The sequence below is a fragment of the Scatophagus argus genome, chromosome 4 (assembly GCF_020382885.2).
Source record: "Scatophagus argus isolate fScaArg1 chromosome 4, fScaArg1.pri, whole genome shotgun sequence".
NCBI lineage: Eukaryota > Metazoa > Chordata > Actinopteri > Scatophagidae > Scatophagus > Scatophagus argus.
The window spans coordinates 13,293,307-13,537,099 of record NC_058496.1 but is presented as its reverse complement, the minus strand read 5'-3'; the positions used below and the strand labels follow the sequence as shown (position 1 = coordinate 13,537,099).

The following is a 243,793-nucleotide window of genomic DNA, read 5'->3' as shown; positions in this document are numbered from 1 at the left end:
CATGTGTGAACGTACCCTGCAGCCTTTACTGTATACTATATATTTATCTGCATGTCTCTGTGGACTTGTTTTCCATCCATGGATTAATCTGCTCTCCTCCTGTGTGTGCGTGTGTGTGTGTGAATGACACTCCGAAACATGAACAGTTGCAATTTGTCTCAGTGACATTAGTGCTGAGGAGGTATGGTCTCCGAGCACACTGACACTGCAGAGGGGAAAGTGACCGAGTGTAATTGGTAAGAGGCCGTCACATTCATCAATACGCTTTCCTCAGCCCTCCTCAGAACAATAAAACCCCCAAAAGCACCAAATAACAACCATCTCACCACAGAGAGGAATCACAGTGGAGCTGGATGTCTTCTCCAGAGCACGAGACAAATCAAACACTTTGGTGTCCTGGTGCTTTAAATCAAGATTAAAAAAAAAAAAAACCCCAGTCAATACACTCGCCTCATCATCAGGCTTTAACAAGTGGACACAAAGGAGCAGAGGGACACCGACGACTTTGGGTGGAGGCAGGGTGGGAGTGAGGGAGCATCTTTGTAGCCTTGGAAACAGTTGCTAAGTAGCAAACCAGAGGCATCGCCGAATGGAGAGGGACAAAGATCTGATTGTGAGGAGAGGCAAAGTACAGGAAAGGAGGAATCTTTTCGAGGATGTTCAGAATTTCACATGCTGGTTAGGAACTAAACCTCGTGAGTGTGTTTACACCTGACACATACGTCTTGAGGTGTCACAAAGATGAAAACAGAGCTGTTTTTTCAGCTCATGAAAAGTTTTGACGACGCATGGCTTTCTTAACAACACAATAATAATTGAGTGCAATGCGTTGTGGTATCTGTGCAGTTTTCTTTGAAAGTGAATAAATCAGTAATGTCTAAGCATCAAAACTCTCTCTGCCAAAGCAGTCCATTCACCACATAAACTCATGTAATCTGGTTAATACAGTAAAAAGGATAAAAACTGGGATTTAAACATTTTCAAAAACTAGTTTGGTGTCACTGCAGTACAACTTTCAAAAATTCAAAGATCGACCACCTTAATGATTTTTTTGTCCCACCTGCACCAGTTGCACTCAGGTGTGACTTTGCAGAGCACCCCTTCATCTCTGCACTTCCCTTCCCTCTTCCTCCTCAGCCTCGTCATCCCCCTCACTGCTGTGAAATCTGAGTGACAGAAAACAGGGACAAAGAGGACATCCCATTAATATGCTAATCCATGCGGGGATGACTTCAACATGCGGAGCACAGTCAGAAATACACGCATGTCAGCTTTCACAATCAAAGCTCACAAAGGAGGGTGTTCATATGCTTGTACTGTGTTGGGGCGGGGGGGTCCCCACCAAATATTTGCGGTACAAAGAGGGAGATCTTAGGTGTTGGTGATTTGAAGCATGCTGCACGATTTTGGATCACGCGGCATGTGTGACTGGTGTGTCCTTGCCATGTGCCATGCCTTGCCTGCTCTGTGCTGGCATCAATAATCCATGCACTCAGCTCTTGTGTGGAGACAGCAGAACACTGAGGTCTTATGTAAGAGAGTGTCAGGTCTGAAAGTTGGGTGGGGATCCACTTCCCAGGACCTGACTGACTGACTGACAAGAGGGGAGAAAACCGACAAGAATGTGCACATGAAGCCGTTTCACTGGAGAAACAGAGACTTTCTGCACCATCTACATTGTACATCCAGAAATATACTTTTAGCGAGACTCTACTAAATACATATTTCACGTTTGTTTTGATGCTGATAAGGCTGGCGGTGGCTTGAAAAGCGTTTGAAACACGCCGCCGGCTTCTCCTCAGCCTCGCTGACCTGAGGGATGAGCGGGTACATCTTGCTCTCTCCTCTGTCTCAGTAAAAGCTCAGTAGACTTCCCCTGCCTCACAGAGAAAGACAGCCAGCGAGAGTGTTTCATCCCACTCCCCTTATCTCGACGGCCAAAATCCCCTGCCTCCAGAAAGCAATTTAAAGGCCAGACAGAGACAGAAGAGAGCGAGAGAGAGAGAGAGAGAGTTAGAGATGTGCAGGAATGCAGCCTCATGATAACACTGCAGAGATCAGGTTCACTTGAATACAAAAGGCTACACCAAGCCAAATGTATGTACATGAACATGCATTAAAATATAAATGAATGAAATGCAGATAAAATTTCAAATTAAAGCCCAGGCTTATGTTTTATCTTGTGTGTTCATTCTTAGTCTCTCAAAGAGGGTCTGAAACTTGCCAAATAAAACTACTATTAGTACATACAAGAGAAGATAATGTGCATGTGTGAGGACTGAGGAGCACTTTTTTATTATTTGTATACTTTTATTTTGTTGAGTCCACTGACCAGCGTAAAGATCATGGGTATTTTACTGGGCTCAGAGCCAAAGGGTCCATTCATATTTTTGGTAGTGATACATAAAGCCAGAGCAAGAAATGCCGTCACAGTCACCCTGAGCCCAAAGTGACACTTTCGGTGTTATTATTATTATTATTGTTCCATTTTCTGTAAATTAAGATGAATCATCACATTCAAGAAGACAATGACAATTATAAGTCATAAAATCAAGTAATGAGGAATTATTGCTGTTAGATAAAATGTGTTGGACTAGTAATATAAAGTGTCCTGCAATGGTGCGTCTAATTTGTAGGCTACTTAAGTAAAGTACTTTTCCATCAGGTGATCACATTATTGTGACTACCTGAGTGTGTCTTTCATATCTTATCTTGATACTTTTATGTTTCTTATGTGAAACACTCAGGATGGAGTGTTGGATGCTACACAAATAAAGTTGCCTTCTCCTTTGTTTGTGTAATATCTCTGTGTTGTGTTGTCTTCAGCTGCGTGAAAAGGCAGGTGAAAAAAAACAAGAGCTGCCACAGTTCACTTTGCTTGTTAAATTAAGATCTGATGGTAGACGTCACATTTTGGATTAGAAAGATGAAATGAAATACATACAGCAATTATAACCTGAGTCGAGTAAAACATACAAACCAAATAAGTCAAGATGATAGAAAAGCACTTGAATGATCCAAGTTTCAAACTCATGTGCCGGTGACATACAGATGTATCGCCTCACTGGCCTGATTTAGTCTAAATCTGCTCTAACCATTAAGTATAACTCATAATTACGGCTCTGACATTATGAGGCATGTCTGGAGATGCAGTGTGAAACTGTGCCCAGCTCAGTGGTGGAAACCCCAATCAGTCTGAACCCTGTTTGCTCTCAGGAAGCAATTAATTATAACCTGGGTGGCGGTGGTTAATTAAATATTGAGGCAGCTTAAATGGCTGCGCCGTCTTGTTGCTTTATCGGTCACTTCCTGAGATGACAGTCCCAACTCTTTTCAGCGCACTGTGTCTGAGGGCACACACTGCTTCCCTTATCTGCGGCTCCATCTGTAAAACCACGGCTGCAGTACATTGTGTATTACAAAATAAAATACCACGTGAGTACAGCTTCCCTCACAAGTTTTCAGGAACATTTCACTGCAAAGTAGAAAGCTGGTGATAGCTGGTATGGATTTAGACAACTCAAACAGACATACAGATTTTATGAGGGAGTATGAAATACATTTATCAAATGTACTGGAGTTAAATAAATCCACGAAAAATACAATCTTTTTTCCTGCTGCATGGGTGCGAGATCATTCAGGTTCAGCCCTTTCAGCAGATGAATTTTGATATTTCAGAGGAGTCTGGGATTACACTGGCAGGCAATCTGCTGTGAGGTTATAATCTGCTCTGTTAGGCTCTGCTGTCTCTGCCTCAGGCTGCTTTTATTCTTTATTCAACCAGGACGGTTATGAGCAAAGCCAAGTTTTATAGTGATGGTCTGGAGAATAGACATATGCTTCTTTATGGGAATAAAGGAGAGAAAAAAATATAAAGATGGATGGATGAATGTTTGAGTTATGCTTATTTGCTTTCCTGTGAGAGGTAACTCGGCAGATGAGAAGAGTGGCTTCGATCCTCTCATCCATTTACCAAAAGGTTGAACTACCAACCAAAGACAACATTGATAAATGTGACTTTCCTGTCACATTATGTCATTATACACTCCGCTCTGTGTCCAGTGGTTCAGTTCAGAGTGGTGCCAGATGTGTCGGCCAGTCAGCTTAAAGCTTTGTGAGGATTAAAACCGTCTGACTGCACAGAGCTGAAGGGAAGCGCAGCAAACGTCAACGAGCTGCAGACAGACGGGTCTCTCTGGGGTTTCTGGCTGCGTGCTGAGTGATTTCTCTTCATATTAAGCGGTTTTATTCAGTTTGCTCACTGACCTGCATGAGCTCAGAAGCTGCTGGACTCCAAACAACTTTGTTCAGGGAAATGTTATTCAAAATCCATGAGACTTGGTGGAACAACTAAAACACAATGAGGCGTCAGCAGGTGACTTGTCCTCAATACGGTCACGTAACAGCTGGTATAAAGAGATGATCAATTTGGTGCTGAGTCACTGAAAGGTGCTTTTCATCATGGAGAACTAAAATAAATCCATTTTGATTTGTTCATTTTATTTTCTTATTTGGGGAAAAACGGCAAATGGGAAATAAGAGTCAGAATGAATTATTCCACAAACGTAACCTGACAGGTGACTTGATTTTGTTGCATTCTACTTTATTTTGCACAAGATTACACTGTTTATTTGTTGCATATACACTTTTTTATATTGCCTTGTATATATATTTTGTATTGCTACTTTTTATATTGCTATTTTTAACATTTTGTATAGCTTATTGTGTGTATTGTTGCTGCTGCACTGTAATTTCCCAGCCTGTATATCTATTTGCTCTCGCACACAGAAGAAACAACCCTCCACAAACGTAGGGAAGGGCACCACCTAGTGGCCACATTCTCTTACTACTGCTGCGACTGTCCTGCACAAGAATATCAATTGACCGGAAAGTACAGCTACTCCTTTTACGCTTAAAATGCAAAACATCCATTTTATTCCACTTCACTACATCTGTGATTGTTGTATTGTTTAAGCTTAAAAAAGAAAGAAAAAAGATTAAAAAAAAAGATTAAAAGGCTGCAAATTTGTTTACCAGTGCTGTTTCCTCTTTCTTTCATCATCTCTCATGTATGTAAAAAGTAACCAAACCACATTGTGTTTACTTGGATAAACAAGACTTACTTCAGTCTTAAAATTTCCTCAAGGAACTAAATGAAAACCTGAACACAACATCTAAAGTGGCTGAAAGCCAACATTGGCAGCCCTGCATTGCTGTGGACTGATTTCATGAATGGGAACTAAGTAGCTAAGTCAAAAGATTATATTGATAATTATATTTAGTTTAGTTTCATACATAAAGTGCAAAGGAATGACTCTGTAAATCAAGATCACAAGAAAAGAGAATAAAGTTAATCTAAAATATGTGCCTAATAGGGTGCAGTAAAACTCAGTTAAAAATGTGAGTGGATTGGAGGAAGGAAGGGGTGTCTCTAAATCTATGGAGTTTTTGTCCACAAACTTCAGAAACACAAAATGATATTGGAAACAACTTTAATCATTTATTTTGGAATGAATAATCAATGAATACAAAAACATTGGGAGTTGGTTGACCACAGGACGTATTTACAAATGTGTTATCTACAAGCAGGAACAGGACAGTTGAAATCTGCTTTCCCAGAATGGACAGAACCAGAGAGCGCGAGAGAAAAGGACAGACAGTGGGAGTGAACAAGTGCTGAATCTTACGCCGGGGCCGTTTGGACCACAGCCAGCCGCTCTGAACATCTCTTCAGAGGCAAAGCACCTGAAGCTTTATCACATCACACAGATGGCATCATTCATATGGCTGACTGCTGAAATGAAAGGTTGACACAACACCTCCCACTGTGAATCTCATAAGACAGGAGGACATCAGAGAACTCAGACGGTGATCATCGACCACCGTGAGATCACTTCAGCCCTTCGGTCACTCAGGACAAGTCCCAGTCGCCTGCTTTTCTCCGTTTCCCCCCTCTTGAGCTGTTGTAAACAACTTAAGAAGCCTCTTCATCGATCTTTGGTGCCAAGTAGTATTTGATATGTCCCATATCAGCAATCTTGTACTCCACCACTGCAGAAAGACAAAATAAAATTGTCAAGTCGCAGTCACAACGTCTGCAAACATGAAGACTTCACCGATCAGGCAGCTGCGCTTACCGAGGGGGATGTCCGCGGACATGCTGAGGGTGACGGTCTTGGACAGCGGCGTGGCCTTGGTGAAGAAGTTCAGGTAGTTGAGGGCAAAGATCAGCTGGACAGGTTCATTCATCTCAATAGTGACCTAAAGACAGAACATGAAGGGGACCATCAAGAACAGTAAAAAGCAAAGCAGGACCACATGTAGACAAATATTCATTAGTCATTACTGAGAATCCTAAACCTCTTTTTCAATACATTAATGCCACAGTTAAAGATAAATTGTTTCAGTTGTTTCCAAAGCACAAATGTTGCAGTGAGCTTATAAATGTAAGGATTTGTTCCTTCTGATAGCAAATGAAGAGTCTTTGGGATTTGGACTGTCGGTTGGACAGAAGTAGTAATTTGAAGACGTCACTCTTGGTCTCTGGGAAACAGTGATTCGCATGTTAATCACATGTTTAGGACATTTTAAAGTTAATTCACAGTTTAATTGATATGAATGAAAATGATCATTCCTGGCAGGTTTATTTTTGGGGAGTCTGAGGTGATGTTTTCAAATAGCTTGTTTATCTCAATCCCAACGTATTTGGATTACTGGCACATAAAACAAAGAACACGAGAGAAACTTTACAACTGAAGAGATGGAACTAATGACTGATTAGCATCTTGCTTTAAAAAAAGTCAACTAAATGATTGTTTCAGCTCTGATGTCAAGCTCTTAATCCCTGCTTCAGGACATTAAACAAATCCTGATATTAATCATGTTAAGTCATGGCTGAAGTGATGCACCTGTCAATATGTTAGGCCACATTTCTTTTTTTGTGTGTGTTATAACTCATTCAATATTTTCTGGTAGACAAACTATGTAATAACAAGATCATTATTTAACACCTTTGGTATTTCTGTTCTGTATTAACAAACAAACAAAAAAAAAAGCAGATGGCACAACATCAGGCCGATTTATCGTGCGGCGACTCCACTGCGTAGAGTTCAACAGAACATTCATACTCACTGCTTCGTCCTCTTTGTCTACGTTGCTGGTCTGGGACAGTTTGACGTTTCCTGTGCCCAGCTCTCCTGTGGCAGAGAACTTGACTCCGTCCTTGGCACAGGAGATCATTACAGCATCACCGATCTGGGACAGGTCACGGCAGATACGGGCAAACTCCCCAGAGGGCATCTTCACCACGCAGCTGTACTCCTGCTCCTGTGGGGGGGTCACACAGACAAGGAAAAGTCAGGAAGTGTTTGCATGAAAGTATGCTGAACTCAGAAGAGAAAGGAAAGGCCACAAATTACTTACTGGAATACCCAGCTGCTCCACGTCCAGGTCCATCAGTTTCATCTCATAGTCAGACACTTTCTCTTGGTCTGGAAGAGACAAGAAGTAAATAAGACATTAATGCTAAGGAAACAGCTAAAGAGCATCTGCCAAGTGAAGCTCTTATTGCTTTGATACCAACAACTCGACGAATCAAAAACTTACTGAGCGTCTCAAATACAAGAGCGAGTGTGTCTGCGTTGTCTTCTGCTCTGAGGGTGATGATGTCTTCATTTCCTGCACACTTCAGGATTTTTGACATACTGTTTGGGGGGAAAAGGAGGACAAAAATATATATACACAAATTAGGACTGTGTCACAAAAAACAAACAAAATGGCAGCAGATTTTAAGTGTCAAAGAACAGAGCTTCCTATTTACATTAAAAGGTATTTAAAACACTAAATTAATAAATTAGGTGCAAGAAAAGTAATCTTTATTTTATTAATGATGGATGGGCGTTTACCTTCAAGTGTGGTTATGAACTACTTTACTGCTCTATAAATAAAAAACATGAGTAAATTTGGTTAAATGTAAAACTGCACCTTGGACTTTAGCATTAAGGTGCAGCGCTATAAATGCTCAAAGCACGTCTCGTTAGAGGAAAAAATAACTCCCATAAATGATCATGATTGTGTGCCAAAGACCAAACAGCAGACCTCCCCAAACTGCCTCAAACACAAAGATGATTTGATTTAACTAGCAGAGGACAATGAAAATCCAGCAAATACCCAAATTCAAGGAGTGGGAACCAGTAGAGTTTTGATACTCTTATATAAGGGAAAAATGAACACTTTAACATAAACTTTAATATGCTAATCAAAACAAACTGTTTATTGCCCATGGACTGAGAGATTTTTCAAATTGTTCACTCATTGTTTAAGCTCTAATTCCGCGTCTCTTAACTACATATACCTTTATAACAATAAATTTACAAAAAAAGTAAAAATGACAACAAACTCCCTCGTTTATTGTTACGTTGTACACACGCACCAAGTTACAAAAACGTCAACAATCACATAACAGTTCAGTTTCTATAACCATCTTGCACCGGTGCAACGTCACAGAGAGGCGGCAGTGAAACGGAAGTGGAAGTTGCCGGGTTCAACAACAATTCCCGCCAACCCTCCCTGCGTGAAATTTGGCGCTCAAATGACGTAGCTCTGTAATCACAATGTAGCTGCTGTCTACGAAACTGCGCCAAAGTTCCCCCCCCCCAACACAAAACAGTAGTATTTTAAAACAATCGACTTATTTGTGAATAACACATGTACAGTCCGCTTTCTTAGACCGCTGACAGCACAGAGTTAAACGGTCAGCCCGGTAGAGAGACATGCCCGGGCAATTCCACCAAGATGGCCACCTTCTTTGTAAGCCGCAGATATTAGACACAGACCATTAACTTGAGCTAATAAAAAGCACCCCGATTTGACCGTTTGATCATATGTAGCGTTTCCAGTTTTCGCACAATTATATTTTTGACGAATCGTATTTCAAATGTTTTTACACGATCTTTGCAGCGGCGAAACTGTGCCATTTCCACCTGTCAAACCATCTTACATTACTCAGCAGAGGCTGACGTTCCTCTGCAAGACCACGACATAACCACGCAACACACCGACATCAAAGCATATAAAATCTATGTACTGTAGCTAAAAGAGCTGCATGTGATGTTTTACTCCACCTGCTGAGGTTGACTCCCATGGCGAGGTTTCTGTCGCAGCGGTAAGAGTCGAAGCCGTCGTGCCTCAGGGTGAGCTGGACCAGGGAGACGTGAGAGGAGTCCATGCTCTGCAGGGAGATGCCAGACGAGCTTACATCCCAGCAGGCTTCTGTGATCAGATCCTTCAGAGCCTCCAGCACCTTCTTCAGGATGGATCCTTGGACCAGGCGAGCCTCAAACATGGTTGCTGTGGAGTTTTGAGTTTGCGTAGATTAAAATGAAGAGAGTGTTCTGTCGCCTTTAGCGGTACTCCGTTAAAATGGAGGCTGCAGTTTGCTATATCACCGAGTCGGATTGACGCTTCTAAAAGTTCAGGCTTTGTGTGTTGTTAGCTAGCAGGACTGCAGCACGCAGACACGACTCTCTGTGCAGAGGTAAAGTCTGAAATGTTAGCGCGCGAACGTCCACTTTTAATGACTCGGCGTATTTGCGTCATTTCCACATCCCTGTGGTTACTTCCCAGTGGCCACCGTTGTCGGCCATGTTGGAGAGGGCAACTGTAAATTGCCACGCAACAATTATACAACTACCAGAAAAACAAAACACACGCAAAGAAGTAATATGTAATAGACTGGAAATGTAAAGTATAATAAATAAATGTTAATAAAATATGACACTGTGTTAGTACACTGATTATTGTTTGTATATGTCCTTTCTTGGGGATTTTGAATTCGAGACGGTGGCGGTCAGCGGTGATTGAGCAACATCAGCTTTTTCATTTGTAACACTGGATGTGGTATTTAATGACAAATAACATTTTTATCGCATTGTGAGGATCATAGAGTATATTGGACAAACTAGATGTTAAACCTCACATTTGTTTTTTTTTGCTAAAATCCATTCATTTACAAATTGGCAACTTTTAGTTCCAACTACTACAGGTTTGTCCCTTGAACAGCTGTGTAAACATGTGCACACGTGCGCAAGCAGCCCATATGTGAGGATACATGCATGCATGTATCTATGTGCTTCATACAAGCATGGAGCACATAGATAGATATGCGACAATATATCGACTGCATTCATTTCATGTGCCTTTATGTTTGCTTCGTGAGACAAGAACATGTGCAGGTGCACAAGGTACAATATTTTTTCCTTTTCTTTGTCCTGTGATAACATGTGCAATACGCAAAACCTGTGCAAGTACATACTGACCTTTTAAATTTTATTTTATTTTTATTGATTGAGCAGTGCTTGCTTCAATTCATACATTGCGTCACTGATTACACCACCACATTCCCGTTTTGTCACACACATACAGACACACATAGGAACAGTATAAATGCATGGTATGTTTATAATGCCATTTAAGCCCTGAGTACATACAATATATGTGTTGTTTCAGGTCATTTGACACTTGGAGCAGGTAGAAACGAATGTCACAAGATCTTATAAAAGAGAGCAAAGAATATTCTTACAGAACACCAATCTGAGGTTTTAAGAACGGTCAGACATGAAAAAAATGTATATTTTGTGCTGTGTGTTGTTGCAGGGATTTCATTTATATTTGGACGGTCATGAATTTGTGATGGAATTAAGTGCTGAGACCGCAGTCTTTTTGTCCTGGGGGGATCTGTTCAGAGACCGTCAGGCAGGATGTAGTTGGTGGCCATGGCGAGGACGGGGGCTCCTGTTGGGACACCAGGGAAAGGCCCACTGGACCCAGCGATGTCAATGTGAGAGTACGGCAGAGGTGTGTCAGAGTCCACACCATGCTGCGACGGAAATGAAAATATCAGCACAAGTTAACCACTGCACTTCTTCCTTATTATATTTTTTTCACATTCATAGGAAAACAATCACTCATTGTGACGATGTCTGAACACCTTGTCGAGCCCCGAGGCCATGATGAGGAAAGCTGCAGGGGTCTGATGTCCTCGAGGTGTAGCCGACGATGGCAGGTTGTTGCACTGCAGAATATCCTCGTACTCAGACTTGCCCTTGTGGAACTCGTAGTCCTCTCGCCTGATTCTGGACACCTCGAACACGTCGCCCAGGACCTCTCCAGCTGCATGAAAGAGCACGAAAAACATACGTTGGTTAGCGATGGGGGAAATGAAGCTCTCTGCAGCACTGAACCACTAATCAATGTGGGGTTATATCAATGATGAAACAGTGATGAGTCGTGTCACTGTGGTCATTTTTTACTGGCTAACGTCTCTGATGAAATGCACATGTGTGGGGGACTGTATGTATGCGTAACCAGGATTGAAATGTGGAAAGACAAATTTTAATTGTCATATGCACTGACTATGAAATATAACTTCACTTCATGATATCAAACAGAGAAAAGCACGAAACTCTTTGCATCTCAGAAAAAGTTAATAAATGTTTGATAATCAGCCATTTTTGTCATGAATACAGATGCTCCTCTGATAATCTGTCTTGAATCTGCTGACAATCAACAGTTTATTATTTGATTAAATTAGAATTATGTGTTAGTTCAAATTTATGCTGAACTCTTTGTAACTTTATTCATACCAAAATAACCTTCCCCAACTTTTTTTCCTGGAGCCTTTAACTGCATCTCACAGTATTAATAAGTATATGGGTTTGCTCAGTTGTCATGGAGATGGCTCAGAAGATGTGATTACAACTTAATGAAGGTTGTGAGATACCATTGAAAGCTGTGTAAAAACACTGTTAATTGGAAACTTGAATATTTTATAACAGTGCTGTTCATGGTCAAATCATCCAAAGAATGTTCTCACCTTTCTGCCATTGAGCAGCATTATTGCTGCGATGGGCTGGTCCATTATCCATGATGATCTACGCAGAGAAATTCAGAACTAAACTTAAGCGCCAACAACCATTTCTATAGCAGTGGTTTATTTGAATTTTTAATGTTTGATATCTCTCAGTAAGTGTATTGTCTGTGTTTCAGCAGTACTCACAGAGTAGTCGGGTCCCATGGCTCTGATGGCATGACCAGTCAGAGTAGCAATAGTAAACAGTTCAGGAGAAATTTCACGTACTCCCTGCACACACAGAGGACATCATCAGTATGACAGGGGATAAACATGCAGGAAAAGACTCAGCATGTACAAGTTAGTTAAGAAGTATAACGGGACCTTCTCCTTCATCTCACACAGCAGGTCGACCATCACCATACGTCCCTCAGCATCTGTGTTTCCCACTCTGACTCTGCGACCCGCACGGGAAACCACCAGCTCATCGGCCACATAGCAGTCTGACAAAACACATGCACGTACACACATGTGAAGGGAGGTGCTATAACACAGGTACCCCCTGAGATGAAATGTAAGCAGGAACGCATAGAAAAAAAAAAACGTGGATTAGACTGACCTGCGCCGACGCTGTTCCTCACCATGGCCATGGAGCCGACAACCTTCAGATGATCTGGTTTCAACTTGGCTAAAATCTGGAGAGCAACAGTGGGATTAGAGAGGAGACAGTGCTGCAAACTGAAAGCAAATACATAAAATTGTCTCAGTCAAAATCTTTAACACGACACACTGTGTGTGTGTGTGTGAGAGTGTGTGTTATTCACCTGGAAGAAGCCAGCTACAGCAGCAGCTCCACACTTGTCCCTGTGCATCCCAGCCATGAAACCACCAGCCTTAATGTCTGCTCCACCAGTGTCGTAGGTGATGCCCTAGAAAACACCACATCAGAAGCAGCTTCCATTCATTATGTGTTAGGCCATTTCCAGGTACAACACACTGACACACACACACTTTTGACCAGTGCCTCACCAATTAAACTCAAAACGTGGATGCTCCTTAAATTTCTACCTGAATAAGTAAAAAGGAGGGTTGTAGCTAAGGACTGTTTTCTTCACCAAATCATCTGCTTTATTATAACTTCCCACACATGTGATTTCAACATGTTTGTTACATCACATGTTGAAATCACATCAGCTGAAACATTTAAGAGCCCCTGAAGCATAATTTTACAAAATTCCTCCAAAATGCAGGCTGACATTTGGCTTCTTTGGAAGCCTTTGGCACTTGAATGGAACTTAAAATTTTCAAAAGGCCTGAGGGGGAGAGAATACTAAATCCAGTCACACTTGGTGGTTAAACCGCAGTCACATTATTGCACCTCACATGAAGAAGGTGAACCACCAACGTCCCGACACAGTCTTTCAAGCTACTGAATGACAACGGCATCATCAGCTCCAAAAAACATACATACAATAGCCTTTTCTCTTAACGAGTGAAACATCTCATCTCTTACAATGCCTGGCTCACACACACACACACACACACACACACACACACACACACACACAACATTCGCAGTCTAATTTGCACAGTAGCTTTGTGACATACCGTAAAATGTCTAATATTAATAATTACCGGTAATGTCTAATGTCTAGTACTAATATGAAGAATTTTCCTCTGAAGGTGTGGAGAGCGTCTCCTCTCACCTTTCCCACCAACATCAGAGTCTTTTTGATTGGTCCCTTGCCGCAGTACTGCAGCTTGATAACTCTGGCCTGGTGACGAGGTACACCTGCATGAGGACAAAACTATGAATCAGTATGCAAAAAATTGAACAGTCACGAAAATCAGTGTCCAGGGCTGTGTTGATAAATGATCAAAACAAAATATGTTTTCCTACTGTTGGCACAGCGGTTGACTGCAGCCAGACAGGGATACTCCTTCTCCAGAACCTTCGGGTCGCTCACCACTTCCACCTAAAGGGTAAAAAAGCACAGATGCACTCTTTGGGTCCAGAAAAAAAAGTGGCTTTAAATGCCACTGAACCACAAACACCCACACAATTGTCCTGGACTGTGACTGAAACAATTTCTACGCATTTTCCTTGGTGTTAGGAGGAATACAAGGAGCCTGCTGATGCTCTCCTTACGTAAAAAAAACAACAAAAAAAACAAAAACAACAAAGAGGATTGTGTGATTTGCGTCATTTTTCTTGCTACCTTCACAGGGCTGTCCTTGAAGAGTTCCTGGACGTAATCAGCCACACGGGGAGCAGCCATGCGTTCAGGATCTGAGCCACCGATGTCACGACACGCCAGTCTGAGGAGGGGAAACAGGACAGCTGGTTGAACATGCAAACAGCACAACGTGAGGAATCTGTAGCAGAACATTAGGGATAAATATGTGACCCACCGACCGCTCTCCAGAGCATTAGCCAGCTTCACCAGTCTCTGTGCCTCTGCCTCATCTGCTGCCCACAGCCCCAGCACACACACCTTGTAGTCAGCAGGTTTTACATTGCACTCCCTCACTTCCAGGGGCTTTTGTGGGGAAAGAAGATCATAACAAGTGAGTCTATTGTTGCCAGGCACAGAGCTAGCATCTTATATTTCCATACATGTGGGTATAAAGACTGCAGGGGCCTGGAAAACATCTGGAGCGACTTCACATCCTTGAAATATTGGGGTATAGTATTCATTTTATGTGCATTAGGCTTGGGCAGGTGTAAAGATGTTCACACTGGTTTGAGGTTATGTCAAACACTGAACCGGTATATGGTATTTTACTATTGGGTGTCGCACTTGACGCAGCAGCTGCTCTATTTCATCTCCCATGTAGCAGCGCCACAGTCCATCAGGGAAAAAATCATTATCACAACAAGAGATAAAACTTCATTCTAGTGAGAAACGATGGCAGGAGCCACATTTCAAGTGCACACGGGAACACATTCCTGCAGATGTTAAGAAATTAAGTGTTTCTGCACACTAAAATGCTAGAGGGCTTTAGACTTGAAACGGATACAGGGAATGTTGATTTTTACTAACAGCATGTTGCCGTAACCTCCGAACCAGGCTTCACACTGAAGCGTTGTAGCATGTCACACGGTGCTAGACGACATAGCCTGCACCAAGTCATTACTGATAAGCGTTCTCTCTTGTGGATATCAGTCAGTGGTATAGTTGCAGAGCGCACAACTCTCACCTCTTGTGAATCACAACAAAACACAGGGGAGCACCTCCCTGTGGCCCTGAACTAACCGGGCCATCCCAGGGCTCCTGCTAACTCCCTCCATGCAGCTGGCTCCCTTCATCTACACCTGACAAATGCTGGTTCAGTTGGTTTGCATGTCATTAAACTGCTTTAAGTTATTTCACCTGACTGGCAAAACTGACAACCCACCCAACCCTAAAATGCATATTACAAAACTGACAAAAGATTGGCCTCACTGTGGTCACCAACCGCATTACAAAATAACAAAATCTACCCCTGCAACTTGAGAGAAATTCTGCAGCAATTTAGTATTCCACTGCCATAAAGCTGAGTACTGACAGAAGACGGACTTGCAAAAGAATGGTAGAAAATCTGATCTGTCCATCAGAAGCTAAAATATACTGACTTTTTGTCCTGGTATGGAACAACTCCAGAAACACTGGATTTCACATTTCCCATAATGTCACCAATAGCATATTATAATCTGACTAGCAAAACTTGCCACAAAGCACATTACATAACTGTTATTTGCAGTGTATTTGAATGTTCTTCACATGACTTGTGAATGAAACTTAAAACTGGTGGAGTTCTCCTTTAAACCTCTCCACCTGTGGTTAGATCATCCTATATGCATGAAGTGCTAAGTGTGAACAGAGTCTGTGCACAGGCCCTGGATAAGAATGAGTTAGTGTGCTTTTTCACCATGTAGAGAGCCTGAAGCGCCCCGAGTGCAGCCACCATCGTGCTGTTCTTATAGTCCTTGTGAGGAGGGCAGACCAGCAGGGGGCGCTGCATGCCAGCTTTCAAGGCCCTGAAAGGACACACAGATGAGCAAGACGGCAAAGGAAATAACAGAGATGAACCAAGAAAAATGTGAGAGACTAAAGTGGGAAAAATCAGACCGTTTGATGCCGTTGACTGCAGCGTCGCTGAAGCGCCTGACATCATCGTAGTCGCGGTTCACTGGGCCGGTGGAGGCAAACACCAGGCGGTTACCAGGGAAACCAGGGACCTTCAGGACAACCACCTCCTCCCCAAGACCGCTGTCCACCTAGAGGGACAGCAGATATGCAAAGTAACACCGCACAGGAAAACTGGAAGCACCACTAGATAACATGCTACATCACCTCTTCTTATTCTGAGATTTGGAAGCAAAATGATGGGAGAAAGAATAAAATCTTCACAATCTCATCTGCACAGTCCATCTTTGTTTGCAGTAGTGGAAAGGTGACACTGTTTGGTCCTATAGTGCATGTTTTGACTTATTACCTACATGTCCCGTTGTCACTGGCTGTACAGTACGTATCTGGTAATTCACAAGACAAATGCAAAGTTTTGAGCAACATCTAATATTTTTTTCTGCTTTCTTATCCTGTCAGTCAGATAGTCCCATGACCTGTTTATCTTTTGGGGTGGGTTGCGACCATCGCTAGGTGGGAAATCTGAATTCTAATCCTAATTTGATTCAGAAGGTCTCACATCTCATCAATCCCCACACTGCATGAATTTGAAAAGCACTTACATTTCTTTTTGACCAAAATTGTAATACCTTCAGTTCCACAGTGTATATGTCTTTTTCATGTTCTGGGTGTGGAAGGTCAGGTGAGAAAATCTAAGCTTTTACAGGATTGGAAAGTTGAAGGACAGAGACTTACAGAGCTGTAGTCCTGCAGTGGTGCTTTCAGGGACTCGAGCTCTGCAGGCAGAGTGTCATGGCTCTGGGTCACCAACAGGATGCCATCAAAACTAAGGAAAAACAAAACAAAACAAAACCCAACACCATCATCTGTCACAACCGTCTGTTCACATGCACAAAATAACTTACTAGCAACCGTGACAACCAAAGAGGAAGCTCAGCGTTTCTGCAAACTCACTTCTGGTCCTGGAGGTTGGTGGTCCACTCAATAGGCTGGACGCTAGACAGAGGAAGAGAAAAACGAAACACAGACTTATTTCCTGTTATATAAGCAGACAGTGCTGACACTGCATCTCAGACAGAGTGAAGTGACTGGGCTCCTGTCAGTTTATAATGCAGGTTAACGATGGGGTCAAAGTGTGGAAACTTGCAACACTGCTTTCATTTCAGCTGTTTGAAAGTAGGGGTTCTTTTATAGTCAAATCAAAGCTTTGTGCCCAAGAGCAAAAAAAAAAAACAGTTTGCAGCGTATCATGATCGTACCTGTTAACTGACCAAACCTGAATCAGATCAGCATTCATTCCTGGCATCACATGACACTAGAAAACGCAGTCTAGTAAAACCAAAAGTGAAATTTAACATGACCATGAACCGATTTGGTGGAAACTGAACCCAGTAAAGATCAAATATGTTAAGCAACGCGAGAAGATGAGATCTTTCCACTCTGAGCTGTGAATGAATGAACAAATGAAGCATTCGGCTTGCTATCACACATTTACGACATTTAACCAGCTGGAGAAAACAAAGCCGTGTGTGTGTGGGGGGGAAGTATACTATTAAACAAAACCCTCTGTGAGAGTCTCCTCTGCATGCACAAAGCACACCTGAGAAAACGAAACGAAAGCCGGGCAGGTAAAATTAAAGCAGCCAATAATCTCACCTGGTGCACATTTTGGTCCTCCCTTCCCGGTGTCTTCAGGGTGAAAGAGACACCTGATAGCCGCTAACAACGGATCCTTCCCTTCACAGCTCCGGTTGATCACATGACCCGTTAAGTTGCACACGTGCTACCTTCACGTGATTATCGTAGCTCGTAATTACGGCAATTTGGGAAGTAAATTGCTATTTAAGAACTTTAATGAAGTTACTTGAAATATAAAGCAGTTACTTCTTTCAAGTGGAAGTATTTAAAGCGTGTACTTAGCTCTGTTATCCATAAAGGTGATCATAATGATATTTACGGTAGCTAAGTATCATTTTGTCCATAAGCTGAAGTCGCCAATATCCCGATGCACGTTAAGGCGCATTTACGGGTGCATTAGGGAATTGTAGTTTTTAGAACTGATTCAACGAATGCGGAAAGCAACATTAAAAATGATTATATTACCAATATAGCAATTAATCATTTATATGATAACCCTAACCTTAATAACAATTATGGCTAACTTCGGCTGTTAGCTTCGGGTGAGCAATTTATTTCACTCTTCACAGAACTGACCTTATGAACTACAAACTCTAACCGGAAGTAGTTAAAAGTAGTGGCAGTTCTAGCAGAACCTGAGAGGTGAGTATTATCAGAGCCAGTACAAAGTGCGCAACTGTCCTGGTTATTCAGTTGCAAGTTACGGTGTCACAGTCCTCTTGAACGTGTTTCATAAGCAACACTTCAAAGCTACAGGTCGAGCTGCAGGTAGGCTGAAGTTATCCGCTGCTGCAGCTGTGTTCGTGCTTTTCTTATGTGGTTATCATGAGTTCCAGCTCTCTTATCAAGTGATAGCACGGAACGATAACTGTGCGTCATACCAGGCATAATTTGGATTTGTCCAAAATAGTTTCGGTGCAGTTCACGTTTCGCCTTTTTGTTTGACTTCTCACAAAATTGAGAATTTAAGAACATAAATGTCAATGTCAATTCACAGATTTCCTGACCAGGTCTGGTAAATTGCAGAACTTTTCTTCTTTATTTAAACAGAACATGGCTGGTTTTCAGTATGTGTCAGTTTTCAGCTTCCTCTGCTCTGTGTGACGTGGAAAGGTCATGTAATTAGTAAACTGTCAGTAAATAAGTCAACTGTACTAACTGACAGGAAAGTAAAGGGCGCCTTCCACTATTTTATGACATCTAACAGACTAACAATTCACTGATTAATTGAAAAAATAATCACAAATGGAGACCTTGTCTCTTGATGTGAAGGATTTCTCAATAGAGTAAGGAAATAAATGTTGAAGACACTACCACACTACTAATTTTCTCTCTGCTTGTCTGTCACACGTCATCTGTTCTCCTTCCTCTTCTTCCTTCATCACATTCACTTCCTTTGTCCTCCCACAGATGAGAATTTCCCTTCACTCCATCTGCATCTTCAGGAGTTTATTCTCTCAGAGGCAAACAGTAAACCCACAGCGGCGAGCCTTGAGTGGTGCAGCGATGCGTCTGGTGCAGTTTCATCGCCGTGGTGACAGCGGTGGCATCAGAGTGGGAGTGGAGCAAGGTGAGGGACTGGGCGTGGTGGATCTGAGGGCGTTTGACCCCGCCATGCCCTCAACGATGAGGGAGCTGCTGCAGCTGGGAGAAAAGGGTCTGGAGTGTGCACAGAGGTATCAACACACAAACACGTTACGTACTTGGTTTTCATTAATTACGATTTTCTTCTTCTAAAATCCGTGTCTTCGTCCTCCTCAACATCCTCTAGTTAAATTAAATTCACGGTTGCCATCCTGTTCTTAAATCTCCACTCCTTCCCTATGTGAATCATCTCCAGTCATCTCTGAAATCATCAAGCTCCCTGAGTCATTTAAATCCTTCATCCTGTTTCCAAATTATCAATCTTAAATCATCGCCACCTTCCTAAATTAACATCCCGTCCTGGTTCAGTTGTTTTCACAAATCACAGCTCATTGTAAAACAGAGTGTGTGTCATCATTTTGTTTGCAAATCAACTGTCATTTCTTAAATCACCATCAGTGTCCCTTCCCTAATGAACATACCTTCTAGCGTCGATCGATCATCCTCCTGCATCCTCTTTGTCCCCACAGCTTACCCTTCATCATGTTCTGCCTACATCACCATCATCACAGTCTTGCTCTTCACACGACCTTCTTTTAAATCATCATGTCCTCATCTTCGTCCACCTCCTCTTCCTCAGAGCCTTGTTGTCTGGCCAGTGTGTGCTGGAGCGATCTGACATCCAGCTACTCTCTCCTGTTTTGGCCCCGGAGAAGGTGGTCTGTGTGGGTATGAACTACCGGGACCACTGCCTGGAGCAGAATGCCCCGATCCCCAAAGAACCAATCATCTTCAGCAAATTCCCCAGCGCCATCACGGGTCCATATGATGACATCCTCCTGCCCTCGGAGAGCCAGGTGAGATCAAGAAAAAGAGACAAGAGAGGACAATAGAAGGAAACAATTGTGTTTTCAGGTGCTTTTTAAAGGTTATTTTAGTTTCCTTGTCATGTTGTGGGAGATTTTTTTCAAGGGTCAAGGAGCCTAAATAGTCTCTGCTCTGAACACCTGAGGCTCCTCCAAGTGGCCACTGGACACAAAAACTCCTTAGGTCCTTAGGTGTAGTACCTTGTGTGTCAATTGTGATGCTTTAAAATAAATCCTGTAACAGGAAACCATTGGAAAAAGGCCAAAGCCAGCATAACGTGTGATTTATGTTGCAGCATTGAAGTTAATATGTAATTTTGCAATATTCCTTAGTTTATATATAAAAAAAAAAACAGGAAAAAAAAGCAAACCAAACCAGATATTTTACACTGAGTGGAAATTTTAGATTGGTATCAGAAGTGATCCCAAGATTTCATACGCCCATTTTAACATTTTAACAAGCGAGTGACTTACATTTGAGTAATTGTCTGTAACAGTGTCTGGGCAAAACTCTTTTTGGTTAAAGTTATGGAAAATTGTTAGAAGCTTGACCTCGAGAAATAAGATAATTTATTGTAGATTTGTACCACTTTATAAAAATGAAATCCTTGTTAATAGGAGCACTTGAGGGTCTCTTGAGCAATTAATCTTTATTTTGAAATAAGGGTCAAATTTATTTAAGAATATTCATGAAATAAGTTACGGTTTAGTAACATCCAGTCACTTTGTAGATTTTTTTTTTTGTGCACTTTTATTTCGGGCATATAATACAGAGAGATTGCCGTTGTGTGTTAGTGTCTCTCATGTTTTGCAGCCGTCCATACTTTACTGTTTATTCTCACAGGAAATGATGGAGCCAGGTGTCAAACTCAACGATCTAATTCTTCTGGGGTTTGTTTTCATGTACAAGTTTAATTTGAAGTTTGAACATTTTGGAGCCGTCTCACCAACATTTGGGGCATGTTAAAATTTTTCACAGGCATGAGTACAATTTTGTTCCACGATACAATGCACAAAGGCAAGGCAGGCACTTCCTTTCCCTTTGTGCATTGCATCATGGGACAACACTTTCAAAAATGCATAATGACCGTTCTGAGTATATCTTACGTTACCATTTTGTCAAACTACAAACCCGCTGAGAACCGGTGTGTAGCTGTTTAGTTGTGTCTCTGGGACCCTGTGTTTGCTTCATCTTTTGTCTGACTGAAGGAGGTTGACTGGGAAGTGGAGCTGGCCTTTGTGATCGGACGAAGAGGCAAACACATCAAGGTGAGCATCACGACATCACCTCTGACGACACAGACACTCTGATGTCCCGGTGAAGCATCTGTTCGGACTCCTCTTGTTATTCAGGAGGAAGACGCTCTCTCCTATGTGGCCGGCTTCACTGTGGCCAATGATGTCAGCGCGCGTGACTGGCAGATGAAGCGCAACGGGAAGCAGTGGCTGCTGGGAAAAACGTTTGACAGCTTCTGTCCTCTCGGCCCTGCTTTAGTAACCACAGACTCTCTGAAAGGTGGGGATGAGCAAGCACAGAGAAGGGGAATCAAGGACAAGTATCTCCGAGTTCTAAAAAAAAGCTGCAATTCTGTTGAAAGTGTAATTTATTTAGGTGACTGGAGTGGCATGATAATGTTAAATATCAGAGAAAAAGAGTGTTTATGTTTGAAAACATTCGCAATGAGTGTAGGTTATCTTAAGGTACGATCCTGGCAATATCAATCCAGAACGCAGTTGGTTTCAGGGTTACTTTAGAGATCAGAGATTCAGGCATCCTGAAAAGACTCGGCCTACCCAGCAGGCAAAAAACGCTATTTAAGATCTGAGCTTGAAGTCGTTTTAATCTCTTAAGGCTTTTTTTTTTTATGGACCTGAAGTCTGTGCCTTTCAAGACTTTTCGAAACGTGCAGATGTCTCGTCTTATTTCCTCTCCAGATCCTCACAACCTGGGCGTCCGCTGCCTGGTTAATGGAGACACAGTCCAGAGCAGCAACACCGATCAGATGATCTTCAAGACGGAGGCGCTGGTTGCCTGGGTTTCAAAGTACATCCACTCTGTGCACTTTTTCTGCTCGTGATGGTGTTGTCTTTGCTTCACAGAGACAGTGTGTATTTCATGAGAGAGATTTTCATAATGTATACAAAACTTTTACATTTCTCTGCTACAGTAACTCAAGCTGAGAGTGCAGAGTTTCTGTTAAGAAATTATGCGAATCTTGTCTGAAATGCATCCACAAAAGGAGCACTGTGGGAGCAAATGACCTCCATTCATAATGGACCCGAAGCTAAAATTACATGCTCCGACTGAAACTTAACCACCGTGGCCGGTACTGTTGTGCCCTGGAGCACCCTGACCAACTGGGGCTTTCTGATCTGAGATTCTTGGAGACGGAGAAGCCTCTCTGCCTGTCGCCTGCCTTACTGCTGACGATGCCCGTGTCACTCGGAAATAATGACAACCCACAGCACCTTTCACATCTTTATGTACACTAAGATCATTTGGGGAACTTACTGGTTTGCATTATTGCTTGCCGTATCTGAATGAGTGAACAAATTGTATTGTCTGCATAAGACTAAATTCCTCATTTTCCACAGACAAAAGCAAGTCATGGTAAATTTGATGCTCCTGATTAGCACATGCTCTTCCCTGCTCCTGAACGTGGGTTTTCTCTCTTTCTTTCCCCTCTCCTCCTGTCAGGTTTGTGACCTTGACTCCAGGAGACGTGTTCCTGACAGGCACTCCCCCAGGCGTGGGTGTCTTTAGAAAGCCACCCGTCTTCCTCAAGGTGATTTCATAGATGAAACTGACAAAAACAATCAAATGCAGAGTGATGAACTTCAGCGTTACTTTCCCTTTGTTGAAAGTGATAAACTTATTGGCTGCATATCATCTGTGTATTCAGTCAGAGCTAGAGGGACTGTGTGTAATTGGTAACAGTATTTTAAGGGTGAGGGAGCGATTTAAAAGGAGTAAATTTTGAATTTCATCTGTTTTTTTCTTTCAGAAAGGAGATGTGGTGGAGTGCCAGATAGACCAGTTAGGCTCCATAATCAACAAAGTGGTCTAATTTGTGAGGCATCTGCTGAAAACACCAACAGCCAATGAGGGAATGATCGACTGCTGCACAAAATGATTTCATATTTCCAAAGAGTTTAATAGATTTCTACTTCCAGTAGAATGTGTGAAAACCAGACAGAAAAAGTGTAAAAAATGTGTTTAATGAATAATGTTTTGTTCATGACACTGGAGGAACCGAGAGGAAGGAAAACATGGTATTTTTACGACATGAAATAGTATAATTACGTGACTCAACGTGGTGTTTTCGTAGCTTGACCTCAGTTATTGTGTCGCTGTCATTACTGGCTGTAAAAATACCCTCTGAGAGCCGCCACCCACTCATGCTGTGTAGCACAAACCTCCTGACTTCAACATGTAAAAAATAAAAAGGATTTTTAATTATGTTCCACATCAAGGAGGATTGATTCCCCCCCAACTCGATTAGAAGATTCAAACAGCCAAGAATAAAAAGTGAGCAGATTTTTAAGTAATAAAAAGAACTGAATCAAATTAAAAATATGCTGTCTTCAGTAACTGGCCTTTCCATTGCCTGGGAGAAAATCCTTCATTATGACTAAGATCAGGGCTTTGATTCATTTATCTGCTTGCTTGCTTCATTGCTGAAATCACTGAAGGTGATTTTTTTTCCCCACCAACAGGCAGTTTTAGAAACTAAATGGAACCATTTATTTTGCAGTGTGATGAGGTGACAAGAAATAATGTTTAACTACCAGGTCACTTAATAACGTGTGAACATATTAGACTCTATATTCATTCATTTGGCAGATTACTTTTTCCAAAGCAACTTGTGTTTTTCCCTCTCAACTCAACTTTTTTCCCTCAACTCTGACTGCACATGGGGAGTAATTTTAGGTTGACTGACTTGCTCAAAGACACTTCAATCGATCAAACCACCAGCTCTACAATCTTTACTCCAGCTGCCCCAAAGATTTACACAGGGACTCAAGCCAGTTATAATCAAAGGCATTACTGAATTAGGGAAAAAAATCTCTTCCAATCCAAGATGTTTCCTGGCAAATTACAGATAAACTAAAACAGATTCCAGCAAGCTAACGGTTCAACTGTATGTTCGCTTTAGAGAACTTAGCTTGTGGTGCTGTGGTCTTAGGTTGTACTGAGTGGTGGTGCTAATATTCAGTCCCATTGATATAAACATGGTGGACAACATAAGGGAAACTCAGTTCAATAGCACCACAACCTACATCCTTCACAACAACACACAACTGTCTAAGAGTGGCAACAAAAAGTGAACATTATGACCTTCATGAAGGACAATTTGGTGTGTCGGACTGCTTTACTTCTAGCGAGGTGTGATCTTAATCAGCGTCCAAGTACCATAAAATACAGACACATCTTTATAGTATATTGTGTACTTGTAGTAGCTGTTTCATGTTTTTGTTAAAACCATCAGCAGTGCCATTGTTCCTCTTGTGCAATGCACATCGCACAACACACTGAAAATCAAGCATTTTTAACAATTAAACTGCATTTTGTGTTTGTTGTGTCCTTTCTATTCGAGTCTTGTTTAGTATTAGTATTAGTTTAGTATCATGTGTGAAAAGTACTGACGCTGTAATACCACACTCAACACTGGGTGGCAGTAGAGTCTGTGGATATTCTCGTTTATCCAGGTCACAGATATCTCAAAGAGACTGAATCGAACACAACTGGGCTTATGGTTATGGGTGGCAGTAGAGTTTCATGGTCGGTGAGAAGTTTTTTCGAGTTTTAGGGGGTGGAAGAACACAGCCACACTGAGTCTTGACTCTAAACTTCAAAATAATAATTCCTCTATGTCCCCTTCAGGCATTGTTTTGTCTGCCTCTCAATGTCAAAAGGTGTGTGTGCAACACAAACTCTGCTGAGCTCAGAGTCACATAAAGATCGACATTCAGGAGCAGAGCAAGTTAGTGCGATGAGCTGCTTAGAAGACAGTGAACATCAGGTATGACTGAACCGTTTCTGCCTGAGTGCAAGGATTTAGTGTATTCAACAGAGTTAATGATTAAATAAGCTAATTTGTTTATTGCCAGTAGAATATTGGTTTAATATACTGCTTTAACAGAACAACTTGCGGGGAAAAAAAGAACAACCGAATCTTCACAAAGAAAAACTTCTGCGGCCTGCAGTACAACACAAATATGGTCTGAACACAAGCTGCACTGAGCCGAGTCCTCACAGCTGATTACAGGGACTTCATAATCCTCGTCTCCTGTGGCTTTATGCTAATGCTATCACTAAAGATAAACTTAAAATCAATGTCTCATCACTGAAAAATCAAAATGCAATTAACCTAAAGGCACGAGCGTCCCGGCTCAGCATGCCTTGTTTTTTTTTTAACACTTAACACAAGCTTCTTTGACACCAACAGAGGATGAGGTCAGACTCTGCAACAAAACAAAGCCGAGTCGAGGCCGAGCGTCGTGCTGCTCAGTTAAACACATTAATTGTAGAGGTACTGTGAGATGAAGCTGTGCAGTTTGTGCCTGTTTTCTGACAACTGGAACAAAGGACTGACGCCCAGGAAAACACCTCCTCCTTCCTGACGCTCCTCCAAAAGGACCTGAAGTGAACATGAACACAGCACTGTCAGGACACAACGCTTTTTATTCATTAACTCTGATCTGAACGTTGTGAGCAGTGAGCTTTTCTTACCTTTGCACAAAATCACATAAAAGAACAGAACGGAAGAGATGACGACAAGACCTTTCAAGCAAGAAAGACTTCAGAAAAGAAAAACTAAGCCAAAGACGTTGATAACACTGAACCACCTTATTCACTAAGCGAGGTCTGAAACAATGAGGTGAAATGAGAGAGCCGAACTTCAGACGGTGCCATCTTTTCTTTGGTTTTACAGTTTCATAAACACTGGAAGCACGTTTCCCCTTTGATTTGACCTGTAGATCTTAAAAATCATGCCGTCTTGACATCTGGAAGTAGAATTGGCTGTCAAATGCTAAGGGCAAGCACGATAACAACCATTTCTGACTGATAACCTTGATAAGAAAGTTAATAATTGCCTCATGAGATCTTTGCACATATATAGGTCAATGATGCTCTATTTTTAAAAAGGCAACGATTCCCAGCTCACAGACTGATAGAGAGACTGATGGGTGCAGACACTGTCTTCTTTATTGAGTTGAAAGGCTGAGTGCTAAATTGCTCGAGCAGGGAATTTGATTTATATACTTATAGATCAAAAAGACTGCAGCAGAGTTATGAGTGAGCTGCTGTGTTGCTCTTCTTCTTCTTCTTCTTCTCAGATTTTAAGTTGGCGCCTATCATCCAGGTTGCCCTTCTTCTTTATATTATTCCTCCCTATTGTTTGCAGTCAGTCCAGATGGAAATAATAGATGCTCATGTTCCCATCTGCAAGACAAGCCGTTCGCTGCCTTCGCTCTCTCTCACTGTATGAACAACAACTTGAAAGTTGCTGCCGCTTGATGATCCATCACAGTCAACATTAAGTCTTTATCTGGCTTCATCAAACTTTCTGTTTAATCTTCTGCTCTTATCAGGTCACCCCACAACCCACAGGAAGCAAGGAAAACATGTCAATGTGGAATCGCCAAAAACACCTTACAAACCTTTAGCACTGAAGTATTACCAGCAAAAAGTACTGAAAGAATAGTTTAGTATTTGGAAAACACGGCTGTTTGTTTTCTTAGCGAGAGTTAAATGATAAAGGCACATGAAAAAGCTCAAGGCGTGTGTTATATCTCTCACATCTGCTGGACAGTTTAATCCACGACAACAAAGCTTATTTTACAAGCTGATAGTTTACTTTATGTGAAAAATCACAAGTAAAATAACTAGAACCTATAGTCCTACATAAATATTCTGTCGTGTTGATTATTCAGTCCCGTTCCGGTTCAAAACCAGCAACCCTCCGGTCACAAGCCGCTTCTAAGTTGCACACGAATGTACACCACTAATCTCAGCCATGTTTTATTCCTCTGTGATCCTGCACAGCAAGTGAATCTGTACTAAAAGCATATTTCATTTAAAAACCAAACAACGTTCAGCACAGTCTGAAACAAAATGGTGCAAAATGTTAAGTGGATATGGACAAGAGGACAAAAGGACACAAGCAGTTCGCATTTTAAACACCAAAATGTTGAATGTAAGTCTGTTCAGCATGGTTAAGAAAAGACAAAGCGTTGTCTGTACGAAGCCTTTCTAATATGGAATTCTGAATCGCTCGTGTCCTTGGCCCACTGAACGCTCTTTCTAGGCCGACGTTTCTGCCTCAAACATGATTAGTTATGGCTGACACGTGTCTGAATCAAGTTACTCTCTTGTTGCATCAAAATCAGGTTGAATTCCTGTTCACCTGAAAGCTCAAGGTCCAAGAATATTGTTGGAAAGCGCTGCCAGCAACTGACCAATAATTAGAGCGGATTCAGGCTCACATGGGAAAGTATTAATATTAAACCTGAACTTTTTGGGAATTGGATGGTGTCTAAACTTTGAGCACTGAGTTGAGCTTTAATTCTCTGCAGACAGACAGATTTAGAAAAACACACACACACACACACACACACACACACAAAGGCTGTCACTCACCCCCAGGTCTATTAGTGTTCTAACTGCAGTGTGTGCAGCCTCCTCTGAGCAGCTCTCTATGAGAGATGGCACAAAAGGCACACACGAATCAAAAGGACAGACAGATATACAATATAGAAAAACCAGGTCGAGATAACAGAACAAAGCCATTACCTGTGGGAGCGATGGAAATTTTATACTGAGTAATAACCAGGGTTGTCATTTGGGTAGTGGTGACTGTTTTATATGTTTTTTTTAAGAAGAAAAGCGAATGTGATGAGAGTAGGGGAGCTCCTCTGTGCTGCTTCTCTGCTTTCTGCTGACTTGTTACAACTCAGGCTGAATCAGTGGGAAAAGGTAAGGTGACGAGCTTTTGAAGTTATGACTCAAAGAAATAAAAGATCTCTGTGAGCGTAGATGTGTGTGTGTGTTTTAGGAGGGGATGTCAGGTTGAGCTCACCGTAGTGCTGCTTCTTCGTATTTGCTGTGTCACACAGATGGGAGTGTATCTGAGCCACAAACTCTGCTTCTGCAGCAGGAAAGACCAGAAAGAAAATGGAGCCAATTATTCCACACAAAGCAAAGTGCGGACAGTCTGCTCAGGAGGTTTCATGGATCAGTGACACGCCATCACACTGTGTATTTATGACCGGTGGGCTTGTGGTTCTGCAGGCCACTGCGTATGGCTTAGGGTGAAGCATAAATATCAGAGAGTTGAAAAATACCATCAGCATTCATTTTGATTTAATGTGGCATAAATGTGTGAACTCCTCTGGTTTTTTGTTTTTAAGAATACATGCAATGCTTTCTTAAGATCATTTATTTACAATAATTGTTTGAAGTATAAATCAATGTTAGTGTTTAGAAGGTTAATCATTTACAAGCAAGCTTAACATGCGGTACACATACCCGGCAGAGGTGTGTGCAGCAGTTCCAGTCCGGTGGTGGTCCAGCACAGTGCCCTCAGATGACCAGCCAGCATACTGCAGAGGAAGAAGAGCATCTCCGGACACTGACGTGGCTGGCTTATCTGGAGAAGTAGGCAGAAGAGGTCAGAAACGGAGCAGGAATGAAAGAGCATTTTTCTGCTACAACGAGCAGATAGAGAGAAGTCACTGGCAGCCGGTCTGTCAGCCCAAGAAAGTAATACTGCTGCAGGAAAAAGAAGCACAATACTATGAAGGTAACACTTGCTAGAGCAGCGTACTTTCATGTCGGTGTCTCTGGTTCAGCTCCCAGTGCTGGAAAAGTAGATTTGGCATTTGGTTACATGCGGTAAAACATTAAGATACACTATAAGATACACAATATACTGTCAAAGTATGAGTCATCACTGAAGCAGGGTGTGCAGTGCTCACAGGGGGCTCCGTCATGTGAAGACATGCTGTAGAAAGAGTAAGTGAAACACATAACACAAAATAAAAACCAATCCTTTTATTCTTCTTTATCCCACAGGGGATATAAGAGTACAACCAGAGATGTGTAAGGAGGACCTTAATGTCACTTTAAACAAACTTGAATGTAGTTTTATGTTGTTTCAAATTAAAGACTTAATTCAGGAGGTTAATTGAGTTAATTGAGATGTGAGCTCTGCAATTCACAGAGTTTATGGATGATTAAACTGAACCTTGAACGAGTCCTCATCACAAAGTTGTCCTACAGGCGAGTCCTGAAATCCCTGTTCACCATGTGGCCAAAAGTATGTGGACCCCATACGTGATTGTTAAACATCTCTTTCTAAAACAGTGGACATCAATCTGCTGCAAGAACAGCCTCCACCTGACTGGACAATTTTGGAACTTGGCTGCAGGGACTTACTCTGGGATTTAGGCACAACAGCGTTAGTGAGGTCAGGGACAGATGTTGGGTAAACTCAGATTCAGGGTTCAAATTCATCCCAGAAGGACTGGATGAGGTTGAGGTCAGGGCTCTGTGCAGGCCAGTCAGAGAGTCACTTCATTTAACGGACATGGCTTTCTGCACGGGGGGGCAACGTCATTGTGAAACAAGAAAATTCTTTCCCCAAACTGTGTGACCATATACTGAACAATTCTTCCATAAAAATCCTTTTATTATATTCATACATTAACCATTAAGACTCAGTAAATGGTTACATCTGGTAAATTAAGGAGGTCATAAAACTGAGTGTCCATTAAAGCACTAGCTGAACAGTGTGTACAGGGCCATAATAATCATGTAATATCCGAATATATTGGTGTTATTGTAGAGTGCAGCTGGTCTCGTATTCCTCTGTCATTACAAAACCATTAAATGAAATGTTACGTCTCTCAAGGGATGGATGCTCATACGAGTACAGCCTCACTGGCTGCAGCAGGATTCTGGTTTTCGTAAGCTATATTCAGCTATGATTAGGTAGATTTAAAAAAATGCACACAACGGTTCCAAAGAATACGGTAGTAAGTAAAGAGAAACACTGTCGGCCAATACCAGCTCATCAGACAGATGAATTTGTGAAGTAAGATGGCAAATGTCACAAAAATGTCTGACGTAATTAAGAAACATCATAACATAATCTGTCCAATAGAAATAAAAAGATAACTTTTAATTGTCCTCCTCAGTATCTTGGTCAAAAACAAAAGTTAAATGCATTTTTAAGCTGCAGGTCATATTTCAGTACCTGTAAATCCATTAGCTCAAGGACTCCTGTTATTATCTTGTTAAACTGAGTTTATTAATATTATAAATATTCTGATATACACAAACACAAAATCCAAAAACGTGAGTATCTTTGGAAAAGCAGAGTTCCGAAAAACTTGTTTGGGCACGAATCTCTAAAGTTATTATTGTAGTAGCGCCAGCCTGCTTTGTGAGACCACCTGAAGTGAATTCAGCCAGGCTCACGGATAGTAGAGGTGGAGGAGGAGGAGGAGGTGAGGGAATGGTGTCCGTTGTTTGTTACGGAGGATGGAGGCATGTGCTGTCCTTGGATGGCAGCCGAACCGAGGGCAGCAGAGCAAGGGTGTCAGGAGAACAAGAGTGAGAGCACTGGCTGGGGAAAGTGAAAAGATGGGAACTGAAAAGAGTAAAGCTGTGTTGTTGAGGCTCTTCCTCAGTGGAGAACAATGAGGACTTTATACCAGTGTGGAGGAGGCAGTGCCTCCACTGCATCAGTAAGTCCATCTGCTTGCGGCTCAGGTAGGCATGAGATCACATTTGGATGTATCCTGGATACGTAACTGTAGTTAGTTATAGTATTTCTTGAATTTTCTGATACAAACAGGGTGTCAAGTAAACAGATAACATTCAACTCCAGCTGGGTAAGACTAAAGGACAAAAGTAGCATACAAAAGAGAAAGAAAAAAAACAACACAAAGGTAGTCCACATAATGAATATTCCAATCTTCCAAAAATGCTTAATGATGTAGTATAGTGTAGTAATGATGATGCAGTAATTTAACCTTCAAGGTCAGGAAACATTCAACTGAAAAGAGCAGGACACACCAGTATTCACTGACAAGCAACAAAAAAAGCCTATTATGTTCATACGAACACCAAAACGTCAGTACAATAAGCCTGAGTCCACATCTCTGACCTGACAACCACATCCAGAACTGTTTCAGTTCAAATGGAACTAAATGTGAACGTGTGCCTGTCCTACAGTCCACTGAAGTTCAATTACATGTTTCCATTTGCAAAGCATATGGTTTTGGGATGATGGGTATTCATTATGATTTTTATCATGCTGTTTTTTTTTTTTTGCTAATATGAACATTGCCTGAAGTTTCATATGTACTGTCATGACTCTTGAGGTCATCTAAAAGTCATGCACTTGCACTTTGAGCCTTTGGATGTTGGTTAGCTCCCCTGTGCTGCTTTGAAAAAAACACATAAAACAGTCATGACAGTGAGGATTCTTTTAAAGCTGACACATGCAGCTGACTCCAACGTGTCGGTGCTTCTGTAATGGAGATGTGATTCTTTCAAAGTTTTTTATCATGTAGTGTATGTGGTATTTTTGTAAATGCCCTGTAGGCAGTCACCTCGGGTGCCAGCTTTTGTAGGCTGTGGCAGTATTGAACATTTTCCCCTTCACATAACCTTTGGTGCTTCTCTAAGGTGTGTGCTGAAGCCAGAAGGGCCCAGCAGTGCTCTTCTGTACCTTGTAGGAACGCAGATCCCGCTCTTCACAGTCTGAGTCGCTGTGATAAGGGTCATCAGAGGTGGTCCAGCTCAGAACCCCCTCCTTCTTCCAGAAATCACAGATGGGAACGTCATTGGTAACCTTCACAGGATGGAGGGTAGAACAGACAGCAGCAAAGCACACTATAACTCTGTCTGGTAAAACCATATCTGCATGATATGTGCACATATTACATCTTTAATGTGTGAGCTTCACTGCAAAATGAAAGATCAAGTCACCTAATTTTACACAATAGACTGTAAACAGCAAATTCCAATAGGGAGAAAAGAAAATGCTTATTGCCTGTCTGCTTCAAGATCATTGTTCTTCATTATTATCTGCCTGCATGCGATTGTTTTCACTGAGGTTCTATTACTGAGGGTTTATGGTTGTGTTGTGTTTTATTGATTGACAGTCTGTTCGTCTTATTTTGGTTCTGTTATTCTGTTACGGGGTTAATAAGGTGTAAACAAGTTGTGAACACAACCTAACCTCTTAAATCAGCAAACAATTGCTTATTGACACATCCAGCAGTTACAGGGTAGCTTTATCATTCATTTCAAATTGTGTTTCCAATATTCACTCTTGTAGTTTTGCTTTGTTTGACTCTTGAGGGAAATATCAGACGCCCAGACTCTTCAGTTGCTAAATGCTCGACTGTGTACAAGAGCTAAATGCTAACTGTGCCTATTTACTGTTTGGTGCTGAACAGGTATAGAACAGTGACTTTTTACAGGTTTTTCATGAAAACAGCTGCCTGCTGAAACTATGAAGAGATTCAAGAGTGAAACCGAAACAGCAAAGGTGTGAGCTGGCTAGCTAAGCAATGGGCTGAAACTCACCATGAAGCTCTGTACAGCTGAGCAGGTGACAAGTTTTTGTTGGTTCATCACAGCAAGTGACCCATTTCACAATAATCATTTAAGTCATTCATTACAGAAAAATGCTAAACATTAACCTTTTCATGCCTTTCAAATTGTCAGAACTATCTTGTTCTTCCTGTTTTATACCTTGTTATATTAGAATTTAGACTGCTGGCTGGAAAGAACAAATTTTTGAACATCCTGAGTTCTGGGAAAATGTGATTTTCACTCTTTTTAAAATAAACAATAAATTATTCAGTGCAAAAAAAATTCTACAGTGAATAAAGAATGGAAATCCATATGAGAAATAATAAAACTAAATTCAAACAAATAAAAAGGTACTGTAAGAAGAGTTGAAGGTTTCAAGCATATCCTTTAGATTTCTGAATAATTAAATAAACTTCAGGCAGTATATTTTTCAAAACAGTGCGGCATTAAATTATGTAGCGTTGTAGAGAAAATACTGTGAAATTTATCTTACTTCTTCCATAATCAGGATGCCACAGCGGACCAGACTGTCAACTGAATCCAGAGCGAAACTCTGGGATGACTGACAGGGCTGCAAAGAGAAAGAGAGATAAAGAAAGATAAAGAAAGAGAGAGAGAGAGAGAGAGAGAGAGAGAGAGAGAGAGAGAGAGAGAGAGAGACACACACACAAACGGTTAGCTGACTGGTGAAGCAAGGTTAGATGCACAAACAGCTTCAGCTCATCACATATCTAAGCAGACAGCTGACAGAGAGCATAAGGTGTGTAGCAGAGATGTTTCAGAGATCAGAGGACAGAATGAAAGATGGCCGGCAGAGGGGTGAGAGCAGGAGCGATATTTTTCAGTGAGGAATGAGGTGAGAAACTTAGCTGCAAGCAGAGGGAACAAGAAAGAGCAGCTGCTGAAAATGAAAGGGTGGGCAAACAGAGAAAAGAATAGCATTTGTGGTTCAGATTCTGAGCCCTTAAAGTCAGTCTGATGGAGCATGTACGTACACAGCAACACAATCACACACAGATGCACAGTACACACACACACACACACACACACACAATTTGAAACCTCTCTCTGCCAGAGATAGAGGCAGCAGAGCAGGATGAATGGCTGTTCAGCCCCATTAAACATCCTCTGAATGGGACACGCCGGGTTGCGTGTGTGTGTGTGATATGAATTCAGACTCACTGGCACGAAGCCTGGAGGCAGGAGATGGTAGAGCTGCAGTGCTCTCTCCGTCAGCTCGGACTGGCAGAGCACCACATCAAACTCCACGTCACCTTTCACCTCCTCCCCGTCCATGTCGCAGCTGCCAGCCACCTCACACAGCATGGCCGACACCGCGCACGCTAAGAACAAAAACACAGACATGTCAAATGTTTAGTCATTCGCTCCAGCTCTTTGTGCACATACAGTACACGCAATGAGAAGAGTAAGCAGGTTTGGTAAGCAGGTTGGCAAAATGTGTCAGAATGTTACCATTTGGCTGAAATATGTTGGACGCTGGACACAGTCCTGATTCATCAGTTGATGAGATTTTGCTGATAAGAAGGATGTAGGATTTCCACCATTTACACAAGTGTTATCGCTTTATTTGTACTTTTTATCCCTGTTATCCTGCCTTCATACACTGGTGGGAAAGTCTTGACATCCGGATTGATCTCTAAACACAGTCGCCTTAAAAATCTACTCATTACTCATTATTATACTGACTATACTAAAACATGTAATAATGTGATATGTTATGCTGTATACTGTTATGTTACCTTACTGTATATATATCATATGTTATATGCTGACACATAGACCAGTGTAGGCTTTATGTTGTGCTGTATACCTGAGTATCAGTACAGTAACAAAGTTGAACTGAATCGATTCAGTCACAAAATCAAACCTAGGAGACAAAAACTGAAAACAATATGGAGGCTGATGGAGATCTGAGTTTAAGTGGTCTTACATTAGGGTTTGTCATGAGGTCCGCAGACAAGACCACCTGCGGACCTCATGACAAACCACCAAATAAGCTGATTTAACTTATTTTTACCACTTGAGGTTGGAGGCCATGTAATAATGTCCTACACAGAGGCTTTCAGCAGCACACAGCCCACCAGCTTCACTTCTACAGGACCAAAACAAGTCTGCAGGAATAATGAATCATGCAGGCCCAGTAGCTTCCTGTACTTCACAACACCACATTATTTTTTTATCCCCATCACCACTGCTAAAATGACACTACAGTAACTATGACTTCACCCAAGTCTGTTATCATAACATCCAGACATCAAACAACAGACATTTGAGTACAATCTAGCAAGCAAACAGCTTTACTCTGATGAGACTTTCTGAGGATTTGGGATCTAGGCTTTCTGCCATGAGATTATTGCCATATATTACATGTATTATGCTGTAGCCAACCCTATAGCCGAAAAATACCAGCGCAATCCAATATGGACGTAATTCCCAGGGATTCTGAGCTGGTGTTTCATATGATTGTAGAAGAAGCCAGTGTCCAAGTCTTTTAAGGTGGTTGCTGAGAAGAGGTGTACTGTTGCATAGCCATCCTTACGAAATCAAACAATGATAAACAGTAACCAAGCTTAAACTGCAGTTTGCAGGAGTCTACAAAGATCTGATATTGTGGCACCTCCCACAAGTCACTTAACATTAACTGCATGTAGCTATTAAGATCCTACACGCTAAAATGCCGAATTATGCCATTCACAAGTCAACAGCAGCCAGGTGTACCTAATAAACAATCAGATGTAGTAGTAACCCTTCACATACACAGACTAAATAAAACACAAATATTATTAAAATATCAGTTTGTAGAACTTTAAAGTCCCCCTGAGGGATGAGCGTCTATAACCTCATTTGGTTTTGCAGTTCTTTCCAGAATTCAACTGCACTCGGTACCAGAGCTCAAACTTGAGGTATTGGTATGAAAAACTTTTAAAGCCAACCGACTGTATTCTGTGACTGGGTGTTACGCTTGTTCACTCCGTTATGTGTCTTGACATCTTACAAAGTATGGCTTCGTGTATGAAAACACAAGTATGCTGGTTGTCAGTGATGAGCATCTCACCTTTTCACATAACACTCTGTGGTGAGTGCAATTAGCTGTTGAATCGAATAGCACCGTGTTAAATGATGCCAAAGAGTCTGAGCATAGAGGATATCTCTATAATCGACTGTAGACAGTACAGTGGAGTGTATGATATTTTTGCTGTTGTTGAAGGAGAAACAAGCTTTCTCTGTTTGTTTTTTTGGTGTATAACACAGTTAGAATTGTATGTTTCTGACTCAGGTGTTCAACCTGAGGAAAATCAGCAATTTAAACACAATCCTCAATATCTATAATGCCGGAGTTAATCGATCAGACCTCACTTGGCAGCACGGATTAGAACATGAACATCCAAGAGTATGAGCATTTTGACTTTTGCAGTTGGAGTAGTTTGGAGAAGCTTTAAATTAACTGAAGATGATGTTACAGCAGACTGTAACCTGGAGAAGGTTGGGTTTGGTGCACATATGAGTCCTCCAGAAATCATTCTGTTGCCCAACTTCTGTGGATGACTCACCTGGTACAGGGGCAACAGTTGATTCATCATCTCTACACACACTGACAAAACTGAAAATCAGAAGACAATAACAAACAAGAACTGACAGAAGTAATGACTGAAACTGCACTGCCACCGATGACCTGTCCTCACATCACTTGCTCTTTTCTGTATTGAGTGGAAAAAAAAAATCTGCTGCCGCACGTACAGTACCCTGACACAGCTCGAGGCTCGCACTCACACACTCAGAATATTAAGTATTAAACTTTAAAAATGTCATGTTTCAAACTGAGTCTTCATACTGACATGCCAACAGTCAGAGCCACAGCCAGGGCCTCCCACGAAAAATAAGGTGTCTGTAGAACACAGGGTCTCAAGATGATATTTAGGCTAAAAGTGCAAGAGGCAACACAAAATACACGCAAGCAACGTCACTCACCACCAACAGCTTCCAAAATGAAGGTTTGTGTGACAATTTGGGCCTGGAGGGCGAGGTGAAGTGTGGCATCAAGAGAGGGACGAGGCACAATGAAAGGGTCTTTCCTACAAGGAGAGAGACATGGACCAAAACAAGAAAAGGGCAAGAACTGAGACAGGGGTTTCACTGAAAGGGAAATTGGATTTTTGATAAGCAACACATTATAGCTGTTCAGAACTTATCAGCGTTCTTTGTTTCTCTTTTGACAGACAGAAAACTAACCTTGACGGCGCTGCAGCTATGATGAGATGAGGGGCGAGCAGAGAGAGGGAATAGTGGACAACCTCGGCTAAACTCCCTCCAAAACCGACATCTCTTTTTCTGAACAAGACTTCGTCCGTGAGCCAGGCCACATCTCGACACAGGACAGATGCAATCACGCCCTGTGGAGGAGAGCGTTGGAGATGTTTTGTTCCAAAACTAGACGTCAGCTTTAACCATCTGGTGACATTAGTTAGACTGGTGGGTATGACTCAGACAATCACTGTCACACTCTAATAAACAAGCACGAAAACCAATTCTGGTTATGAGCCTCCTGGAGTTTTGATGGATCCTTGGAGGTGGCAGGGGCGGACTTTAACAGTGACGGCACCAAAGGGAAAATTGCTCAGCACACAAACAAACACGGGGTTGGTGCGCTTACCTTCCGATGCCTGTGCAGCAAAAGACTGGACACCAGACTGGTGGACATCACAGCCATGCAGGAGGTTGCAGCTAGAGATAGAGAACACACACACGCACGCACGCACGCACGCACATGCGCACACACACACACACACAGAGTACAGAGATAATGCGGAACGATTTGCATAACACTGAGAAAGATTTATGATTCAGGAGGGCTACATAATCCTGGACCCACAGAAGATGAGGTGGAGGATGATGGTGACGTTGAGGTCTCTCTCTGGATGAATTGGCTCCTTGAGTTCAGATGTATAATGAGAAGGCAAGAGCCACGACATCCTCCTCTGCCCAAAAACACTGTCAGCTCTCGAGAGGAAATGTGAAATGAGGAAAGACGGATGTTAGCAGATGTTAATTTACAAAAAATTTTTTGAAACCTTATTTATATATTATTTTCGGCTGTCTCCACTGACTTACACTCACAAAAGTCATATTCCTCGAGCTTTATTTGTTAGTGATGAATTCTGGATTCATGTCACCCTCACATGCACGAGGGTTTATGTAATCCAGGATGCATGTAATCCAGCAATATTTTATCTTATTAATATCAGCCTCACTGTTCACTCACTTTCATATCATATCACATCTGTATTCTACTGATGCAAACCCCTATGCTTCACACTAAACCCGGGAAACTGGTGAAGACTGAGGTGGCTTTTCTTGTGATAAAGCCGTAGAAGTGCAATATATCCGCCAGTGAATTTAGGCTAGTTGTGTTTTTATAGAATCCTAAACCCGTGCTGTTATTGGCTAGGGGCTGCATCTCTGTAGATACAGAAACCACACACATACACACAATTCTAGAGACTCACAAGTTATGATTCACAGAAATTACTTCTGTATGATTTTTATTTTGGTTTTGAAATTGCTCTGAAATCAAATCATGAAGTGAAAACTGGGTTTTTCTTCAATTAGAGCTGTTTCCAATTTAATTCTTTCCTGAAAACAGAAGTTTGTGTTGTTTCCCAACTACTGATTTTCATGTAGTGAGTCAAACAAAAAAATTCTGCTTTCCAGGTAAAAGCGGGTGATTTTAAATTATATTTGTTGACAAATATACTGGAAGCCTTCACGACTGCAGAGCTTCGTGGTTGTGGACAGATACGGAGACCTGTATATTTGCTTGATATTGCCTGCTTTCTCAACACGATGCATTCATATTTATGAACCGTAGCAGCTGTTTCTTTTTTTTCATTTTTAATGTGTACGGAAAAATTGAATTCTGAGCCTTATTCCATAAACTTTATCCCCCATTACGCATTTTTTTCCCCCGAGTTACCAATTTTTTCCCAAAAGTTTTCAATTCTCATTTCAGAATTAATAAACAAAACTCAGTGGAGTTTTCACTCTTACTTCAACATCTCTCTGGCTAAGAACAAGGAAAATCTGCGTTTCCAATAAACACTTAATGGTCATTATGGGAGTTCAGTGGCTGAGTTAGCACCACATTTAACAGCAGATTGAGGCGCTTTAGGTGGATACAAGCATATAGAACAGCAGCTATATCATTCAAAAACTGAGGTGTGTGAAATACATTTTATGAGCTGCTTATCTGAGTCTAATGCTGGAGTAATACAAGTGTGTTATTTATGCATCTGCATATGTGTGTGTGAGAGAGATAAACAGCAGTGTAACAGAGTGTGTCATATCTAGCTCTGTTAATACTAAAGTCCTACACACAGTGACACTGTTCATCTTACAGAAGAATAAATCAGCTGGTGGTGTGCACACCTCTGCAAAAATAGGGGACCTTCTTCATTTTTTAAAAAATTTTCATGATGGCTACGCTCACATTTGTTGTATTTTTTTTATACAAGGGGCCTGAAAAAAGCTTCAAAGGCTGAAAGTCTAGCAGTTGTGGACAGGATGAGGGAGCGTGGCAGAGATGCAGCGTTAAATATGAGAACACGATAAAGATGTAAACATGCACAACACGCTGATAACAATCCAATCTTACTGTCCCTCCCTACCTTTTTCTGTTTATCGTTTCGCATCTCTTCCACACATGCTGTTTATTCCTGCATCTCCCTCTTTCAGAAGAATTAAATATATGAAGGGAAGCCACTTTGCTAGTCAGAAGTCAAGCAGAGATTGAGTGAGGATGTTATTTTCTTTCTGTTATCTTTTTCACTGGCAGACTGTATAACGTTGATGGTAATTGGACCGAGTCTAAGAGGATGAAAACTCTCATCAGAGCTGGCATCGCGTCTGTGCCAGATTCAAGGTTTAGAGGAAAGATTATCTCCAAAGTTTGAGTGAAAGTAACTTTTCAATTTCACAGATGTTAGATAAAACACAATCCATATCCCAGTACCATTGTAGTTTGTTCATAGAAGAAGCATTCCTGCACACAGGTGGTTTCATTACCTGCTGTTGAGGATAACAGGCAGCAACAGGTCCTGTAGAGGGAGCCATTCATCTACTCTGCACCTCCCTGACTCACACATCTCCTACACATATAAACACACAAAAACATGGATCCACGCATGAACTATCAAAGAGCGGCAAAGTAGTATCTGGACAAAATTTCCATTCATTTTTTAAATTCCAATTATTACTGCCGCACACCATTCTTCTATTATTACTATCACTGGATTACCTGCTCGATTCAGTTTCCAGTTTATCAGCTACACTTATGTAGTTAAAACCAACATAGTCTGATGCAACAGTCAAGCAGCATATCCTACCTTTCGTTAAAACTGTTTCATAGGTGTTCGAGGCTGTAGTTTGCGTGTGTGTGTGTGTGTGTGTGTGTGTGTGTGTGGTTTTTTTTTTAAATATAATCTGTTCCTGGACAGACTAGCTGGGCTCTGTAATTGGAAGCAAATACTGGCTCTGTTCAAGCCAACTCTGGCTCACAACAAATACTGTCAAAACCAGCCATACTTATGGACAGTATATCCTGTTGGCCCAACACAACTTCAGTAACCTGGAGTCACAATGCAAACCATCATTCCCTCTTGTTAATAGGCCAGATCACTTAAATACATATCGCTTCATTAATGTCAGATTCTGGCAGTAAATGCTGAGGGCAGGAAATATAACTTAACATGCAGCCGTAAAGCAAATGACAAACATTGACCCTGCACCATCTGTCAGTCCCAGTCAGTACTGAGTCCAGTTTTCAAAAAACATTTGTTGAAACTAATGAAGTTGGTCCACTTCCAAGGTCAGTGAAATTATGACAAAGCTTATTCTTGGCCTCTCCAACCTTGTCTGTAAATCAAGTGGTTTCAAATCTGGGGACTTCAAACATACAAGAGTCAGTCACAAGATTAAAATTAAAGGGACAAGAAAGAATAGAAGGAAAGAAGAAAAATAAGAAATCTACAATAAAAAAATATGTTGTTGCACCTTTTAGTTTTTTCTCTTTTCTTGCATTTCCCTTCTGAAATACTGCATACTTAAACACAACACCTTATTTATCTTATTCATTGAAATGAAACTTTGGTGGAAATTTTGTATGCTTTGCAGTAACAATGAGATAATGTTATACTTTATACTTGATGTAATTAGTCTGTAGCCAATGACCTGGTGAACTGACTGCTATAGCCCCGTTATAAATAAGATCCTGGGTAAAGCAGAGGGCAGGAAGAGATCTACATATCACAAGAGATAACACCTAGTCATAAAAACCTGAATTGGGGCACTGCATCCTGTCTGTTTTCCATCAACCTATGAAGGAATGTTTTTGAAGCTCCAAACAAAGAACCAGAGACACATCAGAAAGTATAAAATGGGATGAATTCTTCAGTCAGTAGGGCCCACCTCTGAACTGCTTACTGCCGTGTGGTTCTGTGTGTTGCCTCCTCTCTATATACAGATTAAACATTTTGACGCATGCTACCTTTCCAGTCTTGTTGCTTTTTTCTTTTTAACTCACCACAGGCAGACACGAAACTGCTGTAACAAAACAATCAAGGATGGAAAAGTACTGACTGAACTGCTCACAACTCATGTCCACACTAAGTCCACACTATATCCTAGTGACAATCTAAACATAGCTTCATTTTAAATAGTTACAGGCATGATAAGCATGTAGCTGATGATATGCAATTTCTGCTGTGCACCTTAAGAGAGAAAGGCTGAGCCAGGTGGATCCTCACGCTCCCTCCTGGTCTCCTCCAGAGAAGAGACCACAGCCACTGCAACACAGATGGCAGGCCAATCTGTGATGATAAGATAACACACACACACACACAGGAGAGTTACATTCAGTGAGTTAGCGATTGTACGACCATAATGAGGCCCTGCCTTTGGAATGGACATTACAGCACCAAACCACTAATGAGCAGGATCTATGTGAGCGCTACGATGAATAGCCAGCCTGAGAGTGCGTGTATTAGTAGTGCGTCAGTGTGTACAGAACTCCATGTGCTCTGTGTGAACAACACAAAATGATGAGGCAAGAACCTTATTATGGCAATTAACTGAAGGCAACGCCCACTCTCCTGTATTGTCTCAAAGAGCGAATAACAGAGGGCAAGACTAATGGAGATTAATAGCAATCAATGTTGCTCTGAAAAAAATGAAATGCTAACTTCAACTAATCACTCAGTGCTGGCCAGTAAGAAATTAATAGGGCAAAGCTGTGAAAGAAGACTGAGCTGTGCTCTGGATCATTACAGGCAATTTGGTTATTATTGTCTGTAATGATCCCCCCCAAAAGTAATAAATAAAAAATACTGACAGTGCAAAGTGAATCATGTTAATATTAACAGAATGTGTAACTCTCATAACGGGTCTTTTTCTTACTTCTATTTGGGGAACAACCATGCTCTAAGTTTGGGAACTAAACTTAAACTTCAAACTTAAACTTCAAACTTTATTTATCAGTATATTTTTACATACACCGAAATTCTTTCTCTGCATATAACCCATCACTGATTGAACACACACATGCAGCATGCAGTGAAACACACAGAAGCAGGGGGAGGAGTTGACAGGCACCTGGGGAGCAAATTGGGGGTTAAGTGCCTTGCTCAAGGGCACATCATCCAGCTAATCACACCACTGATTAATCACACCACCACACCCAAATTTTTTTCCTGCCAGTCCGGGGGGAATCAAACCGGCGACCATCCAGTCACAAGCTGCTTCTCCAACCTCTAGGCCATGGCTGCTCCACTACAGTTCCCATAATGTTTTTGGGGATCTCAAACCAGAAAGTATAAATTCATTCATACATGGGATGCACAGACCATTATCACTGGTTTAACTTTAAACTGAAAATAACTCAAACATGTGATGATTTTTAAGTTCTAGATGTAAAGGGGACTGTCTTTTTTTATGTGATTTCTGAGCATATCTTTCAATGGTTATAAGCAATGGAAATGAGTTAGGACCCTGATGTGTATAATTTTTCAGGCGCTAAGGGTTTTAAACTTTGTTAATTTCCTCCATGACCTGTGTGTCATGGCCTCTGAGGCAGCTCATACTGCTGAACGTGTTGATAAGTGGGTCAAATAACAGAGTCAAACTACATTAATTAACTTCCTTGTTTTAAGAACACTGACATGCACCTGTTTCTTTCAGCTCACACAGCAGCTCTGCCTCTTCCTCCACGTCCCCCTGGGGAGGCACACTTCATAATTTGAAAACACCTGCTCTAAACCAAACTGGTCACTTGCTCCTGAGGACATTATAGATGGCTCTTATTAAGTGGTGCTTGTGTGTGTTCGCAAGTGTATGTTTACACGCATCCACCTGTATGTTGGTCTTGGGCACACAGTCGTAGGAGATGCCCACAGGGACCAGGCTGACATCAGGGACAGATCCCTCTTTGATGAGCTGTCTGATGCGAGCCAGCCACTGGCCACCTTGACCAGACTTCGCTGACACACCAACACTTATTGCCTGGCCCTCATGTAGCAGCTCACGTACCAGCTGAGGAAAGAGGAAAGAGGAGAAAAGAGAGAGAGAGGTGTCAGAGACAAAGGTCTGAAAAGTCCTAGCAGCAGGGGAGCAATTAACATAAAATTCTTGCCATGCATTTCTAAAATACACATAAGAAATATGGCAAAACAGACCCAGGGGGAATAGAAAAAGGCAGGATACAAAAAACACAGAGGGCAGCAGAGGGAGGCGAAGTCAAAATGCATGAAGCAGGCAGGATAAAAAGCAGAAATAAAAAAAGGACTGTGGGGGACACTTCATGACATTCAGAGACATTTCCCTTGCCTCAAGTACTGTTTTCCCCTCACAGACAAGGAAAATTCAATCACCATTGAACAGCAGCTAAGCAGGCCTACACTCAATAAACAATAAAGGTCTATTAACATTGAAATACAACCAATAAACAAGCCAGCTTTTTCACGCACAGCCAACATGTTTACTCACATATATGGTCAATGGGAAAAAACAAAAAACACACAACTTCTCACTGTTGCACTGTGGCTGTAGTCTTGTACATTAATGGCAGGCTGAGACGTTTTACTGAGCTGTAAAGCACATCATCGATCTTAATAAAGCTACTAACTCCTCAAAATGAAATAAATCTTCAGGCAAGCACAGAAGAGCTCCCTTGCTGGATTCAAAGACATGAAGTTATTAATGACCTACAGATATTGATAAGTGATAACAAAAACACATCAATAGCATTAGGCAACAAGTACAAAGAAGGTACTAAAAGATGAGAGATGCAAGTGAGGATGAAATGGAGGAAGCCATTTATTAACCACCCCCTGAAAAAATTACCTTAATTATGATAGCAACAACCTGCTCCGACCTGTCAAGCTCACAAAATTAAACTAACCACCATTCTTCTTGCTTCTCCGCCCTCTCCTCATTGCTTTGTCACTCCAGTCAACTCCAAAGCTGCAATCTTTGCAGCAAAACTCAAACCCCTTGGTAATTTTGAGAATGAATAGAAAGTGGTATGAGGAAGGGGAATGAGGGAGAGAATGAAAAGACAGGTTGTGTTCTGACTGAGGAGCTGACTCTGATAATACTCCTCCACTGGAGTGCAACGAAGAGTGTGCGCATGTGAATGAGTGAGTACGAACTGAACAAGGATGGGACATCAAGGACAGGCATCTTTTGCTTACCCTGCAATTTCATATAATTAGCTGCTGTCTATGAAGGTTTTTTGTTTTTGTTTTTTGTTTTTTTGCAAAATGCATTAGCAATATGTTTTCTAATTTGCAGTCCAGTGCTTCATTCTCATTTACTTGTAAACTGACTGCTTTTGGCTTCACATGCACGATAGATAGATAGATAGATAGATAGACAGATACTTTATTGATCCCGAGGGAAATTCAAGATGAGGAACTGCTCCAATTGTCAGGCTAGAGTGGTTCGTACAAAGAGGGTGTTTGTATGGTTAGTGACTCAGTGAAAAGGGTACATGAGACCTGGATTAGCTTTTGACTGTTGAAAGGACTTTTTTGCATACGTTAAAACAGTTGGTGACAGTCTCCTGTGACTCAAGGGTGAACTTTGCAAAAAACATAAGAGTAATGGGCCTTAAGATGTCATTTAAGTACATTTTGACTGACGACAAACTGAAATGAAAAAGATCATTTTTGGGTTGTTATTAGTAGGAAGAAAAGGGGATCACTAACCACAAGCTCCATGGGCCATAGGATAAATTAGTATCTTCTCCGTGTGCATCTTCAATTAACAATAGAGTTTTACCCAAGCTGCTGATAACTGGATGGATAGTCATGACATCTGTTATAGCTAGTCATCAATGGATGGATCCAATTGTACTGACTATGGTGATCTTCTGAAGTTTGTCAACCACTATGAGATTGACATTTGCAGTTTTGTGTGAAACAACTATTGGTAAATCACCATGAAAAAAGATACACACACTTATTCATCCCTCAAGGTGAACTGGAATAAGTTTGAATGCCATGATTTTTCTTTTAGCACCACCATCAGGTTATAAATTTAATTAGTCAGATGACCAAACGTCCATAAAGACATTTCTGTCATCCTGAGGTCAGTAAACATGGTCAACATTATACCTGCTAAACCTCAGCATTTCACTATCGTCAGTGTGAACATATTAGCATTACAGAGTTAGAATTTAGCTCATAGTTCTGCCGTGTATACGTACAGCCTCTAATGATGCTAGTATGGCTATAGACTCTTAGTGTTGATGATGATGATGACGACGACTTATTGTCTAATTGTCCGGGGCCCACAAGAGGAAACCCATGTTTTTGGTGCTCATTACTGACTTAATTCTGGTTTTACACCTCATGCAAAGACAATTGTGACAAATATTACTACATCCAACCTCAACTTCACCCCAAAACATCGAAATGTTTGTTTATGTTAGACTTACTGCGGTCATGACAGGTGAGTACAGACTGTCCATCTCAGCATCCTGCTCTGTCAGTGCAAAAGGTGGCAGGAGGACCACACCAATTTTCTGCAAGATGGCTCTATAGGATAAATAGAGAATACTGTATCTCAGACATACCTAGTTTAATTTAAGAACCTTGGACTGATGAAGCGTCTTTGCAATGTGCTTAAACTTAAACTGATTGGTCTAAATACAGTACTGTGAATAGAAGTGATAATCTCAGCATCTCACTTCTGGCACAAAAAAGTGTGTCTGAAGTATTTGCAGGGACAGATCCTACATGTTCTATTTACAAATGTAAAACTGTATACTTGCCATTTTGCTATCTTGGAGCTCCTATGCGAGTTTGGGTGTGCATAACTATACCTTAGGGAGTAGCTGTTAGCCCGGAGAGGACAAACAGTGTATGGGACCCTCAAGTTGCAACAGAAGAGAACCAGGGGGATGAGAATGCAGTCCACAAGGCTCTGACGCACATAGACGTAAAGCAGCGGGGATCCCTGAGTTACAGAACAGAAGCAGCTTTAGACAAACAAGATTCTTCACATTGTCATTCATTATGGAAAACAATGTTAGACTGTGCAGAGGTGGTGCATGAATTAGGAAAGTGTTTTGGGGCCTTATATTCAATGAATATTATAATCAAACCCCACAAGTTTCAGACAATATCAACAAGGTTGAATGCTGAGAAAAAACACTTAGAATTTAACAACAGCATAGATACAAAAAAAAAACCAAAACTTTTTTACACAGAAAATTGGACAAAATTTGATAATTTCATCATTTTTGAACTCAAATAGTTAAGAAAGATACAGACAGAGATTAAATGACTGAGTGGAGCATCTTTAAGTGACTGTGTACTGTCAAAGGGTGGTAGCATGAATGTGTTTTGTTTTGTTTTTAAGGTGAACAAATGCTGTATTATCTGCATGTGGCCCTTTATCTTTTAAGCAATCATTTGACTTCAGTGTATAATTGAGTTTGCAACACTAGCTCTTCATTCCCGTGTCTGTAATGGGAAGAAAAAAAAAATCAAAGAGAGATAAAACATGATTGTACAATTGTGGATATTATGATGTCTCTACAGTACAAAAGGTAATAAAGTTTGCAATAAAATACACAATAACAAAAAACGTAAGCAGTCAAGACAATTGCTGGGTTCTCTTTAAGCCATGATGAAAACATGCTTATTACCTCCTTTATTTTTGTTCATTATCCTTTACCTTCATTGCAAAATGACTCAAAAGAGTCTCACTGTCATCAGTTACAATGACGTCAGTTAAACTGAATTTGTTTTCACCTGTCATTTTATCTGCAATCAGTACACAGTAAATGAAACAGGCAGCACAGCATTTGGACAACGAAACATGTCCCTTGTTACACTAATCTATGTGTGAAATAAATGTTAGGTTGTATACCTCCACGCAACTGTTTGCAGTTTATATGTCTGTCCAGATTCACATATGCAGTGACCGACATTTATTCATCACACAGTGCAACTAGAATCACCTGAAGCTAAACATCATTAAAACCAATGTGCCTGTGGTGGACTACAAAGCTTTAAAAATTGATTTTGCTGCAAAGACGCTACAAACTCTAAAGGGAGGATGCTTTACGCATATCTACAATCAGCACAGATTCAGGGTTGGCGCTAGATTAGGATTCAATCGACTGTGAAATACGGTTACAATCTCCTCTTTCGTTTCTGAGTTGGTGTTTTCGCAAAACATTATGCTGTCACGATGAAGCTAAAATGCATCACTTCATTCACTGTCATATGAAATTTTTTTCATAATGAGTGCATGAATTCTTGAGTTATCATTAAAAAGATTTTTTTTGAGGTCATAGTAACATTTGAGATCGCAGTGATCTCCACCAAAATTTAATCAGTCCATCCTTAGACATTTGTGCCAAATTTGAAGAAAGACCCTTCAGGCATCCCTCAGGCCTCCCCTGTTCATGTGGGGCACGTTTTTCATTTGACCATCCAACTGGAACAGTCATAAGGAACATATGACCCTGTAAAAAATTGTTAAAGGTGGTCATAGGAACAGAGTTTTAAATGTCTGATTATTGACTTTTCTTGAAGTGGAGGTTTGTGCCAAATATGAAATGTCATGATTTCTGAGATATCAGCCTCACGAGAATGAGACGGATATGACCTTGAACTTTGGCTTTTGATTGCCAAAATCTAATCAGATTCATCTTTCAGTCCAAGTGGACATTTGATCCAAATTTGAAGACATTTACTCGATGCACGAGATATCACCTACACAAGAATGTAATGGATGGGCAAACAACCCGAAAATGAAAAACTACGGCTATGGCCAGCCACAGGCACAGAAGAGTATTTGGACAAATTAAAAATAAAGGTGGGGGGAGGGGGCTATTCACATGGTGTAGGAAATCCTGAATAAGCACTGAAAACCATAACCATCACTAGAATCATTTCCCGGTGGTTGTGCCTTCATTTATGTAATTGCCTGCATTTCAACGAGATCTAAGCTGAAGACATAGTTCACTGAATTCATTCATGCCCATCTTGAACCTCTGAAAACAGCAGCCTGACTCACACTTATTTACTTGTATTTATTTAGTCAACCATGTAATTAGAGTTGTGTAGTCTTCAGTAAAAAAAAAACTGAAAATAATTAAGTATAACAAGGCAAGTAAGAGAAACTCAAAAGTTTTAGGTATTTTTTTTTTTTTACAGACTTTCAAAAGTAATTATACTTTACTAAAAATACAGAAAAAATATTATTATATTTTTCTAAACCTTGAAATGTTTTGAAGGGGATGTGTACAAGCACCCATGCAGATGTTTACCACCTCATTAATCGGCTGAGCGCAGCCTAGCTTCACAGTGTGGATGTGTTGAACCAAACATCATAGTGTCTGTGATCAAACGCAAAATGTACTTTCTACGTTTTGCAGGAAAAGTTGACACCATTTATGGGTACATCTAATCACCTACAAACAAAGAAAGTGAGGACAATTCATTTGAATATGTATGTGTGCGTGGCTGCAGATGCTTGCACCTCTTGTGAGGCTCTGTGCAAAGCTGGCAGATGGCTGAGGTTAACTTGAATGCTGTCAAACATGGAAGCAAACATCTTCAGCATCACCCAGCCCACGAACCTAGTCAGGAACGGATAGTGGGTGGAGAAATGTATTGAAGGAAAGAACAAAGAAAAAGAAAAAATTAACGACTGTAGATGAGGAGGAGAGGATACACAATGTATACAGGGGAATAATACAAACAAAGTGCTGAAGCTAAGAAGAAGTAACTGCCAACAAAGTAAAGCTGAGCAAAATGAGAAGAGAGTTAAGTGTGGCAACATGTAAAAAACACAGATGTGAGTAAGACAAAGTGGGGACAAAGGGACAGTACAGGACAAATTTTGTTGAGAGATTCCTAAGACTAAAATAAAAAGAAAAAAAGTGATAAGTTTCCACTCCATTTCACAAAATGCAGAAATCTAATATGGTCTGGTCTACAGCAACAGGCTCTTAAGACCTGACAGTCATAACACCCAATTTCAATTTAAAACACAACATGCATCTTTTAGCAAAGTGTGTCGTGTGTACTGCCCACTGTCAGTCATCTTGGAAAGCATGATGACTAACTGATGGACTGTCACGCAGCAGTAGGCAGTTACATATAAACACACTCTGCAAACTGACATCCCACATGTCTAGTAGCAGAGTATATGAACCATTTCCATGTTTGTCTCCTTCAGGTAGCTAAGTAGGTAGCTAGGTAGTAGGTTTATGAAAGCAGACTATCAGGAAAACTGCTAACACATAAACTCAAGATAAATCAGCAGTACTTTGTGGATAAGGCTATTGTTTTGTTACTGTCAGAAATATCTGTTGCTGCTGTGTGTTTGTTGCTCTGAGCCTCAAGTGCATTTGTTTCTTTAAAGGTATACTATGCAGGATTTGTTGGTTGCTGTTTATAAACACATCATTAAAATTTTGCTCCTCCTCCCAGGCTCAGCGATCGACAGAGAGCAGGGGCAGGCAGGTGAGCCAGGTGAGAAATAAAATGCTATTTTCTAACTGCGTCACGACGGTTGTGTTCTCAAGCACAAGTAAACATAACCACACCTTCGCACAACCCTGCTGGATTTAGTGTGAATGCAGCCAAAGCACACACTTCATCCTGTCTGCTATTTGCCTTTCTGTTGTTGTGTGTGTGTGTGTGTGTGTGTGTGTGTGTGTGTGTGTGTGTGTGTGTGTGTGTGTGTGTGTGTGTGTGTGTGTGTGTGTGTGTGTGTGTGTGTGTGTGTGTGTGTGTGTGTGTGTCTGTAGTTCAGCCCTGTCCTCATCCAAAAAGCCACACAGACTTGTAACTATTTATACATTCATAGCAAAAGGAGAGCAGAGAAGAAAGACACAGAGAACAATGTAACCTACACTCCTGTACTAAGAAGGAGGATCAGTGCTTATTGAGGCAACTTTAGGGCTAAGAAGGTGGTTCACTTCTTATCATGGTACATCGCCATGGCAACTTATGCTGCACACCTCACTGGCTCCAGAGTAGAGCAAAATGAAATCATCATTCATTCATAGAGGAGATCCTGTCGAGCTCGGTGTGCGGATATCTGCGACAGCTTCTGGAGCTCTATGTTGCAACACAGAATAAGGCAAAACAGTGATAGCCTACACACCATAAGAATACATCTAAGCAACTCATCAATTTAATGGAATACACAAGCACAATTTAGATCTACTTGTTCCCTTCTGACGGGGCAGTGATATTAAGAGCTGAAAAGGAGAGAGATCCGCACATCACAACGCTCTTGTACAAAGGGCTTTTGTTCACTGCTGCATGACATTTAAAGCTCATGGTTCTTCCGCAGATCTGCTTCTGGGATGTTTGTGTCTTCTTTTCTTAAAAAACATAACTGCAGTGATATTAAAAGTCGATGAATTTACACTTTACCCTTGTTATCGATTTGTTGCCAGTTGTCCTTCCTGAATTTAGCAGCAGCAACTTTTAGCCTGGATAATGTGTTTTCTCTCCAGTGTTTGCTCTTTGTTTGTAAAATATGTTGCTCTGCCGCCAGTCGACTTGTCTATGTTTGCAACTGATCATATCCTGCAAACACCTGCTCTTTTATGTAAACGTGCTAATGGCTTGAATGAAAAACCAAGACTGACCATAACAGCCTTCATGTGACTGCTGAGAGATGCTGTTTTTCTTATGGTTTAGAGAAGCCAGATAATGAAGAAATCCTAGATATATTGAACTTGCTTTGCAGTGCAACAAGATACTAAGAAAATAAGAAAATTCAGGCAGAGGACACCACACACTGGCAGTCATAAATGATGATTGAGAGAGATTACTCATTTATGAGTCTATACATTGTTTGTTGGAAATCTTGCATAGTATACCTATAAAACCAACTCATGAATTTAATTTTATTTTTAAAAAGGCAAGATCATTCTTCTAAAACAGCTGGGCACTGTAGTTATAAACACACACAATCAAACAGTACATTTGTTGATGGTGACTCAAACTTAGTCACAAAAAGTGTGAACCAGTGTAACAGTGTGGCTTACCGATGTATTCTGATGTATGGCACAGAGAAATGAGATCTAGCAGACCATTAATTAAAAGCACCAAAAAACATGATTTTTGATAAATGAAGCTGCATTTCAACCTTTGGCAAAGAGTATTCCATTTTCAGGAAGAATGAGAAATATCATTCAAAGACAGATTTTAACTAGTGGCTCAGCGCACAGCACAACTCAATCATATTGATAATGAAGTATAAATCCTATTTATTTTTAGTTACTTCTCGGTGGAAAGCGTGGCATTGTGCAGCTCTAAAATCAATACACAAAAGTAATTTATTAATACAGAAACAGTAATCTTTGGACCTCGTCCTTTGCCCTTCGCTCCACAGACAAATAAACACACACCGTAAGAGGCCAGGGAAGATGTAGGTGTTAATGAGGGGGAGGAATGGTGAGAGGCTGTTGATCTGCCCCTTGCTATCTCCCCCCTCTGGCACTTTATGCTCTGCTGTGAGTGCCTCTTTCACCCTGCAACACATGGTCACAGGACAGCAGAGTTAACACAGCACAAGCCTCTTTTGTGCTACACACAGACAAACACCTGCCTTCCAGTAAGACAACAACAACAACATCCCCGAGTAAAGAGGTTACATAAAGGTTAAACTCAATTACACCGAAGGAGAGAAGACAACAAATACAAACTGAGCTTTCAGTCACAGAGATAGGGAAAGTGTGACCACAGTCCAAAGTTATTCCATTTCTCTTCATTCACTGTGCAGAGACCCCATGATAGCCTTCATTTTCTATATCTTTGTTTGTGTCTCTTATCTCCTCTCCTCCTTTCTCTTTCGCCCTCACAGAACTGCAGGACCTCTTTCATTTTCTGTATCTCTGCCTATCATTTATTTACTCTCCCCTGGCATCTCTAGTCCTCTCCTGTTTATCTTTCCCCTCAGGTACCTGTTGCTCTGACAGACTCTCTCCAGTCTGTTGCTAACAGGACTTGCGTAAACCTTGCACCCACTCACAAACAGCACGCAGCACACCCTCCGCACCAGCCAACCTCGATATCTGCAATAGCAAACACACAATGCAGAGGCAGAAAATGTGCATGGGTGAGTATGCTGGGACTGACAAACTCTGTATGGTTGCCTGAATCCCGTAGATATTATTGATACCTGGTGTGCGTCTCATTGACACTCAGCAGATTGTGGAAGCCAAGGCAAGAGTTTTGTCCAAGCTTCTTTTGCTAAGCCATGGGAGAAAAACATACACAGACAGATGGAGTGGCTTTCAGTAACATCAGCCCAGAATGAGCTCTGTTGGTCGCAATCCAGTTCATTGTATGAAAGACACACTCAGCTGATGGATGCCATCTGAATGGCAACATCTTTGAGAGTATCTCTAAATCCCCTAAACAAGCTCAGTGTGTCATGAAAGGTCAGTATCTTTTCAAGCAGTGAAAGAGTTTATTTCACAGTAATTTGGACTTGGAAACAAATTTTCACAGATTACAGAATTCAAATTTGGTGTATTAGAACCAACATATAGTCTATCTCCCTCATTTCATTGGCCTAATTTTCAGCCTTTCCTTTCTTTCTACAGTCTCTCTCTGCCTAAGCATTTCTAGCCTCTATGGTTCACACTCACCAAACTGTCTGGTGTGCACTGTTGGCAGCACTGGCCAACAACTGGTCTGAATTTGCCCAGACAGGGAGACACCAACTTCAGCTTTTTCTTGATCTTCAATTCGCAGGACAACTGAGAAGGAAGGTAACACAATTACACAAACAGGCACCACATGCAAAGGGATTACAACCTTATCCAAAAATTGATAGTTTATCAGGGACACCCTACTAAAAGTAATATATTCTAATATAACAGTTTTGCAATAAATTGTACCCTCAAAAAGGTTATGATGTTCAGTTTTTACTAAAACTGAGGTACTGATTTAATTTATTGATTTAATTTTATGGTCATTGGTCATTATGGAGGGCGGCACGGTGGTGCAGTGGTTAGCACTGTCGCCTCATAGCAAGAGGGTTCCTGGTTCGAATCCTACACTGAATCTACATTGCCCTTAGGTGTGAGTGTGAGAGTGTGTGGTTGTCTGTCTTTGTGTGTTGGCCCTGCAATTGCCTGGCGACCAGTCCAGGTTGTACCCCGCCTCTCGCCCGTAGTCAGCTGGGATAGGCTCCAGCTCCCCCACGACCCTGACGGATAAGCGGTATAGAAAATGGATGGATGGATGGTCATTATGGTGTTTCTGTTATTTAGTCCTTCCCAGTTGACATAATTGTTGTGGACAAAATAATTCAAAATCCTTCAGTGTATGTATTAATTCATGGGGACTGTACTGTCTTAAACTTTGAACAGACTAAGTCAGAGATAGATGACAAACTCACTAAAGACAGGGAGCTTACAAGCACATAACCCAGTTAATATATTTTTTCCTGCAGAAACCTGACCTTATTATACAATAAATACAACAAATCCGGTTTCGGTGGAAAGAAAAACTGAGAAACCCAGTGTCCTCAACTAAGTTTCTCCTGCAGTATGTCAATTTCTTGGCCTTGAATATGCATAACTGGGTTTCAAAGTTCTTTTTTTGTTTGTTTTTTAACAGGTAAACTTGTGCCTGAGAAAGGCTGTTACAGCACAATGGTGGGATCAAAGGAGAGATCATTACATATACAGAAAGCATCCTTATATAAAAAAATAATTACACCCATTAAAACTTGCTATGTACCCCCCAAAAGCCCAATTAAGTTGGCTTTTTGCAAAATTAAGACACAATTGTGCTGTACAGAAAAGCTACAGAGTCTGTTCTCTCACTGCACTATTTGCCCTTCAACATAAAAAAAAAAAACTTGTGTTTCCAAAATAAGGTCAATGGTATAAACAATTTGATAATTGCATTTATACACAGATTTAAAGTAGGCAGGTTGAGACCTACCTACCTGATTTCTCCCTGACAAGTTGACAAAAAAGCTCAGTGATGATAAATATCACGGTCTGCAAGCTACATTTGATTTCCCCAGCTCTTCAGAAATATAACTGTCTTGTAAATCAAATAAGGAATAAAATGCAGTGCAGTGAATATTAATACAGGGTCCACATGATACCCAGTATCAGGCAATCAGTACACATCAGGCATAAACAGCTCATGCGCTGAAACACAGGCCTGACTGTGTACTGTATACTAATCAGCCAGACTTATGGTCTCAAGCTGACTGCTGGTCAGTTGTGCAAATATTTGTGTTATGATAACAAACAGCAAAGATACCCATTAATTATCATACAGTTTGCGCACGTGTGTGTGGGCTGTTACTGTGTCTGAAGTTATGTGTTAGTTAGAGCTAATGAATCTCCTTAAATCAATGACACTTTCTCCTGGTTGAATGATGATGATGGATTCCAGACAACAGAGCAGCTGTGCAGTGGATCAGCGCTGTGCCAAGAAAAGGTCGATTTAAACACAAAACATTACTGTCATGATAAGGTGTGCACTGAGGTGTCAATAACCCGAATGGCTGCACTAGTTCAGAGAAAAGGTATAAAGACACAATGACACCAGCATGAAAGCAAAGTTTTAGATTTATTAGGCTGAAACCACACACCAGCCTACATGTTGAAGGAATAGTTCAACATTTTAAGCTTCTTCACTGTGTGTGCACTAAAGAGTAGGTTCATAATTTTCTTTAAGTGGCGTGGTATGGTCCTTTAACACACAAAGTTTGTGTTGGGGCCCATTGGTTTTGGTTCATTTTCATATACAATCAAAATCAAGACACAGAGCCTTGAAATTCACTCAAAATAGCTTAAGCGTCACAATGAAACATACAGCCATGTTGGTTTTCGTTACAGTTACTTAATTTTACAGTTTGAATAGTGCTAAAATCATCAGGTGATCTGTGAATCTTTCATGGTGAGAAGTCATCTGCTGACACGGCCATTCAGCTGCCACAAAGCACTGCATTCACAGGCTTTTTGTAAACTCAAGCGGGAAAAACAAAAAGAGATGACATCAAACATGAATGCCATAAGGACTCATATATTTGACAGTTAACTGTGCTGAAGGGGTCTATTAAAGTTATTTTGCTGGGCTTAGAATGGAAGACAATTTTAGCTCTGCACAAAATGCGACAAGAAAATGAATGCACTTACTACAATCGTACAGTAAGTCCCCATCACTAACACTGGCAGTGTGTTAGAACTCTTAATGGCCAGCATGAAAGAGAGAACAATTACAGCAAGCAAAAGCTTACTGTTGCCTTCAGACAGACTTTAAGAATTTTGAAGTTATTCTTTAATACACACACATACACACAAAAAGAGCACTTGTGGTTTTAGGAGGAGTAATGTCCTGTTAATATTTTTTCTCCATCTGCCTGGCAGTCAGGGTCATAAGACTCAGAGAAGTCATCATGCCAAACTGTTTCTTGTTTTTGTCAAAAAATAATTAAAGCGCTCAACTTCTTGTAAAACCCACACGATGTGGGTTTTAAATTTCTGTTTGTGAATAAGCAAAGTATCCATTTAAAAATGTTTTTCATTTTCTGAGTTAGCAGTGTGACTCACTGACACGTCAAATCATGCGATGTGGTGATCGTCAAACAGAGTGAAGCCCATGGGGTCGTGCGTGTTCTCTTGTGATTATGAAGAACAAAGCGTTTGGCGAGATTAGTGCACGTGGATTAAACGGGAGATGACAGTGGGAGAGAGTCATGCAGGCAGTGTTCTTACAGGAGGTCCGTTCTGTTGAACTGGTGGAAGGACCGCGTCTTTGTTTATCCCGTCATTCCTCTCCTGCACCATGTTGAGCCTCCTGCAGACTCCTACCCAGAGACCTACCAAAGAACAGATGGGGGGAAAAAAGTACATGTTACAATGCATCATGTTAGAAGAGTGTGTTCTGATAATAAGGACTGTTTGTACGACCATGTGAATGTAAGTGGGTAGTACTTTTTAGGAGCTTTACAAAACAAGACAATTTTCTTTTTTTAATTTTTTTTTTAAATATCAAATGGTCCAGTTTATGGAAATACACACACACACAATCTCAGTGTGACACTTAATTCATCCTGTCCTCTGGTCTTGGGAGGCGAGTATTTGGCAGCACTCACTGATCTATCGTGCAGTGCCCACAGTTACAATTTCACCCACCTAACCAGCACTTATTCCCTTCAGCCACTAGAAAATCTTCTTATGCTGCTTTCTTTGTCTAAAAATGTTTGTGCTCAAAAATGAAGGTAAGGATAAAAGAAGCACAGATTAATTCATTAAGAGGTCAGAGACTGAGAAGAACTCGAGGACGCCTTTTCTCAGAAACGCACAGATGCAGTGGGGCAAACACTCACTGGTGGGTTATAAATCATTAAAAGCAAGGTACACAGCCATCAGCTCTTATGTAACTGATGCTGGTCCCTTTCCCCCTCAGAAACCCAGTAATGAGAGCTGGCAACATTGGTCAAAGTGTAACACCATCTCGCTTAAGTAGGTTACCTCATTGATAACATTGGATGTCAAAGCTCAAATGAGTAATCATCTGAGACTAAGGCATACTGAATACAGATTAACAGCCAATGCACACTTTCTAAAGAGAGTTACGCAAAGGCACTGTCCTGAATGAGCCCCCCCTTTGGTTGAATGAAAGCCTTTGTTGCGACTACAAATAATTACGTGGCATGCTGTCATCCTGTGGCACGAACTCTTTCAATAAATCTTTATGTGGTTACAACCATGGGATTTAGGAGTGTCTTTAGCCTCAATGGGAGACCTTTCCTTTGTATGGCTGTCTCCCACTCAGTTGATCCCATTCTGCCCCATTAACTTAGCTAATTAAAACTTAAGCTTTCCCCATGGGGAGATGCTCCATTTCAACTGACGCAAGTTCCCACATTCGTTACTAACTCCAATGGGAACTGAGGCATTGATAAGAGGTTCCAAGGGCTTATTGAGGCTTCACAGGTGCAGAGGGTGATGGAGAAGACAAGGCAGCAAAATGGTTAGTAAACAGTGTAAGACTGTAAATTACACGTCAAAGGCTCTAATGGGGTTATATAAAGCACTCCAGTGGGAATACAAGACTGAAATATATAAGGACAGGAGAATGCCAAGCCCAGACATGCGTAACACTTGAAACAAAGAGCTTCGTTTTCTTCACACAGTCTAACATAAGGATTCACACACTGATCTGTAGAAAAATAAAAGGTATTCATATCCAAGTCACACGGTCCTCCTCACACTTATGCTTGCTTGCTTCATCCTCTCCTCAGAAGTTAATTTGTCCATTATTGTCTGCAATTAATATGCTGTAGTTTGCTACTGGGATAGCCCAGACCTAAGTGTGCCTGTAATGAGAAAGGATTAAACATCAGAAGCCATTAAGAGCTGCCAGGTCAGATTAGATTGAAGATAATTTCAGAGCGGCAGTCAAAGTGACGTTAGTTAGTGGGTACAGGTCTATTCCCAAAACTGCTCATTTAATAGTGGGTATTTTAAATACTCTTACAGTCTGTTTGAAAATTTCAATGGGAGAAGGACATGGGGAATTAAGAATCCCCCACACGCCCAAACCCCCACACACAGAGAAAAAATAATAATAAAAATCTGACTTTTCTCATGGAAGTTCAAATGCCAGGATGGTGGATGGATTTCTATTACACACACAGAACATCAAGACTGCAGAAGGATCTCAAGGTCACACACACAGCAACAAAAGCAACACGGCTGAAGTTACTATGGCAATACATATAATAAACATTAAACACAACATTCCCTGCTTGTTCAAAATGAGTGTCAGCAAGAAGCCAAGTGAAAAGCGTGTGTGAATGCTGACAGACTATGACGGACTGGCTTATGCATACATCACATATGCGAAATTCAATTAAACAGGCACATGAAGAGCAAACTATTGTATGTTATTTATGTGTCTCTGTGTATGCATGCGATTAAGACACAACAAGGACAGGCTGGCTCCATGCTACCTAGCCACAGTTTGAAAAAAATATACAGCATCCCTGCTAAATTACAATTCATTTGGAAAAACCCACCTGCTGCTAAGCTCCACCAAATTCCCACAATGGAGCTGCAGCAGCTCTCATAACTTGTTTACAAATTCAGCTTGTTTTGCACACACTACTGGCTGAAATTCATGCTGCATACAAATTAGTCTTTTTCTCCTTACTTGGAATAAGTTAATTGGATTTTTTTATGGTGAAGGAAGAATCAGCCAAATCTATAAATCTCTCTTGTAATAGTCCTTCCAATGTTGAACATTTCTCAAAAGTCAGTAAGTCACCCTTTCTCAGCTGCAACTAGCAAATTAACCTGACCTGCCAATCGAACATCAAAGACAGACCCAGAAAATCCATATTTAGACCTTCTGGACAACCCAGCATCTCCACCCACAAGTAAAGATAACATTTTCAAACACCACAAGGGAGCAATAATTAATAGTAATTATTGACTTTCCTTTAAGATGATGGCTAGCATATTTACACGGCATATTTAACAACCATTTAGTAACAATTGCACAGTTTTGAGTTTCTGTATCTTATAGTAAATAGTACCTGACAGGATTGGAGGGGTGGGTGTGAGTGGGGTGTTGCTGACACAAACAGCTGAGCATAAATTAGGTGGGTGTTCACGCAGCATGTGTGACATGCGTTTGAGCTTTCTTAGACAAACCAATGGGGAGCCAGAAGCAGGAACACAGATAACACCAAAGGGACATCAATGTGATGAGCTTTTACCTTCAGTCAGGTAAACCAGGCTACTCAAACAGAATGTTAATACAGTAAACACACACAGCTGTGCATCTGTATGTGTCAACTGTCTCTCTTTCACTCCCCACACACAAAAATCAATGAGCAGCTATGCGTCATGGAGCCACAGAGCATCACTGATTCGCCACAACAAAAGGAATTCTTTACCATTACTCTCTTCCCCCTTTTTGGCTTCACACTGTTCTACTTTCATGTCTGTGGTATAGTGCTGTTACAATATCCTTACATAAGCACTCAAACAATAAAATGGCTTTCAGACTGTTGCCGAACTATGAGTAATCGCACTACCATCTGATTAGATATGACCTCTTCATATTTACAGGTCAGCTACTTATCTATTTTAGTTATATAATTTCAACACATTACATGAACAGGCTTACAGCAGAACACAAAATCCTGATGAAAGCTTTTTAGAGAACCACATAATACACACACACATATATATATATATATTATTATGAAAACCAGCTCCTACACATTTAGGAAACAGCTATATTTTGGCACAGTGCCTGACAAAGGAAGGCATTTCATTGTACAAAAAGTTATTTAGTATTTATTCAGCTTATTTATTGCAAGAGACAATATTGTGCCAGAGTTGATTTTTTATACGTATGCTTATCACTCAATCTTCTGTGCGCATGTCAAGTTTCAGGTGTACAGCATTGTTTTCGTTAACATTTAGTCAGTCTATACATCCATAGCTCATCCACACACTTGCTTACATGCCTGATTATCCCTCTTCTCAGTTTACAGAGTGGGCTTGATTAACATCTCCCCAACATTCTTATTATTTTTATTCACCTGTCAATATGAGCTACATTTCTACCGTTATCATTGGCCAGTCACGGCCGTGCTGCAGCAAATTAGCCAGCAGGTGTGAAGTTAAATCTGTTAGGTCCCTCTTAACTTCTGCATTCTGATGAATTTTTATGCATGAGTATATCATGTAAGAAGAGAATGTCACGCAAGATTAACGTGTCCTCTATTTCTATTTAACAAACCAGAATGTAAAAACCATCACAGCACATGTGGTCAAGACAAGAAAATAAATGATCCAAGTACAGGTTGTCAAAAGAGTCAAAGCCTGATTGTCCCAAGTGATCTGGTTCACCAAGATTCAGGTTTACCCAAGTATAGCTTGGCAAAATTCTAAACCACAACATCAGAGAATCACAGAACACATTTTGATATATAAATGATCAAATTAATGACGGCTGAATTCCATATAGATGCAGTTTCAGGGTCCCGACAGTATGTATGCTGGATCACTGTCACACAGTCATGCCTTACTGGGACTCTTTAATGTAGCAAAGCCATCTATGCCAACAGTATCACCTTCCAATTTCCTATTATGAGAAGTGGAAATGCCTGCTATGAAGTGTGATCAGTTACTAATTATTGCCATTTGTTTTCTGACAGTTTATTTTAGAAATATCTCAGATGCGGCTGATATGATCTTTTTCTTCCCTCTGGGTGAACCCACTCATCTAGGCACAAAAGGCAAGACTTATACGAATAAAAAGATAAAGAGATTGACAGATAATCAGAGACCTGCTGTGACTTTTGATGTTCTTTCTTGAAAACAACATTAAAGCGTGAACAAAAAGTATGACTGACGGAAAAGGGGGGGGGCAAGCAAGAAAAGCAAGAAAAAGAGGGATCAGATTGTTTTCGACTAACAGGATCTGATGATAATTACACTGATCATCATGTTCTTGACTAACGGGATATGATGATAATTACACTGATCGCTGAGCCGTTTCCATCTGATACGCTGAGATAAAAAGCTTTCTACCTCACATTGGATGTACAAAAAAATAAGTGCTAATTACACATCAGGTAACCTTCATCTCTCCCGCTTCACACCTCCATATTTCTCCCTCTCTGGTACCTTTAAACAGTTTTTTTTTTCCTCCCTGACAGCCATGCTTTATAAACTACCGTGGGATACAAGAGACCTGAGCCAGCCTGGAAGAATATGAGGTAAGGACGAGAGGTGAGATACCTGCACCTATGCTTCTCAAATACACCTTCACACATGAATCCAAGATGCATTCAAATATGTGCAAAAAACGTAATCTACAAACACCATGACGTGACCTGATATCATCATACTAAATTTACACTCACGCTGAACAAGAAAACATTTCATTTCTTTGAAAGAGCCATAGGGAGAACATACACTGAACCAATTGACGCATGACTCAGAGACTGACATTCATGTGTATGCCTTTATACTGTACACTGTAAAATTCCTCAACAGCTGAAAATTACTTATTAACAGAAATAATCCATTGAATTATCAATGCAGGCATTGATGTGTCTTCAATGCCTGAATGTGTCTTCTTGAAGCAGCAGACTGAAGAGAATGAGAGATTCAGGGAATAGATTCATAATGAGTCAATGCACTGAAGTAACATCTTGAACCTCTTCTACAGAATGGAGCCATTTTCTTGTAAATGTTTGGAAGACTTGAAAGGGATCAGCTTTTGGGATATAAATTGTCAAAAGTAGCACACTCCTTGGAAATGTTAACACGGTTGTGAAAAATTTATTGTGTTGAGTTTAAGGGGGGGCTAAGAGAGTCGTAAGCTATGGAAGGCTACATTTGAAGAAAGGCATTAGAGGTTCTGCAACTAATAATTACCATTAATCTGATATTTATCTTCTCAACTAGTCATTTGATCAATAAAACGTCCCAAAGTTGTGAGGAATGTCCACAGCAGTTTTCAAAAACCCAAGGTGACATCTTTGAGTTGCTAGTTTTATGTGACCAACAGCACAGAGTCCAAAGATACTAAGGAATCCAGCCTGTGGAGTCTGAGGCTCTTCCACTGGCACTTTTTGCTGTGCCAAGTCAAGCCATGCTGTGCTGATATGCATCTCCATTACTGATTTAAGATTGACAAGCTGTGGTCAAGACATATCATCTTCATTAGTCTTCCTCCTTAAACTGCAGATGTGAGGACTCAACTGGTGCAGGAGATGTTCTTCAAAGTCTCTGTGTTCAACTCTCAGTACTTTTGTTGCTCCTAACTGGACGTGGTTTGAAGTTTAGTTTCTCTGCTGCTTCCCTGTTTGTACTTTCACATATCTGCTTTATTTTACTGTTTTGTCTTGTTTGCTTTCCGAAAACCCAACATTTCCTGATTTTGCTGCTTCATAATAAAGGCTTTTAAATAACAAAATAACAGGGGAATTTATTGGAAATTACATTTTTTTTCAATCATTTTATCAAAAATCAGCAGAGGGACTGTTCTTCAGTTATACATCAGGTAGACAAGTACAAGCAGAAACAGTGTGCCACAGCTGCAGACAAGAGGCTGTTACTGCACCTCTGCTCACCGCTCGCCAAACTGCTTCTTAGCCCGTCATACCACGTCATGGAACAACACCTACAGTGAACATAATTGTTTTCTAGCTGCTCCTTTGGCCACTTGTCACAACCTAGATGAGCCCGCTGCTCTTAAACACCATCAACTCAAGACAAATGTGATATAAAAACACCTAGCCTTGTTTTAACATAGATACAAATCCCGGCCGCACTGGGCTAATGCATCAACTGTGTCAAACCAAGCCAGCATGAGTGCATAGAGAATAGCTATACGTCAGTTTCAAATCAATTTTCAGTAGCATAATTCAGCTCTAGCATATTGTGTTTATTACTCAACTTAGTAATAATTCACTCAGTTGAGTCTGGATGAAATAGCAAAACCTAAAATAAATAAAATACATAAATAAAAATTACACGACAGATTTGTCCTGATATGTCTGAACATCAGCAGAATCCAAAGATTTATTTTTCATTTTATAATTCTATATTATTGCTTTTCAACAAATCTTAACCGATTGACTAATTAATAAGCTGAATTTGAGGTCCAATAAGATAAACAAGGGAGTCTGTGATGCTCTCTTTGTCCAGCACTTAGTGCAGTCTATTGACAATGTCTTTAGTTCAATAACAGACTAATTAATCAAACACACTGAGAGTGGCTACTGCACCCATAATCTCTGATATACATGAAAGTATAGATCTATCCCCCCACGCGCGCACGTGCACGATTATTGATCACTGTGGCAGAATGGTAACACTATTATGTACAACTCAATGAATGGGCACGATAAGAAACTGTGTATTCCTCAATGATGTCTGACCTACACATGAACAACAGGTGACAGAGTGGTGTATAATTACCTCTAGTTGTATTCATGGTCACAGGAGTTATAGTGATGGTGTACAATAAAAAAAAGTTGACAGCAACTTTAAATCAGAGCAGCAACACTCTTTTCATACAGACAAGCATCTTTCAGAGGAAGACAAAGTAGTTAGAGTTGGGAGTGAAATGATAAGGTGCTGACCGTCACTGTAAAACATGCAGCACAGAAGAAGCTAAAGGCCACTGAATTGTTACAATAAAAAGATATATGAGCTGAAGGGTGGTGTAGACTACCCAGGTAATGTGCATTTAAATGGGAGCACTTTTCAGGGCCCCTCATTGAGTCAAGTATCCACTTCTTTTAATAAATCAGATCTAAAAGTGTATTACAAAGAAAAATCTAAAAAATAATGAATCAACATTCAGCATTAAGTAAGTCACACTGGGGAAAGGTAGTGTGATAGGTAGTGTGAAAACTTGCTTTTGAAAACTAATACTGAATATATATATATATATATATAGAGAGAGAGAGAGAGAACTATTACTGATTTGACCGCTTTGCTGTTTAATCATTGCTTTGTTAGTATGGTTGCTCCACCATTAACATGAATGTGTATGCAATTCTGCCACATGGTTTACAAGCCAAAAGAAAACACAAAGAAAGCAATTTATTGAGATCTCATGATCACAATTTTAATAGCAGATAAATCTAATACAATCAAGGCTGAGGGCTCTGTGGTTATATGTCAAAGTAGGAGAGGGAGACATGTGAGGGTCATTAGGTGGGCTCAATGAGGAGCCCGTGGGCTGACAAGGGTGAACATTCTATGTGACTCTCTCCCTCCCTCTTTTTTTCTCTCCAGCTGTGGGTGTATGGTTAAAGGAATACAGTGGTGTCACTGTTTAGCCTTTTGCCAGGCTCATCACTTCTCTGCGAAATAAAAAATACCAAAACTTCCTCTTAGGCTAATTCTGAAAACAATGTACAATTTATTTGAGTCTTGTGAAAACAAGTCAGCACACACCCAACAAAAATATTTTAATCCAGAGGCAAACAGAAGACCAAGTGAGAAGATGAGAGATGGATGGAAAAGAAAAATTTCAATAGCTATTAAAGAAGAATGATAAAGATGAGTGGAAATGTTAATATTTCTGAGAGTTTTAGGAAAGACTACGTTCCCAACAAACATTTATAATATTATTATTTTCTATTTATTTTACATTTGTCTGGAGCGAGGGACTTGGATAGAAGCCAACCTGTGTGTTAGCTATTGTCCTGAGGTTACATTTCTCCTATGGTTACTTGCCACAGTAAAATATTGGGGAAATGTGATCACACTACCAGAAACACACTACTAGAAACATTTCCTATGTGGCATTGACATAATTTTGTCCATGCAGAAGTGGTGCTTAACATCTTAAACTCATTAGGTGTCTGGGATGCTCAGTTTCAGCACAGCCCAGTTCATTCTTCAAGTGACTCTACCTTAAGCTGATTTTTCTTACTCCAATCTAACCTGATGGGATCAATTAGAGTAGGTGCTGATGCAAGGTAAAGGCAACCTGTTCAGGAGAGCTTTATAAAAACGCAGAAAATCAATATCTTTCTTACTGGGATTTTTTTTTTTGTAAGGGACATAATGCTAGATGTGGGATCAGCCAGACAACAGCAGTGTACTGCATTATGGGGCTCTGAGGTGCAGGCAGTGACCTTGCATATTAATGTCTCTTCATATTTCGAAAAGAGACTTTGCAGTAGACTAAACAAACTTCTTTATTGTCTCAACCATGTGTTTCATATTTGTATGTGTATGATGTTCATGACTATGTTTATGAATCTGATGTAGTTTTGTCTACTTTTGTGTTAGCACCTTGGGTTGTGGGAAACAGCATTTAGTTTCCGTTTACTCTATAGGTGGAAAATATAAATAAACCAACATGAACTTCAACCAAGTTTCATCCTAAGCTGATTCAAAGTCTTGTTGTTGGGGGATTATCTTATCTATTATCTTCTTATGGAAATCCATTTGACCAACGAGAAGTCTGCAGCAGAGGACTCCTCCTTAGAAATCAGTACTTGCAAATTTCAAGGAAATTAGAATGAGAGGAAGTTCAAGGCATCTCATTACCTCTGATCGCTTTTGTGGAATTTCAACATATTTTAAAATTACCTGTAGCAGTGGTTAATTGGCGCTCCTCTGATCAAATGTTGAGTTATATACAAGAGGATCTATTATGCATTCAAATGATAATAGGATGTTTGTTTTGCTACCTGGAAAATAAACTGTATTTTCATAATTAGAGCAACGAGGGGGTCATTCAAAAACCTTGACTAGAAAAGCTTTGAAGTCAGTCTGGGGATTGGACCATTCTGGAAATTCAAAAGCATTTATTTATAAGCTGCTGAATTGCAGAGAGATGCAAAAGGATTGCATCTGCGTACGAGCTGTATTTAAGGGTTATAATTATTTACAAAACTTAAGCAAGCATCGTCTTTTTGATGGAGTGGAAGTGGTACACCAACATTTTATCTACAGTAGAAAATGCAGAAACATGTACAATGACGCTGTACTGTTTACTAGAAAGACCTTCCATCTTTCATTTTCCTCCTTTTCTTGCTGTGTGCCCCCTTTAGGTACTAATATAAATTCTTCTGGATGCACAAAAAAAAAAAAAACACCTCCATTTCAGCAACTCCGTTTTTATTTTAAACTCAAATGACCTACTGTGAGAAACCGGAGATACGTCTCAGACTGTGTCCAGGCCTAAAGTAACACTGTATACAAATATATCATTGAACTGGCTACAGCTGACAGCAGTGATTTAGTTTACACCATATTTTAGCTTGTGATTTCTGTTGATACTTTTGTATTTTGTAATGGACTTTATCATGTTGAAATAAATATCTTTAGGCTTCAATTCATGACCTCTACTTTTAGTATATCTTTTGTATAGTTTGACTACATGAATTAAGTGGAGTTACTTGGATAGATAGCCTTGTAATGGCACTGTGAAGAACCTGCATTAACACATTATCTTTACGTCTTACTAGTAAGTAACCCTGTAGAAAAGCTGTTCATCTTCTTTTTCATTTATCTCAACTCTGAACAGAAATAAATTGGAAATGAATGATACGAAGAGAAAAGAGTAAAGAACAGTAAGTGTGTTCACCACCAACTTGACACTTACTTTATGACTCCAATCTTCTGGTCTTTCTCACTCACTACGAATAAAGAACATTGTTTGTTCATTCGCTCTGAAAATGTGCAGTGCAGGTCTGGTATCCATGATAAAGTGAGTTTTGAAAACAGACTTTTTTGCCTTATGGTCAGAAAATTCAAGGTCATATCAAATGCCCACATTTTTGTTGTATTAGCATTTCCTCACTTAATGGAAAGGCTTAAAATTGGCTTGAACAAGCAATTCAATGCATGGGCAAGCACACAGAAAACCTAGCAGGCAAGAACCTGTAATTTACCATACTTCCAAGTGACCCAGTACTTCTGTGCACTTCAAGCAACCCCATGATTAATTTAATTAGAACATTACATCACTGTAATTGTAATATTTTCTTAAGGTGACAGCTGTAGGCTGGGATTGCAGTGGTAACAATAAAGCCGTGCTGTACAGTAGACTGTGGGTAATAGTGGCAGTAAAGAATAGACTATTACTTATGTAAGAATCCTTGTGCAACTGCTATTGCATAATGCATGTGCATATAATCAGCCGCTAACTTGGTCAGCTAAAATCAGAGAGAGGGGCAGAAACATAAAGCTGCTCACCTCATTCTCCACACTTCATCAAAAAAATCTGCAAGGCCAATGTGATGTTGTGATGAAGAATGAAGGGACACAAAGACACATGTAAAAGGGTCTACATACAGACACATAATCATGCTAATCATGTTCACACACAGTAGACTGGAAAGTGATAGTAGACCACAGTAGCAAGCAGGCACAACAGGTGTGTGCATATCTTCTTCAAAAAGATGACACCTCAAAGCCTTCACTCCTCTTTCTCAAACCTACATGCTTAGTCTCTCCCCCCAAACCCCCCCGCGGCCTGCCCCCTGCTCCCTTTCTTCCTTCAACCAGCTGTGCAGATAAACAACAAGGCGCACAAGTGGAGAACAGAAACATCCCCAGTGGCAGCCTGGGGTAAGAGCTCTTCTAATTACACAACAAAATACTGCCTTAGCTTCTTCTGTCTTAGTGCCGTGCCATCCTTCTCTCTCCCTTCTGCTCTTCCTAAACTCTGCCTGCCCAATCTCTGCACCACTCCTTACCTGTCACATGAATTTTTAACCATCATGACGAACAGCTGAACAATAATCTTTTTGTGATGTGAAACACAGACTCACACCTATCCACACTGACTCTCTTTTCCCATTACCAGCAGTCTTTTCTTTTTCCATAATCTTCTCTCTTTGCCTGTTCCATCATCTGCTGTCTACCTTTTCATTACATTTGTTCTCTCTTTGCCATCTTTCTGTCCCTGATCTGCCCCATCATCTACTGTCTGGTAATATCAATTGTCTCCTCTCCTCTTTTCCATCATCTCCAGCTTTCGCTTCATCTCACAACGAGGTGAGCCAGTTGTTACAGCGCCTGGCATTTTGCTAAAAAAGACCATTTTCATGCCTGTAGGATCAGTCAGTGTGATATCTGACTCTGGCTGAGTCTGGTTTCAAAACATTTTGCAGAAATATAACATTCAAAACATCCCGCAAGAGCTACTATGTCTGCTAATGTGTGTATCCTGGGGTGTTTTTGAAGTTAAGATTCACTACTTAAAAAAGTTTACACAGGTTTAAGTTAACCAATTCGTACATGAAGAAATGTAAAAAAATTATTATGTTATGGAAAGTTCCACTGAAATAATGCAATTATAAAGCAATAATAACCCCATATTGTTGCTCCTTAACTGATGTCATTGACAAACTGAGTGGCTACAATTTGTTTGTGTATGTTTGTGCATGCAATATTGTTTTTCACATAATGTGGTTGTTGATTTCCTGGTCCTCTTTCTCTTTTATTTGTTACTCTCCATTATTCTGCAAACACAAAATGATCTGTCTAGTCATGTAAGTGAATTGGCACTGAAGAGATATGCATTTTTCGTGGCCATGTTTGCATCTAAATAGCATCAGAACAGCCTCGGTCTTACTCTTCTGAACAGAAAGTTCTGTTGAAGTGTCTTGTTTCGTCCTCCTATTAACCATGGCATCATGTTGACAATGTTTGCTCAGAAAAGTAAATACGCCACATAGCTAAAAGTACTGTCGTGAAGTGCTGCAGTCCAAAACATCAAACAGAACAGAACCCAACTCATCTTATCCTCTGTCCAGGTTTCCATCAGTGAAACAAATAAGGTACAGCAGGAAGCATGCAGTAGTTTGTATTAGCATTACAAAATGTCTGCTCCTGGTTGTGTTGGTGGTGCTTTGGTCTGCAGAACTAAGAAAAGTAAAGCACTCACTTTATTTGCCTTTCACTGTCTTTTATTATTCTCATCTTGGTACACCTCACTCCTTGAAAAAGCACACCCTTACACTTTCAAAAAAAAAAAAAAAAAAGACTTCTGTCCCCCTTCTGTGAGCAACATTTGTTGTTTCTTAAATTTAAATCACTTTTATGCCCACAGACGACACACAATCCAAGGGAAGTTATTTTCTTTCTTCATTCTGATTCAGTTCCTCTCTCTTGCCAAATAACTCATCTCTACCCGTTTGCTCAATTATTCTGTTCATTCTTTCATATCAACTTCATTTTTCTTCGTGGCTTTTTATCTCTTTCAGCTGCTCACCCTGCTCGTCTCTCTGCCTGCCTCGCTCAGGTTATTTCTCCTCCAGGAGCCAATCTAGCTGTGATTGATCAACTCATCTCTTCTGCATTAGAGTGCCAGAGGAACAAACTATAGTATTAACAACACCAATAAAACGGATGATGGTAATAAAGAAGCACACTAGAATTATCTGCGCTGTTCATATAAGTAATGGTGAGCAAGTTATCTTGGACAGATCTCACTTTCTGACTATGTCACTCTCTCACACAAACACAAAGCATGCATACATACACACACTGCTGAGAAAGTAGAAAACCTATTCACAAAAGGCAATTTATGTGATAATTGGCAGATGACTCTCTAATTTGTGAAGTTTCTTTCTGCAGATTACCTCTCAAATTAGCCTCAATCATTGTGGCTGTACAGCATCAGCAAGATTCCCAGGATCCCCCTGCTGCCTACAAAGAGCTGACAGGCAGGAAAACAATGGAATAGAACAAGTGTTATCGAAATGTGGTCCAATTGTCCTGTCTCAGCACATTTCACTCACTGGGTCTTAATCAATAGAGTCCGTGTCATGGTCAGGGTTGGCCACATCATTACTTTGACTGATTGACAAATGAATCCCTTCAATATTGACATTAATATCAATGGCCTTAAGATAATTAACAGTATACTGAAAGTAAGTAAGTAAGATGGAAGACTCCCAGGAATACCTTTTGCACACAGAGAGAATTGGTTTACAATTCTATTGTCAACTTAATCCATTAATGCACATCCTGTTACCTTAAAGTATAAAATGTCTACTTTGTGCCATACAGTGAATGAAAATCTACATAAATTCTAGCAAGTTAGAGGACATGAGGGCATGTATTATAAGAATGTATAGACATGAGTCGATTGGTCAATCGCACAGATAGCTAATCTGCAATGATTTTCATAGGTGGTTTATCCTTTAAGTCAGTTGTAAGCAAAAATAAATTCGGTGCCAGCAAGATCAGTACTGTTTGTCAGATTGGTATGTTCATTTTCTGAAACCTTACTAAGAAAACATACATTCGCACTGAGTAACCAGACAAACATAACATACACTGTAATGCAACACCATAGCCCTGCACTTTATACCACCTTAAAACATTAAGTTTTTATTGAGGCTGCTACCTGTTTGCGTGCTGATTCAGTTCTATGGTAATTTCTGAGCCTATGCTCTGTAGAAGCGTTGAATAATACTGCATTATACTGAAAGCTGTGTAGAGGGTCCACGTACAAATCATTTACTAACCCTGCCCTTACATGGTAATATACTGCAGTATAAATAAATGACATATTAAAGCATTAACAATTTCTACCAACACCTCTTTTACACAGCGTACAAGATACATTACTGTTCAAGTTTTGGCAATCAGACCAGAGAATCTGCAAGGTAAAGGCCTATGTAGTTTATATATCCATTTGTCTCGTTCCAAGTAGGATATCGTACAATGCCTGCTCCCTTCGTATGATTCCCCCACTATCATAGGTTTGCAACTCAGGAAAGCAGTAAAATTAAAACATGGAATAAATCAATTAAATTAAAAAAATATATGGAATTAATCATGGAAATGTGATGCTGATGGCTTTAATGAGAAGAGAAGTGCATGTGCTGTGTGTACCTCGCTCTGCTGCAGGATGACATTCAAACCAGGAGAAGTTGAAGTTGTTTTCATGCCCATTCCTAGTTTATGCAAACACATGCAATATGAATGCACAGGTTATTACATTTTTAATGAATGTCATCAAAAGGCCAAATGTGGTATGATTGCAGTTTTAATTGAAGGGCGGAAAATCAATTATCAGCTTCTAATCTGCTATTTCATCAACTCAGAATAATTGGGATTATGTCATTTAAGACCTAGTGCTATCTAATATTTAAAGAAAAATCAGGTTTAAACATATTAATTAGTTCAGACTAGGACTGGCGCTTTCTAGTTGGTTGATTAGGTGGTCAATATGTTCTTATCCAACCAAGTTCTCACTGGTCGACTTACCAACTGTCCGTGACGTGATTTCAACCTTAGAGTATGTTTGGCCATGTTTTACTTTGTAGATTAGCCTGTTGAACTTGGCAAGGAATATTGTTGTAATATTAAGGCATAGACAAGAGAAGCTGTGTATGTGAATTGGCTTAATATACATGTCCTGAAGGTGGGAATTTGCTGGCAACGGTGTGTGTGTGTGTGTGTGTGTGTGTGTGTGTGTGTGTACTCAGTGCACAGTGTTTAGTTAGTCTTGACATGACCTGTATGTTTTTCTCCCACTTTGCTTGTTGAAGTGTAGGTAGAATTTCAGTCGACCAAGACTTTCTTTGGTTGACTGCAGCCCTAGTCCAGACATAAAGATTTTTAAACCATGAGTATGCTGGTGGTCAACAGAGTTGCATGTGTGCAGTTGTCTTGATTTAGTGCCAGACTTTGCAAACCCCTGGCTAAGACAAATTAGGAAAAGATAGCTTACAATTTGTCCTCATTCACTGTGGTCTAGCAAAACCTTTTTTTAAACCAGTGAAATGGTTAAGAAGACTGAACAACAGAAACTTGACAATGCTTAACTATAAATGAAAATGAACCATTGCTGTAGCCAAATGGACAGATTTTGATTTATCTATACATTCCCCATAAATCAAAGACTGGTCCAGTATATGAGCAAGCAAAAATAAGGCCTTTGAGACAATGCATGGTTTTGTGAGTCTAAGAACCATAAAATTACACAGAGAACAAACTGGGAAAAAATGACAGCAGTGACCTTAGTTACTGTGGAGATTACACCAAACTGTATAAGATTTTGACAAAAGTGTTCTTAATTTAGGTACTTCTGGTTTTAGGCCACAAGAACCAGAAAATGTCTCCTTTTCAAAATGAAAATATTGACAGTGAGTCAGTAGATTTAACATCAAACAGCAGCCTGTGGTCCATTGTGAAGGTCTGTACTTCTATCTGCCCAAGATTTATTAATCATTAATTTGTTGTTTTCAGCATCAGCGCTCCAGTTTCCCCAAAGGACCACAGGACAGCGATCAATACACAAGCTCATATATAGATTCAAGAACAGGTACACATGCTACATTCAGTAATAAGTGCAGACTAGGTGTGGAACTCATCCACTCTTCAGGTCAAAGTGGTACAATAAAGATTCTGAGTTATCAAGGTAATCTAGTTTTTCATGTTTCTGTGTTTTGAGTCTTAAATTCTCACTGTGAAGGAGTTTATCTTCATTCTCATCACGGCACCATCTCTCCTGATTAGCTGTCAGGTCAGTAGAGACCTTGTCCTGATAAGGAAGTTTGCAGAGTGTGGCTGAGGAGAAAAAGTGCTGAGAGCATGAATGGTTAAGGTGCCAACCCCTAAAAAAATTTGCCTGTAAAAAGTGGTTTTCACATCAGCCGAACAACTGTGTGTTAAAGATTCACCCCTCTGTTCCATATTAAATGCATAAAGAATGTGTCACAGGGCTCCTGGCTGCAGGTTTGGTCACAAAATCTAGCACATCTGATAAAAAAATAAAAATAAAAATAATTTTTAATAAACACCAACTGGGTGTGAAGATGTGCCTTTGAGCAAATATTATCCTATAACAATAAAGAAGCCAGACATCTTCAGTGGAGGCAGGCTAACCACCTGTCTTCCCTGTTACCAGTCCTTAGAAGGCTGTCCACAGTTTTTTCCTCTGGTAACGTTTCATTGTGGCGGGCCGTGAGAGAAGAGAAAGGGACCCAAGACCGCATCGTCATAGTGTACAGAAATGCAACATAGTGAAGATATATGAAATGACTTGTTTCATACACTTGATAAAATAAGGACTTAGTAATGCGCATTCAACCCACACTGGACCCATTCAGTCAGCTGTTACTCTGTTAATAGAGAATCCAGTTTGCAGGGCAGGATAAACCACTGTATCTTTTTCCAGTTTACAGTCATTGAAATAATGTGTGGGAAATCACCACAAACATAACACTTAAAATGTATTATTGAAAAAATTTCATGAAAAATTTGGGTGCACTAGTGCCAGCAGTACATAACGTTAATTTGGACCCCTGTGTCACTTTCCAAATGATAGTTTCGATAATAGCTTGGGTGGTCATATGAAAACCCTAACTGTAAATATGGCAGTATATTTAGCAATATTCATACATGCCATTATTTTATTTTCACAATTAATTCACTCAGATAGACTACTCCAATGTCCACTTGTCCATCACTTTTATTCCTGAATTAAAAATACACAAAAGATTTTTTTTCACATAGATGTATCAATTTACAAAGAGTTTTGAGTAGGGGTGTAAAGATTCATCAATATGAAATTGATTTGAACATTAAAGAAGCGAGAACATTGACATGTGAGTCCATATGATGGTCCGATCCTAAAGTTACTCATCACTTGACTGAGGTTTTGTAGTTGATTAAATTTGGCCAATTACAAAACATCAGCAAGGTTACTGGAAAAAAGTGAGGACGATAATTCGCTTTTTGTATTGCAAAATGAGGGGAGCTGAAATCCTATGGGAGAAGCAGCAGCAACTGGCTTTGTTTTCCCATAAGCTCATGCTAGGTGTGTCCACTTGATGGAACAGTTTCCATGACATCTCAGAATGCTTTTTGGAGCAGCAGCCAGAAGCTTAAAGTGTGCCTTTGAGAAACAGGACACACACCTCTGTATCCTCCTCTAAGCTTCAAAACTTGGCCGTTCCTGAGTCACTGTGATGCTGAGAGGATGTTCTCAAGCATGTCAGCTGAAGCTGCAGTCCTGCATAACAAGGTAACTCCCCTAGAAAACACTCTCATCCACTCAACCCAAAATAAATTATTACAGCACAGTTGCTCACACTCGGCTTTTCCATGTACTGGTATCTGTAGTTGGCAAAGACAGATCCAGCACAAAGACTCTGCTCATGGAGATCCAGACAGTTAGTTATCAGATCCAGAAAGAGCCAAAAGCTGTGTTTTGATACACTGTGAGGTATAAGCAGATTTATACAGAAAAACAGTGATGCATTTTTTCTGTTGTTTTGTATTTCGCAAAAAAGTGCAGCATTGGAACAACTGTTTGGAAGAACCTTTAAAACAAGAGCAGCAGCAAGATCTTCAAGGGATAAGGCTAGAGAGGAGATAATGATGAGTGGAGACCTTTTCTCCTGAATGACAGCCCACTACAATGTTCAAACACAGGTGGATGCATCACAGCTGTCATCTCTTGCAAAAAGATATGTCTGTATATGAGCCACCAGCGTGGCACCAGGGAGCACTGAACACTTTGGCACTACAAGGGATATTTTTTCCATGCAGTGTAGTGTAGTGTTTTTCCTGAAGAGGAATCTTGACAAGCACAAGCATGCATGAAATATTTCACTGTGTGTGAGTTATAAACAGATTAACATTTGTGTTTCACACCATTACAGTAAGGTGAAAGAATATTTTTGAATATTTTGTCTCACAGCAGAGAATTTGAAAAGGGAAAATTAATGAGTGAGAAGGAGATAATGTGATACTTCTGCTGTCAGTGTTTAAGGCAACTATGCAGTGTTCATAGTCCAGAAAAGCTAATGGTGCATTCAGACTCACGTCATGGATGGTACACAGCAGAATGACACTTTAAAAATAGTAATTTGTATTCATGTATTGTATGTATTGATCAGTGCTTCCTGTAGCTACCTTTTACAGTTTGCTGCTTTACTGCATCCCGGTGTCAGTGAAATGTTACCTCCTCGACTGAGTCAGCATGATGTCGCTGGGGAAACAGATGTCTTTGAAATGTTTTATTTTATAACAATTATTATTTTTTACCTCAATAGCATACTCATTTTTATCCCTTGTGAGCAGAAACACAGAAAATGTGCTTTTTCAGTGATAAAGGGGCTTTACAAAGTTTATAGACTGTAGTGTACAGAGGGGCTAAGACTTATTATTTTTTCATTTTTCTCTCTCTAGCTACCAAAGTGAGGCACCTGCCCAGGGCTGTGTGAGACAGAATTGTGTTTATACTCAAAATGTACAATGTTTGGTCTGTGTCTTTTGCAAAACTAATAAACAGAATGTTATTCTCAAATGATGTATTTAGTTTCCATAAAGCAATAAAAATACTTCTCACTTCACAGATCTTTTATGAACTATATCACATAGACTTTACCAACAACCTGGAGATCTCAAGTATTGGCACTTCTGTAGAGTTGGCTTTGTTTAATTTATAGTGAAAGTGAATGACTACATAAAACAAATGTTAAGAACTGTACGAGAGTATGTCGTATCGCACCAAACTGAATCACTTCAAATCTCATCAAATTGCACCAAATTACCTAATCAGCCATGAAAACAAACAAAAAAGTTATTTAAAATACATTTCCTGATTCTGCACCATCAAGTCACTTGGAATAAGTAAAGAAACAGCCAAACACAGATAAGTGACATTGAGGGTGCCATGAAAACAATTAGTAATTCTGTGGATCAGCATAAAAAAAATATTTTTAGAAGAAAGGTTATTTTAAATTGTTTCATATTTCAGATTATATTTATCAAAACTTTTGTAGCCTGAACTAATGGTAGGATGCGGGCTACTAAGCCATATTCAAGGTAAAACAAAGACAAATAAATTATAAAGGAAATAGCCTAAAACACTTCACAATATGATCTGAATAATTAAACCTGGTGCTTGCTATTCTCAGTGCTCACGAGGCCATCTCCTAAGTCTAACAGCTCCAACAAAGCACAAACTATCTGCATGAATCAAATCACATTTCAACAACTTTCTAGTTCCGAACCCACCTTTGATTTTACATACGAGTGGTAGCTATCCTCAGAGCACCACTTGCTGGTGTAGCTTCTATGCAGGAATGAATAGCAGATTTTTAAGAATAAAATATCTCAAATCGAGGAATATTTAATGCTCAAATCAAAAATGCTATTCTAGGTAAGTCTGCTGTTGTGTGGGGTGAAGGAGAGCCTGATGCGGTACATAAGTTTTCTACAACACGTTCCTGCAAATATTTCACAATAAAATTCTTGTTTCTGTCCACTTACATGCTGACAGCTTTTGATTTGAAAGGGATAAAGGAAGTTTCGAGTTTACATTAATATCAAATTGCCATAACTTTAACAATGCATACCAGAGTAGATCAAAACAAGGCCTCTTACCAAAATATGACCAAATGTACTCATCAAACAGAGGAATGAGAAACAAATAATACCCACATTACCCTGTTTGTTTCAGGTCCTTCTCTACAGCCTAATCCTACGTGACAAGCAAGCTAATGCTATGTGGTCAGGCAGGCACAGTTAGCAGTTTCACAAATCAGTTCAGAATTTCAGTAAACCTTTTTTAATATAAAGTTTGGCTAAAGTCAGTGGACCAAGCAGACTCATTCAACATATGCTTGTCTACCATTTCCTAATTTTCGTCCAAATCACAAATGACATGTTTTCACAATAAAACAGTCTCCCATGTTGGCTTAGGGTATGTGACAGCCAAAGCATGCAGTGACTGCTTCGATTCCACAAACTAAAAGGGTGGTCCAATTGATTATTTATTTATTTATTTTTAATGATTTGTTTAGTTGCTGAGAATAGTTAAATAACTGACACAAGCTGCTTAAATATAGTCATCTGACTCCAGTGATTGTATAAAGATAAGTTTATTTTTTAAAATGGTAACAAAATCACAATTTTGCTCCCCCTGATTGAATAACGAGTGTTCACTTCCTGCACTTACTCCGCTGATAAGAAAAGAGAGAGGGGTGGGTCAGGAAGAAGCACAAGGAGAATGATGCATGCAAATGAACAGCAGCTGAATAATAATAATGAATTCCGGGGCTCCCTATAACTAATTCGTGGTGCCTTGTAAGGCCTGACTAACTCAGCACAAATGCTTCTGCCAAACATTGTTTACTCTGGTACCTAATTTAACATGTCCAGAGTTTATCTGCCAAATACATTGACTGTTGTTTGATCTAATCCTAAGATATAATCACACAATCGTTACTAAGTCTGAAGGATTTATGTTATTTGACACTGATAGTTGTCACAGTGTCTTCTCAAACCTCAGGTCTGGTGGCTCTCAAAAATGGCTTTTGTGCTGTAGTGCAGACACCGCTCCCCTACAAGCAGTCTTATGGGATCAAGGAGCAATGGGCCTTTAAAGTCAAAGACAGTCAGAGGACACAGAAGAAGGAAACGGCTGCTGACGAAAGATGAAGGGGGATAAAACATAAGTAGAGAAGTGTCTTGACAGACTTGCCTTGGGTCTGATAGACATGACATCGAAGGCATGTCCTAGGACAGGTTAAAATGGTTTTTGACAACTTTTGACAACCGTAAGTCCACCAACTTAATCTTGTTTGTCTTGTTTTTCCCCTCAAGTCAAACTTTATAATGAAACTCAAAAAAACACTTTTTGGGTTGGGAGCAGCATATTTGATAGTTCTTCTAGTACTATTTTACCTAAATAAAATATTAAAGCCGTTGGCACATACCATTACTGCAGCCAACACATGATATAGAGTAGAAAATAAAGTACACTCCTTGGCTTTCTGACATCAAACATTAATCCTTTTGGTCTTTATATTAGAATATAAGCATAAGGTATACGGTTATTTCTCTTGAATCCTCGTGAATTAAAAAAAAACAACTTGTGGAGTATTTTTGCAAGAGTAGATGAAAAGAAGAAACTATATTAGCCACACTGAACCAGTAAGATGAAGAGACATGACACCTGACTTGACATGCTATCAGTTTGGGTAAATGCAAACCTTTGATGTATCATCAAAACATAGAAAAACCGTTACAGAGCCAATTCTGTCATGTGGAAAACCACTCAGAGTGTCTGCAATACAGATTGTGATCACAGTGCTGAAATTCATCCTAAATCCATCTGCTGAAAACCACAGATGCAGAACCAAAGTCCCAATATTGCACGGTCATGGCTGTGTCTTTAGTGATTGCCTTTGTATTTTCCTGTGTTTCCCTTTTCCCCTGTGCTCCTCTCTCTTTGCCCCCCCCCCCTCTCATTTCGCAGTTTGTACATCCTTGACTCCTTTGCTCACCTCCTCATTTGAGATGCGAGTAGAGCAGCCATGGAAGAGATTTGAGTAGAAAGAAGTCGAGGCAAGAGCCGTTTAACAATAAGGGACATCTCGTTTCAGAACTGTCATTTTAGAGCAACATCAATTAAATATGACATGTGGAACAGCTGCATCTTCTATCCTTTGTATTGTTAATCCCTCCGTCATACCTCAGCATCTCTGCCAGATGAGCATTCATGAGAATTTATATATTTACCTCTCTTCTAACTCAATTTAATGTGGAATAATGTGACACATCATATCAAACTGAAATGTCATTAAGCAATGTGGTTCTACAAGGTGCTAAACAAACAGCAAAGGGCAAAAGAAATTAATATGTGATCATCTTAAAAAACTAAGACAACTTTGGAGTACATAAGGAATATTTGTAGAGTTCTGCCGCCACCTTGGTTCGCGTACTCCAGCTGTACTTTATGTCTCTTTGATAGCGTGAGCACCAAAAAGACTTACATTCTCGTTCACAGCTCCTCCAACAAGCCTCCTCTCCCCTGAGATGCATTTTATAATCCTGAGATTGGTTTAATGGTCACAGGCAGGACGAAGGAGGAGAGAGGAGGCGAGGAGGTGCAAAATAGAGAAATGAGAACAGCCCCCTCTCTGTTTGTGTAGGTGTGGTTCCCCTCCTTCACTGTCCTGGTTTCCAACATGGCTCGTGCTGCACACTTTCTCTGCCTGAGCTTTCTTGTTCTCCTGTTTGCTCAACTCATTCCCCTCACCTTCTCCATTCATCTCTCCACATGCACCTTATCACCTCACCAATTTAATATGTATTTTAGTTCTGAGTTCAGTTTTTGTTGAGTCATCTGCTGGTTCAGTTTTGTTATTTTCAATAAATCTACTATTGATCCTGTCTCCCCGCTGCCTCCTGCATCTAAATCCGAATGTTCCACTCACCTTAGGACACATGGTCTTGTGCCAGCTGTGTCTGTGGTTCAAAGAGTTGACCAACTATTTGAACAATGTTTTTCTGACATGTCTTGCTTATGTTTGAGTCAGCAGTCTCTTGTAATGAGCAGTTCAAGGTGAGTTCAGGCAGCATTCACATTTTCCAAAGGGTCATTTAAGGGTGAAGAAACTATTGATTTGTGAATGCATCAAAATTCTCTCTCAAACAATTTCACAATGATGTCCAAACTATTTTAACTTAAATCCAGGGAACTGAGCAGACCAAGCACTCACTGCCAGCAAAATAGCCAAGCACTCCCCTCACAGGAGAGTCAATTAGTGCGAGTTATTCTGCTCTTTGATTATGTTTGTTCAGCTCAGGTTAATTAACCAAGCATGATCGGTGCACTATGCCCACTGCCAGGTCTTTATTCCCATTATTTAAAAAACAAACCAACCAAAAAAAAAAACAAAAACCACAGTATAACTTTAGATTCCCAGAACAAAAACACAATGTTGATTCTAAAATTTTGTCTGCTAACACATGGTTAAACTGAACGCATGTGTGAGGAGTGAGAAGTGCATGAGGAGCCTGCAGCGACCAGCACTGCCCCCCCACCAAGTGACATCGAGCTGGAAAATGATGGCTTTCAAAACAGCAGCCTGAGACACTGCTGGGTACAGGATTCAAGGGTTCAGCCTGATCACATCAACAATGTCAAGGCCATTATTGCTGTAGCTCTCAATAACCACCTACGTGTGAATGGAAGTTGATATTTATTCTTGGTGACGGGCACCTTTTTTTTTTGGTGGCACATAATACAGCAGACCAGTGATAGCAATGGAGTTTTATAGCAATACTGTTATTTTATTTGTATTATTTTATTAAATATTGAAGGGTAACTTCAATATTTTTCAACCTGGACCCTATTTTCCCATGTTTTCTGTGCAAGTCACTAATGGGGGACAATAATTTTTGAAACAGGTCCAGTACTGAGCGAGAGCACTGTAGCTCGCAGCGATGAAATGAGCTGCAATGCAATGTATGTCAGTACATCCACTGAAAGTGTTTGTTGTTACCAGTAACAACAGCATCAGAATGTTATTAAAAGTGTCACGACAGAAGAAAGCAAATATTTATCTTTACATTTGGCTTGTTTCAGTCTGTTCCCTGTTATTGCAATAAAGTCTAGCTCAAAGAGAATTCTTGTTCTCATTTTTGCAGACTTTGAGTTGATGCAGGAAGGCATCGTCAGAAACACGAGTGCAAGTTGGAAAAAGGAGTGCTGGGAATAGTTTGATGTGTTGGAGTAACAAAAAAAAAACATAGTTTAGTATCATTTACAAGATTGTCATAGTTGAATATATAGCCAATTTCAAGACATTCAGGCAACATTCTTTCATGTGCCTAAAGAAACAAAACTTTTGCTTGAGCGAGACTTGAAAATCTTGTGAACATCACAAAGATGGAGGAGGATGAAAAAGCAAGTACTTTAAGTTTACTTTTGATGATGTTGCCCCCAAAGAATTACATTGCAATCCATATCGTGGCTGACAGCTGAAGCTCTCTCACTTATAACTGAACCAATTTGAAAAACTGCTGTCTACATTAGTCTCTTGCACACAAAAAACATGGAAAAATAAGATCCAGACTGAAAAATACCCAAGTTACCTTTGACTTTTGTGCTTTGTAAATAACTCGACTAAAAGCAAATTATTTGCAATGTCAGGACAAGCACATTATTTGCAGAAGTAACTCCCAGTTAAGAGCTATTCTTGTCTTGAGATGTTTTATAAATGCAGCTCAATTGTAGAACACTCTAATGTGAATTTATTCCATACAGGCACTTCAAAGTTGGAGGAGACCCTGGGGCAGATCTAGCATATCCAAAAGCGAGTCAACTTTCTGGAAGGTCTGGGATCACCTCAGGATCCACAAGGAGAGTTTTAAGACACAATTGGGGACAAGGACATCTTGGATACTTTATTCAGCCTGTCACAACTGCAAGTCTGACCCAGGTAAGCAGAGATTAACAGGTGGATGAATGGATGAGAATGATGGGCTAAGACTACAGATCTTTGTTAGCAGGTTCCACCTGTCATATCGGTTCTCTCCAGATACAACACACAACCACCAGTCTGTGAAATCTTTTTCACAACTACAGTACCTGTTTGACTCCAAAATAACTGATTTATTCACAAGGTATTAGAAGTAGAATATGAGTTTTATTTTCCTAACAAGATTTTTTCCTCTGCGCTGAAGGGGGAGATTAGACAGAGTATACAATGCTGCCCTGCATTATTAACATAAAAAAACACTTTAAACTCCACTCCACTTTAAAACTCTGACATTTTTATGTATTTTATATAAAAGCTGAAATGGTTACAGCAACAATATTCTATCAGGCACTTGAAGAGTTTAAAGAGACTGAACTATGCTACAGACGCAACACTGAGCATTTAATACAGGTACAGCTAATTGCCCAGGCCTAGTTATGAATCACTTACCCTCTATAGTACAGATACAATTTCAACTCATTAGTGCAATAGTCAGACTTTAATGCTGCTAACACTTTACAGCAGCTGCCCTTACACACTTTTCAGTTCTCAGTCATGGCATGAACAAACAATCACAATTCAGTTCAACAGTTTTAAAGCATCTCTGTCTGCTAAAGTTCTTATAGATTCAAGGACCAGTGAAGATCATATTCTTTATGTGCTCCAGCAGAGACTTGTATAAAACTTATATGAAATAATGACATGCACAGATACCACAGGGAACCAATTTAGTATGCCCCCCCAGGCAATATTGACTCACTTTTTATAGATCATGCACAAGGTCTTGAGGTCTCACTCGTGCTCTCTCTCTCTCTCTCTTACTAACACACACACTCTCTTTCTCTCTCTCAGGCAAAGAGTGTTTACTTTGATAATAGCAGTGTTTCACTCTCTTGACATCTGCTGACTGGTACTGGCAGGGTTCCAGCCTTGTTCTGTGCTATCTTTGATAGACTGTTGAAGTTGTTTTAATTGTAGGGCTGCGACATATTTGAGAATTAATAACTGTTAGCTGTTTATTTTGCATAATCAATCCGCTGGCTGGTGACAGAAGTGTGTTCAGCTAGGCTACAAGTTAATTTAATGGGGAGCGATTGTTTACCACACAACATTTGACTTTTGTTGTTTCTTGTTTGGCAACAATGAGACTGGGTGCATGGACACAGCCATAAATTTTGGCAACCCAATAGTTCAACACAATTGATTATATAGTGTACTTGTCTTTACACAAATCCAGCAGTTGATTTAGGGACTGCATTCAAAAGCACAGCCACCATTATTGCAGTGGCACAGTTGAACTGAACAGTATGTCACTTAGAATGCAAGGAGAGCAGGAGGATTTAACACTAATGGAAATGAAATTGATTATGGTCGAAGCGGCTGGTAACAGCACAGTCCACGAAAAATCTCTCGTTGTCTGGTAAAATTGGACTTAATTTCTTTTAGATTAAACCTCTTAAATCTTGAAATCATTTTCAACATGTAACAGATTCGACAGGCAATTTTATTGGCAGAAGCATATAGACAATGAAACGCTTTACATACAGTTTATGTGGCTTTATGCACACAGTGACATCTTAACTTCTGCCCGTGATTGTAGGTTGAAAATGGTGTAAATGAATGACCACCTTAACACCATATTAAACACCACAGTACTTAGACTTTTAAACCCTCAGACATTTGAATTATCTCAGGCCTTACGCTCTTAATTTGCACACACATTCACACTCTGTCTTAGTTTATCTGCAAAATTTGGAAACTCAGGGTGGCTCCTTAGCATTTTGTGGTCAAGATCTCTTAATGTCTTCATTTAAATTAACCTCACTGATTTGTTTCACTTTGAGCCCTGCCCCCACTGAAAGTGGTTACATCTCAGCAGCTCTACTAAGCATTTTCTGATCACCCCCTGTTTGATATGTATATTTTCAATCAACAATTCTAAATGTATCCACATTTGTGTTTCTCTTCATCTAACAACAAAGGACCTAAATCTCACCCTTATTCTACACTACTGCTCCTAATCTATCTTAAGCTATAGGGACTGTCCTGCCCTATCCTGGACAGAGGCAGCATGACAGTGATGCTCCCTATCCCTGCATCTTGCTCTACAGCAAAAGACAATAGCAAGTGAAAGCAAAAGCCCCACAAATTTAACTTGAATCCATAGCATCCTGTACTTGTTCTTCACTTTCAACATAGGCCTGACACCAGGGCCAGTTTAGGAAGTATTTTTTATGCTGTCAGTTTATAAAAAGTTGTGTGAAACCAACTCAGACTCTGGTATAAAAATAAAAAACAAAGAAGAAACAGGACTATTTGAGTTAAAGAAATCCAAGAACACCTCCTTTAAGACAGCACAAATTAACATCCTCTATTAGACACAAATGCACACATTAACAACACATGCTGTGTGAAGAAGAAAGGTGTAATTATGGTGAAACTGAAATTTAGGAGCAATCAGTTTAAAGTCTCATTAAAAATACCTAAATAAATAAATAACTTCAGCTGACATACATGCCGTCACAAAGTCCTAATGAGCTTTTTCTATAAGGAAACATGAAAGCAAAGGACGTGACAGCACAAGCATCACGGAATCCAACACAATCAAGTAGTCACCCGCCCCCTCAGGAATGCAGATTTGTATACCAGCTGCATGGCCCTGATTGGTGGATGCTGCATATTAATGTCCATGCTGGTGGTTATCATTCTGTACAGTCTGACAGCAGGTAACGCATCCCTCAGCAGAGCTGGCAGCGCATGGAGACTTGGCTCTGATGGGGTTCCAGCATGTGAGGACCATTCACTGACTGCTGGTTACAAGTTGCCCCTGGGGGCTTTATAAGTCAGAGACACTCATAAGGAACTGGTCTCATAATTTTCTGACCAGGAAAAAAATAAATAAATAAAAAATAAGAGATGCGAACTCCATATGCATGAAACATTTACGACCATTCACATTTGCTCTTACCCGCATGTGCTTAATAATGAAACCCATTTGCAGATAAATTGGGGTTGTCGATTGCACAGGTAACACCCCCTACACACTGTATAAGTGCAGGTGCTGTGCACAAATACTCTGGAGCATGCCCAAGAAGTGGAGAGATGCCACCAAAAAAGGCGGTGGCAGTCTCATAAGTGGACCTACGGCATTAAAGAAACAATTGGAGTGGTGGCACTAACAGGTGTCCATTCAGAAGGTCCACTTTAAAGAGATGCCACTGAAGGAGCATCAGTTTTCTCTGACACAAACAGTGATTCACTTCCAGGCACATCAGCCCACACCAGAAAACATTCTATGTCTAAGATCTGGGTGGCCAAAACAACTAAGAGCAGTGTATAAGCCATTCAGAAGTTAAACGCATGTAAAATCATCCAAGGGTTTTTTATAATCTTAAATGGGATAACGATGAATGGCATTTCTTTTGCCCATAAATTTAATAATCCTATCATTCTCATTACTCTAAAATATACAAATATTTAAATGATTTTTTTTCTTATCCTGTTGCTCTCAACCACTCTTAAAATTTTCTCTTACCTAAAAGAAGAGCAAAAATAAGAACGAGTGAATCCCAACAATAAATGCAGACTAACACATATAAGAACAATTCATAGATATGAATGAAAATAGGAGGAAGTTTGTTCATTTATAATTTCCAAAATGTAGCAGAATATTTGCAAATCTAGCTAGACAAAAATATGAAAGCAGAAATCTGTAACTGTGACAAGAGTTGACGAGCCACCACTCAGAATTGCTGTGGAAAGCTGCACTGAACTTTATCTATACTCAGCAAATTCAACAGCTAGTGTAAAGTGTCAAAGTGTTTATGCTTTATTTTAATGTGTAAAATTCACATCAAATTTCAGTTAATTGTGTAGCTCTGCTAAGAATATGCCCTGAAAAGAATCTCACTGATGCACTCAAACAGCTCGCAGACAAACATGTTTTAACAGCGTCTGATTGTTAGAATCGCACGGCAAAAAAAAAAAAAACCTTTTTACCGCAACATTAATTATACTCTTTTATATTGTATAGATAGAAATTCAGTGTTTCAAAATACATTCTATCAAAGAGTCACGAACTGCAAAACGTTATTACTCATAGAATAAAAACACAGAGTGGGTGGGCACTCAACCCAAAGGGTGGGCATCCTGGCACACTCCCCTCTTGTTTGACTTCTCCCTGCACTTTTTCTTTGGTAAATGGAATTTCCCCTGCATTTGTGCTCCTAAACGCTTGACCCCAGTTCACTGATTTATCTTAGTCCATTTAATGCATTAAAGGGTAAATGCATACAATTAAGTCTTGATGGAAAACATGAGCCATCAGAGGAGTGGGAGCACACACAACTATATGAGTAGAGGGGATTTTTTCACACAACCCGCTTTAACATTGTTCAAACAAGCATCTGCGACTCTGAACTTCCATTCCATTTGTTGAGAGACCTCATCTGACCCTCCCTACTCTCATGAAAAAGATAAAATTAAAGCAAATGAATAAACTGTTGTTTGCCTTTTCTATACACAAAGCATTTTGTTACACCATAATGCATTCTGAAGTGCTCTGCCCTGCAAAATGAAATGTATCTCATTGCAGGTTGAGAACGAATTTTGTTTTGATTGACTTTATGAAGAGCCCTCTTCAGTTCTGAACATCATGTTCCCGTGATGGTGGGTATGGGAAAGTGCAGTTCTCAAATAGTCTTACTCCACTCAGATTATTAGGATGACAGGTTTACATCTTCATGTTGATTTATGTCATCCGCTCGAAACTTTTACTCTAGTAAAAGAGAGGGTAATAAATGAGTGAATGGAAATTAATCAAACTGTGTTTGTCCATTTGAAGACTTAAAAGCACTAATGTGTTACACATCTGTGCCTCTTGTAGCATTTATCTCTCTAGTTTTGGTCTTCCAAACAGGTGTGACAAAAAATCCGTTAAGTCATCATAATCACTTGTCTGCACTGACACAGCAACACACTACTAATTCCAAGTTGTTCCATGTACAGTACATCAAAACATTTTTTTTCAAATGCATCATGAACTTGCCTTGTATACAACTGTGATACAGAATCCTCCATTTACCTCAACAGCTGGAAACACATGATAAATGACTGAAGAAGTCTGCAGTGCTTTGGGTTGTTTACTAAGGGGACCTCACCATATAATTCAGTCTATTAAGAGGAAGCTGCCAGAAACTGTTTAAGCCGTGTCAGCTTATGGCTCTTATTAAGCTGTCATTTTGTTGTTTGGCTGCAACATCTGACTAAATTCTACCAAGCATACACTATTTTAAGACCTCCTGTTGTAAGCCTGGCATCTTATTGACTGGGTGCCTCCATAGCCTAAAGCATTCTGACAGTTGTCAACACTGGTGTACTCTGTGATTTTAATATGCAACAAAACCAATATGTCATTCACTTTCACAGCCCATTTTAGGGACACTCATCAAGGCAGGTTTTGCACTGTATAACAGAAAACCTATTTACACTGTATGAAAGAAGTTGGTTTGAAAACTGCTTTTTTCTGATTAAAGCTGGACAAAACTAAAAGGACACAAGCTAAAAACATTTTTACTATACCTCAGGTGTGATCACGAAAAACTTTCTCTTTTTTATCTTTATATTTTAATAAAACAAATTTGTCACCTCTAATCCCAGTTGGTCTGACTGCATGCGGATGTGCTACCTCATGACGCATGTTGCCAGTCTTGGAGACGATGTGATGTGTGAGAGGCTCAGCATATCCACCCTACCAAGGATTAGGTATGTTCCTTTTTTTGTTTTTGATCCTCTGACAATTACTGCGAAGGGGCAAAGGAGCTCTACAAGATACAAGCTCCTGTCAGCATTGGCCTTAAAGATGCAAAAGATTGCATATGGTCTTCTGCCTTTATCTTTACTTGGGTCTTTATCTGAAAAAACAACAGCACAATACGCATTTATATTTTTGGATGCAAGGTGCCACTCCAATGAGATCATAATACATAATACAATAACTACGTGCATTTGAACTTTTAAAATTTGATTGTAGATCTGTGTAGATATGTGGATATCGTATCACTTTAAACGTGTTATCTAAAAGGCCTCAAAGTACAGATTCTTTTGACAACCTTATTAAAGGATCATAGTATATCATCTGTGTCATTCCACACTGATGTTGACTTGATGCTGAAGCAACTATTTTTTAATATATGAAAACCATTTTATAGTTTATTCTCTATTTGCCATTTTTCCTACAGTTTTATTAGCATTATTCATTTTTAAAACGTGTCTCTGTGGTGAGTCAATCTGATAAGTGTAAGCAGGAACAGGAAAATACTGACAAAAGAAAGAAGGTGTACAAATTACAGCAGTCCACAAGTAGAAATGTTTACAACCCCAGTCAAACATCCTCTTCCGACCAAACGCACCATCAGACAAGGACAGAAACCGGCCATTAACTTGTCTCTCTGAGTGGTTGCTCACGACTGATATGCCTCTCCCTGACGTCATGTACTGCCATACTGAAAGCTCAACGCACCAAAAGACTCTTATTATTCCATCACATTCAACCTGATCTGTTTTGTGTCCTGATGAAACGATCAAAGATGATGTGATTTCAATTATCTCTGATGAAATGTTTTGTTTGACCGTTACAACCACTAAAAATGGGGCAAATTTATGGGGTCTAATGAGCATCCATTTAATCTCGGGACAAATGTGTAACCAGTAACACATTACACAGTTGTGTTGTGGGGATTATTTTCCTCACTGGTTTTAATAGTCTCCTTTTCTGTCTGCCCAGCATCATCATACCCACTAAACAAAAGGTTCATTCTGTGGACAAGAGTGTCCAGGAACTCCAACATGCAGAGGGGGATTTGGCCAGCAGAAAAAAAGTAATCTGCTTAGAAGTGAAAGCTCAGATTATGATGACTACTGTGTAATAACTTCCAGTGAACTCTCAGCGCCCTGACATCAGCTGTCAAAATGTTGAGAGGCTCCTCAAGTAGAGAAGGTCGTCACTACAATCAACACCTATAACAGAAACAAATCCATCAAAATCCAAATGCTGATACTGGGCCAAACTGCAATATTAACTTCTTGGCACATATGACAAGGGCATGATGTTGACACAAAATGTTTCATCCACAGAACTGAAATTTCTCATTTTACTAGGCCTGCCTCCAAGAGACAGCTGAGGCATTTCCAAAAGCAGCCAACTGAGAAACTGCTCTGTCACCTTGTAACCTCAACAGTGATGAAAATAGATCTCAATGAAAATGGCAGGTAAGGTAATGACATACCAGAATATATGAGGAAAAACTGTTATACGTTGTTGAACACTACATTTTTCAAAATCTCTAATTATTTTTTAAGGCATCTCATCTTTATTGGAAAGCAACGGCAGAGCGACAACAGGAAATGAGAAGGATATGCGGCAAATGTGTCCAGCCGAATTAGATCCAGGGTTATTATCTATGGCAATGCTGTTATTTGTTATAAAGTTGCAATGCAATGTTATTTAAGATCATCATATATTTGAAGAATTGCCACATGCAGAGAGTTCATTATGAAAAGTGAGTAAGCAATAACATGTTTTTCATGGAAGCTTATGAGGAATGACATCACACACGTAAAGGCAATATACTGGTACTGATACTGGTTCAGTAGCCGACCAAAACATAGTCATCTCTCCTTCTGTCCCTGATTTATAGCACCGAATATTGGCAAGGAAAATGTTTTAGCAGAAATTCGTGATGCCGCAATGAAGTCGACCTTTTTAAATTTAATCTTTTAGATAGAAAATGCCATCACTTCATTATTTTGTCCTATTAAAAATGTCGAAAAAGGTCATAGGTCACAGTGTTTGCAGTGACCTTGACCTCTGAGCACCGAATTCTAATTAATTCATCCTTTGGTCTAAGTGAACGTTTGTGCCAAAGACGATGAAATTCTCTCTAAGCACATTCACAAGAATGGGATGTTTTTCAATGATGTAGAAACATTCAATAAAAAGGAGTGGCCTGCTGTTGAGCTGCATCATCTGCATCTGAACTTGCTGTAATAAGTAGATAACTGAAATGTCCCTATCATGCTTCTTTGTCTCCAATACAGTTTGCAGATAATTTATGAATCGTAACAGGTGACACATGTCACACTAATTTTCACTTTCAGATGCAGTAAAATGCAGCACTGGCTGTCTTAAAGCAGAGCAGCATCCCTGCACCACCAACATGATCTCTACAAAACAGCAGAGTACAGCAAAATAAATTGAAAAAGAATTAGAATTTGTTCTGCTTCACTTTAGCCGACTCCAGACATGAACCAATTGACATAGTAATGAGGAGGGTTATGTTGTACGGCTAGATTTTACTGTTTATAGCTTGAATTCATCCACACATTTATTTATTTATTTATTTATTTTAAATGCAAACTCCCACTCAGCCGTGAGCGAAAAGCACTGACGTAGGTTACAACACTGTCCTACCCTCTCTTCACCCACACACAAAGAAGTTTGCAATTAGTATGAGCATCGAGGGTGACTGAAGTATTAGCTTGGATTCATTATTATTAAAGCTTCATTTCATGACTTGTCAATTGCTGTTTGTAAAAACATTATTCAAAGTTCCTCTCCAGCTCAGTGAAGGAGACAGAGAGAGAGAGAGCAGTGGTCGAGGGAGGTACAGAGTGAAGCATTAGCACAAACAAAAGAACTGAATCAGACATTATTTTCTGATGTCAGTTATGTTCTAAAGCACAAAAACAATCCTGTGGGAAGGTACTGCATTTGCTGGACTTTCAGCAAGGCACATGCTTTATCCTCCTGTGAGGGGCTAGTAGAGCCATGCTCCCTCCCATGTTCAAACATACACAGTTCACCAAGTCACAAAGCCATAGATACACTTGGGGGTTCATATGCAGCATCATCACTCAAAAACTACTTCAGGTCACATGGAAAAAGGTTTTCACAAATACTCAGGAAAACAGCATTTTGAAAAATATTAAATAAAAATATGAAAATGTGACCAAAAACACAAAAAATGGACGTGTCCTTTATTGCAGTTAAAATTGTGTGTGTAAGTGTCTCAGTGTCAATGTCAAATGTCTTCCTTGTGGCATGTTGTGAAAAGTTTGTCATTATAAGTGACATTGGTGATATTCTAGTGGAGGTTTACTTTAGAGACTGAACAGGCACACGGCTAACTGAGGGGAGGGCACAAAAGGGGGAAACGGTAAAGAAGAGAAAGAGTCCTTCTAGTGCCAGATAGTCCAGATGGGAAACCAGGCAATTAGCAGCAGAGGAGAGGCCAGGCACGAGTTTCCAGATTCAACAGAAACTCTTTCTTTCATTCTTTGTGTGAGCGTGTGTGCGCACGCACACGCACGCACGCATGGAGCACGGCTACGGATGGGTTCCAACAGAGAACAAGGGAAAGTCACACACATCAAGCAAACTGTCAAGCTTTAGACAAGAGTCGCAGGGAAGCATTTCACCATGCAATTAATTAGGACAGGAGGGAAATGGCAATAGCCTGGTGTCAACGCATCCATTTAAACTCATCAAGTTCTATTGTTTCAACCTCGATGGCTGAGTTAATTTATGTGTGCTTGTACAAAATGTGCTTTTATGTATGCTTCCACTTAAGTGTTGTGGGACGGTCTGTACAGCAGAGCTACACAGGACATAGCTAACTAATCTAATATTATCAAAACAAATCTGTTATATTTATGCGTTAAGGGAATGAGCACGAAAAACAAACAGCTGTAAATTATTATGCAATTCAATACATCAGGCCTGCAATAAATACTACATTTATGATGCTTTTGTTTAATTTTTACAAACATTGCGTCAGAAAGAAGTAACTGTAATTCACACTTGAGTTGCATGAGACAAAGTACATTTATTTACTATGCTGAAAAGTTCATCAAGTTCATTCTACTCATTGCAATCCACAAAATTTAGTTGTTCATTTTAAGAGACCCGTCTTACTTTCTCTATTGTATATTTACTATTGCTTGTTAATAAATGGCAAGGAATTTCTTGTCCAATTATTCGATTAATTGTTGGACTTACTGGTAGAATTCTCAGTTACTACAATAATCGATAGCTGGAATATAAAGCAAACATAACATGAAACATATTGGGAGCACCACTGAATGTAATGCAATATGGTATCTCCACACAAACCGACCATTAAAAACTTCAAATTATACACACTGCTTTGTGTGAATGGTACTGAAGTTCACTCTGCATTATGCAGTCTGATGCAGGGAATATGTTTATTTTATTACAGAGGCCCACGCTAGTTAATTCAAACCGCTTTTTGTGCTCTTCTGGGGGATAGGAACAACACAGCCAATTTAATTACTCAATCAGACAAGTGATTTGCTTAATTATGAATTTTGAGTTTGGGGAGCTGTTTAATTGTTATGAGAGCAGAGGTTAAAGGTAGCGCCTTTCAGCTTTTACAGAGAAGGACATCAGAAGAGGACACAACATAAGAAAAAGCTGCAAATGGTGAGGAAGCAAAGATATATTTTTCAACAAACCCAACATAAAGTATCTTAATGACCTCACCACTTGCACATTACACTACAGCCGACCTCCTGACTCACCTCCTCCCCCATTAACTTACATATGTGTTTGTGGGGTGGGAGGGTGGGGGGGACGGGACTAAATCTGCTGACATCCCTGCCTGTGCTCATCTTGGTGATGATGACATTGCTCCCTTTGCTGACGCAAAGTGCTAAAAAGTAAATCTAAACAGGGATTTCAGCTGATGTGTTACAAAGCAGTGTTTCAAAAATTGGAGAAGGACAGGAAGAGAGGAAAAGAAGACAGTGGAGCAAAACTGCATTTGGTGAGTCAGGGCAAATAGTCTGGTGCAAAGCATTTTGAAGTAATGTGATAATGAGAGAAGAAGTGGAGGAGGATCAGAACAGCCATATGAGTAAATGTGTGACCTCTGTAACATTTAACTATTGACTCTGATTAGGACATGTCTACCTCTAAATCTCTCTTGTTATGCTCTATTTATATATTCCTCCAACAGTAGTTCACTGCCTTGTTTAAAATTCCATTCTTTTGCAGTCCATGCCTCAGTCTTCTACTTGTGTCCTTCTGACACATAACGACTTTGAACTTTCAGGAAGGACTTTTAGTACTTTCAGCAAGAGCAGGTTAAAAAAAATGAACAAAGTGCTGAGTGCTGAGCCAATATATAAGAACTGTCATGATGACACAAACGTATTCTGGATTAAGAGGATGATACAAGATTCGAAAGTTCTTTGAATTACATATAATTACTGCACTGAAAGAAAGGTTCTGCTTTCTTTACAACCCTCCGAGCCCCTCCGTTCAATCAATTGTAAGATCAAGATTGATGACAGTCTAAATGACGAGTTAGGTTACGACCAAGATGGCGGAACTTCTGTAGCACGCAGCAGCCTCTCCGCATCAACAATGGTGCCACTTTGTGTACTAAGCCCCACGTGTGGCACAATTGTGGTTGCATGGATGTTAGCCAATGTTCATACCTATCACCACCAGACACTGCTGCAGATCAGTAATGGACTATTATCTGATCCAGACAGTGACCTGCTGGAGACGCTATGCAGTCTTGACCTGCTATGGAGGCTTGACCCTCAGTCCTCAGTGTCGCCTGATGGCAGTGGCCGGGAAAAGAGACGTCGGAAGCTCCCATCACACTTACCCACGCACAAGCCCTGGAAAACAAACTGGACTGCACCCCACTTCAAAGAACCATTCAGCAGGAACTGCTGTGTCTTGGTTTTGTTTTCTGCATGTACCGGCAGAGAACCCCCTCCCTTTTTGTTAAAGAGACCACGGAAAGTCCGGATCAGCAGCAACATCTCCGACACCACCACTTTGAGCACATCAACAAGACCAAAACGATGGTTTTGGACTTCAGAAGAGCACAGAGGGATCATTCTCAGCTGAACATTGATGGTTCCACTGCGGAGATTGTCAAGAGCACCAAGCTCGATGTTCACTTGGCGGAAGACCTCACCTGGTCCCTCAACACCAGCGGGATCTTACAACCAGACTGTTCAATGGCTTCTTCCCTCAAGCCACAAGACTCCTCAATTGTCTCCTCAAAAGTCTGGACTGAGTTCACTACACAACAAAACATGGACACTGTAACCTTATCTCGTAATGTTTACAGCAGCTGTTCTACCTGCACTCTATACTGTTTACACTGTGTATAATATTGTCCCTACCGCACTTCATAGCTGCCTCAAACAATCCATAACAGGACCATGTCCTGGTCAGTGCTGCTACTTGTTGTTTGTATCTTTAGTTTTTGTGCAGTTTGTATAGTTTTGTATAGTCTCTGTGCTGTGTGTATAGTCTGCACAGTCCTTGTGCACTATGTATAGTCCTGTGTCGATTTCGACTATGTACAGTGTTGTATTTAATTTAATTTCTTTCTCCTTGGATAAATAGATGTTAATCTGGGGAAATTAAAACTCATTATCTGTGTTAATTGCGATCTGCCTAAACCAGTTGAGGATCGAAGTATCGTTTTGGGAGAAACACGGAGCAAAACTAGAGAGCGAACTGTATGGATCAAAGCATTTACCATTTTGTGTCCTCCAGGCTTCCGTGGTTTTAAAGCAGAGTGTTCTAGTGCAAGGATTGTGTGGGTGGGCAAGCTCAGGATGTGTCATTGTAGTGACATTTTGATTTTTTTCGCCACAGGAGAAAAAATGAGTACATATCAATGACTGTGAGAGGATAAAAGGCGATAGGAGACAAGAGTAAAATAAGGAAGAGGAGGGGATGAAGAGCCCAACAGGAATATAGAGGTGCCTGCTGTGTCATAGAGAGATGAATGGAGGGATGAAGGTCTTCATCTACACAGTAGGGGAAGAGAGGAGAGCTAGTGAGACCTGCAAGGTTTCCTGTTGATTAAAAAAAGGGATCCTTTTCACCACTCTCAGTCTTTGGCCCACACAAGCAAGGCCTTTCAACTGTGTAGAGGAACATGCAGAGACAAAACTCAGCAGGACAGCATCAAATCTTTTGGTACTGAGAGATCATCAAATATCTAGAAGACTTTGATTTTAACTGCCACTGTAGTGTAAAGAAAACGGACCAAAAGCAGAACCAGATAATATCATTGCCGAGGACATTTTTTCCACAAAATGCCATGACAAGTCGTAACAGATGGACAGATAGATTAATCTCACGTAAGAGAATAAAGAAAAACAACTTTTCCAAAGTGGGAGAAAAGAAAAAAGAAAGGAAATAAACAAAGTAGACCAAGAGAAGATGGAACAACAGGCAGAAGAAAAGAGAGAAAAGCACATAAGGGGGATGGGATGAGTGGGGGAGGAAGATAAATACGATAAAAGGGAAACATGAGCAAAAGAGAAAGAGCTGTCTCCAGTTCAAACAAACTGATACATTACATGATCTGAGGCGACCGCTGCATTTACTAAAAACAGGAGACTGTGATGAATACATGAGAGAAGAAAGCAAAGGAGGTAAAATGGAAATAAAAAGGCAGAAGCGGAGGTGTGCTTAAAGATGACCAGTCTCATTGCTCTCTAAGATTTAGATGGTGGGATTTCATGAAAGGATGAAAACGAAAGAGAGGAGAAGGAGTGAGACACCAGGGGAAGAAAGCCATGTCATATTGGAGAAGGAGAGAGAAAAATGACAGGCTGGAAGACAGAACGAAAGGCAATAAGAATTCATGTAGGCAGCTGATGGACAGTTGAATGTCAGTTTGGCAGTCATTTTTGTAAACAGCAACACTGCATGTTCTCATCTCATCATACTTCTGCGGTTGGGAGACAAAACAAGCAAGCAATGGGGAGGGAGATAAAAGAGGAGTGTAGTGTGTGCCTGACTGAACTAAAGAGTGGCTGACTGAGCCAGTCACATTTGAGGTCATACCGATTATGAAATGCTACAGAGCAGAAACAGCAAAAAACAGACCAGAGCATGGTTCAGCAATAACTCATGACAGGCCATGACATATTAAAATTGTACATAGCCAGGGGTTTTAGTTTGGCCCAGCATGAGGCAGTTACTAAGTATGTCACTATGAAAGTTAAAAACATAATACAGACACATCAGCACTGGACAGAATTATAGAAAAATAAACATATATATTTGAAATGGTACCTGATGCTGGTCAGGACATTTTGTTTTTTTTAATAAGTGAATTTGTTTAATTTAAGTTAGTATAACATTTATAATAATATTATATGCCAGCAGGCATGGCACCCAATATCACACAACAAAGAATATGTACACAGTTATCTGTGATGACATGTAAACAAGGCATGTCACAATCTATCTGATTCAACTCTGTGGCCCAATATTCCCTTTGATTTTGGCATGTAGATCCTCATAGGATATACAGATAATAATCAGAACCTGGAATAGGTCCAGTGCCCCAGTCATCACCTAGTTAACATATCCAGGGTATTCCCAAACACATCCAGTACTAAGAACATTGGCTGCTAAATTTTTAAATAATGACTTAAGTGCCATCAGCCATTCAGGCCTATACACACACACACACACACACACACACACACACACATACACGAGGAAACTTTACTGTGAGGACTACATCTACACCACTTACAGATGCGTCAGGTCAAAGTTAAGTTCCACATCAACATAGCCATTAATCTAATTCCAGAAAGGTGCTTTCACAAGCTTAACAATGAAGCGTAAAGACAGATTAAGGCTATATTTGTCCAGGAATGTATTTGGCCTGCATTTATAAAGCAGCAGCCTGCTGGGTTCACCCTTTTCCTTCATGCTGCTCAGCACTGCACCAGAGTGGGAGAAATCTGTGGGAGTGACCTTTGGTGAAGCAAAGCACTTCGCTCCCTGTCTGAGTGTTTAAAGGTTTTATGCTAAGGTCAAGTGTATGAGACTCATATCAGCTGGGTCCCACTGGCACAGGATGGTAGAACTATGTGCTGCACACTCTTAGAAAAACAGGACCCTAAAAGAAGGGTGCAAAAATTAAAGCTTCCCTGGTGTACTATTTGTTCCCCTTTGCTAAGAACATGAGTAAATAACACAGGTAGTCATTGACTAATTGTAAGTTATCAGCAACAATTTTGGCATGATTGTTGAATTAGAATTAAATGAAGTAAACATTGGTTCTTGCTTATCAGATGTGAGAGTTTGATGATTTTCTTTGTCATACATGACAGTTAACTGAATATTTTGGGGTTCTGGACAAATGGTCAAACAGAACAAAACATTTAACCATAGGCTGGAGGAATCTATAACAGGCATTTTTCACTATAACTGGCAGATTAATTGATAGTCAATGTAATCATTATCGTCCCCAGTTTGCGGACTTTTCTATTTTTGTCACTATTCTTATTTACTTTTTGTCTGGTAGGAGACTCCACAAACCAAAGCACTAGTTCGCCTCTTTGGCCTCTGTCTAATTCTGTAAGTGGTGGACTACATGCACTGTCATGTTAAAACAACGGTTCCCACATTTTGTGAGAATGTCCTGAACTGAAAGGGGTTCAAGCGAGGACTCCACATATGAAAGGCCTCCACTGAGAAATTTGCCAGTAAGAAGTAAAAAGAGTATTTTATTGTATGGTCTATTCACATGTACTCAAAAATTCTGAATAACCTATTACGGTGTGACACTGCACCTTTAACTGTCACAGTGCAACTCGGTTCTCTATTACCTGCAGTGCCAGAATCAAAAAGCACATTGTGACATTCTTCAAAGCTTCAAGATGGACTCAAAGAGAGAGGGTGAACAATGAAAACTACAGTGCAAGAAGAGGGAACATAGAATGAAAAAGGAGTGAAAAGACAAGAGGAAGACGAAGGACTGAAATCTTCTCTTTTAAAGGATTGTCCTCTGAAACGACTGTGACATTTCAAAAGGCCAGACTTCCTGAGAGGCACTGACTCTTCCTCCATTAGAGTAGGGCACTCCATGATTACACATATCAATAACATCTGAGCAAAGGCCCTGAGCTTTATATAATACTATGTACTGTGTATGTTCATGTGGATTTGGGTGTGTGTTTAAGAGTGTGTGTGTGTGTGTTTGTGTGTGTGATTGCTTTTGTATGTTGGTGTGTAAAATGAGACTGAAGGATGTCAGAGCTCTGGCTCCAGCATCTCTGTATCTCTCTTAAAGGATGTGAGGGTCACTCAGTTGACATAACCAGATTAACCAAGACAAACAGGATGTGTCTTCATTGACATTTGGTGTTTCTGGGAAATTTAGCAATAACACATGTGAGCATGTGTTTATGAGTTCTGGTTTTAGATGCTGACTAGCAGCTAACCCAACTCATATTACACACTCAAAAGTAAATGGAAGCACTGTTTAATTTAACAGTGTAAACTGTTATTTCAGCTTTTTTTTCCCAGGGACAGCAGACGGTTAATAGAGCGGAACTAGATTATTGTCATTTCCAGATGCTTGTTTCACCTCCACCTTTTAAACATTCAGGGTGAGAATTTCTTTTAAAGCACATATTAAACTGTACTTGAAGCTACAACATGACTAAATGTTAAAAAAAAAAAAAAAAAAAAAAGGCTGTCACCACATGGATGACAGAACAAATAAACGGCAAACACTGAGTGCAATAAGCATGAGCAAACTCAAATGCTGCCGTCACAATTTTACCCTCTCACAGCGTTGCTGACAACCACTGTCCTGAATTAAGTTTCTGACTCACTGGCCAAGGGGACTAGTAAAAAAAATCTATCAGTCGGTGTTGCATGAGTTTTTGTGTGTGTGAGACAGGAGAACTTTTGTTCTCCAATCTCACACCAGTCTCTCCTGGCTGGCATCCCATAATGGAAAAAAAGTTACACAAAAAAGCCATCACAATATGAACAACTGTAATTTTAAGCTGTCAAGCCACAGTCTATATCCAAACATTTGGACAGGTTAAAAAGTAGGGAAGTTCTGACAGATGTGACAGTAGAGCAAGGAACCAGGAGCTATGTGGAATGACTCCCTTGAAATGGAAAAAAAAAACAATGTAGCTGCAAACAACTGCTATGCAGTCATCTGTAAAAATCTAAAATTCAAGAAAATTGTGAAAAATGTGATGGAGTCAAATGTTTTGTCAAACACATCACATGTACAAAGACTTTAAATAGAGAATAGCAGATAATCCTTACAGTACAGAAGCTGGACTTGAAAATGTCTGATTAATTAAATGATTAAATAACTATCAAAATATTTTACTTCTCTGTCCTTTGAACTAATGGATTAACTGATTTATCATTTCAGCTCTTGTTCAGATAGGAAGGGTTTGCTTCTTCTCTTCTCCTCGCCTCAACAAAGGGAGTCTGTGTCCTCTCTGTATAATTCAGAACATAGAGAAATAGACACCATACAAAGAAATCAAATCTGTAGATAAGGCACGCAAGCCATGCTGCAGGGAGCTAATAACAAATAAATCATTGGTATACAGCACTGTACCAAAATTTAGCACACATTGCACTGAGCCAATATTTTACTATTTTAAAATATATCATTTTAATATTTAAGTACACATTGTTGTCTGACATCAAGCAAGAGAAGTATACTAAAGAAAGTCTTGAAGTAGTCAAAAAACCACTTGAACTGCCAAAGATGATACACATAAAAATTTAACCATGTATTGTAAATTGTGAGGCAAGAGGTCAAAAGTATCTGTGGCAAATGGCCAGAGAGTGATCACAGCATCTTTTAATGGGGCTTCCTGGCAATGAGACAAAAACTGTTTAATCCATGTCCTGTTAATCTATTAACAAACAAAACAAAAAACAAACAGTGGAGAGTGTCCATGCCCAATACATTTCTCTCTTCGATTCTCCACCCATGTGTCACTGAATTAACATGCCCACAGTTATATAGACTGATGAGGCCTGTGCACAAGCTGGCAATGGCGGAAACACAGACCACCTTAGCCGATCCATGCCATGCAGCATCAGTGAGTAGTCATTTCCTCAGCCAACTAAACTGCCTAAATACAGGAACGTAAGCTAATGCTGCAGTTGGGAACCACACTGTTGAACCAGTAATCAAACCAGCCCATGTCATTCTTCTGTATGTATGATTAATGTGATTATGTCCTCTGTATTAAGCCCTTCAGAACAGCCTTTTAAACACTCCAGGCAACATTACAGACAATAGTGACAAAGTAGTGTCTCGAGTCAGAGAGAACAGAGAACAGAGCAAGCCAAATGACAAATACAGGTAACACAGGTGGGGCAAATAAAGTAGTAAGTGAGATAGAAGTGGTGAGGGTTGAGCATAAAAAATAGCATCATCTTGCAAATAAAGATTTGTTCACAATTACCAGAAAAGAAGGTGTACTTTCAGAAAAGCGCTCATGAAACATGTAATATTGGTGTTAATGTAACACAGACTGAAGAGCAGCTCTTCAGCATCTCCTAGAAGGCAATCAATAACACAGCAGCATCTGGGATCTGTGCAGCAAGTCTGTCCCCAGAAATTTAATTCATTAAAACTCAAGATGCACACAATTTTATCTTAACACAGAATACACATTAATTTAAAAATTACTGGACGTTTAACTCTTCTATTCTCTTCTATGTAAATGATCCCTGTTGCTGCTTCAGAGAGTGACTGTTACAGGAAAATCCAAACAGTGACATGGACAATCGGCCTAATTGTTAATGTTTTAAACAGGGCAAGAGTGAGTCACATGGCTGGGATGTGATACTGGTGGCCTAATGGGGAACATGCTGCTGTCACACAGTCTTTAATTACAGGCAAAGTCCTCTGACAAGCCCCTCTGTGACCTGACTAATTCCCTACAGCAGGCACACATATGCACACTCAACAAAGGCTACACTCTGGTAAAATACTTGACTGACAGGCAAAATCAATATAATTAGCCTACATGATAGAGGCTCTGTGGAAAGACAATCTGTATTAATGACAGAAAAATCTATCAAGCTCTCTCCACACCTGAATCCTAAATCATGTGCTCATTCTCTCCCTCCTTTCAAGTCTAATTTATGATTCACGGAAAACCATTTGCATAGAGCCACGGAGAGACTCACACTGTCACAGGGGCTGCAGATATGCAGAGCTGTGCAGAGCCTTGGGAATGGCGTACACACTGGGTGCTGCTGACAACACACAGGCCTCAGTGGCTAGCAGAGTGTGTGTCACCTGATTGTTATGCTGCAAACTCACACATAAATACACACACTAACTGCAGCATAATCACCCTACTGTACATGGCGCAGTAATACTACCGATACTGAGGCTTTACAGCAGGACGGTTTCAAAATGTAAAACTTTAATTTAAAGTACAGTCCTCCAACGGCTATGCAACTCGATTTAAAATAGTCAATTAACAGAATTACGCATGACTTTCAACTGTATACTAAAATGTGAAGAGTTTAGAACAGTTTAGTTTTAGGCCAGAAAGCTAAAAAAAAAAACAGCTGAACCTCAAAGACAGCTGCAGATATATAGATAGATAGATAGAGATAGATAGATATATATACACACACATAAAAAAAAAAATAATAACAATAATAATAATTTTGCTGGTGCATATGTACCTGTAGGACTGTAGAACAACTTCAAGTGATTCCTTGTCGATTATTATGTGGCGAGGAATAAGAATGCTCAAACAGATAATATATCGTAAAGTGCAATACCACACTCACACTAAGAGCAAAGTTGGATGATGATGTATATCCATGTCTTCCAGAAGCAGCAACAACCTGTCGGAAAGCTGTAAACCTGACAGTGTGATTTTAGTTCTTCCTGGTTAGCTCAGACTCAGTTTATTGTATTGAGTGCATTCAAGAGCTCTGTTCACAGTGACAAATACTTCCATCATAATGACATCAGACTATAATCATACATTTCACAATTCTGATATGTTGATTTTAATGTTTACTGCCTCACTTTTCTTTCAAGAAACACTGAGAAAAGTAAAGGCTTTTCCTCAATCTGCATAATATGCTCTGAACCCCCGATCTTTGATCAAAACAATCCTAAAATGCAGGCAAAACCTCATGAGTGCATGCTGAAATGATAAATTAGCAGGGATCCTGCTGTTAGCGTTCTGCTTCAAATTAATCATAGTGCTTACAGTGCTCTCTCTCTCTCAAACACACATCAAAACAAATTTCACTGGCTTATTGACTAGTCCTTTAATGCAGGTTTGCCCTATGTGTTTTAATGACATAACATGCTTAAACATAACCCCTAATCTTGATCAGACATTGCCAGCAGGTCAGAGAAGAGTACTACAGAGGATAGGAAAACTGCATTGTTCCAAGTCAAAATACAGGCAATGTGTTGCACAGGCTTGTTACATTTCCAATCCTCTGTTCAATATGAATGTAAATAAGGCAGGAGCGAACTCGTTTCCCAGCCCTTATATCAGCAAGATAAGGGGAACACCTGTTTCATTAGAAAACTTACAAAGAGGAAAACCTTTGGGATATTCAGTTATATTTCAGGACTTCCAGGTTGACTCTCAAACTCCATATTGCATGCATAACTCACGATTTCCTGTCAAGCAGTAGCAGAAAATGTTTTGTGGCTCAAATGAAGTATAACATTGGTATTCTGTAGGGACAGAATGAGATGTTATCTCTATGATCACAAGGCTAAAGCCTCTCGGAGGGTTGGAAATGGATCACAGGACCAATTCCATTACATTTGTGACATTCATTTATAGAGGCAAGATTTATCTGCAGTTACTGGCTGACACACTGCAAAACTGTGTGTCGATTCTTTTTTTAACACACTGTACACTCATTCCCTGAAAAAGATGTATGTGATAGAACCAACAGATGAGGAAAGATGGCTTCAGACTTATAGATGAAAAGCCTTAAGAAATAAAACAGAATGAGGGGGGAGCAGTGGACAGATAATGGCCCTGCAAGCACATCTAACAGAACTTGAACAAAAAAGGGTTAATTAAGGCTCAAGGGAAGCTTGAAATTAAGTAGTTATGTAATATATAATAATATAATGTGTAATCCAACAAGATGTAACAGCAAAAGCATTTACAGCTGTTTTGAATGGCCACACTCAAAGGGGGGGGGCAACACATGATAATCCTTCAAATGGAAATAGCGATAATGACGCACACATATGTACAGTTTCCTCTCAAAGGCATTCATGGTGTTATACTTGTTTGTTCACATGAGAAGTGATGTAAGCAGTTGAAGGAGAGCTCAAGAAATTCAAATCCTACTTTTTAAAGCGCTTGTCATTCAGACATGTAAATTTACTACCCTTTGCATGTCTAAGCACAAGTCACTTGTCCTGGTATTCTATATATAGAATATACAATATTCTACTTGTTTTATTTTTTATGCGAATACATAATTCGATGGATTTCAACTGCAAGTTTAAATCTGAACTCACTGTAAGAAGGAGGTAGTTAAAATTAAAGTTAGTAGAATACATATAGCCTATGAAATAAAATCCATCAACAATGATGAAACATCATCACATCAGAGCCATGATGTCCACTTAACCAGAAAACAGAACAAAACCTGGATAATTACAGAAAAATGGGCAAGAATAAATAAAACAGTTATGGAGATGATAGCAGGGGCTATACGCATTGCAGTAATTCAGCCACCTTCCACATTAATACAAATCACAAAGGCAGACAACACAAAGAGCAGCTACAGCCAACAAACTCAACCGATACTCAAGCTAATGGTATTTCCCCTACCATTTACCATTCATTTTTAGAGGGCAGCCCACTCCACCAGTTAAAAACCCACATCGAAGCACGTCTTATTGATTTAATCATTATTATAGTTACAATCTGTTATTATAGTTACAATCACTGACTTGCTACTCAGGGCAAGTATGAAGATTATGAAAAATTCTTCCACCACCGGTCCAACTATTCCCTCATTCACAGACCGTTTGCTGGCAGGACTTTGGCAATATGTTGCATTGGTTAAACCAAGAGGGCACAGCAAATCTGTTTTAACTGGGCAGGAGCAATGCTAGTTAGCTGTTAGCAGCCGGTGAGCAGCACAATCCTGCAGCTGTGTTTGGCTAAGGGAGGCTATCGGCACCTCTGTCTTTATCTAACATGCTTTTCACTTTAAACCCCCAGGGTGCCAACTTCCACCTCACCATAATTATTTTTTCTTCCACGCACCCTCCCCTCTTCTACACTGCCTGTCTCATACTTCTCCTTCACCACAGCACAAGGCTACTTAACACCATCTTAACTCCAGTGATAAACAACAGACCAGTCATTCCACTATCAATCAACACCCCACCATCCCTGCTCAGTCTCTGAGGCCTTGCAATTTCTCAGTCCTCTCGAGGTCTGATTTACTCCCTTTTTCACAATCTGTCCTGGCTTATTCTCTTCTCACCACTTTCTCTCTTCACTAAATCTGTGCTGTATCAGCTTCTTTCCTCCTCTACTCTGGCTGCACGTTAATCTGAGAATCACTTCCGTTTTACTTCTCCAGGCCCACATCCCACACAAACACCCTTATTTCCCATTTGTTTCTCTGCTGAATGAGTAGGAATTTTCTTGAAATTGTAGTGAAATTAAACTACTTCTGCAACTGGGAACTGCTCACACACACACCTTTAATATCAATCTGACAAAAATCTAATAAGACTAGGGAAATTAAGTAACAGAGAGGATATCCTGTGCATATTATGAATAATAAGTTGCCCTCAAAACACTTCATAATAGTTGCTAAATGCAGAAAAACACTTTTAGAAGAATGCAACAGAAACAATACCATTAGATGCAGTACAAACTGCTACCTTGAGCTGCTCATACCACACCATGCCTGCCCCATTAGATGTTAAAAAAAAATTACTGGGATGAAAAACGCCAAAAACAATCATCAATTTACTCTCTGAAAGGAAGTAGTTTTAGCCCGCAGCTTCTGTCTCAGAAGAATCGAATTAACTAAAACTTCAGATATTACATTTCTCAGCCAATTTAATCACCACAGTACAAGGGGAAAACAGAGCGAGAAAAAAAAGACAACAGCAAGTAATTGGAAAAACTGTATCTTACCAAAGGATTTTCTACAGTGAGCACACTGCTTTTCTGCCTCTTCAGCACACAGTGTGTATGAGGGACAACATCAGAATCCCATCTAAAACCTTGCTGTATTCATCACTCTCACTGATGCTACTGCTTAAGATATTTCTTTTTTTAGGACTGGAACAAAAGTGGCGTGTGTGTGCTCAGATTGTTATCTTCCATCTTAGTCAGGACATCTCTGCATTTTCCAAGGATAGTCTGAAAGTTAAGATTTGGTTTTAAGGTGTTGTAGCTGGCATAGCAGCTCTACGAGAGCCTCGCCGATGTGCGTTTCGGTGGGGCAGTATCAGTACATGGCCATAGCCATGCTGTTTAACATGGTTAACACTGTCATAAGTCTTGTAAACCTATGAATTCAGTACAGTTATCAGTAGGGCCACGTGTTTTGTTTATCGTGCCTGAAAGGGATAAATGTCTTGGCAGCATTTATCAGCACTGATAAAGCTAACACTTGAGTAGCTATGTTTGAGAGGCACAAACTGGTGTTACGGTCAATAGTTGTTCTGTATTTTATACTTGACGAGCTTCTGTTCCCAATCCAAAACATCTTGATCGCTCCCTGGTGGTAGGCTCCAGTACAGGTTATAAACCCTTTTCCCTCCAGTTGGCAATTTTTTTAGACAAAGCTAAAAATTTAAGATAGTAGTCAATTAATGTTTCTGTCACTGTAAGTAGTTCTTAACATGCAGATCTATGTAGAAGTGTTAATTTTTCTGATAGGTCTGGCTTTAATTAGATATTTGATGCTGTAAAAGGTGGTGAAACATCACAATTGACAGCTGAGTGCTGCTACTGATTGGATCAGGCAGGTGAATGGGAAGGAACCCAATCCCACACTCCGAATGCCCGATCACTACTGTGCAGTCTCAGGCACCAAATGATGTCATTGGCATTCATATCCAGGATAATTCATACACAGTATAAAGACAACACTAAACATAATATTTCTATCCCCACTTAAAGTCTCAAATCCTTTTGATTTTTATTTATTTATTTTGCTTGCAATGCTCACTAGCAAAGCAAAGTTTGTCCAGGATCTGCTGTTGTACTAATGACATTACACAGCAATCTTATTTTACTTTTTCCTGTTGTTAACTTGACTGATGTTTGGAATAGTTATGCTTTTTCAGAAACTGAGAGGTTCATTTCATATTCATTTGAGTCAAATCAAATGACTACAGACTTAGTGGCAGTCAAAGGTCTGCCACTTGTGAGCTTCCAGGCAGGTAATGATTTGCAATTTGAGACAAAGCCAATGATTAAATCTGTTATGAGCACTGGTGTCAATGTGATGAAAACTATTTCTGGAGTTTAATTTGATTTGGAAATGCAGCATGATTCAGAACTACTTGTCAGATGCTTTAGTACCCCATGAATCAGCACAAGCTCATATGGGTCGTTGGAGGAACACTGTACTTGCTACAAATGTGAGAGTCATTTTGTGACAGTGTGCTGGGGCCCCTTAGACAGGAGAATTAGACCGTAAGGAATCATTCTTGTTGACAGATCTGCATGGGGGTGGACAATACTACAAGGAACATCTTGCAATATAATGCAATCCAATACAGTAGACCTGCAGTAAATATTACCATGGTCATATAATTTTAATAACTCCATGAAGGTCCCATGGCTTTCCTCACGCTTTCCTGGATTTTGTGACTTCACTCAAATTAACTTAACAGTGCAACACTGTGACTGAGAAGGCCATAACGCACAATTCACATTGTTTTCGTGTATGAACTTTTCAGTGACCTTGTGCCCTGTAGTGAAGAACAACCTTTATATAGGCTATTAATCTTTCACCCATCATAGTTTGAATTCACTCCAGCAGGACTGTCCTTGTATGCTGATGTAAACAGTGGGCAAAGTTACCGCAAATAATTGTGAGAGAGCATAAATATGGTAAACAAAAGCAAAAAGGATTAGCAAAAAAGCATTCCTTGGCCTTGTTGTTCCTTTTTGTTTCTGCTGTGCTTCCTATTCTAAGACAATGATAAGCATTCTGAACCTGCCAGCACTAGCTCTGGTTCACACAGACTGATCCATCCATTCATTGATGCATCTATCCATCCATCCTTCCCTTCTTAGCCAGTTCCTTATCATGTTGGCAGCAGGTCCTTCTGCCCAGCCTCCTCCTCCATCTCCCATTATTTTTCAGGGATCCTGTGGTGTTCACAGGCCCAAAATGATATCTCTCCAGAATGTTCTTGATCTGCTTCCAGTTGGATGTGCACACAATAACTCCACAAGGAACCATCCAGCAAGTGCCCCGATGCAGTGCCCAAACTGCCTTTACTGGCTGCTTTCAATGGTGGCTCTACTCCAAGAAGCTACTGGATATTTGATAGTGGATAGTCTTCAAAGCTCATAAACGTGAGCAGAAAATTCCTGCAGGAAAAGCTCAATAAGGAAGCTTAATCTACAGTCTAAATCTAACTTCAGTCACTAACCAGAGCTAATAATGATTCAAAATCTCCTCCACACTAATTCACTTATTCACTCACAATCTATCAGGCAGCCTAAGCTATCTTAGCCTCTCACAATTATGAAATTTTAGTTGACGATTAATCCACTTACAAGAAATTGTGATACAATTGTGAACAAGTAAATTCTTTTCCTGTTGACTTTATGCCACATGTGTAATATTGTATTTTCTCAAAGGTCAGTAGTGAAATGCAAGTGTCTTAAAAAGGTTAAACTTTCTAATTAAACATTCAAAACTCAACTTATTCACTTCCTGTTGTCAATTTTATTGTTGTTGTCAACAAAATGGAAACAAGTTTGTCGAATAAATAAGGATGTAGAAAATATTACTTACAGATTAGCCTTTTGGTTCAATTATATTGCACAGCAGCCCTAAATTTGGTTTAACCATACTGAAATTAAGCAATATGCACTGACCCCTAAAGCAAGGTTTGATAAATTATTTGTAGAATATCTCTGAACATCCCGACAGCAGTCAATAAATCAAATGCTCTGAAAAAAAAAATTAAGTCTCATGCAAGTCATAAGCAATCCTCAAGCCTGAAGGTTTAAGTGTCAGCCACATCCCAAATTACTATGGTAAAGGGTTGGAAACTGAATTTTGGTTCCAAATTTAAAGCAAATTCAAAAAGCCAAGAATCCAGTAGCCTTTTCGGTTCTGCTTACTGGTTCCTAAATGCGTTGACAATTAATTATTGCAAACAAAGGCTACGAGGGTTATGTAGCTCTGGGAATGACAAAAATCTATGCCAACACTTGGAAGTCTGATTCAGTTCAGGATTTATTTCAATTCAAACAAATTGTTGATTGATGAAAAGCAACCATTATTTTTACTGTCTTGTTCCAGTACTCTGTGCGCCAAACCATTCACTAGTGTCCCCAGTCCACTTAAGTACAGTATGAAACAAAACTGGCAATTAAGATTAAATGATCCGCAGCCTTTAACAGTGTTCACTAATTAATTAATTTGAGAGTATCTTACAGTCTCTTGCTTGTATGAGAATAAGTGAGTGAGGGGGTGGCATCGTGTTCCTCTGTGCTGTTATTAACGTTTTGTCTCTTGCAGTGGAGAGCAGCTTCTCTGCTACACCATTAACTCTCGGGAAAGCCATCATTCTATAAGACAGTGTGTGGACACAGAGTTTCTCCGGTGAAGCAGACTGAGCATAGTTATTTTCTTCACTTCAGAGTTGGTCTAAGTTATGTAAAGTTGCAGAATGTATTGGTCAGCCGGTCCCATTTGTTACTGCTGATCACTGCTGTGCTTCCTTAAAGTTGGTCTCTGAGTGACAATATAATTCTCCTTTGACTTGCAAAGCTAATTGTGTAGTCATAAAATTTTAAATATACTTGCAACTGCTTCCTTTCTTGAAGTCAGATTTCAAGATAACTTGTGCGTACGCACTGTATAACGCTGTTCCACCTTTTTCATTCTGTCAACATCACGTTTTTAACATTTAGGAAATCGATTTTTGACATTCGTGAATTGATTATGAAGTCAAAAAGACAGTCAAAAAGGAAAAAAAGCTCTTAGATGAATTGGTGTTTATACCCACCCCTGAAATATCTGCAAGGTGATGGTTATCTACCAGGACCTGTCTATTTCATGCACCAATGCATGCATGGCTAACATGACAACAGTGTGAGAGCTGGACCGTGGTAATCACTCAAAAGTATAGTTTCACTTTCTAAAAGAAAATGGCGAGGCAAAGGTTCAATGCATGAGGGAAGCTAATTTGTTTAAGTCAGGTTGCACATTAACATTGTCCAAAAGTTAAAGGTAACACAGCATTGATCTCAACTAATTCCAAACATTGGATATCTTATGTCCAACATGTTCGTTCCGACAATGAGTTGTTAAAATTAGCTTAGGAAAAACTATTCCTTGATCTTCCCTTTAATTGTCAATATACACTGATCAACCACAACATTAAAACCATTGACAGGTGAAGTGAATAAGATTAATCATCTGTTTACAATGCAATGTTCAATTGGGAACAATGACAAATGTGTAATTTCCAAATGAAAAAAGCTGAGCGCATAAAACCCTTTAATGCATGGAGAAATTCAATTTCAAATAGTTTTCACTGACAATGATTTGAAATACATATTGTTTTATATAGAAATTATTAATGTCTTTGTCTGCAATTGAACTCGATACTGGAGTTAAAATATCTATTTTCTAGGAGAAGAATGTTTGCAAAGCTGCTACATTTTTTACTTGTGAGTCTTTATGTTGGGAAACTAACCTTTCACCCTACAGTAGTGTGATTAGAGGAAAGCAAACTGTGCAAAAAAAGGGACTTAACAGAGACAAAAAGCAGTCTCTGGGGTTGGACATGACACTTAGCACAATGCCATTAGTGCACTCAGTGAAGCATGCACACACAAAAACAAAAAGTTGAGAGTTGAGAGTCATGGGAATACAGCAAATATATCCCCAAAAGGATAACATGTCAGTGTGAGGGCAGCAAATAATGCTTTGGTGGATGACTGCCTGTCAAAGAATGTAAACAAAAGAACAACTGGATCATGTCTAACATATAAAATAGTTTAGTCATGTTTTTGAGATAGAACAGCTATGACTACAGACCAGTGGTGTTCTATTATCATTAGTTCTATTATCCAGCAATAAATGAAGGCAAACAAATCAAAACTATTATACTCTAGTATCTGAGCTACAAATCAAGCTCAATCAAGAAGGCTATCTTTCAGCTCATCTTTTCACTTCTACTTCATCATTTATCCTCAGCTACACCAATCAAATTTTCCTACAAAAATTTCAATCACCCAATCATATCAATGTCAAACTATAAATCTTATCACCTCTCTGCTTCTATCAGCTGTCATTTAAGTGCGAAATAGTTGCAACCTTCCTCCACCAAATTCACCTCTGGTTCATCATATCCAGAGCCCCGGTTAAGCTGATCGGTCTAAAGTTAAAAAAAGATTAAAAAGATTAAAGTGACATATTTTGTCATTGGAGGGAACTCACTCCAACGAAATTTGTTCTCTGCATTTAACCCACCCAAGTGACGTGCACACACACACAGCAAACCCGGGGCAGTGGGCGACCGCGTGCAGCGCCCGGGGAGCAGTGGGGGTTAGGTACCTTGCTCAAGGGTACCTCAGCCATGGACACCGGGACGGGGAATCGAACCAGCGATCCACCGGTTACGGGTCCGACACCCTAACCGCTGATCCACGACTGTCTATTCTCATTACAACACCAGCTCTTAAGCCATTCTCTTTATTCCATCTCCAATACTACCAGTGACCAGGCTCCATAGTGGGGGTTTCCTATACTGCTCACAGCTTCTCCTCCCCTTTGGACATCTGAAGATGTCACGCTGTCACTTAAGACTCATATTTTCATTTTTATTATGCACATGGAAATAAAAGTACTATTCATTCACTCATAATGAAGTCTCTCCTGATTGAATTAAGATTATAAATAAATACTGCGATAATATATCATTTTTGGTGCTTAGCATCAGTTAATCCTTGGTACTTTGATCATTTCTGAAAAAATGACATTAGTGCACCAATAATCATGAAGCCTAACAGAATTAGCTGAATTGGTAAGGAAAACTCAATATGAAGCCTAAATAAGATACTTAAACGTGACAAAGGGAAGAAAAGCATGAAGTTATAAAGGGTTCATTACTGTGTGGTGTATGTTTAAACAAACAAGAAGAAAAGCCCTAAAGTTTTGGGAACACTAAAGAAATGAAAAGCCGACCCACGGGAATCCTTTTTAATTACATAAAAATAATGACAAATTTGCTTCCCCCAACACCAAATCAGATAAACCATTCTAATAGCAGGCCTGCTCTCTGAGATCAAGCCAAACAATTTATCAGTGATATGCATAAACATCCTAGCAAAAGCACTCCAGCTCCCAAGTGGGCAGCACAGTGATAGAAGGGGAGACGCTGAGATGACTTCCACAGAAACAGAAGCAAGGAGAGGGAGAGAGAGAGAGAGAGAGAGAGAGAGAGAGAGAGAGAGAGAGAGAGAGAGAGAGAGAGAGAGCGCAGAAGAGTCGACAAATTGATAAACGAAAAAGTGATGTTGGAACAGGATGGTGAAATTGAAAATGCAAACAGCGAGGTAGGATAAGAGATATTACAAAAAACACCACTAGAGTGTTAATTTGGTGGAGGTATGAAGCCGCTCATGCACTATTAAAAAGCAGACGCCTGCAGGGATATTGAAACAAATAAACACTCCACAAGCCTCTCCACATCACGCAGATGTGATGGTACTGCAGGCACTACAATGTGAAGTGGAAAAGACAATGCACAAACAAAAGCACCAAAGAGGACTTAGGTACACAGAGGCCACCACCGTGGAAGTGAATTTACGTCAGAGAGTACCTGACGCACTACTGCTTTTGCTACTCTAAAATGCAGTCTGACAAAGCTCATGAGTGCCAAGTACCAGGAGTCCACATATATTTATGTTTCCAATTATGCTAAGAAGAATGCTATGCTAATGTAACAGACTTTTTACAATTAAGGATGCAGCTGCAGATAAACTGATAATCAGTCATTAATTACATTCTCTCATATTACTGTGACTGGAACTCGACTGACACTTCAGTTCTGGACTCTTGTTTTTAAAGAGCTTAAATCCAGCTGCTTAATTTAAACCTGCAGTGCAAGACTTGCTATCTGTTAAAGACCAACCCCTGCCATATGAGATCACATAATGCTAACTGACCACCAGATAAATCTGTTTTGTTGTATTTTAAATCTGCACTTTGTGCTGATTTTGCCACACTGCTGCACCAGTAGCGATGTGATTTATGTCAACGAGCAAACATTGGTTTGCCAGAGGTGAAGTGGGGAGCTACAGCAAACAGGAGTATAGTGGAGCCTATGGCATCATAAGCACATCAACCGTGTTTGTGTAATTAATCTCACTGCCAAAAAAGGGAGACAAAAGTTCTGTGCTGTATGTTTAAATGGTGAAAACATAAATAAATAGAGACGTTCAGTGCTAATCCTAAGGAATGGTATCAAGGCCAATCTGGGCATATTTTGATTGGCCATATAAAGACAATCCAAATCTTTTATTTGCTGTACTCTTCTGTGTTTTGTTTTCTCAGTCTGCTGGTGTTGCAGCTCTGCTCTACTTTCCATCGGCTGGACTTTGTAGTGCACCATTTTACTGCACATACAAGTGAAAAGTAGAGTGTGTGAATGTGAAAAATGATTTGAATGCATTGGAGTGAGTGACTCCATGAGTAACTTGATAACATGCCAACATAAACATGTCAGTTGTTGGGTTGCTGTGTTCCCTGCAAACTGTTCGCGAGGGAAGGACCTCCATTCTGTGATACCACTGTTCAATCAGGACAGACACAAGGCTAATGTAGTTCCCACAACGCATATGACAACATAGTGACATGTCTTCTCTTAAGTGCACATTAGTTTTAGCGGTTGTCAACCTGTTTTGCAGCATTTTTGAACCATAACCAAATGAATGAAGGATGAAGTAGCTTGTGAAAAATTAGGTGTAACAGATATGTCACAGACCATCATCTGTGACATGAAAAAAAAACATCAGATATGCAAAAGGTCAGAGAAATAAACATATTAATAGGTCATTTTGAGACAGGAATGGATTGTTACCAGCCTGCCATGCTGTTATCCTGCGCTACTCTGTGTACAACTATGGAGTGAGGACAAAAAAAAAAGCAGACAATTCAAATGACTCTGAGCTCTGACTGGGGACAGCCTTACCACATTTTATTATACACATATATATATGCCATTATTATGAAAAACTGAGCAATCACAAAAATATACAAAACTCCCATTCACTACATGGTGCATTGCAGATATTTCTTTTTCCATTCAGACAGTCATTTACTGGTGCAGCTCGAAATTTTAGTTTGATAGAAAAGATCCATACTAATGCAGCAGAATCACTGTCATTTTGGGACAATTTTATATGAATAGTTGTTCACAAGTTTTGCAAGACATGAGGGCGTATCATGGCACATGGAAGAAGTGATGGTTTGGGGTGTTAAGATAAAGGTACATTTGCACCTAGAAGACTGTAGATGCCCACCCACTGTCTCCTGGCAAGCAGAAGTGTGATACAATGAGCAGTTAAGCAAGAGAATACCAGCTTTGTGTGAGAGCATATGCTTGAGGAGATTTAAAAAGAGGGCAAAAGTAAAGAGAGAGAAAAAGAATTCCGATAGGCTCCCTCAAGCTTGTTCCTGTGGTTCTGCAGTCAGTGACACCTCAGGAAGAGGAGGAGAGAGAGGGTGGTGGTAGTGTGTCAGTTGACTGTGGCGCACAAACAGAGACAGACAATACAATCAGCTCTTTGAGTTAGCACTCACCCAGCAACTAAAATAAGATTAATGGAGGCAGAGACTTAACAAGCCTTTTAAATGATCATAAAAACAGATGTCTGAATAAATTTAAAGATGCACATTCATGGTTATGGGCTTTAAGTTACTGAATAGGTTTCTGTAATGGCCTCCAATCTCGCTTATTAAATTTAGATGTGCAAAAAGAACTATTTCTAAATCATAGCTTCTGGGGAGCAGTGAATCAGGGCTTTTGATGAAGAAGAAGAGAAGGACAAATGAGAAATACAGGATGGCGCTGTGGTCTTTCAGCAGAAATGTCCGGAACCACATGACTTGAAGGTTAATGATAATTTTGGCCTAGACAAGGACTGTCACGACAGATTTTCATTACATGATTATTGTGACTAAAGAAAGCACAATGACAATATTATTGTGTTATCTAAATAAAATTTGAATAAAATAAACTTTGAATGCTTTTAGTCTAATTTATTGTTAACTTTGTTTATTTTCTGTTCCGTCTTTTTATGGCAAAATAATTACACTCTTAATAGTGTAAAAATAGTGCAGGTAAGTGTACCAAAGTGTACAAAAAATGCTCAGTTTCACACTGACTGCAACACTTTACATGTGGATATAACATCAGTTTTAATAATACAAAAATCTGGCAGGACTGTGAAGGACAGCCTGAAGAGAAGCAAATCTGGGGACAAGTGACCAAAAATGTGAGAGGAGATGGGTTTAATTAGGTTCACAATTTCTGAGTGGTGGATTTCATAATTCCATGGCTATGTCCATTGGAATATCAAAAACTTTGCTTTGAAATTACGGGGTTGTTTCCTCTTCCTTCTCTTTGTACTCATCTTCTGTTACTTGTTTCGGGCATTGTTATGGGAGTTACCGGTGTAGAAGTCACTGACGATGTTAACTGGTTTGTGTGTAGATTACTGTTATAAGGTACATGCAGGACAATAACTCAATATTGTTTTCTGATGCTGCACTGCCTAGCAGAAGTTTAAGTTCATTGTACCACTGTGGCGTCAGTGAAGGTTTGCCTCAGTAATTAACCTGTTCAGAAATTACCCTCACAAAGTGCAAAACTAAAGCTATTTGCGCTAGCTTGCCCTCAATTAATAACACACAGTCAACACAGTTCACAGTTTGACCTTACAGCGATACTATTAGTGGTTACTGCAACAGCTGATGTTTAGTATTCACACAGTCCCACGAAGGGAGTCGATCTCATTTTACAGTCCTTAGAAGCTTTCAGTTAATGCTGGCTAACAACTCACAGCTATGCATGCATTTCTTTACTGGTTCTTAATTTCAGAAACTTATGTTAATAATTTATGCACCACTATGCTGTACATTCGTAGTAGCACTATTTTTATTCTGTAAGTACAGAGAATCCCTTTTTTTTTTTAAACCATCTGGGATATAGCCCAGTATATTTGATTTGCATGTGGTCCTTTGAAGTACCTTGTGAGTGTCTTGTGTCAAGGGAACTGAGGCAATGATTCATGGTATCTGGTGGGCAATGATTGCATCTGTCTCTCTCTACATGAGTGCCCTTGAGAGAATCATGTGGTTAGCTCATGCATGTGGATGTGTGTTTGTTTGCGAGTGCTATAGCTGTAAGTGTTCGCAAAGCTCAGTTTTGTGATATTAATTGTTTCGAAAATTAACAATGCTCATGATATCACTGATCATCTGGAAGAGGTGCTGCACAATTACTGCTACATGCGAAGTACTCTCTGTTGGTTTTCTGAAATACAAAACATAGTAGGTTGTTCTTTTAGGTCCACTATACTTTATTTTTAAATTTTAAATTAATGAAACATTTATTTTGTCTAGGGCTGCAACAAAGGAAGCTGCTACAGCTATGTGCAGGTGGTATTGTATTTGATACCTTTAAGGTACTGACCAAAATAATCCAGTAAGAAGTAGTATCTGTATTTCTTCAGTACTTGACTGTTTGTATGACTAATAACTGACACTGTCAACAGACCATTATCAAAACTCAAAGGACATTTTCTTGTCTTCTGAAAAACACTCCCTGTAATAGTGATCATGGTGCAGTGTTGCTGTGGTCCTTTGTAACATAGCAACAAGAGATGCACCAATTGGCCTGCCAGGGACCAGAATCGGCCAGTTTTCAGCGTGCTTGACCATTCATTCTTCCATATCTCTGATTTCAAGACGGTCCGTTTTAAGCATGCGTCACACGTCACAGGCAATAACGTCACAGCCATATGCTTGCCATGCACACAAAGACACAAGCTCACAATTCATAATATCTGCAAAGAACTACCATGAAAACATTTGGACCCAGATACGTAGAACACCATCACCCAGCTGAACATGCCCAGTTTAAAGAAGCTAGCAACGGGAAAACTGGTTAAAGCTAAAGCTATCCAGAGCTCAGTGCCAGACACAAACCAGCAGCATCTCCTATCTTTCATTGGTATGAGCAGTGAAAACACCAAAGCAATTACCAAGGAGAATTATGGAATTCATCACCCTGGGTGATCAGCCCTTCTCCATATTTGCACCTGCTTTTGTTTGGTAAAATAAAATATGTACACCCAACTATGGGTGTACTAAAGTTGGATGTACAGGTCATTTTCAGTTAACTGTTATGCGCAGCTCTTTCCAGTTGTAGAGCAATTTATTTTGAGAGGAAAAAGTACCATTTTTTATATTAAAAAAGTAAAATTTTGCACTGAAGAAAAGTTGAATTTTGTTTGTATATGCTGTCAGTTATGGTTCTTAGAAAGAAAACTGAAATCTGCGAAAATCAGTATCGGCGGGTCTCATTCACACACACACACACACAAAATAAACAATCAGAAAACAGAATCGGCCAAGAAAATTCCAAGCGGTGCATCTCTAATAGCAACTAAATGATTAATTCAGTACATTTTCCATAGAACAGCTGTGGACCCACAGTCAAGGCCTTGAGAACAACCTCAAGGCCAGCAGGGCCCCCAAAACATACATAGTTATTAAAAGGAAAGTGTCCAATAGGAATGGGCTCACACATGCCAACAGGCACACACACACGCGCAAATGCTACACAAAATTAAACACACAAAGATACACTCTGCATGCTTCTTTTGTTGTGTAGGAAGAGAGATGAAGTCCTACCTTATACTTAGGCAGAAGAAAAGCCTTGTGAGGGCAGCAGGTGTCCACACATTCACCGCTGTCTTAAAAGAAACAAAAGACATTGTAAGACATGTTGCCTAAAGTTGAGGATCATCTAAGTGAACATCATAACAACATAAGATCAAAGTATAATGCTAATGTGAATCAAAGAGGGAATCCCTCCTTCCCACCAAAAAAAAACATGAATAAATAAATAAACCAATAATTAAGTTAGAAGGGCATTCAGAGAATGCAAGCCTCTGCCAAAGCCAACAGTTCACTCATATGATACGTAAACGACTGATGAAAAAATTTCCTATTCTTACATCTGCAGTGTGGCACTTTTATAATGGATGTCCATTACACTCAGGCCAAACAAGTTCACACAATGCAGCACTGGTAATGATATGCTTTGCATCAACCAGCAAAGTCTTGTTTGCCATAGGTGAAGGGGGAGCAAGAGTAGTGAATGAACAGTACGTTAGTGTCTGTGCAGTTACTAGAGATGCGATTAGCTGACTAGTCATTTAATGCTCCCCTTGTTGCTCAATAGTTTTTAGTCAGTTACATACTAATTAGGCTCTACTGGTGTGTACTTTGTGCTTTGTGTAACCTACAATACAAGTAATGTGGGGACAGGTGTTGTTGGGTGGAGGAGCACACATTTGAGGAAAAAAAACAACATGAGGAATAGATGTATGTCTTAGATACAGTACACATTTAAATTACATACTGATATAATTTCCAGTGAAAGTATTCCAAGTCAAATGTAGCTTTATGAAATATAATCCATAACTAATGTTAACAATGCCAGTTAACTGTTGCATCGAGATGTTGTTGAAGAATGTGTTTAACATGTGTGTTTTGTTACAAAAACGATGTTTCTACTATTGTGTCAGTGTTACAGTCGTACCTGATCTCCCATGAAACCACTTTCCCCGAGTGCTCTATAACAACTTTCTGAACCAGCAAATGAGCAACTACATGTGTAGCCTACCCCAGAGGATTACAGATAGTGATTAATGTGGATTCCGGTATGAAGTTATCATCTACTGACCTTTAATATCATCTACTGGATTTCTGAATTGCATGGCACTAATTCTGCTAAGGCTATAAATCCTATCCTATAATGTTAACGAAAGTGAAAAACAATTTGTGTGTGCGCCTCATGATTCAGATCTGAGCCTGTAGGTTTTCCATAATCCTGCTGACAAACAGACACAAACTGAGCTGAAAATATAACCTCATTGGAGGAGGTAATAAGGCTGTTTGGGTAGTTGAATGCATCCTTCATATTTGATTTTCAACAAAACATACATACAGATGTGTGTCTGTGTGTGGGTGGGTGGGCAAAGAAGTTGATGACACATATGGATTTTTTTTGTTTGTATATATGAACTATATGTGGAGGTGACACCTACATCTCCCCCCTCCCAGAGAGGAGGAGGGAGATGTAGGTGTCATGCATACGATGAACTGAAAGGAGAGGAGAGGGCTGAAAAATAACGCTTTCGAGGAATGAAAGAGTGGCATCTTCAGCATGATTAGGTATTCACAACCAGACAAGCCAAATCAGAGGTAACAGGGAAGACATCAGTGCAGCACACAAAGACAAATGACAGGAGAGGGAAGAGATGTGATGGGAGGGAGTGAAAACCTTTGACTCAGAGCTCATTTGATTTCAGTGAACAAACTCTATTCTGTCTACTATGACGCACACATGCACACCCATCGATACACTACATGACACTCATTCGGGAAAACGGGGCAGATGGACATTACTAGTTAATTTTATCTGCAACTCTTCATCCACACCACCCCACATATATTGTACCAACATACAACATACACACATTCAGGCTTCCCTCCTCTCCTCTCCACTAGAGGATGAAATTATGTGTTGCATGTGATCCTGATGGAGCTAAAAAACAAAATGCAGTTGCACTTCCCCTTAACCTCATTTTCACCATTTTATTCTTTTTGCCTAACCTCAACCCACGCATCAGGAAGGTTTTTTAAAAAAAAGCTTAATGACAAAAATATCATGTATTGGGGGCAGCCGTGGCCTAGAGGTTGGAGAATCGGCTTGTGATAGGAAGGTCGCCGGTTTGATTCCCCCACTGGACAGCCAGGAACAAATTTGAGTGTGGAGGAGTGAAAATGTCCCCACCCCTTCATTAGCCAGCTAATGTTCCCTTGAGCAAGGCACTTAACCCTCAATATGCTCCCCAGGCGCTTGATGCAGCCCACTGCTCCTGTGTGTTTCACTGCATGTTCCGTGTGTGTGTGTTTCAATCAGTGATGGGTTAAATGCAGAGAAGTAATTTCCCAGCTTGGGATTAATAAAGTAAATTTAAAAAAAAAAAAAACAGTAGAATACAAGCTGTTACTGATCATTTTAATTCCTTAAAACTAAGCAATGTTACATTTGCTTACTTAGTAGAAATAATGTGGGATATCACTTTCAAACAACCTCAAAGTCTTGAACAGGAAACTTCTGCATCATTAGCATTACAGCAAGATGCTCATTTTAAAGAGCAACTAATGTTGTAATGCTGCCTTAAATACTGCACTTTGCTAGTGCCAACTGAAAATCACATCAACTGTTGACAACTGGATGCCGATAGCCATTGGTCCTGCCAATTTATTTTTCATTAATTTATGGAAAACATATAAAAACCAATATACGGTGATAATTAACTAGTAACTTTGTGCCTAATATGTATTTTTACATCCTGAATTAGACTAAAATCTCTGTCAAAGATCTGATCCATGTCAGTACCTTCTAACATGTGAGTGAGGGCTCGAAGCACTGGTACTACAACAGCACAAACAGAGGCACATTAAAATAAAGCAGCTGCTGGCTTGACCACCTGATGGCCCACTTGACTGCAGTTATCCACATTAGCTGGCCTCCTTACATGCTTGCTAACAAGTTATTTGCAGTATTAGATGTCCAAAATTGACAACACTGTGAACAAAGGCTAGCTTAAAGTTAAAGTTAGTTAGGAAATACCACCATGTTTTCTGGTCTCATGTAGCAACACTATCAAAAATATTTGTATGTCTCCACTACCCAGACAGCCCAGTTTTATGAAATGACCATCTTTTCAGCAGTGAGATACCGCTTTAACTACTAATTTTCCTGGAGCTGTTTAATAAGTAATTCAGTCTGAACAGGGTTGAAAGTGTCACTTTTCAGCCTTGTCAAACTCATCTTCACAAGATCCCCGATGGCAGGTTTCTCTCCAATCATGCCATTTGGTGCAGCTTTATAATTTGATTAAGGTGTCATAATGAAATTTTCATTATTCATGATTCTGTGGCAGCTGCGATAAAACTAACACAGATGGCCCTATAGAGGGGAAACAGTGATGCCAGTGTTGATTCTTCAATCTCCTAAGTCACTTTTACCAAATGTGAGTTTTTCTTTTTGACATCATTTCAACCATATTATTAAATCACTTCAAACATATTTAAATTGCATGTCCATTTTTAAGTAGGTTACTTGTTGTATTTTGTTGTAAATCACCCCTTTCCTTCATTTCCTTAAATGTAGCTAAAACTTATGATAAGAACCCAAACAAAACCCAATTTTCCCTGCAAATATTCACTTGTTTTTGCATTGATAACCAAATAATTTTTTTTCATTATGATTATCCACTTATAGTTCAATCATTCTACAGTAAATTGCTGGAATTACTTTGGGATGCACGGCTTTCAGCATGAAGTTAATGTCACAAAACTAAAGACAAAGCTAAATCTACACAGTAATAGGAACTACGCAGTTATTTTCTTTTTCACTGCACACATAATCACAGAGTTCCTTGCTGTCATGTGAGGTTAATACAATTTTTCTATAAGAAATCAAGCTGCCTGTAAAAATGCCGCAAATTTCTTGTATGTGTCTGGATTTTAAAGTTGTGTTCAATCTATTTGTAAATTTCAGAGCCAAAACTGCCAGATGTTGCACTTCACTCAGCTGCTACTAACATTCTGCCCATGAGTGGGAGTCTAGCAGCTCCACGAACTATCAGGACCACTGTGACATATGTTTGTTATGAATTACAAAGAATTGTAGTTCAGGCATTAACCCTCTTTGTCAGCAGCAAGCATAAATTATGTGCATGATCAGTTTTCCACTGCAAACCCAACAAGTGTAATTGTGAAGCAGACAACTCTAGAAGTCAAAAAGCCCCAAGGTTTCATTTTATGGCCACAAAGGTCCTGCCCTGTATTTACAGGCCAAAAACAGGAGCACAAAGCAGCCATTTACAAAATCCACAAAACATTCATCTAAGTATGACATAACCAAGGTGTGCAAGTTCAAGTTCAGCTACCATGGCAACTTGTGCTGAGAAACTAACCTGGTCCAGAGCAGGCTAACTCAGGCTCAGCGTCCGTTGTGGCTTTGGCAGAGGTCCTGTAACACTGATCCAACAGAAAAGAGGTCATTTTGTTGAAATCATTAATCAAATATATATAATACACACATGAACACATATAGAGGAAGAGATATAATTAACAGGTTCTCTGCTTTAACTGTTTGAATATATTACGTCTGATTTGATTATAAAGACTAAAAGAATGAGACAGGAAATGTGGAGAGGGATGGCATGTGGCTAAAGGCCACAGGTTGGAAATGAACCCCCCTACTGCCAGTGACTCAATACATGGGACGCACACTTTACAAACTGAGCTGCCTTGATTTCATTACATCTTAATTTCGTTACTACCTTTGCATTCAATCTCTCGGCATTTATGTCAGCCTCATAAGTTTCCAAAAGTAGGCTCTTCTCGCTGGCGTGCACGTCACCTCTATATCTTTGCCATTGCTGCGTGTAGATCGATTAAATCTCTGCTCGGCCTCACGGGCTGCTAAAGAATATCGTACAATGGCTTATATTAGTATGATTACATGCGCTTCAAATAACCTTTATGGAACTGCTTTAGCCCAGACTGATTTGGCAGGTTTATGCAAATCAAGGTACTGGACTTTCTTAAGGGGGCAGGGGCTTTCTTTTAAGGAGCAGGCCCCGGGAGAAGATTTTTATCGATAGGTTCGAGCGCGGTTAGCCATAGTAGTTTAGCACATGCAAGAACACACACTCAAAAGACACGCCGTGTAATCAATAAACCTGACAAAAGCAACGTCGTAGAACAACAACAGACTGTGGTGACAGCATGTCTTGTAGCCAAAAGCATAAACACTAAACTGTATATGATATTGTTTGTTAGCTAACAAGAACTGTGAACTTTTAGCACGTGTTACCGTTTACTTATAAACGGTTAGTTAATGCTAGCTTAATTGCCGTTCAAACAAACACAATAACGCAATGAGCATTTAGCCCTTACAGCCAAAGAACAAAACAGATTACCTACCAATTAAATTAGCTTTTGCCTAAATGTCAAATGTCGTGTGTGTCAGCATCTGTTCACCTGACTCACAGTGGGCTCAGGCGGCGCCTGTGCTAAAACGGCCCTGTTAGCTGCCCTTCGTGCCCCTCATACAGTAATAACCAACGTTAAATTATCTGTGTCATGAATCTGTAGCAAACATTAGGTCGTTTAACAGCACTCACCGCAGTTTTGATTGTGTTTCCTCTCTTCTCCGGGATAAAATATTCAGGCTCAGGCTGTTGACCGTTTCCAGAAAATCGTTTCCTAATCCAAATAAAAATGGTTGCCGGAAGTGGCATATCATCTTGCTTTCATTTTTTTTCAAGATTAAAACCACTTGCGGGTGGTTTTAATGTCGTGACCGATCAGGATATGCTGTTACGGCGAAACAGTTCAGGAAAAAAAGGAAATGCGGGTCAGGTTCAGCGGTGAACAACCGCCAGGTACTCCACCAATATTCCGCAAAACGAGGAAAAGGAGTAGATGAAAATACGCATCTTGACTCAAACGAGGGCTGAAAATCCAGTAGGCGAGTAGAGGTAGCCAACCTGCTCAAGAGCTTGTTTGAAAAAATACAACCCAAAATATAGGAGGTTAGATTAATCCATCCATCCATCCATCCATTTTCTATACCGCTTATCCGTCAGGGTCACGGGTTAGATTAAGCCTTAAATTTTAAATAGACTGATTACAAAACAGCTTCAGTGGATGATAACCAGCAAAAATCACCACACAAGAACAGATTTAAAAGGATAAACAGATGATGGAGAATGCATATAGAAAATGCAGAAACTTTATTTTCCTTTATAAACCACATTTGTCCAAAAAAAAAATGTCATGGTGGTCGCCAATAGAGAAAGAGACAAATTTCTTGTATGTGTCTGGACGGATTTTGAAGTCGTGTTCAGTCTATTCGCAAATGTGCTAACATTACATATGCTGTAAGGTTAGACCGATTATTGGCCTTTACCTTTGTCTACACAAAAGCACCAAGGTTTAAGTTTCAATGTTGAGCTGAATTTTCCGAGCCAAAACTGCCAGATGTTGCTCTTCACTCAGCCGCTACTAACATTCTGCCCATGAGTGGGAGTCCAGCAGCTCCACAAACTATCAGGACCGCTGTGACATATGTTTGTTATGAATTACAAAGAATTGTAGTTCAGGCATTAACCCTCTTTGTCAGCAGCAAGCATAGATTATGTGCATGATCGGTTTTCCTCTGCATACCCAACAAGTGTAAATATTGTGAAGCAGACAATTCTAGAAGTCAAATTAAAAAGGATCAAATAGGATAAAGAGATGATGGAGAATGCATATAGAAAATGCAGAAACTTTATTTTTCTTTAAAAACCACATATGTTGAAAAAACATATCATGGTGGTCACCAATAGAGGAAGAGAAACAAGAAAGGCACAAAAGTCCAAGCATCCCCATTTTTGTAAAAAGAGACCATAATTAGTTCTTGTATTGCGGACGGTATGGTCCATATCCTAGTGTGGCGTAGTAATGGTTTAGTTTAGCCACGGGTGAAGTTGGAGCTCTGTTAGTGTAGGACGCAGCCAGTAGCCAATGCTCAAACACTTCCACAACAAATCCTGGCAATCTGGAGGGAAAGAAAGATGATTAAATTTAGCTGGCAGCCACAGTGATCCATTAGAATGTGAGCTAAAATCAAAAGATTTGTGTTTGGTTATGAGCATGTATTTCTTACTTTCAGACAGCTTGTCGCTGATTGTCAGCTCCTCTCTGAGGAAACGTGCGGTATCAAATCGAACTTTTCTGTGGAGGAGTTCATATAGCACCACTCCAATCTGCCACACTGTGCTGGGGCCGGGCCTGTAGGAAGACTGAATGTACCACTCCGGAGGGACATGTTGAAGGGTACCTTGAACACACAGACATAACAATAATTGAGAATGAAAAGTAGCTTTGTGTACATGATAAAGTCACAAGTAGGTAAATTAGTCAAAGGCAGGAGACAAAGATAGATAGCTTACCACAGAAGACACGGTAGGCAGATTTTTTCTTGAAGAAACAGCTCAGGCCAAAGTCAATCAAACGAACACGTGGCACATCTGAGCTGGTCTCAATCAGGATGTTTTCTATCTTGATATCCCGATGAAAAATGCTCTTATCTTCAAGTTCCTTTGCTGCTTCAACCAGTTGTTTAAATATGATCTGAAAGAGAGACACACACAAAGAGGGAAGTGAGGGATCGGAGAGGGGGAAGGGGCTGTGGGGTGGTGGGGTGATATTTTTTCATGGCTGTGACTTTGGGTCAACTTTGGATTCAAATAAACCCACACACACACACACATACACACACACACACACACACACACAAACACACACACATACACAAGCACACACGCAATTTACCTTTGCCTTGTCCTCCTGTATGGGGCCTCTGTTGATCTTGATGAAATTTAAAAGGTCCATGCAAGGCACTGGTCTCTCCAGCACCAGGACCAGCTCCCGACCAAGATCATACCAGTCCAGGAGGGAAACAGCTGCTGAATCCTCCACTAATTCAGTCCTTCCATCTTGAAGTTTTAACATAGCAGCTACTTCAACTGGGATTTTTTTCCCATTTTGGTCCTGAAACATCAAAACAGCATGTCGTATGACAAAGAGAAGTTCCATAGGTTTACAGAAAACTGTAGCCTGGTTGGTGTCGCTCACTTACCTCTGCTTTGCACCACAGTTTGCCTTTGGTTATGTGTTTGATGGCAACCTACAAGACACAAATAATACTTTAATTTAATTTAATGCCTGTAACTGTGGGGACAAAAATATGTTTACACGTTCACATTGTGAGGACCTGCCTTACTAATGGGGACAAAATGCAAGTCCCCACAATGTAAATTATTAAATATTTGGGTGAAGACTGGGTAAGGGTTATGATTAGGCAAGTGATGTTTATTGTTATGGTTATGTGGTGGTTAAACCTCCAGGAAATGAATGTAAGTCTGTGTCATCGCCAGAATGATGGAAATGGTGTGTATGTGTGCGTGTGTGTGTATATGTGTATGTTTGAGAATGTGTGTGTTATACTTACAGGTAGATTATCTGCTTTGCGATAGCCGGAAAACACACATCCAAAGCCTCCTTCACCGAGCTGATCCCCCTGCCAGTATCTGGCCTCAAATTCAGCTAAACAGACAAACACATGTTTTGTTTAACTACAGCTGCTAGGAGCATCAATTACACTTAACGAAAGCTCTAATATGAATCATTTCTATGTGGGACCTACACCCCCGATTCTGATAAAGATGAAAGAAGTAATTACTACTTACCTCTTCGGGCTTTTATCAGATCCTTTTTGGTGGGCAAGCCCTTCCTTCTTTTTGTGAGTGGTCCATCCTCACCAGCGGCAGCCTTCCTCTTACTTGTGCTCTTGCTCACATCTTTCTCAGTTGTATTGCCCCTGTTCAACTGGTTACTGCTGCTCTCTACACATGAGAAAAAAACAAGAAGACCATCAGGTTATTGACCAGCCACTAAAGGAGACAATAAGTCCACCACTGCCATTCATTGGCTTCCGAAATGACAAAATAACAACAAAAGAATTATTTTGGATATTTCTATATCATATATTTTGTTTTTGTTTGTTTTTTAGATCAATATCTAATCAGTTCATGTACTGTACATTTCTAAACTTTCGGAAATAATAAATCCACAAAATCTATACATGGTGTTTGATAACTAATAATGCCGAACACTCTAAGCAGTAACTTCTCCATCACACAGCAGACAGACAGTGGAGCACCTTCTCTCACAGGCTGCTACAGCTCCACTGTCGAAGGGACAGATACAGGAAATCTTTCCTGCCACCTGCCATCACACTGTACAGTAACAGCTAAACTCTGATCATAACATACACTCACTACAGTCAATACTGCTTATTTATTGTATATACAGTTTTATATTGCTTTATATATTGATATTTTTACATAATTTGTATAGGTTATTTGTTTTCTTTTTACGGTATTGTCACTGTGTGTAAAGCTATCTATCTATCTTCACATCATTTGCTTACCACTGTCAGTGTTCACTGAAGAGGACACTGATCTCTGGTTCAAGTCAAGTCTGCACCCCTTTGAAGGTCCAACTCCATCTTTTCTGATTTTGATGAGCGGTTCCTTCTTAGTGGTGTTTTGGGGTTCACATTCAGAAAGCCTTATCTTCTTTCTTGGTGCGTCCTTTTCTGGACTGGCTTTCCTCTTACTTGTTCTACTCCAGCCATCTTGTGCAAAAGCTGCACTTTCTTCAGTTGTGCTGCCGCTCTCTGCAAATGAGAAAAAAACACATGGGAACATCAAATTATTGTGAATTGTAGTCAGTGAATGTATTGTATAATGTATGTATGTATGTATAAACTGTATAAACTGTACACACATAGGAGAAAGCATTCAACATCATCAGAGATCTTTCTCAAGGTACTAACTCTGAAATCATATCGATAATTTGCATGAGTGACTGAAGGTTTGCCTAGATTTCTCACTTACTGCCTTCACTCCTGAGGGCAACACGACCTTGATTCTTAATCTTTTTTGCAGAGTTGCTATCCATGATGTACAACAGAAGCTTTTAATCCAATGACCACAAGTAACAAACGATTGTCGGTCCAAAACGTGTGTCTTCGCCTGAGTGTTCAAAGGACTTAAAGGAGACTCAAAGGAGTGAAATCCACTTGGTCTGATAAACGGAACACGGAATGTTCTCTGATGACACCTCCAAAGCAAAGTATTCCGGAATATGTTTAGTGGAACTTGTATGTAAGATGTTGTGATGTCAGCAATATGGCTGTGGCCTAGAGGTTGGAGAAGCAGGTTGTGATCGGAGGGTCACCGGTTTGATTCCCCCACCAGATGGGCAGGAAAACTCCCCCCCCCCCCCAACTTTCAACTAAGGATGGGTCAAATGCAGAAGATGAATTCGGTGTGTGTATGTAAAAATATATATACTTGACCCATCCTTAGTTGAACACACACATGCAACACCCGGCAAATTACATGCAGTGAAACACACACAGGAGCAGTGGGCAGCATCAAGCGGGAGCATATTGAGGGGGTTAAGTGCCTTGCTCAAGGGCACATCGGCCGGCTAATGGAGGGGTGGGGACATTTTTTGCATTAATCACTCCACCACACCCAAAGTTTTCCAGCCCGTCCGGTGGGGGAATCGAACCAGTGACCCTCCGATCACAAGCCGCTTCTCCAACCTCTAAATATTTTTAGAGCACTAATACATTGTGTTGAATATGGACACAGCTCTGGGCTATGGGGTTTTTTTTAAAATAAAACTTAAGTCATTGCAATTCATATTTGTGCATTCATCATGCATAAGAATGGACAATCTGTAAAGAGAGCAGCTTTTGGCATTTATAGCACTAAATGTGTCAAATCATAAAAATGTTTAAATGATTATATCCATTAATACATTTTTATTATAGATTTGTTTCTTATAATTTGCAGCAATTTTCTTGAAACTCTGTCTTATTAATGCAGTCTTTCTCAACTGCCAGTTTCACTCTTAACCCCATAAGGACCAAATGTTAGTCCTACTGGAGTCAGATGTGAAGATCTTGCCTTCTGTGGACTAAGCTACCCTCTTGTTTGAATTCCACTAGCAACACCCCAGTATGTGACCTGGAGGCTTCAGAGAGGGCAGGTCATCAAGCAACAGCAGATAAAGTGTAGCTTGTCTCAAAGAAAGGCTAAAAGGAGAATAGGGCCAGACAGATAAGAGAGTCAAAGACAGTTGACTCATCTCAAATATTGAAGTGCAGAAGCTGTAGAGGCAAGACAACACCAAACCAAAGTACTGGAGGTTTAGCTGCCAATAGCATGCTTGACAGAATGAAATGAAATTGACTGAATGGTAAGCCTCTAGATTCTCTGTCAGTATGCATCCTGTCTTTAGAGCTGCAGTGTATTACTGAGGCAGTTTAAACAGATGGGGAAATAAAGAGCTGCACACACTTAACTGTGCACACAACATCAAGCATTTGATGCATTTCAAATCTCTCTTTGCCACATTTATTGAGCACATACTTGTTTTCAAGACACCTGGGAAAGGATTTTCTCAACTGTGGGTGGATTCAAGTATTGACCAGCCATTGACAGATTTGATATTCATCCAAGGTAATTTTACTGATTAGTTCCCTCTTAGGCAGAGTGAATGTACGTTAATCAGTGGAATCACCTGCGATGACTCTGATAGGTCCAAAAGTCATTCCTCCTTTTCTTTGTGACATTAAAACCGATGCCGCTACTGAAGTGTCCTCTGGATGAGGCACAGGTGTTTGCTCTTCAAGGAGCTTTTCAGTTTCAAAGCAGCAGGCCTCACTGGGACTACACACAACATGTGATGACAAACTGACAAAATACAAATAACAAAACACCGATGAAATATAATAATTGGAGTGTAATAAATCAAAATATGTTTGGTGGATCTCCTTTGTTACTGTTCTAAAGTAGTGATGGGGAATGTGTTAGCTGTCATGTGCCCTTTTACATATTCACACATGCAACAGATGTGATCCAGTATTATAAATAATCTGGAGTTATGTCTCCATCCTTTTGTCCACTTCTTTTAGTCTTTTTGCTCTGTTGATATCTGCTAAGTCCTGAGTAAAATATCTGGCCCCTCGGCATCTGCATGCTGGGATTACCTGCTAGTTACTTGCTAGTGCTGAAAACAATGTCAATGAGAACAATATGTAGACCATCAAAACACAACAATGAGCTTAAAGATGCAAAAAGCTTAATACAAACAGCCCTGTGTTAATTTTCTGCAGGTTCATCACAGTGAAGGTCTGCTTTCCCATATGCATAACTGTGATTTGTTGTTCTTAATATATTATTGCAGCCTTAAGGAATTCACTGTGAAGGTATTGGGAAAGGGTTTGTTACAATTAACTATGTTACAATTTCATGTTATTCATCAAGTAAAGACATTATAACAAGTCTGGCATTTAGGATGAAATATGAACATGACATTCATTTCCTGGGTGTACACACCTGCAGCCTTGATTGGTTACGAGTTTGTAATGTAAGCTTGGGCTATGTCATTTATGACTCCATCAGAAGAATTTCTCTTTTGATCAAGCTTAAGCTAAGATACATATCCATCTGGCCTTCTCTTTAGTTTCATCTCCTCCTCTTTTCCATTTTATTGCTCTGCTTATCTTCACCTCATAGGAAGAGAAGAGTGGCACTGACAGCGAGGAAGTATGTCGAAAATCTTACTGGAATTGATGACTTACAGTAACATCTTTCCACTGAAATTAAGCAAAACTCATACGCTTATGAGTAATGATGTATTGCCTAATGACATTTATTGTGGGCATGGAAATTTCACAGGTTTTCTGTCTCTCAACTATCTTCATATTGCAGACCCAGCACTGACTGACTGTGACTCACCATATACGATTTGAATATCTTTAATTGGGATCTATTGCATGTTGGTGTTCATCTGTACTCTATACATAATGTCAATAAGGTATTTAGTGTACTTTCAGTCAGGCAGAATATTGCGATAATTAGGTATCCACCCACATGCATCTTACAGAAGGCACACATACATACACAAAGCTAGGCTGGTGCACGAGTCTTTCCTAGATGCATCAGGGTATTTCAATGTGATAATTGCCTGAGGCAAAATATTATTTTGCCACTGTCATCATTACAAAACTCACTTGTGTGCACAAAATTAACTTGATAGCTAGTGACTGGACTTGGGAGTTTGTTCCTGCAATGCACCAGTGTGATTATATTTGTTTATGCCATTAACATGGGAGACTTGTCTCCAGCTATGTCGGGCATTAGAGGATAACTCTTCAATTGCATGCTTTGTATTCACCATGGTTCAGCTGATTTCAGACTCAGTATGCATCAGTAGCTCACTGGTTTGTTGGTCTGCTGCAACTGGGTGAGAGCTTGAAGAAAAGTTAAGTAAAACTACTCTTAAAGTGACTGTGTTCTGTGTGTGTGTGTCCATGCATGAGTGTGAGAAAAACACATTCACAGGTAGAGATCCAAATATTCCTCGTGCAATAAGCACCAATAGATGCCATGTGTCATGTTTCATTATTGTTCATGCCATGACTCAGTGGCCCCGTTGCTTGATAGGCAATCTAGTGAATTTCTCTGCTGTCAATCAGTAACACCCGTCCCCGTCAAATTACACTCTGCTCTCCTGGTTCCACTCCTGTCTCTGATCACATCATTAGCTGCTTCTGTCATCTAGCGTGCAATGTCAACCACAAGGGGAGATCTGCATTCTGAAACACCCCCCAACCCCTGCCCACACACACACACACACACACACTTTTGTATTCTATTCTACAGAAATAGGTGTGTGAAATACCTTTGTGTGGATCATACATAAAAAGATAAACACACATACACTCACACCTTGCAGCCCATTGCACTAAACATGAGCGAGAGAGATGCGTCACCAGCCCATTTTCATTATGCCAGCTCTTTCCCAAAAGTAGAAAAAAGCCTAAAGAGATGCTCTTTAGCTCCTCTCCATCTTTGCTGTTGTACATCTGGGGAATATTTAAGTTTTTCACTTGTTCAGTTTCACTCAGACACACAGTTGCTTGTATATAACTACCTGTGCATGGGCACAAAAAATTAATCTTATTACTGATTAAGTGTTAAAGTAAGAATACTTTATACTTTATATTTTGCAGGTTCAGTATGAAATTCCTTGCACTTCAAAAAAGTTAATTTTGTCAAAGTAACAACCATTAATAAACAGGGGATTTGGGATTCATTCAGCTAATGAAAGCATAATTAATGAAGTACAAATGGCCGATGGTGTGCATGGCCTGGCCCCAGTCCCATAAAGGAAACATTCAGTACTAGATTTAGAAGCAGGACTTTGTCTGGGAGTTTACAAATGTCATTTAGACACTTGTCCCTTGTGTGAAATCACACTGAGAAGTACCAGTTTTACGCTTTGCATTGCCTAATAATATGGAAACCATATTTTTGCCTAAAAACGTGGATTCCATATTATTAGGCAAATTCCGCTCACCTTATCTTTAAACTGAGAGCTGTATGGTGGAGGTGTCTTTACTTTCTAGTGTGTTTCAGGAAAAATCACATCAACATCTCATGAAATGGCTTTGACATTTGACATTCAACATTACCGAATGACTGGCATGGGAACACTGTATGTGCACTTCAACATCCAGGAATAGGTATTACCCTTTTCTTGGCACAGGGAGCCTTACAGGAAATATTCATCTTTAACATGTCATATGACTTATCTCAGAAATCTGCCAGTATATGATAGATAGCAAACAAGGGTTTCCTCACTTTCTAGCTGGATTCCCACATGTCCATGTATTTGTTGTGGAGTGATAGATCTCAGGAATATCCACGCATCAAGACAGAGTGCTGACATAAATGCATGCAGATTGGTGCTAATTCATCCGTTCTCAGGCATTATGGAATAACTGTAAATCTAATAACATAATATTCAGTGGTCTGATGTATGCATATTTTAAGTGCTTTTTGAATAGACAAGACAATTCAAGACATATGAGACCTTTCTCACCAACAGTGTAGCAATAGTAGACTTATGTTGGGTTAACTAAGTGTCCCAGTGTCTGTACTTTCTTTGTCTGCTGTTGCCCTCATATTTGTTTTTCAAAGTTGACTCAAAAACATGGTGATATATATAAAAAAAAATACTGTAAAAAGCTTTGAAACCCTTAGAGAGATTCTTGATAGAAAAACCTAAACAAAGATTGAGTGTTGAGGCTGTGATAAGAAATAAATGCCTCTTTCTTTTTGCTATGCTGGATGCTCTCCTCCTGTTAGTCACATGGAGCCCTCCATCCACACTAATGATGTGAGGCCAACCACTGAAATCAGTCACTGTTAGGGCTTCAAAGCAATGGGGAGGATCTATGGGACGATGCCAGAAAACTAAGGTCAGCGTCCTCGTTTATAAAATGGTGTTATGGTTAAATTTCTTCTGATGTAATGATGTGAACAGAAACCCACAACCAGGTGACTACTGTATTTTTAAAAACTTGCATTAAAAGGTGTAATGTACTTAAAAGAACAAAATTCAGAAAGTAAATCTGGTATATTTTTGTCTGGTTACATTGAGCTTCTGCAAAAGTTCAAATAATTCACATCATCACTACTGGCATATTTTACCTATTAAAGAAGAATTAATAGTCAATAATCAAATCAGTTAAAACATAATCACATCCAATTAGTTGTTGTTAAAAGGTGTGGTATGATATGTTAAGGCACATGCTTTTTCACTTCCTTGAATGTAGTTAGTTGAGAAGATTGCTCTCACTCTCGTTTCTATACATTAAATATGAAGCCAGAGTCAAGTGCCATTTAGCTTAGCTTAGACTGGAGATGGTCTGCTTACCAGGACCCTAAAGTGCACTATTTAACATATTAGATTTAATTTTGTTTGCAAAAACCAAGGGAACAACAATCTTTGGTTTCAGGGCGTGACAACAAAACTCCAGGAAGTTAACCCGATTGTTCCCAGCCAAAGCGCTGGTAGGCATATTCTGTTACTTTTAGGCAGGGCCAGGCTAGTTGTTTCCCTCTATTTCTGTTCATTATGCTAACCTATGCTAGCTTGCTGCTAACTGTAGTTTCAAATGTAACTCATGTCAAAAGTCAAAGTTCTTCTCATCTAACTCTTGGCAAGAAAGAAAGTAAATGTGTTTCCAAAAAATGTTGAGCTTTTCCAATTTTTCATTTAAAATCAGGATGATGTGAATTATGAAAACAGTTTTTGTTTTGCTCATGATATAAAATGGTCTTCTAAATAAGCAATCTCATTCTGTACCTGCACACAAACTTTGTTGCTTAAAGTTCACTTAAAGTTCAGACACTGAAAGTGATTACTGTGTGCTAGATCAAACATTCTTACGCAGCATTTTTTTGTTAACGCTAAAAAGTAAGCGTCCATGAAAGGTGATTTTAAAACTACATAGTGTAAATCAACACTTTCAACATTTTAGTGAGCCAAAATGGTCCTTGGAAGAAGTCTCACACTGCAGACATCAGCAATTTTAAAAAAAAATGAAGTGTGAATATGGTGTCAAAGATGTAGGAGCACCAAACAGCCCACTATTTTGATTTGAATTTGGATGATTATTTACAGAAGATGCAGAAGATTTGTAACAGAAACTGCCGACAAAATGTTGTGTCCATTACTGTAATACCGTATAACTCAGAAAGGACGTGACACTTTTATGTCTAAACAGCACATCCTGTTCCCATTCCTGTGCCAAAAGTCACACACACACACACACACACACACACACACACACGGAAACTCTTACTGTATGTATATCAACAAACATACAGTCTTCCTGTTGCATTCTCACAATCCTTCCTCCTCTCTTGCTCCCTTAATCAGCACACACACACATGCACGTGGGCACACACAAACACACACACACACAGTTCACTCCAAAAAGATTTAAGTAAAAAAGTTTGAGACAAATTGATTTTGCACTGATTACTGTGGGTCGATAAATAAATTATACAGTAGCTTGAGCTAAAAATGACAGGCTGTGTCAGAAAATCAATGAGGATCAGGAAAATCATTGTTAGTCTTTTCTTTTTTGTTATGATGATGTCTGTGATGGTTTGTGTGCAAGTGTGTGTGTCTCTTTGTGCCCACGTGACAGCATATGTGTGTGCTGACATTCATATGAGTGTGTCTGTTTGTGCACTTGAGTGTTAGTCATCTGTTTCTCTATTTTAGGCTTGAGTTTGTTTCTCTTTGTGAGTGCGGTGATCTGGTGTGTTTGTGTGTGTGTGTATGCACATGTGCACTCAGACTCGTGTATATTTGTGTTTGCCTTAGAGTGTGTGCGCATGTGTAAGGGCATGGACGTGCATGTCTGTGTGTCAAAATGAACTTTATGACCTTTCCATGATGGCCCGGCTAAATAAAGACACAGTCGTCTTTCTCCCTCTCTTCATATTTGGCAACCTTGCTTGGAAGTCTCACACAACTGCACAAGTCTTCTCATTTATTGTGTGCTGATCCGCCAACACATCAGCGACCCACTTTATGGCCACTTCATGGCCTGCGTCGGTGCTTTTCAATCAGATGATTCAGTTCTGATTTGGATTCTCATCAGAGTTCTGACCAGGCTTTGATTTTTTCAAAGAAACATAACATTAATAGAGTTATTACAGCAGAGCCCGATACCACCCATGACAGTAATGTGACACTTTTGCCTCTCGATTATTTTCTTTAAGCACACCAGAAGGCACAATAATGCGTCAGTGTGTAGATCCATTAGAAACATGAAAGTAATTGTGTCCACGGGGAACAGAGAAATGAGGCTCATTTCTAATTCAGTGATGAGGGCAAGAATATTCTTTCATTTCCAGCTGGAAAACTACATGGCTTTTATTTTGACATGTCTTTTGTGCGTCATTGAGTGAACTTTTATTGTATTGTTGAATCTGGTTTATTCAAAAACACACACTTACATGACCACTTACTTCTGTACTTTTGGACTTGTCGTAATGCTTTGTTTAGCCCCGGAACCTCATGCATGAGATCAGCTCATCCAAATCATGCAATCAATAATAAAGAGAGACATGTCTCACTGAAATAGTGTGCCATATTTGATAACTAAAGAATTTGTTTAGAAAAAAAAAGCTTTTGAAGTAATATATCTTGGCAGTATGGCAGTAGGTTTCAATTTATTTAGATGTTTGATAAGAATTCATTATGTTTGTTGCAATGGTGATACTGTAACTCAATTCAAATCAATAAAACTTTATTTATCCCCAAAAGGGCAGTTGTAGGCAGAGATTGTAATAAAAACTATCACAGAGAAATGATTTTTCTCTCATTCTATTGGCTCAAATGAATTTCCCTCTGATTATACTGGCCTGCTGCAGGAGGGCACATAATGACTGCCATTATGTAATACATTTCCACCACACAATAAACAGAACAAAAGTGGAAGAAACGCACTGTTAATCAAAAAGCCAAAACAGTCAAAGGCTATCAGCTCAAATGAACTAGCAAACAAACATACAAGGACTGACAATAAAAACACTAAAAATAACGTAAATGAACAAAAATATCTATACAGCCAGAAAGAACATTGTGACATTGAGAATTCACTTGCCAAGTTATGGTCAGAGAGCTTCCATAAGTATTGTTCTGACCTCAATAAGAATAATTGTTGGCAACAGCAAATGAGGAGCCAAATAAACAATAAACAAATAAACACCAAACAACTACATGTCAAACCTTAAGCCTAACTCCTTAACCAACTCAACAGGTCCTCATTGTCCAAAAACGTTCTCATTGTCACACCCACACACACACACACACACACACACACACACACACACACACATCGAACATTGAGTACCGCTCTATTAAACAGCCACAGACTCCTAAAGTGATTCTAATCATAATTGCCTGTGCCCTCTAAAAATGACATTTTTATCACAGATTTCACAAAGCCGAAGACCATTTAAATGCCTCCACCTTCAGTCCTGAGAGAGCACGAGAGCGAGCGAGAGAGCCCCTGTGTGTGTCCTGTCTCTCATTTTTCATTCTGCCTCTTGGGTATTTTCAACAGCCAAATTACAAAGTGAAGAAATCTATCTGCCGTTACAGCGTGCAGGAGATTGGAAATGGAAAATGCTCAGTGCTGGAATGCCTTGCAAATACATACATATTCATATGGTGGAAATGCTACATCCGTCATAAATTTGAAAATGAAGTTAATGTGTGCCTGCTTGTGTCTGTGTTTTATGTGCTCTGCGTTTGTGGGAACTGCCCTCTTTGTATATGAGCTCATGTGTGCATTTTTTTTTTCCTCTCGGATGCTATTTTGTGTGCATCAGAAGCTAAAGAGCGTGTTGTGTTTCATGGTCGTGATACTCTCTCTATTCTCTCCCTGTAGGGTCCACTGCTGCCTGCTTTAGATTCCAGCTGAGGCTAGAGAATAAAGAGCTTAGGGACAGTGTGTCCGTATGAATATACAACACTGTAAACATACACCTCACAGCTCCCTACGCTTCGGTTAAGATAAGTTATCTGTTCACCTCCCGGTGCACCTCAAATCACAGCTTCGTCTTGAATATGGAAATTAAATAGCAAGGATGTAAATGTGTAGCATCACGTCTGTAGCTTTAAGTGTAAATATGTGTGTGAGGGAAAAGCATGACAGAAAAGCTTGATTTGGTGCTGAGAAATCCCCAAACTGCCCATCAGCATAAATCAATTGCAATTCACAGTGGGCCTGCTGACCTCAAACATAACAAGCTGTCACAAACAAGTGTATGTGTGTGTGCATCTCGAGCATGTTTCATGACTTGAATACCGTATGTGGCACTTGGTGCAGGATGACATGTGTGCTTGTTTGTATGCATATTTCATGTTTGCCAACATGATTTAATTCCATAGAGATTTCTTCAGTGTTTGTTGGCAGTAGACAATATTGTGCTACTTCTGCTGCAGCCTACTTCTCACGTCCCTCTGTGAGAGGAGATTTTCCAATGACATCTTGAACAGCCAGCAGCTCACAATGTCATGGACTATTTCCTGAAGTTGTGTTGCCATACAGCCATTTCACAATGGTTGAAAATTGCTGTGGATTGCATTTTTTTCCCCAACACATATGCCTAAAAAACATTTTTTTGGGCACTTTTCCTCCTTTTTTTGTTGTCCTTCCTGTAAGAAATAAAGAAACCATGAAATGACTTCAGTTTTTTTCAAGTAGCTTTATTTCCAAAACTGGAGAGGCATGATGACAGATGGGGGCTGGAAGATTGTAAAGCTCAGACCTTGCAGTTTGGTCCAAACACTGTTGTAGAAGAGACAATACAGGCAGTTTCAGGGGAGAAATGGTGATAAAGAGGCAGATTATTGCATCTGTCACCTTTGAGCCATAATTCATATTTTTTAAAATAAACAAAGCAGCAGTCTCACCACATAAAGCCATGGTCTGGGGGTTTGAGCAGCATTGCAACTCACATTTGGTGGAAACAGCCGTGAATCCATGCCCTCTGTGGCTATTTTTGTTCTCATTACTTTGCTATAGCTGTTTGTATTTCTGGAGAGAAAATAACCATTTCAGATGAGGACAGGGAGCAGTTGTACAAGTGCACAGAGCTCTTACTCTCAAGCATTTTGTTTCCATTTTATTATTTGTTATTTGAAGCTCTGTGTGGTATGGATTATAGCCTTAACGTCCTGTACAAAGCCTGCAAATCATCTAAGTGAAACGGGCTTTAGGCGCTATTGACATTTTCATGTTCGATTACTTTTTCAGGAAAGCATTGACAGTAACACTCGTGAAGAGAGATTTTCCTGCTGCTGTATGCTTGATGAATTGTACATCTATTAATGTGCTTGTATCTCTGAACATTTTACCATACTATAACACGATGAAACAATGACAAATGTTGCATTGTAGGTTCTGCATTGTGCACATAACTCAAAGTTCATGTTCCTTCAACACAAATACATCTCCAACATTCAAACACAGCTCAGTCTCGCGTAGTAAGAGCTCGACAGCGTGAATCAGCTTTGCTCTTATTAAAAATCTGTACAGCGTTCTCGCTTTTTGATCAGTTCCACTTTGCTTGACTTTTCGGAATCAAAGCACAGTAACTCAACAATAAATAGGTACTAGACAGAAAACACAAAATAGTTTGAAATAAATAATACAGTGTTTTCAATCTTCAGTGCTTCATTAAAGCAACACAGAGCCAGATATCACTGAGACAGGCCAGTGTCCTGTAAGGCTCCTCGACCCCTTCAGAGCCACGTGTTCAATATCACTGATTAACACTGACTTTAAGTTCAGTAAGACTTTCTCAACATAGTGATATAATATGTCCCATCAAGCTGAACCCTCCACATGACAGACATTAAAGTGATGCCTGCACCAGGAAATCTGGTCTCTGTTTGTATCAATATTACAACAGATCCTTAGAGCACAGCAGCCAGAGGAGTCACTGACACAGAAAAACATTAAAGTCAGTGCTCTCTCTCTCTCTCTCTCACACACACACACACACGCAAAGGCGCACACACACACACGCACAGGCACACACACGCACAGGCACACACGCACACACACACACACACACACACACACACACACACACACACACACACACACAGGCACACACACACACAGGTCAGCAGAATTAGACAATTAGCAAATTGAAGTGTTGCTGCTGACAGCCCTTGTCCCATGAAGTCAGTAAGCCTGCATACTGTTCACAGTTACAGACACGTTTTTTTCTCAAGGAAAATGACAGAGGCTCAGTCTATTGGTGAGAAAAATAAATGTACCATTCATCTTCTCGCCTCTTAGCAACAAACTAAATGTGCCTTGTAGAGGTCCACTGCAGGCGATGATGTGCCAGAGGCGTTGGAAAAAGAGTGACTCAGCCAAAGAGTTGTCAGAAAAACCCACGTAGGTGTAATTAGGGGTAACAACATTACACATCCTTAATTGCATTGTTCATTTGTCTTCTATAGTCATTGCAAATGTCTACCTGCTAAATACTGCTGATCGTCGTGAAGCAGGGTTTGTGGAAAATAATCCTCACTTGTTAAATAGTAAGAATCTAGTTTTTTTTTCAGTCTTGAGCAGTTGCACCTCCCATTAGATACTGTTAATAACCCCTGAAGCACTTTCCAGAGGCTAAAAACACTTGATTGTTACTTAAATGTCCAAATACTGAGGCAGTTCAATAGAGGGCTTTCTCAGTCCAGTCCATCAGTGTGATAGTCCAAATTAAGATATAAAGCAATCTAAGAGAACGGGGGGGGTCTCACTAGTGTACACGTGGTCCAAAATCCACCATGCTTCGATCGCTCTGAATTTTGTGAAAGCTGAAAGCCAAGAGTGTCATTACAAACAACCTGGGTGTCCATTATGACCCCTACTGAGCCAAAAGTAAAAGTCTCTGGCATGAGGGCTTTCTACATATAAGTTTGAAAAGTTTGAAAGGGTGCCCTTGTTTGTGCTATCACATTTGAGAGACAGAAACCTTCTCTTGTTGAAGGATAATAATTGAGGAACACATGTTTGCCCTGCAGCCAGGCAAATTAAGACTGCAGACGTAAGAAATCACCACTAACCGTGTGTACTCCTTGTGTTCTGTATTGATAAATAAATGGCCCTAAGCTAACAGGATTCTAAGGCCACTTTTCAGTCATTTTTTAACCTGTTTTCTTTCCCCCGGAGGCCTTTAAGACTATAACATTTCATATTATAAATTACACAGTCTGACTTTTTATTGAAGAATTAATTCCTGACTTCTGTCGGATTTAAAGAGTGTGCATACATTTCTCCTAGGATTCTGTACCACCCTGTGTCCCACTACAATCCATTCTTTGATGTGATCTGGAGATGAAACTTGAAATTCAAAATCTTATTAGAGACGCTGAGGTGCTAAGCGTTTATTGTGTAACACTGTCCCTGTGCTGGGCAAACTTTTCAATATCAGCTGCAAAATGAGATTTTACAGTCCAAGTTGCCTGTTTGAGTACACTGTAGCTGTAAAAGAATGAGTCCCAAGTTTGATTCTGGGTTTTCCACCACTGAACATGATTTTAAAACAGCCCTTTAAGTGTTCTGAGAAATTGTTTTCTTATATGCCTCAGAGAAAAGAATTATTTATGTCCATGTCCTATTGGATTTGTATGCTAAAAGAAAGTGCCCTTAGTGCTTCTGCAGAGTATTTTTTTAAAGGCCTTTCGAAAGTCTTTGTTAAAGATGGTGTATATGACGGGGTTGAGTGATGAGTTGCAGTAGCCGATCCAGAAGAAAAAGGTAAAGAGCGGATCTGGAATGGCACACGTCTCTGGGCACACTGCCTGCAGAGAGTAGGAGAAGAAGAACGGGAACCAGCACACCACAAAGACACCAATGACCACTGCCAGGACAAAGGTGAAGCGTTTCTCTCTGTTGACCATCGCTTTACGCCGTGCTGCCCCAGGGTTGCTCTCTGTCTTTGACTTCCTCCCTGGCACCAGCCGAGCCCCCTTTGAAGTGGCGATCATGTCCCGGTACCGCTTAACTGAGGCAGGGGAGTGGACCCCCCCTCCCGCAGGTGATCCTGGTATGCTGGTGCTGCCTCGACCTCCTCCCTGGCTGTGCTCCATGTCGCTCTCTGTGCTTGAGCTGTCGCCATTGTTATTGTCAGCTTTTTTCCCACCCTGCCGCTTGCCGTTCTTGCCGTTCTTGCCCTTGGCAGGGGCAGACTGAGGCACAGAGGAGGGGGCCGAGGGGCCATGGGGAGAGCTATCAAGGGAGGCTGTGACTGGGGTCACGGCTGGAGGTTGCAGGAGATTATTGGAGGTGGGATTCGGGGAAATCTGAGACTCTCCTTGAGAAGGAGAAGGGGTGATGGCGAGGGTTGGGGGCCTGGCATTGGAGGTTTTGTTTGATGAAGGGGGTGTGCTTTCCTCATCATTCCCGTTGGCTTGCATTTTTCGTGGAGGCTGACTTGGTGTGGCACAGCCGACCCCATCCTTTCTGGGCTCTCCTGGTGGGCAACGTGTCCTCTGCTTGGCTATTTGGTAGATTCTTATGTAGACCAGGATCATGATGAGGCATGGAGCAAAGAAGGAGCCGATGGTGGAGTAAAGGATGTACCAGCGCTCATCATTCAGCTTGCACTGAGGTCCTCTCTCACTCCCCTTGTTTCCTCCCTCGCTTTTGTTCAGTGATAACAGGGGAGGGAAGGAGATGATGGCAGAGATGAGCCATACCACCACAATCGCGGCTTTGATGCGTTTGGGAGTCCGCTGACGCCCATAAGTAACCCTGGAAATTGACAGGTAGCGGTCCAGTGAGATGGCGCAAAGGTGCACAATAGAGGAGGTGCAGAACAGCACGTCCAGCGCCAGGTAGATCTCACACCACAGGGACTTAAAGTACCAGTAGCCAAGCAGTTCATTGGCCAGAGAAAAGGGGATGATAAGCGTGGCCACTAAAATGTCTGCAGCAGCCAGTGACACCAAGAACAGATTCTGCGGACCTCGGAGTGACCGGCTGGTCAGGACAGCGATGATGACCATGATATTTCCCACGATGGTGAAGACGACCATCAGGGTTATGGCGGTGGCAAAGGCCGCCGTGGCTTCGGGAGAGTAAGGGGCGAGCCTCAGGATGCTCTGGTTGCAGGGGACTGAGGCTCCGGCGCTGCTCACACTGCTGTTCCAGCCGCTCAGCTCCATGGAGCAGCCGCTGTCCGGAACCGAGGCCATGCTGGGATTAGCTTTCCAGGAGTCTTTATAGATTAAATAATACGTCAGGTCACTGAATAAGATTTGCTCAAAGAATGTTTTCCAGGGTCTTAATAAGTGTACAATACGATTAATTGTTTGTGCACGATAAAATACTGTGTTTACTCTTAAAATAATATGTGTGAATAAGGCGGGATAATACATCATAATTTGTATGATATTTACCTCACTTGTCTCTGTGTTGTTTCCAAATGTTAGCTCCCTTGCATCCTCCACGGCAGGTCTTCCAAGCCCATTTTAAGCACACAGAACGGTCCTGGACAATGCGTCAAGACATGGATCAGTGCTTTTCAATTAAAAGGACTTCCTAGAACAGACACCCACCTCTCCACAAATAAGTAAAAACCAATAGGAAATTTTAGCGACTACTGAGCATTAACCTTGAGACATACAATTTAGACCGAAAAAACTAAAACTTCTTTAGTTCGATCCAAGTTCGATCATTTTTCCCCTAAATGGATTAATTACTGTCTTGATGATTTAAAGATTCATATAATAATAGCCCAGTATAATTTGTGGAAATTGAATATAAAACACTGGGTTGGAATGAATAATCTCGACACTTCTACGATCTCCGTGCGTCCTCGTTTGGAGACGCTCGTATATATCGCACAGATTACGCTGAACAGGCAACACAGAATGGTTTAGGCAAAGTGTAACAAAGTTCATATTAACAGTGATTGCTAATGAAAAAATACTGAAGTTTCCCTGACTGATGGCACCGTTTCCAGTCAATTGCACAAAAGAAAACTTAAAGGTAACCTCAAGCTCTCCATCCTTGCGCGTGAAGCAAGATATGCAGTCAAAACGCGCAGTTTCTTCAGCACTGAAATTATCCCAGCAGGACAGTTTCAGCCTGTGCGTCTCAGGAGTTGTTACTCGGTCCTTGGCGCTTCTGTCTCCTCGGAAGTTCACCGGGATGCCATGATTCAGCCGCTCCGCTGGCGCACACCACAGGCTGCCTCGGAGAGACGCAGCAGCATCTTCACTTGTGAACAGGACCCTACGACAAAATCTAATAAGTGGGGTGCCTCCCATTTGCCTCTTGCGCTTCTTTTTAGACCCAGTGATGTCATTGTGGAGCTGTGGGCGTAATGGGATCTTTACTTTCTCTATCCCTGTAGCCCCTCCTCCCCCACCTTCCCTCACACTCACATTAAATCTATACCCAAGAGGCTCACCCAGCGCGATTATATTAGAAATGTCTTATTGGGTGCCATCGCTTTGCTCAACTGATGCTGAGGTGTCCAGTCATCATCATCGTAATGTGGCAAAGCACATATGGCTGGGCAGTGCTTCTCTATTTAAAAAAAAGAGAAAACTCTTGTGATCTCAGAGTCAGACTTTATACCAGTTTCCATGTAACCTCTAACATCCCCAGTCATTTAGGGCCAATAAACGAGTTCACTGCCGATGCTGGTGGTCGAGCAAACTACTTAAGGATACTGACACCCAGTTTTAGCTACTGAATGTGTTCACAAGCCTGTTCTCTGATTTTTTTCAGAATTGGCTTAGATAAGACCAATGCTTGAGGCTGTACAGGCCAAAAAGCACCTGCATGTTTGAAGCAGGGGTTAAAATTTGTGTACATGCTGCAGTGTCATATCTTTCATCGTGTTGTGCATGTTATCAATAACCTCTGTACAGATTGCCAGAATTTATTTAAGATGAACTCATTCCGAGTTGTGAGAAATAAGTCAAATCCTTCAATGCAAGAACATGTACACAAATGTGGGATATTCTATTAAAGTCGCATCCCGCATTAGGAGCGACCCCTTTGAGAGGGCAAAATTATCAGTGCATCAAACTGTAGGAGGTCCCCTTGTGCCAGTAAGTAGTTTAAGCTCAAACAATGGATCATATATTTTATAAGGTTGCAGACTTTGCATGTAAAAGCTTACTGAGCACAGAGATTGAAATTGTGTGGGGTGCAGAACAGGGGCATAAGGCACTTTCTTTCTGTGCTCATGCATTTACATCGTCACTTGACTTCTGTTTAAATCCCCTCTGCATTATGCACCCTGCAACACTTCCTCCCCAAGAAGCACACACATTCACGGCATCCCTCGTGATGTATTCTCTACACCTGGGATCAAGTGCCCGATTGCCTATCGAGTGGAACCCTTGTTATGCTGGCTGTTTGCTGAACCATAAATTAAACAGTAGCAGAGTTTATTCCATGGTGTTTCAAAGTTTGTATGTAGCCTCTGTGATATAAACTCACACAAACAAACAATACACACACACATTCGCTGGCCTACACATGCACAATCTTATGAATGGTGTGTGGGTGGGAGGTGATGTTTACTTGTTTTTGTAGTGCATCCCCCACATATTGCAGCTTTAATGAGAGAGAAAGTCCAGTTATCCACCCGTGGAGCTACACTTGGAAGCCCTGCTCTGTGATTGTGTGACCTGAAGCCAGCTGCCAATAATGGTTGTGCATTTTTCTCAGCACGCTACACATTCTAAATATAAAGAGAAAGAGAATAAAGCTTTTAGAGAGCACTACAATCAAGTATATGTTTCCACGGGTAAAACCGTGCTTAGTAACACGGTGAAAATGCATTCTGGGTGAGAGGGGTGTGTCACAGATGCCAAGGTTATGGAGACTGAGAAGCGTGTTCAGTGCACAGTACATCACTTCTGAAGTGCTCGTTGTATAAGAGCATGTGGTGTAAAAACGTGTACACACACACATAATACACAGGCCTGGAGGAAATTCTGCTGTCACGCATCACACACAGTGGTCACAGTAATTCTTGCTCAACATCCAGACTGGAAAAGTTTGTACCTGGTCTGGAAAAGGCATCTACCCTTTAAGAAACTTTGTTTTGGAAAAGTCTTGCTTTGTTCAAAATCTCTTGTTTAATTCAGAGTCTTGTAGAGTAATAAGATTTAAGAAAAACTATAAAGAAGTGAGGAGAACTTTAAAGACACACGAGCACCAGATTTCTGCAGGTCAGCATAATGCATTAAGGTCTGAGTCAGAGTCTGTGCGCATTATGGTTCAGATCCAAATCAATTATAGCGCAGTACCTGCCCTCTGGATGCTTTCAGTTTAGACCTTTTTTGAGTTACTGGCTTGATTCTGCCTCCCCTTTCCTCTTTGTGTGTGTGCTCGTTGATTTCGTTTGATTTTAGAAACTGAGCGAGGACGTTTTGGCCAGTAAATGGATAAGATTTGATTTTAGGATCAAAACTCAAATCAAGTTAACGATACTGGATTGGGTTAGGTGTGAAGGTGTGACGTTCAAGGCTGGATTTGGGTACCAAACTTGTGATCCTTTAAAAAGGTGTAACAGATATTTGCAACCCGCTGTCATACGTTCCACTAAACTGAGGTGCCGAAGGGTCAACCAAATGTCTTCTCAGGTTAATCATTTGAATATTTCTAGAGGCCTAAAGAAGTAATTATATTGTATTTGTATTTATTGTGTTTCACAATACAAAGCAAAGAATAAAAAAACAGGATAGAAAAGTAAGAAAAACCATAAATAGCAGATAATGTTCATATATTCTTGCAACCCCTTTCACTGGACCTACACTGCATTGTATTATTCAACATCCTCAATACCACAGTATTACAAGTGTGTGTGAGTATGTGTCTGTAAGCTGCAAACTATTGCAGGGAGCTCTCCCAGATGACCATACAGTCATTTCATAGCAATAATGGTGACGACTGCTGCTTGTGCGTCTGTCAGCCGGCCAGTGCATGCACGTGTTAGATGACTACATTGTAATTCTCCAGCCAACAATATCACAGATAGTGATATTATGATATTATGCGTTTATTGGCAGCTTTCTCCAGCTGGGATTTCTTGTTTCAGTGACACAGTCAGCAAATACTGAATATCACATCATCAAACAAAGGTCGATGTGCAGATCCCTGTAATCTCACAGGCTCCTCTTTACGTGCAGTACAGCCACACACATGCGTAAACACACACAGCAATTGGAGGTATCGCCACAGCCTGAAGTAATATGATTGATCATGGCACTTGTTTAATCTGGACACGGAAGGGTGAGTAGAGGTTTGAGGCTGTTTCCATTAAGGACCCTGACTGAGTGAGGTGCATCAGTCTGCTTCCAGGGATAAACAAATAATCAAGTGAAATGACACCAAAAGTAATTTGAATGTGTTAATGGACAATCATGCATTAGGAAGCAGTACAGATGGGAAGTGTGTGTGTGTGTGTGTGTGTGTGTGTGTGTGGCTCTGCTGTGTTGTCTTGATAATGAAAAAGGCTGCCACAGTCCGCTGGCGTCATCTGCTGGATGCCTTTAAATCATCTTTATTTCTGTTAGTTTCTAAAGTTGACACTAGAGAGCGCTGTCTCATTACAAACTAATATCCAATTGTCGAAACACATCTGGCACATTTTTATTTCGAAACTACCTGCTGTCCTGGAAGAAATACCAGTACAACAATACAAAAACACTCAATTACGTAACAGTAAAAGTCTGGCATTCAAAATGCTACTTAATATAAACTGACGAATTATCAGAAAAATGTGCTGTAGTGTGCTGTAGTGTAGTAAAGTATTAATAGTAAAAGTACTGCTGATTTTGACTTTATTAAATTGTTAGGTTTAAGTTTGATGCTTGACTGTGTAGGCAGCATTTTACTGTTGAAGCTGGTCAGTGTACCTAAATAAACTAATTAAACAGGTAGTTTAGTCCAGCGGGTCCCCTCCAAAGGTTCACAAGCTAAATGCGGCTAAACACATTAGCTTTTTTTTTAAATCTCAAAACTGTGCTTTTATTGTGAAATATCAGGTCAAACAGACATTGTTTTTTTTTTTTATTAAGGGATGAAAGTACAAAAACTTGGAAACTATTTCATCATTAATCATCATGTTTTATGGACTTATCATGTGTTTGTAATAAGTTAATCTTAAATGAAACCGGCGATCATAGCCGTCACATAAGTATAGTGAAGCAAAAAGTACAAAAACTGTACAGTTCTATAAAGTATTTGAAAATGGACATATTCAAGTACACTACAAGCATTTCAAAATTGTACTTGAGTAAAAGTACTTAGCTACTTACTCCACTGAGTTCCAATACAATCTATTGTAACTATATGCATTCAAACCAGTCACATGTTTATTTATCTCCTAATGTTCTTTCTTCCTCTTTCATTTCATTAATGCATGTTTTGGTTTACAGCGAAAGGTCGAATGTTGCATAGATTAGAGTGCAGATGTTTGTCTGTCATATATATATATATATAGCAAAATAATAATAATAAAAAATTAACCATAGCAGATGATGGTTTAGCTTCATGGAAGAATATGGATCACAATTTATTGGATTTTATGCATATACTTGAAATGACAAGAGCTGAAGTGAAAGTGAAGGTCTGAATGAACACAAACCAGAACAAATGTTATTTTTTTTGAGCTTCAGTTTAAGTAAACTCTCTTAATCAAAACCTGAAAACTCCAAGGTACATTCTCCTACTCTGTCTAAAAACTGTGGTTAGAGAAAGAAAAGCACAACACAAGCACAACAGTTTTACTGTCGTATATATTGAACAATGGACATTTGCAAATGAAGGGAAGTGGGTTATTTTAGCTATGGCCAACACAAGAGCGTGGGTGGTATAATTTGCATGGCCTTTCTTCCTTCCTTTATGGTCTTTAATGCCATTTTAGTGGCAGCTCTTTGACATTTCTGCCTGTCTTCAAGTTTGCTGCATTTTGCTTACAAATACCATTTAGACCAATTCAGTGATCAAAAATTGTGAACTGTTTCGGAAATTCATGGAAACAAGCCGAATGAACTCTGATATTCTTGTGACCAATGGTTGACACCCTTTATGGCTCACTGCTCCTTTGTGAGTGCAGTCATTGTTAAAAATACGTTTCTTCTGACAAGCGACCAAAGTTGTTCTCACATCTTGAGTAAGTGGATGTGAAATTCAGCAGTCGATAAGGTCAAAAGAAACTGTAAAACTGGTGGATAATCCTCCAAAATACTTTAATACCTTCTGGATTAGCAGGACTGAAACGAGAGCAACGACTTCAGTGTGTGAAATGATGCATTTGTGATGTCTTCTGTGAAAAGACTGCAACACACCTAATCGACCTGCAGAGCCAGGGCTGGACTATGCTTTTAGGATACAGAAGTGAAACGTGTGGCACATAGTGAAAGATGGACATTACACAGAGTAAAGAGTGACAGTGTGCTCTCCAGCATGTTTTTATTTTAGTGGAAAAAACAGCAGGAATCAGCCAAATCTTGTTGGTATAAAGTGCAGTAACAGTCAGTGATAATGTGAATGCTGTCATAACAAATATTGAAATAATAAATAAAAATAAAAATTCTATTTGCATAATAAAAACATCCATACTTCCTGTTTGAGCGTACAAAGCGTAACACGTCTCACATTACAAACTTGAGATTAGACACCAACTGTAGCTGACTTGAGATTCGTCCAGTATTGCTTTAAGCAGTTAACACAGTGTTGTCTCACAAAAAGACATCTCTTGTAACTGTGATGACTTTCAGTGTGAAAGTAAGACAGCCCTCGAAAAACATCAGGCACAGTCAAACACACACACACACACATGAAAAACAAAAAAACCCCAAAACAAACAAAAAACACAGACAAGTAGGGAGGATTACCCTCCAGTATAAAATGTGAGGGAAATTACCTCATAGCTGCTCCAACCTGCAGGCTCAGGATCACAATTGTTCATAATGTGTTTTTAAGAGTGGAGTTTATGCTGCCAGCTGCTGTGAGTTTCTCCTGAAAATAGGAAATCCACCACACATGTGACGCTAGCAACACAAGTAGCTTTTCTCTCAGTTTAGTGTACTACTTTCAGTAGTACAAACAGTCCATTAGTACATTTAATTTGAGTCCTGATAATGCTGAGTTTGCCTACAAGAGGCAGAAGAATTAATGAAAAAGTACAGTCATGTAAATGTGCTTCCTCTCACTACATCTCGGTTTTCATCCCTGACAGAGGACATCGGTCTCAAACTGCAGCAGCTGTCCCATGAAGGCCAGGTTGGGGGAGATGACTTTACGTCGTTGCTTCACGAAGTCAAAAGCTTCGTCGAGCTTGACGCGCTGCGTGTGCATGAGGTAGGCCAGACAGATGGTGGCAGAGCGGGAGATACCTGCCTGGCAATGCACCAGAACCCGACCACCACTATGCTTCACCGAGTCTGTAGGCGGAGCGGAAAAGACAATACGGAAAGAGGAAGAGAGATCAGCATATTGTGCTCCATTTCACGTCGGTGTCACTGACATCACTGAGAATGTTTTACAGGCAAAAACAGAGGAACAAGTAATAGAAAGCTTTAAATTGACTGACTGAAGGAACAATCTACCAAGAAATGAGAGTGTAGTTACTATTCACCACGCTAGAATAACTACAAATTGATCTCTGGCTTCTCCTGAACTTAACTTTAAATTTAAGGGAAAGGGGTCAAAACAAGCTAAACAATACAATTAGATGTTTCCTCTGGAGCTTGTGCAGCATAATCTAGTTGTTTTGTAATCAAAAGATTACATTGTTGGTCCATAAGCAGGCTATAAAATGGATTAGAGTACAAGCTGCTTAGAGAATTTTTTGGGATATTACGTGTTTCTTCAAGTTACTTGACTAGGACAAGACTAACTCACTCACTGTGTGTTCACTATAACCTCATACAGCTAGCAAATTCACTGAGCTTATACCGTACACAGGCTTGGAAGTGTGGATATTTAGAGGAGAAACTCACTGATGAAGGCTATGGCTGTGGAGAAGCAGGCTCTGATGTCAGCAGCGAGGCTGTCCTCCACAGTGAGCCGCAGGTACTCAAACTCGCCCTCATAGAAGTTGGGACATGTGGAGGAAACGTTGAGCACAGCTGTGATGCCCGCTGCCGTGAGGGTCTCTCTGCGGGAGGAATGGATGGCACTGCCCAAAAAGAGGAAGGGCAGTAGCTCCACCGGACCATCCTGCAATTTACAAAATCAAGACAGAGCAGATGCTTAAAATCAAGACCTGAACTTGTGTAATAACTCTTATAAAAGTGAGTTTGATCTTACCTGATCGTATGCTGGAGTCCTCCGTCCAGTCCCTGCTGGCTCTGGCTCCACTGTGGACAGGTGACTGCTGGCAGAGCTGTAACAGAGCTCTGGATAGGCCTCTGAAAATCCCTCAAATCCACCTAAATGGAGGTCACAAAGCATTAGCTGAGCTGCGAGCTTTCATCATAAGTCCTCCCTAAAAATGTGTTGTGTGTGAGACAATCATAATGGTGTGTTAATCATTAGGAACAAACTTGTATATAAGCTACGTGCTCTAAGTTACAAGTTTAATATTTTATCATTTACGTTTGATTACGGAAATGTTTACACTCAATAAAAAATGTATTAATATTGCCATGTATATTAAACTCGTTTTTTTTTGCTTGCCAAGACAAAAATCTCAAACTCTATTTCGTCAGTAGCCTAAAATAAGTTAGTCCATTTATTTGAGAGCAAAACGGATCAACAAAGCGTTATTACCTTGTAGAAAGCAGATCTGCGTCTGAACCTCGTTTTGCAGGGCGGTGAGCAGCATTTGAACCACGCTCTCTGGCCTCAGCTCGGCCACTGAGCGGCTGCTCTCGTCCACCACGACCACCGGGGAGAACTCAGAGCGCCGCAGCCGGCCCAGGAGCGTCTTGTCTGGGATGAGCCACTCCAGAGCCACCACCGAGCTCTTCGATCTACGACGTAGCATTGAGTTCCAGTTGACATTTCGGGACTCGCAAATGTGCGCAAAAGAGAAATCAAGGAAAGGCCTGCAGTCCAGCACCACACAACCAGCAGAGATGTACTGGTCCCGGGGAGTCCTGAGGATGTGAACCAGCTCATTGCCAGTTATTTCCAAGGGCTCGTTGCTTGAAGTCATGGCTGAAAGATGTGCTTAAAATAATTTAAAAGTAAACAAATAATGAAACGTTTCCTGTAAATAAGCAAAACAAAACAAAAAACACTTTTAGTGTTTTTTTTTTATGGGGTGTTTTTTTCAGCGCAGTGTTTGACAAAGAGATGATTTTAAAATCTTCTATAAATAGAGTACTCGAAAAGTACTTGTTGAATTATCCGTCAGGTCTGTTAAAATCAGCTTCAGATCGAGTTTTACTTCATTGATAACAGCACTGTGAGAGGAGGGGTCAGCGTGGGCCCGCCCACCTTTCCACAGAAGGAGTTGCGTCACAGGCGGAACGACCATATATGGCCTGCCCGGCACTCCTCATATGGACGCTGACGTCAAACCTGACTTTCCTACCGCGCACGTGGTTGTTCGGGGTTATCCAGTGTTTTTGTGCTGGCTGACGTTATGCCTAACGCGCCCCAGCCTGAAACGGCAGCCTTCAGAGGAAATACTGAGATCAAAGTTTAGTTATTTGGGTTAGACTAAACCTGAGCTTCTCTCGGCCAATCCACGCTTTTGTTTTCTTGGCCCACGCTGATCACACAGTGAAGTTAACGCGTTGCATTCACGCTTGCACGTTTGTCTAATGTGTGCACAGTGCGACTGGTCCCTGTGAGGCACAGATGTTTTGTTTTGTTTTTCTGCAGCGTAATAGACCATCGAGCTGTTCTATTTGCCAGCAGAGCAGAAATACAGTCTGACAATTTATCAGTGCAATGAAGATATCAATCTGGGTATTAGTATTTTAGTAGTTTTAGTAGCAGAAGCAGTAGAAGTAGTAGGTAGTTTTTAGTAAACTTTACTAAAACATGAGGAAATATTGGTAGTACATTTGTTGGGCACTGTAAGAGTTACAGATAATGTATGTTAGTGGGATCAATTTATTATGAGTTTCAGTATTTTTTGTGGGATGTTTTTTTTTCACAAATAAAAATATAGATTTATGGTATCCTTTGAGCAGATTACTGATGAAGTATTGTTCTCACCAGGGAAACCGTGATGTCGTGCTTGAGTCATTAGACTTAAGCGATATTTGGATCAAAATGTTGTGATGCCATTTGTCGGTAACGGACCAAAGTGATCAAAATCAGCTTTAGATTGTAGGTTAGACTATTCCTGACAAAACAGATTGGTTACAATAACTTTTTAATGAACTTTGACTCTCACTTATTTGTTGTGAATACCAAGTTTTATGGGCTTCAGATACATCTCAACAGTTGTCTTATTTTGTGTCGTACAAGAGTAATGTTTAAATCAAACACCAGTAATCGGGTTGAGTAGGATATTGTAGACGTTCTTTAACTCCTGGATCCATGACACATGTTGCAATTTTACACTTAATGTGCAGCGTAGGATAGTTCATATCATCAGGTGTAATCTGACGTTTGCCCATAACCCACATTAAAACTATTCTGACTTCCCACACGTCTCCCACTCAAACCTCTGAATGCACTTTCTTCACATTCCCACTTCCCTTCTACCCGTCTCTCACCGCTGCCTCCCAGTCCCTCAGCTGCACTCCCACTTTGTCATGCTCTCTCCCTGCTGAGGCTGCGATTTCAATCCCCAGCCTCACACACACACACACACACACACACAAACACACACACACGCAGACTTTAGTACACAGTTCATCATGGATGTCAGTGGAGCTGCTGAGCCTGCATTTACTGTAGCCTCAGCCTGCACTTTAGGCTTGAACGCACACATAGAAACCCACAGCGAATGTGGTGCTGAGGTCTGTTGAGTTGGAGGATTGTGACGTGAGTGTCTCTGTGTGGTGGGTGTCTTAAAAGATGTTTTTTTTTTTTATTTTTTCAACATTCGCCCCCATCTCAGCAGCCCAACAGGAAACAGTACCACACATACATCCTGTCATCATCCATGTGGGCCTCAACACACACACACACACACACACCCTCTTAGTGTATCATTACAACATTTGTTACTTTTGTTATAGACAGCTCATCTATGAACTATCCATGATCCATAAAAAATTACCCAGAACTATGTGAAAAATGATTTAAGATTTCAGAGGTGACTTGGTTATTTATTTCCTGGATGTGGTGACTCATAACTAATCAGTCACTTGCTTTCATTTTCAATTGGCTCAAGTGTTTCGTTGTCTTTCCCGTGTTAGCAAATCAGAGTGTTATGGTTGGCAAAGAAGCAGCCGAGAATAACCTGGCTTGGATAAGGCATGGGTGTGTACTTGTTGTTGATGATTAAGAATTATTACTGTCCTCTTACGGGAAGATTCTTATACTGAGAGTGAGCCTTGTGCTTACGATAGCACAAGAAAGACGAACAAAGTCAACAGTAAGGAAAAACATGACTCGTGAGTTGATGAGGGGGAGGTGGTGGAGATCATGACAAAATGTCTGGTGATGGTGTTGCAAGAAAACAGTGACTTCAGAATGATAACAGCATTGCTAGTAGTCAAAAGTTCGCCTTTACTCGGTCTGTCTGAATGAAAACATGGGTGAATTAATATTAGGAGAAACCCTGATGAAAACATCTGTTGCTGTCTTCTACCCCCCTCCACAGACACACAAACACACAGAGGGGATTATCCAGGATTAATTGGATGGCTGGGGCTATTAATCTGTAAAAAAAAAACCCCACTGTAATCCAGGAGATTGACCTCATCCCTGATTCCTCTCATAAAAACCCACGTGACGACTCCATCACTCCATTCACGGGGAGCGTGTCTGTTCTGGGGTCAGATCATTGGTGTGTGCTGGTGAGCCTGTGCTTAATGTTACGGAAAACTGAGTGGTTTCTGGGATTTAGTGTGTGTTTGTTTTTATTAGACCACAAACTTTTTTGTTTGTCAGTCAGTGAGGTCTGAACTTTTTTCATTCACATTTGCATGTAGCTCACACGTGTTTCCCTGTAATTTCTTGGCTCGACTTAGCTTTTTGCGTTGGGAAATTTATTTAACCACAGAGAGAAATGTCCAAACTGAACTGAGAACAACATTCCTGTTATTAAGCTGTGTATTTACTGCATACAGCATCTGCATCACACAGTGTTTTCTGTGGTTTTGTCCTCCTTCCTCCTTCTTCTTGGCTCCGTGGCAGTTCTCCTCCGACATATCATCAGTCTAGAAAGATCACAAAACACAGTAATCCTAACTAAACACAAACATACCGGAAAATGACAGAAAAACCTGCCCATTGTGTGTTCTTTACGTGTCTCATAAGCTGCGTTAACACCTGTTGATTTTGAACCAGTGACATCACTTCCTGGAAGAAGTGACGATACTCTCAGAAGAAAAAAAAAAACAGCTAAAATGAGTCATCAGCTAAATTGTAAACAATGGACCTATTTATAAATCTATTATAAAATCATATGACATTAAACTAAGCCTCAAAAATCATGTTTAAACCCTGTATGACTTCATGGCCACGTGCTTTATCTTGCATCATCTAGTTTGTCATGCTCCCCTACCGTTCGGCTTCACCTCTCTTACCTCCGTCTTTGCTGCTAACCTCTTGTGTCTATGTTTGTCCCCTCCACCCACTTACTGACTCTCACCCCAGGACAACTGTGAGGCCTACGCTCGCTGCCAGACTCAGAGCAGTAACCATGGTCGTGACTGGCACCAGCAGGCCCTCAGTGGGTTTAAAAGGTGAGTAGTTGTCTCCATAAGGCAGGGGAGGAAGACTGATGATGGAACGGTGAGTTTGGTGAGGCAAAGGCACAACTGTGAAGAAGGAGGATGAAAGTAACAGAGAAATGTGTTAACTGAGGTATAGAATAATTTTTGTGTAGAGGAAAATACAGAGGCAGGACTTTAAAACTTTCAGTTTGCTCCACATCAACTATGGGCAGGGGTTTTCATAACATTTTTCCTGATGCCTACAGTCACACAGAGAGAGAGACACACACAGTGAGCCATTCACTCCCTTTACAAAAGGTTTTCTCTGAGGGATCCTGATATATGAAAACTTAATTTCCTAATTTAGCAGGTTATTGTTTGAACTGTAGACGTTAGGCACCAGCAGGGAGCATAAAACCACTTTAGAAGAGAGAAAACACACACTGCATCCAAGCCACAAACACAAACCACAAATGCACATGCACACAGACACAGTCATGAACTATAAGGCCTACGAAACTGAAATGTTTTCTGTTTTCCTGAAAACTAAGATTCAGCAGCATTTATACTAGAATACCTGAAACTTTTAAAAGCAGAAAACGGTTTTACAGATTTTGAAACATCTTCTTCAGTGCCATTTCTTTAGAGTTAAAAAATGTTGACTGGTGTATTTGTTCTGTTATGTGGAAACTGCTCAAAAGGGCTAGATGAACTTGGATGTGATGTTGCCTTTTGCCCTTTTAGACTTGAATTATGCCATAATTTTCCTGCAATGCAATGACATATTTAAGAGCTTCACTCTACCAGTGAGTAGAAAAGTGACTCGGTAGAAGACGGTTCCATTTCGGCTCTGCAGAGAGCAGCGATATGTTCCTTGTTCAGCCACATGCAGTTGATTTAAGATCACAGATGAGTCATCTGTCACTACCAAGGCTTTGAAGTCCTGCTCGTTCAGCTGCACACGAAAATTAGATAATAACATTTGTTGTTATTGGGTAGAACAACTGGCTTGATACCGTACAGCTAAATAGGGGGCAAAATGTAATATATGGGAATCAGAAAGTATTAAGGGCAAGCAAGCAAGGAGTGAAAAAGTCCTTTCAAATGGTTTTTCAAATGCTAAGCAACTACTAAACTCATTCTTCCTATTTGTGTTAGCGGAACCTTTGAAGTCAGAGTGACCTTTTCACTTCCTGGCACACCAGCGGCCCAGGAGTAGTGGTACTCTGGTCTTCCCAATAGAAGGCGATGCCATGGGACAAAACAGTTCAGCACTGCCTGGCCTCCCTCCTCAGCCTGTACTGGGTACTCTGGACGGCAGGGAGAGGAGGGACAAGAGATATTCTTCATTCATTTGCATCAGGATTACGAATAATCTGTTTCATTAGCCCTGCACATGGACAGGCAGCAGCAGTGCCTTGCTTAGGAACACATTTACACACTCGTGACAGCATGTGTCCATGTACTGCCAGTACATAAGTATGACTGGTCCACACCCGCTCACAAACAACATGCATACATACACACACACATAGGAATGATTAAAAATATACCACCACAATCCTGCTGGCCAGAGGGTGAGGGACAGATATAAGTCTTGTAGTGGCAGGAGAAGCAATCCATTACTCTTTGTCTCAAAAGCCCTGAAAACCGTACCACACACACACACACACACACACATGTCCCTGCACTGAGCAGTATGTACACGTTGTGCTAACACAAGGATTTAAACAGACACAGAGGTAAGGATCAGACAAAGAACAAGAACAAACAAACAGAACAGACTTACCACACTTGTTAGGGCACAATCCTGAGGTAGAGACAAACAAATGATGTGAGACTAAAGCATCTCATAAACAGCAACGACTTACACAAACAGCGTGGACTCATACAGCGCAGAACACTCATCGTTATTCAAGCCAATTACCATCACGGATGAATGTGTCCAAGTGCTTCTCTAAGATCTTCCTGCCCTTCTCCATGATCTGAATGGCTTCAAATGTTTCTGATCCTTAAAGAATAAATAAATGAATAAAAAAATAAATTACATTTTAATGATCTTTGCTGCAATTACTTCCAATTTGGCACGTACTGAATATATCCATTTGGAATGAAGAGTCATGATAAATGTATTTCATATAAATATATACTTTTTGCTTCTCACCAGTGTGCTGAGTTTTCAAGAAGCGGTGAAATTCACTCTGGTACTCACTCCTGGCTCTGTACAAAGTGGTGGGATCTGAGCAATGAGAAAATAAGTTGCTTTTTTTTTTATCCAGGACAAAATGAGGGCCATAGCAGTAATAGATTCAGTTGTCAGAACATATAAAACCTAAATGGGCTGACAGTACTTTAGAAGGAATTATCAGTTTCCTCTAAACTCGTGCCATGACACACGGCACTAAAACAGGTCTTGGCCTCACCAATGACTCCTTTTCGTTCTCTGCTCGTCTCTTTGTAGGTCACATAGGCATGGTCGCAAATCCTTTTCATTTCAATTTGGTTGTCCACGGTGGATGCAGACAGGATGAAGTCCTCAAGCAGGCGCCTGATCCTGCGGTCACACTGCAGACAGGCCTTGACTGAAGGGACAGTGCAGAGCAGGGACACCAATACGAGCATCATCTCTCCTCTGCACCCCCAGTTTCCTGCACATCAGGATGAGTCACTTTGCCTGGTGTGAGTTTTCAGCCAATGCAGGTTCTGAAAAACAGTTCAGAGCCACCATGATCACCACTCCTATGGCTGCCTTTAAAGAAACCGGTACTTTTATCGCTACTGCTGCCAACATGAATATTCAGCTCTTGGTGCCACAAGCACTGATGTTTCTCATGAAAGAAAAAAAACAGTAATATTGTAAACTATAGCTCAATTACTTCTTCAACTGTTGCTAATACTGTTGGCACTTCTAGCCAACTGATATTAAATGGAGCAACAAGAATATCCACATGACCAAAGGAGATAAACCAGGATTAAAAACAGAGCCGACCACTTGCTGTGTTCATGGCTTGCTGCTGTCACCCAGTGGTAGAAAACATGTCACAGTCACGACAACATCATTACCTGTACTGGGTGCTCTCTCCTCTGTAGTTTCGTCACAACAGGCAGTCTTGCTCCTGCGGCAGGTGATTTGGTACGCAGCCCGGGCCTGTTGCTATTATAACGTGCACAATGTAAAGAAAAGGGTCAAAGTCCCTCAAAGGACAGGGACAAGGACAGCCAGTTAATTACAAACAATGCAGCTATACATACTATAACCGCAATATTTTTATAGCTTGAGATTAATAAAAGCAAGCAAACAAAAAAGTTAAAATAATGCGAATTATGTTTGATATTTGAATTGTTTCTATGGGCAACCGTCTTCCAGAAAACCAAACTGCACAGACGATCGTTTAAAAATAGGAGTATCCATTTTATCTCTGCTTTGTGTTTGACTGACAGAAAACAAACCGGAAAGCTCTTGTAGATTTACGTTAGCCATCTGTAGTGTATTTTTTGGAACTATGTGATACGAGACTTTGCGTGTAACACTACATTTCCCACAAGGCCACTGGGTAGCGTCGCGTATGACTGACAGCTCCATGGACGAATCCGCTTCTACCTCAGTCGGCGTTGGGCTGTGACCTCAGTGAGCCACTGCACTCACCGCTGTACACATTGACCCCAGAGAGTCAGATGCAGAGGTAAGATAAGTCTCGCCATAAATTGTAGTGAATTTATTGTGTTGCTTATTCGTTATAAGCGTAGTTACAGACGTAGCCAACGTAGCTGTTAAATGCGAACACGCAGCCCAGCTCTTGAGAACTGGTATAGCCGGTTACAGAGTCGCTGTAATGTCCCAATGCAGCGTCGACACGGCTGTTGACGAGTGCTTGTGGGTTATCGATAAGGTACTGGCACGTTGGAAATGTTTGGTCACTGAGTTGAGTGTAACCTTGAATACGTGTGGAAAAATTAATGCAGTGTCCGTGTTCGTGTCCGCCGTGATGATTTCAAAGTCATATGACGCTTTTTTTTTCAGTTTTAGGTATTCAGCTACAACTAATGTGAACACAGAACAGTCAGTCACTGTGGAGGAAACGTGTCTGTGTTTATGAGCTGCAGGGTATAGCCTGTTGTAAGGCGCTTTCTGCTTAAAAACAGCAAGTACAAATTTACATGGACTTAAAATTAGCCACATTAGCTCACATTTTGAACCCTGAACTAAGTACTAAGTCATATACTACCCCTGGGATCTCCATGACAGAAGAAGTTTGTGATAAATAAGTAGACCTAATTCATGCTATGTTCCCTTAAAAGCAGTGAGAGCTGATATTTGAGACTTGAAACTCTCATTATGTATTGGAATTGCTTGTCCCATTCAGGCAGGTGATTTGCTAACACAATAAACCAAGTTGGAATTGATCCAATAAATGAAATAAATGATGATTGAAATGGGAGAGGTCTTTGGCAAGCCCTAAAATTTAATCAGTATGGGTAATGACAATTGTAGATGCTGGCAAATGCTTTTTGACTAGTTAGTATTCTAAACCAGTTATTATATTATACTGTGGTATAATTTCTATGTAAGTTGTGATGAGCTAAAGTTATAGTATGCAATGCAACATGATAGCATGAAGTAGTCATGTTATGTTTCTATTTAAGATTGAAAGAAAAGCAAGATACAGCTGTATTAAAAAGATACAACTGGTTAAGGGCCTGTAAGCTATGGAAGGTATAACCGTGTACTTATGAAACTGTTTTATGGTAGAGAAACACTGTCTATGGTAGCCATACACTGTCAATGTAATCTCATTATAGTGACTGTGAGCCTGAAAGAGAACATTTATTGTAATCCTGCATAAAACAATTATTTTTAAAAAATGCCACAGAAAGAGGCCTGGAAATAATGGTGTCTAGTGCCAGCCGAAAAAGAGAAGAACTAATGGTGTAAACTGTGCTGAAGAAGCAAATAAAATAAATAAATAAAAACAAACAGGTGCAAAATAAGGCCAGTGGAAGGTCCCCAGAAAACCTAGGGCAAGCTGACCAAATGGTGTAAAAGTCACCAACCAATCCAGGACGAAAAAAGAAAACCTAATGGTGTAAAACAAGCAAAGATGGTAAAGAGATGGACAGTAGGCGTGGAAAGGTCCAGACCCTAAGGTATATAATGTGAAGCCACCAGTCATTTTGGGAGAGACCCTTCATGTGTACCTAGTGTGCTTTGTGAACGGTTTTTCCCTTTTTTGCCGGCATTAAAGTCTTTGCTGCTCAGAATCCTGTCTCCTGTTGATGATTCTACTGGACTTCGAGGGAAGATTTTCCTGAACAATTTGACACAGCTAAAACTTAGAATTTATTGTAGTGTGGCTTTGAGCCTCTGCTCTGAGTCTACACGACAATACCAGTTATTATAATTATTGATAACAAGAATTCATTGTTACTTGTAATTTTGGATACCTAGAATTGTATCATAGGTATCTTAAATGTAACCGTAACTAGTGAAAGTTATATTTGGACTAGTAACAGTATTTGAAAGAACTTCAATACCTTTCATACCTAATTGGAATTGAATTTTAGATATCAAAAAAGGAATTGTTGAAAGGGTATTTCACTCGTCACAGTCAGCTTTGACTTGTCAAAATGTATTTTTTTTTTCATGTGAAAATATATTTCTTACATGCCACTACTGGTTTACAGATTTGCTAAATTTTAGCTAGTCTAAATGTCATTTCCACCAGTGGAAAACAAATCACCACTAGTCGGCTCTGCTGACTAAATGTTTTAGGAGCTTGCCATAGTAGATCAAAGTATTTGAATCTCTTGTACTTAAGCCAAGCATCAGGCAGGGACTCTGAAACCAGAACAAAGCAGAGTCAGATTACAGAATTTGGTATGAAATACATGAGTAAAATTGAAATTGAAATTTATATTAAGAAGATGGTGTCTGTGATTGTACTTACAGAGGACATTAAGGATCATATAAACTGTCTCTTGTAAACTGGCATAAAGAGGTAGACTGTCTGTGAAAGCCTTGTTTCAGAACAGGAACCCAGGTTTTGCAGGATATGCATTTGCAAGGTTTCCGTTCCTCCTTGCAACATTGCAACTAACCTTCATTAGAATAAAATTAGAGTGTCGGGCTGAAACATAATAATACCTGCTGGGAGGTAAAATATGGTTCCGTTGCACATGATTGGCCTGGGCTCTGTTTGAAAACTGTAGGTTTGCTGCAGCACAGTTATGCTCTTAAATATTGTTTACTCAACCCCAAAGTTCTCTTCCTCCAGAGATAAATATAATTGACCGTGGTGACATGGTGTCTGTACTTTCCCTGATCATAGCCTGTTTTTTATGGTGTCACTGGTTCTGTCACCACCAGTGGCTTTGTGGCTACAGAACCTGGATTTGTGCCATTTACCACAGTGAGACTTCTTTGCACTCACTCTCTTTCTCTGCTGAAAGCTGCAGATGCTGCTGAACTGTGCTGCATGCCACACAGCACGTGCAGCGCAGTTCGCTAACCTGTAGCAGAATACATGCAGGGTGCGTTGATCTTGCAGACATATGTTGCAGATAACTGTGCATGTAAAATTTTTTGTGTTTCACAAAATCAACACGGTCACAGAGTCATTGTATAATATATGTTTTTTTACAGAAAGCAGAGGGTGAATGATAAATGTCTTTAATCATGATACAATGCAGCGTGGAGAGCTTCAAAGCTATTTATAACGCTAGTTCTAGGAGACCTCATAATTAGCTCCAACCTAAAATGCACTTTGTATTTGTATGTCCCATGGTGATAATTTGGAATTTAACTAGTATATCATTTCAACACATTATTTTGCTGCTTTGCATATACGCTGTTTATTTGTGTATTCTCCCATTTAAGACATTTGGGTTTGATTGGTGTATAACATAACGATATCTGCAATGTCTGACACATTTTTCTGAACACTTTTTGACCTTTGTTTTTACACGTCGTCCCATAGTTGACCTCTGTCTGCCTTTGCAGGTTTGGACAGATCAGGCCTCACACAGAAATGGAGACTTTGCTGAAGATTGGCACGTAGACATCAGGCTTTCCTTCAGCTGTATTACTGCCATTGTGAAGAAGATATATTCCAGATATTTTCTCAAACACTGATAGCACGTTAACAACAACTGCCCACTTCTGTCAGTGCCTCTCCAAACACACTTCCCTACGCTACTCACTGACTTAAGTCTTCAGCATGTATCAGATTGTCCCGGGAGCTCCTGGGGAGCAACAGACGACCGGGGGAGCCGGTGGTTCTCCAGCGAAGAAAAAACTGAGTCATGAAGGCCGGCCTCTGGTGATGGCCGGTATGTTGGGCTGTGTGTTGGTGCTGGCTGCTGTGGTTGCCTGGTGCTACTACTCGGCATCCCTTCGTAAAGCCCAGCTGTTCAAGGCTGAGCTGTTGGACCTTAATAAGGATGGTTTTATAATTCGTAACCAGGCAGGGGCTGTTATCTTCACTATGGCCTTCAGGTGGGTTCCATGTACTGATTATTTCATTTTTGCTCTGTGATTTTTGTCTCGATTAATTGTTTGTCAATGAAGTATCAAAACGAATGATGACAAATACCCATTGCAATTTTCTGAGTTTGTCTAATGAACAGTCCAAACCACAAAGACATTCAGTTTAGAAAAACATAAAACATATCCATGCAGAAAATGCTCAGATTTAAGAAGCTGCTATGAGATAATCTTTGGCATGTTCTGCTTGGAAACTGGAATCAAATTTAATTGATTATTAAAGTAGCTACAGATGAAAATCAAATAATACAATATTAAGTAAATGTTATCCGATATGCATGATGAGCAGTTTTTGTGACGCCATGGCCCTTTCAGAACAGTCAAAATAGAGACTGACCGCAAACAGAGAAATATTTGTACAATGTAATGCAATCCAGTGCTTCCCTGTAATAAATACTTTGCTTGTGAAACTAACAGCCGGTAAATCTTGGCTAACAATAGGTAATGTGACACACAGTGTGTATCACTTTTTTGGCCTCAGTGCAGTTGTTCCTCTTTATGTGCCGGTCCGTACTGAAGAGCTGCAGTCTGTGGATGGCTAATGGAAGGCCAGATGAGACAGACACATGATTACACCCTCAGGGAAGACTGATTTAGTCATGCCCTTTATCAGCAGAGCTCACATCGACAGAATTAGCCATAGTGCAATCATTGCACTAGAAGAGAATACAGGAATATAATATAAAAAAGAGCAACTGAATATAAATTATTGTATGCTATATGCTCTTCTTCTTTTCCTTTTGGCTGTTCCCTTCAGGGCTCTCCACAGCAAATCATCTGCTTCCATCATGCCCAATCCTCTGTATTCTTTTTCCTCACACTACAACTTCTAACTATTGTATGCAATATAATGGCGTGCAATATCTTCTGTATTGTGATTGCATTTCTTCTCTGCTGTGGTATTTTCGTAGGTGCAATTATTTTTGATATCTTGATATTTGATATCTAGATACAGAAGTATGACTTTCTAACTGACTAACATGACTCTGTTAGTGCTGTGCTGAACTATTTTATTCACACTGTCTTTGCCTCTGTCATTGGTCTGTCCCAGGTCTGGCACTCTAGATCTGGACTCCTGCTCAAAAGAGGGAAATATTCTGAGCTGCACTCAGTCAGATTCTGGCAAGCTCAACTTCTTTATCCAGACGGTTCGACCGAAGGACACAGTGATGTGTTACCGTGTTCGCTGGGAAGAGCTGCAAAATAAGCGTTTGGTGGAGCACGCCATGGCCTACAATGACTCTCACTGGTATGGAGGGGCAGAGACAGCAGCACAATACTGGCCTATAAGGATTCAGGGCAACGAGGAACCACAGCCCTTCATCACCAGTGACGTGTACTCGAATCGGAATGCTTTTGGGGGAATCTTAGAACGTTATTGGCTGTCTTCAAATGCGACAGCCATCAAGATTAATGACTCTGTACCGTTTCATTTGGGCTGGTCAGAGAGGGACAGAATACTCAGGTTCCAGGCCCGATACCAGGACTCTCCCTTCAGACCACCAGAGGGTCTGCAGGCCTTTCCTGAGCTCAGCTATAGAGTGTGTGTCGGTTCAGATGTTACCTCTATTCACAAATACATGGTAAGTATTGACATACTGTGTACTTTGTATTTATGAGCAAAATCCCCTTTCTTATTTCCTGTCTAACTGCAGTGTAGTGAAGTGTTTTTTTTCTGAAGTTAGAAAAATGTGTTCAAACACAGTATGTTAAGAGTCTGGAGGATTTACTAGTAGAAATTGGCAGGTTGGAACTGTTGTATTTAACCAGCGTTTCACTCCAGCTTCAGTGTCCGTATCTGCAGACAAAATATCACCAAATGAATGGCAGTATTTTTTACTTTTTCTCTCTTTCCCCCCCTCTCTCTTTTGATGAGGGTAAACAAAAATGACATTATCGTGCTTATTGATCCTTATTAAAGGCAAAGTCTGTGCAGGAAGATTGAGCTGGCAGTAGTAGTGCTGCAACAGCCAGAGCAGTTCAGTGAGGCAGCCGCCATGCTCTGCTCACACAGCCTGTGTGGCGCTGGCATGAAGGTGTTTTCTGGTTAGAAAGCGAATAAACATATTTTTCAACATATTAATCTTTTCTTTCCAACTAAATGAGCTAAGCAGAAAGCTGGAACACACTTTGTCATTGTGCAAAACAGAAAAACTGGTGTGAACTGGTGTGAATGCCTCTGTACTAAGTGTCTTCTCTGTATGCATGTGTTTTGATCAGGTACGTCGGTATTTCCCGAAGCCTATCAAGGTCCCGTCTCCTGAAGTGTTCAAAAAACCTTTGTGGTCGACATGGGCTCTCCACAAGACGTCCATAACTCAGGAGAAGCTGTTGCGCTATGCTTCTGACATCACCAAACATGGCTTCACATGCTCCCATCTGGAGCTGGACGACCGCTACACTGCTGACTATGGAGAGTTTGACTTTGACCCACAGAAGTTCCCCAATGCTAGTGGCATGTTTGACAAACTCAGAGAGGATGGGTTTCAAGTGTCGCTCTGGACACATCCTTTTATCAACTACGACTCCATTAATTTTGGTGTTGCTGTGGAGAAAGGGTTGTTTGTTCGGGAGCCTAGCGGTGAGCTACCTGCTCTGGTTCGCTGGTGGAACGGTATTGGAGGAATCTTGGACTTTACCAACCCAGAAGCCCGCGAGTGGTATTCTTCACATTTGCGTATGCTGAAACACCACTATGATGTGACGTCCTTCAAGTTCGATGCAGGAGAGACAAGCTACCTCCCACGTCAGTTTAGCACCTTGGTCCCACTGTCTGACCCTTCCACCTTCACCCGCCGCTACACAGAGATGGTCATACCATTCAGTGAGCGTGCAGAGCTGAGGGTGGGTTACCAGAGTCAGAATATCTCCTGCTTCTTCAGGATCATCGACCGAGACTCTGTGTGGGGTTATGAGCTCGGCCTCAAGTCCATCATCCCGACTGTTCTGACCATTAGCATTCTGGGCTACCAGTTTGTCTTACCTGATATGATAGGAGGGAATGCATACCCCAACCGCACAACAGGTACGATGTAATACCTAATGTACCTAATGTATGGCAGCAGAGAATTTTAGAGTAGAAATTGATTCTAACATCTGTATCGTATTTTAGGTGGTTTAGATGGAAAAAATGGACTGCCAGACCGTGAGCTGTACATCAGATGGTTGGAGCTGTCTGCTTTCATGCCTGCCATGCAGTTCTCAATACCACCATGGGCCTATGATGACGAGGTAAGCAAAGTGAATCAGTGGATGTGTTGTATTGGATGGAAAAAATTACCCTTTTTTTTAGTTCTGTTATTTCCCATGATTGAATTTAATAATCACAGGAAATTATGTGATTATTAAATTCAGTGTGTTGGGAGAAAGGGAATCAGATGTGAATGTAAGAAACCCGAGTGGGATCTTTGGGAAGCATAGTTTCAACTTCAGATTATTCTGATGGGATTTTCTTGTAAAGTATTTTTATTGCTTTTATTTATTTTCAGTTTCTTTCGATACTACCACATGTGGGCGATATTGTTTAAGCATTCATGTTCTGTACATATGGATCTTAGGTAATTTGACTGTATGAAATACTCCTTGTCCGAGGTTACTCAGGGTTACTTTGATACTGTACAGAGAAGGGAGACCAAAGCATGATCACTGGCTTCTAGCTGTGTGTGTGGGCGGTGACTCACAACACATTTTGGTTCTTAATTTTACTGTTCCAATTTGATTCACCGTGAAAAGACCACTAAACTGTTTTCTCTGACTGTCCAACCAACAAAGTGGGTGAAGCGGAGTTCAGCAAAATGATAACAACGCTAATTTGAGCTACCAGAACTTTGCAGACTTTTTTTCCCTGGACTTTGCCTCTCAGGTAACAAGCAACCTGTCCAACCTTCTTGGTGAAACTTGGTTAAGGCTGTAAGCAGTTAGTGAGGAAGACTGACAACACTGCTCAAAGCTGGAAATAGTGCCCTAACCTTCTGCATTTTTGGGTAGAAAAAACCCCCTAACATTTATATCAAAAAAACAGACATAGCTTTTTATTTTAAAAAATATGATAACTCATAAAAAATACTAGACCTGACTATCAAAGATATAAAACATAGATTGGTCTAATTTTTATTAAACCCTCATAATCATCAGATCTCTATCGTGGTAATTGTCGGTGATTATTGAGCTAATGCATTATAAATGCTGCAGTTAATGTAGTTGCAGTATTGTGAATTTAATCATAATATTTGATCAACTAGATGATATACTGTAAGTGAAGAAAACAACATTTATATGAACTTTTCGAATCCCCCTTCTGAAACCAAGCCTACCCCCTTGCCTTTAACATGCTCTGATATCAGAAATAAAATAGAAAGTCTTGGTGTCTTAATTGGTCAGCATTCTCCACTGTGATGCTCACACCATCTCTGTGCATTTGTCTGCAGGTGATACAGATAGCACAGAAGTTCACAGAGCTCCATGAGAATCTGGTGGCCCCAAGGGTTCTTGAACTAGCAAGCGAGGTTCTTGATACAGGGGACCCGATCATCAGACCACTGTGGTGGATTGCCAATGATGACGAGGCAGCCTACAAGATTGACTCTCAGTTCCTGATCGGGGACGACCTAATGGTGGCTCCAGTGTTGGAGCCAGGAAAGCAGGAGAGAGACATCTACCTGCCTGCAGGACGATGGAGGAGCTACAAGGGGGAACATTTTGATAAAGGCCCCATGTACCTCACCGACTACCCTGTGGACCTCGATGAGATAGCTTTCTTTACATGGGTTCACTGAAAAGATGAAATAATTGAACACACACACTCACTGTTTGCACATGCACATTGTTATGAGCACACATGCCAAGAAATAGCAGTTGATGTTTGTTTATCAAAGGGACATGACCACTTAGGGACCTGCTGCCACAGCAGGATGTGATTTTGGTAAAGATGAACCTTGTGTCTACTTCAGCCCTACTCATTATCTGGACATCTGCCTGCAGATTTTATCACCCATGCAAGAATTAGAATGAAATTTGTATTGACTTCTCGTTGGATTCTCTTGTGCCACCCTTAAAGCTGATACTCATCCTCATGTGCCTTCCGCAGCCAATAGTTTAAACCGATCCCAGATTGTACCATCAGTCTTCCACCTTATGGACATCCAGATTTCTAGTTACACAGCTCATATGGTTTTAATTTAAGGGTGAGGGTTGGCTTTTTTTCCGACCACATGAATTTCATTTCAGGTTAGGTTAAACAACTGCGCATTAAGATGTTAGATGTGTGTTTTTATTGTGGCATAATGGGGTTAGGCACTGGCAATAAACATTCTGCTGAAATGGCAGCCCTCACCTTTTCTCAATGTGGCAACTACTGTATTGTGGAAAATCTTAGCCTTTTCAACACTACCTGTGTTAAAGCTCACGTGCAGTCATTTGTTCTTTATAATTATTAACTCTTTCCTTTAGGTTTGTGGGTATGTGATTGTATATACAGTGCATACATGTGATTTTGGGTTTGAATTTGAGGTACTTGTCATGATATTTTAAGCATTCCTTAATGTGTAATGCCATTATGTCATTTCAGTGCTAAAATCTTACGGCTTCACACTTTTTTCATCTGCACTATTTGAAATTCACAGCTCAGGGTAGATTTAAAAAAAACATTTGTTCTGTTAGGATTAATTTTGTTGACCCGCAGCATAAATATATTTGTTATACTGCTGGTCTGCCTTGTAAAACAGATAATGTTCTGAAAGATGCCATAATTAATTGCTGTCCATGTCTGCTTTGTGACTTTATTTGCCTTATCAGCTGAATTAAGCTATGCTGACCTCAGTAGTGAGAAGCAGTATCATGTTGAAACACTCTCCTCTGCATCTGCAGTGATATACTTTAAGCTTTGCACCTTCTCGTTTTAAGCACTGACATTGCAAAATACCTGATAGGTTCTATTCTAAAATGAGATACCTGCCCTCTGACTGAATGTCTGTATGCTCTTACTCTTACTCACTGATTGCTGGCATGAGAGTAAAGCACACTGTCGGTTAAACAATCTAAATGTCTTGCTTGAAAATAGTTGTAAAATTCAGTGCTGTTTCAGAAATGTTTAAGTCCGCACCTATAGAGTTGTGATGGGATACGTTGATATTTAAAATGATTTGTGTGGTTGCTTGTTGAAAAATGAAACAATCTTGCAGCAACATTTGTGAAAAAATAAATGTCACTGAAATATAAAGAAACTAGAAGAACCACCGTGAGAAAATACTGCAGTATTTTCACAATACTGTGTTTTTATAGAAAGTGCACAGATCTGAAACTGCCAGGATTGAACAGGTAACATCAGTTCAAGGGATTTTGTGGGAACACTGATTACATGAATTGGCCAATATTTTACTGTTGGCTGAAAGGTTTTTGTGAAATCTGTGCACCTCCATTGTGACTCAATGACTACTGTTGATTAATGCTTCCTGTATTATGAAGGTGGACTGTCAAAGACAACACGAGGTTTGTGCAGGTTGTTGTGCATCTTCTGTAAACATACAAGTTTTGTTGTGTGAAAAGTTTGACATCCAGAGAATATTGACGGAGATGCTAAAAGTTACCAAAATGTTGTTGACACCCACAACATAACAAATGCATCTGTACTGAAGCTCCTGCAAACAAACTAAAGTAACTTTGGATAATATGAGATCTGACTCTCTTGTAAACCACTACCCTTATTCACCTATGAAGACATTATTCTGACATATATATGACATTTCTTTGATCCACCTCTAAAAACAAAGCGTAGCCTCTGTCTTTAACAAAAGATCAAACAATAGCTTTAGTAGATCCAAGTACGTTAAAAAATAAATAATCTGATAGGTTGATCCAGCTTATATCTCACATCAGTTCTTTTATGCCTTTTATTTTTGCCTGAAGTGGTGAAAAGGTTTGTTGATGTTTCAAAGCTTTGAATGCAAAGAATTAAATCAATGGTCCATCACATTGTGGTTTTATTGAACAGTTCTGGAACTGCAGCCAGTCACATTTCTTACATATTGAAAATTTGGTTATTGTGCCTGAGTTGTACAGTTTGGGTTCTCCAGAGCCTCAGAGAAAGACGGTGATGATGGCAGAGGATAAGAGCAGGAGGAGGACACTGGAACCAGTGGTTATGGCACCGTTACACAGGTCACCTTCGCAGCATTTTATGAGACCTATGCATCCAGTGCTGATGAAGCAACCTTTGGTGGTGATACCTTCAAGACATGATGGAAAAACCTCAGGTTTAACAATAAAGTCCAACAGGCATTCAGTGCAGAATTATCTCAGGTCCTTCTCTTTGAAATGCTTAATATTAGTCATACTTTGTTGAGGTCCTGATAACTTACCGTTCAGCGTGAGAGTTGAGCAACGATCTGCGTTGGCAGGACAGTCAACGGCCTGGCAATTTTGGGAGTCTTCACATGCATAGCATCTCAGTCCATATGCTATAGAGAAATATGTTACATTGTTAAAGATGGTTTAAAACACTCAGAATAAAAATCTCTGTATTTTATTTTATTTTTTTCACAACAAACCCCATTTGTTTCAAAAGATATTTTAATGTTACTTGATGTAGTGTAATGCATTATGCCATCACAAAAGCTTCAGGTAATCATCTGTTCAGACTGCATCCTGCTCCCTTAGTTTTACTAAATGTTACACTTCAAGCAGTTTAATGAAGTTTGTGTCCATGTGATTGAATGAAAGAGCCACATAAATAAACGTAGTCTTAAGTGATGTAATGTAATGTGAATCATAAATAGGCCCACCTGTAGACAGAGTCACCATCAGGACCAGAACTCCATAGAGCTGCATTGTGACCTGAGAGAACTTTCAGCCAACCTTTTGAAAGGAGAAATGTAGAAACAGGGTGAACTCATCCAGGGCCTGCCTTTTACCTGCCTTTTATAGTCCAACTTTGCAGTCTTGTTGCAAAATTCCACGGTTGAATGTCTTCACAAAGCTTTTTCTTAGGTTACCTAAATAGGCTCAGTATGTCAGAGGCAGCTATATACACTATATACAGGTGTGTGAATAAATGCAAAAGCTAAAAGTAACATAAAATCATCTTCAGCAGCCTAGCCTAGCAGGTAAAATCTGTTTTGGATTAAAAAAAATCATGGTGTAAATGTATTGCAAAATATTCAAATTATTCCATTGATTGCTACATAAACATCAAACTACATCTTGGTGAAACTTGGTTAAGGTTGTAAGCAGTTAGTGAGGAAGACGGACAACACTGCTCAAAGCTGGAAATAGTGCCCTAACCCTCTGCATTTCTGGGTAGAAAAAAAACAAAATAAACCCCAAGCATTTATATAAAAAACAGACATAGCTTTTTTTTTTTTTTTTTTAATATGATAACTCATAAAAAAATACTAAAATTGACCATCAAAGATATAAAACACATATTGGTCTAATTGCTCATAGTGTAAGTGGCACTATCGCGGTAATTGTCGGTGATTATTGAGCTAATGCATTATAAATGCTGCAATTAATGTAGTTGCAGTATTATGAATTTAATCATAATATTTGATCAACTAGATGATATACTGTAAGTGAAGAAAACAAAATTTATATGAACTTTTCGAATCCCCCTTCTGAAACCAAGCCTACCCCCTTGCCTTTAACATGCTCTGATATCAGAAATAAAATAGAAAGTCTTGGTGTCTTAATTGGTCAGCATTCTCCACTGTGATGCTCACACCATCTCTGTGCATTTGTCTGCAGGTGGTACAGATAGCACAGAAGTTCACAGAGCTCCATGAGAATCTGGTGGCCCCAAGGGTTCTTGAACTAGCAAGCGAGGTTCTTGATACAGGGGACCCGATCATCAGACCACTGTGGTGGATTGCCAATGATGACGAGGCAGCCTACAAGATTGACTCTCAGTTCCTGATCGGGGACGACCTAATGGTGGCTCCAGTGTTGGAGCCAGGAAAGCAGGAGAGAGACATCTACCTGCCTGCAGGACGATGGAGGAGCTACAAGGGGGAACATTTTGATAAAGGCCCCATGTACCTCACCGACTACCCTGTGGACCTCGATGAGATAGCTTTCTTTACATGGGTTCACTGAAAAGATGAAATAATTGAACACACACACTCACTGTTTGCACATGCACATTCTTATGAGCACACATGCCAAGAAATAGCAGTTGATGTTTGTTTATCAATGGGACATGACCACTAGGGACCTGCTGCCACAGCAGGATGTGATTTTGGTAAAGATGAACCTTGTGTCTACTTCGGCCCTACTCATTATCTGGACATCTGCCTGCAGATTTTATCACCCATGCAAGAATTAGAATGAAATTTGTATTGACTTCTCATTGGATTCTCTTGTGCCACCCTTAAAGCTGATACTCATCCTCATGTGCCTTGTCTGCCATGTCTGCCTTGTGACTTTATTTGCCTTATCAGCTGAATTAAGCTATGCTGACCTCAGTAGTGAGAAGCAGTATCATGTTGAAACACTCTCCTCTGCATCTGCAGTGATATACTTTCAGCTTTGCACCTTCTCGTTTTAAGCACTGACATTGTAAAATACCTGATAAGCTTTATTCTAAAATGAGATACCTGCCCTCTGACTGAATGTCTGTATGCTCTTACTCTTACTCACTGATTGCTGGCATGAGAGTAAAGCACACTGTCGGTTAAACAATCTAAATGTCTTGCTTGAAAATAGTTGTAAAATTCAGTGCTGTTTCAGAAATGTTTAAGTCAGCACCTATAGAGTTGTGATGGGATACGTTGATATTTAAAATGATTTGTGTGGTTGCTTGTTGAAAAACGAAACAATCTTGCAGCAACATTTGTGAAAAAATAAATGTCACTGAAATATAAAGAAACTAGAAGAACCACCGTGAGAAAATACTGCAGTATTTTCACAATACTGTCTTTTTATAGAAAGTGCACAGATCTGAAACTGCCAGGATTGAACAGGTAACATCAGTTCAAGGGATTTTGTGGGAACACTGATTACATGAATTGGCCAATATTTTACTGTTGGCTGAAAGGTTTTTGTGAAATCTGTGCACCTCCATTGTGACTCAATAACTACGGTACTGTTGATTAATGCTTCCTGTATTATGAAGGTGGACTGTCAAAGACAACAAGAGGTTTGTGCAAGTTGTTGTGCATCTTCTGTAAACATACAAGTTTTGTTGTGTGAAAAGTTTGACATCCAGAGAATATTGACGGAGATGCTAAAAGTTACCAAAATGTTGTTGACACCCACAACATAACAAATGCATCTGTACTGAAGCTCCTGCAAACAAACTAAAGTAAGTTTGGATAATATGAGATCTGACTCTCTTGTAAACCACTACCCTTATTCACCTATGAAGACATTATTCTGACATATATATGACATTTCTTTGATCCACCTCTAAAAACAAAGCGTAGCCTCTGTCTTTAACAAAAGATCAAACAATAGCTTTAGTAGATCCAAGTACGTTAAAAAATCAATAATCTGATAGGTTGATCCATCTTATATCTCACATCAGTTCTTTTATGCCTTTTATTTTTGCCTGAAGTGGTGAAAAGGTTTGTTGATGTTTCAAAGCTTTGAATGCAAAGAATTAAATCAATGGTCCATCACATTGTGGTTTTATTGAACAGTTCTGGAACTGCAGCCAGTCACATTTCTTACATATTGAAAATTTGGTTATTGTGCCTGAGTTGTACAGTTTGGGTTCTCCAGAGCCTCAGAGAAAGACGGTGATGATGGCAGAGGATAAGAGCAGGAGGAGGACACTGGAACCAGTGGTTATGGCACCGTTACACAGGTCACCTTCGCAGCATTTTATGGGGCTTACGCATCCAGTGCTGATGAAGCAACCTTTGGCGGTGATACCTTCAAGACATGATGGAAAAACCTCAGGTTTAACAATAAAATCCAACAGGCATTCAGTGCAGAATTATCTCAGCTCCTTCTCTTTGAAATGCTTAATATTAGTCATACTTTGTTGAGGTCCTGATAACTTACCGTTCAGCGTGACAGTTGAGCAACGATCTGCGTTGGCAGGACAGTCAACGGCCTGGCAATTTTGGGAGTTTTCACATGCATAGCATCTCAGTCCATATGCTATAGAGAAATATGTTACATTGTTAAAGATGGTTTAAAACACTCTAAATCTCTGTGTTTTATTTATTTATTTTTTTTCCACAACAAACCATTCATTTAAAAAGATATTTTAATGTTCCTTGATGTGGTTAATGCAAGATGCCATCACAAAAGCTTCAGGTAATCATCTGTTCAGACTGCATCCTGCTCCCTTAGTTTTACTAAATGTTACACTTCAAGCAGTTTAATGAAGTTTGTGTCCATGTGATTGAATGAAAGAGCCACATAAATAAACGTAGTCACATGTGTGACTATGACTCATGAATCATAAATAGGCCTACCTGTAGACAGAGTCACCATCAAGACCAGAACTCCATAGAGCTGCATTGTGACCGGAGAGAACTTTCAGCCAACCTTTTGAAAGGAGAAATGTAGAAACAGGGTGAACTCATCCAGAGCCTGCCTTTTACCTGCCTTTTATAGTCCAACTTTGCAGTCTTGTTGCAAAACTCCACGGTTGAATGTCTTCACAAAACTTTCTCTGAGGTTACCTAAATAGGCTCAGTATGTGGGGCAGCTATATACACTATGTACAGGTGTGTGAATAAATGCAAAAGCTAAAAGTGACATAAAATCATCTTCAGCAGCCTATCCTAGCAGGTAAAATCTGTTTTGGATTAAATAAATCACATTATAAACGTATTGCAAAATATTTAAATTATTTCACTGATTGCCACAGCCAACATTTCACATTTATTTTACAATCCATGTCCACACGATACCACAAAAGTGATGTAATGTTTTAGATTACAGCACATTACCAACAGTTTTTGTTTTGTGGCCTACCAATGCAGTAACCTACCGATAACAAGGCCTGCAAGGGAACAAGTTACATGTCATAAACAAGCACTCACCATTGTTGTTTGTTGGTGAAGTTAGCAGCAGCTCAGATTGTCTTCTATGGAGCCATGAGAGATGTTTAGAGCTCCTTTAGAGCTACTGCCTGCAGTTTTGGCACAAGGTCTGCAAGTCGGCTCAAGCAGGTCAGCTCACACACTCTTAAGCTTTAAATGACCATGTAGGAAATTTGTGTCCCTGTTTACAGCGCAGACTGTATTTTTTTCCGTAGACTTAGATTATATGGTGTCAACAAAAGTATCATGTTTTTATTTTATCAGGCTGTACTGAAGAGCTCAGTTTGATATGGCATGTCAGCATGGCATGGCAGCCTCACTGTAGAACAAAATTCTAGTCTTGCTCGTCTGGTGCACCCAGTCATGGGTGGCATGACTACCAAACTCTCCAGTCCCTCTATGAACAAAGTGTTCTTAGGCAAGTTCAGAGGACAGTGACCAACCCATCCCATATTATCTTATCAAAATTTGAGCTCTTGCCCTCTGGCAGATGATACAGAGTCCACCACTGTAAACTCAACTTAACTCAACTCCTGCTTCTTTTAAACAATGCTACTTGAGGATGCAGAGACTGTGCAACATTTTATGGTGTTTTAACTATGGGGTGTGTATTTTGTAACTGTTACTGTTTCTGTGAAGGCATTTATTGTTGATGTCATTGAATGCAAGACTAATTTCCCTAAGGAGACAATAAAGTACATTGTATGGTATGGTATAGTATGCTATCATACATCTGTGTACTTGGTTGTGAGATAGACATTCCTGGTTCTTAGTTCAGCTGTATTTACCCATACCTCATCTTAAAAGAAAAAATAACATTAAGATAAGATAAAATGAACTTTATTGATCCCACAGCGAGGAAATTCACAGTCATGGCAGCCTACAAGAAAGAGTTATAAATTAACAAAATAAACACTGTACAATTTCTACTTCCTCTTCTTCATAACAGCAATGAACTGCACTCTGAGGAACAACAGAGTCAGTCCCCATAAACCTGAACCATCTCAGGCTCCTGAAGCCTCCTGAAGTACAATGTTGAACTCCATGTAGACCTACTTTACAACATGCACAATAAAGCATAAGCTGTGATACTCTTTTCTTTGGACCTCTTAGTACTTTATGTAGCATATGTTAGTTTATTTAGTATATGTTTAGTCTATTTTTCCTACTAACAGTTAGGCCTTGTTGTGGTTGTTTGTCTGCTTACTTTTGACTAACCTACACTGCTGTAATGGGCTATTGGATGAGTGAATGATTGAATTTCCCTCGGGATCAATAAAGTATCTATCTGTCTATCTATCTAAATGCCACACTCTGGTGCCACCCTCTGAACATCTGGTGGTAATGAGGTTGAAATGCTGAAATGAAAGCGGCTGCTGAATTTTCTGTCCACATACTTAATACGTTTGCTATTTTGTATTAAAATAAGAAAAAAAGAAAAAAACAGTCTGCGCTTAAAAATGTCAGGTGTCAAGTGGAAAAGCAGCTGACCAAAATGTGAAGCAAAGTTAGTCTAGAAGCGATATAATTAAAGCAATATAAATATTCTTTATAGTAGGTCTATTAGCTCCCCAAACAGAGCGCCTGTCACGTGTCTCATGATATTAAAGATTTTCTTCATTATTTTGTCCTGATGACTTTTCCATGTAAATAACACAACAAACCATTATTCTAAAAAATGTGAAATCTTTCATTTTTCCCAATCTTTAATTATACAATTAAAGGCAAATATTTTCCTTATTAAAAAGACAGGTAATTTAAAGCCCCATGTCAGAGATCAGTTCACTGAGCAACAGCTTTGTTTGCTAAGATAATCCACCCACCTGACTGGTGAGGCAAATCAAATTATTGTTTAAACAATGTGAATGTTGCACAGGTGCACCTTGAACAACAAGAGGCCTCCTCTAAAATGTGCATTTTATCACAAACAACTGAAATTTCAACCAGAGCTTTTAACCATGAACTGAAAATTCACTTCACTACCATAAGCTGTCTGTCTTGTCTTGTCTTGTCTGAGCCATCGTCCTCATGGTGAGGCATGATGCACAGACTCATGTTGATCTGTAGACAGTTTGTGGATGTTTAAAACATCCCAGTTGTTACACAGCCTGCATAGTCATGAGACATGATGCCACCCGTTGTTTGGGTTGCTCTGACGAACCAAGCCGGTCCCAAAGCAGGTGAAAACCTGGCCAGCAGGAGCCATCTCTGCTCTTCAGGACTGTTTTGAGAGCACTGACTGGTACATGTTTAGGGAGGCTGCTACCAAACAATGACCACACCAACTTGGAGGAGTATGAGTCATCAGTCACTAGCTATATTAGCAAGTGTATTGATGACCACTGATCACTGTATCCAAGACCATCACCACACGTGCCAACCAGAAGCTGTGAATGACTACGGAAGAGCACACAATGCTGAGGAACAAGGCAGCACTGAGCACAACAGGAAAAGTGTGCACACGCCCAGAGAATCCACGGCCACTTCAAAGACAGTGGGGATACCTGGCACCTGTGGCAGGGCATCCGAACTATCACCAACTTCAGGACGACAAGAGACGAGAGGTTAGTCATGAGGCACATCAAGGGCTAGTCACCCCCACACCCTGGACCCTCTACATTTTGCACACCATTGCAACCACTCAACAGACGACGCCATTACCACTGTCCTCCACCTGGCTCTCACTCATCTGGACAACAAGGACACTTTTGGTCGAATGCTGTTTATAGACTGCAGGTCTATTTGCCAGACATGGATATCAAATGCAACCTGTTTGTGTGCGGAAGCCTGCAAACCACAAGATGGTGTTTCTAGTTTCATTTCACGACTGGATATAATAAGACTTTAAGACTTTGACTTTGGGACACAACCACACTACGAGAACGCGCGCGCTCACACCCACACATATACAGAGTCATTCTTCTGATAACTTGCCAAGTGACTATGCCAAAGTATTGGTTGAAGGTTAATCCATAAAAATGGTGAAGTTGGTTCATTTGCCAATCCAGAACCCTGGATTTTTATTTTATTTTGGGATTTTTGGGGCGTAAAAGGGGACTGTTGATTCTGTGTGGAATGTGACGATCACACAGGCATTATTAGAGCAGAAACATCCCAAGGTACAGGCCAAGTGTGATAATGTATTCCTAACCTCAGCCCCACTGTTTACAAACCAGGACATCACACATTATCCACTTTTTTATGGAAAAGATTTTCCTCCTCTTTCCTCTGTTTTGTTTCAAATATGTTCATACATACATGGACAGACATGGATATCAAATGCAACCTGTTTGTGTGCGGAAGCCTGCAAGCCACAAGATGGTGTTTCTAGTTTCATTTCACGACTGGATATAATAAAACTGTATGACATGCTTTGACTTTCGGACACAACCACACTGCAAGAAAGCGTGAGAACGCACGCGGGCGCGCGCACACACACACACACACACACATACAGAGTCATTTTTCCGACAATTTGCCAAGTGACCTTACTTTATATCAGTCTTTGCTCCTGACAGCAAATTAAACAACTGATAAAGGGCCAATAAAGAACAACCCAAATGCCAAAGTATTGGTTGAAGGTTAATCCATAAAAATGGTTAAGTTGGTTCATGACAGAACAAAACCATAGGGCTATGGGTTACCTAAAGTTCAGAAAGATTTGCCAGTCCAGAACCCTGGATTTTATCAGTAATTTGCCCAAACCACAGTCAAATAAAGGATGAAAAAGTAAAGCAGACCAAACTAGTGGGGCAGGCAACCCAGGCAAAGGAATACAGTGTCAGACTTCTTAGTGATGTTGGTTGCTCCTTCAACCAAACAGCCACATAGCCTAATGCTACACAATGCTACGCACAAAGATCATCAGGGTCTCTCCCCCTGCATCTACTACTGTACTACTGTAAACTGTAAACAGCTGAAATGACAATAAGAACCCTCTTGAACCTTGACTTGACACGTAAGATGGCATATTCCACTTCCTCCCACTATTCAGGCACCTTTGGACAGCCATTGACAAGGAGTGGTCCAAGATTCCAATTCCACAGGCCAACATCAACAACCTATGAGGCAATTGGTCACATCAGATACTGACTGGTTTTCTGATTTATCACACACTCACACCCACACAGTTTGCACAAAAAAGAAACTACCCTAAAAGTTACCAAAGGTTGTTGTCATTCTAAACACAACCATTTAATCCTCACAATGACATGACAACGTTTTCACAAGGCAACAGTACTCTCCATTTCAAAATACCGAAAGAAAAAAATAATAATTTTATGAAGTTGTTATTTGACAGGTTCATCCAGGCATGTATTTCATACAAAGTGCATCGAATCTTTTCTTTCTTTTATTTGTGTCTAATAAGGCAAAAAAGGTTGAAAAACTTCGTGTCTGTGATAATTGTGTGAAAAATAAAATGACATCATGGCAGGAAGTTAAAAACCTCAAGATCTGTTGGTCTACTTCATTGTTTCTCACTGTCAACAAGTAACCAATTTTGCTTCCGACTGTTCATATGTTTATGTCCATTTTTTAGTGTAGTTTATGAACAAAGCAACTGCTGCTGTGATGTGACATACAGAACACACAAAATTAACAAATCAGTGGTCAGTTATGTTGTACTTTTATTGAACAATTTCCGACCTGCACTCATTCATGACTTTTACATATTTAACATACTTCCACAGCGGCACAGATTGGGTTTATGAAAATGCAAAATGTTCCCCGGGAGTGTCAGAGAAAGACTGTGGTGATGGCTGCAGATACCAGTAGGAGAAGCACACTGGAACCGGTGGGTATGGCACTGTTACACAAGTCCTCTGAACAACATTTTATAGGGCTTTTACACAAAAGACTTGACTCGCAGCCCTTAGTGATCACACCTGGAAAAAAAGCATTCAGGGCGTTACTATTTAAAATGCTCAGTATTAGCTATAAATCCAGATGTGGAAGGACAGCATACCACTCAAACTCAGACTGCCACAACGGTCCAGGTGGGCAGGACAAGTTACGATCTCTGTGCATGAATTAGCGTCCGGGACGAGCAGACATTGGTAGCATTTCAGTCCGTAAGCTGTACAGAAATAAAGTAGATACCATCACACAGGGTTGGAGATATTCTCATCACAAATCTCATTGTTTACTCATTTTCATAAAAAAGACTACATCAGCTCCAACAGGTAATGTCATTGCAGCCACACTAAGCCTTCCACTAACTGGCTGTGACGAGACAAGCTGCCAGATATAAACCCCCAATCCCTCCAAACAAAGAAAAAAAGAAAGAAAAAGGAAACTAAGACAAGACAAGTTAAGATAAGATAAGATGAGATCAGATAAGATTTCCTTTATTGTCCCACAATGGGGAAATTTACAATTCCAATTAGCCTATTCGGCAACTAAAAAAGGCAAGTAGGACTTTTTCAAATCCGACCACTGTTAAAAATATTTCCATCCTTTCAATGTCATCCATTTTAAAATAATTACCCTATCTGTCTGAATATTCATTCCTCTATTCAATAAAAACCCAGAAAATAATTATCACACACTTGTCTGCTTTAATTTTTGGACGTCCCACATTTTTCAAGTTCAACAATAAATTTATAATCATTTATAATAAAGAATAACGAGCTGTTCTCACCAACAGACAGAGTGGACAGCAGGACGAGGACTCCACAAAGCTTCATGTTGAATCAGTCGTCTGAGTGGAGAATTGGAGAGAACATGTGAACTCCTGCCTTTTATAGTTCAGCTTCTCACTAAACACCAAGCCTCCTCCCAGCTGAAGCTGTAATGAGTTCATTAGCCCCTGCACAGCCAGCTAGACTATACAGTCATTTGACTTAAAATAATCCCAAGCAGCAGAAGAAGTTCTATTATTCTATTTTATTATTGGGAAAAATATTTTTGAGTGACCAGTCCAGGATGTGCCTGGATTTTGCAGTCTGTGCAGAATAGAAATTCTGAAGCATAAGTAAGAGAAAATAGCTTCAGTAAGTTTCACTTAGCCTATTATTATTATTATTATTAATATTTATTTATTTATTTATTTATTTTTACATGTGGTGGTAAAATCGCTGTTCAAAAGCTCAGCAGGTCACAATTGTTGCAGATTAATTGAAGACTCAAAGAAACATTTCTTTTATCGTGAAAGTAAGGAGTAACAAGTAAAGCGTTCAAATTACGATAGAAAGTACAACATTTCCTTCTGAAATGTATTGTGGGGGATGGAGGGAAAATCATGGAATTGTCAAGTAGCGTACAAGTACCTCTCCCAAGGTACAGGCCAAGTGTGATAATGTATTCCTAACCTCAGCCCCACTGTTTACAAACCAGGACATCACACATTATCCACTTTTTTATGGAAAAGATTTTCCTCTAAGTGTGTATGTCTGTATTTAAAAAACAAAACAAAACAAAAACAACAAATATTTACTCATTCTCAGAAAACTTCAGATGAGAGAGACAGACAGAGAGGCGTAAGGGTCCAAATGATCAATCTTAGACTATTTATATGTTCTCTCAGCAGTAATTTCTTCTTGCTATTTCAGCCTCATATTTAACTAAGTATGTAAATTTTATTTGTTTTTAAAACATGATTGATTTATATGATTTTATTGATTGCCATTATTAACTCTAACATTATATGGCTTTTAATTTTAGCTTCTTGCCCAGAGATATTGAGCTAATCACAGATGATGTCTGCAGATGTTCTCTCATTTGTTGTATGGATGATGGAGATGGAGAGCAGGGCTTGTTTTGTTTCAAATATGTTCATACATACATGGACAGACATGGATATCAAATGCAACCTGTTTGTGTGCAGAAGCCTGCAAGCCACAAGATGGTGTTTCTAGTTTCATTTCACGACTGGATATAATAAAACTGTATGACATGCTTTGACTTTCGGACACAACCACACTGCAAGAAAGCGTGAGAACGCACAAGTGCGCGCGCACACACACACACACACACATACAGAGTCATTTTTCTGACAATTTGCCAAGTGACCTTACTTTATATCAGTCTTTGTTCCTGACAGCAAATTAAACAACTGATAAAGGGCCAATAAAGGACAACCCAAATGCCAAAGTACTGGTTCAAGGTTAATCCATAAAAATGGTTAAGTTGGTTCATGACAGAACAAAACCATATGGCTATGGGTTACCTAAAGTTTTAGAAAGTTTTGCTAATCTAGAACCCTGGATTTTATCAGTAATTTGCCCAAACCACAGTCAAATAAAGGATGAAAAAGTAAAGCAGACAAAACTAGTGGGGCAGGCAACCCAGGCAAAGGAATACAGTGTCAGACTTCTTAGTGATGTTGGTTGCTCCTGACAAGTTACGATCTCTGTGCATGAATTAGGGTCCTGGGAGAGCACACGTACGTAACATTTCAGTCCGTTTCACAATAATAGACAAAGTTCTATTATTGCTAGGTGTTTGTTTTTGTACTCGAGAGCAAAGTCTAACCTGAGTCAAATTCCTTGTTTGTACACGCAAACTTGGACAATAAAGCTGATTCTGATTCTTATTCTGATTTATTATTATTTTTTTTTATTTATTTATTTTTACATGTGGTGGTAAAATTGCTGTTCAAAAGCTCAGCAGGTCACAGTTGTTGAAGATTAATTGAAGACTCAAAGAAACATTTCTTTTATCGTAAAAGTAAGGAGTAACAAGTAAAGCGTTCAAAAATTACGATAGAAAGTACAACATCCATCCATCCATTTTCTAAACCGCTTATCCATCTGGGTCGCGGGGGAGCTGGAGCCTATCCCAGCTGACTATGAGCTGCGGTGATCCAACGAACCAGACTGAGATGATAAGGTGTTATTGAAAACAAAGCAGTTATTTTCTCATTTTTTCACTATCGTTATGTCAGCAGCAGTAAGCGGCTAACTCATAGAGGCAGAGCAGTAAATGAAAATGTGATCAGTGAGCTCTTTGTCTTCCATGGTGAAGACAAGATCAGCGACCACATAACTGGCTGTAAATGACTGCTGTTGTTATATTATTCCATTGTTCTTGTTTAGAAGGCATCTATTTTGTATGTTACATTAGACAATGACATTGTTGTGTTCAGTGATGGGCCTAACATGCTTAAGTAACACGTTAGAGTGCTCACATAACTGGTTGTAAAGAGAAATGTAACCAGTATTCAGTTACTTACCGTAGTTACTTTTTTCAAAATAAGCAATCTGTTACTTTTAAGATATTACCACATTTCCCTGTTGGTGTAAGCTGAGAGTGAGAGAGAAAGAGTTGAAGTTGAAGCTAAAAGTACTCCAAAGAGGTACTTTTCTCATTTTGTAGTATAACGAGTCACTTTTAAAAGTAACCTTTTCTTCCAGAACGCTGGCCAACTCTCATCAGTCACACACTGAGGAAGTGTTGCGCTGCTGTGCTTTGGTTCAGTGTAAAAAGACAAAGGGTCTTTGTTGTGGCAGTATTCCACAGTCTCTCTGGAAAACGAGAGACGAGACTAACAAAACGAGAAATTACAGGCAAATGGGCAGAGTCTTTGCAGATACAGACTCATATACTTCCAGTAGGTCATAAGTGATGAGGGATTATTTTTCTGTTTGGTGGGGAATTTCTGCATACCTTTAACTACTTAAAGAAGAGAAAACACAACTAAGCATGTAATTTATTGATTTTCAGATGTTTTGCCCCGTTTTACCACTCTTCTTTCCTATCTTCATGACAAATCTGCTGTAAACAGCTGAAGGAATAAAACTTTAATTGGCAATCATAATATAGCATCTGTCATCCATTTATTAGGTTGTTCAGCAGGGACACTGCAGCATAGAGCAGCATAGAAATAACAAAATTCCCAAGGCTTAGACATAGAATGTGATGATAGCTGAAGACACCAGCAGGAGGAGGACACTGCAGCTGGTTGGTATGGCCCTGTTGCACAAGTTCCCTTCACAGCAGGCCATGGCACCATGACATGCTATGCTGGTTTGGCAACCCTTGGTAACCATGTCATAGCCTGAAAAACATGATGGAAAACTCTCAGAAACATCTTTCTTCTTATTATTATTATTAATAAACATATCATGATGTGTATAATAGCCACCAGAATTTCGGTACAGTAGTACTTTGTATTGTATGCTTGATTATTCATTTTTGATATGTGCTTAAAATTCTCAAAATGAACCCTGATAACAAGTCACTTGAAAGAGAAACTTACCGTCTATTCTGAGAGTGAAACAACGGTTGAAGATGACGGGACAAGAATTGCTGTCTGTGCAGGATTCAGGATCAGCGGCTGTGCACGTGTAGCATCTCAGTCCACAGGCTACACAGAGACAGAGAGCAGGCGATTCAAGGTACAAATAAACAGCAAGGCAGTTTGCTCTTCTGTTTGAACAGACGCTTAATTAGTACTTAACTAACCAGTAACAGATTAAATTGCACAGACACTCAAACGGGAGGCAGAACGTGCATTTAATCGTGAAACTTGAGTCCTTCAGTTTCCTGTCAAGAAATCCGCCCTGTTAGTGAGGTGGTAGGTTATTAGGTAGAACTAGCTCGTTCAGGGTTTCCCAGCCAACAGAACTCTTCACTCAACTGTATTGTATTCCAGCAGTTTCAATAGTCAGTGTTGCCAACAGGCTGAAATGTCCATTTCAAACAGACATCAATTTTCCGTCATTCAGAATCAGAATCGTCTTTATTTGCCAAGTACGTGTGACCATACAAGGAATTTGACTCCGGATTTTTCTCTCTCCTGTGCACCATACAAAACAACAAATAATAATAATAAAAAATGAAGAATAAAGTATTTCCAAGAAGAAAAAAACAAGATATAAATATATATGTACATGTAGTGCAAACAGCGTGATGGTTCATATAATGGCAGGTGGATTACGGGGAGATCAGGGAGACAGCCTGGGGGAAGAAACTGTTTTTGTGTCTGGTAGTCTTGGCATACAGAGCTCTGTAACGCCTACCACTCAATACCCGGAATATGTGAGGCGAGACTGGAACATAAAGGAACGAGTCATGAAGAGACTGACATGTAACACATAGGGCATCAGAACTATTTTAGCTGCTCTGAACTTCCTCTTAATATGTCAGTATGTCATATTATGGACTATCGAACATAACTAGTAAAAAAGTTAAACACTTATAAATGTCCAAGCCTTTATTGCACGCCCCATTAATATTTGCTGGCTATTAAGCTTCTTTATTATACATATTCATATTTATCTATCTAGGAATTTTTCTTGCCACCACGAGGTTAACCACAGAAGACTCCAGGATGTCTCCAATCCATAATCCCTCACACCACAAACTGTTATTTTCACACTTCTGTTTTTGCAGTAATTAATAGGAAACAAAACAAGACAAAACAAACAAAGAGACTTCTTTTAGAGCTTTTACAATGACCTTTAGCCTAAACATGAACACATTTCTTCAAGTTGTGTTTAGTTGCTTCAGATTTAGCCTAACGTTCAGTCAAAGCGCATAGTCCGTGCTCAAAAACTGTTCTTACCTGTAGACAGAGTCATAAACAGAATCAGAGCTGTACAAAGTTGCATCGTGAATGGGGAGAAAAACAGATTAAGTGAAAGGGGAACTGGAGAGAAGTCTTCCTCTCTAAGAACATTTCCTCCTCAGACGTTTTTCAGAACTTGAACATTTGCATTTCTGCACAAAGCCTCTTACCAAGACCTGACCTGAATAGCGCTGGCACTAAAGTAACCTCATTATCCCTGAAGTGTATTTTTTTTGGAGATGAGGACAATAACTTAAGGTTGTTCAATAGCCTCTGAGATCATCTTTAGTAGCATCTTTGTGATAAATTTACAAAGGCATCAAAGCTTTTGTTTTTGCTTTTGTTTGTTAGAAAATAATAGAAAAGGCACTTTCACTTCCTTTTAGCAGTTCTCACATCAACACTTTTAAGTCATGCTGTTTATTTTCCAGTGGAATCTGGCACAATAAAGTCGAACATTTATCAAAATGATTAGTACATTTTACTACAATCCTTATAGCAGACTCATTTTAATAGTTTGTTTGGACTTTGTTATGTGCAGAACAGCAGTACTGAAACCACTGGCAGTGTGACTCACTTTCACAAGTCATGCGACCCTGAAAAGCAGGACAACACCCAGGGCAGTTCAGATCGAACTACACTATATAGATCATACAGATATCACCGTTACACCAACAGGGACTTCAATGACATTGCATTGTAAATAGACAGCATTGCAGCTTTAACAGCTTACACTCTTTTGGGAAGGCTTTCCACAAGATTTTCAGTGTTTCTGTGGGAATTTTTGGCCATTCATGCAGTAGAGCATTTGTGAGGTTCAGACACTGATGTTGGATGAAAAGATCTAGCTCACAATCTCCATTCCTCAACCCCATCCAACACGTTGAGGTCAGGGCTCTGTGTGGGCCAGTCAAGTTCCTCCACACCAAACTCATCCAACCATGTCTTTATGGACTTTACTTTGTGCACTGGGACACAGTAATGCTGGAATAGAAAAGGACCTTCCCCAAACCGTTACCACAAAGTTGGAAGCACAGCATTGCTCAAAATGTCTTGGTACCACGCTTCAATTCAAAAATAAAGAGATCTGTCCGAATACTTTTGTCTCTCTATATATATTTCACTTCTGCACTGACATAAGCTTACCCACACAAAAAAAGACCTCCAGTGCAAACCAAAATCTTTTTCTGATCTAAAGTCCGGCTAGATGTGGGAAAACAAGAAAAAGGTGACAACCACACCTCCAAGATCAACGTTTTACGTGTGAAAAACGACACCGGACAAGCTTGTGTCTCTAAGCTTGTGATTGGCTTGAAGCTCGCTGCGTCATTTACGCGCCTGTGTGATCTCAGCAGATGCGCCGCTATGTTTTGAAAAGCCGGTTAGCTAATACCCATCTCTGCATCGTTTAGCTCGGCATGTGCTCCTGTTTTAAAACATTCTTACATGATGCATCTAATGTGAGCGCAGATTAAATCATGCCAAAGTCTCTCAAAAAGTCCTGCACCACTCAGACCTCCATTAGCAGGTACTTTGGAGGACGGAGCGGCAGCAGCGCCTCTGACAGTCCGTGTCAGATTAAACAAAATCCGCCTCGGCACAAGTTTTCAAGAAGCAAGGTGAGGTGTGCTTCCCTGAATATATCACACACATACAAGATAAGATATGCCTAATTTAATGGGAATGCTGGAGCCTCAATTGATTTCGTCCTGCAGCAGAAACTTTGCTCGGATGATGATTTTGGATTGCCAACAAAACGAGCCAAGCTTTCTCCACAACACCAGCAGGTGGAGGATTTGGACTGTGAGCCTACTTCCTGTCAGAGTAGTAAAGGTGAATGCATGCACCCCGAACAGATCATTAGTTAACCCACACCTGATCCATCACCATTGTGGTTGCCTAAAACTTGAATAAGTGGAGTTTTGACTGATGTGACTCGAAGATGGTCTGGTAAACCTAGATTAAGGGCAGAGACACGTTCTGAGTTTTGAGTGCAGTAAAATATTTCCATTTGGGATATTTTTCACAAGATTTATACTTTAATTACATTCCCTCTCTCTTCAGAGACTCGAGGTGCAGTCGGCGTCTGCTCCTCCACCTTGGAGAAGCTGAAAGGCTTCACCTGCTCGGCTGAGGCCAGCGTCGGCTGCAGTGACGCTGATGGGGGAGAAATGAAGACAGGTGGTGCTGGCAGTAAAATCTGTGACAGAGGAATCTGTGTTTGGCCCCCTGGGGACATTACAGAGCAACGCGGCAGTAAAAACAGACTTAAACAGTCAGAGGAGGAGGAAGAGGAGGAGGTCAGAGAAGAAGAGAGCTCAGGGCTGGCTACTACAAAACAGGTGACCAGTTTAAATGTCAACTCCTCCACATCAGAGTCATCAGAGCATGTTTTGAGCAGCAAGATGGAGTCAGCCCTCACGATGGAGAACATCTGCTCTGTTGTGGTGTTCATGAGCAAGGCAGCCCTGGAGGAGCCAGTCCTGACCTTTATAGAGGAAGACAAGCAAAAGTTGATTTCCCCATATAGGAGTATTGACGTCTCACACACAAGAGTTTAAGCTATATGAAGTAAAGAGCGAGTTTTTTGAAGGTTGGAGTTTCATTATTGTGTCTTGCTAAGATCTCTTTGTAAACAGCCATGACACAAAGTAAAGCTAAACTGATAAATAAGCCTGTTCAGCATATGAGCTGAGTATTAACTTACTGCTCTTATGTCACTGTTGGTGTGCATGTTTGCTGGTTAAAAAAAAAAGAAAAACCTAATAACTAAAGAACAAGTTTCTGCATAAAAATCTCTGTGATAAGTTTGAGGTTCTTTAGAAGCAAAAGAGATGAAGCGTGATGAAAGCATGATGTGTTTTATTTCCTCATGTCTGAGCTTGAAATGGGGAACTGAAAGCTTTGAGTGGGCCAGACAATAATGAAAGCTATTTTGTATGCCGATTGATTCTTTTGCAGGGGTTCTGCCTGTCTCAGTTTGCCAAGTCAGATGGAGGAGAGAGGGCTGCAGAACTGACTCTGCCGTCAGACGCCGGCGCCCCCTCCAGACGCTCAAAGAGTGTGTTCACTCCCCTGGAGCAGCAGGTCATCCAGCTGAAACAGCAGCATAAGGATGCATTGCTGGCTGTGGAGTGTGGGTACAAGTACAGATTTTTTGGAGAGGATGCAGAGGTGAGAACATCTGCGCTGATATTGTGGGATGAAAATTCATAGTGTAAATCCAAAATATATAATAAGCCAAAAATATACGTATGTCCTAATTTAGATTTCTCGATATCATAAATTGCCGTCTTAGAGGACAGCTTGGTTATGTGATTACTGATTTCTGAATGCTCAGAATAAAAAAAACCCAAACAACAGCTAAGTGAAAATGTTTTATAAACAAGTCTCTGTTACCATTTAAAGCATCATCTTTCGTGTGTGTGTGTGTGTGAGCAGATTGCTGCAAAAGAGCTGAATATCTTCTGTCATTTGGATCATAACTTCATGACGTGCAGCATCCCCACACACCGTTTGTTCGTTCACGTCAGACGGTTGGTGTCTCATGGACACAAGGTGTGAAATGTATCTCGAGCTTTGTTTGTATTTACAAGCAGTTTAGAGTTTAGTTACTGTTTTATATCCTGACGTGATTGTCTTTCATTTCTAGGTTGGTGTGGTTAAGCAGACAGAGACGTCTGCAATCAAGGCCTCGGGGACAAATAGGAACGCTTTGTTCACTCGTCAGCTCAGTGCTCTGTACACTAAGTCCACCCTGGTGGGAGAGGGTATCCTCATATAACGTTAGTGTGTGTGTGCGCGGGTCTGTGTCTGTCTGTCTGTCTGTCTGTCTGTCTTTGAAACTGTTCTTTAATCTCTGTTTGTCTAAAGACATGTCCTTGACAGTTTTTTGAGATGTGAACCCGGTCTGCAGACTGGGGGATGTGGAGGAGGGAGCCTGTGCTGATGTGGTGTTGGACCCTCCTGACAGCTTCCTGCTTTGTGTCAGTGAGAACTGGGACAAACTGAAGAAGCAGCTCACTGTAGGACTGGTGGTGAGTCTGATGAGCACTGATCAGTTGAAAACTTTAGGCAATTTGCCCAGCAGATTGTTTGGTTTTAGACAGATTTCTATTCATTATTTACAACATCACATCTCAGCTTGTTAGCCAACACACATAAAGTTCTTGTGTTTCATTTCTCTCAGGTTACAATTGATGAGGTGCCATAATCTCCTTTGTGAAGCAGGACTGAGTCATTGTAAACTTGAGACAATAAAAAATTCTCAGAGAGAATTATTAACTTTCCACTTTATCATCAGTTTCATTTCAGATGAATGAGTTCAGTTGAGTTGTCTTTTCCCTTCCCATTTGTAAGATTTTTAATTCACTTGATTGGCCAATAGCAGACAGTCCATCTGGTTATTTTATCCATAATTTCCAGAATATGTACTATATCATGAGATACATGTCTGATGATATCAAAAACGTACATGTGCCATAAGAAGAAGATTGTATCCATATCACCCAGCCTTGTTAATGTTGGTAACAATACAGCACAAGAAAAATCTGTCTTAGCTTTAGGCAATAAAATTACTTTATTGCATCTCACCTTTTTACTGTTTTCCTCAGAAGGTTTAGCTATGTGATACTCCCACCTGCATTACTGACCTGCTTTATCTATTTATGGTGCAGCTGCTGTAAGGTGCTGTACTTCTTTGGCACAATCCGATTTAGAAGAAAAACATGTCCTCATGAAATGGAATAACTTTGACTTTTATGAAAAAGAAATTTCTCTGAAACTTTATTATATGAACAATGTAAAAGGAATTATTTAATAGAAACATAATATCGCGCCTGAAAAATGACCAAAGCAGTACTGAAATTCAGAACAAGGGGTCAGACGCTGCAAGGAAAAAAAAAATCTTGCTACAGTAAATGCTTTTCTTTGTTATTTCTTTAATGAGTACTTTCATTTTGGACATGTGTTTGTGTGTAGGCGGTACAGCCCAGCACAGGAGACGTGTTACTGGACTGGTTCCCTGACGGCCCGTCTCGCTCTGAGGTGGAGGGTCGTGTCCTGAAGATCAATCCTGTGGAGATCCTGGTCCCTTCTGACCTCTCGGAACAAACCCACAGACTCCTGCACAGCATCACCAATGCCAGGTAGTCTGCTGTCTGGGCACTAGGGGGCAGTCTGTGCTCATTTACCACATGGCGAGAGTTCAGTCTGAGGGATTGTGTTTATATTCCACACGGCAGGTAGTCACTTGTTTGGTGTGGAGCTCTCTGGAGCCCAGTCTGGGTGAGGAATGCAGGCACATTGTGAGGTGATGTGATAATGGCCATCGGCACCCTGAGTTCAACCGCAGGGCTAAACAGTATCCGAACATTACTTATCATTTTTGAAAGTTCATAGATTGACCTTCTACATAAACTGATGCAATTATGATACTTGTTTTACAAAAAAAAGAGAAGCTAACATATTGATTGTAGTTCATTGGTCAAATGTGTTAAATAGTTTGAAATGTTGAGAAAACAAGTAAAGTTATCAAAAGTTAAAGGTAATAAAAGTTGGCCTTGGAGGACCCAGCAGTCTGCAGAGTTCATAAATATATTTGCGAACCTTCAGAACTTTTTAGTAAGGTTCAAAGAAATAAAGTTGGTCGTCATTTTTTTTTTTTTTTTTTTTTTTGGACTGGAAAGTCCAGTGGAGCAACAACAGATATCTATGGCTCTAAAAATATATTCTAGTTCTACTGTGTATGTATTTACTGTGCAATAGTCACAGTTTTTCAAATATTAGTTAGTAGATACTCCTTGAATAAGAGGTGGAAAAAGTATTCAGACTATTAGTAGCACCATGGCAAAATACTGCAATACAAGTAAATATCTGGAATTTAAATTTTTTCTTTGGTGAGTAAGTAAACATTTCAGGTGAATTTTATTTGCTGCAGTCGTTTCCATTGAGGCTGAACATTAGCAGATCCTTTTTTTACTGTCGTTTCAGTGTGAGTAATGGAAGACAAAATTCAAGATACAGCCATGTTAAGAGAAAATTTAGATTTAAATAAAATGTAACTTTTATTCCACTGTATCTCAATAGGAAAACACTTTCCTGGGAAACAAACAGATTTTTACACAAAATTACCTGTAGATTTTACCTCACATCACTTACACTGAAAGTGCATTTGGAAGCGATCTTTTATGGCCAGTACTGCACATTTGGGTGCCTCAGTACATTGTGAGCCGATACTTTAACACACAGCTGAGTATTCACTGTCATGAAAATGCCATTACTTCAAAAGATTAAGAATATGGCAGAAGTCAAATAATCCTGGTGATTAGCTCAGCAGAGGCACACGAGGTACAGCAGGGAGTCGTCAACTGTAACGTTCGGACTGACGAGCTTCAGCCGAGTCTCTGATGCAAAAGCAGACTTCCATATAAGATCCAGAAGAGTGAAACAGTTTATCAGTTGTTCATCTGGCTGACTAAGAGCACAGACAATGACGTCGCACTAACGTATTCCAGAAACCCGTTGCCTCCCATTGTGCTGCCGTTCGGCTCATCTTTGCTGACAGACTGTGCCCAGCATGTTCACGTCAGTGGGGACGTGGGCTTCCCTCTGGAGGCTGCCCTGTGATCGCATTATGCTGTCAAAATGAAACGAGGGAGTGAAGTGGATTCGATTAAAAGGAGATGGTGGGATAAATGGCAGGGATGTCAGCTGCTGTCTGGCTCTTTTCTCGTTGACTCTTCATTTTTTCACTCTCAGTTTCAATTTAATTCTGGAAAATGTGGTTAATTTGTATTCATTCCTCTTTTAATTCTCCCCCTTCCTCCTTTTTTTTTCAGCTGTCCATGTTGAATGATCATTGCAGAGAATAAGATGGGCCTGTAAAGGCCAATCCAATTATTGTGTTTGAACAGCACTGCTCTCTGGTGTTCTGCTCATCAGAGACAAGGCTTCTCAAATTGCTGCCCATGTCTTAGAAATACAGGGCAGCTTAGTCTGTTCACACAGAAAGTTTATCATACACAATACTCAGCTGTGCCAGGCCCATTACTGGTCACTGCTACTGGCAACCTCCCGAGATATTTCTTTTTAGGTGATTTGTATCTTTTTTTTTTTCTCAATCATGATTCATCAGACTGAGATTATTAAAACACATAAATTATTCTGAACCCAACCCCTTAAAAATACTAAAATAAAACCCAGGGTTTTATTTGTTTTTTTGGGTGCTGATGTTAACTCTGTGTCTCCTGGGTGGGCTGACAAGACGGGCCCCCCTGGCAACAGGATTTATGTGCGTCCATGGAGCGCAGCAGGTAATGAGTCCCTGGGAGGTTGGTAGTAGCTAGGTGCAGTATTAGTTGCTTTGCTCATCCACAGCTTGGAGTCCTGGGTCAGGATCACAGCAGTGAAGGGGATTAGAGGAAGTGAAAAAGCTTACCGGCTGACGCTGTCAACACAAATTTTCTCACTTTGTCATTTCTGCTAAGATTTTAAGTCGAAGAATGACACTCTTAAAAGTTAACATTGCATTCTGAGTACGAGGTAAGACAGTAGTCATGTATCAGGATTGATCTACCCAACACACACACGATCTGCGTATTTGTTGTGTGTGGATTTACATGGCTGCTCTCAGAGCTTTGTATTCACCCTTCAGCGATGGAGACCAATCGAGCGCCTTAATCTGTTGTGCACATTAACCTCTGGTCTCAGGGTCACAACATCTCTGACTTCACCTTTAGCCACCGCTGCTTTTGATTGATTATCACCATCAAAGTGCTCCGAGTATTTGGAAAAACAATTCATTGCCAGAGAAGTGGTGCATCACTTCCTCGCTTGAAGCACATCTGCAGTGATGGACTAAACTCAAAATACAAAAAGGGAGGCAGATTGTCTCACTTGTTGCCACACTACAGTTGAGGTGAATATAAATCCTCTTGTACCAGAAACAGCATGAAGAGCGTTCATTGGAACTACTTTGAAACTGCTGACAGCATGTTCTGTGATTGTACAGAGTGATGGGGATACTGTTTTTTGGAAAGAGACGCTGCTGGTGAATTGTGGGAAATGCTAATGGCTTTGCAGATTATTGGTTGATTGACCACTTTGGTCCAGACTGAAATATCTCACACAACTATTGGATAGATTGTAATTTGTGCTGACATTCAAGGTCCCCACCCGATGGATCCTTCTTTTCACCTTTACTTTTCATCTAGCGCCACCATAAGGTTGATAATTTGTAGATTTTGTATTGAAATTCATGGTCCCTTTAGGATAAATTCTAATCATTTTGGTGAGCCCCCTGACTTTTGATCTCGCGTCACCATCAGGTTAATTTTTTAAAATTTGTTCAGTTTGGTTTATGAGCTGATACCTGCAAAAGTAATTACGGCCTCATCAGCTTTATATTTGCTGTTAATTGGCATATGCTAACATGCTAACATGCTAAACTAAGGTGGTCACTGTAAACAATATACCTAATTCTAATCCTGAGTCAGCATACAGCTTTGTGGTTTCTTCTGAACCTGAGCCTTTCTAAACCAAGCTACACAATGCTGGGCCCTGTCAGGGTTTTGCAGAAATGCTACACCCCTCTATCCCCGGATCAATACCAGCCATTGTCGTCGTTCTTGTAAACCTCATAATATGGTCGAATTGACTGGTTAAATGATTAATGGTCAGAGTTTGTCTGCCGGCACAATATGAGGTCTATTGATCACTTTTACGAAAGCTTTGCTCCCAGTTCGACCAGCGACTGAAGTGAAAGATGATTCCTCTGCGTGTCGATGTGTGCGTGTACAAGCATTACAGTCGGAAACGGAATCAAGAAAATGCGTCCACAGCCACGTGTTTACCTTGGTCGCCCCGGCAACAGCACAGCGGACAAAGCAGCCGAGTCCTTGAGAGCAGCAATGCCGAGAGAGTGAATGGAGCAAAAGGGAGGTGTGATAGCACAGCAGGGAGCTGCAGGGAAACTGTGTGGTGTTTGTGGGGTTGAGTCTAGTTGAACAAAAGGACGGCTGGAGCATGCAGTTGTGCTATGTCTCGTCTTTTCTCACCGACAGGAAGGTGATATATCAGATGTGGTGTTTCCTTCTGTCTGTACAGTCACAAGCATCACTGACCTCAGCTGGAATCAGCGCTGTCATATTGTTCTGTTCCAGTGCTCGGGCTGATGACCGAGTGAGACTTGAGAAGAGGGACAGCTCTCAGTTCGAGTTCGCTTCTGCAATGAACACAGTCACCGAGTTCTACTGCCACACCCAGGAGAAAGGTTTGTTTGTTTGTGGCCCTGTCTTTTCCTTTCAGTCTTTTCACTCTGTATTCCCTCCAGATACTCGTTTAAGGTACTCTCTTCGAGACCAAGACAGCCATTCAACTGTAATGCACTCAATGACCCTGTGATTCATGGCTGTGTTTTTATTTGTGAAAATGTGGCATGTCTGTGTTCCTGTGTCCTCCAGGCTCTCGCTGTTTGTCAAGCGTAGCATCCTTGGAGAGGCCGGTGATCTGCTGTCTGGGGCCGCTCATTCAGTACCTCCAAGAATTCAACTTGGAAAGAGTTCTTAGGAGTGCAAGGTACATGCCAAGAATTGTACACACACTCAGTAACACAAGTCTCAAGTGTAATTGTCCAGTGTTCCCACTGCTCATTGAAATCCTAGGACTTTAGATCATTAGTTGATCTCACTGAGTAGTCGACCTACGGGGAAAGAGTTGTTAACTGTTTTAATAATCTTTTAATTGTTTTCAGACATGTTTTCAGACATGTTTTCAGACAGCGATTGCATAAGTGGTTCCAACATCCCAAAGGAGCCTTTGCTGCTGTACTTTACATTGTGAGCTGAATGTCTTTAGGCTCAGGACTTTTGAGTTTCAGTGGGTTATTTTTTTACTTTATTTATTTATTTTTTAGGAATAAATAATTTTCAGATGCAACCTTAATCCTGGGATAACCTGGGATTTTATACCTTTCAGGATTATACCACAGTATATTCTATAATTTATTTATATTTAAAATTCAGCTTGCAGCATTTATCCACTTGTATAAAATTTTGAGGTGAATGCCAGCATTTACGATCCAGAAAGGGAGGACGGTTTTCTGTCATAGAATTGCTTTGATGATCAACTTTATAGTCATCACATTTTTAAACCTCCTCCTGGTAGATAAATTGATCATTAGATCACGCAGCTGTTAATGATCTTGTGCTCCACGCAGCTCATTCCGTCGTCTGTCCTGTGCATCAGAGGGTGTGATCCTCAGTGCTGCAACCCTCAGGAACCTGGAAATCCTCAACAATCAGGTAAAAGCACATCTCAGCTGAGAGTCATGGCCATTGATCAAGCATAATGAAGGGGGTGAGGCCTGTCTGGATGATAAATGGTTTACATTGCACCATTCTGCATTAATCCTCCAGTGTATATGAACTGATAAACAGAAATATCTGCACCTTGTCTTCGACTTGGTTTAGGAAATTTGGCTTTTCTAATTAAACTGATCAGATTACATGGGGGACTGTAACTGGTGAGGCTTATGTGGGCAACAGCTCCGCTGCTGCTGCCATGGCTGTGTGTCACACATGCAGTTCAAGCTCAGTTCGAGCCTCCTCACTGACTGCTTGTGTCTTCCGTCACCTGCTCACTCCTTATGTTTATCACTTTGCATTGGTTTTTTGTCTTGAGATTGGGTTCATTTTGAATGGTGTGCTTGTCCGCCGTGTTTTGTGTTCTTTTGGTCATAGACAGATGGTGGTGTGAAGGGCAGTCTGTTGTGGGTGTTGGACCACACTCGCACTCCGTTTGGGAGGAGACTGATGAGGAAGTGGGTGAGCCAGCCGCTCACAGACCTACAGTGAGTACAGGACCCACGTAGGAACTGCACTGATTGAGTGTCACAGTGCACCGCACAGGCTGCAGGACTTGAGAGAAAACACGGTCTCAGAAGCCCTGGGTAAAATAGTCCACACTTTATAGGACCCTGCAGTTTTGCATTCTCTTTGTTGTCTCGGTGGGACACCGAAGAAAGCGCTCATATTTTAATATACTCACAATTAAGTGGCATTTAAAGACTTTAATCACTGCACTTTTGATGATAGAAGTAGTGGATTTGTGTCTACTTTCTGGCTGGTATAAATGAGCTTCAGAAATCACATGACTGTTGTTAGAAATAATCGCTACTTTCCATTTTCTCTGTTTGTCTTGATATTTTGATTGAAATTCTCCAATGTAACATATGAATAAGTTAGTATTGTGAGAGAGGATACCCATGATATACACACTCACTTATTTTTCACAAGGCAGAGCAGTTTCTCCTCTTGTCAGGAAAACTGGAAGCCGCCTCTTTAAATAAAAATGCTGAAACTGACTCGCAGCACTTCTGCTCCGAGCAACCTCTCACTTTTAATATACTGCTTCAGTTCTCTGCTGTGTGGTGTAATATTGTGATCCATATATTGATTGTGTGAGTGTTTTCTGTGTGTGTGTGTGTGTGTGTGCGTCTCTCCCTCCCACAGTGCAGGGATTATAGCTGTGGATTGGGCACTTCTCTCAGATTATACAGATATGTCCTCTACAGAATTTCAACATCAATAAAACCCAGATTACACCCAGACACATTAATTCCGAGATACGCAGTGCAGCAGCGGCACATGACACAAACACTCATGCATGAGTGTGAGTTCGATGTCCCGTTTATTACATAACTAAGCTCGACTTTATCTGATTTTTTTTTTCCAGTCCATTATTTTCCCAGATATTCACAGAATAAATTTCTCTTTCTGTTTTCATCCAGAAATCAACGGTTTACAGGTTTCATGTTTTCAAATAGCCACACTGTCCAAAGTACCCAGACGCTGCTTAAATTTTTTTAGAAACTTTATTTGAACTCATACACAAGTCTTAATGTTCCAGTAAAACTCTGTCACAGAGAGATGATACCCCAAAGATACTTCCACTTTCTTCCTAGATGGTTCATTTTCTGAGTGACTGCCACTGGCAAACAACAGCACATCACAGAAGTGTCAAAGTGGCTTTTTGCAAACCGGTACATTTCGATCAGGGGCAATTCAGCTCTCTGAGTAACCAGTTTGAATATTTTTATTCACGCTCCTTTGTTTTTATCTTCTTTCTCTCTCTCTCTATCTCTTTTCAACTTTCCTTTCCTTCCGTGAACCTGCAGGTCTATCTCAGCGAGGCAGGAAGCGGTGCAGGAGATCCTGGAGTCGCACTCTCTCACTTTAAATTCCATCAGATCTCTGCTGTCGCATTTGCCCGACCTGGAGAGAGGCATCTGCAGCATATACCACAAAAAGGTAAAATGTAAGACAATGGGACACACACACACACTCACACACTCACTCACTGCTCCTCAAACAATACCTTTTTTAACAACCTCCGTCTTATTTTTGTAGGGTTGGTAATCATTCCTGTCAGTTAAGATAACATTTAAGTTGAAACGTGCGGATGTATTGGCACAGTTAAAAATGGTCAAATCTACTAAAAGGAAATCTGACACAGGTGGTTAAAACAGAAAGGCACACTTCCTCTTTTTGACTTATCATTTTCTGTTCCTCTCATTCCTTTCTCTCTCTCTTTTTGTGCCGTGCTTCATGATTAACGACAGGGAGCAGTCGCCTCAGCGGCACTCACCTGATTGTCTGACACAATCTCATTTCCCATTGGGCCCATTTTTGAAATGTCAGAAGGCTTCATCGCGTGTTAGTCAGTGTGTGTATGTGTGTCTGTATTGTACAGAGATGAGGGGCACTCTGGCTCTGGTCTGAACTTGATGTCTTGTTTCCTGTTCAGCTTCCTTCGCCTATATATATTTTATTTTTTTAAATAAAATGTTCAAACGCCACTACACACACACACACACAAACACACACACACACACACACACACACACACACACACACACATACCGTCCCTAATTGTCATTTTGCCTGTCTGGATAAATGGACCTGTGTGCAATGGCCTGTGTCTCCTATTACCATTGACATAATGAGAGGGAGGGAGTGCTTATGGTCTCCTGTCTGTTTGGGTTCATAAAAGAGCATCACGTTGACTGCTGACATGGGGGGCCATTAAAACTGCAGCATGTGACTGATAAAATAAACCAATGCCAGTGTGGCACTCATTAACCTTTCATGACTTGGTACTATACTGTGACATCACTAACGGCAATATGAAGTCAATATAATCTACAATATCACCTCTCTTCAGAGGTATTTCCATGCAGAGCATTGATATTTCATTAACTTGATTTCATCTTAAATGGTCTGTTCTAATTTTAAAGCCGCAGCATCGATTGTGAGGAAATGTAAAACAGAAGCTGCTTTCGTATTAGGTTGTAGACAGCCACGTTGCCAAAAGAGCTGAAAATTATTCAAAATAGAAGTGAGTATGTGCAGCCTTTGAGTCACACTATTTAAAAGCAAAAGTAAATGTTAATGCATTTGTTTTGATGTTTTATCAGTGACTGAAGCTCAGAATCAATCCTTTACCTGGATTTCATTTTGCCACATGTTTAATGCAATCGTGGTGTTTGTTTTTTTCTGTGGAGGCATTTTATGCTCTTTCTGCCATATTGTGAGGACTTCAGCTGCTGCTGTTGACTGGTGTCTCTCATAGCGGTAGCCGTAATAAACGGTTGCTCTTTAAGAGTGGTCGTCATAACCAGTGCAGATGATCTCGCTGGTTTACAGAATCTCCCAGTAACACAACACACACACACACACACACATCCAAAAGAATGCAGAGAATATGATTTGCATTGTGTTGGGCAGTGAAGAAGGTGTTTTTCTTATTTCTGGTTCATAAATGGCAGCTACCCTTACAGTTGAGATACTCCATATCAGAGCAACTGATTGCTCAACCTTTTACATTTCATCAAATATCATTCACATGTTTGTTTCTGTGTGTTTCAGTCTTCCACTCAGGAGTTTTACCTCATCAGTAGCAGCCTGTCGCGCCTGGGACTGGAACTGCAGGCTTTGCTCCCAGCCATCCACTCACAGATCAGCTCAACGCTGCTCCGAGGCCTCCTGTTGGACACTCCTGACCTGCTGGCTCCAGCTCACAGCTTCCTCAAGGTGCTCAATGAAAAGGCAGCAAAGTGAGTATGCAGCAGCACAAGTGGTTTGCATGAGCAGCAATGCAAAAATGTATTGTTGTTTTTGAGAATAATACAGTTAATTTTTAGGGAGATTTTCTTGATAATTAACTTTTTTGGCGCGGTGTTTTGTGTGAGAGTAAAATTAAGAAAAGAGAATTTGCAGCAGCATTTTTCAACACTTGCATGTCATTTTATTTAGCACATTTCTATATGGTCATAAACTCTTTCTGAATTTGAATACCTTGGTTTGTTAAAGCTATTTCATATTTAAAAATGTAGAAATCCCTTTGACCTGTCTACTATGGATTTCCTTCAAATCAGCTGGTAATTTGACTTACTTTAATGGCTGAACGCCTCTGCAGAATGGCAAACACGTCTAACAAGTTGACGTCAAATCATAAAAGCACGTCACAGTACCACGCGATGAGGCCTAAAAATGTGACATTCGTTGCAGTGTTGTGGTGCTACATGTCTCCTGTCAGTCCAACAAATCAACAGTTGGCAATGCAGCTCCACATCCAAGAACCTTTTAGGCTGCTTAGTTCTGTACTGTGATACGTTACCAGCACCTGTCATGTTTTGATTGTATTTTTTTGTGTTCTTGCAGGTCGGGAAATAAGACGGAGCTGTTCTCAGATCTGTCCGGCTTCCCTGTGCTGCGGGAAAGGAAGGACCAGATCCAGGCGGTCGTCAGTGAGATTCTCAACCACCGCAAAGAAATTCGACTGGTGCTGAAGGCCCCGGCACTCGACTACACCACCGTCTCTGGACAGGAGGTACTGTGTGTGTGTGTGTGTGTGTGTGTATGTGTGTGTGTGTGTATGTGTGTGTATTTTGAGTCTGTGAGTGAGAGACAGGTGGGAGGAGATTGATGGCCTGAGTTGGGTGGATGACTGAGTCACAGTGATGATCTGATATCTATGTGTGTGTGTGTGTGTGTGTGTGTGTTTATATCAGCATGTTTGTGTGTCAGTTTTAATCAAAAGTGACACATGCTTTTGTCTGTCTGCTCCCGTCTTATATTTATCAAAGTCTTCCCTCTCTTCTTCCTCTGGTGCCCTCAGTTTCTGATTGAGGTGAAGAACTCACTGTCGTCCACTGTTCCACCTGACTGGGCCAAAATCAGCAGGTGAGCTCACGGTTGCAGCAGCAACACACACACACACACACACACACACACACACACACACATATCAGAGACGTCAGTGGCCAGCACTTTAATCACTCACTTCTAAAATGCTAGCAGCTCTGACTGTCTTTTTAATGTCCCCTCCATGGTATTAAAGCTTTCTGGATTCAGTTGTCGTCCTAGCTTTAGCTGAGCCCCTGCACTGATCTGTACCATTATGTGCTGAAACAACAGTCGATGCACCAGTAAACTTCATTTGGATTGGCAGCTCTGTGTATCTGCACACCTACGGCAGGAGTTGTCGACATTTCCTGGCAGCCTCTCTCCTTCGGCTGTGTTTCCTTGTGTTGAAAATAATGGACTCAACAGAAGCATTGACGCTCCACCACTACTTGTGATGTTTTATGCCCTCACCGCGTCTGGAATTTTCATATCATAAACTTTTGTGGTGGTTTTTTCATCCTGAGTGGTTGCAATTTAAATTGATTTATACATTTTTGTGTTAGCTAATTAACAGGTTAAGAAACAAACAAACCAAAAAAATTCTTGATTGATTGTTGATTGTCACGCTGTAAGTATACACTTAAAGCACAGCGGTCTCATCATTCCTTACTTCAGGCCATGTTTTCCTCTGTCTTCTCGCCTCCTTGCCCCCTCTCCTCTGCAGTACCAAGGCAGTCAGCAGGTATCACTCTCCTTTCCTGGTGGAGCGCTACAGGAAACTGCTGCAGCTTCGAGAGCAGCTGCTGCTGGATTGCCAGAGGGAGTGGACCAGTTTTCTAGAGTAAGACACACACAAGCGCACAAACACACACACACACACACACCTGATCGTAAAGTCCAATGAAAAACTGCTGAAAACATGTCAATCTGTGATGTCAATCTGAGCTCTCAGCACGCCAGAATTAGTGTGTTTTACTTAAAGTATACCTTCTCTCTGCTCAGAACACAGTATGCACTTACCTTAATTTACACTTGAAAATGTATTTCCTCTCTCTCTCTCTCTCCCTGTAGTCAGTTTGGGGAGAACTATCACACCATGAAAAGGGCTATTAGTCACCTAGCAACCATGGACTGTCTCTTTTCATTGGCTGAGGTGGCTAAACAAGGGGACTATTGCAGGTGATGTCCTCTCATGAAGACTGTAAATAATGGCCTGTGTGTGTATGCATGTGTGTGTGTGATTGTATTTAGGACAGTATGTGTGTACGTGTGGGTGGGTATCCTGTGTTGTGTCCTATAGTCTCAGACAGGCTGTGTGTGGGAGTGTGCAGTGGGCTCAGCAGCATGGTCAGCCAAAACGCCAACATCTCTCCACTCACTCACTCACACACACACACACACACACACACACACACACACACACCTTTATATTGTCTGTTCCTACCAATTTTGTGTTTTAGCTTCACATCCGTCCAAGTCTTTGTGTTGCTCTCCCTCTTTTTTGCTATATTTGGACATCGTCTTCTCTTTAATTCACTCATTTTTCCTTTAGCGCATGTAAATCTGTGGGGGTTTTTTTTAAGGAATATTTTGACAAGGAAATACACTTATTTGCTCATGTCTACATATGACAACCTGCACTCACACAGAACTTGCTGGACCCGCTCCCTGCTTCAAATGTCCGAGCCCCCAGATTCAACTAAAAATCTGAAGGCGTTGGTGGTGGTATTTAGGGAATTCACGCTCAATGCACGCTCACTAGCCTGTTCCAAAGTTTGTCTTTTTCTCATACTAGGAAGGAGCCATGCCCCGCCTCTGTAGGACCTGGCCTACCAAATGAGCATCCTTGAGTTTGATAAGCAGTTTAGCCATAAAGGCAACAAGTACGAGCCAATCAGAGGTGCACACAATTCCTTTGTCATCCCAGGGAATGAAAATTGGCATGTTTGGCTGGGAGCACAAACCCTCTGAAGTTTCCCTCAAGAGGTTACGCTAATCGCGACAATCTACTTCACTAGATAGTGAATAATGTGCATAATTCACAAAATTTTGTGTACTTCAGTAGACATGGCCACAAGTTCATGAAACCAAGATTTCTGGCCAATACCGGATTTTCGTAGTTAAGGGAGAATGAGATTATTGATTACCAGAGAGCAAAATTGTATTGTGTTGTGTATTCATGTGTTGCAGCAACACATGAATACACAGAAAAATGAGTATATATAAATGCGGAAAATAAAAAATAAATAAAAAAGTTAGAATGGAAATAAGAACAGAAACTATTGAAGAAAAATGCAACTCAAATTTACAAGGCAAGCAGTATGCATATTGTTCAGTACCCACGATCAGTGTTCACATTAGTATATGTAAGAGTGAGATGGTATCATGTACTATAGCAGTGTTTATTCGTTTATTTATTTTAGTTGTTTGTTTAGCAATTGAACTTTAGATTGTGTTTCAGTTTCAATGATAATGCCATCCTTAGATGTGTGTGTGTGTGTTGAATGTGTCTGTGTGCCTAATGTATTGATGGTGTGTTCTGTTTTCAGGCCAGAGGTGTGTGAGAGTCAGCGTCAGATTGTGATCAGAGACGGCAGACATCCTGCCATTGACTTACTGATGGGGGAACACAACCAATATGTGCCCAACCTTACAGAACTGCAGGTACACTCACACACACACACACACACACACACACACACACACACACACACACACACAGGCCCATTCAGAGTGAGAAAATTTGAGTCAAAACAGCTTGCTTGCTCAGTTACTCAGTGAAACAATTATGAAACAAAACAGCAACAGCACGCACACATAAATACACACATCAGTCTTGCATGACAACACACACACACACACACACACACACACACACACTTCCATGCTCAGAGCTGGAGTGGGTGTGGGTTAATCTTACAACAGAAACGCAAGCCAATTGGAAGAGAAGCCAAGCTTTCAAACCACCCACCTCCTCAGCTGTTATGGACAGCAGGAAAATATCCTATTCTGTCTCTCTCCTTGTTTGCTGTCCGTGTCACTGATATTCTCCTCTCCTCTCCTCACAGGGTGATGGCAGGAGGACTATGATAATCACTGGTCCTAATATGGGGGGTAAAAGCTCCTACATTCGCCAGGTAGCCCTGATCTGTATCATGGCTCAGATGGGCTCCTACGTCCCAGCCTCCGAGGCCCATCTGGGCATGCTGGACGGCATTTACACCAGGTATGAGCACAAGTGAGACCTACCGGTGCAATCCTTACATGTTTCACAGCTGTGCGTCCACTTGATTTAACACAATACACAGTCAGAGATTATAAGACACGGGTTTTAATTTGATGACTTGCTGAAAACCTATGATTACCTTGTTTTCAGTGTTTGAAGAAGATCCCAACATGATATCAGGTGCATTGGCAAAAACCATCTCAGGGAACTGATACACTATATGAACAAAAGTATTGGGACACACCTCTTTATTATTGAATTCAGGGCTGGTATGGTCCTGTTTCTCTTACTCACAGTTATGTTTTTTTTTTAAAATTAGGGTGAAATTATAGTTTGCTTACATGTTTTAATTATTATCTACATGATGGAATAACAAACAGATACAGGGGAAACAATTATCAAATTGTTGTCAAAACTTAAAAGGAATAAGAATGTGCATCATATTTCTCAATCTGATGCAGTCCCAACATGTCTTAGCCCGACTGATCTTACGATAATGTGCTGTGGAAACGTCAGCTGCTTTACCAGACATGCAGCTGCCAATCAGAGGCCATGTAGAGGAGGAGACGTGTTTTTGTTTGTGTGTGGCCTTGCCCTCCAGCTTTGACAAAGTGATTTCTTTGGGGGGGTGGTGGCATTTGCTGGTGCTGATGGATATCTCCTAAGTTCTGCCTTGAGCACTTAGTCACACTTAACAATAGTGACTTTTTCTACCTTTGTCTCCATCAACAGGAAAACAAGGACAGTGACAATGAGATCAAGCACAATACACCTTCACCTCTGCACATTCTTTCTTCTTGGTGCAATTAAACAAAAGGGCACAAGTGAATCTACTGTGGGGGGAAAAAACATATCACTTTCATCCTAAACACCTCGTTCACCTTGTCACCTGCATTGTGTGTGACATACTCAAGTTTATTTCTAGGACTGATACTCAGACTAATCCCAACTAATCCCATTGTGTGAGGAAGACATGAACAAGAGTTGTTCAACAAGGTCGGCTCCATTGTTCTGTCCTGGTTCGGTACGATAGGGTACCGTGGGAACCCTCAGACAATAAGTCTTTGTTGGAGACCGATGATTATTCTCATTGTGATGAGAGTAGCAGTAAGCTCTGCATGTAGTTTCCAGTCTTGACTACATATCAGTGTGGAGCACAGGCCAATATATGGTCTCTGTTATTCTGCCTCTGCTGCACTGCGTGATTAGACCTAATGACTTGCAGATGTGTGTAATTGTCTTTTTTGTGGGTTTAAGCATGTTCCTATGTATTAACCCAGTAGGAGCCAGAGACTTGTCAGCGTGCTGTGTGTGTGTATGTGTGTGAGTGAGAGAGAGAGAGAGAGAGAGAGAGAGAGACAGAGAGAGGTATCCTTGACAGAAGCATTTAGACTTAGATTTTAGTCTAATGAGGTGATTATCGCTGGTCCTGTTATGTAAAGGTCTACTTTAGTGTTTGGGTTTTGGTTTGTTAGGTTGAGTTGAGTGGATTTGAGGAACTGATCATAAAACTTTTATTTATGAGATTTATGAAAAGTATTTCAGATCAAGTATTTTGTCAGCCTGTGAACAGAAAGCAAGTGATTTAGATTGATGACTATTAATAAGCACAGAATAGACATATATTAAAAATATGTCAAACTTACATTGAATGAAAAAGCTTCAAGTTTGATTTCAAAAATTAAATACTACCAAAATTCACATTCAAATCAAATCGAAAAACATCGGCAAAACACTGCAGTTCAACATTTTTTGTTACTAAATCTGACATAATTAGATAATCAGAAGTTCATTCGTATTCCTCATGTTTTTCTTCGCTTTTTATTATGACTTAACTTTTTATGAGCTGTTTGGTGAGAGGAGGATTTTTTTTTTTTTTTTACTTTGTAAACTTAGGTTATTAATGTCTTCTTCGAGGAGGAAACAATGACTTTTAGGAGCACTGAGACATCCGATCATCCATCCATCTATCTGTCTATCTGTCCGAGCTGTGGAGACGCCAACACAAGTGACCTGTTGGTTTTAAAAAACCTGAGGTTTGACTTAACACTTGTTTTGAGTGTAGTGTGAGGTTATTGTGAAGTGAAAGTCTTCAAGAGTGATGCAGTACAGTTTGTACATGTGTTTGCACTTGTGTGTGTCCCTCTGTTGTTTAGTGGGGTTTCTGCTCAGGGCCAGAAGTTAATATTCTCTCATTCTCTCGGAAAAAAAAAGAGAGCTAATTAACGTCCACGGAGAAAGCGCACACGCACGCTATCCGCTGTCCTCTCTTCACCTCCTCTGCTATCGCCGCCGTCTCTTGTGTTTCTAATTGGACTGCTTGGCCTTTCTCTGTCTCCGAGTGTGAGATCCTGTGGAGAATCTGTTTTGATAATAAATGCTCAATCATTTTCCACTGCTGTGTCAAGCGTAATATACGCAGCGGTGGGAATTGCTTCATCTTGTGTGTGTGTGTGTGTGACATGTTTGTTTATGAGCGAGAACGAAACAGACATGGGAGTGAGAGCTTTTACGAGAGTGCAATAAGCAGACTTTGTGGCTTGCGGGTAATGAGATGGTGCGTAGGTGTCTAATGGGATATCCTGTCTGAAATGATCCACGTGATTGATGATCAATGAGGATAAAGTGCATAATCTGGAGGTTGGTTTAAAGCTTTAAAATGTGCCGCCTCACAGACTCTTGGTTTTATTTTCCTGCCTACTCCTCTGCTACAGCATTTTGCAAATATGCCATACAGTGGTTTGAGCATAATTCTGTGTGTGTGTGTGTGTGCTTTCACAGATTCGTTTTTTTTTTGTTTGTTTGTTTTTTTTAAGAGTAAGCCAGTAGCTGTGTGTGTGTGTGTGTATTTCTTGCAGGCTGACAGATGCATATGCACTCATATGCAGCTGCTGTGTGTGTTTTTTTCCTCTGTATTGAGTCCTGAAGGTTATAGAGCACAGTCTTCCATCCCTTCATGGTTGTTATGGAAACAGCAAAGGAAGCAGGATGTAAAACTGTGTTTTGAAATCGACCATGGACTCGTAGCAGTGATTTTACAGAAATGTGGCTAATATCCAGAAAGACCTCACAAAGGGTGGTGACTGTTTTGGTGCCAGCAGGTCTCAGCGTAACATCAACACCTGTAAGTGGGTGTTGTGTAGCGATCATGTGGAAAAATGTTGGAGCCTAAGTCGCCTCAGAGTTTCTGTAGCGCTGCAGTGTCATCCTGTAGGCGGCACACAGGGCTTGTTGGGGCCCATAGGACCTGGAAGTTTATGTAAGACTTGTGTGGAGTTAACAGTGCAGGAGTAAAGAAATCCGAATGATAGGACACATGGAAGGAAAAAACTCAATGGTTTATAGAATTTGGAAAAGCCCTTGTGTGCCGTGTGTTAACTGGGATTTTTGGGCTGTGCATATCTTGATAAGAATCAAACACCAAAAACAAATTATTGATATCCAGAACAGTTAAACACTGTTAATTACATTTTTCTGTGATGTCTCATTTCATCACTCAGTGGTACTTCTGTAATTTTCTGCAGAATTTAATGCAATGTGAGATTAACTACAATCTCAGTCACAATGAAGCTGAAATGAGTCAGGTTTTTGTGTCAGTCTTTTACATCAAACAGAAACAGTTTCTTTGCAGCCTTTATTTTTGCCTCATTTAACAGTCGCACTGGGAGACGGTCAAAAGCGTTTTTCTGTGTCAGTACCCTCAATAGGCCAGGATTAAACTGAGAGGGATTGAGTAGCCTTCATCAAAAGTATATTAAATGCACTACAACATCACAGATGTGTGAAAAAGCATGTAATTAGAGTGTGATTTTTTTTTTCTTTTGGACCCCAGTCTCCAATAAAGACCAAATTCAGTCAATGTCCTGTCAAAGCATCACTTGTTCAGTTTTGAAAGTGTTTACAGCAGTCATACAAGTTCCCTCTTTTGTGTTTGGCGTTGTGTTCGGGCTTTGATTTCAGTTTTCTGACCCCCCCCCCCCCCCCCCCCCCCAAAAAAAAACAAGCAGTTTGATTGATTATAGTCACATAATGTTTTAAGGTGTTGACGGGGAAAAAAGATAACTGGTCAGTCTGAGAGCAACAAAGGAGCCGAGAGTGACAGAAAAACACTCAACGTTTGTCTCAACATGTTTTCTGGAGAGGTGAGATGTGACGATAAATGGACTCTATTTTCAGAATCAGCTTGTTTGGCAGGAATGAGGGACTCAATGAGAGCAGCAGGACACCCAGCTGGTGGAGTGTTGCTGTGTTTCTGCTCTGCATCCCCTCATCAATGGACAGACGGAGTGTGTGAACAACACTCTTCCTTTTCATCTGATTTCGTCTGTCCTTTCGGCAATGCACTATAGATCTGATTGTTATAATTTACCCTGAGTTTAAGGCACACACACGCACACACGCACACTATAAATTGACTAATGAAATGCAGCAGTGTGTCTGCCACACCCCTCTCCTGTATGGCGTGTGGTGTAACCATGGTAACTCCCGAGCTGGGCACTCAGGTCGGCGGTTCATTGATAGGTGCTACGCTGAAGGTCATTTAGGACAGGAAAAGACAGATTTAGAGGTGAGAAACACTGACTGGCAGAAAAACGTTGCATCTGTTATCCAGCTGGAGTCGGCTGTTTATCAGATGAGTCACATCTCTGTCTGTCAGTCTGTACTGGAGCCTCAAACCGGAGAATTCAACATGCTGTCGTTGTATCTCCTTAATCTGCAAGCATCTATTGACATGGATGCTGGTTCAAGGCACTCTCGCTCCACTGTTGCAGACTTTGTGGATTTTCTGTCACTGGCTTTAAATTTGGTCTCTTCATGTGACAGTAAAACATCATCGGCCATAGTTTGACTTAATATGTGTTTGTCCATGTATTCATTTCAGTCATTACTTGGTAGTTTAGTAGATTTATTTAACATTTTGTGTTCCCATCCTATCTTACTGTTTACTCAAGACAAAATCAACAGACTGCATAAAGAATGAATAATTTCACATAAAATTAGATGCTAAATAATTTCATTATAAATCAGAACGGTTCATGACTCATATGAGAGGCGGTCAGAGGGTGGGTTACAGGCAGAGATATGAGACGGGATGCATTGCCCATTGTTGCTGCACCACACCAACATCCACAGTCTTCCTAACTTTTTTTTTTCAGTTTAAAATCGATTGGTGACTTTCTCTTACCTTCTTTGCCTCCTTCCTTTTCAATTCCACTCTCTCTGTTCTTGGTATGTTTATAGTTCTCCTCAGCATGGTTTTTGGAGTCCCGAAGATAACAGCAACAATTTGTGAATTATCTCATTGGCTTCAACTTCTAGAGCAAATTATAATTATATAATTATTATATATTATTATAATTATATAATTATTATTACCAACACAGCATCAACACGGTGAAGCACACGAGGAATGACGATTTATTTAATTGAAAAAAATAAATAAGCATTGTTCTTTACCAAATTAATCACACCTGTGGACCCGCCGCAGACATGGGTAAAGTGTGCTGCACACCCACACAGTTGCTTTATTGCTGCAGAGCGATGATGAATGGCTGCAGGTTCACCCTCATTCATAAAACCATGATTACATGCGTTTGTTGTTGATGCTCTCAGTTGTAACAGTGAAGTCTGTCTCTGGCACTTTACTGATCACATATGCACAGCAAAAACTGGTCTGCGTCCAGCGTGTAGTCTGTCACGTCCCTCTCAAAGTCACAGCAACAGTTTAGAACTCCGTGATCATCTAATCTGACACAGTCGTGTTCTCTAAAAAACACTGTGAAATGTGATCTCGGCATAAGTCTCTCTCCCCTCTGTTACTTTTGACCTCTGAGTTTTCTTTTCTTGTCGATCTGATTGGTTATCAGGATGGGTGCTTCAGACAACATCTACAAAGGGCGCAGTACATTTATGGAGGAGCTGACTGAAGCCTCAGAGATCATTTCCCACGCAACCCAACGCTCACTGGTCATCCTTGATGAACTGGGACGGGGCACTAGCACCCATGACGGGATCGCCATCGCTTATGCCACCTTGGAGTACTTTATCAGAGAAGTAAGTGTGTGTGTGCCTGTGAATGGTCTGTCTGTACTGATGAAGTGGGAATAAGATGGATTTAAATATTTAAAGAGGGAAAGACATAAATATGAGAAATGAGAAGGGAGGCATGGGTGGGACTTTTGGTTTAATGTTTGTGCTAAAATCCATACTATCATCAACTACACACATGTTCGTCTTGTTACTGAATCCACCAGCATTGTTGGATCTTGACGCCAGCCCAATTAACCATCAAGTAGGGTGCAGTGTGTGTCTATTTGTGCTTATGTAAGTGTTTGATTGTGCTTGTGGGCTCGGCTCTACATGCTGCAGTGATTGTTTTGCAGAGAGAGACGAGGCCCCAGAGAGGCCTCAGCAGGAGAGCAGCTCTAGAAACATGAGCAGGAATGTGGACCAGCTTTGATCTATAGTGTTAATATGCTGGTAGACGGCAAGCTGCAGTGGAAAAGGAGAGAGAAAGATTGACCCCTAGATACCTAATTATTCAAGAGATGTGTGTTATACTGCGGCAGGCCTCATACAATCTTCATGAAAGACTCACAATATCAAGGCTGATGACAGGTTGTCCATTGTTCACCTTTTCACTCTCAAGCTATCATTTGTCCATATGCATCAACGTTTTTTCTTAATGATATGTTTCCTGCTTATTCTTGTCAGCTGTTTTTAAAATGGTGTGTATGGAAAGCAGAAAGGTCCAATTTTAGCCAGCAGTGGAGGCCAAAGGTAAGAGAGGAATGAGTACAGCGGATTGCTGAAGAGAAGAGACAGAGCTGCATACTTGGAGTTATAATTTGTGTGTGTGTGTGTGTGTGTTTTGTGGGGATTGGCACAGTCAGGAGTCCTTTGGGTGTTGCACAATGTTGCGTGCCTCCATTTTGACAGAACAGCTGAGTGGTACCCTGACAGGCTGAGAGAGTGCCAGCAAAGTGGATTATCAGTACAGTGGCAAATTGATCACTGTTTCCTTATGGAGAACTTACAGTACCTGGGAAGTGCCAATGAGTGTAGAGCAGTCAAATCAATACTAAACACAGAAAACTCATTGTTGCAGTTTGACATCAAGTCATATAGAAACGCAAGGCGTCCTGTGCATTCTCATCAGTTGTTTTTCAATTAGCCTATCAAATGAACCGATTTGGAGTTTTTCCTCTGCTCTCCCTACACAATGCAACATTGATAGAGATATTTGTTTTTAGCTAACATAAAATATAGGTTGTTGTTCAAATTTAGAGAGGCAGAAGGCTGAAAGAAACGCACCTCTAATTTTACAAAGTTCATCAATTTTGCCCTTAGTCAACATGACACAAAACATTTTGAAGGCAGTCTGGGACTAATTTGCTTCCACATCACACGACTTGCAGTTTTTCTCTGGAGGACAGAGATCTGATCGCAACAAGATTAATGAGAAGGTTTAAACCCAAACGCAAGATTGGATAGTTTATTATCCGGATAATGTATCCTGACGCAGGTCATATTTTAATACCAGGTATGAATGGGGTATAAATCATGCACACTCAAGATTAAATCATTTTAGAAATTATTAGGTAAAGATCAAATTCAATTCAGCAATTATTTTTAAAACTGTGCTACGCAAGGGTGCATTGCAGTGGATCAAATTACTCATATAATATGAAAGGTATTGCCTTTATTAATGGACCTACAGGGAAGACTGCAGTCTGTGTCCCCCTCAGATTGATGGAGCCATTTTGGATCCTGGTTTTTGTTTTTATCAACCTCATTTCTAGGGTCAACAGACAGCTGTCCTCAGTGAACAAGCTTTGATCCATCGAGTATGCAGCACTACCTGCTAAGCATCAACCGGCGCTGAGACAAAGTTAACAGTTTCACTATACAGACCAAAGTATTGGGACACCTGACCATTACATCAACAGGACTTCTAATGATATCGTATTCTAAATGCATAGACATTCATACAGAGTTCCCCTCACCTTTGCAGCTAAAACAGCTTCCACTCTTCTGGGAAATGATTGCAGTGTTTCTGGGGGAATTTTTGCTCATTCATGCAGTAGAGCATTTCTGAGGTCAGACACTGATTTTGGACAAAAAGGCCTGGCTCACAGTCTCTGTTCCAGTTCATCCCAAAGGTGCTGGATGTGGTTGAGACCAGGGATCTGTGCACGTGAGTCAAGTTCTTCCACACCAAACTCATCCAACCATGTCTTTATGGACTTCGCTTTGTGCACTGGAGCACAGCAATGCTGGAATAGAAAAGGGCCTTGACTGTTCCCACAAAGTTGGAAGCACAGCATTGTCCAAAATGTCTTGGTAAGCTGAAGCATTAAGATTTCCATTAATTTTTTATTAAACATTAATCCTAATGTTGCTTTGTGTTTGCTGGATGTGAAAAGCATGTTAGCCATATCAGCTTTTTAAGGTGATGAGATATTGTGTATTCAGCTTGTTCCAATGTGTGAACGTGTCTGAAATATCACTTAATGCAGCTATCTATTGTGTTTGTGCATTCCCACTTGATGCTGATAACATCAAGCTTATGTTATCTGATAGTATCAACTAACCAGTATATTTACTGATCATGTTATACTGTGGTCTGCAAGACATAAACACAGACAAGACAAAAATCCTGGTTAGAATGAATGGCACAGAGGTTCTGTGTTCTTAATAGTTGGGTGCTCTGCATCCTATAAACTTCTGATTTTTAATTTGGACAACAAGAATGAGCCCCAAGTTTCCGTTTCCCACTTCACTCCGCAGTGACGGATAGCACTGGTGGATTTGTGTCAGCAGCATACTTACTCCACTGCAGCCTTTTGGGTATTTAAAAATAACAAGCTGTGTCCAATCGGAGAGCTGCTATTTTGGCATGTGTTTATTTTTTCTTCTCAAAGACCTTCTAAAACACTAAAAGCTCCAAATTGCCCTGAGTTACCCCTTTTCAAATATAGATGAATAAACATTTATCTATAAAAAAAAAAAACCCTTCCAGTTTTCTTGCTTTGCCAGTTCCACATTAATCTTTGGACCGAATCTTTGGGTTATGTAATTCTTCTGGAAAACGTAGAATGAAAATGTGTAAGTAGCATCTATTGCAGCAGGGAGCTGCTGCTGGCAGAAGGTGGGAGCCCTCAAACTACCTGTTGTGTAACAGCATTGATTAGTTCGAAAAGCCTCTCTATTAAAGGAAAGACAAACAAAAGACCACAAAAGAAGTTATGTTTTACAGCAAAAGGCCTCCTCAGTACAGCCAGACCTGCGCAGCCTTTCGTGCTCACTCCTCTTCCTCCTACTCGTCGTCCTCCTCCTCTGCCCCGTTCGCCGCCGCCTCCTCCTCCCCCTCCCCGAACTCAGCTGTTTGTCACGTCAAAAGTCAGTCGACTCCTCCTTTGACTCGGTTGTTATGGTAACACACCTTTCCCTGTCCCCAGCACTCACCTGAGAGGTAGTAAAGAATGTAGATGGGTTTCATAACACTTCTCAATAAAAGAGACAGCCTTGACGCAGAACGAGAGAAAGAAACAGAGAAGCAGAGGAAAGAGGATCGCTGAAACAACAATCCAGCAAAAGTGGATTATGTGGTGAAATCACGACCAGCGTGTAGTTGGTCCAGTGCATGTTTGCCTCATTTAATTCCTTCCTAGCTGTGATGTGTACATGTAGCAGGCAGAATGAGGCCCAGCTTTACACTTGGACTCACAGTGGAACTAGAACTCACTAAAGCTCACTTTTGGCTGCACACTAATGGGTAGATTTTCAGTAAAACGCATCGCTCCATGTGGGCGTAAATGGTCTGATGTGCTCCCGCTATGAAGACTCACATGTGCTCTGCTGCACTCTGCACTGTGCTCATGTACGGCACAGGGACAAGGTGCTGGTCTGTTTTTCTTTCAGTAGAGCAGTGGTTTCCAACATGTGGCTGGGGACCCCAAAAAGGGGTCTCAAGTTGTTGGTTGATACAAGAAATATCACAGAAACACATTTTCTGTCACGATGATTAACAATGATTCTTTTTCTCTTGAAATACGAGTTGGAAAAAATCCAAAAGATTAAATATTATGTTTTGGTTGAAATTAGCATTTTATACAGATTTCAGAGAAAGATATTGCACTTTTTAACTCCACTACTTTTCCCTGACAGCATTATTTATTTATTTATCTTTTTTTCAGATTACAATTTTCATGAACGTCCTGTCCTGAAGGTCATCACCTGTCACTGACTCTGTCTCAAATAATTTAGGCCAGTGAGACAACAAGGTTTACTCACAGCCAAAGTTTTCTCTCTCTCTCTCTCTCTCACACACACACACACACACACACACACAAACACACACACACACACACAGCTCCTCAGCCGGAGCCTTGTTAGTTGTGATTTGTGTCTGATTGGAAAGAGAGGAGTAACGAGACAGAGAGACAGCGGTAGTGGTGTTGACACCTTTATGACTTTTCCTTCTGATCAGATTACCGGGTTGAACTTGTGCCTCTGACAACATATCATTTTAAAACAGCTGGGAAGAGCACTGAGGCTCTGTGGGTGTACCGCAAAACTCACTCCAACCTATGAGAGACACCTTAGGGGAGAGGAAGAGGTGGACAGGGCGACGCGATGAAGAGAAAGTGTCATCTGTTGCACGTGGCAGATCAGCACTCTGTCAGAGATGCTTTCAGACCTGTGAAATGAGATGAACATCCAACCTGTGCAATCTGGACCCAGCCTTGTTCATGTTTGACCGCTCCATGACATTCCCCTGTTTGTTTATAAAGACAGAGCGGATTTTAGCTTACATTAATGCTTAATATTTCTAGGTGTTCCTATTTTTTCATGACCCAAACTACCACAATGAGGGAAGCTGAGAAATGTTCCCTGCATCTCTCTTTCTCTTTCGTTTATCTCCATTTATACCAGTAATGTATTTGTTTCTGTATCATAGTCATCTTGGTGGGTTTGGAAATTTAAAATGCACAATATTAAACCTAAATTATAGTTGATGTAGAACAACTTTTCAACAGACGTTGTTTCTACTGGGAGATAATTCTTCTTGTTTTCTTTTTTCGTTCCAGCTAACCTTCAGCAGCATTCATCAATATTTCTGAACAATTGATTAGTGCAGCTATTGATCAAATGAAGAGGTGTTTCTTGTAGTGGCAAACCCGCAAAGAAATACCAAATGACTCTGGAGTTCCTAACCAGTCTACAGTGTGTTATTGTCAGATGTTTCAACCCACGGATTTGTGGTGGGGAACTTTTGTTTTGGTTGTTCTTTCATGCCGCAGCAGGTAGCTGTTTATCACCAAAAAAGCTTAGATAAACCAATTATATGCTGTATGTTCAGTACAGACACGGCAAACAGACAGGGTTAGTGACTAGCTGGTGAACATAGTGGAGCTTTTAGCAGCTGAAGACATTTTTCTCAGCAGTTGGTAGGGATCAAAATAGAGCTGTGAAACAGAAACACGGCTTCAGTCGAATGCTCTTATGTCTCCCTGTGTGTGATGTGTAAATAATCCACCATCAGCTGACATGTTCTCCTTTTACAAAGTGAAACCCCAAGTGGCCAAAAATTAATTTTACATTTCGGAAAAATTCACAGACGATGGAAAATAGCAAAGAATTGAACCGCTTTTTCAATTATACTAACTTTCATAGATATGGATGTACAAGATTATAGAACCTAGAACCACCTTAAATGTTTGGACTTCTTCTCTGATAATTACAAACGATGATTGAAATTGCCCGTAATTCATTTTCTGTATATCGACTAATCAAGCAGTTGACTAATTGTTTCAGCGCTAATTTCATCAGATTGTCCAGCTCTGCGGAGCACAGCTGTCAGTGCACCCTGGGGTGGTCTGGTAATGAGCTGCCATTAGCACCTAATCGGACCATTATCCAGGCTGCAGCCTCCATCCGCAGCGCACTGTTTGATTTCACCTTTCAGTGTAGGTGGACAGGATTGATAGAAGTAGCTTGTCTTTGTGTGCGTGATTATGAACGTGTTGCACAAGTGTTTCAGCAGGTTCAGGTCTGTGTGTCTTTGTTTGAAGCATGTGGAAGTCACTTTCAGAAGTCTCTTTCAGAGGAAAGCATTAGTAGTGACGTGTGACCTTTCTCAGACCGAGTGGTTAGCGGGCCGATCCTGGAGCCAGCCAAGTCCTGCAGCCGCCTGTCTGCGCAGATGATGTAGGGATCGGGCCTGTTTCCCCATGGTTTGTTATCGTCCTGTCATCATCAGACTTAATGATTACTAATGCCCACGTTTTTGGGATGTTTAATCTAGCATTAGTTATTGTGTTTCAAAAATGTGTCACTGTTTTCTAGTATGTGGGAGATGTTTTCACAGCATTTTATATTTGTGTGTCCTCCGCACTCCCTATTGCATGTTGTTAAAGTAATCAGGAAAAGGAAATGCATTTGTTTTAGTGAAGAGCTCTCAGCAGATGTCCTGAGAGTGCAGCGCTGAGTGGTAAAATGCCTGTGTAATGTGCATGCATTTGAGAGAAAGGCTGAAAGAGTGAGCGGATGCACCACCCACTTTTTCTGATTTCCATACCTTAACCTTAATGCCAGAGTTCAATCATGTAGCCTCTGGGTCGAATAGCGGGATGAGGTGATGTGCCTTCCCTTTGCTCAGTCTCCCTGCAGAGCCTGAAAAGCCGGGTGGGGTGTTCACAGTGAAAGGCAGAAAACCTGCCTGCAGAAATCCTGAAGAGAAAGACAAAAACAAAAGAAGTAAATACACTAATGAGGAGGAAAAGTAGCACAATACTGTTTGTATATGTTTATACTGGTGGTAGTATTCACAAAGCATGTTCTTATTAGCTTATCATGCCACAGAGGACAGAGGCAGCTCAGTAACACTGGGCCAAAGTGCAGTAGATGTAGATGCTCTGCTATTTGTTTTTCTTCTTCAACTTTAGCTCAGTTGTGGTAACACAGACGGTGTTACATAATGCAGCATTTTCTGCTGCTGATGATACCTTCCATTTGTTTTGTGTAGTAGTTATCTCTCTTCTTTGTTTTTTTTGGCTCTCAGTCCTTTTATTCTCCTACTTTTCTCTTTTGAATAAGGCTTAAACTTGGGGAAGAAATTACGGAGGCCAAAGGACAAAGAAAAACATTTAGTACAATAGACTCAAGATTGCATTATTTACTAGGGATATTAATCATACAGTTATATTAAAAGTAAAGATATGAATATTATTATTATGAATAAGAGCTTACAATATTATATTTGAAGGACTGTTAAAGTGAACGGACTGTTGGGAAGAGGGTGCATGTGAGCAGCATGTTGGTGGTTTGTCTACTGCTGAAATGTCTCAGCGGGTGTTGGAGGGTTTCCCATGAAGGTTTGGACAGACATTCACGGTCCCCGGAGGATGTGTTCTAATGACTTTCCTGGTGACTTTTCCTCCATTGTCACCAGCAGGTCAGAGTACCACAGTGTTTGCCAATACAATACTACGCATTTTTCACTGCAGTCATACACATCAGTATAGTGAACTTCCAATTCAACCAAAAATGCACTTATTATCCGTTTATTAAATTCCGTTTTTCACTACATATTCTTTATCTGTCTGGTCGGACGTGGTTGCAAACTGCAACTCTGACTGGTTGGCGGAGGCATACAACTGCGAGGCGGTAATTCTAGTTACACGAGTTTCTTGTCTCCATTCTGCACACACTGATCAGATCTCATTTTTCACAGACTCCATGCAAAGCTGGTGAGTAGGTGGGAAGGTGGTAGCTCTGTTGTCAGAAAAACCAAACATGGCAGGCGGAGGGTCCCCACAAGTGACATTACTGTACAGCCTGTACTTACTTTTCTTACTTCTACCTACCAGAGAGACGTCTTTCATGACTGTTGGGGAAGAAAAATAAAACAGCAGTGAAGAGCCTGTTTTGCAGGCTGGTACAGAGCAGCGACGGCACTGTTGACACTCCTGCTTACAGCTACGCAGTTTTCTACCCTTCAGCTGAATATTTTCTGACTGACCCTGTTTATGCAGATTTCCCAGTCCTGAACATTTCCATGGCAGGTGTAAAGGCTGAAGAGCTGCTGTAGTTCCTGTGTACTGGATTGTTCTAGATGTGAACACTTCACTCTCTCCTTCCCTTTCTCAGGTGAAAGCCCTCACCCTGTTTGTGACTCATTACCCTCCTCTGTGTGAACTGGAACGGGTGTATCCTGAACATGTGTCTAACTACCATATGGCTTTCCTCCTCAATGAGCCAGACATCACCACTGACACAGATGGTACGTGTATGTGCATTTTTGTACATGTAGGAAAAGGTTTTGTGGGGGGGTCTGACTCCTGGCAGTTTTGTTTACAGTCTCACTATGGCAATTACCAAATCATTATCACTTGGCACTTTTGAGATTTGAACGTGTAAATGCCGACAGATGGAGAAGTTCAGCCAGAGTTCATCACCTTCCTCTACCAGTTAACTGAAGGAGCTGCCGGGCGGAGCTATGGCCTGAATGTCGCCCGATTGGCTGACATCCCAGATCCTATACTACACACGGCTGCACGCAAAGCCCGAGAGCTGGAGAGCATGGTCACCAACAGGAGGTACGGCGAACACGCATACTCACCCTGATTGCTTTTTGGCACCAATTTTACACTTAAAAGATCAGCTTACTAATTACAGGGAGTACTCAGCCTATAAGAAACATGTATGTTGTGCCTCTGGAGGAGCTTTGGTCTTGGATCAGTTTGGATATAGAGCCTAAACTATTATAACACAAATCCTGTGTTACAAATTGGAGGTGTGAAGTTTCAAAGATGTGTGTGTGTGTGTTTGCCAGGCAGGGAGTGTGTAGGTGGGTGTACAGACTGAAAACTGCTCTGCATTAAAACAATACAAGGGGACACTGAACGACACCAAGTCCAGTCTGAATAACAAATCTGTGAATCTGAAGGTTTGTCAGGTGCCAAAACATTTCATGGCAATTTGTAGTTCTCGATCGCAGGGTTTTACAGCTTATAAAGCAGGTAGTTATTTTATTTTGAGTTAAGTAGAAATTTGCTGTTCCCAACTTAATCTGTTTAATAAATTGAATTAAGTGTAACATAGTTGAAAATGTCCCATTGTGTTGTGGCAGAGGTTGTGCCTGGTTCAGTTCTGTTGCTGCAAGCAAATGAAGGGTGCACTACTACACTATCATGTTGTATTATGGGAAGTATAGCATCCAGTGTTTTTAGAGTATAAAAGTCAGTATATTGTTTAATGATTTCCCTTTAAATCCCAGTCTATTGTGTTGGAGAGTTTCCTGAACACTGATGAGCATGCACAGACCTCAGCTAAAAATAAGAGTCAAACCTGCGTCGTGTAAAATACAACCCGAAGCTGCTCCAGCAACACTAATTTGTTTATTTAAACTTTAACACTCAAATGAACTTGATTTTATTTTGGCGCAAACACATCCGGAGCAGAAAATGTAGTAATATTCCTGGAAAATCAGAGTGGGTACAGATTACTGTTGCAGCTCAGACTTGTTTCACAGAAGAGAGAGATCGATAAGCAGGTTTATGACAGGAGGTTTGAGACACTCCAAACTGGGCTTAGCAGAGTTCAGTTTTCTTAAAAATGTCTTGGTGTCAGCTTCACTTGAGATGTTTTTAAAGTCTTTTCATGACATCTCACATGGATGCAGCTATTGCCACCTCTGGGTCTAACTTTTGTCTTGCCTTATGCTGATATAGCCAGATTTTTCTATTAGGAAGAAGCCACACACTGCCAGGCAGAGATGTTGCACTTACAGTAGAGTTAGGAAGTAGAAATATGGCAACCTTTGAATCCTTTGCAGTCAAAGCGTCAGCATATTGCTGTTTCTCCAAATACGCCTTTTCTGTCTCTGTAAATTTGTACATGGCATCTCCTCGCTCTGTAACAGTCAGCCGGCTGGGAGTTGAGTGCTGCTTAACCGCTTCCTAAGTAATCCTCACCATATGAAATATCTGTCCAAGCACACACACACACACACACACACACACACACACAGAGCCATACCTCAATGTAATCCTCCCTATATGAAATGTTTGTCCTTTGTTGGGGTGAAGCCAGGCTGAGTACACAATAATCGTACACAGAGGAGCTGAGCTGCCGGCCAGAGATTAAGAACAGGGATTTTATTGTACCCTCACACAGTTCTGTGAGAGTACAATAGCTTTAGATATATATGTATATATATTTGTTTAAGCAACATTTCTGTGTCTTTGTCTCTCTAGGAAGTATAAGAAACTTCTCTCAGATCTTTGGAGCATCTCAGACAGATCATCCCTCATGGAGTGGCTGCAGTCAAGCTCTTGACATCGCTGTAGCCAACACCAATCAGAACAAACACACAAACACGCACACACACACACAAAGAAGAGTGAACCCAGCATGCTCAAAGACGACGACACAAGCCACCAAATCCCGCTTCAGAAAGAGCAGAAGTCTCTTTGTTAGTCTTTTTGCTAATGTTTGTGTTAGTGTGTGAAAAGGATTTTAACCATCTCAGGTTTTGGTTATTACCATCAGTAACTGTTGTAACATAACTTAATACAAGCTGATCAAGATTTTACCTACCAGACTTTACAGTATTTACATCAGTGTGTTTGGCGATTAAATTACAAAACAAGATACATTTGTCATACTTGTTGCTTTTTGACCCGAGAAAGAAAACCAGTGTAGGATTGCACTACTATAAGAATTGTCAAAGTCATGAAGGACAGTGTGATTTTATCTTTATTTTATTCCACTCATTTATCACCCATGTTCCAACTCAACCGCAGACAGTTTGGCTGGAGATTCAGGTTTGTTGTAGCAGCTCAAAAGGCTCAGCTGTTCAGCAGAAGAAGAAGAATCAGCTTTATTGACAGTATATATATTTTTACATACACACACTGAATTTGTCTTCTGCATTTGACCCATCCTTAGTTGAACACACACATGCAACACCCAGCAAAATACATGCAGTGAAACACACAAGCACAGTGGGCTGCCAATATCAAGCGCCCGGGGAGCAAATTGGGGGTTAAGTGCCTTGCTTAAGGGCACATCAGCCAGCTAATGGAGGTGGGGAGCATTTTCTGCATCAATCACTCCACCACACCCAATTTTTTCCTGCCAGTCCGGTGGGGGAATCGAGGCTTCCGATCACAAGCCGCTTCTCCAACCTCTAGGCCAGGCAAGGATGTGGCAGTTGGATGTGATGCATGGTTCAAGAACACTTATGGGTCAGAAAACGCGTAGAAAGCAGATTTTGACCTCCAAAGGACATTCATCTTACACTGCACTTTGTCGAGGTTGAATATTGTATTCATTTATCTTTACTTCTTCGTCCATTAATATATTCATTAGTGTGTGCTCTTAGATCCGACGCTATTAATAATGCACAAACGAACACAACATTTGCTACTGGGAAAATCAGTATTACATCTCCAGCTATCACACACACACAACACACCAACTCACGCTCCGCCTTTAATTCCGCCAACTCCAAGATCAGCGCGCATCAGTGGAGAGAGAGAAAGATAGAGAGACCCAGTGGGCGTGTGTGTTTGTGTGCGAGAGAGAGAGAGTTCACCACTGTCAAAGCCGATTACCGTTTATCGGGTCTGTGATTCTGTCAGTGTGTCCACTTCAGGGTTCTCCCCTGTGTGAACGACACGCCTCTTGCTTTCTCCTACTTGTTGGTGGTTTATTTATAGAAGCGCGTTTCTTTTGGCGAGCAGCATGGATTTATTGTAGTGCGTGTGGACTCGGGCATCTTTACTATGAGTTCCTGTGCAGAAGCGCTCCCGTCTGCGGGGCAACTTTTCCGTGCGCCACGGCGCCGCTGAGCCGCGCGTTTCTAGGTGGGGAAAGTTTTACACGCAGCCCCCGGCCACCACACCATGAGCCCACCGTGAGAGCTCCGACTGTCCCACTTTCTTCTCTCGTCTAAGCCGTAAGACAAAATGCAGAAGAGCGTCCGCTACAACGAGGGGCACGCGCTGTTTTTGTCGTTGGTCGCCCGTAAAGAGGGGACCAAGCGCGGCTACCTGTGCAAGAAGACGGCGGAGAACAGCCGATGGCACGAGAAGTTCTTTGCCCTTTACCAAAATGTACTGTTCTACTTCGAGAACGAGCAGAGCGCGCGACCGTCCGGGATTTACCTGTTGGAGGGATGCACCTGCGAGCGCGCGCCGGCGCCCAAGATGTCCACCACTGGGAAAGAAGCGCTGGAGAAACAGGTGAGAGGTTTGAAATGAGCAGAGTGTCAATCCACTGACGTCCCGGGTCTTATCTAATGGTATGACTTCCGCACATCTGCTCAAAGCCTGACATCATTATGGGTACACGATTTTATAGTAATATGACTGATCATTAAGAAACATTAACAGACATCCAGGATTTAAAAAGAAATCACAATAATAAAAGCTACAAAATCAAGTTAAACTTCTCAAACTGAAGCATGTTAAAGAGTAAGTGTCTGCGGCAGCAAATGGCCCCGCAGTGCCATGAGCTCCAAGGGCATCTCCCCCTCATCAGGCGGACATCCCCAAACACTGAGATGTTCAAAGTTTCAAATCAAAGGAAAAAGAAAATCAGGTTTCAGCAGCCATACGCCAATTTATTCCCCTGTTTCACTCTCTCTGCTGTTTGGAATTTCTCTCTGGAGGTTATGATTTGCTGCCTGCGGTCACAAAATGTGCTCAGTTCTCAACCATCCAATCGCCTGTCACATTTTCATCAAAGATGTAGTGAAGTCATTTGAACCCCACCTTATGTGGATTAATCAAATGAGGTTAAAGTTTCCTCACAGCTCAAAGTCAAAATTCATTTGAATCTGACAATGAGAGGAAACTGCAATACTCCAGCAACAGGTTCTTGTATTCAATGCCATTAATGCTATAAAGGTGTATTATATTTTCTCGATCCATCACTTCCATAAATATATAGTTTCTTTGTTTTTAATTAAATCTTAATTCCTTAGATGCCATATTTTGCGGCTATAGTTTATATATTATAATATTTTAGATGCAGCATGGCATATTTAGTGTCTTTAGAAACCTTGGGATTTAAGTAATGCATGTCTGTGCAAATTTTATATGTGATAATGGACTCACTGCTGAGGGCAGAAAAAGGTTAGAGCTTCCTGACTTTAAAGCAGCATGCAGGGAAATATTTTGGACAAATGTGTTGGTGAGTTCCTGGAAGTTGCCGCAGCACTGTTGCTCCAACAGTTATGTCGCTCTTGTTGCTAGGAAACATTTGAATTACCGTTTGCAAATGCATTTCATTGAGAAAAAGATATAAAATGCGGATGCGTTGGTCACAAGTATGTCATCAATTCCTGGGTTATAAGCAAAGAATCAATCCTTTTTATTGTAAGAATACACTTACCTTTGCTTCATGAAAGTAATCACAGAGAAAACAGAATAATTTCTGTTTCTCATCCCAGTTTCCAGCTGGCCTCAGGAACTGTGTGCATGTGTGTGTGTGTACAGGCATCATGCCTATTAAAATGTAGGGTGATGGATACACTGGAGAGCATTGACTTTTTTGCAGTTTTAGCAAGTACTGAGGATACATTAAGGCGATGTCCAATTAATCATACGAGAGGTCAAAAATAGCCACCAATCGCCATCACTCAGAAAATATTCATATCCACAGACTCTCATCCACTCATACAGTAGATGTCTGTCTCTTTAAATTGACAGTATGCATAAAGACAATTCATTCCAGATGTATGCAAATAGGGAGAGGAGGAAAGCCAGGAGATGTCTGAGAGTGCTTTAATCGAGTCATACGTAAAGCAAGAAGGTTATGTCTTTATTTCTGTAACAGAGTTGTTATTAATTATGACGAAAGGAGGAAAAATCTCTCTTCCTCTGGGTGAAATTACATGTGGTTCCAGCCGCTAACATTGGCATTGATGTCAGCGTAAAACCGTCTCTTCTGATGTTACTGAGCTCGGCAATTATGATGTCTTATTTTCTCCTCTCCTTTTACACACTTGCACTGACTGTCTCATTCTCTCTCCCCCATCTGTCTTCCTCTCACACTACAGCTGTGATGTTTAATTAGGGTTATTTTCAATCTGCCCTCAGCTGAAACCTCGTGTGCTTCCATGTAACTGTTTAACTACACAGCCATGCACACAGGAGGAATAAACCAAATAACGATGACATTTAGTCTGGCTTACGAGGCTGCGTGTGTGCTCTAGCTGATCAAAAAAAAAAATTTCAGATTTCACTCTGATCCTGGACTTTATTTCTCATGTGAGGGAATGGTAGGATAAAGTGACAGAAAGCCTTCCATCTTTCCATCTTGCTCTTCACTGTTTTTCTGTGCAGTACAGTGAGTCTGCGATCAACCTGCAGTATCACACCCCCACAGTGAGCCACAATGCAGCCACACAAATAACACACAGTTACTGCCTCTTGCTCTCTCTCTCTCTGACTGTTGTACTCTCAGAGAGACACAAACCCTTCAAACAATCTGGAGAGCATTTACACTGGTCTGAATGGTTTCCACAGCGACTGTGGACCTATACTGCTGATGTGCATGCATGCTTGTGTGTGTGTGTGTGCAAAAGGCCAGTAGATTTAGCTGTGTATAATTGTCAAACTATCCCTCCCCCCATCGTCAGGCGCCTGGTTGGTTATTGATCCCGGAGAGGCACAGTTCATCAGAGGCCGTGAACCAGGGGAGATGACTATTACATACAGTGTAGACTGTTTCTAGTTTCCAGATCACTACACATGTCAAATTTTGCTGAGCGATTTGTAGGCCTGGTGTTGCTTTCTGGAGAAACAAATGTGCCACTTAACACCTTTTTGGTTGCCAAACTTTTGCTTTTGTATTAAGGCATAACAAGTGTAAAAAAACCCCCCCAAAACTTAGTTATTTACTGACGACGAAACATACAATATGTTGTGCTGTGTATTTTCTCCGAAATGTTGTGTTTTGCACCTCTGGGCCACCGTACATGTGACTTAAAAATGTTTCAGTGTAAGATTAAAGCCATGAATGATGGTCTCAAAGAGTGGGACCAATTTGCTGCGAACAGGATTGAACTTGTGACCTTCCTTCCATTTGTAATGCACATGGCTATAGGACAGTGAAATAGGACTTTTTATTAGAACGTTTGAGCATGAGAGAGATTAATTCAGCACAGTCTGATCTGGCAGCATTGGCTCTAATACAGTGTGTTTTCATTGAGCTATAATCACGTTTTTTACATCAGTGTCCTCCCTTCCTTATTAAAGCTGATGTAGAAAGTGGAGTGACACTTTGAATGGACGTGTCAGTGCTGACTTCTGGGTGTGTGTGAAATTATGTCTCATTAGAGACCTCTCTCAGAACCTCATGTTTTTCTGTTTCTTGCACTAATTGTCTGCGTCAAGGAACCATTTCTTCCCATATTCATACTGATATCTGTTTCCTCTGCAGGCTCCTTTATATTTTCTTCTAAGCGTTCTGCCAAGTGTTAGAGCCATTATGGACTTCATTAGTGTCAGATAAGAATTTATAATTGGCATGTATTTTAAAATCTGTCTCCTGCAAGGTTTTGCAGAGACCTCTCTGGAAGTGCAGGTGTTCAAAGTTAAAAAGGGGCACATGGAACATTATTTTAAAACACCATACACCAACATAATTTACAGCATAACCTGTTGAATAGTACCAACCCATGAATGTAACATGGAATCTCCACTCAATGAAAATACTTCTAGATTTTTGAAAATTAAAGATAGGGTTAAAGATAGGGATTTCCTCTATTAAGATGACAAAATGTATGAACCAAAGCTATGGGACACATTTGATCATTCTGTGCAACCGGAAAGCTAAACCAAACTTTTTACCAGAACCACTGCATTCAGGACCTCTATTAAACGTATGCTGTATAACTGATGCACGATTTAATAATACTGAGGCTTGTGATTGGCAAAAGATAAAAAAGAAGGACAATATACAGAGTGCAGAGCACAATGTACAGAACGCACATACATACATAAACACAGAGATCTATGATCTCTCAGTCACTGGCTCACATGAATGAATAACTGACCTCCACATTCTGTGGGAAACTCATCACTTGCAAACCAAAGACCAATATAAAGATCAATACTGCTATTATGTCTGTGTGCCATAAATGGAGCCAGAGCCGGCCGGGGGGACAATTACTTTTTAGCTTAAAGACTCGAATCAGGAGAAAAATCTGTCCTGGCTCTGTCCAAAGTTAAAAATAGGCTGAATTACATGCTGTGAGTATCTCTTCATGAGAAGTAACTTCCCAGACTCTTTGCTATGCTATGCTAATCATCACCCGGTGCTCAGCAATTAACGCACATACACAGCATCAGTCTTTACAGTTAACTCTCAAGAAGGTGAGTAAGTGTATTCACTATAATATTAAACTACTGCTTTAATGCTGATCTAATGTATTATTTCATATTAACAATGGATAAAATGAGTGTGTGTGTGATGTGAAAGGGCTTGCTTGCACTGAATAACCCGAAGAGAATTATCATCACACTCTGCAGCTCCCATCAGCAGCCGTTTGTGTTACTCTCACTGCTCTCATTATCATCATTTTCTGCAGCAAAATAAAAGCTGTGAAAATCCACTGCACACGACACTACTTGCACAGCATCAAACGGGATGGAGGGTTTACTGGCTAAACTGAATATTGGACTTTATTTTGTCAGGTTCACACAGCAACTTCAAATGAGTGCTGATGTAAACTAAATTAGCAGTCAATTGACTGACAGTGGCACGAATGTCTCGTTTGTTCACTTCTTCACCACATCAACCACCTTCTCAAGTGATCTTGATGTTAACAGCTTGTGTTTTGACCCCCAGGGCGAAGGGCTACATGAAAGGGCTGACGGGGAGTTGTGGCAGTGTAAGATAATAGGATTGTCAAGTAGTTTCATGTGTCTTTGTTGCTGTTGGTGCATTGGCAAATCTCAAGAATGTAGTAAAACAGATATATGGTGTGTTTAGACACCTCTGCTGTCGCACTGTGGGAACTGTAGAGCAAACTCTTCAATCCATCTATTGCATTAAGGCGGCGGAATGATCCCCAACAATTCCTCCTGGCGACAGAGTGACAAAGCAACAAACGTGTAAGACAGGAGATTAAGCTTGCTAATAGCCATATATTACATGCGTTTATAGGAGTTTGGTTTTGATTTATTTTGAGTGGGAGGACAGCAGTGAAAGTAGAGGAGAGGAGCAGTCTGTTCAGTCTCTACATAAACAGACAGGTAATCCCTGATGAGAGGGTTCTGAGGCAGGCAAAACAATTACTGGTACACTCAGAACAGTGTGTGTACATGTTAAAGTTTTATATGGATATATATATATATCTGCTTGCAGTCAGATTAGGATGAGTCGCCTTCTTTTTGGGGACAAACCACAAGATTCAGCTACTTAAATCATAAAGTTCTCAGGTGAAGTTTTGGCCTAAGTTTAGGCTAAGGGTTATGGTTAGGCAGGTAGTGGTTAGAGTTAAGGTTAATGTAAATCTCCAGGAAATGAATAGAAGCCAGTGGAATGTCCTCGGAAGTGATGGAAACTTGACTGTGTGTGTGTGTGTGTGTGTGTGTGTGAGAGAGAGAGAGAGAGAGAGAGAGAGAGAGAGAGAGAGAGAGAGACCGCCACATACTTTGTTATAAGAACTTCTTTGGAGGAAGCGAACAGCATGGAGGGCAATAAAGAAACAGCAGGATGTGGGATGTTGATTCAGTGATTGTCACATTAGCTGGTACATCATTAGTTGAATTCAGTGGTTACATAAAGTGCCGTCACTGCAGCCGCTGCAGTCGGATTAATGTTTTATAGCTCTTCACAATGACAAGTCTCCAGGAAAGTGCAAATCTCTTCTTGTGTTCTAAATTGAAGTAAAGATTTTTGGATTTATGTCTTTAAACTGATCAAAAGTGTCAAAAGCTCAGGATGCAGCAACGATGTCAGTGGAAAATTGTGTCGGAGAGACTTGCTTTGTTGTAATACTTGCACGTGGGAAAGTGAGCCATGGCATTAACCAGTCTGTCACATTTATATACATCTCATATTCAATATAATATATTATATTTCTCTGTAGCTACTCTGCCTCCGATTGTCTTAATCTTATATTCTGTCTTAACCCTTACAAATCATCATTATGCCTAAAATTAACCAGTGAAGGCACTGAGTTATGGCCAGTCAGAGACACAGTAGGGCTGGTCATTCCTTCTCTGTCCTATGAAAAGAAAATTGGCTTCTTGACTAGTTGTGGTGACATCTTGGAGTATTAGGTTGCCAGGCAACCAGTTTTCATGGTAAGCTAACTGGGTGCTCACTCCAGCTTCATTGCTGTACAGGTATGAGAATTGTACTGATCTTCTCATTTAATTCTGCAACAAAGTGAACAAGCGTATTTCCCTAAATGTTGAGCTACTTTCAAACAGGCTTTTCCAGAAGTGAAGGCTAACCAAAATGTCTTCACTTTCCTCATCCAAGTGTGAAATGGACAATTTACATTATTTACAGGTGGTTAGTGGCTATATGGGATTATTTAGCAGTGACTTCTCATGTCTTGTCACCACCGTGAGGCAACAAGACGAGACAGTTTTTCGATAGATTAAACGAACAAGATATAATATGTTTACTAGTAAGCTTTACAGGTGTTGTTGGGCAGATTGAGTTACCTTTAGACCTTTCAGCCAAGGTAAGCTAAGCTAAGACATGTATGTACAGCAGCAAATAAATATATTTTCCAAATGCCAACTTATTTCCTTAAGGCAGAAGAGGATTTTAATTATTATTATGGCAAATATGATGGATGTAACCTTGCCATTTCTCAGAATCATTTGTTTGTCATATATACTCTCTATAATACTATCTGCTGTACAGTAAATTAGGTGAAAAGTGCATTCTCCGAGTACACAAGGTTTTACATGACAATAGAAGTTAGTTTCTTTGTTCTTGTCCTTGGAGCATTTTGTGAAGCAACAGTCGGCACAAAAAAGACATTATTTTCCCCACGGGAACACGACAGGAGCTGAGAAATGAGAGGGAAGAGGCAGATTGTGAGTCTGATACAGAAGACTGGTGGGTGGAAAAAGTGAACCCATATCCCACTCTCTTATTTATCTCTCTAAAGCTCCTTCTCCCAAATGGATTTTGTTGTTTCAGGAACTGATTTCATCATTATAATGGGCTGCAATGTATTTTACAGCTTTACACGGAAATTCTGAATAAGCTATACACATGTTATCAATGAAAAGCCGAAGGGGTTCTGTCTTCAAGATATCTCAGCTATTTTGAACCACGGTAATTATGTACCTTTAATTAGTTTTGTTGGGGTTTTGCTTTTTGATGTGAATGTCGTCTAGTTTCCTCTTACTCTATATGCTGTGGCTTTTCAGTAGAATATCCACACACCATGTGCATAATCCTTTCAAACTTAAGCAAGATATGTGTGATATCTCTTCTGAAAATGGAGTCAATAATCTCCTGCTGATATGCTTGCGACATTGTGTTCCCCCATGAGAAATGACAGCAACAGGTGGTTTGAGATCAGGTCTGTTTTGCCTGATCATTCATGATGGCTACATGTGGTTCTTTTGTAGTATCTTGTTTTCTGTTTTCTACTACTCTTCTAAGGAAAAAACACATGGTGTATATGCTGCCACATACATAAACTAGGAATCCAGTTTATGAATTATAGAAGTTTCCTCTGTAATCTCTCTCTCTCTCTCTCACACACACACACACACACACACACACAAGGACACGCTCTGCTCTCTGTTGTATTTCTCTGTGATGGTAATTATCACCCTGTGGGACTGTGAGTATCACTGAGCAGTCGCTGGCTCAACACAGCAGTGCAAAGGTAGAGGCACATTTTACATCCACTTGCCGCGAAGCCCACCGTGTTCAAAATCCTCGTTAACGATTTGTTTTTTCTTTCCACCTGGTAATCAGCACATATGGAATAAGATTAGACCTGTGGCTGCTCTCAAATTTGCCAGCTGCAAACACAGATGATGATTTACATCATATCAGCCAACCTGCGAGTGATTTCCCCCTGCAGCACTGGATTATACTTTATAAATTTCACTGCGCAGTCTATTACTTTTCACTTTCCTATGCTTTTCCAATTTGTGCTCATCCTGTTGCATACATTCTTGCAGTATTTTGTTGCTCAATGGTGGCAGTATCTTTTTCTAAACACCTTCTTTTATGCAAATCAAATTCAAAGCCAGTTAGGGCAAACTTGCAAGACACAACATGCAAGGAGGTGACATAAGGCTGTAGCATGATGATGGATTTTTGTGACCCACATGGCTTCCACAAACGCTTTATTCTGTATCATGAAAACCTTTATGGCATATGACGGCTCCAGTAGCTTGGAAAATAGTGATACAGAGCATTAATTTACTGTTTATCAGACCACAAATGAAACAAAAATTAGGTTGGAAAAAAAGGTAAACAGTAAACATTCAAGCAAATAAAATGACCACCCTATTCTAATCCATAATCATGAGTAGATCCCAGCAGTGATTTCGTCATCTCTGCTGTTGAATATTTATAACAAAAGTATTTCGAGATCCCCCAGCCATCGTTTGCCTAATGAATCTATTACCGCTAAGTCCAGTTTCATATTTGACTCTTTAATCTTTAATAATGAAGAAAGTATTTCATCACATCACCTCCATGAACTTGCTGGTGACTGTGGATGTTTTTGTGTGATAGGTTTTAATTCCCTCACATTAGACTCTGCTGGACATTGAAAAGTAGTCGATTTTTTGCTCCAAGAGCTTCTCACTCATAACCTCTATTCTCCCAGCAAGGGGTTTAAATGACTGACCCAAAATTGCTTCTGAATAATAAAATTTGCCGCCCTTCATTGTCCCTGCGATGGTAAAACACATTTCTTTGTGTCCTGCTGTCAGTCTCACCACTCACCTGAGACTTTAATTGGAGTGGTGAATTGGTCATTAGTGACACAAAGAGTAAAGGAGTAGAAAAGATTCTTTGTCTCTTTTTTCTTTGCTTTTCCTCTTTATTTTTATTTTTTTTATATGGAATTACTTACAGTACAGTGAGGGCCCTGAGGGGTATGAGGGTACGTTTGAGTCGATTTGAAGGCAGAGCGAGCCGGTAGTCCTGAATGGTACTGTGGAGTTGGGAAGCCTCCTCTTTGACTAATGAGGACACAGCACAGTGCTAAAGTGTAGTTCATTGCAATGCACTGTGAATGTCTTTAATGCCACGAGGTCCAGCATGAGGCAAAATCTTCCGTGTGCGATGCCATTAAACTTTAACGATTGCCTGGGGGCAGCTGGGTTAATGCTGCATCAAATAGTACTAGTATACAGCAGGGGTAAAGTAGAATATAAATATAAAAGTAGGATCAAAATGTATCACATACTTAAACATGTACACAGACAACTGTAGTTAAACAAAAGGTATTAATGGGAAGACTGGGCAAAACATTCATACTATGTAAAGTATCTTGGAATGAGAAATGATACGAATAAGAAAAATATTGATATGCAGTATATAAATGTGCAGTATAAGCAATAACTATGTACAGATAGATAGATAGATAATTTATTGATCCTGTGGGAAATTCAAGATTTAGCATTTAACATTCAACATTTAGCTTATATAAAGTTGAAATGTTTACATTCAGTGTATATTTGATTTTTTTTTTCACATTCAAATGTGAAATGTCTGATAAAATATTATGCATTAGTATAGACTGAACTGCTTAAGTGTGTGTAAAATAGTTCTAACTTTCCTGCTTCCCATTAAAATGTTGCTTACATGTTGATGTGTGAGCAATATTAACCAGATAATGTAATATTTAATAATAAAACACTGTCAACAGTCATTCTGCTTCATATTTTTACTTTTATTCTTTACATTACGTACACTTAGCAGACAATACTTTATATTGTATATACTACACCATACTACAGTATATATACTCTGTACTGTGTATTATTATTAACATTCTCGCATATTTTGCAGCAGAGTGGCTTTACTTCTTTTGCTGAAGTAAAAAATCTATTCTACTCTATTATTTTCTTCCAGCATTGAACATGAAACAGGGGGAACCACTACAATCACTATCATTATCAGAAGTGACAGGGACATCTGTGTGATCAAAGCAACCCTGTGAATCAGTACCAACATGGTGTGAAAATGTGTGTAATCACTTTACTGAGGCTATGAAAGTCAGATTTATTGTAAAGCCTAAAGCCTATAATGTGCACTGGACAAATCTATAATGTAAATGTGCAGATAACATAGGCTCTGATCATCTAAATCTAAACCTTTAAAATCTGTATTGTGATTTTTTTCTTTCATTTTCTACTTCTTTTTCATGTATAAAATTACAGGATGGATCAATGAAAGCATTAAATGAATAGAGGCATAATGTGGACGTGCAAAACACGGAGAAGCATCAGATATTCCGTTTCCATGGAAATGTTATCTTGTTAGCTGGTGACACAATTTAGAGATATGCACTAGGTTAAGAAATATTGCGTAACTGCTCTGTCTCTCGAGCCTCCTCTGTGTCTCTTTCTCCCTGTCAAAGACTGTTAGAGCACAGATTATTGTTGATGTAATAAAATCCAGCCAACCAGTGAATCGAAATGACAGAGACATAAAAAGCAGAGGTAGAAGGATGGAGATGGAGATGGAGGAGGGTGTTTCGGCGTGTGTGTATGTGTGTGCGTGTGTGTCTATGTGTGTTCCAGTAACCTTGGTGACTCTGACTGTCCACAGCCCATCCCCACTGCAGGGACTGAATTCTGTCCATCCTCCAGCGGGGTAAACGTCTTTCTACTGGACTCAGTTTGGTTCACTGAATCCTTACTGAGAGAGACACACAAAGAGATGAAAGTATGAAGGGATGTGGGGTTGGAGGAGGAGGAGGAGGAGGAGGAGGAGTGGGTTTTGACAACAAGAGAAGTGAGGATGCTGAGCAGGGCAGAGGAGGTGGAGTGGGATGATAGGTGAACTGCAAAGAGAGAAAGAGGAGGAAAGAGGTGGTTTGATGAAGAGAAGAGAAAAAGTCCATGCAGAGCAGCTGAGTCTTCTCTGTTTTCCCTGACTAAGAATAGCAGCTCTTCTGGTAACCCAATGCCCCAGGACATGACCATTTGAATAAAAGCCTCTATCACTTCACATAATGCCTGGTGTGTGTATGCTTGTGTGTATAATGTGTGAGTGATCTACTGTAGGTGTGTGTGTGTGTCAGTGTGGGGAGGCATTTTGAAAGGCAGCTACTCAGGGAAATTCATCAGAATAATAAGAGAGACAGACAGGAAATGAGAGAGAGAGAGAGAGAGAGAGAGAGAGAGAGAGAGAGAGACAGCGGGCTAATTGATGGTGATGATAAGAGGCTGGTGGAGATTGGAGGCACAGACAAGACTCAGTGTTTTATTTCACTGAACAAAATAGCGATGTCATGTGTGTCGAGCAACTCGCCTTCCCCCCGTCCTGTCTCACTCTCTCTGTCTGTGTGCTCTGCCTGCTTCGTGTGGAACTTTATATGGGATGAATCTGGGCAAGAAAAGAGCGTGAAAAGCAAATGCAGTTGAAGTCAATGTTTCCATATGTCTGTGCCATATGTATGCTCAGCTGTGGCTAGCAGCTCAAAGGAGCAACCAGAACATCTTCTGTAAAGTGAGACTTGGCACAGCTGACGAGCGGTGTTGTAGACATGCTCGGTCTCAGGTTCATAATATAAACAGCTTTTCTCTTTTCCACTTTGCGTCCTCAGCACTACTTCCTCATCGTGTTTGGTCACGATGGACAGAAGCCTCTGGAGCTGCGGACTGAGGAGGAGAGTGAGTGTGATGAATGGGTGGAGGCCATCCAGCAGGCCAGGTACACACATAGCACTCGTGACCACAATTTGATGTAATGTGACAGAACATTAATATGAACTTCAAAGGCCATACTGGTGTTATTTTAAATGTTATAGCCCGTTGAGTATAAATCACGCATAATTTACAGCAAAACTGAGTGTGTTCCAAAGAATACTTTACATACTGGTACCTTTCACGAACCACCGGTTTCAGTTTATTTCAGCAATGTAGAAAATTTTGATTTATATACAGTCCATCCTGTAAAACTGGTTTTATTGTGGCCAGATGTTCCTGCTTTTTTGGAAAGCTCTTTATCACTGACATATTCAGAGGAGCTCAGACACTGAAGTTTTGAGCTGGCTCCTAAAAGCCAGTTTATTCTCTTGACAGAAAATCGAACGCAAATGTTGCAATAAAGATCGTGCTTGTTTGATAGTGGTGAAAGAGGCGTGTAATGCTTGTATTTTTTATATGGAGCCATGTGGTGTTACCAAACTTTACTAACGCACAGGGTGGATCACTTGAATCACCCCTCATTATCCATTTTGATAAAATGAAAAATCATTCTCTCATTTTCTGCCATGACACAGCTGGAGACAGCAGCAAGCTCGTATTCGCTGCTGTTTATGATGTAACACAGTCTTCCCAGTGTTTCATTGAACTGATACAGTACCTCTGTATATATTTGCGGACATTTATTTTCAGTTACTCCGACATCATCATTGAGCGAGAGGTGCTGATGCAGAAATACATCCACCTTGTGCAGATTGTGGAGACTGAGAAGGTGGCTGCCAATCAGCTGCGCACCCAGCTAGAAGATCAGGACACAGAAATTGAGAGGCTCAAAGCGGAGGTACAGCATGCATGTGTTCACACACAAACACACAGCTACACACCCAAAACATATCCCCCAAAACACTCAACATTTCCATCATATCAAAACCCATTTTCATACCATTTATGGCCAGCACTTTTTCAGTAATCGCCATTTAATGTTTTTGCATTCAGTTGCTTCTGCCATGTGTTACCTAAACTGTGTAGCTAGAGGAAACATGCAAAGTGCGTACTAAATGGGACGCACAGGAGTGTGAAATGTAGTTGAGTGTAGCTGTTGATGACTTCCTTCTTTGGTGTTCTGTAAAACAGTCTTCTCATGTTGTGTTCTCATGTTTGGCTGTTGCATTTCTAACCCCTTAAAACACATTTACTTCCCCTGGAGGTAGATAACAAGTATAATTTTGAATGGAGCTCCGGGGGCCAGTGTTATGAAAATGTGCCTGCCATAAACACAGGCAATCAGAGTTATTGCCAAATCAAGCAGGACTGAAATCTTAAGCACTGCAAATTCAGATGGCACGTGTATCCTTTTTAAGCATTGAAACAGAAATCACTTTTTCATAATTGCCAAGAAAATAGATGTGGTCATCGTCCCATGTCCCTTCATCCCAAAGGTGTATTCAGTTTGACCTTAAAGGTGCCTATAACGGTGTTTTCATTCATTGTTCACAAATTCATGTCAACACTTCCTTTTTTACATAACTGTTTTGTAGAGCTTAAATCTAATCTTAAATCGTGCATTGTTTACATCCAAGTTTACTTTCTTGTAGCCTTCTCCTTCCTTGTTGTCGTTGGCAGCTGTCAGTTTCTCATCAGTAGAATGAAAGTGTGGCAGGAGTGTATGCACATTCAGAAACAGTCACCCTTAGGGCTACAGTTGGTCAGCATCTCCACAGGGTGTCTTTAAGACCACATTTCCCATTGTCATTACAGTACAGTATATGTATGCATATGCATGGGTATGGTGTGTGTGCGCACGCGTGTGTGTGTGTCTGTCTTCTCACAGCTGGGTATATGGGAGCAGAGGAGTGGGTTGTGAACGGTACTCTTTCACTTCTAAGCGTAGGAGCACAAGCCCAGCACCTCGATAAAGACAGCCCATCAGCGTCCTGACAAACAGCTGCCAAACCATCGTGCTTATCGAACGCAACACGTTTCTGTTCTGACATCACGGCACGATGAATCACACTAGCACGTTCACACACAAAGCACAACCGATCTCTCTACAACACTGTTAATCACAACTAATTACAATTGTCTCTCGCACAGACGAATGACAGCAGGTAATTATTGGTTTATGGTAATTAGATCAATAGTTCTAATCTTTTCTGAAGTAAAATAAGTGAGCTCACTTTGGATCGCGACGTCACTGTCAAACTGCTGAAATAAAGATTTTACATCACTCACATTGAGTCTGGATTGTATTTGACTGGAAAATGTTCCAAAATAGATTTTCCAACAAAAACTTTGTTATTTCACATTTTTTGTTTTACACAACAGTGCAATATAGTTTGATTGATCAGTTTACATTTTGATTTTGAACTGTTGGTTCATTAACAGTTTACATTGGTTCGTACATGTGGGTGTGATATAAAAGTCTCAAAGTTACTGATAGCAGTGATCCTTTTGATACTGATTTATTTTGTGGCTCGGTGAGCTAAGAGTAATCTAATGATTTTTGTAAATGTTTCATCAGTTTAAACCCCTCCATTCATTATTCTTTATATGATGAACTGCAAAATTGCATGTAGACAAATTTCACATCTTACAAAAAGATTATCTATGAATCCCACCAGTTAATTAAAATTAATTAGTTGGAAGCTTATCAGCCAAACCAAATGACATAAGAAAATTGAAATAACGGTCTTTATTAAGAAATTATTCAGAAATCATAGCTCTATAAAATACTTCTTTAATTTAATTACTGATCAGACATTTTCTGTGATTTTTTTTAATTTCCTTCACACAAAACCTTGCTCAGATCCCTTTACCACTGTCTGTGTCGCCTTTGATTGAACCTTTGTCCATTTGTCCTGCACTAGTATTCTGTCCTGAAGACTTTCAGGTCGAGACAGAAAATCAGTTTAACGGCAAAATGACAGTCTCTCTGGTTCATGAGTGGCTTCCAAATGTTAAACTGATAATTATCTTTAAACACCGAGCTGATCCTCTCATGTGTAATACAAAGATTTCTTTGCACCTTAAAGTTACACTATGAGAGGGTTTTTGTGCAGCAGTTGGCCCCAGGGGAAGCTGTGCTTGTCGGGCCAGCTGCAAACATCTCCGTAAATCCTTGCTCCACTGTCGTTTCCAATTCACTTGTCATCTGTGTCAATAATGGGTAAATGTTTTCCTTGTATAGGCTACTTCTATCCTCAGGAAGAAATAACACTATGCTTGATAAATTAGCCTGTTCTGCTGCTTTCAGTTGTAATTCTCCCTTTGAGTGCAGCGGATGCTCCCCGCTACTCACTGTGCTTATATCTCACTGGCAGGATACACTGAGCCTTGTTGATAATGAAAATGCTAACGAAAGGCGTTTTATATTAGGAAACATCTGCCTGTGTAATTGGGCTGCTCATGAAAAAAGGATTAGACTTTGAGAGCCAGTGTGCAGTTGGTGATCCATCTCATTAAAACATACTTTTGTGTGTTTGTTTGTGTGTGTGTGTGTGTTGCTCCGTGTTTATGAATAATTAAACCAACTAGCCACTGTTACTGTCAACAGTTGGCAGACTGGCTCCTCTCTGCTGCCATTTGCATGATGTCGCTGGTGAATAAGAAAATGAAGATGAAAGTGTGTGACTGAAAATGGCTTTGGTTTCATCTTTCCTGCTTTCTTCCATCTGTGATAAACTGATGTTTTCTTGAGACCTGAAGGTAACAGAAAACTGGTTAAAGTTATGCAATACTAGACGAGGCTTAGTAACATGTTCAGTCTGGCTTATTCCCTTTGTGATGTGCCTCATGTGTGCTTCAGTTTTCAAACCCAGAGGATGACATTAACTTCGTGGTAGGTGGCTGTTTTTTCTTTCCAGCAGCAAATAAATGCCACATGTCTAAAGGCTAACTCGGAGAGTATTTCCCTGCCGTCAAAACATGACAAGAGCTGACATCATTAGACAGAGGAGATTTTTAAAAGTCCTGATGTTCTGGTTTCCATGCATTGGTGTGTGACTATAGAACAAGTAGAACATATTCAGCTGCAGAGGATTATGCTTTGTCTTCAGTACCTGCTGTGCCCTGCAATCCGTCACAGGTGATAGGGCACAGCCTTAATTTGCTTACGGTCACCATCAGCCCTCCCCCCCCCCCTCGCTGTCGTTCGCTGTTTCTGAATGAAAGCATCAGATGAGGAAGTCTGATGTCTGTCTGGTACAAACACAACAGCAGTTCACCGAATCCACACTGCATGACTATCACTGTCATGTACAATATTCAGCCAAACGACTGTCAGTCTCTTTAGGAACATAATATCCTCATTACTTCAACCATATCACTTTCTGCTGTATCTCAGAAGACCCTTGTTTCTGTTTAAAGTCATTTTTAATGTACTTTAATGTGTCTTTTCTGCAGACTTTTTTTTCAACTACATTGTGCTCATATTATTTGTGACTGAATTTGTTTCAAGATTGTCGCTCTGAACAAAACTAAGGAAAGAATGCGGCCTTACCACGTCAACCACGAAAACGAAGACCCGGATATCAAAAAGATCAAAAAGGTAAATAGATATTTTTCTGGCAGAACTTAGGAGTCATGTTTTTTTCTTTTCTCTAACCTGTCTCTCCCAGTTTCTTACTGGCATTTATTGCAAGTGTTGTGTGCGAGCGTGTTGCATGCACAGTATGTAGGCCTGTGTAGAACTGTGACTAAGCTACCTTGTTTGTATCTCCTCAGGTGCAGAGTTTCATGCGGGGCTGGCTTTGTCGGAGGAAATGGAAGATCATTGTTCAGGACTACATCTGCTCTCCTCATGCTGAGAGCATGAGGAAGAGGAACCAGATTGTGTTCAACATGGTAGAGGCAGAGACAGAGTACGTGCATATGCATTATGCTTCAAATAAGTGTGCACAACGTTGAAAACGTTGCCACTACTGTCAGGCTTTTCATTGCATGTTGTAAATCACACTTAATGTAGACGAGGACTTTGGAAAGGACGCTCTCAGTGATGTGTTACACTCTAAGCAATATGCAGCAGTGTTAGGCGATGTGATGATAAATACTGTGAAAAGGCAGAGATTTGTCAACCATATCATTTTAATATTACTAATTCTATGAGACCATTTGAGGCAAGGGCAACTCAGGATGTAGACCAAGCTGTCCAATAGTCAGAAGCTTGGTTGTTTAATCCCTGGCAGCCTACATGTTGAAGTGTCCTTGGGAAAGACACTGAACCCCAAATTTCCCTCCCATCTGTGTGTGAGTGTTTGTATGAGTGGTTGTTGCTCCTGATGAGCAGGTGCCACCTTGCATGGTATCCTCTGCCACCAGTGTATGAGTGCGTGTACGTGACACGAGCCACAGTGGTCAGCCATGCTCGAAAGGCGCTACATACGTACAGTCCATTTGCCATCCATTTATAATTTTGTAAAACCATAAACGGGACTGGTCTATGACAACATTGGATTTACAGGATTATTCCATCATCGCGATGAAGTACCCAGATATGTCAGGTCATAACAGACATTCCTATTCATGTATTTGGAGATAGAAGATATCATATATATCAATCATCCCTTCTGTGCATATGTTTGATTGAATTAAACTGAGCTAAATCATCAATCAGACACACGCACTGATTGATGAAAAATTAGCTCATATTGCAAATAACAACAGCAGAACCCTGCAGAGTTCCAAAGATACTTTCACACCAAAACATGTTGAGAAGATCATTAGTACAGTGCAGGCTATGTGTAATACTGGGCATACAGGGAGAGACTGTCGTTATTCATCACTCTCAGCTAGAACAAATGGAAACATTTGGGAAATTTCATCAGTAAACTGTAAGGCAACATTTATCTTACACTATTACAAAACCCAAAACACAGTAATAAAGTCTTTATTAAGCATCTTAGCTCCAATACTGTATATATTTTTAAAATCAATGAGAATGTCTCTAACATTGCTTTACTTCACCGGTCTAAAGCCTGTTTAAGTCAAGCCCAGACAGTATTAGCTGATGCATATGAGTGTTCTTTTCTGTTTGTGTGTGATGGCAGGTACGTCCACCAGCTCTACATCCTGGTCAACTGCTTCCTTAGACCTCTGAGGATGGCTGCCAGCTCCAAGAAACCCCCCATCAGCCATGATGATGTCAGTAGCATCTTCCTCAACAGGTGTGTATGTCTGTGCTCTGTCCACACTTTTTAATTATGCTGGTGGCACAATCACAGACAGATACTGACAATTTAAACAATCTCTTGTCATTTTGCTTTCACACTGTGTCTTCAGTGAGACAATCATGTTCCTACATGAGATTTTCCATCAAGGTTTAAAGGCAAGGATAGCCAACTGGCCAACCCTGGTGCTGGGTAAGCTGTTACTTAACCACACACCAAACACACAGATACACACTGTGTGCATATGCTCTGCAGCCATTCAGTTATATCAAGGTCAGGTTTTCAGAGGTCCTCCACATCTAGTTTGCCTTATTCAGACGTCAGACTTGACGTCTTACTGCCTCACTCACACACACACGCATGCACTCACGCACTCAAAGACCTTATCTCAGTCTGCAACAAGCACACTCATTGTCTTGACAGACAATGACCACCCGGATCAGAAGGCATCCCACAAATTCTCCTCCTAAAACAGAAGCCCCCTCGACAGATAAGCATCACCTAGGAGACAGACTGCTGAAAGACACAAAAGCAAATTACTTGTGACAAATTCAAAAACAAAAGGACTGAATCGCACTGTTATCTGACCTCCGCTGCAGGCTGACACTGAACATAGACATTTGATCAATATTAGTACAGATAGTCTCCTTTTTGATATTGTTTGATGTATTCAGCATCTAACACAACATGCTTTCACAACATTCCCAATGCAGTTATGTTCAGTGAATAGAAGTTTTCATCTGTTTCTGCTTGTCTTGCATGGTTTTGATTTTTTTAATCTTTTTAAGGGATTGTTGTTGTTTTAAGGGATCTACTTCATTCGGTACTATTTCAGAACATTAATATTCAAATGAGGTTATATTCATTCAGCATCAAGAAAGAAAGAGGCAAGATGATCAATAAAGAAACTGGGATGCAGTCATCATATGATTATTAACACAGTGTTCACTAGGAAGTCTCATTCCTTCCACTTTTCCTCTGACATTTACTTGGCCAGTTTGGGGTTGACTTGAATGAATTTTATGCTGGCAAATTAAACTGTATTTCCTTTATTTTGATCACTAACCTTTCACCGTTGTTTTATCCTCATAGGTGCACAGCTATGCAGTATAAACAAGGTGGAAGACAAAAGTTGGTCTTTGAATTTTTTTATTGGAGTGTGATTGAACACTCAAAAACAATGCAATACCAAAATCAAAAATTAGACCAAAGTTATTATAGAAATTACAAATTACAAATTACTCACAATTAAGGCCTCAAGTCAAGTCAAGTCAAGTCAACTTTATTTGTATAGCCCATTTTTACAAGCAGTTGTCTCAAAGGGCTTAACATAACATCAGCAACATCCTCTGCCCTTCGACCCTCACATCGACTAAGGAAAAACTCCCAGAAAAACCTTTAACAGGAAAAAATGGAAGAAACCTCAGGGTGAGCAACAGAGGAGGGATCCCTCACCCAGGACGGGCAGACGTGCAATGGATGTTGTACAGGCAGAAAAGCAATTTGCAACATGAGAAATGACATTACTAAAAAGATAAGCAAAACAAAATCTCAACTGTTTAGTTTCACTTTTTGCTATTATATTGAGGTGGTAGCCTCAAAGGAAATACAAGACAATAATTACTGTGGTAAATAGACACAAGAGTCCACAAGAGGAAAAGTAAAGAATAAAACACATAAATGTCTCTTAGAGTGTTGTATTAGTCAAGTCGTTCCTAGGTTCCCATTGTGCAATGTTAGGGTATTGACCTGAACACAGTGATATGTGTAAAATAATATAATCACATATGTTATTTTATCTTGAAATATGGCCCAGTGTCCCTCAGGATTTTCTCTATCCATTGGTTTTCATTCACTGATCAATCAGAGAGTAACCAACCTTGAACACAGCAGTACCATATTCTCCCTTTGGCAACAGCGCTTCAGAGGAAAATGGCCGCTGTGTGTGTGAATATGGTGAATTCCTGGTTTCATGTGACTTTCATACTATGTATGCATATGTTTGGATCTTTGTTTCTAGCTGATCTTTTTGACATCCTGCTGCCCATGCTGAACATCTATCAGGAGTTTGTGCGTAACCACCAGTACAGCCTGCAGGTTTTGGCCAATTGTAAGCAGAACAGAGACTTTGACAAGCTGCTGAAACAATATGAGTCTAACGCTGCCTGTGAGGGAAGGATGCTTGAGACCTTCCTCACATACCCAATGTTCCAGGTAGATCATGGACACCAGCACACGCTCCTTTTCACAAATGTACCGTAATACAGTGTCAATCATGTCAGTTCTTGACTCTGTCTATTGCCACTGTGTAAGCTGTGTCTTATGAATTGATCAGACATCTTGATAGTCTTTTTTCCACTTTGCTCTTTTCTCCTACAAGATCCCTCGCTACATCATCACCTTGCATGAGCTATTGGCACACACACCTCATGAACATGTGGAGCGCAAGAGCCTTGAATTTGCCAAGTCCAAACTAGAGGAACTGTCCAGGTATTTTTCTGGTTGATCGACTTTCCTGATACACCTTGATATTGAATACTGAATTAACTTGTATGTTTCTGTGTGCTCAGAGTAATGCATGATGAGGTGAGTGACACAGAGAATATCCGGAAGAACCTGGCCATAGAGAGGATGATAGTGGAGGGCTGTGACATCCTGCTGGACACAAGCCAGACCTTTGTCAGACAGGGTAAGTCTTCATCTGCTCACGGAAAAGCTCTGGATGTTCTTTTGACAATAGGACCCTCTGGTGGAGTTTAGTCACTGGATTACCTTACTGTAAAACCTAATACCGGGAGTATTTGGCTCTGCGTCAGCTAGGACAAGTATAAGCTTAAGACTGATAAGTACAATACTGATCTATAGGCAACAATTATTGCCTGTAGGCATTATTCTCAAGTCATTCAAAACAGAATGCTGTACATGTTCAGTTTTATTGCTTTTCATGTACATTTCAGCATCTTCGTGCATGAAAATGTCAGTTTAAAACAAATTCTTTGTATGAAATGAAAAAAATCTTGAAGCACTTGCACTGTAGAACTGAACATGCTGTTTGTTCTTTGTTTTGGGAAGGATCCACTTTCAAATTTTCATGACATCCAGCTCTTGTTCCTAAAGACTTTAAATTCATTTATGTAAGTTTATCTAAGTTAATGTAATGTGAAATTGCAGATTTGCTACAAGTTCTCTTTCCCCTACCTTGGAGATAAATGGTTTGCCTCTGACTGCTGGTGTATGCCAGTTTCTTGGCATAGAGTCATGGGGCCAGAAACAACAATCTGCCTGATTTAACAAAACAAAAAAAAAGTCATTCTTGATCACCTTAATCTCAAATTTACTGCATTAATTGTACTAATTTATCAGGAACTGCTTCAAGCAACAAATGGTTGGAAACATGCAGACACTGGTCCAAGACCTACAGTTTTCACACTGCTGATGTGCTCTTGAGAAAGACACTGAGACCGTGTTCGTACTGGTGTTCATTAATTGCTACAGCATTCCAACACTAATGAGCTTTCTGATCTGCAGGTTTGTTGAGGATACTTACACACAGATTAATGGTTTTCCATTTAAGATGCAATAAACATACTATGCTTGCCTACTAAGTTAAATATATATGGCTTGCTGCCTTATGACAGCACAGGAGAGTCAATTATGATGCTTTTCCTGTAAATGAGTCACAGGTCAGGAAATGTCTTCTTTTGATCCAAGATTCCTGTCTTTTTATATTCCTTTAAGCAGATTTAGGTTTTCGCCACTGAGTTTGTTCATTTTATGATCTAATCCTTCATTATTTAATGCCTTTCACACAAAATACACATGATCAGAAATCTTCAGCAAAGTTGCTTTTTAGACATGTATGTTTGAATAGCAAACACAGCCCTCAGCTCAGTGTCAACCTGATGAAATATAATGTAATCCTGTGCCCGTCCTGGTCCTCAGGCTCTCTGATCCAGCTGCCGTCAGTGGAACGAGGGAAGCTAAGTAAGGTCCGTCTGGGCTCTCTCTCTCTAAAGAAGGAAGGGGAAAGGCAGTGCTTCCTCTTCACCAAACACTTCCTTGTATGCACACGCAGCTCCGGTGGAAAACTGCACCTTCTCAAGGTGTGTACATGTTAACATCAGTAGTTTAAGCAGAGGTCAGAGGGGAAATTAATTTATTGATAACAGTTTTTTTTAAAAGCCATATGCCAATCAGATATTTACTATTAAATCCTCGCAGCAAGGCGGAGTTTTGTCGCTGATTGACTGCACACTCATAGAGGAACCAGATGCCAGCGATGAAGAGTGTAAGTCTACCACATCAGTGAAGCGGCGTTTCTACATTGACCGACACACTGCCAGCCCTTATTGGCTCATTTAGGCCCTTCAGCACTCATGGAGGTTAATTAGGTGTCAGATGATAAGTGTCCAGAAATTACTTCCCTTTAAATATCAGATGCTCACCCCATTAAATGTCAGGTTTTGATCTTATGACATTCCAGGTCCATTATTTATTTTTTCTGAGGATCCAATTCATGTAGGGAGACTGATGAAACACCCATGCAGCCACACAAACACAAGTACTGAGACAATCACATGTATGTGTACGCTTCCTTCCAACACACACTCTCACTTAAGCCTCAGGGGTATGTAAACTGAAAATAGCAGGTCGGCTTAATTAACCTGTTTGTGTGTGTGTTAATATATGTATTTTTTTTTTTTACTATTATCATCATCATAATTAAGAAGACTACTGTAATGTAAAAAGCTCTTTATTTTTCTGTATCCCGCAGCTAAAGCCGGTGGTCAGGTATTCAGTCAGCTGGACTTTAAGCTTGTAGTAGAGCCGACGGACTCACCTTCATTCACTGTGGTGTTACTGGCACCATCGCGGCAGGAGAAGGCAGCATGGACCAGTGATATTAGCCAGGTAATACACAAACACACACCCAGGCAAACACAGAATAACAAGAACCTCCAGATAGCGAGAGCGTGTGCCCACTGGGTATTGAGAAGGCTCAGTGATAAGTAAACACAGACACGGGTGCAGTTCCCTCGAGGTGAGTTCAGCTCACTGCCTCAATACTTCATAAACAGAGTAGTGCCATACTAACATATCAGACACTATTAATTCTCATCAGATAAAAAGATAAATGTAAATTTTCAGTGGAGTGTTATACAGTATAAGAAATTAAATTTAGTGTATTTTTCTCCCTTTGTTGTTGACTCTGCCCATCATCTGCTTTAAATTCTGTATTGTAGATCAAACTCATACTCAATCAAATGAAAATCAGTTATTTACACCCATTTTGTCAATACTCATCTTCCTTTAACCTCTGTCTTTGTAGTGTATAGATAATATTCGCTGTAATGGCTTGATGACCAGTGTATTCGAGGAGAACTCTAAAGTCACAGTGCCTCATATGATCAAGTAAGTATGTTTGTGTTTGTGAAGAGGAACTTGTCCTCATGCCAGCGTTAAAATGAGTTTATGATGTAGCATAGTTGGGTGAAGATGTTACAGTTGTGTTGATGTACAGTAAATTGTTAAGCTGTATGTTCTGTATTGTGCTTTTTTTAAATTTATTTATGCTGCTGCTGAAATCTGCTCCAGACTATACTTTGGTATCCACTTTCATTTTTGGCTTCCCCCTTTGGATTATGTTGATTTTATTTCATTGATTTCTCTCTTTTACTTGATTTTGTTTGTTCAGCTACTTTTCTAATCTTTTCCTTGCTTAGCTGTTCAGCAGTCACCCATGCTTGGTTATGTGTGTGTTTGTGTGTATGTGCGTATGTGTGTATCTATTAGATCCGATGTGCGTCTCCATAAAGATGATGTTGACATTTGCTTCAGCAAGACGCTCAACTCCTGCAAGGTCCCCCAGATCCGCTACGCCAGCGTTGAGCGGCTGCTTGAGAGGCTGACTGACCTGCGCTTCCTCTCCATTGACTTCCTCAACACCTTCCTGCACACATACAGGATTTTCACCACGGCTACGGTGGTCATGGAC

At 40.4% G+C, this 243,793-nt stretch overlaps 15 protein-coding genes across 42 annotated transcripts in view; 4 read left to right on the top strand and 11 right to left on the bottom strand.

The window, feature by feature from the left end:
* Nucleotides 1-5,475: 5,475 nt before the first annotated feature.
* On the bottom strand, nucleotides 5,476-9,555 carry pcna (proliferating cell nuclear antigen). Its single transcript, XM_046387916.1, has 6 exons — nucleotides 9,123-9,555; nucleotides 7,606-7,703; nucleotides 7,423-7,490; nucleotides 7,132-7,326; nucleotides 6,138-6,261; nucleotides 5,476-6,051 (listed from the first exon to the last, which is right to left on the bottom strand). The coding sequence occupies exons 1-6, from the start codon at nucleotides 9,341-9,343 to the stop codon at nucleotides 5,975-5,977; spliced, it is 783 nt and encodes a 260-aa protein (XP_046243872.1). The 5' UTR covers nucleotides 9,344-9,555; the 3' UTR covers nucleotides 5,476-5,974.
* Nucleotides 9,556-10,312: 757 nt separating this feature from the next.
* Nucleotides 10,313-17,753, bottom strand: zgc:152830 (uncharacterized protein LOC767682 homolog). The gene is made up of 16 exons (XM_046387913.1): nucleotides 17,635-17,753; nucleotides 16,933-16,974; nucleotides 16,714-16,804; nucleotides 15,961-16,109; nucleotides 15,761-15,869; nucleotides 14,261-14,388; nucleotides 14,068-14,167; nucleotides 13,749-13,824; nucleotides 13,555-13,640; nucleotides 12,673-12,777; nucleotides 12,468-12,543; nucleotides 12,233-12,351; nucleotides 12,056-12,139; nucleotides 11,873-11,930; nucleotides 10,988-11,169; nucleotides 10,313-10,876 (listed from the first exon to the last, which is right to left on the bottom strand). The coding sequence occupies exons 1-16, from the start codon at nucleotides 17,643-17,645 to the stop codon at nucleotides 10,739-10,741; spliced, it is 1,554 nt and encodes a 517-aa protein (XP_046243869.1). The 5' UTR covers nucleotides 17,646-17,753; the 3' UTR covers nucleotides 10,313-10,738.
* Nucleotides 17,754-18,128: 375 nt separating this feature from the next.
* Nucleotides 18,129-23,533, top strand: fahd2a (fumarylacetoacetate hydrolase domain containing 2A). 2 transcript variants are annotated; one of them, XM_046387914.1, is made up of 8 exons: nucleotides 18,129-18,258; nucleotides 19,027-19,292; nucleotides 19,841-20,057; nucleotides 21,276-21,335; nucleotides 21,420-21,582; nucleotides 22,002-22,110; nucleotides 22,765-22,852; nucleotides 23,072-23,533. In XM_046387914.1, exons 2-8 carry the CDS (start codon nucleotides 19,027-19,029, stop codon nucleotides 23,132-23,134), a joined length of 966 nt encoding a protein of 321 aa, XP_046243870.1. In that variant the 5' UTR covers nucleotides 18,129-18,258; the 3' UTR covers nucleotides 23,135-23,533. The 2 variants fall into 2 exon arrangements, with proteins under 2 accessions (XP_046243870.1, XP_046243871.1); XM_046387915.1 differs by having other exon boundaries at nucleotides 18,246-18,384.
* Nucleotides 23,534-25,151: 1,618 nt separating this feature from the next.
* Nucleotides 25,152-121,958, bottom strand: gpat2 (glycerol-3-phosphate acyltransferase 2, mitochondrial). 14 transcript variants are annotated; one of them, XM_046387903.1, is made up of 27 exons: nucleotides 121,418-121,568; nucleotides 120,403-120,466; nucleotides 116,036-116,097; nucleotides 70,619-70,680; nucleotides 69,358-69,434; nucleotides 55,982-56,085; nucleotides 52,886-52,996; nucleotides 52,414-52,484; nucleotides 52,196-52,306; nucleotides 51,641-51,763; nucleotides 48,748-48,847; nucleotides 46,076-46,209; nucleotides 45,689-45,788; nucleotides 43,102-43,281; nucleotides 41,466-41,564; nucleotides 39,763-39,845; nucleotides 37,574-37,701; nucleotides 37,355-37,425; nucleotides 36,934-37,094; nucleotides 36,673-36,776; nucleotides 33,865-34,025; nucleotides 33,176-33,253; nucleotides 31,811-31,933; nucleotides 28,600-28,720; nucleotides 28,151-28,219; nucleotides 27,712-27,767; nucleotides 25,152-25,708 (listed from the first exon to the last, which is right to left on the bottom strand). In XM_046387903.1, exons 5-27 carry the CDS (start codon nucleotides 69,377-69,379, stop codon nucleotides 25,589-25,591), a joined length of 2,430 nt encoding a protein of 809 aa, XP_046243859.1. In that variant the 5' UTR covers nucleotides 69,380-69,434; nucleotides 70,619-70,680; nucleotides 116,036-116,097; nucleotides 120,403-120,466; nucleotides 121,418-121,568; the 3' UTR covers nucleotides 25,152-25,588. The 14 variants fall into 14 exon arrangements, with proteins under 14 accessions (XP_046243859.1, XP_046243854.1, XP_046243858.1 ...); XM_046387898.1 differs by lacking the exons at nucleotides 69,358-69,434; nucleotides 121,418-121,568 and adding an exon at nucleotides 121,618-121,956 and having other exon boundaries at nucleotides 116,036-116,093; XM_046387902.1 differs by lacking the exon at nucleotides 70,619-70,680.
* Nucleotides 121,959-122,751: 793 nt separating this feature from the next.
* Nucleotides 122,752-126,128, bottom strand: LOC124057792 (serine/threonine-protein kinase pim-1-like). The gene is made up of 8 exons (XM_046386348.1): nucleotides 125,944-126,128; nucleotides 125,475-125,723; nucleotides 124,732-124,887; nucleotides 124,494-124,588; nucleotides 124,122-124,169; nucleotides 123,815-124,033; nucleotides 123,433-123,613; nucleotides 122,752-123,320 (listed from the first exon to the last, which is right to left on the bottom strand). Exons 1-8 carry the CDS (start codon nucleotides 126,005-126,007, stop codon nucleotides 122,947-122,949), a joined length of 1,386 nt encoding a protein of 461 aa, XP_046242304.1. The 5' UTR covers nucleotides 126,008-126,128; the 3' UTR covers nucleotides 122,752-122,946.
* Nucleotides 126,129-137,543: 11,415 nt separating this feature from the next.
* Nucleotides 137,544-141,845, bottom strand: adra2b (adrenoceptor alpha 2B). Of its 2 annotated transcripts, XM_046387895.1 has the most exons (3): nucleotides 141,518-141,845; nucleotides 140,921-141,011; nucleotides 137,544-140,739 (listed from the first exon to the last, which is right to left on the bottom strand). In XM_046387895.1, exon 3 carries the CDS (start codon nucleotides 140,714-140,716, stop codon nucleotides 139,151-139,153), a length of 1,566 nt encoding a protein of 521 aa, XP_046243851.1. In that variant the 5' UTR covers nucleotides 140,717-140,739; nucleotides 140,921-141,011; nucleotides 141,518-141,845; the 3' UTR covers nucleotides 137,544-139,150. The 2 variants fall into 2 exon arrangements, with proteins under 2 accessions (XP_046243851.1, XP_046243852.1); XM_046387896.1 differs by having other exon boundaries at nucleotides 140,921-141,845.
* A 5,086-nt stretch (nucleotides 141,846-146,931) lies between these two features.
* Nucleotides 146,932-149,878, bottom strand: dusp2 (dual specificity phosphatase 2). The gene is made up of 4 exons (XM_046387897.1): nucleotides 149,268-149,878; nucleotides 148,806-148,927; nucleotides 148,496-148,715; nucleotides 146,932-147,937 (listed from the first exon to the last, which is right to left on the bottom strand). Exons 1-4 carry the CDS (start codon nucleotides 149,653-149,655, stop codon nucleotides 147,720-147,722), a joined length of 948 nt encoding a protein of 315 aa, XP_046243853.1. The 5' UTR covers nucleotides 149,656-149,878; the 3' UTR covers nucleotides 146,932-147,719.
* A 1,830-nt stretch (nucleotides 149,879-151,708) lies between these two features.
* Nucleotides 151,709-156,777, bottom strand: LOC124058522 (izumo sperm-egg fusion protein 1). Of its 8 annotated transcripts, none has more exons than XM_046387888.1 (10): nucleotides 156,350-156,777; nucleotides 155,710-155,989; nucleotides 155,451-155,525; nucleotides 155,214-155,297; nucleotides 155,076-155,096; nucleotides 154,840-154,929; nucleotides 154,451-154,596; nucleotides 154,091-154,241; nucleotides 153,213-153,391; nucleotides 151,709-152,788 (listed from the first exon to the last, which is right to left on the bottom strand). In XM_046387888.1, exons 2-9 carry the CDS (start codon nucleotides 155,909-155,911, stop codon nucleotides 153,219-153,221), a joined length of 942 nt encoding a protein of 313 aa, XP_046243844.1. In that variant the 5' UTR covers nucleotides 155,912-155,989; nucleotides 156,350-156,777; the 3' UTR covers nucleotides 151,709-152,788; nucleotides 153,213-153,218. The 8 variants fall into 8 exon arrangements, with proteins under 8 accessions (XP_046243844.1, XP_046243843.1, XP_046243845.1 ...); XM_046387885.1 differs by having other exon boundaries at nucleotides 151,712-152,788; nucleotides 153,223-153,391; nucleotides 154,843-154,929; nucleotides 156,350-156,776; XM_046387884.1 differs by having other exon boundaries at nucleotides 151,713-152,788; nucleotides 153,223-153,391; nucleotides 156,350-156,774.
* Nucleotides 156,778-156,834: 57 nt separating this feature from the next.
* On the top strand, nucleotides 156,835-170,211 carry LOC124058521 (myogenesis-regulating glycosidase-like). 3 transcript variants are annotated; one of them, XM_046387882.1, is made up of 6 exons: nucleotides 156,835-156,969; nucleotides 160,284-160,778; nucleotides 161,878-162,409; nucleotides 163,047-163,851; nucleotides 163,939-164,057; nucleotides 169,566-170,211. In XM_046387882.1, exons 2-6 carry the CDS (start codon nucleotides 160,501-160,503, stop codon nucleotides 169,911-169,913), a joined length of 2,082 nt encoding a protein of 693 aa, XP_046243838.1. In that variant the 5' UTR covers nucleotides 156,835-156,969; nucleotides 160,284-160,500; the 3' UTR covers nucleotides 169,914-170,211. The 3 variants fall into 3 exon arrangements, with proteins under 3 accessions (XP_046243838.1, XP_046243836.1, XP_046243839.1); XM_046387880.1 differs by lacking the exon at nucleotides 169,566-170,211 and adding an exon at nucleotides 165,254-167,043; XM_046387883.1 differs by lacking the exons at nucleotides 156,835-156,969; nucleotides 169,566-170,211 and adding exons at nucleotides 156,976-157,176; nucleotides 165,254-167,043.
* Nucleotides 167,786-168,755, bottom strand: LOC124058525 (three-finger toxin MALT0070C-like). The gene is made up of 3 exons (XM_046387894.1): nucleotides 168,605-168,755; nucleotides 168,182-168,280; nucleotides 167,786-168,049 (listed from the first exon to the last, which is right to left on the bottom strand). Exons 1-3 carry the CDS (start codon nucleotides 168,648-168,650, stop codon nucleotides 167,901-167,903), a joined length of 294 nt encoding a protein of 97 aa, XP_046243850.1. The 5' UTR covers nucleotides 168,651-168,755; the 3' UTR covers nucleotides 167,786-167,900.
* A 1,217-nt stretch (nucleotides 170,212-171,428) lies between the features above and the next one.
* Nucleotides 171,429-172,389, bottom strand: LOC124058524 (three-finger toxin MALT0070C-like). The gene is made up of 3 exons (XM_046387893.1): nucleotides 172,244-172,389; nucleotides 171,825-171,923; nucleotides 171,429-171,692 (listed from the first exon to the last, which is right to left on the bottom strand). The coding sequence occupies exons 1-3, from the start codon at nucleotides 172,287-172,289 to the stop codon at nucleotides 171,544-171,546; spliced, it is 294 nt and encodes a 97-aa protein (XP_046243849.1). The 5' UTR covers nucleotides 172,290-172,389; the 3' UTR covers nucleotides 171,429-171,543.
* Nucleotides 172,390-177,330: 4,941 nt separating this feature from the next.
* LOC124057804 (lymphocyte antigen 6B-like) lies at nucleotides 177,331-178,612 on the bottom strand. Its single transcript, XM_046386367.1, has 3 exons — nucleotides 178,458-178,612; nucleotides 177,783-177,893; nucleotides 177,331-177,702 (listed from the first exon to the last, which is right to left on the bottom strand). The coding sequence occupies exons 1-3, from the start codon at nucleotides 178,501-178,503 to the stop codon at nucleotides 177,554-177,556; spliced, it is 306 nt and encodes a 101-aa protein (XP_046242323.1). The 5' UTR covers nucleotides 178,504-178,612; the 3' UTR covers nucleotides 177,331-177,553.
* A 2,930-nt stretch (nucleotides 178,613-181,542) lies between these two features.
* Nucleotides 181,543-183,479, bottom strand: LOC124058520 (lymphocyte antigen 6G-like). The gene is made up of 3 exons (XM_046387879.1): nucleotides 183,324-183,479; nucleotides 182,016-182,123; nucleotides 181,543-181,814 (listed from the first exon to the last, which is right to left on the bottom strand). Exons 1-3 carry the CDS (start codon nucleotides 183,367-183,369, stop codon nucleotides 181,660-181,662), a joined length of 309 nt encoding a protein of 102 aa, XP_046243835.1. The 5' UTR covers nucleotides 183,370-183,479; the 3' UTR covers nucleotides 181,543-181,659.
* A 1,172-nt stretch (nucleotides 183,480-184,651) lies between these two features.
* Nucleotides 184,652-218,398, top strand: msh3 (mutS homolog 3 (E. coli)). Of its 3 annotated transcripts, none has more exons than XM_046387877.1 (24): nucleotides 184,652-184,945; nucleotides 185,045-185,159; nucleotides 185,391-185,668; nucleotides 186,288-186,500; nucleotides 186,768-186,884; nucleotides 186,979-187,096; nucleotides 187,224-187,363; nucleotides 188,307-188,473; nucleotides 192,488-192,597; nucleotides 192,788-192,902; nucleotides 193,543-193,627; nucleotides 194,066-194,175; nucleotides 195,502-195,634; nucleotides 197,252-197,439; nucleotides 198,047-198,215; nucleotides 198,504-198,568; nucleotides 199,236-199,352; nucleotides 199,583-199,690; nucleotides 201,061-201,175; nucleotides 201,580-201,737; nucleotides 207,605-207,791; nucleotides 215,892-216,024; nucleotides 216,172-216,340; nucleotides 218,000-218,398. In XM_046387877.1, exons 1-24 carry the CDS (start codon nucleotides 184,805-184,807, stop codon nucleotides 218,079-218,081), a joined length of 3,333 nt encoding a protein of 1,110 aa, XP_046243833.1. In that variant the 5' UTR covers nucleotides 184,652-184,804; the 3' UTR covers nucleotides 218,082-218,398. The 3 variants fall into 3 exon arrangements, with proteins under 3 accessions (XP_046243833.1, XP_046243831.1, XP_046243834.1); XM_046387875.1 differs by having other exon boundaries at nucleotides 185,042-185,159; XM_046387878.1 differs by lacking the exons at nucleotides 184,652-184,945; nucleotides 185,045-185,159 and adding an exon at nucleotides 185,160-185,293.
* A 525-nt stretch (nucleotides 218,399-218,923) lies between these two features.
* The window catches only part of rasgrf2b (Ras protein-specific guanine nucleotide-releasing factor 2b), a 39,225-nt gene continuing 14,355 nt past the window's right edge, over nucleotides 218,924-243,793 (top strand). The window contains exons 1-15 of one of the 2 annotated variants that reach the window (XM_046387874.1): nucleotides 218,924-219,991; nucleotides 231,535-231,641; nucleotides 232,328-232,475; nucleotides 236,091-236,180; nucleotides 236,357-236,493; nucleotides 237,679-237,795; nucleotides 237,911-237,990; nucleotides 239,819-240,012; nucleotides 240,179-240,288; nucleotides 240,369-240,487; nucleotides 241,741-241,901; nucleotides 242,020-242,086; nucleotides 242,573-242,709; nucleotides 243,128-243,210; nucleotides 243,592-243,793. The exon at nucleotides 243,592-243,793 is cut by the window's right edge and continues 47 nt beyond it. In XM_046387874.1, the coding sequence (XP_046243830.1) occupies nucleotides 219,716-219,991; nucleotides 231,535-231,641; nucleotides 232,328-232,475; nucleotides 236,091-236,180; nucleotides 236,357-236,493; nucleotides 237,679-237,795; nucleotides 237,911-237,990; nucleotides 239,819-240,012; nucleotides 240,179-240,288; nucleotides 240,369-240,487; nucleotides 241,741-241,901; nucleotides 242,020-242,086; nucleotides 242,573-242,709; nucleotides 243,128-243,210; nucleotides 243,592-243,793 (2,028 nt within the window). In that variant the 5' untranslated portion in view covers nucleotides 218,924-219,715. The remainder of the gene's footprint in view (nucleotides 219,992-231,534; nucleotides 231,642-232,327; nucleotides 232,476-236,090; nucleotides 236,181-236,356; nucleotides 236,494-237,678; nucleotides 237,796-237,910; nucleotides 237,991-239,818; nucleotides 240,013-240,178; nucleotides 240,289-240,368; nucleotides 240,488-241,740; nucleotides 241,902-242,019; nucleotides 242,087-242,572; nucleotides 242,710-243,127; nucleotides 243,211-243,591) is intronic. The other variant, XM_046387873.1, reaches the window with a different exon arrangement.

Excerpts from the sequence above, each read along its gene's own strand:
- LOC124058525 (XM_046387894.1), bottom strand. The coding sequence starts at position 168,650 with ATGCAGCTCTATGGAGTTCTGGTCCTGATGGTGACTCTGTCTACAG. Across the intron at positions 168,281-168,604 it reads GATGGTGACTCTGTCTACAG|CATATGGACTGAGATGCTAT; the intron begins GTGGGCCTATTT and ends ATTTCTCTATAG. Across the intron at positions 168,050-168,181 it reads CTCAACTCTCACGCTGAACG|GTATCACCACCAAAGGTTGC; the intron begins GTAAGTTATCAG and ends CATGTCTTGAAG.
- dusp2 (XM_046387897.1), bottom strand. The coding sequence starts at position 149,655 with ATGACTTCAAGCAACGAGCCCTTGGAAATAACTGGCAATGAGCTGGTT. Across the intron at positions 148,928-149,267 it reads GCAGATCTGCTTTCTACAAG|GTGGATTTGAGGGATTTTCA; the intron begins GTAATAACGCTT and ends ACCTCCATTTAG. Across the intron at positions 148,716-148,805 it reads GGACTCCAGCATACGATCAG|GATGGTCCGGTGGAGCTACT; the intron begins GTAAGATCAAAC and ends TGTAAATTGCAG.
- LOC124057804 (XM_046386367.1), bottom strand. The coding sequence starts at position 178,503 with ATGAAGCTTTGTGGAGTCCTCGTCCTGCTGTCCACTCTGTCTGTTG. Across the intron at positions 177,894-178,457 it reads GCTGTCCACTCTGTCTGTTG|CTTACGGACTGAAATGCTAC; the intron begins GTGAGAACAGCT and ends ATTTCTGTACAG. Across the intron at positions 177,703-177,782 it reads TGGCAGTCTGAGTTTGAGTG|GTGTGATCACTAAGGGCTGC; the intron begins GTATGCTGTCCT and ends CTTTTTTTCCAG.
- msh3 (XM_046387875.1), top strand. The coding sequence starts at position 184,805 with ATGCCAAAGTCTCTCAAAAAGTCCTGCACCACTCAGACCTCCATTAGC. Across the intron at positions 199,353-199,582 it reads GAGTGGACCAGTTTTCTAGA|TCAGTTTGGGGAGAACTATC; the intron begins GTAAGACACACA and ends CTCTCCCTGTAG. Across the intron at positions 216,025-216,171 it reads CATCACCACTGACACAGATG|ATGGAGAAGTTCAGCCAGAG; the intron begins GTACGTGTATGT and ends AAATGCCGACAG.
- fahd2a (XM_046387914.1), top strand. The coding sequence starts at position 19,027 with ATGAGAATTTCCCTTCACTCCATCTGCATCTTCAGGAGTTTATTCTCT. Across the intron at positions 20,058-21,275 it reads TCCTGCCCTCGGAGAGCCAG|GAGGTTGACTGGGAAGTGGA; the intron begins GTGAGATCAAGA and ends GTCTGACTGAAG. Across the intron at positions 22,111-22,764 it reads CTGGTTGCCTGGGTTTCAAA|GTTTGTGACCTTGACTCCAG; the intron begins GTACATCCACTC and ends TCCTCCTGTCAG.
- LOC124058520 (XM_046387879.1), bottom strand. The coding sequence starts at position 183,369 with ATGCAACTTTGTACAGCTCTGATTCTGTTTATGACTCTGTCTACAG. Across the intron at positions 182,124-183,323 it reads GTTTATGACTCTGTCTACAG|CCTGTGGACTGAGATGCTAC; the intron begins GTAAGAACAGTT and ends GTCTCTGTGTAG. Across the intron at positions 181,815-182,015 it reads TTTCACTCTCAGAATAGACG|GCTATGACATGGTTACCAAG; the intron begins GTAAGTTTCTCT and ends CATGTTTTTCAG.
- LOC124058521 (XM_046387882.1), top strand. The coding sequence starts at position 160,501 with ATGTATCAGATTGTCCCGGGAGCTCCTGGGGAGCAACAGACGACCGGG. Across the intron at positions 160,779-161,877 it reads ATCTTCACTATGGCCTTCAG|GTCTGGCACTCTAGATCTGG; the intron begins GTGGGTTCCATG and ends GGTCTGTCCCAG. Across the intron at positions 163,852-163,938 it reads ATACCCCAACCGCACAACAG|GTGGTTTAGATGGAAAAAAT; the intron begins GTACGATGTAAT and ends ATCGTATTTTAG.
- adra2b (XM_046387896.1), bottom strand. The coding sequence starts at position 140,716 with ATGGCCTCGGTTCCGGACAGCGGCTGCTCCATGGAGCTGAGCGGCTGG.
- LOC124058524 (XM_046387893.1), bottom strand. The coding sequence starts at position 172,289 with ATGCAGCTCTATGGAGTTCTGGTCTTGATGGTGACTCTGTCTACAG. Across the intron at positions 171,924-172,243 it reads GATGGTGACTCTGTCTACAG|CATATGGACTGAGATGCTAT; the intron begins GTAGGCCTATTT and ends ATTTCTCTATAG. Across the intron at positions 171,693-171,824 it reads CTCAACTGTCACGCTGAACG|GTATCACCGCCAAAGGTTGC; the intron begins GTAAGTTATCAG and ends CATGTCTTGAAG.
- zgc:152830 (XM_046387913.1), bottom strand. Across the intron at positions 12,544-12,672 it reads CTGTAGCTGGCTTCTTCCAG|ATTTTAGCCAAGTTGAAACC; the intron begins GTGAATAACACA and ends GTTGCTCTCCAG. Across the intron at positions 10,877-10,987 it reads TGGCCTCGGGGCTCGACAAG|CATGGTGTGGACTCTGACAC; the intron begins GTGTTCAGACAT and ends TTTCCGTCGCAG.
- LOC124057792 (XM_046386348.1), bottom strand. The coding sequence starts at position 126,007 with ATGGATAGCAACTCTGCAAAAAAGATTAAGAATCAAGGTCGTGTTGCC. Across the intron at positions 124,888-125,474 it reads TTCAGTGAACACTGACAGTG|AGAGCAGCAGTAACCAGTTG; the intron begins GTAAGCAAATGA and ends TCTCATGTGTAG. Across the intron at positions 123,321-123,432 it reads TGCCTACCGTGTCTTCTGTG|GTACCCTTCAACATGTCCCT; the intron begins GTAAGCTATCTA and ends TGTGTGTTCAAG.
- gpat2 (XM_046387898.1), bottom strand. The coding sequence starts at position 121,734 with ATGCCACTTCCGGCAACCATTTTTATTTGGATTAGGAAACGATTTTCT. Across the intron at positions 37,095-37,354 it reads TGCTGCACAGGCATCGGAAG|GGCGTGATTGCATCTGTCCT; the intron begins GTAAGCGCACCA and ends TCTCCTCCACAG. Across the intron at positions 27,768-28,150 it reads TACGAAGAAGCAGCACTACG|AGAGCTGCTCAGAGGAGGCT; the intron begins GTGAGCTCAACC and ends CATCTCTCATAG.
- LOC124058522 (XM_046387884.1), bottom strand. The coding sequence starts at position 155,911 with ATGATGCTCGTATTGGTGTCCCTGCTCTGCACTGTCCCTTCAGTCAAG. Across the intron at positions 154,597-154,839 it reads TGGCCAGCAGGATTGTGGTG|AGTACCCAGTACAGGCTGAG; the intron begins GTATATTTTTAA and ends CCTGCCGTCCAG. Across the intron at positions 153,392-154,090 it reads AGTCACTTTTCTACTCACTG|TTGTGCCTTTGCCTCACCAA; the intron begins GTAGAGTGAAGC and ends CCTTCTTCACAG.
- pcna (XM_046387916.1), bottom strand. The coding sequence starts at position 9,343 with ATGTTTGAGGCTCGCCTGGTCCAAGGATCCATCCTGAAGAAGGTGCTG. Across the intron at positions 7,704-9,122 it reads ATGGGAGTCAACCTCAGCAG|TATGTCAAAAATCCTGAAGT; the intron begins GTGGAGTAAAAC and ends CCCCCCAAACAG. Across the intron at positions 6,052-6,137 it reads GTCCGCGGACATCCCCCTCG|TGGTGGAGTACAAGATTGCT; the intron begins GTAAGCGCAGCT and ends GTCTTTCTGCAG.